This window comes from Leptodactylus fuscus, chromosome 1 (assembly GCF_031893055.1).
Source record: "Leptodactylus fuscus isolate aLepFus1 chromosome 1, aLepFus1.hap2, whole genome shotgun sequence".
NCBI lineage: Eukaryota > Metazoa > Chordata > Amphibia > Anura > Leptodactylidae > Leptodactylus > Leptodactylus fuscus.
In genome coordinates this window covers 236,926,399-237,214,756 of record NC_134265.1, presented here as the reverse complement: position 1 = coordinate 237,214,756, position 288,358 = coordinate 236,926,399, and the positions used below count along the sequence as shown (strand labels likewise).

At 41.3% G+C, this 288,358-nt stretch overlaps 1 protein-coding gene across 1 annotated transcript; it reads left to right on the top strand.

The window, feature by feature from the left end:
- The first annotated feature begins 75,446 nt into the window (after nt 1-75,446).
- Nucleotides 75,447-280,553, top strand: WDFY3 (WD repeat and FYVE domain containing 3). The gene is made up of 68 exons (XM_075284587.1): nt 75,447-75,891; nt 101,465-101,555; nt 124,053-124,176; nt 137,698-137,908; nt 142,012-142,135; nt 144,687-144,796; nt 146,354-146,515; nt 153,208-153,400; nt 154,620-154,806; nt 166,818-166,984; nt 170,752-171,219; nt 171,827-171,928; nt 174,015-174,208; nt 175,917-176,374; nt 183,761-183,844; nt 186,220-186,397; nt 188,773-188,987; nt 190,492-190,604; nt 198,024-198,255; nt 200,912-201,012; nt 201,266-201,484; nt 202,301-202,482; nt 202,805-203,036; nt 203,164-203,324; nt 203,880-203,991; nt 204,417-204,607; nt 207,122-207,274; nt 208,533-208,606; nt 212,655-212,816; nt 212,947-213,041; nt 213,278-213,398; nt 225,194-225,411; nt 226,085-226,320; nt 226,941-227,075; nt 227,210-227,389; nt 230,471-230,704; nt 231,275-231,374; nt 235,314-235,492; nt 237,740-237,969; nt 239,065-239,171; nt 240,049-240,231; nt 240,683-240,840; nt 242,563-242,640; nt 244,802-245,029; nt 245,549-245,611; nt 248,449-248,617; nt 249,290-249,453; nt 250,639-250,787; nt 250,931-251,051; nt 258,622-258,707; nt 258,983-259,063; nt 261,866-261,920; nt 263,738-263,857; nt 265,387-265,504; nt 267,070-267,176; nt 267,325-267,478; nt 268,043-268,134; nt 268,391-268,603; nt 269,386-269,533; nt 271,114-271,268; nt 271,347-271,505; nt 272,151-272,330; nt 272,930-273,112; nt 273,397-273,493; nt 273,600-273,932; nt 275,276-275,387; nt 276,704-276,901; nt 277,601-280,553. Exons 4-68 carry the CDS (start codon nt 137,729-137,731, stop codon nt 277,719-277,721), a joined length of 10,614 nt encoding a protein of 3,537 aa, XP_075140688.1. The 5' UTR covers nt 75,447-75,891; nt 101,465-101,555; nt 124,053-124,176; nt 137,698-137,728; the 3' UTR covers nt 277,722-280,553.
- The last annotated feature ends 7,805 nt before the right edge of the window (nt 280,554-288,358 follow it).

The window sequence follows — 288,358 nt, the reverse complement described above, 5'->3', positions numbered from 1 at the left end:
TTTATGATGGTTTATATACTGTACAGTACATTGTTTTATTGTCCCTAATCCGGCTATGTTCTATCACCATTTTGAGTACACAAATCTGTTTTCTACCTTTTGCAGAACTGTATGGCTACATGGCTACACACACAAACATGTGGCGACAATAGTCAAAACAATAATGCCCTTAAAGGGATCCTATCATTCAATCACAAGCATTAAGAAAGGCTATTCTTCTCCTACCTTTCGTTGTTTTCTCCACGCCGCCGTTCGCTTGATATCCCATTTTTTGTCGGTATGTAAATGAGCTCTCTCACAACACTGGGGCGGTCCTCAGCACTCAAACAACACTGGGGCCGCCCCTAATGCTGCCAGAAAACTCTTCTGGAGAGTTCTCTGGCAGCATTGGGGATGCCTCCATTGCTGTTTGAGAGCTGAGGACCACCCCCAGTGCTGCAAGAGAGCTCATTTACATACTGACAAAAAATGGATTTTCAAGCGAACGGTAGCACGGAGAAGACAATGAAAGGTAGGAGAAGAATAGCCTTTCTTAAGGCTATTCTGACGTGTTAATGAGAAAAAATTGTGATTGAATGATAGGATCCCTTTAACTTAATATTTTGTTGCACATTCCTTTGAGGCAATCTCTGCATTAGAGATGAGCGAACAGTAAAATGTTCGAGATTCGATATTCGTTTCGAATAGCCCCTCAATATTCGACTATTTGATCGAATATCGAACCCCATTATAGTCTATGGGAGAAAATGCTTTGCTACAGGGGATCCTACCATTCGACGCAGGAGGGTCACCAAGTCCACTATCACACCCCAGGAAATGATGCCAACACCCTGGAAAGCAACTCAAAGCAACTCACAGTCCCAAATTAGTCGAATGGTAAATCCACCATTCGTCTAAATTGGAGGTTATCTGTTTCCGGCTACCAATTCCTTTCTCAGATTTTTTTTCACTGCCTACGTCGTCGTATTTCCTGTCCCACCTCCCCTGCACAGTTATTGGTGCAAAAACGCGCCATGGAAGGTGGGAGGGGAATCGAATTTTTAGTGAGTTTTCCACCTGGTGTTCGATTGGAATCGAACACCTCGAACAGCCTGATATTCGAACGAATATCAATTCAATCGAACACCGTTCTCTCATCTCTAATCTGCATTCCTTGTATGCTTCATTTTCACATCGATGAAAATAGAGCTGATGTGACTCCATGGGTCCACTGGACATCCTCCCAGAAGCTTTTTGGTTTTTTATGATTTCCTTTTCACTGGTTTCCTCCTCAATCTCTCTCCATTAAGTCCACTTTGGCAAAGACCAGAACGCATGGTGCGATCTGACACTGATGTACCTGGACCTTGGAGTTCACCTCTAATCTCTTTAGAAGATGTTCTTGGCTCTTGGTTACCATTCGTATTATCCATCTCTTCAATTTGTCATCAATTTTCCTATTGCAGCCACATCCAGGAAGAATAGATATAGGCATGTAGCACTTAAACTTCTGAATAATATATGCAACTGTATTAACAGGAACATTAAGCTTTTTGGAGATGATCTCGTAGCCTTTATCTTTAATATATTTGTCTATAAATTTCTTTCTAATTTCCAACAACTCTCTCCTTGGTTTTCTTTGGTCCATGTTAAATGTGGCACACACCAGGTTACCAAACTGCACAGTGACTACTTTCCACCCTATATACCTGTATAGGAAGGCCGATTGCAACTTGAAGACACTTGTGATCCCACATACAGGATGCTTACACAATTAACGTGATACACAAACACTGCTATACTATATATGTAATATATGAGTTATGTGTGCTGTATACATGATATATGAGTGACCTTTATGTGTTGGGGCACATCAATTATAACTTCAGATTTCCCCCCATGATTTTTGATCTTTTGCATTGCAAAGGTCGAAAGTTAGAGAAGACCTACAGCATTTCAGTAGGTTATCACAGAATAAAATACCCATTTTCCACTGTTTTTGCTTTGTCAAGTTTTAGGGCCCCTTCACACGGAGTTTACGCTCCGTGTATTCTGTACATTTTACACGTGTAAAAATACATGTGTAAAATGTAGTTAACCATTGAATTCAATGGCATGTTCATATAACGCACGTCTTTTTGCATGCGAGTTTTTGCAAAAAGACGTGCGCAAGAAGACGCACGTTATATGAACATGCTATTGAACTCCATGGCTAACTACATTTTACATGTGTATTTTTACACGTGTAAAATGAACAAAATGAGCAGAGCGTATACAGAATACACAGAGCGTAAACTCCGTGTGAAGAGGCCCTTAGAGGGAAACCCAGTCCAAGGGTCCACGCACACCTGGAACCAGCTCTGTATATAAATATATCTATACCTATTGTAAGAAAGTGACAGGAAAAGTCCTGGAAGGACGCTATATCTCCCCCAGAGTCCTCTCATATGTGTGGTGAGTGAGGGCTTCAATAGCTGTAGTAAGGCATATGTCAGTACTAACCCCTTCTCATCCCACTGCAGGAAGGAGCTTGTGTGTACAGGTGGGAACAGTTAGGCCTAATCACAGGCCTATAAAGCCTCTCCAGACTTCTGTCCTGGGCAGTTCCTGGGGGAGAGTGGTGGAGCCAGGTCCTGTCTGTCCTAACTGAAAACTGGTGAGACCAGTGGGTGCTGCACAGCTTGTATTTTTTGTTGCTTTGTTTTGTCCGTGTGGTTGAAGCAAGCCACATGTATAGACAGATTGCTTCTGTGTAGTTAGTCGCCTAGCCGGGCAGGTATTTGTGTTGCTGTTTTTGCCTAAAGTAAAGGCCTGTTTATTTTGTTTGCCAACACCTTTAAACCTTTTTGCAAAATAAACACACAGGGCTAAAACCCTGTTCAAACTGATTTTGGTGTCTGTCTCTGACTGTCTGGGTCTGCTGCTGCTACCGCTGAGCCTACCTCCCCCACACTATCTATATCTACAAAATGTGAAATGGTGCATTTCTCCCAAACATTTTTCATCCATTAGGGGCCCATTTTCATAGATCCCTATTAGACTTGAGTTTATTACAGAAGACACTCTTGGTTTTGTCTCAACAAAAACTGCAGCTTTTCTCCAATGTGTGGCGTCAGTCTAAAAGGGGGTTTCCTGCCACAAAAAGTAATGGCATTAGTTAGTTGAGGCCATTAGTGTCTGATTTTCTAAACCATGGAAGTCCCACTGCAGGGACCCTCATCAATCCGTCAAAGCTATCTCTCCACCATTAGCTATGCACTAAAGCTATGCCGCATGGTCTCATTAACCTGAATGAGAACTGTGAGTCGGTTCTCTTCACTGCCAGTTCACTATGAGGTTTTTAAAACACATATTGAAAAGTATAAGGGTATTAGACGATTAGACGATTTTTCCTTTTGTAAATACATAGGATGAAATGAGGAGGTCATTTGTTTCAATTCTACAACAAAAAAAAAAAACCACAATTTGCATTAAGGTTTTTTTTGTCACTGCAGATTTCTGGAAAATACACTGTGGGCTTTCCATCATATTCTATGTGGATATTCCCAAAATATCAAATGCTATTTTTGCACCACTTGATGAAAAGCCTGGCTATTAGAGATGAGTGAACAGTGTTCTATCGAACTCATGTTCGATCGGATATTAGGCTGTTCGGCATGTTCGAATCGAACACCGCGTGGTAAAGTGCGCCATTACTCGATTCCCCTCCCACCTTCCCTGGCGCCTTTTTTGCTCCAATAACAGCGCAGGGTAGGTGGGACAGGAACTACGACACCAGTGACATTGAAAAAATTAGGAAAAACCCATTGGCTGCTGAAAACATGTGACCTCTAATTTAAAAGAACAGCGACGCCCAGGTTCGCGTCATTCTGAGCTTGCAATTCACCGGGGACGGAGGTTTCCGTCCAGTTAGCTAGGGCTTAGATTCTGGGTAGGCAAGGACAGGCTAGGATAGGAAGGAGAAGACAACCAACAGCTCTTGTAAGAGCTAAATTCCAGGGAGAAGCTAGTCAGTGTAACGTGGCACTGACGGGCTCAATCGCCGCAACCCAGCTTTCCCAGGATCCTGAATGGAATACACTGACAGTGTATTCCCGTATACCCCATATATACACCCCAAATCCCCGTTCCAACGGTGTGCCCCCCCCCCACCTTCACCTCAGAAATACCCTGCAAGTCCCCTAGCAATAGAATTGGGGCTATATACACCCACTATTTTTGCTACTGCCATATAGTGCCATTGTCTGACTGGGAATTCAAAGAATATATTGGGGTTACAAATACCCTCATTTCTTGCTACTGCCATATAGTGCCATTGTCTGACTGGGAATTCCAAGAATATATTGGGTTTACAAATACCCTCATTTCTTGCTACTGCCATATAGTGCCATTGTCTGACTGGGAATTTAAAGAATATATTGGGGTTACAAATACCCTCATTTCTTGCTACTGCCATATAGTGCCATTGTCTGAGTGGGAATTCAAAGAATATATTGGGGTTACAAATACCCTCATTTCTTGCTACTGCCATATAGTGCCATTGTCTGACTGGGAATTCAAAGAATATATTGGGGTTACAAATACCCTCATTTCTTGCTACTGCCATATAGTGCCATTGTCTGACTGGGAATTCAAAGAATATATTGGGGTTACGTGCACCCACAATTTTTGCTACTTGTATATAGTGCCAGTTTCTGAGTGGAAATTCCCCAAATAATTTGGGGATTCATTCACCCTACATCTCAGGCTCTTGCCATATTCACCCAGGTTGTCAGTGCTGCACCAGCTCGTTCCCAGAAAGCTCGGCCCGAAAAACACATTACCTATATAGAGGATTTGGACAATGAAGACAACATGTTCTAAATCTAATGTCTGCACCTTCTCCAGAATTAAAATAAAGGCAGCGTTTAACTTTCAAATAGCACTGCACAAAGGAAGATCTTATCAGCTTGTCTCATGACATGCTACTAAAAAGTGTCATTTGTGTATCTTAATGTAAATATAGTTGTATAAGCTTTTTGGGTTTTAGGCACTGCCAGGTTATTTATTACCACCCGCTCCCTTATAATGATGATGACGCCAAAGTCACTGTGGGTGTTCAGAGCTCACAGCTTTGGTTGACATTTGTCTTGCTCTCTGTCGGTACCAGCTGTCTTTTTGGATACCGTAAATTTATGTTGACTTTATTAACAGCTATAGAAGCTTTAGCCAGGTTGTGACGGTGTGTAACCCTAACAACACTAAGTGGGATACACATTAATAGTCAGTCTATGTACGCTAAACGTATCACTGAAGTAATTTTTTTTCCCTCTCCCCTAATATAAGAAAGGAACAGACATTAGACCTAGACCGGGGTTCGAGGCTTGTAAAAATCCAGTATTATTTGTTCTTCATGATGTGAAATATGTGTTGAAAAGCAACCCAAGATGAAGTCAGCCATGTGTGCCAGTGTGTTACTTCGCATGCCTTTGCTGGCCCCAACTGTAAGGGTCACTCTCCATTTCCTCCATTTTCCACTCCCCTTCACACCATTTGTGGTGAAGCAATGGGATGCACTGAAGTGCACCCTCTAGCCTCGTGTGGGACAGGGACATCAGATGCCACTCCAACCCCCTCGTCTTCCTCCGCCAGCCAACGGTGCGAAGATGAGAGGAGTGTGCTCTGAATGTTTTCTGCCTAGCAGAGGCTAGTTCTCACTTACGAAAATGGCCCCACTTTGACCTGTATATCATGCACAATGGTGTAGGTTTCAAAGAAACATGGCACCAACAAGTTGAAAAACGTGGGCCATGCGTGGACCGTGTTTGAGTCTGGCAAGCTCCGGATCTGCTACCAGGTTCCAGCCATTATCACAGGCGCAAAAATGCCAGGCCCCAGGTGTAGCAGGGAAAAAAAAATGCCATCTCAGCCAGGATGGCATCCCTGACCTCGGAGGCACTGTGCTGTCTGTCCCCCAAGCTGATCAGTTTCAGCACGGCCTGCTGACATCTCCCCACACCAGTGTTACAGCGTTTGACGCTAGTAGCTGGGGTGGAGGTTGCAGCATCGTAGGGTTTCAGTCTACTCCTGCCATGAATTTTGGCCTGGGAGAGGAGATAGGCCACCCCAGTTTGCACCCGGGGACCAGACTCCACCACATTCACCCTGCCTGTCATTAAAGATAAGCACTGCAGCATCCCTGACCACAGGCGCTTGTCCATGTGTCGGTGGTCAAGTGGACCTTGCAGCAAAGCGCAGAGCTCTGGGCCTGACTGATGTTATGGGACACATGCAGGCGCAAGGCAGGGACAGCACACCAAGAGAAGTAGTAACGGCTAGGCCCAGCATAGGGAGGTGCCCCAGCTGCCATCTGCTGACGGAAGGCCTGGGTATCCAGAAGCATAAACAAACACCAACATCTCCAGGGCCAGCAGTTTATCGATGAGGCTGTTAAAGGCTTGGGCATGGGGGTGGGTTGTGTTGTACTTCTGCCTGCAATGAAAAGCTTGGGAGATGTGGAGTGGCTGGGAAGAGGCGCATGATGGTGCAGGCCAAAAGGGCGCATGAGGGTGAACTCCCCAATGTGTCAGAGATAGGTGTGTAGGTGTCCTTGCATCATATACTTGCACCATACTTGGCTTTGGAAGTTAATTTTGTGCCAAAAAGTGGTTAAGACAGTGATACCTCAGCTACTCCCATTACACTGTCTATTGACAACTCCAGCACTGAAATTACCACCTTTGGAAGTGGACCACCACTTCTAAGATCCCAAAGGAAGTAGGCAAGAGATGTGCAGTGCAGAAAAAAAGATGAGAAAATAAGTGTAGGCAGTAGAGCACAGAGGGATTGGAGAGGACAGAGCTGGTGTCGGCCAGGTATTCCCACAACATGCGCCTATACTTGTCCCTCCTGGTGACACTAGGCCCCTGAGTGGCAGTAATTTGTCCAGGGGGGGCCATTAACGTGTTCCAGACCTAGGAATAAGTCTTCCAACAGGGTAGAGTTTTGCATGCCTTTGCTTCTACCCACTGTTTTTGTTGAATTAGCTTCCCTACACATCTACACTGCTTTAGTCCCTAAACATCACCCCAGTTTATGCCTCTGCTTTTACCCCCAGTTTTTTATGCTTAGCTTGCCTCCACATCCACACTGCTTTTGCCCCTACACATTACCCCTATCCATGCCTGTGCCTCTAGCCATAACTCTGCCACCCATGGAAACTCATGGTGCAGAAAGTGAGGGAGCTGACTCTGAGGAACCCTTGGGTTTTGTAGCTGGTACTCTATCAAAGGTCTCTGCTGCTCAAACACCCTGCTCAACATACGGTATCTAGGGTTTGAGTGTGTGGTGACCTCGCACAACAGTAGGTGCTTCAGGCAGATGTAGGCCTTGCTGGAGTGTATTGCGGCTAGCTCCAGGTACTGTAGACTTGGGAAAGTGGGTGTCCAAGTGCCCCACTTTCACCCTTATCTCTGCTAATTTGGGGTATGTTTTTAAAAATCGTTGCACCACTAGATTGAACACGTGGGCCAGGCATGGAACGTGTTGGAGGCTGGCAAGCTCCAGAGCCCTCCAACAATACAAAAAAGCCTGGCCCCAGGGGCAGCGGGGATAAACAAATTGCCATCTCATCCAGGATGGCATCCCTGACCTCAGAGGCAGTGTGCTGTCCGTCCCCCAAGCTGATGAGCTTCAGCCCGGCCTGCTGACGTCTCCCCACACCAGTGTTGCAGCGTTTCCAGCTCGTAGCTGGGGTCAATCTAACAGCGGAGGAGGAGGGTGGTGTTTCAGCCCTCCTCCCAGGAATGTTGTGTGGGGAGACAAGTCAGTCTACCACATTTTGCGACCCGGTCCATGCCTCAAGTACATTCAACCAGTAGCCAGCAGGCCCAAAAAGGGCAGAGTGTCCACAAGCCGGGACCCCAACATCTCCTGGGCCAGAATTTTTGAGATGAGGCCGTTGAAGCCTTGGGCATGTGGGTGGGTTGTGCTGTACTTTAGCCTGGAATGAAAGGCCTGGGAGATGGGGAGTCGCATTGCAAAGTGTGTAAACCACACTCAGTTTGTCCTCGACCTATACATTTAGAAATTATCTCCCCCAGCGAGGAACGTGGCCTCGCTGGGGGAATTTTTCTAAGGAAGCTAGAAAAGAGGGCATCTTGGGCCTTGCTGGCTCAGGTCTAGCTTCTGTCATGCAGCTGTCTTCTGCCTCTGGACATCCCTTTGCCTCTAGCCACCTTTTTCCCTGCTTAGCTTGCCTCCACATCCACACTGCCTTTGCCCCTAGACATCACCCCAGTCCATGCCTTAGCTTGTACCCCCAGTTTTTGCTGCTTAGTTTGCCTCCACATCCACACTGCTTTTGCCCCTAGACATCATCCCTATCCATGCCTCTGCCCCTAGCCATAACTCTGCCACCCCTGGAAACTCATGGTGCAGAAACTTTGGGAGCTGACTTTGAGGAACCCTTAGGTTTTGTAGATGGAACTCCATCAAAGGTCTGTGCAGCTCACACACCCTGCTCAAGATATGGTATTGTAGGGTTTCATCATGTGTGAATGACGGACAACAGCCTGTGTTTGGACAGATGTAGGCCTTGCTAGAGTGTTTTTAGGCTAGCAGCGACTCCTGTACACTTGCAAAAGTGGGCGCACAAGCGCCGCATTTTCAACAGTAGCTTCGGTACATTTGGGTATGTTTTCAAAAAACGTTGCACCACTAGGTTAGACGTGGGCCAAACATGGAACGTGTTGGAGGCTGGCAAGCTCCAGAGCCGCTACCAGGTTCCAGCCATTATCACAGGCGTAAAAATGCCAGGCCCCAGGTGTAGCAGGGAAAAAAAAAATGCCATCTCAGCCAGGATGGCATCCCTGACCTCGGAGGCACTGTGCTGTCTGTCCCCCAAGCTGATGAGCTTCAGCACGGCCTGCTGACGTCTCCCCACACCAGTGTTTTAGCGTTTGCCGCTAGTAGCTGGGGTGGAGGTTGCAGCGTCGTAGGGTTTCAGTCTACTCCTGCCATGAATTTTGGCCTGGGAGAGGAGATAGGGTACCTCAGTTTGCACCCCGGGACCAGACTCCACCACATTCACCCTGCCTGTCCTTAAAGATAAGCAGCATCCCTGACCACATGCGCTTGTCCAAGTGTCGGTGGTCAAGTGGACCTTGCAGCAAAGCGCGGAACTAAGGGCCCACCTGATGTTGAGTGACACATGCTGGTGCAAGGCGGGGACGCCACACCGGGAGAAGTTGTGACGGCTAGGGACGGCATAGTGAGGTGCCACAGTTGCCATCAGGTCCGGGAAGGCGGGAGTTTCAACAAGCCGGAACGCCAACATCTCCTGGGCCAGCAGTTTAGCGATGTTGGCGTTCTAGGCTTGCGTGGGTGGGTGGTTAGCGGTGTATTTCTGCCGGCGCTCCAATGTCTGAGAGATGGTGGGTTGTTGTAAAGAAGCGCCTGATGGTGCCTTTGATGGTGCAGGAGAAGGAGATAAGACAGAAACAGGGGAGGATGAGGGAGAAGTCAACAAAGTGGCGGAGGCAGATGAAGTGATGTCCTGGCTCGTCCTCTGGAGTGCATCGCCAGCACTGTGAGCAGAGGCAGTGGCATGAACGGCGGGCGACGTTTGTCCTGCCGTTGCTGCCTGCCACTGATTCCAGTGCTTGGATTCCAAATGACGGTGCATTAAAGTGGTGGACAGGTTGCTCTTCTCAGGGCCCCTACTCGATTTCGAGAGGCAAATTGTGTAGACGACACTATATCTGTCCTCGGCGCATTCCTTGAAAAAACTCTACACCTTCGAGAAACGTGCCCTCGATGGGGGAGTTTTTCTGGGCTGGGTACAAAAGGGAACATCTTCGGACATTCCGGGTCTGGCCTGGCTTCGGCGAAGCTGTTGACCTCTGCCTCTAGCTACCCTTTTTGGTGCTGCACCTGCCTCAACATCCACACTACTTTCCCAGCTTGACATCCGCCTTGTCCAGGTGGGGTCGGTGTCCTCGTCGTCCACCACCTCCTCTTCCAACTCCTGTCTCGCCTCCTCCTCCTGCACAGTGCGCATGTCAACTGGCTGCCCTGACAGCAACTGCATCTCATCGTCATCGATGAGGGTGGGTTGCTGGTCATCCGCCACCAAATCGACCGGAGATGGAGGAGACTCTAGTGTTTGAGCATCTGGACACAGATACTCGTCTGTTAGGTCCGTGGAATCGCAAAATGGAGGGGCAGGTTGCGGTACAGTCAAAGGAAGGGAGAACAGCTCTGGGGAGCAGGGACAGTTGGAGTTATTGTTCTGGGAAGATTGGGAATTTTTGGGTGGAAGGAGGACAAGACTGTTGGGTAAGAGGAGGTAGAGGCTGACTGGCTGGTGGACAATGTGCTTTAAGCGTTATCCGACAGCCATTGCAAGACCTGTTCCTGGTTCTCGGGCCTACTAAGGCTACTAAGGTTAATGTTGAACTTTTGTGCAAAGTGCAGAACTTAGGGCTCGCCTAATGTTAAGGGACACACGCTGGTACAAGGCTCAACTCACCCTAAGTGCCAAAAACACTGGTGGTGCAAGGCTCTACTCATGCCAAGGGCCTCAATCTCTGCTGGTAGCTCAGCTTAAGGTCCTGTAACTTTGTTTGGAAGGGCTCATGTTAAGGGCTAGAAAAGTGAATTTTGGAAGGTCTTACCACATCACACACACACACACACACACACACACACACACTCAAAATGACAGTTAAGGGTGAGGGCTTTTGGATTTCCCATTGTCTATTCCATCCGTGGTTGTCATGGGGAACGTGATTTAAAGGGGTGGTTGTTACTGTTTATTGAGCTTAAATTGGGGTTTGTGTTCATCCATTTGGGGAGTAAAGAAGGTTTCCAGGTATTTTCCCACTTTGATAGAGGTTTTTTGGAATGTGGAAAGTGTGTAGTTGTTAGGCTGTGATGTTGGGGTAATAGAGGGTCTTTGGTGTGTTAGATGCCCCCAGACATGCTTCCCCTGCTGTCCCAGTGTCATTCCAGAGGTGTTGGCATCATTTCCTGGGGTGTCATAGTGGACTTGGTGACCCTCCAGACACGGATTTGGGTTTCCCCCTTAACGAGTATATGTACCCCATAGACTATAATGGGGTTCGAAACCCGTTCGAACACACGAACAGTGAGCGGCTGTTAGAATCGAATTTCGAACCTCGAACATTTTAGTGTTCGCTCATCTCTACTGGATATGCCTCTGTATACTATGCTTCAAAAAACAAGAATTTTTATGGGGACATACACTATTGCCATGAGAATGAGGCCAAAAACTTACAAAATGATTGGCTTCAGTGTCCACAGTTCCACTGTAAAGCAGATTGAAGGTAATTTATCAATAAATTGCACAGATTTACAGGGAAAAGCCAATGGTGCAAATTGCTTGGTACCATGTAAAGTGCATGTGCCATTATACAGTAAATTTGCCCCATTAGACTGAGGTCCCACATTGATGAAACGCAACTTTTTGTTGCAGATTTTGAACCAAAGCAAAGAGTGGATGAGTAGAAAGTAAACGTATAAGAATTTCCTATATATTTCCTATTCTTTTTGTAGCCACTGTCAGGGTCTGGGGTTGCCAGGTGGGGTGGCATAGACACACAAGTCCAGTTTCTTTAGTCCAAAACAAAGGTAGAGTTTTATTTTCACTCAAAATATAGTGCAGCAACAAAAGGAAACAATACAAAAATAAATACCTGCCCGGCTAGGCTCTAACTCAACATAGAATAGGTTACCTCACCTAGAATAACAGAAATCAAAAAGCCAGTAGAATCATTCAGGGCACAGCTCCAAAAATATGACCTCTCTGTTTGCTCTCCAGCCAAGCTCTGCCCCAAAGGCTGCTGCTGGAGCTGACTTATTAAGCCTCCTTGATGAGCAGACTCTCTGCAGCTGGAGGGGGGTGGAAAGACAGGTCCCACTGCCAACCTACCTGCCATTCCTAAAAAAAAAATCAATCCCAGTAACCGTAACTTTGAAATAACCCTCAGCAGACAACAGTCATCTGCTGAGAAACGTTCTTTCTGGAGTTTTCTCATCTCACCCACCTTAGTAGTCTGGGTGAGCTGTACACCCCCTCCATTACCTGACCTTACACCACTTTTGACTTTGGTTAAAAAAACAAACACAAGGGTCAACACGGTGGCTCAGTGGTTAGCCTTGCAGCGCTGGAGTCCTGGGTTTGAATCCCACCAGGAACAACATCTGCAAGGAGTTTGTATGTTCTCCCCATGTTTGCGTGGATTTCCTCCCATTCTACAAAGACATACTTAAATGGAAAAAAAAATGTACATTGTGCTCTCTATATGGGGCTCACAATCTACATTAAAAGAAAAAAACAAACAAACACTGTAAAATCTCAACAACACAAAAAAAGCTGTGTTTTGGCAGTGTTGGACCTTAGCCTTAGACATATCAAACACATTTCCTGTTGCTGACATAGAAACAAGAAGGCCAAACTAATTCTACAAACTACGTAAACTTTTGGTGGACTTTTTGTGTTCCTCTTCTGTTTCTTTTGTTTTCTTGATACAACACTCCTAAGTCGGTGTTGAGTAAAGTCTTCAGCTAAACTGTGCTATGCTCAGTATCAAATCGTGTTTCCACATCATAACTCAGTCAGCCCGCTGTTAGGCTTTGCCTTTGGGATAGTAGAAAAAAATTGACACACTGTTGGATGACAAGCTATATTGAATAAAAATTTTGAAAAATCAATATAAAATCACAGAGATTGTGCATCCATGTTTTATCCTGTATATCAAGTTTAATATTCTTCATTGTCAAGGCAGTACTTATATAGGTTGTCCAGGAATTTCAGTACTAAGGCAGGAGCCTGCGGAAGGTGAAACATAAAAAAATCATACTCACTTGCTTGTCTTAAGGCCGGGGCCCCACGGGCTGGAAACCCCGCAACTTGCCCGCGGCGTAAACGCCTTGGGTAAAATTGTGGCGTTTTACAGTAACTAAGTAGATGGGATTCATGTTGAAGCTCGAATCAAAAGGTAGAAAACTGTAAGCATCGTTTTTGTTATAACATTTCCTAACACTGATCCATTTATTCTAAAAGCTGGAAAACCAATGCAACTTTGGTTATGCTTCACCATCTCTTTTGGTGCTCTACTACCTGCATTTGCTGTCCTCTACTTTCCTTGACAACAGTTACACCTCAATTTTGTACTTTGCTTGTCTTCTCTTTAAAACCAAATCAACCAAAACCAACTGCAGAATTTGCTTGAGAATGATGGAGGCTAAAGAAAAAATTCCAAATGCGTCAGAATCAGCGGTTGAATAGAACAGAAGTTACATAGTAGATGAGGTTGGATGAAGACATCAGTCCATCAAGTCCAACCTATAACCTTACAGATCCCTACAGTGTTGATCCAGAGGAAGGCAAAAAATCTCATGAGGCTCATGCCATTTGCCCCATTTCAGGGGAAAAAAATCCTTCCCGACTCCAATCTGGCAGTGAGTATAAAGACCTTGGATCAACGTCTCTTAAAATCTAGAAACCTTAAAGGGGTTGGCCACTTTCAGAGCAATATTGAGAAACAAATGTTATGGTTTGTATAGTAAAAGTTGTACAATTTTGCAATATACTTTCTGTATCAATCTGTCACAGTTTTCTAGATCTCTGCTTACTGTCCTTCCTTCTGTTACTTCTAGAGGAAAAACGTCTCACCATGGTCATGTGATTTATGGTCCATGGTCATGTGATGAGTACACAGGTGCACAGCTGATTACCAGGCAGATATCTGATTATTGTGCTCTGACTATAACGAGCGGCACCTGTGTGCTCATCACATGACCATGGACCATAAATCACATGACCATGGTCAGAGTGTTATCCACTAGAAGTAACAGAATGAATGACAGCAAGCAGAGATCTAGAAAACCGTGAGGAATTGATACAGAAAGTATATTGGGGAATTGTACAACTTTATATTATACAAACCATAACATTAGTCTCAAAATATTTGTCTGAAAGTGGACAACCACTTTAACCTGTAATATTGTTCTGTTTGAGAAAGGCATCCAGACCCTCTTTGAACTTGCTCAATGAATCCACCAACACCACTTCTCTGGGCAGAGCATTCCACAACCTCGCTGTTCTTACTGTAAAGAATCCCCTTCTATGTTTCTGGTAAAACCTTCTCTCCTCCAGACGTAGAGGATGTCCTCTTGTCACTGTCACTGGCCAAGGAGTAAAAAGATTATTAGAAAGTTCTTTGTATTGTCCCTTCATGTATTTGTACATTGTTATTAGATCTCCCCTTAGATGTCTTTTCTCTAAACTGAATAACCCCAAGTTTGTTAATCTATCATTGTACTCCAATCCATCCATTGCCCTAATAAACAAGTACCCTCTGTTTCCTATCAGTGAGCCAGTTGCTAACCCAAATGCATATGTTTTCCCCCAGTTCCAACATTCTCATTTTGCATACCAACCTTTCATGTGGTACAGTATCAAACGCCTTTGAAAAGTCCAGATACATCACATCTAGCACATTACCTATGTCCTGTCTTGAACTGACCTCCTCATAGACGACCAGATTAGTCTGACAGGACCGATTCCTCATAAACCCATGCTGGTGTTCTAAGATTATTTACATTGAGATACTCCAGGATAGCATCTCTTAGAAAGCTCTCAAATATCTTTCCCACCACAGAAGTCAAACATACTGGCCTATAGTTCCCAGGTTCCCTTTTACACCCCTTTTTGAAAATTGGCACTACACTTGCTATTCGCCAATCCTGTGGAACAAACCCAGTCATTACTGAATCCTTAAGTATTAAATATAAAGGTCTATTTATCAAATAGGCCCTGAATATACCATACTATTTGTGTGCTATCGGGGTCTTCAAGGAGTATATACAAGATTTGGAAGGGAGGAATATATACAATTCATTCATACAAAATTTACTTGGCAAGTTCTTAAAAATATCCCTTTGTCACAATTTGTGTAATATTTTCAGTCAGGATGTATCTGTTTCATTAACATAAAGGATACATTGTATCTCATCCTGACTATAATCTCAGGGCTCCTGCAGGGTAAACACCAGGCATGCTACTGAGTTCTTATCCCTGTAATGAGTAAATTGCATATCAGCAATTGAAGAGAAAAAGAAAACACACTCTTATCTACAAAGGGAAGCTGGATTCTGTTATTTTTTTATTCTGGTATGCTACAGGGACAACGGCAGGAAACGAAAAAAACATTGTCATTTAAGAATGGTATATCCTTGTTATATAGTCAATAAATAAAATAGAAACAATGTGTACCACTACAAGAAAGTGATGCTAGTATTAAATTAGTTATACTTTCTCCTTTTAAATACATTTTTTCATGGTTCAGAGTGATTCCCCAATCCCCAATGGGGAAACAATTTAGCCAGATGTAACTGGTGACCTTTACTCGCAAGAAGGCATCAAGCTTGGCGGTTAGAGGGTTCAGAAATGAGGCAAATAGCATGGTGGTTTTAGAACAGTCTTACAAGAGCCAATAGTTGGCTTGAACTTTTAACATTTTGTTGATACTTGCAACACTCTACTGGTACTTGCAACACAGTCCTGGCATCTGCTTCTTTAACAACTCCTTTAACAGTCTCTATCACAGCAGCATAGCTTTGTATCAACAGCTCAGTCTCTATGTAAAATCATCTCAGTTACCTTTAGACCAGGGCCCCACATGACCTGCAAAGTGGATGGGCATCTGGCTAATCCCATTCACACAGTGCAGAAAAAAATTTGCAGTGGAAAGGCTGTGATTTTAAAAACGCAAGGAAAATTATGTACATCATATTTTGATGTTGGAAATAAAGTCATGTTTTTAAAACTGCAGAGTTCTGGAATTTTGATTGTCTGAAAAACTGTGTTCTTAGTGTAATTTGAAAGCTGAGAATCTCATTTTTCATTATACGCCAGAAACAACTCCAAATTTGCAGCACTGTCTGACAGTAGCCACCAGCATCCTCTTTTTGTCTGCCGCATTGCTCTCCCACCCTATATATCCTGAGCTCAAGTCCCTGCCCATAGGGTGTATGGGCTGATCCTTTAAGACACTGTTAAATTCTGTAATTTTTTCCTAGTTGATCTCCTGCACCTGTGAATTATATAAGGCACCTTCTCCTACTGGAAGGTGCCTGAGCAATAAGAACAGAGTTCCCGTGAAGCTGTATTCTGCTACAGTTACTTTGATGGCCCATGTTTTAAGCTCTACCTGTTTGCTCAATTCTGAACCATTTTGCATGCCCTGACAATAGCCTGTTTACCATATTGACTCCGTGTTGGCTGCCATGGCCTTTGGCCTGTTTTACTGTAATGAACCGGAGGACCAATTAAACAGTGCCCTTAGGAGTAGTCAGTGGCGTAACTAGGAATGGCGGGGCCCCGTGGCGAACTTTTGACATGCCCCCCCCCCCCAATCCCAACTGACGCCGAAGACCTAGACCGAGCTCCTCCTCCACACTCTATTAAGTCCCTTAGTAAGCCCTGCACACAGTATTATGTCCCTTACTGGCCCCTGCACACAGTATTAACCCCAATAGTGTCCCCTGCACACAGTATTAAACCCAATAATGTCCCCTGCACACAGTATTAACCCCAATAATGTCTCCTGCACACAGTATTAACCCCAATAGTGTCCCCTGCACACAGTATTAACCCCAATAGTGTCCCCTGCACATAGTATTAACCCCAAAAGTGGCCCCTGCACACAGTATTAATCCCAATAGTGTCCCCTGCACACAGTATTAACCCCAATAGTGGCCCCTGCACACAGTATTAACCCCAATAGTGGCCCTTGCACACAGTATTAACCCCAATAGTGGCCCCTGCACACAATATTATGTCCCTCTGTGGACACCCATAAACAACTATTATACTCTGGGGTCTTTTCAGACCTCAGAGTATAATAATCGGAGACCCGGGGAATAAAAACATTAAAAAAAAAAACACTGTTGCTTCTTACCTGTTCCCCGGCTCCTGTGCTGTGCTGTCCTCCTGTGCTGACCGCCGCTCGCGTCCTTCATTAATGACGTCGGATGTCACATGACCCGGGAAGCAGGCTGGGTTCATGTGACGTCAGAGACGTCAGACAAAGTAGGACAGAGGCCTGGCAGGATCGTGGAGAGGTAAGTAACAGTTTTTTATGTTTATTACCTCTCCCGATCCGCCGGTCATTATGCTTGGGGGTCTGCAAAGACCCCCGAGTATAATGATAGCCCTTGTGGGGCCCGCGGTGTCACTTGCCGATCCCGGCCCAGCCAGGATCAGCAAGTGAATAGGGCCCGTAACAGCCTATTTAAAAAAAAACGCAGCGGTAGCGGCTGTCACCGGGCCCCCTGTGGCAGCCGCCTCTGCTGCCTCTACGGTAGTTACGCCCCTGGGAGTAGCCCCATGCCAAATCACTTTTGTGGTACAGTGAGTCCATACCCATTACAGTTTGTTCAGGCCATGGACCCTGTGGGACGCTTCAAGCTTGTGATGCAAGATTTGTAGAATGACTTTACTGGCCAATGAAGTTGTCAGAATCAATTGCTTTAGTTTATTAACTTTGTTTCTGCACGAACGACATCCTAACTGTTCCTGTACTCTTCACCTCCACCACCTGCACCTCCCAAAGTCACAGCTCCATCTCTGCAACTGCAGTCCGATTCACAACCTAGTGTTAATGGACTGAACTTCTCATGCAGTAGCCCCTGACAAATTTCTGTAGGGTTTTTGAGGAACCTAGCTAGACTGCTTCTGCAGCGTCCCTCTGCTGTAAATACACCAGGGCAATATGACTGTCAGATAGTATGCCATCTAATTTCATTGAACATTCTCTTAGCTGTCCAGGAATTGTGAGGATCTGCTAGTGGTCTTCATGGCTAACTAAACTAAAGATGAGCTATCTGGCAGAGATCTTCCAGTCACCCTAGACAAATTAATTTTCATGGCTCCCACTGACCTAAACTTCAGGGAATGTCTTAGAGAATGTTCTCTGGAAAAAGGACACTTGTTCCAAAAACCTTTGGGGTAAATTTACATCTTGGATGGAGTCTTCTACTAGCAGTCTTATACCAGTTCCAGCCTCAAAGCAATACATTGCACAATATGGCCCCAGCTTAGTACACGGCTTGGTCTCAGTGCATTCTCTCATTCTTGTTCTCACCCACTGGTTATATCAGGTGTTTCTCCTCTCTTGCACCCTATCACTCATTTTCACAGGACTTGGTTTCTCACCAGTCTCAAGAGATTTGGGAGTAGCTATTAATAGTAGTCTCAGGCCTGCACAAGGTCATAGAGTGCACCAAACACTCTTTGTAGCAGTCCAGATTCATATGCATCTTTCTGGCAGATTCCAAAACTCTTTCATGTCTCAGGATTCACTAGTCCTGGGTGACTTAAATTCAGCATCATACCTCATAGTTGACTTTGGCAGTGCACCTATTGTTCTGCTCAACTTTATTCTTGGGGAGTACATTTGCACACTATTATATATTGTCAGGTCCAGCTGTTCTTTGCTTCTTCCACTGACATATGGACAAGGGAACATGATGTATGGACATTATACCAGCATAATATGCATAGTATTGGGTAGTACAACCAATATAACAGTGGCTGTATCTTCACAGTTCTGACATAACATGGGCAATAACATGTTAACTAGACCAGTAGTTACTCATCACAACAGTTTAAGGATATGTCAAGTGAGATAAACCCTATCAATTATCACCAGGATTTAACTCACACTGTACTCCACTATTGAGACCCCTAGTAAGCCAGGAGTCTTGAATCAACAGTCTGCGTGTGCAATGTAAGGATGTAAAATTCCAGGGCTTGCAGTATGGCGATGATGCAGAGAAGCATGCCCAAGATGAGGTCTTTGGGGTCCATGGTGGATTTGTTTACAGGCCTTGGGGCGGCTGTAACGATTCTGGTTATCAGATTTGGAGTCAAAATGATGGGGTAAATGGTACAGTACTTAAATAGTAATAAATGAAGGATAAGTACCTCAGAAGTAGAAGAAACCGTGGTCAGACGTTAGCAAGGTTCGGTACACAGGAGGAACAGATCAATCATAGTCAGGCGTTAGCAAGGTTCGGTACACAGGAGGAGCAGATCAATCGTAGTCAGGCGTTAGCAAGGTTCGGTACACAGGAGGAGCAGATCAATCGTAGTCAGGCGTTAGCAAGGTTCGGTACACAGGAGGAGCAGATCAATCGTAGTCAGGCGTTAGCAAGGTTCGGTACACAAGAGCAGCAAGGTAGTGGTGAGGTTCAGGGCAACAGGAAGCAGACAGCCAGAATAATCAGGCACAGGATGGAGTGAGCTGTGGGTTTATATAGAACGGGCTAAACTGTGATTGGCCACAGAACAGGTGATCTAAATAAACCAATTACTCCAACAGAAGAGACCAGACAAGGTAAAGCACAGAACAAAACAGGTTTCCAAATAGTGCAATGGTTAAGGCCGCAGAACATAGCCAGGAAGTCATGGGTTCAAGACCCAGCGAATTCAGTTCGTGACATTACTCCCCCTTCTCCAGGAGCGTCCTCTGGACAGTACTTGGCTTGGCTTTTCTGGATAGCGCTGATGAAATTCTCTTACCAGTTGTGGAGCATGGATGTTGTTTACGGGTTCCCATGAATTGTCTTCAGGACCATACCCTTGCCACTTTATCAAGTACTGTAACTGATTTCGATGAATACAAGAATCCAAAATAGCCTCTACTAGATATTCCTCTTCTCCCTCAACAATAACTGGGTCAGGTGGAGGCAAGTTACGTCCCGGGAATGGATTTTCCACAAAAGGCTTGAGAAGAGAGGAATGAAAAACAGGGTGAATCCGCATAGATTCTGGGAGTTTTAAACGAAATGCTACAGGATTAATTTGAGCCACAATCTCAAATGGTCCAATAAATTTCTGACCTAGCTTGGCTGAAGGTACCTTGAGCTTCAAATTCCTTGTAGAGAGCCATACCTTATCTCCTATACCAAAGGAAGGAAAAGACTTGCGATGTCTATCAGCAGTCTTTTTATAGCGATCTTGGGCTTCATGCAAAGCGTTTGTCAATTTTTCTTGAACTTGCTTCAAAGTAGACAGTCTGTCGGAGACAGCAAGAACTGAAGAAGAAATTGGAAGGTTGGGAATGAATGTAGGATGGAAACCCATATTGGCAAAAAATGGACTCTGAGATGTAGAAGAATGCTGGGAGTTGTTATAAGCAAATTCCGCTGTAGGAAGGAAATTAACCCAGTCATCCTGGAGATAACTTGTGTAACACCGCAAATACTGTTCAAGGGTTTGGTTAGTGCGCTCAGTTTGCCCATTAGATTGTGGATGAAAGGCAGAAGATAAGTTTACTTCAATTCCTAGAGTGGCACAAAAACTCTTCCAGAACTTTGAGGTAAATTGTACCCCACGGTCAGAAACTACATTGTCGGGTATGCCATGTAGGCAGAAAACTTCTCGGATGACTAATTCTGCAGTCTCTTCAGCAGAGGGTACCCCCTTTGTTGGTATAAAATGAGCCATTTTGGTCAGACGGTCTACCACTACCAGAATTGTACGCATATCTCTTGAAGATGGTAGTTCAACAATAAAATCCATGGAAACAGAACCCCAAGGACGAGATGGAATAGGAAGGGGTTGAAGTAATCCCACTGGTGAGGATCGAGGGGTCTTATTCCTAGCACAAGTTTGACAGGAAGAAACATACTTCTTTACATCCACTTGATATTTGGGCCACCAAAATGAACGAGACAAAAGTTCTTTGGTCTTTTCGACTCCCATGTGACCTGCGGGTTTAGAGTCGTGAACAAGGCGCAGAATTTCCAATCGAGTAGTCTCAGGAACATATACACACTGATCAAGAGTCCAAACCCCATCTCTAAACACCAAATCAATATCTGTGGGGGGATGATTAAGGAAGGGATCTCCATTATAACCTTCTTTGATCTTCTGAAGTATATCCTTGGAGATGATTGCCCCTACAAAATTCTTAGCAGGTAAGATGGTGGTTTCGGATGTGTCATCTTGTGTTATTTCAGAACACATCTGGGATAAGGCGTCTGCTTTTCCATTGCGGGATCCCGGTCTGTAGGAAATAATGAAATTAAATCTTGAAAAAAATAAAGACCATCTAGCCTGTCTACCAGAAAGTCTCTTGGCTGATCTAATAAATTCTAGATTTCGGTGATCTGTAAGAACCTGAACCACATGAGATGCTCCTTCAAGAAGATGCCTCCATTCTGTGAATGCTTTCTTAATTGCAAGTAATTCTTTATTCCCAATGTCATAGTTTCTTTCTGGAGGAGACATCAGGCAAGAAAAAAAAGCACAAGGATGAAGCAACTGTTTATCTCCAACTCTTTGGGACAACACTGCTCCTACTGCTGAATCTGAAGCATCCACTTCAACTATAAATGGGAGGTCTGGATTAGGATGAACTAAGATAGGAGCAGAAGTAAAAAGTGTCTTTAATTGGTTAAATGCTTCGTCGGCACTTGAAGACCATTTAAAAGGAATCCCTTTCTGGGTTAATTTTGTTATCGGGCTAATAACTTTTGAGAAATTCCTAATAAATTTGCGGTAGAAGTTTGCAAAGCCGACAAATCTTTGGATCTCCTTGACATTCTTGGGAGAAGGCCAGTCTAAAATAGCTTGGATCTTACTAGGGTCCATGCGCAATCCTTCTGTAGAAATGATGTACCCCAAAAACTGAATTTCTGTCTTTTCAAATTCACATTTTTCCAGTTTAATATATAGTTGGTTCTCTCTTAGACGGCTCAAAACCATGGTAACCTGTTTACGATGTTCTTCAAGGTTCTCAGAGTATATTAATATGTCATCCAAATACGCCACCACAAATTGATCCAGCAGATCTCGGAAGACATCTTTAATAAAATGTTGAAAAGTTGCTGGGGCATTGCAAAGTCCAAAAGGCATAACAAGGGATTCAAAATGGCCATAGCGTGTTCGGAATGCTGTCTTCCACTCGTCCCCAGGTCGTATACGGACAAGATTGTATGCCCTCGTAGATCCAACTTGGTAAAGATCTTTGCTGACCGTAATCTTTCGAGTAACTCTGGAATAAGCGGAAGAGGATAACGATTTTTAACGGTTATTTGATTTAGTTCTCTGTAGTCAATACAAGGATGTAATGTGCCATCTTTCTTTGGTACAAAGAATATAGGTGCACCTGCCGGAGAAGTGGAATGCCGTATAAATCCTTTGGCCAGATTTTCTTTGATGTACTCATCCAGGACCTTCAGCTCCATCTCTGCAAGTGGATAGATGTGTCCATAAGGTATGGATGCACCGGGTAAAAGTTCAATAGGACAATCATACGTGCGGTGAGGGGGTAGCTGGTCACAATTCCTTTTGTCACAAACATCTTTAAATTCCTTATAAGGTTCAGGTAATTTGACAGCGATAGTGCTGGATCTTTCAGTAGCTCCCACCTGTGAAAGAAGAGGCTGCTTCAGTTGACAATTTTGTTGACAATATTCAGAAGTGAAAGTTACATTTCCTGACTTCCAGTCTACTGAAGGATTGTGGATGCTAAGCCATGGTATGCCCAAAATTACTGGAAATTTTGGTGAAGAGATTAACTGGAAACTAATCCTCTCCTGATGACCGGGATCAATCAATACTTCCAGTTCAGTAGTTTCATGAGTAACCGGACCAGAATTTAAAGGTGACCCATCAACAGTTACTAATTCAACTGGTGAAGATCTTGCATTGTGCTCAATATGATTATCAAGTGCAAACTTAATGTCCATAAAATTTCCAGCTGCACCGGAATCCAACATTGCTGTAGTGGACAACTTGTAGGAACCATATGAAAGCTGAACTGGTAAGGTGAAATGAGGTCGGTTAGATGTCATATTGTCAGGACAAGATGTGGTGGAAAACAGAGGCTGTGTCACCAGACTAAGAGAAGCACAGTGGGGACAAGATTCCAAATTTGGTCGAATCTCAGTTGCCGCAACTGCCTGTTGAGGTTTCTTAGGGCAGTCAAGAACATAATGTCCAGGTTGTCCGCAATAAAGGCATAATCTTTCAGCAAGGCGGCGATGTTTTTCAGCAGTTGAAATTGGTCCCCGGATGGCATCTACTTGCATAGGTTCTGGGGCAGAACCTGTTTGAGAAGGTGTCTGCATCTTTGGGAGAAACCGTCCCTCAGGTAAATGAGAGAAGGTGCCTGTATCATAATAACCTCGTCTTTCTCGCTTCCTTTCCAGGAGTCTTTGATCAATACGGACGCATAACCGTATATACTCCTCAAAGTCAGCTGGAAGTTCTACCTTAACAAGTTCATCCTTAACAGATTCAGAAAGTCCTCCATAGAACCGCCATTTTAGTGCGGAGGTGTTCCAGGAAACATCAGAAGCCCAGCGCCGAAACTCTGCAGCATATTCCGCAACAGAGCGTCTTCCCTGGCGAAGATCCCGCAGAGCCCCCTCAGCAGTGGCGCAACGATTGGGGTCATCAAATACTAAGTCCATTGCTGCAAGAAAGTCCTTCAGATTGTCCAAAATCTCATCATCCTGTTCTAAATAAGGTGATGCCCATGCTTGTGCATCGTCTATTAGCAGGGCAATGATGAACACAACTTTGGACCTATCAGTAGGGAACTGTGAGGAATGCGTAGAAAAAAATCATCCAGCAATGATTAAGGAATCCTGGGTACAAGTGTCTCTTTCCACCAAATTTTTCTGGTAGTGGAATCCGGTAAACTTGAGAAGTGGCACTGACAGCAGCAGAATTTGCACGCAATTCATTTACTTGTTGTTGTAATTCAGTGACTTGACTTTTCATTTCATTTAATTGTCCTTGAAGGCCATACACAAGGTTATGCAATTCCGAGATCTGGAAGGCATGCTGTGACAAAGCAGACTCCGCCCCTCCGGCCTCCATGTTGGGCCTGATTATTATGTAACGATTCTGGTTATCAGATTTGGAGTCCAAATGATGGGGCAAATGGTACAGTACTTAAATAGTAATAAATGAAGGATAAGTACCTCAGAAGTAGAAGAAACCGTGGTCAGACGTTAGCAAGGTTCGGTACACAGGAGGAGCAGATCAATCATAGTCAGGCGTTAGCAAGGTTCGGTACACAGGAGGAGCAGATCAATCGTAGTCAGGCGTTAGCAAGGTTCGGTACACAGGAGGAGTAGATCAATCGTAGTCAGGCGTTAGCAAAGTTCGGTACACAGGAGGAGCAGATCAATCGTAGTCAGGCGTTAGCAAGGTTCGGTACACAAGAGCAGCAAGGTAGTGGTGAGGTTCAGGGCAACAGGAAGCAGACAGCCAGAATAATCAGGCACAGGATGGAGTGAGCTGTTAGTTTATATAGAACGGGCTAAACTGTGATTGGCCACAGAACAGGTGATCTAAATAAACCAATTACTCCAACAGAAGAGACCAGACAAGGTAAAGCACAGAACAAAACAGGTTTCCAAATAGTGCAGTGGTTAAGGCCGCAGAACATAGCCAGGAAGTCATGGGTTCAAGACCCAGTGAATTCAGTTCGTGACAGCGGCACAGTGTTAAGTGGGACATGTTTGATAGGGATCTTCCCTGCTGTGGGTCTCTTGCCTGTCGGTGTTGAGTGGTACTCATCATGGTAGATGTTCACAGCACAGTTTACTTAATAGGTTCTTCCACTGTTGGAGAAATGCTGGCCACGTTTTGTCTCTAGATACCTAGTCTCCTTATTGATATGGCAGTAGAGATGGTTTCTTCTGTGAGCCAGGGCCGCCGATAGGCCAGTACTACCGCTACTGGCGTCAGGGGCCCGGCCAAATTGAAAAATTGGGGGGGGGGGGCGATTTTGGCCGGCCCCCTGGCGCCCGTAGCAGTCATTGTATGTCCTATTTCAACTCAGATCTGCATCCAGAGGACGCAGATCTGAGTTGAAGACATGCGCGGCTGAAGCAAGGAGCTGACACAGGTCAGCTCCTCGCTTCGCCGCTGTGCGCCTCTCTCGCTGACACATATGTGGCTGAAGCGAGGAGCTGACTTGTGTCAGCTCCTCGCTTCGCCGCCGCCGCTACTGGCTTGTAGACGCGATGTGATCACATCGCGTCTACAAGCCAGTAGCCGGCGAAGCGAGGAGCTGACACAGGTCAGCTCCTCGCTTCAGCCATCGCGTCTACAAGCCAGTAGCAGCGGCGGCAGCGAAGCGAGGAGCTGACACAGGTCAGCTCCTCGCTTCGCCGCTGCGTGCCTCTCTCGCTGACACATATGCGGCTGCAGCGAGGAGCTGACCTGTGTCAGCATCTCGCTTCGCCGCTGCTGCTACTGGCTTGTAGACGCGATGTGATGACGTCACATCGCGTCTACAACTGTGCGCCAGTGAGAGAGGCGCGCAGAGAGCTGCGAGGGAACGAAGGAGAAGGTAAGTGTAATGTTGTGTACGCTGAGGTGGAACGTTAAACTGGGGGCAGATGAAAGGACAGCATGACACTGGGGGCAGAGATGGGGGGACATGAATCTGGGGGCAGAGATGGAGAGGACGGCATGACACTGGGGGCAGAGGTGGAGGGGACATGAATCTGGGGGCAGAGATGGAGGGGACATGAATCTGGGGGCAGAGATGGAGGGACATGACACTGGGGCAGAGATGGAGGGACATGAATCTGGGGGCAGAGATGGAGGGGACATGAATCTGGGGGCAGAGATGGAGGGGACATGAATCTGGGGGCAGAGATGGAGGGACATGACACTGGGGGCAGAGATGGAGGGGACATGAATCTGGGGGCAGAGATGGAGGGGACATGAATCTGGGGGCAGAGATGGAGGGACATGACACTGGGGGCAGAGATGGAGGGACATGAAACTGGGGGCAGAGATGGAGGGGACATGAATATGGGGCAGAGATGGAGGGGACATGAATATGGGGGCAGAGATGGAGGGGACATGCATATGGAGGCAGAGATGGAGGGGACATGAATATGGGGGCAGAGATGGAGGGGACATGAATATGGTGGCAGAGATGGAGGGGACATGAATATGGGGGCAGAGATGGAGGGGACATGAATCTGGGGGCAGAGATGGAGGGGACATGAATCTGGGGGCAGAGATGGAGGGGATATGAATCTGGGGGCAGAGATGGAGGGGGGGACATGAAAGTGGGGGCAGAAATGGATGGGTGGACATGAATCTGGGGGCAGAGATGGAGGGGGAGACATGAAACTGGGGGCAGATGAAGGGTGTATATGAAGCTGGGGGAGAGATAGAGGGGGTACATATAATGTACGGGTGACTGTAGGAGGATTATACTGTGTGCGGGCACACAAATAATTAATGAGAATGATAGGAGTCAACATAAAAGTGGGTGGGGCTAAATTTGCCGCACAATTTGTCCCTCTTTTGGTTCTTCAAAAGTTGGGAGGTATGGGTACAGGGGGCAATGGAAAGATGTTAGAAGGGGGGGGGATTGTTGGGGCATCGGGTGTGCGGCACTGCGGAGAGGGAACTGGGGCAATAATATATAAGTTTTTAGCTGGAGAATAATAATGATGTAGGCTGCTATACTACTAGCATAGCAGCCTGTTTGGGGGTGGGACTTTCACTTTAAAGGAGTGTTCACATTGTGTTTTTGGCCTCCCTTGCTGGGATACGTTGGTAACCAGTCACAATCAGCTCCCCACTTATCCCTGCACGGAGAACTGCAGGCCCCCCTTTTTTTTTAATGGCCAGTTCTTCGTGCAGGGTTAAGTTGACAGCTGATTCTGACTGGTTACCAACGTATCCCGGCAAGGGAGGCCAAAAAACGCAATGTGAAAAAGCCCCGAGGATTTATTAGGAGGGCTCTTATAGATGGTGTTGGCTCTCTATAGGCGCTGTCACACATAGCAGATTTTACCTGCAAATAGAATCTGATTAAGCCTTGTAATGCTGCTAAATAAAGGGAAATGTAATACAGAATTGGTATGTCGCAAAATAAGGTAGTTTTAAAATGGCGAGGGGGGCCCAGACACTTAGGCTGTATGGGGCCCCAAAATTCCTGATGGCGGCCCTGCTGTGAGCTATTGGATCCAGAAGCATGGGACTGCCTATTTTGGTTTAACTTCCACTAACTAAAAATGGAGACCTGAAGGTATTCTCTCATAACTGTCTACATTATCCTACAGCTAACTAGCTAAATCACTGCAATAGGTCCAAACACTGGCTATAAAAGTCAGTAACAGCTTCTAGAAACACAGAGCAGGAGCTATCCCCAATTAAACAGCAGCATATGAATGGCTGATTAACCATTTAGGAACCAGCAGAAAAAGGGTGAAACCATTATATAACAGTATAAAACATGTTATACAGCAATGCAAACATTAAACACAGACCTATCTCAATAATAGCAATGGCTTTGTGGGACACTGCCAGCACATTCCAGGTCCTCCAAAGGGGGCTATGCTCATTGGAGCCATTCACCACTCTGGCTAATACATGATAATGAGCAGAAATGAGTGTGGGATCCCATTGTTAACTTAGAATTCTGTAAAAGGTATTAGACAGAGAATTAGAAATCTTTAAAGGGTTGTCCCTGTAGTTTTTTTTTTTAATTTGCCCCTTAAGTGAAGGTATTGTTTATTATTTCTTAAAATTGGCTTACTGTTAAAATACTGCCAGGATCATTGTGATTTTTTTTATATTATGGCATTCATTATAAGGTATAAAGACCTTTATATTTTAATAGTTTGGGCATTTGTGCATTTATTGATACCAGTTATGCTTTCTTTCTGTTTAATTTTATATGTAAAACAGGAAGGGGGTTAATTTTTTTTTTTTAGATTTTTAAAACATTTATTTTACTTTTCTTATTTTTAATTTTAGTCTTACTAAGAGACTTTAACATGATTGCAATGTATTGCAATTCTGATGTGTTCCTATTAAGCCCTGCTAGAAGCAACACTTTATTGTAATCTTACTATCACAGGCATGAGAGCCATCAGTGCTCCTTACTGCTGTGACAACCAATCAGAACCCTGTGATCTTATTGGGGGTCAGATTGTGGGTTGAAGGTAACCCCCTCTAGCTGACTGATGTTTCAGGTACCATGAGGGCAACTGACTGCAATATCTGAGATGTCTGTAATTGTAGTTATCTCAGACACTGAAGGTAGCTCCAGAGTCTTCTCCATATTTGTCCTTTTGAGAGTCCACTGGTGCCTTAGTTTCCTGCCCTAAGGTGACAGTAATTGAACAACAGAAATGTTGTTCTGGATATTGACAAGGCTGAGCCCAAGAAACACATTTTGAACAACGTAAAAGCCAAATATATGTGCCTGTTGGACATCCCATTAAAAAACTGTTGACATGATATTGCGTTACCCTTACTTTTGTAGGTATAACAGTCTCTAAACACTTGGAACACTTATCAGAAGATTTTAGAGTGTGCCCTTGGAAACAACTATTCGGTATTTGATAATTTTGTGTCAAAAAGACAACTGTGTTATTGGTATGATTACTTTATTGGCTAACCAGAAAAATTAAATTAGCAAGCTTTTAAAGCTCAGGGGTGCCTTCTTCAGGTATTTGGAAATGCCTGAAGAAGGAGCGTCTGGGCTTTGAAAGCTTGCAAATGTAATTTTTCTGGTTTTCCAAGAAAGTTATCATGCCAACAACACTTTTGTCCCTTTTGACACAAAAGTATGAAATATTACTATACTATTTTATTTTACTCAGTTAAAGGAGTATTTCTGAAGTCAGGCAATCATGTTGGAGAAGGTCTGGCTCACAATCAGGTTTATGGTTAATCCCAGAATTGTGAAATGGGGTTGCGGTCACGACTTTGTGCAGTTCCTTTACATCAAACCTGTCACATGTCTTTATAGACTTCACTTTAAGAGGACAGTCATACTGGAATACTAAAGGACCTTTCCTATGTCCTCACCACAAGCTTACAAGCATATAAATACATAAAATGTCTTTGTATGCTGAAGCATTATCATTAACCTTCACTGAAAACTTAGGATCAGTGAAGGTCTCAGCAATTGGACCCCTTCTAATCAGCAATTTATCTCTTGTCTTCTGGATAACTTATTTTCATTGCATAACTCCTTTAAATGACAGCTAAGTCATACTAGATCATAATAATTTAATGAGATGAGAGATTAATTAAAATATTTGTTTGCATGATAACAATTAGGCCATGGTAGAACTGCAGTGTAAACAGCCAAAAGCTACATTTTCTGAGAGGTGAAATATGGTCACAGCGCCTGTTAATAATTCAATGAATTTTTAAGAGACACACTTGTTTTTTTCCCATGTGGTTTTCTCCGTGATCTGAGACAATAGTTAGAAGTTATAATATATTGAGTACAATTTATTCATGCTTTTCATAGCAAATACTGCCTAGGTTACCATATTCATATTTGTCTCTGTAATTTCTTGAGGCAACATATGGATGGTATTTTATCAGTAGCTGTCCCATTTTTGCCTGCATATATGTCAGGCTGTGAGCTATGCTGGCGATAATTGTATTTGTGATTATTCTGTTGTCCCTATATGAAAATCTCTCCTTGTGCAATGGTTTCCTGTTGTGGCAAAACAGTCCGCTTGCATTTATAGCCAGCAATAAATGTGAGCAAAGCCAAGCTGCGGCATAGGGAATGGGAGAGACAAAGGTATGAAAGGAGCAACAGCCTGGACAGCTCATATCAGAAATGTTAAAGGATATGTATTTTTGACACAAGCAGACATTGTCTTTTCATGTTATAGCTTTTCATTTGTTACCAAATTATGTTAAAAGAAGAAAAAAAAGAGAGAGAGAGAGAATTACGCTAGGTTCACACTTTAATTCAGCTTTCCGTTCTTTGGGTCACCTTAGGGATCTGAAAAACGGAAAGCTAACCCACTTAAAAATGTATTACCTGCAGAAAGCTGTGGACCCCATAGACTATAATGGGGTCCACAGGTTTCCGCCCAAAAAATGTTTGCAGAACTTTTCTCTCCATATTTTTTGGAGTGCTCTATGGATGAGCACTATCAGGAGGGGAGGGAGGCATTCCTCACCACTCTAACAGGACAGCGCTATAGACGCTGCTGTGAGGAAGGGCGTTCCTGATTGACTGTCAGAAATGCCATTCTGATGGTGAAGAGCTACAGTACCGGCACCGATAGTTCTTCACCCGGGGCACAAAACATGAAAGTCGATAGTGCACTGAATTCTGTGCACTGTCGGCTTTCTAGCGGTACATAAAACCGCATGTGCCCCAAATGGTGAAAAGTCCTCTTTAATAGAACTATAGCACCTTGGTGTTGCACAATAGAAACCCCCAAATAAAAATATAATACAACCAACTGAAACTGTCCTCACCCAAAATCTTAGGCACATTTAACAAGTTCAGCACACTGTAGTATCACCTTACACTGAGCGTATAGTGCTGTTATAGTTTAGCGCTATTCTGTAGCAGACTACCTTTAAAATAATAAAAAGGAGAATAATAAAATTATAAATTAGCAAGCATAACTTAAGACATTAATGTATATCATCTAATACTCTCTTATTGGTTCTATAAACTAGTAAACTGTTCTTTAAATGCCCCCCCCCCCCAAAAATGGTGACTTACAAATAAAGCTATCCTTTATAGGAGCCTTGTCAATTTAACATATGATTTTTTGATACAGCAATAAGGTAAAAAAAAATTTTTAAAAAAGACAAAACACTAAAAAGCTTTTCTCTCTGGAAACAGGTTTGTGGACATTTTCAAAGTTAATATTACCAGGTATATTAACACCAGCCGTGAATACAGAGCTTTGTTGAATTGGCCCTTTGGTTATCAACTGTCCTAGTTTTTAGCACATACTGTAGTGAGAAACTTTTACATTTACCTGAAATATTGCAAGTGAAAAATATAATTAGCTGCTCCAATTTCTCAGTATTTATAAGCAATGTGAACATTTTGTGGAGAGATTGCATTTTTGACAGTTGTACATTTGTCTAGCGGATAATTTCATCATATCCTATCAATGAAAGTGACAAAGAAAAATGTTGTCTTAATTTAACCCCTTCCTGACATCCGCCGTACTAGAATAGCGCATGCCAGGTGTTTAACTATGGCCGCCGCCTGGCTCCCGGGCGGCCGCCATGCCCGCCTCTGTCTACTGTTTTACACAGTAGACAACCAGCGCTAATACCTCCGGTCGGTGCCCACACCGATCAGAGGCATTAACCCCTCCAGCGGCGAATGGGCGCCGCCATTTCACATTGGCATGACAGCCAGGCACCTTGTAAAGGCTCCCTGGACTGTGTGCAGTGATTTTCTTTTGCAGGCTGATCAATGCAACCTGCAAAAGAAATGATGATTTTTTTGCAATGTATTGCAATGCATTGTAATGCATTGCATCAGTGATCAGACCCCCTGGAGTTCAAGACCCCTAGGGTCTAATAAATGCAAAAAAAAAAAAAAAAAAGTAAACAATATAAAAAAAAAATTAAAAGTATTAAAAATTCAAATCACCTTCCTTTCCCTAGAACACATATAAAAGTAGTTACATACTGTGAAACCAGCGCCGCACCTCCCATGAGGCAACCTCAAGCGACCGCTTCAGGCGGCACTATGCCTGGGCCCCGGGGAGGGCGGCATTTTTGCTGACCTAAGCCAGTCCAGGACAAGCTGTCCTAGACTGGCTTAGGGTCACCATCACTGTGTGGTGGATTGGGGAGGCCGCTGGAGCAGCGCTGCTCCAGCGGCCGCCCCTCACACTCAGGCAGAGAGCAGGTCCCCTCCGTGCCTGCTCTCTGCCTGCTAAAGACGCTCGCTCAGTTTGGCCCCGCCCCCTCCACGAGGCCCCTCTCCTTCTGTGCAGCCCTGCCCCCTCCGCTCCGCCTCCTCCTCCGGGGGGGGCGGCTTTCTAACGTCCGCCTCAGGCAGCAGAAACCCTTGGTTCACCCCTGTGTGAAACACATACACATTAGGTATCCCTGTGTTCGATAACACCCGTTCTACAAATCTATAAAAATATTTTTCCTGTACAGTAAACGCCGTAGCGGGAAAAAAAAGTCAAAAGTGCCAAACCACCATTTTTCACTGTTTTGCCTCTGGTAAAAATTTGAATAAAAAATGATCAAAGCAATAGCAATTCTCCAAAATGGTATAACTAAAAAGAAGCTGTCAGAATATGGCGACTTTTAGAAAAAAAAAAAAAAAATTGGCACAGTTTTGGATTTTTGTTAAGGGGTTAGAATTTAAATAAAATCATTTCAATTTGGTATCCCCAGAATGATAGCGAAACATAGAATACAGGTGACATGTAATTTTGGCTGCACAGTGAATGCCGTAAAAACGAATCCCATAAGAAAATCGCAGAAATGCAATTTTTCTTCAAATCCCCCCATTCTGAATTTTTTTCCAGCTTCCCAGTACAAAGACGCTGCGGGAAAAATCACGGCGCTGTACAGTGCAGGCAAAGTGGATGGGATTCATGTGAATCCCATCTCCACTTTGCGGAAAAGACTGCAGCGCGCACACGCTGCGATTTGCAAAGCTGTTGCGGCTTTGCAAATCGCAGCATGTCAATTATATCTACGGAAACGCTGGCGACTTTCCCGTAGATGTAATGTTAAGAGAAAGTCCGCAGAGGAAAAGTCTGTGAACGTTCTCTTAAAAGCACTATGGAAAGAACCGCAATGCGTTCACGCTGCGGTTCTTCCCGCAGCGCTTTAGTACTGCGGATATGGCTGTGGGGCCTTAGCCTGAGGCTGATGCCAAATGTCGCATGGGAGGGGAAAAAATTCCTTCTAGAGTCTAAATCCAGCAATCTGTATAAAACCCTGAATCAACCTTTGTTTACCAAAATTTAAAACCTGTAGCTGATAATATTGAAAGGAACCCAAACCCTTTTTGAACATAGACAATGAAATCACACCCTATGGCAATGAGTTCCATATCCTTATTGCTCTTACAGTAAAGAATCTTTGTCTATGTTGCTGGTGAAATGTTCTTTCCTATAGGCAGAGAGGATGTTCTCTTGTCACTGTCACCAGCCTAGGAGTGAGAAGATTAAAAGTACTTTATAATCCCCTTCCATGTATTTGTACATTGTGATTAACCCTTTGCTGACATCCACCGTAATAGTATGGCGGATGTCAGGTACTTAAATATGGCTTCCTGTCTCTCATTAATTTCTATTGCAGGCTGCTATATGCAACATGTAGTGTAGCATCCTAGTGTAGCAGCGAGGCCTAAGGCCTAGTGGTTGCTATGGTAATGGGTATGTAAACTATTGGGTAGCATGGCATCCTGATAGTTTACATGTTACCATAACAAAGTAGCCTAGCGTGAAGTATCCAGTGTCCATCCACTGCCCCGCCCCTTGGACAGCCCTATTACACTGGGGGCACACAATCTCTGGTCTGGACGCCTCTGCACTGCCAAGTACCTGATGGATTTTAGTAGTAGTTTACCAACAACTATTAGCTGGTGCAATTCTGACACTCCCTTGTAGAGCAAGGCTGGGGAATGTTCTAAAACAAAGCTATGATCATAGCATTTGAGGATTATGAAGCAGTGAGTGCACGGCATATTGTGTTGCGATGTGGTGCGTCCCAGCAACAGATTTGCTGGTTAAAGAAGTGAAAAAAAACACACAAATAACAGTTAAAATCATAGCAGCCATCCTTAATAGCTGCAGTGACCATGTCCAGTAGCAGCAGAAGCAGTCATCATCTTCAGTAGTGCCATCGTCAGTAGCAGTAGCCATCTTTCAGTGTTAGGGACCCACTGCGCCTCCACCTCAAACCCTTGCAAAATGATCAAAAAACAAACATTGCTGAAGGGCTTCTTCTGAAGAAGAAGAACCAATGATGAGACAGGTGAAGACTCCATGACTGCTAAGAACAAGGAAAGCTGCATTTAAGAGATAATACGAATCCTGCTTAAATTACAGATTCATCGCAACAGGCGATTCACAGGCCTCAAGCCCACTCTGATACCGACTATCCAACGTGGCCATAAAGCCTTCAAAACTGGTTTATTAGTTACAGACCAAGCACCCTGCTTCACAAGACAAGCCTTTGGAGTGTTTTTGAAAGAAAAAAACGTGAACACGAAGAAACGAAGCAATTATTGAAGACCACCACATCAACAAATGTGTCTGTACAATTCTTAGTGGCTAACCGCATTACCAAGCCTAAGAAGCCCTTCATTATTGGCGAAGAGTTGATCTTGCCTGCCGCTAAGGACATTTGCCATGAACTTGTAGGAGAGGCTGCAGTTAAAAAGGTGGCACAGGTTCCTCTTTCAGCGAGCACTGTTACTAGACGAATTAATGAAATAGCAGAAGACATCAAGGTACAATTGTTAGAGAGGATTGATGCGTCACCATGGTACGCAATCCAGGTTGAGGAGTCTACTGACATTGACAACAAGGCAATGATGCTTATTTATGTGCGATATATTTTTCAGGAGGATGTGTGAGGATATGTTATGTGCATTATTGTTGCCAGCCAACACCACAGGTGCAGAACTATTCAAGTCTTTGGATGATTACACATCAGGAAAATTAAACTGGTCATTTTGTGCACGGACGCAGCAGCTGCCATGACTGGATGGCTTTCTGGATAAACTACTCGGGTACAAGAGGTTGCATCTAAATGCGAGTCTACGCACTGTGTCATCCATAGAGAAATGCTGGCAAGCTGAAAAATGTCACCTGAACTTAACAGCGTTTTGCAAGATGTGATTATAGTTATTAATCTCATCAAAGCACATGCCCTTAACTCACGTCTGTTCGAGTAGCTCTGTAAGGAGATGGATGCGGAGCACAAACGTCTTTCCTTACACACAGAAGTCAGATGGCTTTCTAAAGGTAGAACACTGGCCAGAGTTGTTGAGTTACAAGAACTGCTTCATAGATTTCTTTTAGAAAAAGAATTGCAACTTGCAGCATATTTTAGTATTAAGGAATGGGTCACAAACCTGGCTTAGGGGGCGTTCACACTTGATCTTAGTGTCCACCCTGTGCTATTCTGCCGGGTTTCTGTCCTCAGCCCTGAGAAACTGGACAGGTGACAGCTACCTGGTGGTCAGCTTTAAAACCCATTCACTTGAACGGGTTTTTAAAGGTGACCATCAGTGTCTACCTGCGGCTTCTCCATGGAGAAACCGCTTTTTTCGGCCGGACACAAAGTCAGAAACGCAGTGTCGCCGGAAGAAGACACAGAAGGACACACGCGGCTGTAGAAGAAGAAGGGCGTCACGGCAGAGTCTTCAGTCAGCACAGACGATGCCCCTAGTGTTGTTTGACCACAGGGGAACTGCCCCTGTGTTGTCTGGAGACTCATTTGCTGATGGAGAAAACCGGGAATATCAGCGGAACGCCAGCACGGAGAAGAATTCTAAAGGTAGGGGAAGAATAACCTTTCTTAAGGCTATTCCAACATAATAGTACTGAAAAAGGGATTCTAATGATAGAATCCCTTTAAATGAATGTCTGAAATTAGAATAAAACAAAAAAAAACATGGCTTTAAAACAGCCCTAGCTCTTCGGAATGTATGTGAACAAATATCAGGGTAGCAGACTCCACACTGTCTGTTTTTCTACTTTCTCAGTATTGGCAGCTTCTATGTGACCCGAGAACTAAGGTGGCCCATGGCCACTGAGACCAAGGGTACAATTAGTGATTAGAGATGAGCGAACACTGTTCGGAACAGCTGTTCCGAACAGCACGCTCACATAGAAATGAATGGAAGTGGACGGTATGCGGGGGGTTAAGCGGCCGGCCGCCGGCAAAGTCTGCGTTCCAGGTGCTTCCATTCATTTCTGCTGGAGCGTGCTGTTCGGATCGGCTGATCCGAACAGTGTTCGCTCATCTCTATTAGTGATAACTATGGATATTAGAATGGGATGTGGAAAACTGAATGCACCTCTATTATTATACTAGGAGATCATAATGGCTGACTTTCTGTCGATCTGCAACTCAGTTGCATCCATCTTGTGCCTGTTGCTGCACTGGTTTATCACGTGACCTGATAACACTTTCCTGTATTACCTCACAATAAACTAATGTTTCTTACCTTGGCATGGATCTATTTTCCATCTCTTTCTGTGCAGGTATATGACCAATTCCATACTTCAACTTAAGTATCAGTTTGCTGAAACATCTATGCAAATTTTATTTCATGATATATAACCGAATACCGTTATCCTAAATCATCTGATGTTATTTTTAGTTTCAGTATTTATTGTGTAACAGAAAAAAGTACAGTGTACAGGTAGAAAAGTGACATAAGTGTGAACAGTCAGTAGTGTAAAATGTATATAGTATAAAAGGCTAATAATAAAATACAGGATAATACAAAGCCAAACATTAGAGCTTAAAAAGAAAAACAGGTAAAAAGGTATATAGCCAGCAAGGAACATAAGGGAATAGCTAACAGTACCATGGAGTATAGGTCAGTAAGGGACGGATAGGAAAGACCTTATCTAAAGGAAAAACATAACACTCGCACATTACATGTCAAGGCTGGAGACAATATGACAGGCCTGGGCAGTGGCATAACTAGTAATGGAGGGGCCTTGTGGTGAATTTTTAACATGCCCCCCTCCCCCCGACCAACACCGAAGACCCCAATGACCGACCCCCCCCACACACACACACACACATTCCTGTGCGCTCTATTATGTCCCATAGTGGCCCCTGCACACAGTATTATGTCCCATAATGACCCCAGTACACAGTATTATGCCCCATAGTGGCCCCTGCACACAGTATTATGCCCACTGTGGACACCCATTAACAACTATTATACTCTGGGGTCTTTTCAGACCCCAGAGTATAATAATAGAAGACCCAAGGGGGGGGATACAAACTTGAAAAACCACTGTCACTTACCTATCCCCGGTTCTGCTGCAGTCCTCAGTAGTGTCGGCCATCTTTCTTGACGTTCGGACATCACATGACCCGGGATGCAGGCCCCGGTCATGTGACGTCAGGGACCTCACAGTAGTAGGCCTGAAGCCTGCCAGCAGCATGGAAAGGTAAGTAACACAATTTTTTATGTTCACTTACCTCTCCCGGGCCTCTGATCATTATACTCAGGGGTCTGAAAAGACCCCGAGTATAATAATAGTGTTTGTGGGGCACATGGCATCACTTACTGATCCCGGCCCTTGCCAAGTAAATAGGGCCCATTACTGTCTGGAGTAACTCCAGCTGGTAACAGCCTATTAAGAATAAAAAATGCAGCGCTAGCAGCTGTCGCGGGGCCCCTAATGTCCAGAGCCCTGTGGCAGCTGTTACCCCTGCTACCCCGGTAGTTACGCCACTGGGCCTGGGATATTGGACCTATCAACCAAAGGAGACCATATCTTGTCAAAATCTGAGCAAGTATAGAAAAATATTGGCATTGATTTTTTCATGGAGAAGTGAGAGACTGGAGTAGTGAATTGGATTGACTGCCCTAGGAGTCTTTGTACCATCCTTTGGATGAAAGTCCAAAAGCAACAAGCTATAGGGCATGTCCGTCAAACCTGAAGAGTATCACCCAGAGCATTACGGCCCCATAAACATAGGGGTGGTGAAACCATAGGGTAAAAACATGTAAACGAGAGGGGAGCAGATATGTTCTATGTAAAATTTTTAAAGAGGGCTCCATAAGGTTGACCTGCCAGCTGCACTTGCTGAAAAAAGGTACAACAATCAATCCATTGAGCTGGGGTTACGAAAGTCTTCACTTTACTATTCCCAGGCCACAGGTGGAAGAGTGGGGTGTTCACTATACCATACTAGCAGGAGGACCTGGCTTCGCATGGTTATATTTCATTTTTTGTTTGTGTAGTGGCCCCATAAGAATTGGCCAGTTTTGCACTGGTCTATTTTGTCTCTGTTGTCTGTGACATTCCTTGACTAAGACCTGCTTGGATTTGCTGGGGAGTTTCAGCTGCTCGCTGTTGTCTAAGGCATAACTTGTCATATTGGAGATGGGCTTGGGTCTGCTGAGAGTTTTCATTTGCTCGAGCAGCAGCTAAGCGTTTTGCTGAAGGAGTCTTGCATCCAATTTTAGTTTTCCTTTTTGGAGGCATGAGTAGTTTCAATATGTTTCAATTTATAAGAATGCTGACATCCAGTATGGCAGTCCAATATAGGTACAGTATATTTATGGCTGTATTGTTAAGGAAACATAGTAAATTAAATGTGAACTTATATTGGTTGATACACGTCATACAACTAAATATGTAAGGACCTGCGAACTGCTATTGACTAATAAAGGTCATAGATAGCTTGGTTACTATGGGGAAAAAAAAACTTGATGTAAAGCTGTGTGTATGTCAAGACTGAAGAACCTGCAAGTTTACATTGGTCCATAAGCATGATGCGATCATTTGTATCCCAGTTTAGATATCAGTGAAAAACCTGCAATCGGTTGTTATGGAAACCTGGAGTAAAGCTGGGTGTGTGTGAGCTTGTGTAACAGTGTCATCTACAGTGCCCTGCCCCTTTAAAGCTGACCTACAGCAATGAACAAAAATGGCTGGGTTATTATGGACACTCAATATAGCTCAGAATTGAGACCATCACCTTTCCTGGGCAAGTACTCAACACATTTGGCAGTGAAATAACCCTAGATCAGACTTCCACAACAGTTCTTTTCCCTTCTCAATCTGTTAGGCCCCTTTTGGCTTTTGAATGGATGGACTTCATTTCTTATTCTCCCAACTGTCATGGCACTCACATGACAGTTTGTCAATTTTCTTGGTTGAGAGACCGCTATCGATGAGCTGGATGATGCCATTTCTTTTGTCCTCTTTTCTTGGGAAATCTTCTTCATGGCTCATTCTCCATTTGAACCAATGACCTTTTCCTTGGGAATCAACCTAATAAAATGAGTCTGTTTTACACTTTTTTTAATTTAATAGCACAAAGTGCTACTAAAAAACTTTTCAAAATAGTTTTTACTCTCTGTTACGGTAATTTTTATCTTGTATGGTGTCATCAGGAGTGGGGCTAGAACCTATAATAAGGGCATTTTATTGACATACTATTTTATTTATTTTTTTAATTATTTTATTTAAAAAAATAATTTTTTACTTTTCTAATATTTTTTTTTTTTTCACATTGTGTCTCCATAAGGTCATAATGGACCTTTGAGGACTTTAGTCATTGTTTTTTTATTTTGTTGGGGGGGCTGATTTCCCCTGTAACTGGGGCTGGTAAATCTAGCCCCAGTTGCAGGAAGAATACGGCCTCCTGCATGTTACTATAGAGCTAATCTGGGTTCTGATGGACCCAACAGCTCTAACACATGCTGATACCAGTGGTTCACGTGACTGCAGGGTCAGAGAGAAGCAGCATCATTGTGGCTCCCATAGCGCTGTATACACAGTGATTGGGAAGACAGGGAAGCTAATAAACCTACCCTGCCTTCTCTCTGGCTGAAGTTACAGCTGGCTCCCTGTTTCAGCAGCTGCACGATCTGTACGTCCTTGAAGATCTAGACAACCACTCTCCAGACATAAAAAGCTAATGGGTGGTCTGGAATGGATTAAGGAAAGCAGGCAAGGCTATGACCCAGGTCAGTTGAGACACTGAAGCCCTTTTAGGCTTTTTTTTTATACACCATTGAAAATTCTGTCTCAGTTTACACTTTGTAACCTTTAGATAGTATTAGTGACTCTGTCCCAGTCTGTTAGTATGTCTATAATAAGTACAAAATATAAAAAAACAAAAAACTGGCAAGTCTTCAGTAGGTGATACCTTTTTTAATGGCTAACTCATAATGATGACAGAATATAACATTTCAAAGCTTCCAGGCTTCTTCTTCAGATATATCTAAAAACACTTTCTGAAGGCTGCATATTTATGTACAACTGGACACATAGGGATAGGATTTCAGGAGGGAGGGGGGAAAAGGCTTATTACTATATACAGTCATGACCAAAAGTTTTGAGAATGATACAAATATTAATTTTTACAAAGTCTACTGCTTCAGTTTTTCTAATGGCAATTTGCATATACTCCAGAATGTTATAAAGAGTGATCAGCTTAACAGCAATTACTTGCAAAGTCAATATTTGCCTAGAAAATGAACTTCATCCCCCAAAACACATTTCAACATCATTGCAGCCCTGCCTTAAAAGGACCAGCTAACATCGTTTCAGTGATTGCTCCATTAACACAGGTGTGGGTGTTGATGAGGACACCACTGAACACTTTAAAAGAAGGCTGGTGCTTGGCATCATTGTTTCTCTTCTGTTAACCATTGTTATCTATAAAGAAACACATGCAGTCATCATTGCACTGCACAAAAATGGCCTAACAGGGAAGAGTATCGCAGCTAGAAAGATTGCACCTCAGTCAACAATCTATCGCATCATCAAGAACTTCAAGGAGAGAGGTTCCATTGTTGGCAAAAAGGCTCCAGGGCGCCCAAGAACGACCAGCAAGCGCCAGGACCGTCTCTTAAAAGTGTTTCAGCTGCGGGGATTGGGCTACCAGCAGTGCAGAGCTTGCTGAGGAATGGCAGCAGGCAGGTGTGAGTGCATCTGCACGCACTGTGAGGCGGAGACTCTTGGAGCAAGGCCTGGTCTCAAGGAGGGAAGCAAAGAAGCCACTTCTCTCCAGAAAAAACATCAGGGACAGACTGATATTCTGCAAAAGGTACAGGGAGTGGACTGCTGAGGACTGGGGTAAAGTCATTTTCTCTGATGAATCCCCTTTTCGATTGTTTGGGACATCTGGAAAACAGCTTATTCGGAGAAGACGAGATGAGCGCTACCACCAGTCTTGTCTCATGCCAACTGTAAAGCATCCTGAAACCATTCACGTGTGGGGTTGCTTCTCAGCCAAGGGAATCGGCTCTCTCACAGTCTTGCCTAAAAACACAGCCATGAATAAAGAATGGTACCAGAATGTCCTCCAAGATCAACTTCTCCCAACCGTCCAAGAGCAGTTTGGCGATCAACAATGCCTTTTCCAGCATGATGGAGCAGCTTGCCATAAAGCAAAGGTGATAACTAAATGACTCAGGGAACAAAACATAGAGATTTTGGGTCCATGGCCTGGAAACTCCCCAGATCTTAATCCCATTGAGAACTTGTGGTCAATCATCAAGAGACGGGTGGACAAACAAAAACCTACAAATTCTGACAAAATGCAAGCATTGATTGTGCAAGAATGGACTGCTATCAGTCAGGATTTGGTCCAGAAGTTGATTGAGAGCATGCCAGGGAGAATTGCAGAGGTCCTGAAGAAGAAGGGTCAACACTGCAAATATTGACTTGCTGCATTAACTCATTCTAACTGTCAACATAAGCTTTTGTTATAATATGATTGCAGTTATATTTCTGTATGTGATAAAAACATCTGACAAACACACATAAAAACCAGAGGCCAGCAGATCATGTGAAAATATAATATTTGTGTCATTCTCAAAACTTTTGGCCATGACTGTATATATAAAAACAAATAAACAATTCACAGTTCCCAGGTTCTTTATCTTTATGACTGTCTTAGGTCAGTGATTTGTATAGAATGTCCTTCTAAAACAATGGATAAAATTGAACTGTGCAGTGACATGGAGGATTTTTTCAGGAGACTGCACCTGAGGAAATATTTTCATGACACAGATGACACAGAGGAGACTCAGCCTAGCCCTTCAGAGGTTCAAATCTTAACCACTTCCGGACCGCCCATAGACTATATACGTCCGGGAAGTGGTTGTCTAGTTCTGCCAGGACGTACCTGTACGTCCACCAGAAAACAGCAGCTGCACGGACATCGTGTAGCTGCTTTCAATAGGAGCCGGCTGTAACTTCAGCCGGAGCTCCTAGAGAGAAGACAGGGCAGATTTATTACCTCCCCTGCCTTCTCCATCGCTGTGTATATAGCGCTCAATGAGCGCTGTATACATGGCTATGGACGCATATTAATATTCAATGGTATATAATCTGCTATTGAACCCACCTCTGCTTGCTGTCTGAATTCTCCCTTCGATCATCTGCTGTAATATTCAATGGTATATAATCTGCTATTGAACCCACCTCTGCTTGCTGTCTGAATTCTCCCTTCGATCATCTGCTGTAATATTCAATGGTATATAATCCTGTATTTCACCTCTGCATGATTACTGAACTATATCCTAGCATTTCATCCAGGCTGTATATTTTTTGCACTTCCATGTCTTCTTATCTGCACTAGTGTCAGTCTTCTGATCCTCAATGATTTTATTGCTGTTTCTGGCCAAGTGTTTACTTGGATCCACACTGCCAGTCTCCGCATGTGTCACAGTTTGTAGATTAATTAGTTAACGACTTAAATTAGTGCTAGTCTGAAGCTGTGCTTTCCTATATAAGTAGATATAGCTTATGGGGTACATCTCATATGCGGGGGGCATCTCATCTGCAGCATGCATCTTAACCAAATTGCATCTTAACCGAAGTGCAGATTAACCAAAGTGCACTTATACATGGCACTTAAACAGGGCACGAAACAGGCTAACCATGGTAGAACACCAGGTAAATTTCAACCTAAAACAACAAGTTTTACCACATGGTATCCTGTAGCTGCACTGTCTCTTACTATCTTAGCCATTGGCTTCCTGCAGATCTCTCCTCCACCTCTACCACCAGTACACTCCATCCATATTAGTCCCTCTCTTCTTCCCTCTCCCATGTACAGCTCTCACACACTTTTCACACTCTGTAATCATCCCTTTATTTCTTTTAGCAGTGACACCAAACATAAGCGCCCACATAAATCCCTGAACCACCTTCTGTCTCTGTCCATTCTGCTCCTCCTAGCTGCTGGGGACATCTCTCCTAACCCCAGCCCTCCTTCCTTCACTAACTCTTCTTCCTGCACACATAGAAGGCCTACAAACCTCATCAATATTTACCGTGTTCCTTCCCCTCATCTCTCCCCTGTCTCTTTTAACTGCTCTCTCTGGAACGCCCGCTCAGTGTGTAACAAACTAGAATACATTAATGACTTATTCCTTAGCAAATCCCTTGGCCTGCTCGCCCTTACTGAGACTTGGATCCAGCAGTCAGATACGGCCTCCCCTGCTGCTCTGTCTCATGGTGGCCTACAATTCGCTCACACCTCTAGGCCTGATAATAGGCAGGGTGGTGGGGTAGGATTACTTCTGTCACCACAGTGCATTTTTCAGTCCATTCCCTCGATCCCCTCACTCACATTCTCCTCATTTGAAGTCCATGCTATCAGACTTTTCCGCCCACTCTCCTTACGTGTAGCCGTGATCTACCGCCCACCTGGCTCACCCTACCAATTTTTGGACCACTTTGCTTCTTGGCTTCCCCACTTTTTATCCAGTGACATTCCTACCCTCATCATGGGTGACTTTAACATCCCTATTGCCCCCCCTCACTCCTAGGCTGCCTCACAGTTTCTCTCATTAACCACTTCTCTTGGTCTCTCACAATGTTCTTCTTCCGCCACACATCTAGATGGTAACACGATTGATCTAGTCTTCCATCGACTCCTCACAGTCTCTAAATTTTCTAACTCTTCTCTGCCGCTCTCTGACCACAACCTTCTATCTCTCACCATCAGTGCTCTCTCCCCTTCACAAGACGCCCCTACCCATCACACATATAGGAACTTGCGTGCTATTGACACCCAGCACCTCTCAGATACTCTACATTCCTCCCTGTCCCCCATCTCTTCAATCTCCTGTCCCAATCTGGCCACCAGTCACTATAATGAAACCCTCAAAAATGCATTGGATGAGGTTGCTCCCCCCTCCACTCATAAAGTCCCACATAAGAGGCAGCAACCCTGGCACACGCCACAGACACGATTTCTCCAGCGATGCTCTAGGTGTGCCGAACGTCTCTGGCGAAAATCACGCTCACCTGCAGATTTCCTCCACTTCAAGTTTATGCTTAAAACATATAGCTCTGCCCTTTACCTCGCCAAACAAGACTATTTCACCGCCCTTATCTCTTCTCTCTGCAGCAACCCTAAAAGGCTTTTTGAAACCTTTCACTCCTTACTCACACCCAAGGAACAGACGCCATTCACAGACCTTAGTGCTGATGACCTGGCCATGTATTTCCATGATAAAATTGATAAGATCCATCAGGAAATTACTGCTCAAGCCCCAGGTGGCATTGACTCCCACACCTACGATAGTACTGATCCCCTCACCACCCGCACTTCAGACTGTCCATTCTCATCTTTTGAACCTGTTACAGAAGAGGAAGTCTCCCAGCTACTTTCTTCATCTCGCCCCACAACCTGCAGTAGTGACCCCTACCCCTCACACCTTCTCCAATCTCTGTCCCCTGCTGTCACTACTTACCTTACTAAAATATTTAACCTCTCTCTCTCTCTTCTGGAATCTTCCCATCCTCCTTCAAGCATGCTGTTATAACCCCGCTACTGAAAAAACCCTCCCTGGACCCATCCTGTGCTGCTAACTATCGACCCGTCTCTAACCTCCCCTTCATCTCTAAACTTTTGGAACGCCTGGTTTATTCTCGGTTAATTCGTTATCTCTCTGCTAACTCTCTGCTTGACCCCTTACAATCTGGTTTCCGCGCTCTGCACTCTACTGAAACAGCTCTCACAAAAGTCTCTAATGATCTACTAAAGGCTAAATCCAATGGTGACTTCTCTCTTCTCATTCTTCTGGACCTCTCTGCAGCTTTTGACACTGTTGACCATCAACTTCTCCTCACTATGCTCCGCTCAGTCGGCCTCAATGACACTGCGCTCTCCTGGTTCTCCTCTTAACTCTCAGACCGCACTTTCAGTGTATCATTCGCGGGCTCTGTTTCCTCCCCTCTTTCCCTTGCTGTTGGGGTTCCTCAGGGCTCGGTCCTCGGCCCCCTGCTCTTTTCTCTCTACACAGCCCCCATTGAACAAATCATCGCCAGATTTGGCTTCAGGTACCATCTTTATGCTGATGACACCCAATTATACACATCTTCCCGTGACATCACCCCTGCACTCATACAGAACACCAGTGACTGTCTCTCTGCTGTCTCTAATATCATGTCCTCGCTCTATCTGAAACTAAATCTCTCTAAGACTGAACTACTACTGTTTCCACCATCTAACAGATCTGTCCCTGATATATCCATTGCAGTCTCAGGCCTTACTATAACTCCTAGGCAGCATGCCCGCTGCCTCGGGGTCATATTTGACGCAGACCTTTCCTTCACCCCTCACATTGAATCACTCGCACGTTCATGTCACCTCCACCTCAAAAACATCTCCAGAATACGCCCTTTCCTTACCAGAGATACACTAAAGACACTTACTGTCTCTCTGATTCATTCTCGCCTTGACTACTGTAACTCCTTACTAATCGGTCTTCCCCTCACTAAACTCTCCCCTCTACCATCTATTCTGAATGCAGCGGCCAGGCTCATCTATCAGGCTAGACGCTACAGCGATGCCTCTGGTCTGTGCCAGTCACTACACTGGCTGCCTATTCATTATAGAATAAAATATAAAGTTATTACTCTCATCCACAAGGCTCTCCATAAAGCCGCACCTCCCTACCTTTCTTCCCTCATCTCTGTCTACCGCCCAACCCGTGCTCTCCGCTCACTCAATGATCTAACACTTACATCCTCTATTATCAGAACCTCCCACGCTCGTATACAAGACTTCTCCCGAGCTGCACCACTTCTCTGGAATGCTCTACCCCGGACAATAAGATTAACTCCCAACTTCTACAGTTTCAAACGCAAACTAAAGAGGCATCTTTTCAGACTAGCCTATCACAATTCCTAATGCACAAAATTGTCTGAACACTGTATAAGCAATGCCGCCCCTGCTACCTCTTGTGTCACCCCCTCTACCTCATAGATTGTAAGCTCTTTTGAGCAGGGCCCTCAGTCCCATTGTGTGAAATGACGTTCTTTGTTATGTATGTCTGTATCTGAACCCTATAAATTGTACAGTGCTGCGGAATATGTTGGCGCTATATAAATAAAATGTATTATTATTATATTATTATTATCAGCTGCCCTCTGACCCGGCAGACATGTGATCCGCCGGGAGCAGTGTCCTGCCAGAGCTGCTGGGTCCTACAGGACTCAGATCAGCTCTGCATACTGTGTATACAGTGTGCAGGAGTCTGTATTCCTCCTGTAACTGAGGTTAAATGTACCAGCCCCAGTTATAGGAGAAATCAGCCTCACTAACAAAAAAAAAGTGATCAGATGTCCCCAAAGGTCTCTTATCACCTTATGGGGACACAATCTGGAAAAAAAATAAAATAAAAATATAATAAAAAAGTTTAAAAAAAATGTAAATAAAATTAAAAATAAATAAATACGCTAATAAAACACCGTTATTAAAGGTCATAGCCCCACCCCCGACGACACCATACAAAATAAAAATTACCATAACGGAGAGGAAAAACTATTTTATAAAGTTTTTCAGTGACACTTTGTGTTATTAAATTAAATAAAAATTATAAATTGAAAACCAGACACAATTTCCCTCCTATTTTGTTTATATTTTCCTGGATATAAAAAAAATTAAAACACATTTGAAAATAAAGATAACGTAAAAATAAAGCCCTATGTGTCCCCGAAAAAAAAGATGCAAAAATTAGTTGACTAAGACATACGAGAAAAATTTTACAGACCTCAAAACCGCACATACAAAATAAACCTAAAATGTGTCTGGTCCTGGACCACAAATTGGCCCGGTACTGAAGTGGTTAACAAAAAAGGAGACATCTGATTGGACACCTCCAACTGGACGAAATTTTGATCTGGATAATTACATAGACTGGACCTTCCCGTGCCAAAACATTTCTGCCAGGAAGATCATAATATCACCAATGACATGAAAATTTTAATTTTAAGAGGGAATTTTAAATCAAGGAAACAGCGACTGATTAATGAATACAAGTGCATGACCCTATTTAACACTCTGGATAATGGAATGAATGCATCACATGGGTTAATGTCATTCTATACAAATCACTGAACTAAGACAGCCATAAAGATAAAGAACCTGGGAACTGTGAATTGTTTATTTGTTTTTATATGTATATAGTAATAAGCCTCTTCCCCCTCCCTCCTGAAATCCTATCCCTATGTGTCCTATCCCTATGTGTCCAGTTGTACATAAATATGCAGCCTTCAGAAAGTGTTTTTAGATATATCTGAAGAAGAAGCCAGGAAGCTTTGAAACGTTATATTCTGTCATCATTATGAGTTAGCCATTAAAAAAGGTTTCACCTACTGAAGACTTGCAAGTTTTTTGTTTTTTTATATTTCATACCCACTGGCTAACACGGTACAAAAACAAACATTTTCCTTATAAGTACAGAGATAATGGAGAAGATTTATTACACTTTTTTAGTTGTCTATGGCACCCAATCTCAGTTCAACTTTCATTTTGTATTCTGTCCTTGAAAACTGCACTATGACTGGTTGTTTTTTCAACATTAAAAGTTTTATTGAAAGTTTTACAAATTTTTTACAAAAACCAGGGGAGGGGGGGGGGGAATAATGAACAAAGGAATCAAATAAAGGCGAAACTTGTGGGTGAAGGAAGGGGGGGTGGGGAAAAAAAGGGGGGGGGGTTACAAGGTGGAAAATGAACAAAAGAAAAATAAAAAAAAAAACCAAAACGAGCAAACGCTCTGGCGCAGCAGAGCTGAGAAACAAAGCATATGCAAAAACCTCAGAACAAATGGAAGTCAAGTATCAGAGGAAATAGGGACAAGTTGAGCAAACAAAACACACAGGGGGACACTACACAGGGGACACAGAAGGGAAAAGGGAACGGAAGTCGGCAGAATAGTAAAAATGGTTCCAAAGGAGCCAAGTCTGTCGATGCTTAGTATCATCTTGGCGGAGCTCAGCAACTAGGGTCTCCTTCGTTCGAAGAGCTAGAACCTCATTCAGCCAGCAAATGAGCGAGGGAGGGGTTGTGGACTTCCATAACCTGGGAATGACAGAGCGAGCTGCCACCAACAAAAATCCAAGAAGTCTACGGGTAGGTTTAGAAAACGTCCGGGAGAACAGGGAAAGAAGAAGCGGGGCCGGGTCGTCCTCTAAGTCAATCCCCGTCACCTGCCGAATAACCTGTCTGACTCCAGTCCAAAAAGGGCATAAGAGAGGACACCCCCACCAAACGTGGGCCATCGTGCCGCGGTCGGATAGACATCTCCAACACCTATCGGAGGTGGAGGGGTAAATATCATGCAGGAGGGCTGGAACTCGATACCATCTGGAAAGTATCTTGAAATTGGTCTCCTGCGCCCTGCATGATATAGAGAAAGTATGACACGCACGAAATGCCGAAGACCACACATCAGGAGGGAATGAGGCCCCCAATTCCCTCTCCCACCCGCCAGTAAATGACGGAAGCGAATCCTCAGCCCCGTCCAGCAAGAGACCATACAGAAGGGAGACAGTGTGAGAGGGAGGGGAGGAAGAGATACAGAGACGTTCGAACAGCTACAAGGATCTATGAAGGTCCCGAGAGAGCCGTAGAGAGGAGTAGAAATGTGAAAGCTGGGAGTATTGCCAAGAGGAGAGAGGTGTATCTGAACCAGAGGATTGAGTCAAAATCTCAGAGTGGGAGAGAAGTGAAGAGGTAGAAGTGACCTGCTTAAAGCGAAGGGTGGGAGAACCGACGCGATAAGATAAGAAGGAAGAGCCCAACGCAGCAGGAAAGTCCGGGTTACCCGATATGGGAGTCATGGGGCCATCGTTCATATAGAGGAGACGCATGGCACTATATCTGCGGCACACTCCTGACTGGTTGTTTTTTATAAGGATGTGGCTATTTATAGGTATCGTACCTATAAACAACTGGCTATTTATAGGTACCGTACCTATAAATACCTATAAATTATATTTATAAATCTTTTCAACACCAGTCCTAAAATATAAACTCATGTCACATATGTCAAAAAACATACATATGTAGTATCAATCATTGTACCATAAGTAGTAAAGCCCCAAGGTGCATAAATATCTCTTATATAAAAGACAGATAAAAAGTCAGAAGCTGGGTATCAATATGAGTATAAATAATGGTCTCTCATCTTAAATATTGCTCCATATCTAGAAAACAAAAAAGCTTGATAGTCTTCAGTAGTTGACACCTTTTTAATGCCTAACTCATAATGATGACAGATTACGTTTCGGAACATCTAGGCTCCTTTCTCAAGTAAATTTGAGTATTGAATATTCACTGCGCTTAACCCCTTGGTGTTCGGCCGCTTACACGCATTCCTATGGGAGCGAAGTATTCAATCGAATACTATTCGCTCATCTCTACCTAGCAGCAAAAGTAAACTGAATAGCAGTGAGATAAGTGAAACCACCATCTTAGGCCTGAAGGTATGTTTGCCCAGCTTCTTCATGGGGTTATCAAATTTTATGTAATTTAATGTCAGTCTTTCACATTACTGTTGAAAATTTTTGTTATTAGCAAAACCTCTTCAGTTCAAGGCATGAACTGTTCATTTCATGCCCTGACAATGATCCCCTATTGTATTCAAGACATTCAGGCCAATTCAGTTGTTTTTTTTCAGTTTTGGGTCACTGACTTACAAAATTCAATTACACATGAACTTCATCTCAAGTAAATATTTGTTATTATGATTCTATGGGAGAAGGAAAAATCCAACTGCACATCCTCCCTCAAACATATGCCATTGAGAGAAAGTTGGGAGGACCCCTTACACATTGCAAATAGAGGGCTTCCGTTGACTTGCATCTAATGCGTATGGGTTGCTTTAGACTGATTTTAATGTGAAGTACTGTATTTTAAATCCAGTTTTGACTCGCCTATCCTTAGAACATTATTCTACATAGCTCAGTATTCAGAACAGATGATTTTTTTATACTTGTCAAAAGGTTTTAACGTTGCTCTTTGATAGTAGTGGTTTCTTGCTGTTTACTCTTTCATGAATCTCATTTTTGTCTAATGTGGAGTCAGGGTTCCATGTTTGTGTGGACCCTTGGGCAACAGCCTCAATGCTCCCTTTGGCTCAACTTGAGCAACGGCAATGGCTAAAAGCTGCCGCAATTACTGTGACACTCCCTGCTGGTATTACTGTAAGGCCTGGTTCACATCTGCATTCAGTATTCCATTTAGTCAATCCACATGGGGACCTATCCAAACAGAATACTGAATGCATTAACAAGCAGTGAGCAGTGAAAGCATATGGACCCCATAGACTATAATGGGGTCTGTGGAGTTTCCGCATGGAGTCCGCATGAGTCATTCCTACAGGAAAGTAGTTAATGAAGTACTTTTCTCTCCGCATGACTCATGCGGACTCCACGCAATAAGCATATGGACCCCATTATAGTCTATGGGGTCCATGTGCTTTCATAAGCTCACCACTTGCCAATGCGTTTGGTATTCTGTTCGGGGGGGTCCCCATGCGGACTCCCCGAATGGAATACCAAACGCAGATGTGAACCAGGCCTAAGTCTTTCATATGTTTCAACTTTTGCATTGCATTGGAGGTGTATTGTAGTATTGCAATGATTAAATACCATAGGAGAGACCCTCAACTATAATTTAAATGTTGTGCTTGTAAAACCAACGTGTTTTTAGTTGCAGGTTTATAAGATATGTCAAAATCTTATCTACTATGCTACTGATTAATTCAGGACAGTTTGCAGCAGGACAAAAACCTGATTGCAGATCTTCAGATATATTACAAATCACAAGATCCATATATTCCTATGTGTAAATACTATATAACTGCATAATGGTCTGGTATCAGTGAACCACTACATAGAAGCATACTTCATACAGGTTTTCTAACACCAGCTATAAATAGTAACACAAACCAGAAATATTTGGATTATTTGATTCTCAAAGTGTCTGAACGCATGCTTAGTGTACCTTAAGGAATTAACTCAATTAGGAGTCTCAAAGCTTAAGTATAACTAAACTTTCAAGTAACTTATAATCATCTTTCGAATGGCTGAGATATAACTGTTTAAAGGGATTCTACCATTAAAACCCTTTTGTTTTTGTGGATAAGACGACAGAATAGCCTTTAGAAAGGCACACACTATAATGCCCCCCCTAGTGGTCACACACAGTATAATGCCCCCCTAGTGGTCACACACACTATAATGCCCCCCTAGTGGTCACACACAGTATAATGCCCTCATAGTGGTCACACACACTATAATGCTCCCCTAGTGGTCACACACACTATAATGCCCCCTAGTGGTCACACACAGTATAATGCCCCCCTAGTGGTCACACACACTATAATGCCCCCCTAGTGGTCACACACAGTATAATGCCCCCTAGTGGTCACACACACTATAATACCCCCCTAGTGGTCACACACACTATAATGCTCCCCTAGTGGTCACACACACTATAATGCCCCCCTAGTGGTCACACACACTATAATGCTCCCCTAGTGGTCACACACACTATAATGCCCCCCTAGTGGTCACACACAGTATAATGCCCCCCTAGTGGTCACACACACTATAATGCCCCCCTAGTGGTCACACACAGTATAATGCCCCCCTAGTGGTCACACACACTATAATGCCCCCCTAGTGGTCACACACAGTATAATGCCCTCATAGTGGTCACACACACTATAATGCTCCCCTAGTGGTCACACACACTATAATGCCCCCTAGTGGTCACACACAGTATAATGCCCCCCTAGTGGTCACACACACTATAATGCCCCCCTAGTGGTCACACACAGTATAATGCCCCCTAGTGGTCACACACACTATAATGCCCCCCTAGTGGTCACACACACTATAATGCTCCCCTAGTGGTCACACACACTATAATGCCCCCCTAGTGGTTACACACAGTATAATGCCCCCCTAGTGGTCACACACACTATAATGCCCCCCTAGTGGTCACACACAGTATAATGCCCCCCTAGTGGTCACACACACTATAATGCCCCCCTAGTGGTCACACACACTATAATACCCCCCTAGTGGTCACACACACTATAATGCCCCCATAGTGGACTCACACAGTATAATACTCCCCAGAGGCCCACACACAGTATAATGGTCTTCAGTGGGCCCCCCCCCCCCACAGTATAAGGGTCAGTTCACACGTGAAAACCGCCTAGCTTATTTGTGCGAGGTAAAAAACCTCGAGGAGTTTTTTTGACGCTGTTTTTTGCATTCCACGCGGTTTTTGACGAGGTTTTTGACGCGGTTTTCGCTAGCGGTTTTCGCTAGGGTTTTTTTTTCCTATATGTGCTATAGAAACTGCAGGCGAAAACCGCGCGGTTTTTTGCAAAAAACCGCGCGGTTTTGTGTGCAAAAAACCGCGCGGTTTTTTACCGCGCGGTTTTCGCCTCCCATTCACTTCTATGCAATTCTTCAGGCGTTTTCCGCCTGAAGAAAGGTCATGTCGCTTCTTCAGGCGGAAAACGCTAGGAGGAAAAAAAAAGCTAGTGGTCTACATAGACCACCATGTTAAAGGAGAGGTTTTTGAAGCGAATTCCGCTGTCAAAAACCTCCCCTTTGCCCACGTGTGAACTAGCCCTAATACTTCCAGACACTCTGGAAGTTTCCAGCTTCTTCATTATATTAGGAATCTCAGTATACTAGCTCCTGTTTGCAGTTGAAACCTTAAGGTTTCCATGACTACCAGACAAACATCTCTGGCTAAGTTTGCAAAGCCTGTCAGAACTAGAAATGGGCAAACCTCTCAGGGCTCGTTCCTGGTTTGGATAGCTCAGATCCAAGATTTGTAGATTTGTTTCAGGTCGAACAAGTTCGGTATGTAGCAAACCTTAAATTGACTCCTAGGAACCTAGCTATCCAATATCTAGCTCTCTAAGGCAAACCCAGCCGAAGTTATGTGAAAGTGAAATGATTATATTCTGGGCTCTCTTCACATCGCAAAGTATAATAGGTAGAGACCCAGGGGAGGTGTAAAAAAATGGAAAAATAAATCATACACATCTTCACCTCTTTTGGGCCTCCTCGCGGCGTCCAGCGCTCTCATGGTAAAGTCATGTGCAAAGTGTCACAACTGAGGCCCCACGTCAAGCCTCAGCATTGACATGGGCACACTGCGCATCTTGGCAAACGACATGCCCACGTCACCGCTGGTGGCCCAATCACTCTGGGTTGTGAAAAGACCCCAAAGTATAATGCGGTGGCCATTGTAGGCCACTTGGACCCCTAATGGCAGTAACGCCAGTACTGCCAGAATGGCATTCCTGCATCTTATTATATAAAGATTACCTTTTTACCCAACTGCTTACTTTTATTTATTACTCCACCATGTCACTACCTAAAAATCAGAAAACACAATTCAACAGTGGAATAGGTGTCTGTCCATGTAGGAGTTCTAAGGAATACCATGTGGCATATCGAAAACAGTCATGTATATACAGATTGTCAATGATCTAGCTTAAATATGCCTGAGACCTTTAACAAGACAAGCAAGCATAGTGTTTCTATTTTATGTTTATTTTATAGTTTATAGGGGGGGGGGGGGGGGGGTTCTAAACAGTCCTCAGTCCCATTGTGTGAAATGACTTTCTTTGTAATGCATCTTTCTGTCTGTATTTGAACCCTACAAATTGTACAGCGCTGCAGAATATGTTGGCGCTATATAAATAAAATTTATTATTATTATTATTAATAAACAGTGTTGTAAGATACATGAATATAAAGAATAGACTACATTAGTTCTTTTCAACATCCGCTGTAACAGTATGATGGATGACAGGTATTTAAATATGGCAGCTACTCAGGGGACCCGTGTTATACAGTGGAGACCCATCAGCAATACCTTCAATCAGGGGCAGCACTGATCGCGGGCATTAACCCCCCACCCCTCCCAACACCTCTGTCAAAAGTGACCAAGGCACCACTTCCCCAGTGGTGCAAGGGAACTATCATTTTGGGGTAGATCACTGACCCCTGGAACAAGATCTGAGGGCAGCAATACATTCACATAACAGATTGTCTGTGCATTACTTCTATTACAGGCTGCTCTATGCTTTACTCTAGAATTGCCAGTATTTTGCAAAGCATTAGCATTAGTGATCAGACCCTCTGGGTTCAAGTCCAATAATTACATTTACAAAATATAAAATAAATAAATAAATAAATACATTAATACAAAAGTAATAAAAATTGAAATCACCCACTTTTCCCTCGAACACACATACATGTACTTAAATAAAGTGAATTACACAATTAGGTACATTAAGGTAGCAATAACATTTAAAAAAAAAAAAAAAAAAACAATAACCCATAAGAGCTTAAACAGTTTTTTTTTTTTTTTTTTGCTGCTTGGGTGTTCAGCTCAAATTAAAATTTGTACTAAATATATGTCAGTGTTACATTATTGCTACATTTGACTTATGACACCTCCCCCACTACAAGTCAAAATAAATGCTTACATTGGCCCTTATATGTAAAATATCTAGAATATAGAATACTATAAACAAGTCAATGTATTCTAAAGATTCATGTATAACCAAAAACATCTGATATACCAATGCTACAATTGTCAATTAAGCGCCTTATGAAGGGGTAAAGGTTTTTGTGATATTTCAAGAAAAAAAAGTGATCTGATGAATTTTCTATATTTTTTCTCTATGTGCATCTCAAGGAGAGTTTGTATTGTCAGACAGATCGAGATCTTTGAAGCAGTAGCAGGATAAAGTCTCCATGGTAACTGCTTTCACCAGGTCCCGTGGGAAAAGCAATTAAGTCAGCAATTAACAGGAAGATGTGGGAGCGATGCCACTCCTGCCTCCGTAACCATCACGTTATGATACCCGATACTAATTTTTCTGTGTTATAAAGAAGCCGTTCAATTTACACACAATACCAATGCACACATAGAAATCTGGCCATAATAAGTAGTCTACCTCATTATAGGAATAAATTAAGGTGACTGATTAAAGGATTTGTCATATAAAAGATTATGATATTGTTCTACCAAATGCTGTCTATTCAACAACAATAATTATTATTATTAAATATATAAATAAATATATAAATAAATATTAATTATATTATAATATAATAGAGATGTAAGTATGCCACATTTTGTAGAGTGCTGCGGAATATGTTGGCGCTACAGAAATAAAAATTATTATTATGCTATGTATATTTTAACGTTTTAATCAATCTGGCAGGTACAACAGGAAACATATCTAGTTAAAATAACACATACATGTGTCAATTATGTGACAATCATTTATTAAGCTATTTTTTACCTAATATTTTTTTGCTATAATGGAATTGAATGGATCTGTGTTTATATACATTAGCCCATGCAATGGGAGCAACAGTCTTAATCATTGATGAGATAGTAGGTGTGTCTTAGGCTACCTCCATTGTAGGAACTGTACACTGTAAATAAATAGGAGGTAAGCACGACCTCTTCAGTTTTGAGCTTAAAATTTGACATCTACTACAACTGATAATGATAACAGATTAAAACAACTGAAGCTGGACATACACTTAGGCCCAGATCACAGTTGTGCATGGGTTTCCGTTTGGAGAGTCCGCTTGGGGATCCCTTGAACGGAAACCTAATCAGCATAAAAAGCAGTATCCTTAGGAAACCCGCGGAACCCATAGACTATAAGGGGGTCCATATGGTTTCTGATCAGTTTCTGCATGAAAATTGCAGACAGAAAAGTGCCGCTTGCAGAACTTTTCTCTCCGCATATTTCATGTGGATAGGGAAACAGAATGGCCCGAATGCAAATGTGAACCGGGCCTTAGTTGTCCTGTTCTGCTGACTTATAATAGTGTTGTGGTGTTATGTGTTTGCTATGGTACAGATGCCCATAGTGACTGTGACTGTCTGACTTATGACATCAGGCTGTGCAAGTCCTAACTCTGCCACAACATCTTTCTGCATTGCTGCAGTTAACTCTCCTGTAGGAGCAGGCCAGATCTCCATTTGTCACTGACAGCCAGAAACCTTGGGGAGAGGATAGAAGTGGTTTATAACTATTTCTTTTTTTTTCATTTACACACTACATAAGGCCGAATAAACATTTTGTATTAAATAGAGGAAGTGGCAGAATTGCTTCCCCGATTGGATCCAATGATCAAATAATCACTAAATGCTTTCCAGTGTAGCAGGGCTGCCGGGTCTTGGAAGACCGATCAGCTCTGCCAGTGACTAATGGAAACCGATTTCATTTGTTACTGGAAAATAAGTAAAATAAGAAAGTGTGACTGTCCTCCAGGGGTATTTTTTGACTGCATGCAGGACATATTATGTAACACTACATGTAAAAGTTGTAAGGAGGTGTGGAAAAGAATGCAGCAAAGTAAGAATGGCTTCAAAAATAGAAGTGATATTAGTTTATTTTTGTCAATTAAGAAACTTAAGCGAATTAACAAAACAGAAATTAATTCAAATCAATATTTGATGTGACAGGAGGAGTCCTGGAAGTGATAATATAGCCCACACAGAGCTCTGATCTCAACATCACCCAGTCTGTCTGGGATTACTTGAAGATACTTAAGGGTTTTAGCAAGCCTACATCCACAGAAGGTCTCTGGTTAGTTGTCCAAGAAGTTTGGAACAATCTCCCTGAGTTCCTTCAAAAACTGTATACAAGTGTACCTAGAAGAATTGATGTTGTTTTGTAGGCAAAAGCTGGGGATACCAGATATTGATGTGATTTATATTTCTCTTTTGTTCATTTATTTAATTTCATTCATTGACAAAACAGTCTATTAACATTTCTAGTTTTTAAAGCGATCTTAGTTAGAAACATTTTTATACTTGCGAAAAACTTCTGGACAATACAGTATAAAAATTTTTTTAAAAGCTCCTGTTAACACAAACTGTTGCTATATATCTTGTAAGCCAATGGCTGGTCAGGTAATGGAGAGGGTGTACATCTCACCCAGACTACTAAGGTGAGTGAGATGAGAAAACTCCAGAAAGAATGTTTCTCAGTAGTTAACTATTGTCTGCTGAGGGTTATTTCAAAGTTCCGGCTACTGGGCTGGATTTTTTAAGAATGGCAGGTAGGTTGGCAGTGGGACCTGTCATTCCACCCCCTCCAGTTCACACTTTGGGGATGTTCCGGCAGCGACTCACCTGTTGAGAGTCTCCTCGTCAAGGAGGCTTAAGAAGTCATCTCCAGCAGCAGACTGGGGGCAGAGCTTGGCTGGAGACACAACAGAGAGGTCATATTTTTGGAGCTGTGTCGTGAATGATTCTACTGGCTTTTGGATTTCTGTTATTCTAGGTGAGGTAACCTATTCTATGTTTAGTTAGAGCCTAGCCGGGCAGGTATTTATTTTTGTATTGTTTCCTTTTGTTGCTGTACTACCTTTTTGAGTGAAAATAAACTCTACCTTTGTTTTGGACTAAAGAAACTGGACTTTTGTGTCTATGCCACCCCATCTAGCAAATAGCCCATGTGAGAAATTACTAAAATGTGGGTAGGTAGGTAGGTAGGTAAAGACGCCAATGCAAAAATGCCACAACAGAAATTATTTGTAACATTTTTATACAATGCAATTTTACGTCACTCCCTAGGTGGAGTACAGAATGGAAGAAGTATAATGATAAACTCACAGACCGACTGCAACAAAATTATAAAGCAAAGAGTGCAAGCAGGGAAAGTATCACAGGCATCCGACACAAACAGAGTGTCAGAATGTAGAGGGAACAAGTAAAAACATCATTGGATGAGTACGAAAAGTGATTTAAATTCTTACAGTAAGGGTGCATGCACACTACGTAACGCCGGGCGTGTATGAGAGCCGTACACGCCGGCATTACAGCAGACTGCCGAACACTTCCCATTCACTTCAATGGGAGCGCTCGTAACAGCGGCGTTTACGAGCGCTCCCATTGAAGTGAATGGGAAGTGTTCGGCAGCCCTGCTGTAACGCCGGCGTGTATGGCTCTCATACACGCCCGGCGTTACGTAGTGTGCATACACCCTTATGCTTTGTTTCGTATGTTTGTATTTTTTTTCTCTCCACAGGTTTCCAGTACCCCGCAGACTCCATCAGACTAACATTTGTTAATTATTTTGTGTTTTTCTGTTTAACCACCGTGGAGAGTGATCTGCTGCCTGCAACATCCTTCAGCATGACCGGTTAGGCAATGGGTCAGTAATGGTGTGGGGTGGCATTTCTTTGGAGGGCCGCACAGCCCTCCATGTGTTCGCCAGAGGTAGCCTGACTGCCATTAGGTACCGAGATGAGATTCTCACACCCCTTGTGGGACCATATGCTGGTGCAGTTGGCCCTGGGTTCCTCCTAATGCAGGACAATGCCAGACCTCATGTGGCTGGAGTGTGTCTGCAGTTCCTGCAAGATGAAGGCATTGAAGCTATGGACTGGCTCGCCCATTCCCCTGACCTGAATCCGATTGAGCACATCTGGGACATCATTGATTTCCATTGATGATTTTTGTGTGATTTTGTTGTCATCACATTCAACTTAGTACAGAACAAAGTATTCAATGAGAATATTTCATTCATTCAGATCTAGGAGGTGTTATTTGAGTGTTCCCTTTATTTTTAAGCAGTTTATATTGATAAACCAAATGATGCCAGAAAATGTAAATTTTAATTATACCTTAATTATCAGTGTCCTGGATAATTCTGGAAAGTAATGTCCTGGATGGTGTGATGTTGTTATAAATATGTTCTGTATATTCTTTTCTGCTTAGTTATTTTGCTTTGTCTGCCTAGCAACAGTGAGGTAGTAATGAAGGAGGAACTAAGCTAGGAGAAGGAGTCACTACACAGAGAGCCATGGAGGAAGCATGGAATAAAGTGTTCTGATCTATAAAAGTAACTATTGCATAGTGGACTTATTCCAGAAGACCTGTATCCTCACTACAACACTACAGATGGCAACTGCGGTCAGTGGTTTTAAGGATCCACATGACCAATGCTGGTTCATGACTACTGAAAATGGAAGAGGTTTTTATGAGCAGTGTTTTAGAAATAAATGTGGTTATTTTCATAGTATGTTATTGTATATAGTATGGTTTTCAAACTTCATCTTAAACAAATCTACAGCAGCCTATACCCATTGCAAAGAAAAAAAATAAAAGTGCTCTCTAAAAAAGTGGAAAGTGTATATCCAAATGGGTTGCTCTGAAGCACGGATTATATTTTATGGCTTTAGCTTTTTCTGTTTCATACAAACTTTTATAATCTATGCCTAAATATTGTGCTGTTGCTGGGAGCAGCTCTGAGCTGTTTGTGTCTTTTAAGTAGCGGAGCTTCTCAGATAGGGACAGTGATTTCTGATACCACAAGAAAAGGCCTTTTATATAGGCCGATTTTTGGGCCAAATATTGTGAATATTAATAATAATGTCACTGGTACTCCATATGTCACCGCTGAGCCCAGTTACTGGCAAGAGGTCATCAAAGTTGTTAGGTGAGTAGCTGTTTGTTTTTATAGGAAAATGTAAAAAAAAATATCTTTAATCTCCATAGGTATAAGTAATGGCTAGCTATGTGGGAAGTCAGAACTATGGGATGTTATGACAGCAAAGGATAGTGTATAGGAGGGAAGCCGTAGCCAAAGTGTGATGACATATCACTAACATTTTCAATATCTGCAGTTGTCAGTATATTAAAATATATGTTTACATTCATGGGCTGAACACTTACCTATAGTTGTCATCCTAACATCTCTAAGGTGGATACAGTTGTACCCAGTTTATGCAATGCTCCATTAGCTTAATATATCTGCAGAACAAATAGCTCCTGCTAAAGTGAATGTGTCAGAAACTGACTTATTGTTTAATTCAATTTAATTCAATAATTCACTTTAACATTAAACATATTTTTATTGACAATATTGGGAGATTTGAATTTTCCATTTAACAATCTTTATTAAAAAGTTTCTGAAGTCCTTCAGTTTTGACACTGATCAGTAAACTTCATAATAAGCTGACATCTCCTGTTGTGTAGAGATCACTTCAAAGTCAAGATTACAATCACATTTAAAGGGATTCTATCACTAGAATCCCTTTTTAAACTAAATACACATAGATATAGCCTTTTCACAGCACTCTGGGTGTTCCACTGCACTCAGACAGCACTGGAGGCGTTCCCAGTGCTGCTTGAAAACTCTCCAGCGACAGCCTTTGTCTTCTTCTCCGCCTCTGCCTTCTTCTCGCGCACTCATCTTTTCTTCGTTGCAAGGCGCCGACTGCGCATGTCCATCAGCCATTTTCCTTTGGCTGAACAGGAGAGGCCACAGGAAAATGGGCGACTGTGCTGATTGTGCAAGTCCATCAGACATTTGCCTATGGCCTCTCCTGTTCGGCCACAGAAAAATGACTGATGGACATGCGCAATTGGCGCTTTGGAACAAAGAGAAGAGGCGCTACAAGAAGGCAGAGGCGGTGAAGAAGACAGAGGCTGTCAGTGGAGAGTTTTCAAGTAGCACTGGGGACGCCCTCAGTGCTGTTTGAGCACTGGGGAATGCCCCCAGTGCTGCGAGAAGATTAATTTACATAAGGAAAAAAGAAGCTATTTCTAAGGAACAGCGGCATGGATCAGAATAATAAAGGTAAGAGAAGAATATCCTTTCTTAAGGTGAATTCTACGTGTATTTAGTTTAAAAACACTTATATACAGATAACACAGAATCCACCTTTCACAGTAGGCCAAGCTCACTGCTTGCCTCCTTGCCCTGCACAAGTAACAGACTAAGCCTACAACATTCTCCCACAGAAGTCAATAAAGATCTCCAGTCTTCAGGTTCGTATGGTCTGTGTGACTGCTCTAAATGGTAAAGCATGGTCAGATGCTCTATAAATGTTCAACTTTGTTTTAACACTACATAACTATTTATTACTATCTTTATAAATTGTGCCTGCTGTGTTTACTGTAAGCCTGTAGTATCAAAACAGATGACAATGACAAATGACAAACTTCCCGCATTTCACACAGGAAGTCAAAATGTAGGGAGTGTAGAGAAGGGGAGTTAGTGGCTGCCATACAGGTGCTCATTTTGGCATGTAGGAGGAAACCAGCGTACCTGGAGGAATCCCACACAAAAACACAACAGTGGTCAGGAAATAAATAAATCCAATTATTCTACATTTGACTTTGTATTTGCAATAATACTCTTGTTTTCACATTAACCCCCTTCTTGACATTTGACATGCTTATACGTTATAATGTCAGATGGGCAGTGTGAAGTAGAACCAAAACGTTGAGTCCTATCCATACATGGTGGATGCCAGCCATACTATACAGCAAGTACCATGATCAATTTCTATCACAGCATCTAAACTATTGCACTGCATGGGCACTGCCGTATTGGGATGTCATAAGCAGGCTGCCAAACTTGTCATTGGGCTTATTATTATATGGTGACCATTACACCCTGCCAGAAGTAATAGAAGTACAGTACTTGTGTACTAAGTACCAAGTGAGGTTACCTAGGAGTGTAATGGTTCAAGCAGTCAATGGGAAAAGCAGACACTCAAATATATTCTGCATGTTAAGTATTATAGTGCTAAGGCAGAACTATTGCAGTATAATATATAAGCAGTCAAACCCTTTAGGGTTCAAAAAGGGTGGTTTACCAAAAACAAACAAAAAAGTTTTACAAAAATAAAATTTCTAAAAATCCCATATGTTGTCCATATTTCACTGTTGTGTTTGCATCGGATTCCAGATACGCTGGTTTTCTTAGATTCCATAAATAAACAAGAAAAAACATTTAAGGTGTTATCATGTCTAAAAATGCCTATTAAAATATAAAAATATTTTTCCCTTTGACCATAGGAGAAAAAACAATGAAATTGAATTATTTTTCAGTCACGTCCACTATAAAAAAAAAAAAAAACAAAAAAAAAACGTCATATGTTCTTCATATTGGTATCTATAAAAAAAACTAAAGCTCATCTTGCAAAAAAAAAGTCACATCTTCGTAGTCAGAAATATAAAAAAGTTATGGGGGTAATTAGTTTCGAAAAAAAATGTCATTTTTTTTTAGGCTGAAGCCCATCGCTACGTTTTACAGTACCTGCAAAGCGAATGTGATTCTGGCTAATCTCATCTACACATTGCAGAACAAAATCTATAGTGAAAAAGCTGCTTTTTCTAAATCACTCACATTTTTGAAAATAGCAGCATGTCAATTATACCTACGGAAATGCTGGCAGGTATATTATAGGTATAATAAGGGCAAAGAGTTCACAGAGGTTACCTACGCAATAGAAACGCTGCAGAAAAAAAACCTGATGAGTTTCCACCCTGTTATATACAACATATTTTGCTGCAGTTCGCTATGAAGGGGGGGGGGATTAAAGTGTTAATATATAATAAAACCTATATAAATTTGGTAATGACATGATCATACAGATCATCATACAGATCATCACACAGTGAACATCTGTGAAACGGTATTTGACATAATCTGTCTTGACATCAGTTCTGTAGTCTTAGGTTGGGATCCTGTTACAGCAATGTTCCTAGTACAGAATTAGATATTTCAAGCTGCTGTGAGGTGGGAACTATTCTAATTTGCACTTTCTAATCTCACATTTGGATCAGTATTAATTTGCTTTGGTACAGAAACTAAAATTATTACAAGAGTTTGTAAAATAAAGTTATAATACTGCTAATGTTTTTACCACTAGCCTCTGCCCGCGACTTCGTCTGCGTGTTGTTGGCGTCGATGATATATTCAGCAAATTGCAGCCGTCAATGGTTTGCCTGCTCCGGCGTTTTCAGCAGCTCTTAAGCTGTCCTGCATCTGAGCAGCTTGCTGGGACTCCATATAATGAAAGTGTTGTTGGCGTTGTTTCGCCGGCATTTCGGCAGCTGTCAAGATGGTCTGCCGCTGAACTCATTTCTCGCACTGTGAACGTGATTGTTCCAGCATCTCAGCAGCTCGCTGGGAAGCCATATGATGAGCGTGTTGTTGTCGCCGATGATCCTCCTCAGCTCGGCTTGAGGAAAATTCAGTGACTTCTGACTATCTTCATAGCTGTTGTTGTTTTAGAATTTTGCAACAAATTAGATTTTCTTTTTAAGTAGTTTAAAAGTAGCCAACTACGGAAAGTAGCCAATTTGGATTAAAGGTGTTTTCCCATCCAGTGTGTCAGCATGTTGCCTGGAGCTGATCAGATAATATGCAAATGCACGTGCACTATCCACTGAGGGTTAGCTGAGTGTTTACACAGAGAGAGATAAGAGACCTGGCTTTATCAGAGCCTGAGATAAGACTGCTGCAAGAGCAGTGTAATATAGTATGTGAATATAAATTCATAACAGTTGTGAAGTCATGTCATTTACCGGGATAAAAAGTAGCCCATGGTTTAATCGAGGTTACAAATTATCTATGTGCCAAATTTCATTCAAATCCGTTCAGCCGTTTTTGCCTGATTGAGAAACAAATGAACAAACACCCAAACACACAAACTTTCATATTTATAATAATAGTAGGATATTTCTAGGTGAATGGTAAGTGTGCAACATCTCAATTTCAATCTATTTTTCGACCCTTAATAAATTTTTAACCATTAAAGGCAAGAAGAACAAATGAACTTATAAAGTTTTCCAGATATCTAATGACTAAAATGTTAATAACAAAAATAGTAATAGTAATAATAAAAGGAATCCTGAAAGAAAAATGAAGCTGTCATTGATTTGAAACCTATAAAAATTTTATTAACTTTATCCATTCTTTAATTTATTCCAAAAAATAAAAAAACTAAAGATACCGCTGTGAATAAGGCCTAAACACACACACAGCAAGATTTCGCTCTTCTATTTTGAATGCATCTGGTAACCTTGGTTACTTGTATCTAATGGGTTAATCCTCAAATTGTGGTTTGAGCTAGGACAGCACAGTGAAAGGACAGGAGGAATGAAGGGGGAGGGTGTCAGTACTGCACAGATACCAGCAGACTGTCTATGCAAATGCTAAGAAATGAACTTCACAGTTGCTGAGTCTTCGAAACTTAAAACTGCAAAAAGGAAATAATGACTTATAGAATGCAGTCACTCCGGCAAACATTTACAGGTTAGCGTACATACATTGCTTAGCAGTGGCGTAACTAGGAATGGCGGGGCCCCGTGGCGAACTTTTGACATGGGGCCCCCCCAACACCGAAGATCTCGACCGAGTCCCTCCTACGCATTCCTGCGCGCTCTATTATGTTCCATAGTGGCCCCTGCACACAGTATTATGCCCAATAGTGGCCCCTGCACACAGTATTATGTCCCTTAGTCTGGTCATGTGCATTACAATTTAGTAACTCCATGTGCCTCATATTAATAGCAGTTAACCCCATCATCTCCCTCACATTAACCCCTATGTGCCTCACCATAAGAGTTACTGATATGTGAAAGACATGGAGGTAATAATAAAGTATCTTCATTATTATTACCCCCATATGTCTCACATATCAGTAACTCTTATGGTGAGGCACACAGGGGTTAATGTGAGGGAGATGATGGGGTTAACTGCTATTAATATGAGGCACATGGAGTTATTAAAACACAAGTAATCACCCCATATGCCTGACATTAATAAGTAACCCCAGTACGTACCTGTGTAGCTTTAGTTTCATTTTCCTTTCTTCCTCCAGTGCAGGACGGCAGGAGCTCGGCAGGGATAAGCCCCGCCTCCTCCTCTCATTGGTGGGCAGAGGACAGCAGAGAAAGGGAGGGGGGAGAGAGGGGGAGCATCCTGAAGCGCTGAGAGGAGCCAGAGCTGCAGCTCCTGTGTCTCAGCCGTTGCTGCAGCTTCGGGGCCCCCTTTTGGTGGAAAGTATTCCACCAACAGGGGGCCGCGATCATTATACTCGGGGGTCCGAAAAGACCTCAGAGAATAATGATAGCAGCGGTAGCAGCTGTCACCGGGCCCCTAATGTCCCGGGCCCTGTGGCAGCTGCTACCGCTGCTATGGTGGTAGTTACGCCACTGTTGCTTAGTGCGTGTTAGTCAGTAGCTGGCTAAATAGAAAGCATATTGTTGTTAAAGGGATTTAATCATTAAGGCTAAGGCCCCACGAGCCGTAATCGCAGCGCTAAAGCGCTGCAAAAAGAACCGCTGCGTGGACGCATTTCCGCAGTGCTTTTAAGAGAAAGTACACAGAGTTTTCCTCTGCAGACTTTCTTCTTAACATTATATCTACAGGAAAGCAGCCTGCGTTTCTGTAGATATAGTTGACATGCTGTGATTTGCATGACATGGGCTCACATGAATCCCATCCACTTTGCCTGCACTGTAAAATGCCGTGATTTTTCTCACAGTGTCTCCGCTGTGGGCAAATCGCGGCGTTTACGTCCCGTGGGGCCCCAGCCTAAAACTGCATTTTTTCTCACTAACATGTAGGAATAGCCTTAAGAAAGGCAGTTCTTGTCATGTAGGAGTGTCCAGCGCAGTCGGCACTGCCATGCCTGCGGCCATTTTCTTGTAGCTGCTTACACAGTACGCTCGTGTATGTGGCCAAAAGAAAATGCGCGCCAGCACGCACAGTCGGCTGTGCCATTGGGCAGAGCTGACTGTGCATGCGTCCCATTTAAAGCCAGAAGAAGCCATCTGAAGAACATGTCGCAGAGAAGTCATTCCAGAGGAAGAAGAGGCCGTCGCTGGAGAGTTTTTTTCGCAGCACTGGGGACGCCCCCAGTGCTGTTTGAGCGCTGGGGACCGCCCCCAGTGCTGCGAGAAAAGTCATTTGCATTCTGATGTAAAAGGGGATATCTACGGAATGACAGCAAGGAGAACAAATCTAAAAGTAGGAGAATAGCCTTTCTTAAGGCTATTCCTACGTGTTAGCGAGAAAAAATGCAGTTTTAATGATTGAATCCCTTTAAGAGGAAGTGTTCTCCATTTGAAAGATTATATCCTGTGAGAGAGTGAATTGTGTGGTCTGGGAAGACAGGTATATTCTAGCCAGGCACCTAAAGGGTGTATGGTAAAGATTCACACCAGGGAGGTCAGCTGACTAATCAGGCCCTAATAACAGTCTGAGTGTGAAGACTAGCAGTGTGGCACCACACTGACAGAGTTGAACTGTCCAGACCGGACCTCCAAAGCAGGTACTGTGCCACCCATTGTTGTTACCAAGCTGGGAGACTGGTAGCCAGTCTCCTGTATAGTCAGGGAAAAGTTTCCTTACGTTTAAGTTAGTTTCTCAGACTAGAAGGGTTTTGTTTTGTTTATTCTGTGCCTCTGCAAAAGCAGTGTATGCGCTACAAGTGAATAAAGCCTGAACTTGTGTGCAATCCAGTGTCTGTGTCCCTGTTTCCTGCACTGCTACAAGCATCTACCTGAGCGATTCCCCACAATGCGCAGCATTAAATATCTGCTTTTTTAACCCTTTATTATTAATTTATCATTAAAAATCAGCAGAAAGAAAAGTCCTGCACGGAGGATTTTTCTCTCCGACGATTTTTTTGCAGTTTCTGCAGAGGAATCTCCTACATAGACTTTGATGCAGATGTGAACCTAACCATAATGTTTAAAGGGAGTCTAACACATCCACCAAGCATAGTCAACTGTCACCATCAAGCACTGTGAGAAAAACCTCAATGCATTTCCACCACAGTTTTTTCTGCAGCGTTTTTCTGCTGCGGGCCACTACATGGGCATTAGCCTTGAGAACATTTTCTTCTCATTTTAGTTGTCATCTTTTTGTACTTACTGCCATCTTCAGAATGACATGTATTGAGCCATTCTATGACCATTGCTGATTGGCATGATAGACTGGTTAACGTCAAGTGCAACCACAGTATGCTGTATGTCACCATATGAGCTGGCATAGCATATGAGTGACAGCTATGATTGATAAACTTTCACTAGTAGAGAAGCCTTGTAATAGCTTCATGATGAATTTATCATGGTTATTCTATCAAAGGGAATATATTTCACCATTACTGATTAAAGCCAGATAAGAAAACTACAGGAATCAGAAATTTAGGGCTACACATCGACTTTGTACGATCAAAGATCACCGGATTCATGTTAGTGAATGGAGTTCCATTGTGACGCCTAGTGTCCCACGCCTGCAACTTGTAGTCAAACATTGTTCAATGGAAGGCTTTTTCATGTATTGCTTTCAATGTGATACGCGCATAAGACAGAACCCAATGAAGTCAATGGGATTCTGTTTTACTCCGCTCACTCTGACATGTGTTTACGTGTCAGAATGAGAGGAGCATTACTCTGTGTGAAGGCAGCCTTAGACTTCGCCCTACACAATATTTTTTGTACTTGTGTGGTTATTCCATTTAAAGGGAATGTATTACCATTAATTTTATTTATTGAAATTAGGTAGTGAAATATATCACTGTTTCTTAATTTTTTTTTTTATTTCTGATTGTAGATTTTTTTTTTTTACATAATGGGAGAATGTTCTTGAATTTCTTTGAGCAGGGAAGGGGAGTAATAGCTGTGACTTTGTGAGTAGTGGATGGGTGTAGTGTGTGGTTAACTACAGAAGTTTTATCCTCTAGGGTAATCCTATCTGTGATGTAATTGAGGTGACTGCTACAAAGAAAGAGAATTTGCAAATACCATATCATTATTAGGCTTAGTGATCAGAATGAAAATTACAGTATTTTTAACCCTTTGTATACAGATAGTGACATGGAAATTAAATAATCAAACATTATTAAAATATGTTTCATGTTAAAAATTGGTTTAAAAATAGGTCATTTTTATACCTTTTAATTTGGATTTTGCTTCTTATGTTCTCCACAGAAGGAAGCTAAAAGCACTTACCTAGTTGTGGTGAGATAACATAAACAAAAGGTCAAAGAGAAAATTGTTATTACAGCTTTTCTGATTCCAGATCATTAGGGTAAGTTCACACAGGTTTTTTGGACCAGATTTTGACGCGGAAGTCCGCCCTAAAAAACGCCTCCTGCGGATAGCCACAACTGTCGCGGCATTCCACTCTGGATTAGGCCCAAATGAATGGGCCTAGTTGGGAAGGATTGTTGTGCTGCAAATCGCAGCATGTCAATTATACTTATGGAAACACTGGCATTTTCCATATAGATATAATAAATGCAGAAAGTTTCACTTTTTGTTAAAAATGCTTCAGAAAAAATACGTGATACGTTTCTGCTGTACTCTTTGCCGCAGTGTTTATTTTGGCGGCAGCTCACTATGTGGAATCTATGAGAGGATTCAAAGGGTTAGTGTAGTACTACTAGGGTAGCTTGCATATACCCTGATACTAAGGGTAAGCTCACACTGGGTTTTTTTGGACTGGATTTTGATGCGGAATCTGCCTCAGAATCCTGCTCTAAAAACAGCTTCCCACTGACTTCAATGGGAGCCTTTCACTTCCTTTTTCCGCAAGCGGTTTCTTCCTGCTCGTGGAAAGAAGAAGCGAGCTGCCCTTTCCTGCCGTGGATTCCACGTCTTGGGAGCACCTGCTAATAAAGCCCATTCATCTGGGCCTAATCAGCAGAAGAAAGCCGCAACGGAATGCCAATGATCTGCATCGAATACGGGAGTGAAAAATGAAGAGGAATTTTCTCTTCATTTTCTGCCGTGTGAACATAGCCTTAAAGTACATGCACATGATCAGGAGTTCATGAAGATTTTCTAGACAGATTTCAATATGGAAGATCTGAACTGAAATGTGCATGTATATGTATGGCACATTACATCTGAGGAGGAGGCAGAATATTAGGTCACAGACATATGGAGGGTACTGCTTGTGGAAGGCCTTGCATGTCAGCGATTCAATTTAAACTCTATTTGCTGTTGGTCGGCAGAAGGGAGAGGTGAATTACAGGGGTATTCCAACTCCTAATTTATTTTTTAATACTGCTGCTGAGGGGCTGTACATAAAAAAAAAAAGGGTCTCTGTCAGGGGTGAACTTACCCCTTTCGCCGCCCGAGGCGAACGACAGAAAGCCGCCCCCCCCCCAGGAGGGGCGGGGTGAAGCAAAGGGGCGTGGCTTAACGGTGTTCGCAGGCAGAGAGCAGGCAGGGAGAGGACCTGCTCTCTGCCTGAGGGGAGGTTGCTGGAGCAGCGCTGCTTCAGCGGCCTGCCCAATCCACCGCTCGGTGCTAAGCCAGTCCAGGACAGCTTGTCCTGGACTGGCTTAGGTAAGCAAAAATGCCGCCCTCCCTGGGCTCCTGACATAGCGCCGCCTGAAGCGGTCGCTTCAGGTCGCCTCATGGGAGGTGCGGCGCTGGTCTCTGTCTCCATTTCCGGTGGCAGCAGCTCCGTTTGTATACAAGACACAGCTACAGCTGGCGTTACTAGTGACACCCTGTTTGCGCCAGGGGTCCGCTGCAGCCAATCACTGGCCTTAATGATGACCTCTTCACAAATGGCACGTGATTATTGTGATGTACCGACTGTGAAGCGTTGATTGCTGAGGACTATGATTGGTTGCAACGGTCCCCTGGACAAAGCTAAGTGATCAGTGTAGAGACAAACGGAACTAGTGGTGCTGGAAGTTGAGGCCCGGAGCAGATGATTGTATTACATAACAAAATTATTAACTGGAACAGTCCTTTAACCACATGAGGACCGCCGTACGTAAATTTACGGCCTCATGTGCTGGTACCTAAAGACCGGACTATTGCCGAAATACGTCCGGCCTTTAGGTACCTTTCTGGCGGGGGGAGGGGTGCGGGGGGGACAGGGGTTAGGTGTTACTAACACCTAACCCCTTCCTCCATAACGTCCAGTCAGAACTGAGTCCGACTGGAAGTTTTAACCCTTTCGATCGCGCCGTGAAACATCACGGCGCGATCGAAAGGCATCCGCCGACAATTGAAGCTGATCGGCACCCCCCGCGGCGAGATCGGAGGGTGCCGATAGCAGTAAAAGGTAGTCTGGGGTCTGGCCAGTGACCCCAGACTGCCCGGAGCCCCCACATACCTGGTGATCCTGCCAGGACCTTCTGATGTCAGGCTGTGCGTCTACACAGCCTGACATCCTGCTACGGAATGCCATGTGGGACACCTGCAGGCTGTGTCTCACATGGCATTCTATATCAGCAAAGTATTGCTGATTGAAGTGTCCTAAATGGACACATGAAAAAGTAAAAAAAAATGTAAAAAAAATAAAATGAAGTGTATGAAAAAAATTAATAAAGTTATAAAGCCCAAAAATCCCTTTTTCTCAATAGAAAATGAATTATATAAAAAAAGAACTCAAAAGTAATAAAAACAATGCATATTTGGTATTGTCGCGTCCGTAACAATCTGTACAATAAAACTGAAATAATATTTAATGTACACGGCGAACGCCGAAAAAAAAAAACGGAAAAAACTCGCCGGAAGTAATGATTTTTCGCCATCTCACCATACAAAATATGCTATAAAAAGTGATCAAAAAGTCATATGCATCCGACAACAGTACCAATAAAAAGCGCAGGTTGTCCCGCAAAAAATAAGCCCTCAACCAACTCTGTCAACCGAAAAATAAAAATGTTACTCCTCTTAGAAGATGCGATGCAAAAAACATTGATTTATGTCCCCAAATGTGTTTTTCCTCTGCAGAACTAGTAACACATAAAAAAATACTATAAATGAGGTATCGCCGTAACCGTACCGACCCGCAGAATAAAGGGAACATGTTACTTATACTGTACGCTGCATGGCGCAAAATTAAAAAAGTAAAACTCAATGCCAGGATTGATTTTTTTTTTTTAAATCCAGCAAAAAAGGGTTAATAAAATGTATTCAATAAGATGTAGACACCCAAAAATGGTGTCATTACGAAATGCATCTCATCCCGCAAAGAATAAGCCCTTATATGGCCGCGTCACCAGAAACATAAAGAAAATATAGCATCTCACAATGTGAAGACAAAAACCCTCAAAAATCGCCAAATTATTAGAACACAACTGGGTGCGTCATGTAGGGAATATATAAGCTGTGTGAGCGGATATCAGGGGACACCCCAGATTTACAGCTTATGAGGGAACAGACACCAGAAGTGACCCCTAAAGTGACCCCCAGAGTGACTCCCCCAATCATAGGAGCTACGGGGACATAGTAGGGAATTTGGTGTTTGCAATGTCCTCCGCACAGCTTATACATTCCCTCTTCGCCATCCGCTGTGCAGTCACGTCCGGGATACTAATACTCACTACACCCCCTGATAAATTCTTTGAGGGGTGCAGTTTTCAAAATGGGGTCACTCCTGGTACCCCATGGAATCCACTTTTCCGGTACCTTACAGGCTCTACAAACATGACATGGCGTCCAGATACCAAACATCTGAATCTGTACTCCAAAAGCCGCATAGCGCTCCTTCCCTTCTGCACCCTGCTGTACGTCCAAACTGCAGTTTATGACACATGTATGACACATGTATGACACTGGTGTACCCCGGATAACGGACATAATGTCATATGTGGGTATAAACTGATACTAGGGCACAGCCGGACACAGAAGGGAAGAAGGGTCATTTGGTTTTTGGAGCACAGACGGTTTGGTTTTTGGATGCCATGACACTTTTGTAGAGCTGAAACGCCAGTAATTTGGAATCCCCTGATAAATTACCTTATTTTGGAAACTACACCCCTGAAGGATTTATCCAGGGGTACAGAGAGCATTTTTAACCCCCAAGTGTTGCTATAACTTTATATATATAACTATAACTGTAGTGGATTGTGAGAGGTGAAAATGACCATTTTTCCAGGAATACGTCCTTTCAGTGCGTAATATGTTGTGCCCACCTTGTATCAGAGATGAACGCTCTAAAAGCTGTTGTGCCTGGGATACCCGTTTAACAGTTTTTGGAGTGTCTCTGCTGACATAAGTCGGGCACAACATGTTGCACACTGAAATGGCAAATCTGTAAAATTTTCATTTTTAACTTCTCTATCAGTTGCGATTTCATTTCTGGAAACTAAATAAATGCAACACTCAAGGGTTAAAAATTCTCGCTACACCACTTGATAAATCCCATCAGTGGGGTAGTGTCCAAAATAGGGTGACATGTCTGCGGATTCCACTTTATTGGCAATTCAGGGGCTTTGCAAAAGTGGCAAAAAAAACCAAACTGTGCTCCAAAAACCAAAATAGCGCTCCTTCCCTTCTGTCCCCGGTTGTGCCCAAACAGCCGATTCTACCCACATATGGCATTAAGTACGTTATCCGGGGTACACCAGTGTCATACATGTGGGCATACACTGCTATTTGGGTACCCAGCAGGGTGCAGATGTGAAGGAGCAATATGTGCTTTTGGAGTGCAGATTTAGATTCTTCGTTTTTGGACACCACGTCACATTTGCAGAGACCCTAAAATTGCCCCTACAAAATGGGGTCACTTCTTGGTGAATTCCAGTTTACTGGAACCTCCAGGGCTCTGCAAAAACATCATGGCGCCCAGAGGGTCCCTCTAAATCTGTATCCCAAAAGCTAAAACGCACAGTGGTCCTTCCCTTCTGAGCCCTGCTGTGTGCCCAAGCAGCAGTTTACACCCACATATATAATTTTTTGACCCCCGGGATGGCCCCTTAATAGTTTCAGGAGTGCAGGTCTCTGACAACACAAAGTGGGTGCAACGTATTGGGCACCGAAATGGCATATTTTTAAAAATTTCAATTTTCATTTTGTACATTAATTTTTGGGAAGCATTTTAGGCTCAAAATGATAATACCCCTTGATACATTCCTTGACAGGTGTAGTTTCTAAAATGGGGTCACTTTTGAGGGGTTTCCATTGTATTGATACTTTAGGGGCTCTGCAAATGCGACATGGCACCTCAAAACTATTCCAGCAATATATGCCCTCCAAAATCCAAATAGCGCTCTTTCCATTCTGAGCCCCAGCATGTACCCATACAGCAGATTTTGGCCACATATGGGGTATTGCCGTGTTCAGAAGAAATTGTGTAACAAACTGTGGGGGGCTTTTAATTCTTAAACTATTTGCAAAATTAAAACTATGGCGCTAAATGGACGATTTATTGGGAAAAAAAGTAATTTTTCATTTTCACGTCCCAATGTTAATAAAATCTGTGAAACACCTGTGAGGCCAAAATACTCACTCTACCCCTAGACAAATTCTATGAGGGGTGTAGTTTCCAAAATGGGGTCACTTATAGGGGGTTTCCACTGTATTGGTACTTTAGGGGCTCTGCAAATGCGACATGGGACCTGAAAAATATTCCAGCAAAATCTGCCCTCCAAAAGCCAAATAGCCCTCTTTCCATTCTGAGCCCCGCCATGTTCCCATACAGCAGATTATGACCACATATGGGGCATTTCTGTGTTCAGCAGAATTTGTGTAACGAACTTTATGGAGCTTTTTCTCCTTTATCCTCTTGTGAAAATTAAAAATTTGGGGCTAAATTGACAGTTTGTTGGAAAAAAAGTAATTTTTCATTTTCATGGCCCAATGTTAATAAAATCTGTGAAACAGCTGTAGGGTCAAAATGCTCACTCTACCCTTATGTTCTGTGGGGGGTATAGTTTCCCAAATGGGGTCACTTTTAGGGGGTTTCCACTGTATTGGTACTCTAGGGGCTCTGCTAATGCGACATGGCACCTAAAATTATTCCAGCAAAATCTGCCATCCAAAAGCCAAATAGCACTCCTTCCATTCTGAGCCCCGCCATGTTCCCATACAGCAGATTATAGCCACATATGGGGTATTGCCGTGTTCAGGAGAAATTGTTTAACAAACTGTGGGGGGCTTTTACTCCTTTAACCCCTTGTGAAAATGAAAACTTTGGAGATAAAGTGACATTTTAGTAATTTTTCATTTACACATCCCAATGTTAGTAAAATCTGTGAAACAACTGTAGGGTCTAAATGCTGACTATACCCCTTGATGAATTCTGTGAGGGGTGTGGATTCTAAAATGGGGTCACTTTTGGGGGGTTTCCATTGTTTTGGTACTCTAGGGTCTCTGCAAATAAGGCATGGCGCTGAAAATTATTCCAGCAAAATCTGCTGTTCAAACACCCAGTGTCGCTCCTTCCCTTCCATGCACTGCCGTGTGCCCAAAAATCAGTTTACACCCACATGTGGGGTATTTCTGTGCACGGGAGAAATTGCACAATAAACTGTCAGATGCATTTTCTCCTTCAACCCTTTGTGAATGTGTTAATTTTGGGTCTAAATGAATGTATTAGTGAAAAAAAATGAAATGTCTAAATTTCACTGCCATATTATTTTTATTCTTATGAAATGCTTAAAGGGTTAACAAACATCCCGAATGCTGTTTTGAATAATTTGAGGGGTGCAGTTTTGAAAATGGGGTAATTTATGGGGGTTTCTATTATACAGGCCTTTATAATTACTTTCAGAACTGAAGTGGTCCCTAAAAAATTGGTTTGGAGAATTTTCTTGTAAATCTGGAAAATTGCTGTTACACTTGTAAGCCTTGTGACGTCCAAAATAAATTAAAAGACAATCAAAATATGATGCCAATATAAAGCAGAGATATGGGAGATAATATTTATTCATGTATTTGGATGGTATGACTATCTGCCTGAAAAGCAGATAATTTCACATTTTGAAAATTGCTATTTTTTTCAAATTTCCATCAAATTTCCTAGTTTTTTTTATAAATAAATGCAAAAATATTGATTAGTGTTTACCACTAACATGAAGTATAATGTGTTACAAGAAAACAATCTCAAATTCATTTGTGTAAGTTAAAGCATCTCAAAGTTATTGCCATTTAAAGTGACACATGTCAGTTTTGAAAAAAGAGGCCTGGTCTTTAACATACTTTTGGGCCTGGTCCTTAACCGGTTAACTGAGCGGCATAGAGAAGAATGTTGCAGTAGTCTAGGCGGGAGATGATGAGGGCATGGACTAGTAGTTTTGGACTCCATGTTTTGGAGGGTGGGGATTTCTGAGCAGGAGGGGGAGTATATAACATTCGCAGAGAAAGCTAGGAAGGCAGTTTTATGGTCTCTGTTCCTACAACATTTACAGGGAGACACCAGAAGTCAGTACTTTTTTGTGCCTACATCATTTACAATAGTATTTTGTACATTAACGTGTATTCCATAATATGTCTCCATCACAGATTCCGGCAACAATCCCAGACAGTTGTGGCTATTCTGTGCACATATGACAGAAACTCCACAGATGCTCTTATAGACAACGGGGTCCAATGGAGCCGACATTGATCAGAATGATGGAAAATAACAACAAATGTGAACAGTGTCTATATCAATTGTTGTTCACCACTGTGGTCTGTCGCATCACATATATGGTGGAACTATGTTATAAATGGAAGCCACAGATGTTTAAAGAGCACAGGTAGGTTTTCTGCTCAGTATCCCAGGGATCAATAATATTGGATGTCACCCAGCTTTCCCAGGAAGGGATAGAACTTTATTGTCTAACATGTGAAGGACTGGCTGATGTTTGGATTGAGGCGCAGGCTCCATTCTAAACCTATAACATGGAGCATGGGCCAGACTGTGGCCTTCCAGGGTCCATTGTGCCAGCACTGCCTGCCCTGACAATACAACAAAGCAGGGAGGGAAGTGACCATCCATCCTCCTCTGCCAGGGCAGCCACAGCCACACAGGGAAAGAGGAGCCAGGCACTGTCATCACACGGCGGAGGGGGAAGGGAGGGACGGGCGGAGGGAGAGGGAAGATCTCCGACTGAGTCAGGAAGAGGGAGGAGGAATAAAGATTAAAAATGGCCACCAGCAGCTGCTGGCAACAGCAACAACTCCTGACTTTCCGGGATAGGGACACTGGCCGGGCCGGTCAGCATTGATGGAAGGGAGGTGGAGCAGCCAGGGCAGAGAGCTGGCATTGATCTGTGGGCGCAGCGCAAGAGAAGGGGCACACACTGGATCCTAGGCAGCAGCTTCAGCCCCCATTCCTTTCTCTCCTCACCTTGACACTTGGATGGTCGCATTGTGTTCTTCTTAGCACTATATCCTCCTACGAGCCGTATACTGTACCCGTGGATGTACCGGGGAAGGGATCGCTGGGCATGAGCATGCCAGGAGGAGCAGCAGCCCGGGCACTGCATTAAAGGAGGAGGGCAGGGAAGAGGAATAAAATAGCCCAGCTCCATCCTATGCCAGCCAGCTCTGAGGTGAGTGGATGTGCCATGGTGAGAGCTGCCATCATCCCTGGAGACATAGGCCTGGGCTGGCTGTGAGCATTGATGTGGTGATGACTGGATGTTGTGGCCTCTGCAGTCAAACACTCACTCATGGCTGGTGTGCTTTCTCCATGAACCCTGAGCAGGCTCTGCATTGTCACTAGTGGTGGCTTAGGCTTGGTAAACAATATGTGTGTGTATATATATATATATATATATATATATATATATATATATATATATCTCTCCAGACCTGTGCGCTATAGGGGGCACAGCCTAACCAAAGCAGGCTACATGAACCCCTCTCCGTCATGGTGCTGAGTATTACATCCTGTCCCTAGTGACCAATACTCTCATGATGAAGCAGCATTGTCAGACTCCTCTCATAAGCAGAAGTGGTTTTCGTTCGCAGCATTTCCCCATAAAATCTGGCAGGATTTACAGAAATAACAACCAATACCTCTTATTACAACCTCCATTGGGGTGATCACTGAGGTTTCTACAGACCCCCAACAGCATATTTGTCTACATTGGGGGGAAAAATGACACCCCTTGATGGCACAGTTTGTCTGTACTGACTGTTACAGTACTTTGTGAACCAGGAGGCTCAGCATGAACCATGCTATAAGTACCCAGTAGAAGGAATTATACGGATTGCTAGCTGGTATCGTCAGTTTAGCCCTTTAGCAAGTGATCTGAGATATTCTTTCTACTGTAGACTGGCATTGAGAGTCATATTACATGGACAGATGGCATCAGAACTTTCCCCCTACAATGGCATGTTGCCCCCACTAGGCAAGGAGGAATGTTATGTTGTGAGGAGATTGTGCGATCTTGTGCCACATAATTCTTCTAACTTTGGCTTTTCTTGTGTGTGATATATGTATATCATTTCTCCATCCTTCTGATATCTGGTTCATTAATTGTATTGGTTTGTAAAGTAGCCATGAAAGGGTCAAATCTATGCAGACAGAAAGGAATTTACTACCTATTATTAATATAGATGGATGGTCTCTATAAAGGAGGCTGCAGACTATAGGTCATAAGATGGGAGGAGACCACCATGGACCTGTAAGACAATGTACAAGCTGCAATACTCTATCTCATGCTGGTACTATGATATACATAATGTATAAGTAATAGTGCCATATCGTTAACACTTTGCTATAGAATCCCGACTTGATGTTTCAGAGCTGGCATTACATTGCATATTGGCCAGATTCCCGTCAGAGCTTGACCTCCTGTAAAATCTGCTGAGGTGTATTGATTGTGTAGAGTGGACCGGTCACGTGATGCTGCTAGTTCCTGTGATTTCCGTTTGGGGAAAAAAAAATTGCTTTTCTGGTAAAATCTATACTACAGCCCATCACAGAAGTACATGATAGATGATGCCATCTCAGGCCTTTATAATACCTATATATCTTGAGAAATATCTGCAGTCATTATCAAGTCTAAGGTGTAGGGCATTGTTCACATGTACATACCTAGTCACATGTTGTACTTGGCACTTGTGTAAATAACAATTGCACAATATAATTGCTGCAGCCAAGACAGAGAAATCCAGGATACCCACTGTTCCCCATCTGTCTTGCAGATCTATTAGTAGATTGGGCTGTTTTATGATATCTTGTGTCCACTGATGTCTGCTGACATATCAGAAACAAGTTCATTTTTTTTATTGTAGTATTATTATTGTTTGTTTATATAGCGCCATTAATTCAGTGGTATTGTACATCTGAGGGTTACATACGGTATACAGGAACAAATATAATGCTAACATTGACCGACTGGTACAGTGGGATAGAGCGCCCTGCCTGCAAGGCCTTACAGTCTATGAGGGAAGAGGGATAGAGACAGAAGGTGAGGGGAGAGACTGTTCAGATGGTGGTGTGGTGACAGTAGTGTTATTGGAGGTTGTAGGCCTTCCTGAATAGGTGAGTCTTCAGGGCCTTCTTGAAGCCTGTGATTGTGGGGGTCAGTCTTATGTGTCTTGGTAAGGAGTTTTTGAGTTTTAATTTGCTACCCTATATTTGGCATTAACATGTGGCATCAGCTACCAAGTTTCATCTGTGAGACTCGGTCCACGTGTGGACGATATTTAACGGCCTGAATACTGTGCTAGCATAGGGACCCCTAGCAGTTATCTACCGTGCTAGAAAACCCTGTCTACCAGCGACATACTGTCCCATAGTGATTACAGGACAGTACTACCCTGTTTCCCCGAAAATAAGACATGTTCTTATAATTAATTAGCTAACGAAATCTATGACCTTTCTTATTTTCGGGGGATGTTTTATGCAGCGGCTGGAGAGGGGAACAATCGGCAAACAAAGCGGGGAACAATTAGCGGAGTGCCGGCATGACTGCCGGTTGTATGTGATCCAGAAGGTGAAGGGGGGGGGGGTGTCTTATTTTTGGGGAAACAGGGTATAATGCTAAGAGTCTCTTTCCCAGCATAGAGTTCAGGGTGAAGTTTTTTTTACCTCTGAGGTAGCATTTTTAAAATGGAGTTGGAAAACATTTAGTGTTGGCTCCATTGCACAATAATGGTTCCCCTCATTGGCCTGTTAATTGTACCGTCTATTAGGCCCTTTAGTTAGAAATTGAGTGGCATTCCCGCTCTGTGTGACCCCTTCTTAGTGTTGTTTCTTGAAAAACATTGCCAGAACTTTTTCCTACTCTCCTGCATTGCAAAGGTCGAAAACCACAGGGTCACATTGCATGCAAGCATGTGGATGACTTTTGGTCAAATCTCATCCACTATATGGCAACGGTACATTGTACCAACTTGGACAGTCCATGACTGCTAACCCACTGTATATCCAACGCTACCCCAGCCCAATGGTGCTGTGATTCTAGTGTCTGTTGGATGTAAAAGCTGCCTCTAAAGGATGTCTCTGTATAGGCATTCATTGGAGTGGCATCTGTTGCTTGTAGGTTCCCCTCCATCAGGTAAATGGGGAGGCTCATGGATACATTTGAAGTATGTGCCAGGAGCTTTCCTTTGCTTATATGGTCCCATAAGCTACTGTATTTTTACTTCAGATTGACTTCACTTACTAGTATTGCCTTACAAATTGCTGAGCAGATTTACATGTTTGTGTGCTAGAATAAATAACTAGGACTAAAGGGAAACCCGCTAGTTGTGGTTTACACCTAGTTGTCACCTTCTGCCAGTGGAGACTTATGTAATTATTGCCTTTATGTAATGTAATGGAGTCTATACATTTACACTGTTTCATGTATCAGCAATATTGACGTTGATCATTTAAAGGGGCTCTATCACTAGATTTTCGTGTTTTTAGCTGAAGATATGCCTGAAAAGCTGCTAATCGTATGTAAATAGACCCCCCCGTTTTTGTTAATTACTGTGGAAATCGATATGCAAATCAGGTGCACGGTGTGCGCTCCGTGCACCCCCCTTGCGTCATACCTTCTGGACGCCCACCGCTTCCTCCAAGCCCTCCTCCACCAGCTTATTCACCATTTCCATCGTCAGCGGTTTCTATTGAAGTCACGCGCGTGCGCAGTAGCGCTCCCTCCAGTGCGCTACTGTGCATGCTTCAGTGCCATCTTGCGATGTTCTCTACGGGAAAATGGCACTGGAGTGTGCGCAGTAGCGCGCCGGAGGGAGCACTACTGCGCACGCGCGTGACCTCAATAGAAACTGCTGACAATGGAGACAGTGAATAAGTAGGAGGAGGACTTGGAGTCAGCGGTGGGCATGCTGAAGGTATGACGCAAGGGGTGCACGGAATGCGCACCATGGAGCCGATTTGCATATCGATTTCTACGGTAATTAACAAAACGGGGGGGGGGGTCTTTCTACAAACGATTAGCAGCACCTGAATAGCCTTCAGGCATATCTTTAGCTAAAAACACAAAAATCTAGTGATAGAGCCCCTTTAAAAGCACTTATTTCAAATGATAATTTAATAATTTATTAATAGTTTCTATTTATCTAGTGCTAATGCACTTACCAATCTGATAACATGACATTGTGGCAAATAAAATATGTATATGATTATGAATAGTAATAATGATTATTGATGATATAAATGTGGAAAAAAATGTTAAATATGAAAAATCATTTAATTATGAATTAGCTTGAACATTGGGTGTAGAGCTAGAAGATGCACCTGGGTCCTGGTGCCAGACACCAACATTATAATAGGCACATGATAGGTATGAGTCCTGTTCCACATTTAGCTCTGGGGTCCAGATACAAGTTATACCTTAGATTTTTGACTTATTGCTACCTAGCTGTACATTTATTTTAGGAGATGAATGAAAATGACAGAGAGCCTGGAGCAAGTGTGAACCTAGCCTTAGGATCTCTTCTGTGCAGTGGATGGTATCAGGAAGGAGCAGACCGAGGGGTGATCCTGAGGTGTACAGTGTCAGTGGATCAAAATTACACCCATAGCTGGCCTTCCAGACACCACCCACTTGACAATTGAAAGTCTGAATAACACATTAAGGACCAAAACTAAGAGCATTTATTTCTTGGTAACGATCGGTGCTAGAGAAAAAAACTCCCACTATAACAGAATCAGTACAGCAGTGCTGAGCGTAACTAGCAAAGGCTGCCCCCCCCCCCAGCAAACTTTCCTGGCCTCCACACAGCATATCGCCCCATTAACACACAGTATAATGTCCCGTAATAGCCCCTCCACACAGTATAATTCCCCATAGTGACCCCTCTACACTTTATTATTATACTCTGGGTACTCCCAGAGTATAATGATCTAAGACCCGGGGAGGTGACAAACATAAAATCTAGTGTTATTCACATCTCTTGTGCTCTGGCGTAATCCCTGCTGCTTCCAGCCCTCTTCAATGTCAGAATAGATGTCATGTGGGCCAGGTTGACATGTCGACGCATGATGATGCTGACTTGGTCCACCCAGCATCTGGAATATCACCAAAGAGGCCGGAAGACTGCAGCGAGACACTCCGGAATGCAGGAGAGGTGAATAACCCTAGTTTTTCTGTTCCCTCACCTTCCTTGGGCCTCTGGTCAACTTACTCAAGGTCTGAAAAGGCCCTGGAGTACAATAATAGCAATTTTTGTTGGGGTTTGTCCAACAAATACTATTGCTGCGGGACCCCAGCCTCACTTACTGATCCCCTGCTCCTGCTAACAGCGACGCTTCTGCCCTTCAGAGGGTCCCAGCGACATGATATGGGACACAGAAGGGGCGGCTGAGGTGGCCATGAGTAAGTCAATAGGCTGACTGTAGCATTACAGCCCATTTAAAAAAAAAAACAAAAAAACACGTTACTTGCGCCACTGGAGCCACGTCTATTAAATGATACAAAGAGCTTGGAGGAGGCGGTGAAAGGGACACACAGACAGGAAGGTCTCGGCTTAGATTAGACCTTCTCTATCAACACAGCAATGATGGCAAACATTTGTGAAAGGAACTTGCCAGAGAGTCAGCCATATAAATGGAGAAATTGCACAGCTTCTAGTGACCTAATTTTACATGTACAAACTGGGTGGGTTGGAAACCTAAATGACTCAGACATAAAGTTATGTTAGCTCTTGCCTATATAGGAATAGTTATGAAAAGGGGCCTACTGTTTATATACATGGTGAAGTCCATGTGCCTTTGAAAGATGTCTTGTCCAAAGAAGCCATCTACAATCTGTCTGTTCAACAGTGGGAAGATAGGGTTACCAAATGTCTGTAATATTTCAGGACCATGGTCTGTAAAGGGATCCTATCATTAAAATGCAATGTTTTTGTGACTAACACGTAGGAATAGCCTTAAGAAAGGCTATTCTTCTCCTACCTTTAGAAGTCTTCTCTGTGCCGCCGTTTGGTAGAAATCCCGGTTTTCTTCAGTATTCAAGTGAGTTCTCTTGCAGCACTGGGGCCCGGTCCCCAGCGCTCAAACAGCACTGGGGACGTCCCCATGCTGCTAGATAAATCTCCATTGCTGCCTCTATCTTCTTCAGGAATGGCCTCTTCACACATCTTCTTCCAACGTTGGGGTGAAAATTCTACGCATGCGCAGTATGGCTCTGCCATCGAGCCTCGGGGCAGAGCTGACAGTGCATGCCCGCTTGGTGTAAGCGGGCATTTTCTTGTGGCCGCTTACACAGTAAGCTGGGGTAAGGGACCAGAAAAAAATGGCCGCGCGCAAGTGCAATCGGCTCTGAAAAATATGAAGGCGGTGCTGGAGATTTCTCTCGCAACATTGGGGACACCCGAGGCTTGTCGGCAGAGGCGACTTGCGCATGCGTAGAAGTTTCCCTTTAATACTAGTACAATTGACATTGTACAATTCACTGTGACTGCTACTAGGGTACGTTCACATCTACATCCATTAAAAGACTCTTCCGCAGTGTTTGACTAAAATCGGATGGACAAAGAAGTCCGGCGTGCACAACTTTTTCATATGGTGCTATATATGTTGTTTTCTGTGTATGTTGGCTATTTTTGCCTGTACATTGTTCTGATACTCTGAAACATTTTCTTTTTTCTAATGTTTTATTTTCTGACTGTAGCATTATTTCTTATATTTTCTGTATGTGACTATGGGGGCTGCTATATTGTCTGAGCCCGACAACTATCCTGCCTGATATTCACACACAATTGCATGGTTGGCTGAGCAGTCCATGTGTATTGATCAAGGATAAAACTGCTGCCAGCCTCCTCGAGAACAAAAGGATGGAGCATGTAACTCAATTGCCAGGACTTTACTTCTTCTAGCACCTGATGTCAGGAGGTGATCACTTCTGTGTTGGAGGTGCATTTCTATCATATAAAGGTTCCACAACTACCACCAGTATCATTGTTTTGCTCTTATGACTGGTCAAAATAATTAAATAAACTTATGCAGATGTGAACAGAGCTCTAATAAGTGTATTCCTTTGTGTCATCTATAGCAGGGGTCCCCAACCGCCGTGCCGCAGACCAGTACTGGACCACGGGGCATGTTGCACCGGTCCGCGTACCGGTGGCGAAGAGTGCCCGGGGTTGAGCCAGGACCCGCTAGCCGGCTTCACAACACTGACGCTTGGTTGCTGCTCGTCGGGATAAGGTGAGCAAAGTGCGGGGTTGAGCCGGAACCCGCTGTATGTCTGGGATTCTAGTACTATGCAGGACATGCAGTGGGTCTTGGCTCCACCCCGCACTCGCTTACCAAATTTTGGGCAACTACATTACACGTCACTTGTCCCTGTGAAACTTGTCCCTGTGACGTGTACTGTAGCTGTAGTGAGGCTGTAATGAAGTTAATAGCAGCATTAGGAGTGATATCCATCATCAGTAGCCATCTTCATAATGGTGTCTGTCATCAGTAGCCATCTTCATAACCTGCCGTGTCCGTCAGTTTGCACTTTCTCTTGTGTTTTTTCATATGTACATGATTCTAATCTACACCCCCATGCTTAACCCCGCCCCAACCACACCCATTCCCTGCCCCCCATCCACACCCCTTCCCGCCCCCACCGGGCCATTGAAAAATTGTCTTGCTGAAACTGGTCCTTGGTGGGAAAAAAGGTTGGGAACCACTAATCTATAGAACTTCTGTGATGACATGTTGCTTGGATCCTGTAGGGGGCAGCTGCTATTGTAAAAATTTACTTTATTTACCACTGGAGAGATATGCCAAATATGACCTCAACATATCCTTTTGAATTCCCTGCTTGCCCATAAAGCATGGACAAAATGCTGAAGATATTACAAGTCAGTTTAGAGTACCCCAGGAGCCTAGTTAAAGAAGATTTCCAGGAGTTAAATATTAGTGACCTATTTGACAGCCAGGACCCCACAGTGGTAGGGGTGCTCCTCCTGTCATGTTTCTTTGACACGTAACCTGTTTGCAATTGTCTCATTCAAGTAAATAGGGCTTAACTGGAATACCAAACATGCATCTACACAATATACTTTATATCCCTATGTTTTGTATTCAGTTTAGAGGCCACATCCCAATACTCCCCTTTCCCCAATTCCTTCTGATCTGTGGCGTACTGGATATTGATAACCTATCCCAAGCACAATCCCAGGAAAACTCTAAGGCTAAGGCCCCATGTAGCAAAGCGCAGCAAACAAATGCATCACATTATTTTTGCGCAGCATTTTTTTTTTTTTTCAATTTTGCAGTGTTTTCCCGTTATACTTGTACGGAAACCGCCAGCATTTTCAAAGGTATAATTGACGTGCTGTGACTCACAAAAAATGCCGTATTTTAGCAACGTCAACCCCAGCTGCTGTGAAACTACAACTCCCATCATGCTCCATTCACTTCCATTGGAGAGCAAGTATGTATGCTGGGAGTTGTAGTTTTGCAACAGCTGGAGAGCTGTACGTTCCCTATCCCTGGGTTACTGTATATGTGTTTTGTACAAGATCTTATCTTATTGGTGTCAGGTTACCAAGCAAGTCCCTGGAATGACCTGCAGAATGAAATATTTTACTAGGAAAGCTTGAGTATCTGGTCGCATTGCCTCTAGGGTAATGGTGCACACTAGATTTTACAGCTATCGCTCCTTTCGTGCTTGTTCTTGGAAGAACTGGGAGTCCTATAAAGGATTACTAAATGTTGTGTCCTCTAGAGTCAAACTTGGTCTTGTAAGGTATATACTAGCGCTAAAGTGTCACCTCTTATTCTAGATCTTCTCTATTTTCAATTCCACAAGTAGAAACAGTAGAAACAACTTTTTAAGGCTCATTCACAAATTCAGGTTTTCATGGTTCTTTACCTAAAATCTTGGGCATAAATCAGTATTTTTTGTGGATTCTTCACTGTAAAGCTACCTATTAGTCCCATTGAATCTTTGTGCAGACCTTTTGGTACATTTCATTTCTGCCGCAGATCCTTTTGTAAATACATTTTGGGTTTTGGTTTTGCCAAAGGCAAATTTGAGTCATGTGAACATTCCCCTAAGCTGACTATAAAGATCACTGTAAACAACCTGAATTATATAATCCTCTTTAAAGGAATTTTCCTATTTAGTAGGATATAATATCTGTGTCTGACTGATCTAACCCCCACATTCACTCTCATCTAGAACATAATAGGAATGGCTTTAGAAAAATAGTGTCTCTCTTTAGCCTCAGTTGGCCATAGAATATAATGGGTTGTCAATGTCTTTAGTAGAGGTTGTCCCATTAAGTCACTTTGTGCTTTCGATTCAGACATACTAAATGTCACATCGCTGGGGGTCCGACCGCTGGTTCCCCCAGTAACTAGTAGAACGGGGTACTGAAAGAAAGTTACATGGCAAATATCATGTATTCTTTTTTTTTTTTTTTTTATGTAGATTGTGAGCCCCACATAGAGCTCACAATGTACATTTTTCCCTATCGGTATGTCTTTGGAATATGGGATGGAAATCCATGCAAACACAGGGAGAACATACAAACTCCATGCAGGTGGTTTTATGCCCTTGGCGGGATTTGAACACCAGGACTCCAGCGCTGCAAGGCTGCAGTGCTAACCACTGAGCCACCGTGTGGCCCCCTGTATTCTTATTTTTCTACCCGTAAATTCCACAAAACCGATCATGGGAAGTACCATAGTCATCATGATTATTGTTATAGGAATTGTACCATTACAAACATTTATCCTCTATCCACAGAATAAGTGTCAATCAGCTCTCTCATTCCCAGATCCCTGTTAGTTAAGAGGACAAAAAAGAGAGACGTGAACCACACCCGGCGTAAACGGAGTAAAAAAAAAAGCGAAATGTTCATTCTTCAGGCCGAGTCGTCTTGCGATTTGGCCTGACGACACTCCCCTCCTCCGGACTAGGCCCATTCATTGGGCCTAATCCGGAGCAGAGTGTACGGCTGGATGCCAGTGCAGTGCATCGGCTTTCAGTCGCGGCTACACGGCTTTTGGACTGGAACCTGAGCGTCTGCCTCAGGTTCTGGTCCAAAAAACTCCGTATGAACTTACTCTAATAGTTAGATCCGTTATGCAAGATGAAGATGTGCGGTCCATGGTGTTTTTTTTTTTTTTTTTTTTTGCCTTGATACCAGCTTTCCTCCCATTTGGTACATGCGCTTTTAAGAGCTGTAACATTTTACTTTTTTTTTTTTTTGTTCATAATATTTAAATAATTTTTGCTTTGTTTTTGGGTGGTACATGGGGCTATATTTTTATATCCAAGCAAAGTGCTACTGAATTTTTTTTTTTTAATTGTTTCTAAAACTATCTTATAGGAATGTTAGTAGTCTGTTGATAATATACAGACAATATGTAATTCTATTAAATGGAGGTTTTATGCCATACGTTTGGCTGTTTTCAGGGGCATTCTCAACTTGTAAAATGATAGCATGTTACTAGGATATATTATGACTTTACCATCACTGGTGATCCAACCTATGGGAGCTCCACCAATCCTGAGACTGTAGAAGCTGCAGCGCTGATGTTGGACCCTTCACGGACCCTTCTCCCTGTGCAGAAGTGCAGCAGCCACATTGCTATGAAGGGGAAATGCAGCACAATCCCAGATTAAGATAGCTGTGCACTAATAAATTCCCATAGACTTCAATGCTAGCGGGTGCCCTGTTGATGAATTTGTACATCACTGGTCTTTTTATTTTATTCTTCGTCGCATCTTTATAGCGTGGTCATAGAGTCTGAATTCCTATTGTGTTGATCTGTTGACTCTGCAGAGTTTTCTCATTGTTGAAAAGCTTAAGTGGGAATTGATGTGTAGTAACATTCACGTTCACTGTCCCCTTATATTACGGTAAAGTATCAGTTCAGGGTAAGGCCTTGGCAAGCTCATAGAGCTCGGTCAAGAAGGGAACCTGCCTAGCAAATAGTAAAGAGCAAAATATCCACCTGACTATAGAGAACAGATGCAGGGTCTGCTGTACAGCTGTGCCTACTCCAGCTCTTCATTGGTGGGGCTCCTGGCTTGAGATTCTTAGGAGAACTTCTGCGGTGCAGCCTGTGATGTTGAAACTTCAGAGAGAATCTGGCAAGCTGTACATATTTCCATCATCAGGCTTTGCACAAAGTAATCCCGAAAAGCTTGGGTTGTCATGATAAACTGTATAAACATGAAGCATGTGAAACCCCATGTAGATGTTCTGATCAGATTTTAACCCTCACAGTTTATGTAGTCTATATACTGGGGTCCCAGAGTCTAGGCCCCTGGTAGTGGCATTGCTCTGGTTCAATGTTCCTTGTCTTTTGCACACCATTCATCTGTCTGCCCCCACCAAGGCCCCTTGGATCTTCAGTGTCAATCAATACTCCTCTTTAGGGGAAACTAAACTGGTTTGCCGTATATACTATAGATTTATTACTTTCTGTGGCATGTAGAAATGGAGACTAAGCAATGGCAGTGGATAACGCCAGTTCAGCTGGATTGTTGAACTCGAAGGTATTGGACTTCTGGATTTTATTTTATAGAATTATTATTCTACATTTGTTGAATTTTCAGTATATATATTTTAATTTATAAAAAGAAAACTCTATTTGTGCTGTTCATTGACAATCCATTCAGTAAATGGCACATTATGCAGAGAATGTTTTCATTCACATCCAGCCTCTACAATTTAATTCTCCAATCTCTAGCAAACACTTATATACATGTTAAGGACAATTTCACGCAGAACCACTTGAGATAACTGTGTTTATGGGGAAACTCATGCAAATATTTAGAGATTACGCACCTAAATGAATTTGTATAAAAACCTAATATTACAGAGTTGAACTCAGGAAAACCCTATTTGAGTGCTAATAGGCTTTCTTTCCCTTAGGGTATGTTCACGTGGCAAAGATAAGTGACTGGAAAAAATCTACTTGTATTTTTACTGGCTTGTAGGTTGTAGTGTGGCAAATATGGATATACTTCTGCTATTACAATTATAGTAATGTGCAAAAGCTTTAGGCAGGTGTGGGGGAAAATGCTGTAAACTAAGGATGCTTAAAAAAAATAAATAAATATATACATGCTAGCATCTGCCTGTGACTTCTTCCGCATGTTGTTGTTAGCAGTGATCCACTTATATGTAGCCAATTGCTGTTGTGGATGATCCGCCTGCTCCCGAGTGTCGGCTCTGCTACATCTCTGCATATGTGTAGCATACCCAGCTGTGTGTACATCTTGGTATATGGAGAGCATACTTGGTTGTGCTAGAGCTGTGTCCAAGGACCTGTGATGACGTCATCAAAGGTCCTTTAGTGTAGTCTGAACATAAATTTGTTCCTAGCGCTTGTGAAGCCATGTCATTTACTGAGATATAAAGTAGCCTATGCATTATTCAAGGTTACAATCTATGTATGTGCCAAATTTCATCCAAATCCTTTCAGCAGTTTTTGCGTGATTGAGGAACAAACATCCAAACAGACAAACTTTCACATTTATAATATTATAATATTATAGTAGGATAAGCTGATTCCTGAGTGTGCCTGGCGTTGGACCAGAGGTCACAGTACTTCCTGTACAGGCGTCATTATTAAGCCTTGGGAAAAAAAAAAAGTGTCATCTGTATTAATATGCATGAGACTTTTCTGGTCTTCTGAACACTTAGCAATTTTTCCACTGTTCAGAAACAGAGCGGGTGTCATAAATGCGATGTGAAATTGCAGTGACCCGATGCTAATGCCTGTGAACAGAGTCTTCTCTGATTGTGGGCATTTAGAACATGTGAGGCCCCCAATTCCTCCCCTCCCCATACCAGACAGTGCCCCTGCCTCTTACATTTATTTGCCAGTATGACAGTTGTTTTGGAGTCTCAGGTACAAGTCATTTGATTGAAGGTTTAAAACTCATGGGACTTAAAAAATAGTAATACAATAATAATAATACTAATAATAATAAAAAAGAAACATTATATATATAAAAAAAAAATAAAAAAATTCAAATCAACCCTCCCCCACTAGATTACAAGTACAAGTAAGAATAAACAAAAACTAGCAAATTAGGCAAACTATAAAAATATTTATTCCACATGGCATTATTTAACATCAGTTGTTAAATTACATGACATGACAAAATTAAACTGTGAACACTTAGGGGTAGTTCACACGGAGTAAAATGGCTCAGATTTTGACACAGGAAGCCGTGTCAGAATCCGAACCATAATGTGCCTGCCGCGGCTAACCGCAACTGTCGCAGCTTCCGACAGTCGCGGCTTTCCGCTCCAGATTAGGCCTAGTCTGGAGGGTGGTGTTGCGAGGCAGACAGCTGAAGAAAGGGCAGCTTGCTTCTTGAAATGATTGGCTCCCATTGATTTCAATTGGAGGCAGTTTTTTGAGCAGCATTTTGATGCGGATTCCGCCTCAAAAACCTGACCATTTTGCTCCGTGTAAACTAGCCCTTAGATTTTTGAAAGCGTTCTTAGGCCCAGTTCACATCTGCGCATGGATTTCTGTTTGGGGACCCCCACCCCAATTAGAAACCTAATCCTCATAAAAAAAAAGCGGTTACCTTAGGAAACCCAAAAACCACTTAAACTATATTGGGGTCCATGTGCTTTCTGCACGAAAAATGGAGAGAAACGTGCTGCTTGCAGGTCTTTTCTATCTGCATTTTACATGTGGAGAGGGAAACGGAATGACCCAAACACAGATATGACCCGGGCCTTAGTTTGTAGCATTTTTTTTTCCACACCTGTCTAAAATGTTTCCACTGTACTGCATGTCTAGTAAAGAATACTGATCATCTGCAAATATCATAGTTTAGCACTATGTTCAGACACATGGTTGCAGGCAATAGTGCTGATTTTATAGCACAAAATATGATATAGACCTTTGGTTGTGAAAACGCCATTGATCACATTTTTAGGATCTTTTATTTAGATATTTAATGGATCCAGGTAAAAAGTCTTCAAGTAGTCTTAGAATGCTTATGTTCTAGAAGGAACGAGGATCTCCTTGGTCTATTATCTGTCATTCATTGTAGAGCTATGGCCACTAGGGATCGACACTTGTGTTCTGTGATTGCAGCTCTATGATACATGGCCAATTGATTTTCCAAGTGTTGTGTGCCCAAGGACACCTCAAGGTGACTGCATTTGATATATATATATGTAATACATTTGGGCTATATGGGTATGCATTTACTTTTGGAAATGCATTGTAATAAAGGTATGATCTGACATTTATTGATATCTGAGCTTCTACCGCTGATGACGATAGTGATATTTCTGTATAACGTTTGTAAACGTACAGATTAAGAAAATATATTTTTGGTTGTCAAAGACAATTGCTTATCCCCAAAGGCTATGTGTAACTGCTAAACCTTAATTTATACACTTCAGTATGATTTCATACATATAATTTGTATACTCTTCCGCATTGTACAACAATTCAATATGAATAGGACTTGGGAGCCACATAGGTAAACATGAAATAGGGCCCCGCTCTGTCATAATTCTTTTTTGCAGCCACCTCAGTGCATGAAAAGTTAAGGTGGTGTTAGGGGCTGTATTTGTTGTACTGTGAAGTTTGTTTGCCACTGGTGTGGGTATTATGTGTACAGTCTGTGAGAAGGTGACAGGCAGAGTGCTGGAGTCCAGATATATCAGCCCTAGGTTTCTGACATATGTGTGGTCCAGGGTGGATCTGGAGTAGGCCTCAGCCCAGATGTAGATCCTGGGCTCATTACTGGGCCAGAAAAGGCTCCAGCTCCTGCATTGTGTGCAGTTCCATGAGGTGAAAGGAGGTGTGCGGTTCTGTCCTGTAACCCTGAGACCGGTGAGACAATATTGCTCCTGTTTTGTTTGTGTGTCTGGTAGTAAGCCACATGTATAGTTACCTTATCAGTTTTGTTAGTGGCTCGGACGAGCAGGTATTTATTTTATTTTTGCTGAAGTTAAGGCTGTATTTTGTATTGTTGATTTTGTGACTAAAGTCAAGGTTTATTTATTTTCCTTTCCTTTTTCTAAATAAACCTGTTTTCTGCATATATTGTGTCCCTGTCTTGACTGTTTGGGTCCGCACCACTGTAATATCATGGTGCTATGATGTTATGGTATATGAGAAACGCGACACAGAAATGCCCAAAGTGATCTCTGTTAATGATGTCACAGTTTAGGTTTCTTTTACATGATGGTGTTGCAGTCCAGGTGTAATGCATTATCTGTATTTGTAGCCCCCGTACAGTAAAAACTATAGATAAGGCTGGGTTCACATCTGCACTAGTATATTCATTTCCTTTTCACTATTTAGATTTATCCATTTTTATTTTCATATTTCCATAACTGTTTGGTCCATTGGGTGTCTGTGATGGTGTATGTTATTAGAAAATAGATCTGTATGCTGGCAGTTATCTGGCCTTGTAATGGGACCTCTGACACAGACATGAACCTCGCCTAAAGTTGTCAGTGAGGCCTCTTCTGTGAAGTCGCCCATAATGCTTCATTACAGCAGGCCAGTGGGATAAACTTTCTTCCAGTTAGGTTTTTATTAGAACAAATGTATGTATTTTTTTTATAATTGGCGATCTTGCTTTCTTTGTTGTATGTATATCATGTTAGACTTGCGTGTTCTAGCCACCCTGTTTACATGAAGAGCACGGCTCCTGTCTGGCATCTGGTGTGCAGAGCAGATAAAGCTGACTCAGGCTCCTTCTTTCAAGACTTCCTTTTTATAGTTTCCTGATGTTTCTGATGGTGGATCAGCTGACCTTTTTATGTATGTCTCAAGAATCAGCTTCTAATGTTAGTCAATAATTCTGGAGAGAAGTCGAGGCATTGATAGCAATAAATACCATCTTTTATAAATGAAGTGTGAGTATGGATATTCAGTACACTGCAATGCCACAAACACTCCAAAGGCTTTTGTGATAAAGTCTGTGGCACTTTGTATTCCCCTAATGCAGCGGCTAGAACATGTTTTACCTTGCTGCATGTTAAAAAAAAAAAAAAAGAAATTTGGCCATTGTTATATCCTGATTAGAACATACATTCCTGTATATAATGTCTAGTTGTATATGATCTAGGATTAGCACATGAAGCCACAGGACGGTCGCTCTGAGCAGCTAACAAATGACCAGGAGGGACAGGTTAGGGTCTTTTCAGATGAGCGTCATTGGACTTCTGAATTATCGGACTGCACCCATATCCAATAAAATCAGTGGGGCCGTATATACTTTGTTTTTATATGATGTTCCTTTGGGGCAAAATGCTAAGGAATGCCCAATTTAGCTCAGTTTTCCCAGGTCAGAAAAGGACATTTAAGCCAACTTCTTGCCTATACATCACTTTATTTTCATCATCTGTGGTTTCTGTCGGCATCTGAAAGGGTCCTAACAATGGTTGAGGAATCTGTGCAGGTTGGCTTCTCTATGATGGACAAACCTAGTATGACTGGCCTTGTAAAATTCCAGATTTTGGATGAAATAAATTCAGTTTAATTGGTGTTTGTCCTTTGCTGTCAGAGTGCCATTGGCCACCCATATACTGTATGTTTAATATCCTTGGTCTTTGTCTCTTGATAAAATAATACAGGGTCCTTCATATTGGAGGCCTAGAAAAGCGCTATTTCCTTTTACTGGAGACAGTAAACTAGACAATATTACTATTTTAATTTTATTGTAATTACTTCTGGAAGGAGCTGCTTTACTTGTGCTTGCTCTGGAGATGCTCACAAAAGCGTGTTTAATATGGGCAGGACTGTCTACATGACTCTGACAATAGACTGCTACCTTTATGGCGCTGCCTTTCATTAGTGTGAGTGTTTGATGCCCTGGCTAAGTCTTCAGGACATGTGAGTACTTCCATCTGCAGCCCAGTACTTCTCTTCATTTTATCTCTCCCTCCAACACCAGACAAGCAGAGTAGTTTGTAAGAGTATGTTTGGCTGCCTGCCCTGCTCGGCTTGGTGCTTGTTCTCAGATGCACCCCCCTCTTTAGGAAATGCCATGCTGAAGAATTCCCTGTAGTAAACAATGGTTCATTATTAAAGATGCACTGGAGCTATATATACACACGTGTGTCAGCTATAGAGACGCTGTGACAGGTACTGCTCCTGTCTCATAAATAGGTCATTTTTCTTTTCCACTGAAGATGTATTACTTTGTATGTCTATTTATGTAATGTTGGTGCATGATGCCTAGTGAGTTTTCCCACTATGTACTGAATTTATAATGAAGCTTGCCATACACATTAGAATATTGCACACCAAATCCACAGGTTTCCATAGAACCGGCTGACCATCTGGGTTTGGTGGTGTCCCAACTGCCCCTTCTCTGGGTATGTTGAACCTCAACACTCGATCCCTTTGTACTCAAGGGAGATGAGCTACCACCAGAGGAGATTACTCTCCACATCCCACAGAAACCACATGTACTCTTAACCAACCCATTGAAGGTGTATAGGTGCCACAGGAAAGCCCAGGACCCCGTTTGATCATTAAAATAAGATGGGATAATCCTTTAATAGTCCCACCATGGGGAAATTCAGTGTGTTACAGTAGCATAGATAATACAGTAATATATTACAAGAAAGAACACCTACAAGCTCAGAATAGCAGATAGAGAAGATACTAGGAGTCATGGCAACTAAAAAGAAAAAGAGAGACTCAGGATCATTTAGTTCTCTGTGCGGAGTGATCTTCGCTTAGCCTGATGTTGATTATACAGCCTGACCGCAGTTGGGAGGAAGGATCTCCGATAGCGCTCCTTCTTACACTTGGGGTGAAGCAGTCGGTCACTGACAGTGAAAGTGAAGACTCTACTTCATTGTTTTCGCAGGCACAGTGGATATTCTATGGACTTGCGTTGAATAAACTGAACTTTTTGCATCATAACCTTATGTTGCTATATTGATGCCTGTATCATGAGTTCTCATATGTGACTTATGCATTACACATGGAGCATATCAACGTACAGACTGCTGTACGTTGATAGAATCTAGCCAAGCTGGGGAAACTTGGAGTGTGTATTATGAGCATCACTAAGGAGTGATTTATTTTTCATTTTTTATAGTTCCTTTTGGTGATGGTTAAAAAGTAAGGCCTGGTTCATATCTGTGTTCGGTATTCCGTTCGGGGAGTCCGCTTGGGAACCCCCGAACGGAATACTGAATGCATTAAAAAGCGGGGAGCAATGAAAACATTCGGATCCCATAGGCTGAAATGGGGTCCGTGTGGTTACTGCGTGGTGTCTGCACGAATCATGGGGAGAGAAAATGTCAGGTGAAACCCTATTGATGTGTAGGCATAATATAGCTGTCATATGCTGTGTGCCTCTGAACCCTTTTTTTTGCCTAAAATACTACATAGATTGGAATTTAAGGGGTATCTGTTGGAATGTTTTACAAAGCACAGTATTGATCAAAGATACTGATATTCGATATCTAAACATTATGTTGGAAGTCCCTGACATTCTCCTACACTATACATTAGTGTATTCTAACAGGACTGAAGCACTGCAGATTTTCTGAAGTAGATTTTGAGGATTTCATTAAGATGTTCCTTTTACCATCTCTACCAATTCCAATTCTTTGTATCCTACAACTGGTGCTGCTCCTTTGATTCTGGTGCGGTTAAATTACTTTCTGTAGCCCCTCTGTTCCTGAACAGTGTTTTCTGTTAATTTCAGAGGAATTATACCCCCTAGTGTCAGATGGGCGGTCCCTGGATTAGCATATTAGTGATGAACCTAATAGCAATAATTGCCCAGGACTTGTAAGGGTATGTTAACATGGAGTTTTTTGCAAGCTGAAAAATCTGCTTCAGAAATTAGGAAATGGTTTTTTGACACAGTTTTTGACATGATGTTTGTTTTTTTTTGAGGCATTTTTACTTTTTCTGTTTTTTGTTTTTGTTTGTTTTTTTTTTTTTTTTTGATCCAGCATGTTGTATGGACCTGAAAGCGTCTCTAAAAAAGCTAGCGTTTTTTGCAAAAACCGCACCAAAAAAGCGTTGCGTTTTTTCCGCCTCCCATTGACTTCAGTGGGTTTTGAAAAAAACAAAAAACACTAGAGGTTAAAAACTGTTAGTGACTCCCATTGAAATGTATGGGAGGCGTCTTTTCACACGGATTTTGAGGCGGATTCCGCGTTAAAATCTGCCTGCAAAAAACTTTGTGTTATCAGACCCCAAGAGAGAAACAAAATTCCAACTGCACTGGAATTAGTGGAGCAGTGTCTATTAAAAGATATGAACTGTTGGAGGAGGTGGGGAAAGGTCCTCTTTGACAAATCTACAGCATTTCCTTAAAGGGGTTTTCTGGAAAAATATTTTTAGTGCTATTAATGTGCCACTGGCATCTTCTGCATTTGTTTACGAGGTGTAGCATCCAGTGCATCTATTCTACAACTACAATACTCAACTACTCTACCTCTCTCACTCCCTTACAACTCCTCCCTGTCTCTATAGCTAGCCCACCCACTATTAGCCCTTCCCAACTAACTATCCCAACTAATTAACTCAGCCCACCCCCTCGTCTTCTCGACATGTCCTGGAGCTCTGCAGGCTTCCCTGCCTGGAGCTGGGTCACTCCTGGAAGTGATGTCTCGGCTCCACTCTGGACCAGAAGCAAGAGAAGATAGGTAAGTATTGTGTTTCAGCTTACCAGTCACTATTGCGCATAGGTGGGGAGCTGTCACACAGAAGAAAAGGAGGTGGCCATCCCTGGGTGACGCGTTGGGCCTGGATCCAGAGGAAATGGTAAGTATAATGGGGCTGGGGGGCCAGGCCTTTCCACTAATGTAACGAATCAGGATATGGATTCTATCTATGACCTGTTACATCATCGGAAAGGTAAAAAATGTAACATATGTATATCACATAATCTACATATATTACTGAAAAACTGTACAATATGGGTAAAAAAGTTATATATGAAAGTTGGAGGTGGGCATGGGGGGCTTTAAAGATTTCCCCATTTGCATTGCAGTTTATAACTGACGTACTGTAGATTTAGGTTATGCTCACATGGCGAAAAATGGTTCCCTAGCTAGCGGAAAACAGAATGGGAGGCGGAAAAACTGCTAGCGTTTTTTTTTTTTTTTTTTTTGCAAAGAAACCGCCGTTTTTTGGCGCATTTTTTTGGGGGGCAAAACCTCCTCAAAAACACCAGGTGGATTTTCCACCTCCCTTTTTTTTTTTTTTTCCAGGCGGAAACACCTGAAAAACGACTCCATAAACGCCTCATGAATTTTCCTGTAGCGGATTTTTCCTGACCAAGAAACTCCGTGTGAACGCAGCCTAAAACTGTGCAGTTTTTTTCCAGTGTGTGAAGATAAGATTTCTTAAACTCCCATCCACTATTCTGCCAGTTTTAAGCTGATTGGGTTTCTGTTTTTCGGGTCCCCAAGCAGGCCTGGAGAACAGAAACCCGAAAGTTAGTGAGAACCTAGTATTTTATTACATACCTGTGTTAGTATGTAAATTGATATAAGACATTATTTACACCTGAAGTGCCACTAAACATTACATTTTGTAGTAACTTCCCATTGGATGGTATTGGTTATAAGGCTAAAAAATACTGTGTGTGTGACTTACATTGAGCAGAGGGTTTGTTTCAATGAATGGGTGTAGCTTTTATCTGTCTGTCTGCAGTCTGGAACTGGACCATGATTTCAGCGGGTTTTTTTATTGTGGTCTTTGGTATTACACAACATTGGTATGAAGGCCCTTGTGCTTAAAAACCTTACATGGCACTTAATATCAACACCAAAGCTCACCTACTCCTTTTAAGGAGCTTTCTCTCCACAGTCATGATGTTATCTGTTGATATAAGTCTTAGAGTTTTTCTTGTTGATTCTTAAATATAGGCTGAAGCCCCATATTGTGGAAACGCAGCTTTTTTTGGTTGCAGCGATTTTTGCGCCAAAGCCAAGAACGGCTACAAAAGGAATAGGAAATATCCACTCCTGGCTTTGGCTCAAAAACAAAAAATGCAGCAAAATCTGCAACAAAAAAGCTTTGTTTCCGCAACATGGGGCTTCAGCCTTAAATAAGATGTCCTGCATTTTCTGAAAATTGCCTTGGAGCAAAGGAATGATGTAAACTAACAGAATAACCATTAGTTGTAAATCCTCTTCCGCTTCAGCTTGTACATCATCCATGTGATCACTTTACCAATTATAGACTTCAGTGGTCTCCTGGTGGCTATGCAAGACACTGACAGACTGCTTAGCTCCCGTAAATCATGTATGTGACATCATTGCTTTAGGACACGTGAGGACAACTGGAACACAGGGCATATAATAGGTAACCAATGGTTAATTTTTATTTTATAGCATTGCATGATCTAGGGCAACTTTTTGAACCTCCATTAACCATTTGGTCTTTAGTCTGTCAGTTTCTGTTTTTTCTAGGATGACAACCACTCATAGCAGAGCTATTCGGCGTTGTCACCCAGCTTTACACAGATTCTGAATGTCATACAAAGCTATACTGTTATACAGTGCCGGATCTTTTTTTTTACTGATCTGCAGTGCAATGTAAATGCTTACTATGGGCCTCCATAACCGCACAATATATATTATTTTCTGCATCATAAACCTTATCAGTGAGTTTGTCATCTTTAGTTTATGCCCTGACCGTTTACACTATCATTTTATGTATACAGAATGTAATGGGAGCACAATGGAGGAAGGTTGGGCATTTGGCCTTTTCAGCTGTGATCCCATCAGCAGTTTTATTCCGGAATCTTGATGCTTTTCATTAAACAGGATGCACGGTGCGTAGAAAAAAGCCGTCCTGAAATCATGCAGTTTGACAGCTCCTGGCGTGCTTGCAAATGAAACATGTACTTTTCATGCTCTGTTTGGCTCCTTCTCCCTAGTAGACATATAAAAATACCTTTTACTTTATGATTGATGAGCTTTGAAGGAGTGAACAGCAAGGTGTAATAGTAACCATTTCTATGCGCATTCTTAATTGCTGAAACATTATTAACCGCCATACCATTGTCGCTCATGGCGTAATGTACAACGTTAGCAAATAGCCAACAAATCAATAGAGGGTCATATAAAACTGAGCAGTACTCAGTAGTGAGGAGGAAGCAAGGAGTGAGGCTTCCAGTTTTAGAACTGAAGAGGTTGTAGCGGCTATGATATAAAATAAAAATGGATAGTCTTAACTCGCAATACTTGACCTATAAAACCATGGGGCTGTTAATAAGTAACAAGTGGTGAGCAGAAATTGTTGAAACCGTGTAAGAGAAAACATTGGCACCATGTGCAGCAAGCTTCATGTGTCCTCATCCTAAAGAAGAGCTTTATTGGGACAATAGCTTTTCATCCTCTGGATTTCAGGGGGAGTTGGGAGTCTCTTCTTGGCAGACTCCACGACAATATATTACATGGTCAGCTAAGTAAAGTCTAACTTTACACCGCTTATTAGTTAACTTTGGTTAACTTAGTGTTTTGGTTTTTTCCCCCGATTTAACCCTTGTTCCTTAATGTCAAGCCCTGCTTACTTGTCAGGTCTGGAGTAGAAATTCAATACTAGATCTGTTAGAATGGAATTGCTTTCCTTGCTGCCAGACTGAGTATTCAGGTAGTACCCACCAGCGGCCAAGAACTAGTGATTTCATGTTGTTACAGACGTTTTCAGATTGTGAAGCAATTGTTTGCTGCTGGTAGTCAAGACTGAGCACCAGTGTATTAATATATTTAGTTCTGTAATTGTAGTACGCTGAACACAGTCTAGTTTCTACTTGCGCCAGTGCACCACATACGTAAAGACAGGATGACAAGGACAAGCATGTAAGGGTAGAGGTAGACTCTATACCTGGACCTTTACATGTAGTATTTAGCCAGGTCTACATTAAATGTTAGTATAGTTGATGTAACAAAACGATAGGCTTAGAATAGTGCACCCAGCTTTCCTGCATTTTCCTTAGAATTGCCGTATAGCAACAACTAGATTCATGTATTTACTTTACTGTGGACCATCGTTGCTTCTTTCTCATGGCCATCTTGTTGCAATGTAATTGGAAATTTATGGGCTGTAACTGAATCTGCTGTTGAGAAGTTTAAGCATTGCATTGTATGATGCCATACAGTCAAGAATTTTCACCACCTCCAACAAATCTAGCTCTTTACATGAATTGACAGGTCCTGTTCCACTGATTTTGGAACAAATCTAATTTGTTCTCTAGCCCTCCATTCCTCAACAATCAGTACAATTACTTTTCGTCCATGATGTACTATTTAGTTTCAGTACTGTCAGGAGGGCGGTGTCAGGCAGGAGCAGGGTGTGACTCTGAGCTCTGACACTGGCTGCTGCTGATTGGAGCTCTGAATCAGAATCACACCCCCTGCCTGACACTGCCCTTCTGACATCACAGAGCTTAAGCAGCATATCGGGCAGCAAAACTAACTGCGCTTGTTGCTCGGGAATGGTGGGGGCTGGAATCATTGGAATAGTGCCTAGTAACGGATAAGAACTTGATTTGGTGGTCTTGTTTAAATACATTTTCTAATGAGGCTATTTTTTATCAAACTAAGTATCCTCACAACACACAGTGCAGAGTAAGGGGGCGTTCAGTGTCCGACAGCTAGTGTCCGATGCTAATATCCACACAAGATTTTAGCATTGGACACTAGCTATGTCCGTTACAATTTGCATTATTTTAAATAGGATATTATGCAGTGTCCTTTACTGTCTGTGCGTGTCCTTAAGTGTCCATTTACAAAGATGTCCGATTTTTAAAGCAGACGGCTAAATCCTACATGTATGATTTAGCTGTCTGCTTGAAAAATCGGACATCTTTGTAAACGGACACTAAAGGACACTACATGATGTCCCATTTAAAATAATGCAAATTGTAATGGACACAGCTAGTGTCCAATGCTAAAATCTTGCACAGACATTAGCATTGGACACTAGTTGTCGGACGCAGCTTTCCACACATTGACAGATCATGCTGGTTGCGTTGGTGTTTACATCAAGCTAGTATTGGAAAATGCAGTGGAATATGTAGCCGTTATATAAATAAAATGTATTATTATTATTATTAGTCCTGCATGCTACAATTGTACACACTGCCCCCTCACCACTTCTAGCAATCATCACTGCATGCATGTAGGCATTATCATTAAAATGTATTTGCTATCTGATATCTTTGAGTCTTATTTCTAGTTTTCAGCATAGGGATGAGAGTAGCTGCTAGAATGGAGTGGGTAGTGTCACCACCTGTAGTATCTGTTAGGCTTCATATGGTAGGGGCGTAGTTGGCCTCTATTACAGCAATGCAACACTCAAAAATGCTGAGAGGTTTCAGTTGTGTTAGTTGTGATGGGTTTGCAGGCAGAGCCCACCAGACCACACAAGTCTGAATGACACTGCAAGGGAAAAAAAAATACTGACTGTTTCTTTAATATTTCCAAGTATCTTCTTTAAAAAAAAATGACTCTCACTTTTCCAAAATCCTTCTGTGTTTATCTTGTCAATCTCTAACAGACTTCAGACACTATTAAAAAAAAAAAAGAAAAGAAATGGAATATCGCTAAGGATTTAGAAGAATAAAATTCAAAAAGAGCAGGAATACTTTTCTTTCAGTCCCATTGCTTGTTTGAGCTTTGAGCTTTGTATGTCCCTGATATAGGTCTGCTTTGAACATATGGTGTTGCCTAGTCTTGGGTGTAAGTGGGGTTGTGCGTAACACAGTGGCCATACAGCTTAGATAGCGGTCAAGCAAAAGCACGTTAGGCTGACAGCTATTCCTTCAGATTCCCTCAGCATACACATGCATGCTTGGGCAAGTGTTCATGTGTCCTTAATCGAGAGGGGGGGGGAAAGCTGACAGAAACCTGTGATGGCAGCTTACCTCTCCTGAGAACAAATTGATTGGACATGTTGAACTTTAACATGTCCAACCCTTCTTTTTCTAACATTTGCCATCACGACTGGATCAGAACCCTCAGTCCTGCCAAAACTACCAATTCTGACACACTTGCTTAATATTAGCAAGATGATGCTAGTTAATTGTGATATTTTTAGTGTCAAACAACCAAAGACATGTTAGGTGCTAGCAGTAAATGTCTGGGCTCACTAGCAGTTTTCTCAGATTTACTCTGACTTTGGTCTTCATTGTTTTGATTTATTTTACTTTTCCCTATTTTTAAAAAAATATTTTCAATAATCAATTTTTTTTTGCTTTGGGAGCGTTCACACTACCGTCGGTGTCCGACATGTAGTGTCCGCTCCTAGTGTCCGCTCATAATCTGTCACGGACATTAGGAGCAGACACTAGCTGTGTCCGTGACACCTGTCATTCACTTGAATGGGCATCGGGTGCGTTCTTTTGCACTCCGTGCCCATCCTTCCCTGTCCGCAAGAGAAGATGTCCGACTTCTCAAGCGGACAGAGGAACCCTGCATGTAGAGTTCTTCTATCCGCTTGAGAAGTCGGACATCTTCTCTTGCGGACAGGGAAGGACGGGCACGGAGTGCAAAAGAACGCACCCGATGCCCATTCAAGTGAATGACAGGTGTCACGGACACAGCTAGTGTCCGCTCCTAATGTCCGTGACAGATTTTGAGCGGACACTACATGTCGGACACCGACGGTAGTGTGAACGCCCCCTTTGGATGTTCATTTCATTGATAGAAGAATATCTCTTACTGACCTGAATTTGTTTGATGTTCTTCTCTTCTGATAATCATCACTTTTCCATTGTATAGGGGCACAGGCCAGAAATGAACTGACAATGTGGCAGTCCTGGCTCCCGTGTTCTGGGTAGAATCCGGTCTTACTCCAGTCATCATATTGAAGGTCAGTGCCGTATTCATTGCCATTTTATTCCATCTAGTTGTTATGCTTGATGTCAAAACAGTCAGACAAGTATTTCACTCATATTGCAACTGCAATACCCACGGTCACTCCACGTGCACAATCCAACACTGATATCCAAACTGAGATACACGCATCAGGATTAGATACATGGCTCAGCACACTGTACCACACGCTGGAGGATTAGATACACTCCTCTGCACACAGTACCATATATCGGAGGATTAGATACGCACCTCTGCACATAGTACCACACGCCGGAGGATTAGATACGCACCTCTGCGCATAGTACCACATGCCAGAGGATTCAATACTTGCCTCTGCGCACAGTACTACACGCCGGAGGTTTAGATACGCACCTCTGCACATAGTACCACACGCCAGAGAATTAGATACATAGCTCAGCCATTTTTCTTCACTGCTGTATGTCCGCTTTAAAGGGGCAGGGCGCTGTGGATGACACTGTTACACAAGGTCACATTTACACAGCTTTACTCCAGGTCTCCATAACAGCTGATCGCAGGTTTTTCACTAATATCCAAACTGAGATACACATGATCACAAGACTCTTATGGCCAAAAACAGAAACGACATACTAAATACACCAGTGTAAAACTGGGCAATTCTTATGGGGCCACTACACAAAAAAATAAAAATAAAAAAATAAAATATATATATATATATATATATATATATATATATATATATATATATATATATATATATGGTCTATAAAGGTCCCATGGATTTCTCAAATCCATCCCTGTGTTAAGGTGAAAGAATGCCAGGCTTTACATTATGTCGAATTAAACCATTCTATATAGGATTTAGTTGGATCCCACTAGGTTTATCAAATATATCTAAATTGCTCCCATATGACGATGTCCAGCAGTATTGCCCAATTGTTACTCGCACTTGTCTACAGCTTATCTTTTAGCATGCTGTAATTGGTCAATAACCGCATTATCAGTCAGTTTTGTGTTTTAGTCTAATTCATAATTCATTATTTGCTGTGTCCGTATCTACATCTATTGCATTTCTTTGCTGAGATACAGTTACATGGCTCGTACCTTCAAGGACTCAAGCTAAAGCATGGCTTCCATTCTGCAGCTCCTATGCTTCTGTTTTCCAATGTATTTACATCAGGCAGTAGCAATAAATCTTTAGAAGATTTCTGTCCTTGACTTCACCTTGCAATACATTGTGTTAGCCGTCCCTTCTAAGCAATACTGCAAAGTGAAGAGAATTGAATTTTGTCAAGAAGGAAGCATCTGTGCTCTCTACAATACTTCATTATAGGCAAGTTTCTCCTACCCCATTCTCAAATACCATGCTGACTCCATTTTGCATTAGCAGTTCCCTATTGTGTTTTACAAACAGACTGTATATTATTAGTTATTATAATGCAATGAGTATTATGTTTCTGTGTATATTGGGGGAATGTTTCAGAATGAGATCCCTGTGTGTTTATCGCTACCGATGAATCTGCCTCCTTCTCTCCAGTGGTTTCTAGCTGGGAGATGTTGAGCAACCATTCCAACTGCCAAGCGCTGTCTGCTGGGTACGTGTGCAAGTTTGCTTATGTGTATTTTTGTGATTTAGGTGTATGTGTCAAGTTAAAAAAAATAATAAAAATAAATGTATATTAAATATATATTAAAAATTCTACTGCTTTTCAGTACCTTTTCTAGGGCTTTTCTTGTGTCCTTTGATAACTTTTTGCAGCATGATCATCGTGATATTATCAGTATCAGCTTAAACTTTTTTTCTTAACCGTTTTTCACTTCCAAGAGCAATAACTCTTATTTTTTGTTATTTTTTTTTTTTGTAATAACACCATTTAAGTTTCTAACTTTATTGTGAAAAGGGGGATATTCTTCAAGGGGTGAATTTCTAAGAAAAAAAAAAGCTGCATTCTTCCCTAGGTTTTATGTGTTTTCATTTCTACTATTTTCATTTCATTTCTAATATTTCTATTATTACTTCTAAGTAAAAACTAACTTGCTGCCTCTTATTCTGTAAGTTAGTGTATATACAGAAATTCCATGTTACGAGTAGTTAATGTTTTTTATGCTTAGAAAAATAATTTTTCATAAGCATATTCTGATCATCGTTAATTTTTTTTTATTTATTGTTTTTAAAATTTCTTTCCATGGATCAATGTGAGGCCTTGCTACATCTTCATTGGTAATCCATTTGGGGGAGTCCACATGGGACCCCCCCCCCCCCCGAAGGACTACCGAATGCATTGGCAAGCGGCGTACAGTGAAAGCACATGGTCCCCATAGACTATAGTGGGGTCTGTGTGCTTTCCGCACGGTGTCTGCACGTGTCATGCGGACAAGAAAGTAGATTGTGAAGTCCTTTTCTGTCCGCATGTTCCGTTCGGAGACTGTGCAGAAGGCACACGGACCCCATTGTAGTCTATGAGGCCTGTGTGCTTCCACTGCACACCGCTTGCCAATGCGTTCGGTAGTCTGTTCGGGGGGGTCCCCATGTGGACTCCCCCAAATGGATTACCAATGCAGATGTGAACGTGGCCTGAGGGCTCTTTTTTGCATGACAAGCTGTAGTTTCTTTAGGTGGTCAATAACCTTTTCATCACTATATTTTTTCACAGGGTGAGGTGACCAAAAATACTGTTTCAGGCATTTAGATTTTTAGTTGCTGGGGTACGGCAATCTTATGAATATTCCAGATATGTAGGACTTGTTAAAAAAGTGCCTTGTTTTTAATAGGCCCCTAAACAGTCTAAGAATATGGCGGATTTTCAGTGTCTGTGCATCTTTAGACTCTTTAGTGTAAGTTTATACTACCTATTAGTTAGTGTACTGTATTTAGAATAAACTTCTGGTGCACTGTGGCACCCTAAGGGTCTACCAGCCATTTTGAAGGTTTTAAGTAAATCTTGTCTGTCATAGGGTCTAGCTAGGCACTTCTGATATGTTGTAACAAGCAGGACTAGGCCTCCAACCTCTGTATGTTAATACTGCTTTCATTCACAGAGAGATTTTGAAAATGGCAAGAAAACCGAGCGTAAGCTTTACCTTAAAGCCATTTTCTGATGGTTGCATAGGTAAAAGTTTCTTTTAATATATTCATGTTTTATTTATTTATTTTTCCCCGTTGGCTTTTGATGTCTAGAAATAGCACACAGATTTCCCATAATGGTTGTGCAGACTGGTCAATGGACAGCTTTTGTCTGCGGTAAACTAACATAATATAGCCTGAAGGATGGATATCAGAAATTCAGGGGAATTTTCTATTTCCCAGTAAGTAATGCCATCTTGGTTATAGGGAATGGTTATAATATTATGCTAGGGAATTGATATTTATACCATTTCCTTATGTAATCCACTAAAAAATAAATTGTAAGCTCATCTGAAATTGTGTGATTTGAAAAATTCTGTGTCAGGGAATCGTAAGTTTTAGGAGGAACTTATTCTAAATAATGTGACATTTATTGGGAATTATCCTTTTTTATGTTATAGTAATTCTAGTGAAATGTATATTGCTTGCATTTAAGATTACTAGGTGCATTGTTTGGATCAGCATTAGCCTTTTCCTTAATTTCCATCCAGCAATCGGAGGCTGGAAGATTATGTATGGTGTGTTAACATGATAACAATAATTGGCATATCGGATGGGATGGATAGGTAATCGCATTACTCTTGGGCATGAACTTTCTGTCTTCCAGCCAAATGTGTAATGTGATTTAAGCATGGAATTTTACATTTATTTTGTATCCACTTCTGGAATGACTGTGGTGGCCAGAAAGGAAAAAAAAGAAAAGCTTCTTTAAGATGAGAGCACACGAGAAAGACTACATACATAAAATATTCTCAGAATGGGAAACTGAATGGAATACAGAACTGAGAATTTCATCATTTCATGGATTTGCCCATTGATCTCTTCATATTACACTCAAGCCTATCTCTGTTAGAAATATGTATGTGTAGAATTCCCAACTTATACCTCACTAGAGGGTTCTATCATATGCCTTTAAGCATTCATCACTTTTTTGGTTTGTTTTAATATATCAGGGTCTGGGGTTGCTAGGTGGGGTGTGGGGTGGCATAGACACACAAGTCCAGGTTCCATACTGCAAAACTAAGGTAGAGATTATTTCTACTCAAAAAGGAAATGCAGCAACAAAAGGAAATAATACAAAAATAAATACCTGCCCAGCTAGGCTCTAACTAAACATAGAATAGGTTACCTCACCTAGAATAATAGAAATAAAAAAACAGTAGAATCATTCAGGACACAGCTCCAAAAATATGACCTCCCTGTTTGCTCTCCAGCCAAGCTCTGCCCCCAGTCTGCTGCTGGAGCTGGCTTCTTAAGCCTCCCTTGATGAGCAGACTCTCTGCAGCTGAGTCGCTTCCGGAGCATCCCCAAAGTGTGGACTGGAGGGGGATGGACTGACAGGTCCCACTACCCACCTACCTGCCATTCCTAAAAATCCAGCCCAGTAACCGGAACTCTGAAATAACCCTCCGCAGACAATAGTTATCAGCTGCGGAATGTTCTTTCTGGAGTTTTCTCATCTCACCCACCTTAGTAGTCTGGGTGAGATGTACAACCCCTCCATTACCTGACTAGCCATCAGCTTACAATACATACACACACACACATATATATTAACTAGCAGAAGGATCCGGCTTCACACGGGTATATTTCATTTTTTGTTTGCGTAGTGGCCCCATAAGAATTGTCCAGTTTTGCACCGGTGTATTTTGTATGTTGTTTGAGTGTATGTTCATAAGCATGTGATCATGTGTATCTCATTTTGGCTATCAGTGAAAAACCTATGATCAGTTGTTATGGATACCTGCAGTAAAGCTGTGTAAATGTGACCTTGTCATCCACAGTTCCCTGCTTCTTTAAAGCTGACATACAGCAGTGAAGAAAAATGGCTGAGCTATGTATCTAATTCTCTGGCATGTGGACTATGACTAAGAGAGGACCCGCTCTCGAAACGCGTCAGTCTTTAACAGCACAGCTAGACGCATTGGCGTTATTCTATCAGATACTGCATGTAATTTTTTGACTGAACCTATATATTTTTTAACTCTTTGTTTCAATAAACGTCATGAATTTTTAATATATCGAAGGACTGCTGGAATCCTACTTTTTTCGTGGTTTCTATGGTGAAGAAAAATGGCTGGGTTGCTATGGAAACCTGGAGTAAAACTCTAATGTGTGGTACTCCTGTGCAGAGCAGTGTATCTAATCCTCCGACTTGTGGTACTGTTTGTTGAAGCGCGTATCTAATCCTACAGCGTGTGGTACTGTCTGTAGACGCGTGTATCTAATTCTGCGTATGGTACTGTGTATAGACGCGTGTATCTAATCCTACGGCGTGTGGTATGGTGTGCAGAGGTGCTTATCTAATCCTCACCAGTGTGGTATTGTGTGCAGTGGCACGTGTCTAATTCTCTTGCATGTGGTACTGTGTGCTGAGGCGCGTATCTATTCCTCCAGCGTGTGGCATTGTGTACAGATGTGCGTATTTAATCGTCTGGCGTGTGGTATTGTGTGCAGACGCGCATATCTAATCCTGCGGCGTGTCATACTGTCTGCAGACGCGCATATCTAATCCTAGGGCATGTGGTACTGTCTGCAGACGCAAGTATCTAATCCTCTGCTGTGTGGAACTGTGTGCAGATGCGTGTATCTAATCCTCTGGCATGTGGTACTGTGTGCAGCCGCGCGCATCTAATCCTTCGGCATGTGTAACTGTGTGCAGACGCGCAAATGTAATCCTCTGGCGTGTGATATTGTGTGCTGACCTGTGTATCTAATCCTCTGATGCGTGTATCTCAGTTTGGATATCAGTATTGGATTGTGCATCTGGAGTGACCGTGTGTATGGCGGTTGGAATATGAGTGAAAGACTTGCAGGTTCGTATTGGCTAATGGGGGGGGGGGTCATTATTTTGGGAATTCTGTATCTCAGCATCGGTACGTCTGAGCGAGTTGAGGCCTTGGCTTAAACCTTCCCAGACACCTGAAGTATCTGTGTGCCAAATTTGGTGAAGGTCGGTCTAGTCATTTGGTTGCACATAAAGGACAGACAATCAGACAGAAATCCATTTTATAATATAGAGAGATATAACTTTTCTCGATTTAATGCATTAAAAAAACCGAAAAAATAACAAAGTGTGCAGATATATGTAGTATCCCAATAGAGGATACATATGACATGTGCTGTCTGAGTTTTCCTTATTGTTGCAAGGTGTCAGTTTTTGGGTGGAGAACAAATGTGCCAACTCTCACTCTGCCTTCATAAGTTAAATTGTTGGAGAGAACCTGTCAGGTGTTCTTTTGGTGTAAAACCAATACCACTAGGCTCTACTGATGCATACACCTGGTTTAGCATAAAATCCTGGTAAGGGGAAATGCTAAAAGTTACCTTTATTCTAAAAGCAAATGGCCTGCCCATATCATCTGGGTGACCTGATAGCCTGACTAGGTACACACTTCCCACAATTCTTGTGATCCGACATTCTGAGTGTGTCTGACGTCCTTGCTTATCTTCTGCTTTCTCAAGTGTGCACACCAGCTCCCCCTTCTCCCACCATGAACAGTAAAGTTGGGTATAGTAGCTCTGGCTCCATTGTGCAAAGTCAATGGGGGGAGGGTTGATAAATATAGAGGCACCTGTTGTGCTATAGTATAAATTATGGTGTGACTCAGTACCCATGGCTACAGTGCAGCCAGTTCTTGCACATCCATAAGGATTATATTGTGCCAAAGTCCTATAGTCTTGTACAAATGAGTTTACACACTTTTTTTTAGTTATTTAGTTATTTTTGTATAGTAGTATATTGGTAAAGTGTAACTGAATAATGCATATGGACATTATCTGGATAGTGGTGGTCATACTTGTAATCCACATTTCCAGCAGAGCCATATAATTCCCTGAAACTAAGTCTCTTTACTGAGCAACCTGCTTAACAACTTCAAGGAGGTTTCCGGGCAAAACATTTTTTTTCTTAAAAAAAAAAAAAAAAAAGTGTGTCTGTGCTATTAATGGGTTAACAAATGCACTCATACACCTTTAGCCATGTTATCAGTGATTTCTGGGTGTCTCTGGGAGCTCCTGGTATCTTCTGCATTTGTTTACTTAGTTCAGCTTCCTGCTATGTAACTTCCAGAGTTTGCTCCCTCTCACCTCATTTACCCCCGCCTTCCTTTCTCCCTTCCTCATCTCTTCTTCCCTCCCATACATCACCTCCCTGTCTCTGTAGCTATCCTGCCTACTAATAGCCCTTACCTACCTACTCAGCCCAACCACCGACCCATTATATACTTATCTCTCTTCCTTCCAGTCTTACTCCTGTGGGACAGCCCATCCTTCTATTCTGACTGCTGGCGCGCTATTATCCCAGCGCTACTCTGTTCTCTGCAGCCTCTTCACTGTAGACGTTGACACTGGCGTTTTGCACCTATGTAGATATTGTATTAAAAACCAGACGTTTTCAACGAGAATAGTCATTTACTACATTAACAATGTATAGAGTGTATTTCTGATTCATTTAATGTTATCTTCATTGATAAAAGCTGTGCTTTTCTTTCAAAAATAAGGACATTTCAGTATGATGGAGCGGGTGGTGGTGGGGAGGCGGTAGTGTCGTTCCGGAAATGGATCATCTCCGCATAACCAGCAAATGTCCCTGGGGTGGTCACATGGGTAAATATATTATATTTATTTAGAAAGTAGGCAGGGGGGAGTGTGTTTAAATTAGTGTAGGTGTTAGTTTTTATCCTGGACAACCCCCTTTAAGGCAATTAACTCTTTACTGACACATTTTCTGCTCTCACTGCAAAGTTTACAGTGTGTTAAAGGAATATTATCTGGTGTAAGTACACTGAAAAACTATGTGGTCCTGGTTTAATCAAAATACCTGAAGCCTCTGGGCCACTTTTTTCTTTTCCCAACATGCAGCTGTATCAAATACTGTCTTTGGCTTCAGAGGTCCTTCATAGATTGATTGTTTTTGCCGATTTGCCACCTTCAAGACAGCGGAAACCCCCCCAAGGTCCTATGTTGTTTTTAGCATATGCCAGGTTCTTTTTCATTGTGTGCACAATGTTGCTAAGGCCCTGTTCACATAGATGTGGCATAAGTATTGCCTCAAAGGGATCCTATCAGTCAAACTCATTTTTTTCTCACCAACACGTCAGAATAGCCTTAAGAAAGGCTATTCTTCTCCTACCTTTAGATCTCTTCTCCGCGCCGCTGTTCACTTGAAATCCCGGTTTTTGTCTGTATGCAAATGAGTTCTCTCGCAGCACTGGGGGCAGGCCCCAGTGCTCAAACGGCACTGAGGGTGTCCCCAATGCTGCGAGAGAACTCTCTCCAACCCCGCCTCCATCTTCTTAAGCAATGTCCTCTTCACGTGTCTTCTTCCGGCGTGCGGGGGGACAAAATTCAACGCATGCGCAAGTTAGCTCCACCAGCAGGCCGTGGGCAGAGCTGACTTCACATGTGGGCGGGCATTTTTTTGTGGCCACTTACGCGAGCAGGAGCAGTACAATCTGTACTTCATAGAACTACAGGAGCGTATTGCGCATGCTCATATAAGCAGCCACCAAAAAATTGTTCAGAATGGGCTGGAGGTTAGCAGGTTGGCTCTCGGAATGAGATAGGTGGCCAAGAGATGGAGAATTAGTTCTGAAAAAATGTCCCACATAGCACTTGGGGCTCATTTGCATATTTAGATAAAGCTTTATTTCTAAATGTGGGAACATTAGCTAACCAAAAAAGTACCATTGTAAACAGAGGGATGTGGCCTACAGTCCACCGTGTTTACTCTACTCCCTGTGAACCTGTTGACAGACTCCCTGCAATAACTTTAACACATTCTTCAGTTTATTTTTATGAAGTCTACGGATGGGTTGGTCAACATGGCTTGACAATAGCTTGCTGGGAGGTATGTGTAGAAACTGATATATGTGGACATGGCAGTTATAGTCATTGTGTACTTTGGAGTAGCCTTCTGCAGGCATATAATGGATATAAATACTGCTATTGTTTACTTAGCCTTAGCTGATCCCTTGCTGTCTGTTAGTTTTATAACTCATAAGCTGCCTCGGCTGTCTTGTGGTAATGTGCAGTTCTGTATGTATACTTGCAGTGTGTGTATGAATCTCTCTTGGTTCTTGCATAATAACAGTTATTTTAACCTAAAAGAAGGACAAGGACAAGAATAAATAGAACTATTTGTATAAAATGCTTCAATCCAAGCATGTATGTGTATGGGATAGATTATCTCAACTATATAAATTAATAGACACTTCCGCAATTGCTGTCCCTGAGTCTAGGCCGTGATACTACTTTTTAATTTAAACTAATTTCTGCATTAGTTGCACAAGTAGTAGTGATAATAGTCACAAGTATAATACTATGCATTATTGAGCTGTGTGTGGTTTATCTTTCCTATCTGTAATAATCCTAATAATGGGTGTACATGGCAGCAATGGTCAGTCTGCCAACCCTCCATAGTGTAAAGACTCCTGTCAATTACTGACAAAATACCAGAAAGCACGATCATCTTTACTTTCAGCACAGGGTTTTGCAATAGTGCCCTCTGTGCATTACGAACACCATATTTATCAACACCACCGCACCCCTACTTTTACGGAAACCAAATTAATCCCAAACTCCCAGCAAGATATTCCCACAACAGTGCTAACTAAAGATGTGCAAATTCCGACCAATCACTTTCAAGGAGTCTCATCCTACTACCATACTGGTCTAGAAATGAGCGAACCAGTTAGTAACATGACAGACTCATTGTGAATGTTCCAAATTTTAAGCTTGGCTAGACTGGTAATTTTTGGATTTCACCACCTATAAATCATTATTATGTCCTGGGGTCTTCACCACAGGCTCTTCGTGCCTCTTCTCTGATGTCACGTGCCCAAAGTTCACAAGTGAGGCCCAAATACATTGAGCTTACCACCATCATGATGCTTGAAACTCGATGGTGAATTTCACAATTATTTTGAAAACAAGTCTTACAAGGTTTGCCCATCACTATTTTTGACTATGCATATTCTATGCACCAAGAACCAAAGGCAGGTGGGAACATTTTTCAGTTTTTGCTGAACAAACAGTAAGTCTGTCTAGTTATAATGGTGAGAAGTAAAACACACAAAGAATCATAGGAGAGTGAATAGAAAGCACAAAGGGTATTAGTGTAGCATGTCTTCACATTAGACATGTCTCCACATTCTCCACATCGCGAAAGCGCGCGAAAATGATTAGAAGCGTCTCCAGATAATGTGCTCCGTAGTGCAGTATGTCTCCATATCTGAAGAACCAGTGAAATCTGCCTAGTGATGACCTTTGACTCTGAACTACAAATTAGCTGAGGTAAGTGAAAAAAGGCGGGAAATTTGAATTACAGTGCACAGCTTAGGCTAGGTTGACACTAGCGTTCACCATTTCTGTTCTGAGCTTTCCGTCTTCTGCATGCCAGAAGTCGGAAAGCTCAGACCGGGTCCGGCCGTGAGCGGTGGTGAGCGTTTTAGGCTCTCCGCCACGAAACTGGATTTTTTTATCCGGACACAGAGTACTGCATGTCCGACTCTGTGTCCGGATTATAAAACCCGGTTTCGCGGCGGAGAGCATAAAACGCTCACTGCCGCTCACGGTCGGACAGCTTTCTCACCCACTCAAATGAATGGGTGAGAGAGACTCCTGCAGGTTTCCGTCTCCTGCCTGTGTTTTAGGCAGGAAACGGAAACCTGAACTACGGAGAGGAGAACGCTGATGTGAACGAGCCCTTACACTATCTTTACTTCCCTGAGTGAACCTGAGAAGAAAAAGTATGTTTTATTAATTTACCACACATTTTGGGGTACCATTCCACTATGTGTCCCCCAAGCAAGCCTGCCCAGGAGAAATAATCCAAGTTGATGAAAGTTTGATGCGTGGTCGTAGAAAGTACAATAGAGGTCGTTTGTTACATGGTAATTTTGTGCCACCAGCGCGTCAGAATTATGGAAATAAAATTGCTGGCCCTTGGATCTTTGGCATTGATTGGAAGCGACCAGATGGAGTGCAAGAATTGAGTATGTTTCACGTCCTACGCCGAAATGAGCCGACGCTTCTGGCCATTATTCAGCGTCACATCGCTCCTGGATCGGAAATTTGGTCGGACGAGTGGGCAGCTTATGCAAATATTCCAAATTGGCCTGGTTTTCAGTGCACTCATCGTACTGTAAATCAACAAAATTTTGTAAACCCTTTCACCAGCGTCAACACCCAGAGAATTGAGGCAAATTGGGGTCATGTCAAAACGGAAATTCTGCAGAAGATGCGTGGTACTTCGCCAAATTTGTTGCCAGGACATTTGGCTGAATACTGGTGGAGACTGCAGCATCGAGAGACTCCGTTTCACAACATCATTGCTGAAATTGATTGTCAGTTCCCTTTACTATGAGTTTTTCGAATGTGGAGACATGCTACGCTGGAGCAAAAATGTTTGGAAACATGCTACACTAATACCAGCACAAAGGCTTAGTCCCTATGGGCCAATTGGAACAGGACAGCCCTATTGATTTTAATGCCACTGACAGGCAGTACAGCCCCATGGATTACCATAAAACTAACTAACCAGCTCATTGATGGTTTTTGTGAAATCAGTGGTACTCAATATGGATAAATTATATAATATCCGTATAGAAATTGATGAGACCATTCCTGCCAGGAGACTATACTGTGTATCAGATCCATATCCAAGCAGAGACTCCACCAAAAGTAAGATTGACCCATCTGTAGACCACTTTTTGAGGATCTTTCCCCTTGTCAGTAAGGGTGAAATATTGGTTGGATGTTAAATGCCGCTTGGGGGGGGGGTGTTTCTCATTAAAGAGTCCCAATGCGAACTAATATCCCACTAAGTGGTGTCTAAGGAATCTTATCCAGCTAGTCAGTATCATGCTGTATAGCAGTGTTTCTCAACCTTGTCATGCAACGTACTCCCTAATGAGAAAACTTCCCAGCCGAGTACCACCAAAATAGCGATCACTTATGAATGTTAATAAAAGTAGTCTTCATTTGGAGACTTCATTAACAATTATGTAATGGCCCCCTCCGTACCTCCAAACTTGGTAGAATGTCCACACCAGTTCCTTCATACTCCTTATAATGGCCCAGTCAGTGCTTCCTATTGTAATGTAATATAATGGCCTCCATATGTAGAATAACCCCCATATTGCGAATTAGCAAAATTGTACAAAATGAGTCTAGGCTGGCGGCATCCTTGACCCTTCTTCAACAGCATCTTCTGGAAAAATCTCCTGATACTAGGTATATCACTTTACTATATCACTTATATTTTTAATTGGCATATCGTCATGTTGATATTTAGGCCTGGTTCACATCTGCGTTCGGTAATCCGTTTGTGTAGTTTGCTTGGGGACCCTGCGAATGGAATACCAAACGCATTAAAAAGTGGTGAGCAATGAAAGCACACAGACCCTATAGACTATAATGGGGTCTATGTGTATTCTGCATGGTATCTGCATAAATCATGCAGAGAGAAAAGTAGTGCTTGAAGTACTTTTCTCTCCGCATGGAAAACACATCGACCCCATTATAGTCTATTGGGTCTGTGTGCTTTCATTGCTCACCACTTTTTAATGCGTTTGGCATTCCATTCGCAGGGTACCCAAGCGGACTACACAAACGGATTACCGAACTCGGATGTGATTTGGGCCTCACACTGTCTAATGAGTAGACTGTCTTGTTTAGTTACACATGTACTGATCAGAATGGGTTGGAATTAGGAAAAATTGTATTTGTTCCATGATCTTATGAGCTTTGTTTTTATGGCATGTAGTATGCAGCAGAAATTGTGTCTGCTATGTTCTGTAGGTTGGTATAAACATGTGGATAACAAATTTACATAGTTTTTTTCATATTCGTAGTTTATAGTTATATATAAAAAGAATTTTCTTTAGTCACTATATTTGGCGCTGTCTAAGGCATCACTTTTTGTGGAGCAAATGGTACTTTCTCTATACAATTTGGGGATTGTACGACTTTTTGGTAACTTTTTTTTATTTTTTATTGGAGGCCAAACAATGGGGGAAAAAAAACGGTTTAGCTATTGTTTGCACATAAGTAGCGTTGTCAGCTCAATAGAGAAGAATTGCGCTGAAACTTTTCTGTTTTGGTTTGACAGTACTTTACGGTGTTAGCGTGTAAAGAAAAGCCTCAATTGTTGGTTTAATACTGCCGGCTCACTTTAAATGGATTAAGATTTCATTCATTCCTATTGATAGTGTGTGAATTTTACGTAATAGGCAGATTTATAGCTAAACCATCTGCATTGGCCTTAAAACTGGTAAGGAAGAACTGAAGCAGTACATCAATAGTTGCTAGACTGTTTGCGTTTGGTAGAGGACACTTTACTTCACTAGAGTGCGTGAAGTCAGTGGAGCGCCGGTGTAATTCTCAGTCTGCAGCATTCCTATCTTCTAGAAAATCTCTCTTTTTATATAATGAAATATCTACTAAGTAACAACGACCTGAATAAAAGTATTCCGAATCTGCATGTATTACATCATAAGACATTGTTGGCAGTTTTCTAATATTATTGACCTGAATGGGATGTTGGGTAAACAGAAAGGCCAGATAAACCAGGATTTTAAATATTATTTTTGGCAGACCTAGTTGGTCTATGAGCCTTACATTGTTTTAAGTGCTTTCTGTATTCTATCTGTATATAAGGATGTTTTACAGTTTTATGTGAATAAGGGTTAATCCTTGTGTAATGGAAAGTTCATCTACCGTATATATTCGAGTATAAGCCGACCTGAATATAAGCCGAGACCCCTAATTTTACCACAAAAAACTGGGAAAACTTGTTGACTGGAGTATAAACCGAGGGGGGAAATCCACCATTGCAGATAAAAAGCCTGGTCATGTGCATTGCAGCTTAGTAACTCCATGGGGATCATAGTAATAGCAGCTAACCCCATCATGTCCCTCACATTAACCCCCTGTGTGCCTCACATAAGAGTTACTGATATGTGGGACGTATGGAGGTAATAATTAAGTATCTTCATAATTAAGGTCCTTCATTAGTACCCTCATGTGTCTGACATATTAGTAACTCTTATATGGGGCACACAGGGGTTAATATGAGGGACATGATGGGGTTAACTGTTATTAATGTGAGGCACATGGAGTTACTGAAACAAAATTAATAACCCCCAAATGCCTGACATTAATAGGCAGAGTAACTAAAGGAAGGTCCCTGTGTGTCACGTTACTGTAGCTTCCTCTCCTCCATACAACAGACATCTTCCATAAGACACAATGAATCCTGGCCACTCATCTGCAGGGTAGATGCTAAATCCTAGTGTGCTAAAGGACCTCTGATGACGTCATGACCATGTGATCGGACTCTGGTGTGGGCGGAGCTATTAGGATTTAGACTCAACCTTATCTGCAGATGTTACATACCAGTGGCTACAGGACCTTTGATGACCTCACAGTCATGTGACCTTATGACAAGCCAATCACAGAGCAGTAGCACTAAAGGACCTCCCCCTTCCAGGTACTTCCAGTTTTCTGTGCTCCGTAGACCCTGACTCGTGTATATGCCGAAGAGGGCTTTTTCAGCATGAAAAATGTGCTGAAAAAGTCGGCTTATACTCGATTATATACGGTAATTTCTGATATGCATTTGCCCATAGCAACGCATCCGATTTTCTTTTTGCTTTTAAAATTAGTTTGGATATTATTAGTTTTATTAGTTTCTATGACTGTTCTACTTTGTGCTAATGTTTGAGCTCATCCTCATCATCATCTTCAACATTACACTGAGAATCCAAAAACCTGTCTGACCTCCTCCTGCTAACATAGCTAATGGGCCTGTTAAAAAGAGAGAACTTTACATCTGTAGTAAAGCATGCACCTGTTTGAAGCTTCTGGATTTAAAACTTTAAGGGTAGATTTATATTATAGAAATGGTACACTAAGAAGCAATGCTACTACTATAATGTATGTGAGAAGGTGACAGGCAGAGTGCTGGACTCCAGATATATCAGCCCTAGGTTTCTGACATATGTGTGGTCCACGGCGGATCTGGAGTAGGCCTCAGCACAGGTGTAGATATCCTTGGCTCATTACTGACCCATAGGAGGCTGCAGAGCCTGCAGTTCATGGCAGTTCCATGAGGTGAGAGAAGGTGTATGGTTCTGTCCTGTAACCCTGAGTCCGGTGAGAGTATATTGCTCCAGTTTTGTTCATGTAGCTAAAGTAATCCACATGTATAGTTAGGTTATCTCTTCCGTTTAGCAGCTCAGACAAGCAGGTATTTATTTTATTTTTGCCTGAAGTTAAGGCTGTATTTGGTTTTATTTATGTTGTACCTAAAGTCAAGGTTTATTTAATTTTCTGTTGTTTTTTTTCTAAATAAACCAGTTTGCTGCACGTTTTGTGTCCCTGTCTTGATAGTTTGGGTCCGCACCACTGCTTCTACCAACGTCCCCACATGTAAAACTGCATAAAGTGAAAAAAAAAAAAAAACAACAACTCCCTAGTTTGGCCAAGATCAATGGCACTTTTTTGAAAATGCTTCTTTGGAGGACTAGAATTGTGGTACTAGATGTGGCTTTTACTATTGTGACCCCCCCCCCCCCCATGGAATTCAGTAAGCAAAATCTGTGACAAAACTAGGACAGATGGAGTATTCTGCAGATTAACCCATTTACTGCTATTCACTGCTGGACGTTTGCACCTCTTGTAGACAGGACAGTTTTTTTTTGTTTTTTTTTATTACAAATTTTTGCATATTGAAACTCAATTTTTATATAATATATACAGATGTAGTGTGGTAATGTCAGGATACGGAGTCGCCGCGGTCTCCTTGCTGCGCGGCGTCTCCCTGGGAGACGTGTTAGGAGTTCTATTGGGTGTGCTTAGGTCATTAAGGGTTAATCTTTTCCTTGCTTTCAGTCTCCATGCCGTTAGCCATCAGGTGTGTTCTCTGCTGCTATTTAATCCCCACCCAGGCATGGATCCTTGCCAGCCATTCACTTTGTGTTTCTTGGTCCCCCTACTCAGTCTGATTCCCTGTCTGTTTGTATTCAGTCTGTTTTCTTGGTTTATTTACCCGGCTTGTATTTTTGACTCTCCCTTGTCTTTTGATTCGGTACCTTTTTTATATCTCCTGGCTCAACCTCTTGCTCGTCTGACCTCGCCTTCTCTTCAGTGTCTTGCTGGGACTTGTGGTCCTCCCTGGTTCCATGCTGTTTAGTCTTTTGTTTTGCATTGCAGTACACTGTGCTTTCTGTTTAGGTGTGACCCCCGTGACTCCAGTCCCTAGGACTTTCAGGGCCTCCTCTTCCCTTATCCTAGCCGCCGGGATAGAAGCGTAAGGAGTCGTGGTAGGCGCACTTCAATTGGGAAGTGCATTGGTCTGCCTCATCTCAGATACTACAGCATAGTCATAGCCGCAGGGCCTACGACCCCTTTTGTCATTAGTTGCACAGTGTTGCTTTCCCAGCTGTGTCACTTTGCACTGCCTGACCCTGACTCCAATCCTTACAGGTAAGTTATCTATCACAGAAGACAACAAAAAACAGTAAAAGGTACTTAAAAATATTTTTTGAATGAAATTTTTTTTTTTGTTATCTAGTAAGATATTGCACTGCAGCAGTTCAGGCTAACATTGCTACTTGTGTATTTGCATATATAATGTAATATAATATAATCTATATACACCTACAGACAAAAGAGCACCGAAATGAATGTTATCTGCTCTGGAAATCCTAAAAATATAAACGGAACATAATCTGAGTTTGCATGTATCATTTAGAGGGGAGGTAGAGCTAGCTGAAGACACAGTATGGAGTGGCAGCTGTATATGTCATAGTGATGGATATAAACAGAATGCTTTCGATTTGTATCTGTCACCACAAACAGCCATGTTTAAAGTAAAGAAGGAAGGTCTCTTCCGTTGGCTTTCCGTATTTTTTTTAAGCTGATATAAAAGTACAGCATGTACAGCAGGCATTTACAATGCTAGTGTGAACATAGCCTAATGCTGCATTTGACAAACAGTACTCTGTATGGCCTCTAATGTAAATAGCAACAAAAGCCAAAGGTCCAAAATGTTTCCTAACCAATAAAAGTGTAATGTAGGAGCCGCCATCAAATAAACCATACAAATTTATACCTTTTGTATTTCTTCATCCCTTTGTGGCCACAGAAGTATGTTTCTGCTCTTATTACAGGCCTCTGCATGGCTCAGTTATTAGGCTGAGAGGCATATGGGACCTGAAAGACTGACTTCAAGGAGAATGTGAACAAGACCAAGAGCAGGAAATGATAAAACTTTATTTTTTAAAAATCTCTTAAAGCACCCACCACTTCAGTGGTCCTTGCCTGTCTGGCAGCAGTCACATCACATACAACAATCAAATGCCTTAGCAGGCACAGGCCAAGGGTCACCACTGAGGCATCTGATTGGCTATAGCAGTCACATGAATGTCATTGATGCAAGACAAGCACAGGGATCTCCAAAGAAGTGACATTGGAGTTGTGAGAGTTTCATTGCATGAGCACTGGTTATTTTTATGTGATGTGATTTCCTGTTCTTTGGGTGCTAATACACCTTATGGGATGGGATCCATTGTTTTTGGCCTCTGACAGACCAGAACAACAGTTAAGCAACGTTAGTGTGAACATTTTGCAGAGTTTGGCTGAGGCTCCATGTTGTGGAAACGCAGTTTTTTTTCTTGCAGATTTTGCTATTTTATTTTATTTTTTTTATTTTTTTAAAGCTAATCTCAGGAAAAAAAAAAAAGTGTTTCCGCCACGTGGGGCTTCAGCCTTTTATAGATTTAATCAAACTATGTTAGTGGTGACACAGTCTTTTTGTCTTGATCCATTGCTGATGGTTACAACAGTAAAGGCAGGAACTTTACATGGTAAGTAAAGTATTTCCTATTGTTGCCAAGTTATCTTTCCATGCATACCCTGTCCCCAATATAGAAATCGTGGCCAGGTTTCTGACAAGTCCTAGACTACAGAAAGTTCCTGCTTTTATGGTCATAATGATTGGCACCTTCACAAGACAATCACCATTAAGATGGTTCAAGAAAATCCTTAAAACTTAGCAAAATGTTTAAATATTTATATTTGCAAAAATGTTCTACTTTTGCTTGTGTTTAAAATCTAATTACCGTATATACCCGATTATAAACCGAGGCCCCTAATTTTACCACGAAAAACTGAGAGTATATATAACTTATTGACTCGAGTATAAGCCTAGGGGGGAAATGCAGCAGCTACTGGAAAATTTCAAAAAGTAAAATGGCCGGAGTTTTTGGGTGCAGTAGTTGCTGGGTGTGGAAAAGGGGAGGGGGTATTTTGGTTGTCTGTCTGCCCCTTCCCTGAGCTTGAGGACTGAGTTTTTTTTGTTTTTTTTCCCCCAGTTGGAATTTAGCCTGGCTGAATATAGGGGATCTGCAGTGTTCCTCTTAACCCCTTCCCGATGGAACAGGAGACCGGGCACTTTCAGACACAGGGATACCTAATGTGTATGTGTCTCACAGTCCATTTCTACTTTTACATGTATTCTAGGGAAAGGAGGGATTTAGAAGTTATTCAGCATCCAGCCTAGTGTGAACTTAAAAACTTTTTTACTTTAATTAAACCATTTAAAATTCCACAATAACAAGAAACCAGTAAAAAATAGAAAAAAGACACAGCACTTACATGAAGACGTTATTTGGGTTACATAGGACAATGGTTACACGAAAAAACTCATGTCTTCGCCATGAGGAAGGGGCTTTGACCCTGAAATGCGTAGGCGGTTAGTTTTTTCGTGTAACCATTGTCCTATGTAACCCAAATAACATCTTCATGTAAGTGCTGTGTCTTTTTTCTATTTTGTACTGGTTTCTTGTTATTGTGGAATTTTAAATGGTTTAATTAAAGTAAAAAAGTTTTTAAGTTCACACTAGACTGGATGCTGAATCACTATTTTTTCTGGGACTGTCTAATAATACCTGCACCGGCAGGGTTGTGGTTTTTCGTGCATCAGTGCTAGTGTATTGAAGATATTTTTTCTACACAGTGGAACCACACAAAACACCAGGGCTGTGATGTACTATTTCTTCAGTGTCTATATAGAAGTTATATTTACTTTATTTTTTTATTTTATTTTTTTTTTGCTTGACTCGAGTATAAGCCGAGGGGGGCTTTTTCAGCACAAAAGTGTGCTGAAAAATTCGGCTTATACTCGAGTATATCCATATATATGTATATATGTTTGGGGTAAAACCCATTTAATATTACACTGCCTTGTACCCCAACTATGAGCTGCAATCTATGGATAATCCCCAGTCTCACTCTTGTGCCCACACAAGGCATTATATCTTTCTTTGAAATTGTGCAACTTATGTGAACAAAAAAAGGACTCTTTGTAGGGCAACACAGTGGCTCAGTGGTTAGCACTGCAGTGCTGGTAGTGCTGGGTTCGAATCTTGTCAAGGATAACATCTGCAACAAGTTTGTATGTTCTCCCCATGTTTGCATGGATTTCCTCCCATACTCCAGACGTACTGATAGGGAATAATGTAGATTGTGAGCAGTGGCGTAACTAGGAATGGCGGGGCCCCGTGGCGAACCTTTGACATGGCCCCCCCCTTCCCCCGGCTGACGCCGAAAACCCCGCACGACCCCACCCCCCGCATTCCTACGCACACTATTATGCTCCATAGTGGCCCCTGCACACAGTATTACACCCCATAGTGGCCCCTGCACACAGTATTACACCCCATAGTGGCCCCTGCACACAGTATTACACCCCATAGTGGCCCCTGCACACATTATTATACTCCATAGTGGCCCCTGCACACAGTATTATATCCTATAGTGGCCCCTGCACACATTATTATACCCCATAGTGGCCCCTGCACACATTATTATGCCCCATTGTGGCCCCTACACACAGTATTATCCCCCATTGTGGCCCCTTCACCCACTATTATGCCCCGTTGTGGACACCCATTAACAATTATTATACTCTGGGGTCTTTTCAGACCCCAGAGTATAATAATCGGAGACCCAGGCGAAGAACAACATAAAAAAAAAAACAACAAAACACTGTAACTTACCTGTCTCCCGACTCCCCGCTGGCGGCCATCTTCAATGACGTCAGGGACGTCATGTGACCGGGAGCCTGCGTCGCGACGCATAAGGACGCAGGCCCCGATCATGTGACGTCTGAGACGTCACACAAGTAGGCCGAAGCCTGCGCGGAGCCTTGAGAGGTAAGTAACACAGTTTTTTATGTTCAGTTACCTCTCCTGCACTTCCGATCATTATACTCGGGGTCCGAAAAGACCCCCGAGTATAATAGTGCTTGTGGGGCCCGCAGTGTCACTTACCGATCCCGGCCCCTGCCAGGATCGGTAAGTATATAGGGCCCGTTAGCGGCTGGAGTAACGGCCTATTAAAAAAAAAAAAAAAAAAGCAGCGGTAGCGGCTGCCACCGGGCCCCCAATGTCCCGGGCCCTGTGGCAGCTGCTACTGCTGCTACCACGGTAGTTACACCACTGATTGTGAGCCCTATATGGGGTCACAATCTAAATTAAAAAAGAAAAAGAAAAGACTCTTTGTAACTGCCTACCTTTCTGGATAGTGGTCCAGACAACTCTTAAAGAGGACCTTTCATGGTTTGGGGCACAGGCAGTTCTATATACTGCTGGAAAGCCAACAGTGCGCTGAATTCAGCTTACTATCGGCTTTCCCGATCTGTGCCCCGGGTGAAGAGACGAGTATTATCAGGAGGGGAGGGGGCGTTCCTCCCCGGTCTAAGACCACAGCGCTATTGGCACTGCTTGTACAGAAGGACGGTCCTGACAGAGTGTCAGAAATGCCCTTCTGACTGTGAAGAGCTACGGTACCGGGACTGCTAGCTCTTCACCCGGGGCACAGATAGGGAAAGCTGACAATGCGCTGAATTCAGCGCACTGTCGGATTTCCAGTAGTATATAGAACTGCCTGTGCCCCAAACCATGAAAGGTCCCCTTTAAAGGGATTCAATCATTAAAATCACTTATTTTTCTCGATGACATGTTGGAATAGCCTTAAGAAAGGCTATTCTTCTCCTACCTTTAGATGTTTTCTCCGCTCCGTCGTTCGGTAGAAATCCTGGTTTTCGTCTGTATGCAAATGAGTTCTCTCGCAGCACTGGGGGCGGTCCCCAATGCTACAAGAGAAATCTCCACGTCGCCTTCATCTTCTTCAGAGCCGACTGCACTTACACGGCCATTGGAGGTGGCGCTGGAGATTTCTCTCGCAGCATTGGGGACACCCCCAGTGCTGCGAGAGAACTCATTTGCATACAGCCGAAAATCAGGATTTCTACCGAACAGCAGCGCAGAGAAGATATCTAAAGGTAGGAGAAGAATAGCCTTTCTTAAAGCTATTACTTCATGCAATCGAGAAAAAATTTGATTTTAATGATAGAATCCCTTTAATTTAAGATAGGACAGTCAACAGTTGCCTCATAGCGAGTTGTTATTAAATCCTTTTGACTTTCTGTCTCAGACAAGACCTATTTAATGTTAGATAACCATTTCCATATCCTTTACGCTTATACTTTCCATATCTCTATTCACCACAATTAATCTAGCTTCCATCATTCGATAATATTAGTCTACCCAGAAGCATTGCCTGCTGCTTCATTTATATTGATGTCCTCATCTTAAGTTGCTTCATTTCCTTAAATTATTTGACTTTGGGTAGACGTTTGAATATAAGGTAAACTGAATAGTGAAGCCATTGACATGGGCGAGTTGTGACTGCTGGGTGGTGATTTATTTATTTATTTATTTATTATGTAGATTGTGAGCCGTATATAGGGATCACAATGTACATTTCTTCCATGTGTCTTTGTAGTATGGGAGGAAATCCACGCAAACACGGGGAGAACTTACAAACTCCTTGCAGATGTTGTTCCTGGCAGGATTCGAACCCAGGACTCCAACGCTGCAAGGCTGCAAGTGCTAACCACTGAACTACTGTGTTGCCCCTGCTGGGTGGGGGGTTATTTCTGGTGATTAATCACTGTCTCCGGTATAGTCCCTGTACGTCTACAAAGGACGGTCTGCTGTTCAGGACCAGACAAGTCATTGAGTGCTACCAGTTAATTATGAGACTGTATTCTTCATCTGAACAGAATGTGAAGAAATTCACACACACCTACACTGCAAAAGGAAAAGAAAAAATATATTGTACCTCTCCTTTGGCAATTCCCACTTCCTACGCCAAATGAATATATTGTTTTCACAAGGAGTCCAATTTACATACGACTTTTTCTTTTATTCATATTTTGGAAGGTTGAAGTTATATTGGATTGTATGTCAACATGCTGTTTTTCAGTTCTTTTTGTTTAAGGTCTAATTTTGCTTTATTGTCAATTTCTTTTTGCAGGAATCTCTTCTCTAATGTCTGTGGCGTTCTATGGGAAGTAGACGGGAAAGCACATTTAGCAGGAATTCTAATAGTGAGAAGTAGGACCCCTGCCATCTATAGCTTTGATGAGAAGAAATAAAAGGTAATACTTTTTTTGCGAATTAAGGGGCTTGCATAACAAAATAAATGTAGAATGTGCACAGTGGGATAGATTTATAAATACTGGCCCATGTTCCGGAACTGCATCATATCGGGCTGCTGGAGAAATGCAGTGGGGGGAGGGGGGGAAGCTACATTTTATAGTGCCAACAAAGTGAATAAGATTTCATTAAAGCGGGTGTCTGGAATAAACTCAAATTCTTCTCCTAAACTTAACCCCCTCCCCCCCCGCCGCCTAACTTCTAATTTACTTTTATTTAAAAAATGGTATATTTACCTGTATCCCTCGGTGGACATGTGACCACCCCAGGGACACTTTTTGATAATCCAGTGACGTTCCGTTTCACCACTTCCAAAACGGAACATCTCCAGAACTCCCCCTTTCCCCCTCAATCCCATCAATACTTACATGTTTTGTTTTAAATTCTGATAATACTTACATGTATTCTTGTGTCCGGCATGGGCAGGATAGCTTAGCATAGTTTAGCTAGGGAGACAGGGAGGGGGGTGTAACGCAGTGAGAGAGGAGGGGGGAGCAGTGACAGGGAGGTAGTGTGGGAAGTACACAGGAAGTTGCATAGTATAAATCAAACACCTTGTAAACAAATGCAGAAGATGCCACAGACTCCTAGAACTCACTCAAAAACACTGCTAAAAGTATATGGATGCACTTTTAACCCATTAATAGCACTAACAGACCTTTTTTTATGCCTGGAAAACCCTTTTAGTCAAATCCACATATTGTGGGGAAAAAAAAGCTGCATTTTCATATCCCATTCCTTTTTTAAAACGCAGCATGTCAATTTTAGCTGTGGAATTGCAAGCATTTTTCCCGTAGATTTAATAGGGGAAGAAAACTGTGAAGAAAAACACAGAAAGGCTGAGACCCCACACTGTGGAAACCCAATTTTTTATTTTTTTTTGCAGATTTTGCTTGCGGTTTTTTGAGATAAACTCAGGAGTGGCTTTAACAGAAAAGAATTGTCTAAGAGCTTTCTTTATATTTTCCATTCCTATCTAATCCACTGCTGGCTCAAAAAAACGTAGCAAAATCTACAACAAAAAAAGTTGCGTTTCCACGACGTGGGGCTTCAGCGTTTTAGCGTTTGTTTTTTTTCCGAAGTGTTTTTAGCTGCGTGTCGCTACGTGGGGCTTTAACCGAAAACCATTTATTGAGAGCTTTGTTTTAGACAAAAATGACCGATATGTATGCCAAGGGACTTTTCAGACCTAGTAACAGGTTCTCTTTATGCCATGTCTACCTAGCGAGACCGTGCCCCTCTTAGGTAAGGCACACCTCCTTGTTGGACCAAAAGCGTGTAAATATTGTAAAAATATATTAAATGTACACTTTCACTATAACTCTAGCCTGCTTTTAATGCTTGGTGCACAGTCAAGCCAGACTGATGTTAATTGGGGCGATTGAAGCAGTGAACAACTCTGGTTACACGCGTCTTATCCGTAGACATAGGATATGTTCATAGGCCTCCATGTGTTAATCCTGTCCTGGATAAGAGTATGGGAAGACGTAATCAATGTCCTTCCAGGTTTCAGGGACTTATTATAGCAAAATATAGGTTTACTTATGCTGTCTAATAGTAAAGACAGTGTAAGCTTAGACTAGACAGTCTAAAAATGTTCCAGATTTATCACAGTGGATGATGCTGGCTGATAAATCTGGTGCATATTTAGACTGTTTAGTCTAATTTTACACTGTCTATTAGCTTAGGTCACCCTCAAAAATGGACCAAAATTTTTGTTGCACAGCGTTTCATCTTAAACTATACTACTTTTCCATAAAGACAAACCGCCTTGTCATATGAGCTTCCAATAGCGTCTAAAACAATAAGTAAATGTGGTTCATCAGGTTTGGGCCTCAAATTAGGTAGAGTACTGGCCTCTTATTATTAGTAAGTCTTCCCAATGACACAGAAGATTTATTTGACTATTTTCGTCTCCAAGCTCCGAATGATTTTATCTAGTTGCATATGTGATAATGCCCTTTTATGTAAAATGCTGACTGATGCCATTTTTCATATAGGATATCTGAAGATCTCTCTATGGGCAGATCTAGACGCTTTGCATTGATGGGGTTTTTCCTGTAAAAAAAAAAAAAAAAAATATATATATATATATATATATATATATATATATATATATATATATATATATATATATACACAGTATATAATTTTTGGTTTTCATTTTACGTTGGTCTAATTTCCTTTTTAAGAAGCAACAACTGAATTTGAGATTTGGGAAAGAGAACAACTTTTCATTATTTAGCTTGGAATACAAGTTTTGGACAACTAGGTGACCCAAGTAGGGTGAATATCAATGAAATCTACAAGGACATTTTAGTTTCTGCTTTAAGGTTTTCTTTTTCTAGGCTCTCAAGTTCTGCTTTTGTGTGGCAGAGGCTGCCAGCATTCAGCAGTCATTGCTATGGTACTGCAGATCTGTTCAGCTGTTAGATCAGATTGCTGGCACAGAACTGCATGAAGGAAGCCACTGTGTGGGCTCTGACCTGACACAAGTATGTGTTTGGGCGGATGGAATGGAGTTGCCTCATACCGAATCCTCTAGCTGAGTTTTTAGAGGAAGTAACAGTCAGCTGTTGCTGATACCCATCATATTATTAGAATATTGCATTTCATGCAGCAAGCATATTCTATGGCAGTACAAGGCAGATGAGTAATGTGTAAATTATACTCTTGGGTATGTTCACACGGCTGGATTTGGAGCTCAGTCTTAAGTGGATTCTGCCTCAAATGCAACTCCAAACTCTGCAGACACTGATGTTTGGGGTTTTTTTTTCTTCATTTTTTTTTAACTTTTTTCCAGCTAGTAGAAATTCTACCTGATAACTCCCAATGAAGTGAATTTGCTAATTCCAATGCAGATTCAGTGGCAGATTCTAGTGGCCGGTCAGAAAAATTCCTGATGCTTAAATTTTCAACTTCTTCAAATTGTACCTTGTGAACCCTTCAGCACATACCCTGCACATGTATCTATAAGTGGACATGTTCTGTTATCAGACTATAAACCCTTCTCAAGTAAACCTTGTGAGTTGTAGGTCTAGTCAAGTCGTAAATAGAAATAAATAGCTAACCTTTTCAATTATAGTTCTGTTCGTAAAGCCAAAAAATAGCATCGACTTTAATCTCTGCCATGCTTTTCTGTCCTACAAAAGAAAAGATCTGTTTTTTTTTCTGTTCCACGCCATCAGTCAGCTTATTTACAGGAAAGAAATACGCCTCGTTCTATGGTTTTCTTTCGGTCAAAAAAGCTTCACTTTGTATCGTCCTAGTGGAACAGTCTTAAAAAAAAAACTGGTCAGTCAAAGCCTGAAGCTTTCCAGAAATGTGAACAAAGGAAGATCAGCCGGGGTTCAACACAAGAGACTCCCACAGAGTAACTGTTAGAAGCTGTAGTGTCACTCCGTGAATAATACACAAGGCTCTATACCCCATCTACAGGATATCTACCCTCAGTGGTCTTGTGGTAGTTTTTATCTGTTCTGATTATTTCTTAATTGATACTACATTAATATCAGTTTTTCCTGTAGGGCTTGAGATGTATATTTGAGGATGTTGTTTGATATTGTGATCCTGCTGCTTTATGGTCGTTTATATTATGGATACATCTGTTGGGGGCTCTTGAGTGCTTACATGAGCTAGGGACAAATGCACATTTGAGAGTTTTTATTTATTTTTTTTAAATCTTACTTGCATTTTGTAATGCTAATGTAGTGTTAAAGTATTTTTTGGGGACATTTTATTGTATCCTTACGTTATCAATTGAAGATTCTGTGGGGATTCAACATCAGGGACCATGTGGATTAGTAGTTTAAAAATGCTAGCATCGTTCCCTGAACTCCTGCCTATTAGACCATGTTTCAGGACTTGAACCCAGAGACTTCAGTGTCCCAGGCTGTAGCTCTGCCAACTGAGCTATTCAGCCTCCTGGACAGCTCCTGTGCTGATCTAAAGCCTAGGTCCCAGCGTCTCTAGTTTCAGTTCCCGCCTCTCTGGTTTGTTCCACCCTGTTCCTTGATTGAACTTCCTATATAAACCCAGCCTTGCACTTCCTGCTTTGTGAGATTATTGTGCTCTTCCTGTAATCTAACTAGTCTCTCTCTGCTACTGACACCGATGTTCATCTTGTGCATTGACCTCCTGACTACGACCTACTCTCCTTGATCTCCGATTTTGCTACTGCGTGACCTCCTGTTACTGACTTGTCTTGCTGACTACTCTCTCGCCTGACCCATTGGTACTGTGATATCTCCTGTTATTGACTTGGATTATATAACTCTGTTATATTGGACCTCTGCTACCTCCTGGAAACTACCTGCTATTGTGTCTTCCTCTGCTTCTGGATTTCCATCAGCCACTACACTTGTTTCTTTCTCGTTTCATCATGTTTTTAGTCATTCCAAGTTGCAATCTTTTATGCATCTAAATGTCTGATACATGATATGCACAGTATCCCTAGATTCTTCCTGTTTAGTAGTAGTACATTTAGTATGAAACGGAAATTTATAGGATTTACTTTACCATTAGAATACTCTGGCTTTATTGTGCAGGTGTGGGCTGCCAGCAGACATCAAGGAGAATCGAAGTTTGAGAAGTGGTCCAGGTAGGTTTCATCCTCTGCTGGATGGTCTAGGTGTATTAATCTGTTCATGTGAGCACTCAGTCTATTGGCGATTAATTTTGTGAACAGTTTGATGTCGATTTAAGGAAATAGGTCCATAGCTAGGGCATAGTAATGGGTCTTTACCCTCTCACCTGAGGTGTCAGGTGAGATGGCATTGAAGGCCTTGAGAAGGAAGGAGGACGACTCTGTTTGAAGGGATTTATAGTAACAGGTGGTAAAGCTGTCCGGTCCAGGATTCTTATCTGTTGGGAGATCACAGCTATACCCGACTCCAACTCTTGGGGGTATAATGCAGAGACTAACTGGTCAGTCTTCCTTGCTGAGGGAGGGTAGGGCAGTCCAAGTGGTATACTTTGAGAAGATGAGTGTGTGTGTGTGTGGGGGGGGTCTGGTCTCGTGCTTGAGGTTGTGGGTGGAGGTCAATTATAAAGTGAGTCATAGTACGGGTTTACAGTATTTACCACATCAGCAAAGCTCACTTACAAAAAACACCCGAATTAAAATTGTCTGATGAGGCCTAATGGGTGACCTGTTTGAAGATCAAATATCTATTTAGTTTCTTTCTGAAAGATAATTTAATCCTAATCACTTCCTCTCATATTTGGAAAAATGCATTCAATACTGATGAAATGTACTACACCCCTTGTACCTCATTAATATGCCTGGCCACCGGGGTGTCTTTCCTGTGGGCTTTATTACGAAAGTGGTCACCCACCCTCAGCCTAAATTCACATTTTGTTTTGCCAATGTATTCTAGTAGAAAACAACCCAAAAATCCTTTCACATTGGCATATTGTCTACATAGACTTTGGAATTTTTCCCTACTTTGTTGCTGACATTAAAGGGGCTTTATCTTTGGGAGATATGCATTTTAAGCTAAGGACTAGAGATGAGCAAGTAGTATTCGATCGATTAGGTATTCGATTGAATAGTCGAATATTGAGGTCTACTCGAATCGAATTTCGACTATTTCATTACTCGCTCATCTCTACTGTATACGGTTTTTTTTCAATGCCTACATTGTCTTAGTTCCTGTCCCAACTCCCCTGCATAGTTATTGGTGTAAAAAAAAAAGCGCCAGGAAAGGTGGGAGGGGAATCAAATTTTTACTGCGTTTATCGCGTGGTATTTGTACGAGTATTTCGAATACCATGGTATTCGATTGAATACCTACTCGATCGAATACTACTCATTCATCTCTACTAAGGACATGTCGGAATAGCCTTTAGAAAGGCTATTCTATTCCTACCTTTGATTCAGTCCTCAATGCCACTGTTTTTTAAATAAATTGCTTTTTCCATTTATGAAAATGAGGCTCAGAAAGAACAGGAGGCAGTCCCCCTGTGCTCCGAGCACAGCTTTGTCATGACGTGAATGCCACCTCCTGGGCTGTTGCATCACGCCCCCTGATGTCCTGGTTGTCCTAGCTAGTATAGGAATAGAATAAATGGTCCCCGAGCATGCGATGTGTCTTTAGTTTAAAATGTATATCCCAATGATAGAGCCCTTTAAATGGCTGGCAAGGAGAGCAAAGTTTAAAAATATGTAAAAACAATGTTACTTAGTTTATTTTTTACCAATGTTCTTTTTATAATGGAGTTCATTAAAAAATCTGCTTTGTGCTATGAGGAGTCTTCAGGCGTTTGTAAATATTGTAGAAAATATGCATAGCGGTTTGAGACCAGTAATACCAAAACGAATTCTAGAAGATATACTAGTGCATAAATTTATTGCTATATTTTACTACTACTTATTTAGGCTACCTACGTATAGTGTCACAATGTCCGCCTGAAATTGACAGATGGAAAAAGTCCTGCATGCACAGCTTTTTTTATCCTTGTTTCAGTTTTAAAAAGGACACCTAGCAGACCCCATTATAGTCATTTGTGTGTAACCCGTATTTTGATGGACCAGACCAATGGATAGCCGATGCTAATGTGAGCTTGGTGTAATTCAGCATTCAGGCAGTAAAATTCTTACATCTGAGGCAAAAAGGTTAAAATCTGGGTTTGGACTTTAGAACGCCCATTTCAAATACCCCATTTTTAGTTAATAGTGAAGGGTTCCCCTTTCTGGATCTTCTGTTGGCTAGAAAAGCAGTTAGAAAGAGCACCTATACAGCTTTATAAGAACAGCCCATTGTTTTAAATTTGCCACTGTAAATTACTTAGAGGACCTCTCACCACCTTCAACAAGTCTATCTCTTTGCATCAATTAATAGGGTTTGCTCCACTGATTCTGGCACAGTTGGAATGTTTTCTCTAGCCCCCACCATTCCCAAGCAATCAATGCTGTTAGTTCCGATGTTTGATATACAATTTAGTCTTTGTACTGCCAGGAGGTCAGGCAGGAGCAGACAAGGGGTGTGATTCTGAACTCTGATACTGGCTGCCTCTGATTGGAGCTCTGAATCACACCCCCTGCCTGATACCGTCCTTCTGACAAGATAGCGCTTATTAACAAATGCTAAGAGCTACAATTGGTGGAGGTGGCGAAAGGCCCTCTTTTATGTCTCCTATAGTAAGGGAAGATTAGATTGGATTACAAAATGTGTCTTATACAGCAAACCCTCATACACCTTATATTATCAGCACATCCTGATGAAAATGATTCTAATGTCATATGATCTATGGGCAAATTATGTTTAGGATAGATTGAGGATTTTTTTTATCTGGTGAACTCACAGAAAAAACAATGGATACCAGATGGACCCCATTATAATCAATGGGCTTCTTCAGGATACGTTGTTATTTGTAAGTAGGCAAATCCAACTTGTTTAATCCATTCTTCTGTTTTTACAGCAAAACTGGTGATACCACAAAAATGTGAACCCTCCCTTAGACAGTTGTCTCAACTCCTCATACACCTGCTTGCTAGACCTGATGTACACGTGTTCTAAGTGGGGGGAAAACTGAATAAGTGGCCATATAACGCTTGTTCTAAAAGATTGTACATGTTCAATTTTAATATGCCCTAGTTTTCTTTCCTCTACCATCTGCCATTGAGGAAGAAATTAGTTTATCCTACTAATATTATAAATGTGAAAGTTTGTGTGTTTGGATGTTTGTGTGTTTTGTTTCTTAATCACGGAAAAACTGCTGAACGGATTTGAATTAAATTTGGCACATAGTTTGTAACCTCAGTTAAAACATAGGTTACTTTTTATCCCGGTAAATGACATGGCTTCACGACTGTTATGAATTTATGTTCACATACTATATTACACTGCTCTTGCATCAGCTTATTTCAGGTTCTGATAAAGCCAGGTCTAGTAACTCTCTATGTAAACACTCAGCTAACCCTTGGTCCATTCTGTACATGCATTTGCATATTATCTGATCAGCTCCAGGCAACATGCTGACACACTGGATTGGAAAACTCTTTTAATCCAAATTGGCAGTTTGCTACTTTTAAACATGCTGGGAAAAAGAAAATCTAATTTGTCACAAAATTCTAAAACAACTAGAGCTAAGAAGGTAGCCAGAAGTCAACAGAGTTCTCCTCAAGTGGAGCTGAGGGGGATCATGAACGCCAACAACATGCTCATTATATGGCGTCTCAGCCAGCTGCTGAGATGCCGGAATAATCACAGGCACATCGCGAGGAACGAGTTTAGCAGCAGGTGAGCTTTACAGCTGTCGAAATGCCAGAGCAGGTTGATTATCAACACCTACTGAGATGCCGGAACAATAACAGGCACGGCGTGAGGAACAAGTTCAGCAGCGGGACAGCTTAAGAGCTGCTGGAACAGGCAAACCATCGACTGCAGCAATTTTTTTAATGGCGGATCATTGACGCCAACAACACACAGATGAAGTTGCGGTCAGAGAGGCTAGTCAATAACTATCAGATGGTCAATTGGTTCTTCTGAAATTAAAGGGTTAAACTGAAATGAATCCACTGTTTGTAGGCACTTTTAGTGAGACTATGCAAGAATTTTAGGTTGTACATTAGAGCAGGCCTCTGCGCATATACACACTTATTGTGAAATTGAGACGTACAGGCATAAGCACAGTTAGATCTTATTGTTAGACTAATTGTTTTACTCCAGAAAATCTATTATCAGATTTTGTGTAATTGTACCAGACCTTAATAAAATAACAATCCTTCTTGTAACAGACACACTGCACAGTGCTTTTCCAGACTACTCAGACTAAAAATAACATGCAGACCAGTTGCTGCCGCCCACTCTTGTCTTCAAATGTCGTGTTTAAACATTATAATTAATTCTATGCTATTATTCACTTATCTCTCCACATGACTGTAATTGTGTATTTATGTTAATTCCTTAGGATCTTCTTCCTATTGTCTTTTCCATGGCAAATTCACCTTTAAAGATCCAAACCACTTGTAGATTACTCTGATAATGGGGTAACGAAGCCATGTGGCTAAAATGGACTATAAATGGCACATACAAAGAGGAAGCATCAATTCATTGAACGTAGATTTTCTAACAAGCTATCATACACAGATTTTACAAGTAACTGCTACTAACCTTCTTTGTTATTTACACATGTAAGATGGCTCACCATTTTGCAGTGTTGCCTTTCACCTCTGGAATCTTGGATTCTGATCTGACCAAGAATAACATCTGGGTTTCTTCCAACGTTCCAAAAAACATACTTATAGGTTAATTGACTTCCTTTGATATGGATTGAGAGATTAAAGGTCCTAAAAATAAATTAAATTTACAATAGATGCATGGTTAAAAGGGAAAGCACTTGTAGCGCTAGTGGACATCCACTCGCCTCCAGAAGATACCGCCATTGTCACTTTGGTGGACCTCCACTTGCCTCCAGACAAAGCTATACCCACTCTGTCTCTGCATTTTATGACAGTTTCCACGTCCTGCCTCCATCTTTTACATTAACCCATAGGGACCCTGTAATCTGTCCTTGGCCAGTCACGTGTGCCCTTCAGTTATATAAAATTCCTTCCAACTGGGGAGGTATCTAAACAGAAACATAATATCCCTGCAAAGGTGTTTGACCACAACATTTAATTTGCTTATTTATGACGCCAAAATATTCTGCGGTGCTTTACGCATAATATATATATATATATATATATATATATATATATATATATATTATATTATCATCCGGCACTGTCACAAGTAGGGATTGCATTCTAAACTCCCTAGCAGTATGTGTTTGCTGTGTGGTAGGAAACTAGAGTACTCGGAGGAAACCCACCCAAACACTGAGAGAATGGAAAACTCCTTGTAATTCTTGTCTTTGGCTGGGTTTGAACCAAAGACTCCAGCCATCAGGAATATCCCCAAGTCAAATCAGTTTAGCTGCACAGTTTGTATCAAGTATTTTGCATTTACTGTGAAAATGTGTAGTTTGAACCGGAAGGTGGTTTTACGTTCCAATATTTGATATCATCATCATAATAATGATAATAATAATAATCCATTGGAGTGTAGCTAGTCTAGTAAAAATTGCTTTCAGTAGTTATTGCTAATTGATTATGATATTGAAGTTATGAACAGTCCATAGTTGAGAAGATCACACTTGAACGTGAATTTTACGGTTGTCCACTTGATTTATCTGGAAAGGTTTTCGAGTATTCAGAGCTTATCTCTTCTGTGTGATTGAACATTAAATTGAGTTCTGAAAAGGGATGAAGAGGATTCCTATATCTGAAGCATTTGACTTCTAGTGGTCTATAGTACAATAAAGAGAGGCTCTACAGTAGCGTGTAAAAGTTTGGCTACTTCTGATTATAACTGTTACTATGAAGAGGAAGTGATCTCTTAGGGCTCGTTCACACGGGGCAAGAGGGGGGCGGATTTTGACGCGGAATCAGCCTCAATATGTAGACCGCTAGCATTCTTTTTTCCACTAGCAGTTTGTTTGCGGAAAAAGAAGCAAGCTGCCCTTACTTCAGACTGATTCAGCCGTGGCGTCCACCTTGCGACACCACCTTCCGGACCAAGCCCATTCATTTGGCACTGTGAGGGCAATAGTAAAACCTTCAGCTTGTGCCTTTTGGGATATTCTATTGTATTTAGCATCATTATCTGTTTTCATCTTCAGCCTTTTTATAGATGGTGTTGTGTTTGTTTCCAGAATTTGTGGGAAAATCACTGAATCCATTTTTCCCTATACCTGTGAAATATTCCCATGCCACACAACCCCAAAGTATGATTGATCCACACCCATGTTTGGAGAGACGTTCATTCTTAAATGAATCCTTAAATTCTGTGCCATTTTTTTTCTCCAAACATACCTTTTATCATTGCGACCAAAGAGATCTAATGTAACTTCATCGGTCTACAGGACTTGTTTCCAAAATGCATCAGGCTTGTGAAGATGTTCTTTTGCAAACTCCTGATGCTGAACTTTGTGGTAAAGGCATGAAAGAGTTTTCCTTCTAAAAAAAGGCCATATTTATGAAGGTGTTGCTGAACAGTAGAGCAATGTACCATAATTCCAGAGTGCTTAATCTTCCTGTATTTGGCAGGCAAAAGGGTGTTACTTATTATTTGCTTACTTATGGTCCATTCACACAGAGGAAAATTGGTGAGGAATTTGGTGTGGAATTTCAGCGCTGAAAAAAAAGCCTCCCATTGACTTCGATGGGTTCCTTTTTCTGCTAGCAGGTTCATATGGCAGAGTTTGCATTCCGCGTGTGAACATTCTGCGCATCTAGCCGCGACTGGATACTTTCCGCTCCAGATTAGGCCCAAATTAAGCGGATGCAGCAGCAACCGGAGACACACAGAAATCACTCCAATAACTGCTAAAGGTATATAGGTGTATTTATTAACCCATCACTAGCATTAACTGACCATTATAAAGAATATATATATATATATATATATATATATATATATATATATACATGTTGTCTAGACAATCGGTATAAAAACGTGTCAGGACCTGGAAAATCCCTTTTTTTTTTTTTTGTGGTAGATTGTTCCTTTTGGTTTACAAGTTTAATCAGAAAATACACGCTATCATTGCTCATCTTTTGGAGATGATGTGCCGATTTGCTCTTTCACTACAACAATTGGATGTATATATTTTAAGTTTAATGAGAAAGAAGCCAAAAGAATGTTTCTCTTTGAGAGTATGGCCTGGGCTCATCTTTGAGCTTTATTGGATGTGACAACATAATTTAGTTTTTGCAGGCATGCTGAGGGGCACTCAGCGTGCTATGATATTATCTCCTCTTTTTGGTTTGGTAATGGCATGATGAGAAAATGTAGATTATGTCCCAAATACACTTCCTGCTTTACAAACTACAAGGGTTGATATTGCAAATTTTAAAGTCTACAACTAAAATGATAATTTGCACAAATCTGAAATCCACAACAGTTTTTGTTATACATGCAAAATATAATTCTTATTTTATCTAGTTTTAAAGTGTCCCTGTCTGTACATGTTTTATTAAATAGTGCAAATGTAAAGCAACACTAAATTGGAGTCCAGTCATGCAATTCATGTGACCGCTCTAGGGAAACTTGCTGATGATAAGGTGACATTCCGTTTCACCGCTTCCGAAATGGAATGTCACCATTACTCTTCCCCCTCCCCTATCCCCATTGATACTTACCAAGTTTTCCTGTGTCCAGGGAAAGGCTCCTTCCCATCCTCCTGTCTTCTAGCTGTGGGCGGAATAGGTTAGCTAGGGAGACAGGGGAGGGTAGGAGGGGCTAGTAATGGGTGGGATCGCCAGTCAATGTGAGTGGGAGGAGCTAAACTTAGTAGACAGAGAATTTTGTAATGGAGTGGGGGGTTCCGATGTTTGATATACAATTTAGTCTTTGTACTGCCAGGAGGTCAGACAGGAGCAGACAAGGGGTGTGACACTGGCTGCCTCTGATTGGAGCTCTGAATCACACTCCCTACTTGACACCGCCCTTCTGACAAGATAGCGCTTATATAGCACATCAAGCATCAAAACTAACTGGGGGATAGAGAAAAAAATTCCAACTGCACTAAAATTCCAACTGCACCCTCATACACATTATATTATCAGCACATCCTGATGAAAATGAGTCTAATGTCAAATGATCTGTGGGCAGAATATGTTTAGGATAGATTCACATCTCTCATTGAGGATTTTTTAATCTGGTGAACTCACAGAAAAAACAATGGATACCAGATGGACCCCATTATAGTCAATGGTCTTCTTCAGATATGTTGTTATTTGTAAGTAGACAAATCCAACTTGTTTAATTCATTCTTCTGTTTGTAATGGAGTGGGGGGGCTGAGTGAGAGGAAGCTGCACTGCAGGAAGCTACAGCATGTAAACAAACACAGAGGATGCCGCAGCAACCAGAGACACCCAGAAATCACTCCAATAACTGCTAAAGATATATGGGTGTTTTTATTAACCCATCACTAGCACTAACTGGCCTTTATAAAGAAAAAAAAGATTTTCTGCCCGAAAAAACCCTTTAAAAGTAATAAAGAAATCCTGGGTGGAAGTTGCACTCAGATCACATGTACAAAGAGGAATATTGGCCAGAAAATGTAGTCCCTACAACTTGAACTCAGTCTAGAGATCCAGACTCCCTACATTATAGTGATCTATGATACTAGAAGTCCCATCCTCACTGAAGCTCTGCAACCAAATACTATATACAGTATGAATACTCCTGGCATGATAGATTTTCAAGGAATATTCTCACACACAGTAGTTTTGTTTTACCTCCTGAGACCTTCCAGCTAATTGAAATCAGACCATTCAGATAAATGGGGTACTTTTGGTTCCAAGTGCAGTGAAATGGGTATAGAGTCAACTGTACACTTGTATCTCTTATGCTTTTATTTCTTTTTTATGTTATGATCATGTTTACAAAACCCAATCCTCTGTTTTCTATAGGTGAGAGGGTTGCATTAATAAAAGTGCAACCATGAATATGGTGAAGAGAATAATGGGCCGACCTCGGCAAGAGGAGTGCAGCCCCCAGGACAATGCACTTGGCCTAATGCATCTAAGGCGGCTCTTCACAGAGCTTTGCCATCCAGCCAGGCACATGACTCAGAAGGAACAGGAAGAAAAGCTTTACATGATGCTGCCAGTCTTTAACAGGGTAAGTGGATTTCCTTGTTACAATTTGGTTATGTCACATTGCCTTCATTCTAACCAGTGGAAAATTGTGCAGTTATTTTATTAAAAAAACAAACCAATATCTGTCCAGTAATAACTGTTTTGTGTGGCAGTAGTTTGTGCTCCAGAGCTTCTCTTCCTACTGTGATTAGTGACTAAATCTCGTAACCATAGTTGGCCATATAGAGACTTTGTTGTCACCTGTCAAATACACTCACCGGCCTCTTTATTAGGTACACCTGTCCAACTGCTCGTTAACACTTAATTTCTAATCAGCCAATCACATGGCGGCAACTCAGTGCATTTAGGCATGTAGACATGGTCAAGACAATCTCCTGCAGTTCAAACCGAGCATCAGTATGGGGAAGAAAGGCGATTTGAGTGCCTTTGAACGTGGCATGGTTGTTGGTGCCAGAAGGGCTGGTCTGAGTATTTCAGAAACTGCTGATCTACTGGGATTTTCACGCACAACCATCTCTAGGGTTTACAGAGAATGGTCCGAAAAAGAAAAAACATCCAGTGAGCGGCAGTTCTGTGGGTGGAAATGCGTTGTTGATGCCAGAGGTCAGAGGAGAATGGCCAGACTGGTTCGAGCTGATAGAAAGGCAACAGTGACTCAAATAGCCACCCGTTACAACCAAGGTAGCCAGAAGAGCATCTCTGAACGCACAGTACGTCGAACTTTGAGGCAGATGGGCTACAGCAGCAGAAGACCACACCGGGTGCCACTCCTTTCAGCTAAGAACAGGAAACTGAGGCTACAATTTGCACAAGCTCATCGAAATTGGACAATTGAAGATTGGAAAAACGTTTCCTGGTCTGATGAGTCTCGATTTCTGCTGCGACATTCGGATGGTAGGGTCAGAATTTGGCGTCAACAACATGAAAGCATGGATCCATCCTGCCTTGTATCAACGGTTCAGGCTGGTGGTGGTGGTGTCATGGTGTGGGGAATATTTTCTTGGCACTCTTTGGGCCCCTTGGTACCAATTGAGCATCGTTGCAACGCCAAAGCCTACCTGAGTATTGTTGCTGACCATGTCCATCCCTTTATGACCACAATGTACCCAACATCTGATGGCTACTTTCAGCAGGATAATGCGCCATGTCATAAAGCTGGAATCATCTCAGACTGGTTTCTTGAACATGACAATGAGTTCACTGTACTCCAATGGCCTCCACAGTCACCAGATCTCAATCCAATACAGCATCTTTGGGATGTGGTGGAACGGGAGATTCGCATCATGGATGTGCAGCCGACAAATCTGCGGCAACTGTGTGATGCCATCATGTCAATATGGACCAAAATCTCTGAGGAATGCTTCCAGCACCTTGTTGAATCTATGCCACGAAGAATTGAGGCAGTTCTGAAGGCAAAAGGGGGTCCAACCCGTTACTAGCATGGTGTACCTAATAAAGTGGCCGGTGAGTGTATACTATTTAAAAGGATATACAACCACTTCTCTGTTTTTTTTTTTTTTCTTCCACTTCTTTAGTCACATAGCTTCCAAATCATATAAACCCACAGTATTTCAGACTTTCCAAAGTGAATACCCACCTGAAAGCCCACATGTCCCAAAGAAGCAAGCAATATGATGTCTTACTTTAGGGTTCCTGCTTGGCGAATAGCAGACAACCCCTTTAATGTATGATTCTCCACTACAAATATACAGAGCAGTAAGCTGACTTTTAAAGGAGTGCTCTGCATCTTTTTTTAACCACTACAGAGGCTTAAAATAACAAACTTTGCATATTTACCTCTCTGCTGAACCAGCGATTCAACAAGAGTTTCAGTCAATGAGTGACTTAATGGTAATGTCCCCCCCCCCCCCCCCCCCCTAATGGCGCATCACTTCTCATCCTCTAAATGACTGCATTGTGCATGTGATGACCTGAACAGAGACTCTCCACTGGATCCCCGACTGGAGAGGCAAGTATTCACGGTTTGCAATTTGAAGCCTCTGCAGCATTTTACAAAAAGAAGCGGAACACCCCTTTATATTACTGCTCATATGCTAATTTGGTGGTGTGGTGCAGTATATGAGGAATTGGGAAAGATGAATACTTATTAATAATAAATGCATGTGTTTAAAGGGCTATTCACGTTTTAACTATAAATAGTATAGATAGATGCTAAAAACTGATGGAAACTGATGCCCATTTGTTCCAGTTTTATGTTCTCCCTGTAGTTGCATGGATTTCCTCCCATTCGCCAAAAACATACTCATAGGGAATGTAGATTGTGAGCCCTACATGGGATAGTGACTGACATAAGTTTGTAAAGTGCTTCAGAATATGCTGGCGCAATACAAGTTGGGGCGGGTTCACACCAGCGCCCGATCTCCGTTTTCAGGTTTCCTGGCAGACAGTATCCAGCCCGTGGGCGCCTGTGAGCGTTTTGTGCTCTCTGTGGCGAAATCGTTTTTTTTGTTGTTTTTAATCGGATACAAAATTCTGCATGTCCGACTTTGTGTCCTGTTAAAAAAAAATACGGTTTTGTCAAGGAGAGCACAAAACGCTCACAGGCGCTCAACGGGCCGGACACTTTCCAAACCCATTCAAATGAATGTGTTTGAAAAGTGACTGCAGGTTTCCGTCTCCTGTCCAGTTTCTCGAGCAGGAAACGGAAACCTACAAAACGGAGATTGGGCACTGGTGTGAACCCGCCCATAGCAAAAAAAAATAAAAATAAATAAACTGAAACCGTTCCAACAGAAACTAAGGGCTCGTTCACATCTGCGGCCCGGCACTCCGTACTTAGGTTTCCGTTTCCTGCCTAAAACACAGGCAGGATACGGAAACCTGCAGGAGTCTCTCTCACCCATTCATTTGAAGGGGTGAGAGAGATGTCCGGCTGTGAGCGGCGGTGAGCGTTTTAGGCTCTCCGCCACGAAACCGGGTTTTATAATCCGGACACAGAGTCGGACATGTAGTACTCTGTGTCCGGATAAAAAAAATCCGGTTTCGCGGCGGAGAGCCTAAAACGCTCACCACCGCGCACGGCCGGACCCGGTCTATGGTTTCCGTCTTCTGGCATGCAGAAGACGGAAACCATAGAACGGAGACCCCAAACGCAGGTGTGAACCCAGCGAAATCAGTATCCATAGGACATGCCGTTCTTTTGTGTCCTGCAAAAAAATGGACTGAAAACTGATCAGTTTTTATTTCACATTGACTCTATGTAAATAGATGGTCATCTGTTTGCATCCGTTTTTTTGTTTTGTTTAAAAAAAAAAAAAAAGCGTCCATGAAACTGATCAGTGACATTAGGTTCACACAAGTGTCACCACTCCATTGTTCTGGTCCATTGAAGGACCGGAACAACATAGAGGGGCTTTGCTAATATATTGGTAACACATGGAGTTAGACAGACCCCATTGACTATAATGACACTGTGACGGAGTCTGCTATGGACCCTTAAAGGGCTTGTCCAGTTTCAGACCAATGTTATTGTTTATATAATAAAAACTTCTATGAATTTCCAATATACTTTCTGTATTAGGTCCTCCTGGTTTGCTAGATCTTTGCTTACTGCTATTCATTCTGCTTACTCCCTGTGGATAAAAGTCAGTCCATGGTCATGTGATATACAGTCCATGGTCATGTGATATACAAGTCCATGGTCATGTGATATACAGTCCATGGTCATGTGATATACAGTCCATGGTCATGTGATATACAGTCCATGGTCATGTGATATACAGTCCATGGTCATGTGATGAGCACACAGGTGCACAGCTGATTACTGTGCTGTGAATATAACAAGCTGTGCTTGTTTATGTGTGTATATTATATGACCATGGACTGACTTTTATTAACTCAAACAGAATGAGTACAAGAATTGATATAAAAGTGAAGAATTGATCTAAAAAGTATATTAGAATATTGTATAACTTTCCATTATACAAACAATAACATTGGTCACTCAATATTGGTCTGAATAAGCCTTTAAACTGATGATCAAAATGTGATGTGAATCACCACTAATCCTGCTTATTATTAGTGACATTACTTCATCTAGACAAATAAGGTCTAGGGACTGGCTTATAAAATGTATATTTTTTTTTTTTATTGTTTTCTCTCTAGGTGTTTGGAAGTGCACCTCCTAGCACAATGACTGAAAAGTTCTCAGACCTTTTACAATTTACTACACAAGTTTCACGACTGATGGTCACTGAAATAAGAAGAAGAGCATCCAACAAGTCCACAGGTTTATTGCTAGAATATATTTGATTTTTTTCTTTTAGCTCCTATTAACAGTTTGGTGCTGCCGCCTATTTGAGCTGCTGGTGGTGGACTCTTCGCTGAATTGCCCCCCATATCTGACAATGTAGTCCCTAGTTTATTTACCATCCAAAAATGATGAGAAGGAAATCTTTCAGCTGTAATACCTTGTTGCTTTAAGTAAATGACCGTAAAACTCTAATTTTATTAAGGGTCATCAACAAAATAAGGGGAAAATCTAAAAGCAGAGAGCAAAAATACATATGCCGTGATCCACACAGAATCACAGGAGCAGATGTAGAAATGTAAAACTGTTTACCATAGAAGTAGTCAAAGTTAGATAACAGGATATAACTAAGCACGTGGAGATCCTGGTGTGGGTGCGACCCTGCTCTAAGATGCTTACAAACAGGGCATCCATGAACCGACTGCATATATATGTCAAAGGGACATCATGAAAGCAATCCCAGATAATAGTGGAGGGGTAACTAGACTAGACAGATATGTTGGGGATGGCAAATATGGTGGGTGTTATGGGGGCATACCAAGTCTACTACAGTTCCAAATTTATTCTTCATATTATTAGAAAGCCCTGTGACAAGTTCCAGGGATCTGATCTGCTATAGTGCGCTTCATGAAAGAGCATGGCTGTCGCCAGTGTTTGGCAATCAGACATATGGAGAAGAAGCTGTAATGAGTTCCACCCCATCTTCAGAGGTGGGAGATTAAGGAAGTATGGCTTCAGAGTTAAAGGGAGCACAATATCCAAAACCTGAGAAAGCATAGCTTTTACCTGACACTAGAACCAATACATTTCCAAACTAGGTGAAACGGGGTTCTAAATATTTGTTGGAGATAAAAAAATACAAGAGATCACCGAGCATGGCCATAGTGTAGATATTTAAAGTAAATGGCTTAGAATAGATGTAACTAACAAATGAACCAGATGGTCCCTCAGACTCAGGAGTTATGATGAGGTCACAACACCGATAGAGCCTCGGAGGTAGTGGGGGCAGCAGATTCCACAAACTTGTCACTGAGGACCAGATGTTGATCAGAAAGAAATACCAGCAACTGAAAGATGGAAATCTGCGCCACTCTCTGGTCCACAAATGACAAGGTGGTGAATAAAATTGATGATCTTTATTTGAACCGAAGTATATTGTACACTGTGTTTCGAGCGCCCCAAGCTCTTCCTCAGGTGCACAATTTCATGTCAGGTGAGGTCAGATGCGTCACGTACCTGAGGAAGAACTTGTGGAGCTCGAAACGTGTTGTGTAATATACTTCAGTTAAAATAAAGATCATCACTTTTATTCACCATCTTGTCATTTGTGGACCAGAGAGCGTAGATTTCCATCTTCCAGTTGCTGGTGTTTCTTCTTAAATATTTGTTGGCGGTGTACGACCCCCATGAAGTAATGTGGGGAATGGTACCAAAGGATAACTTGTTTTATATTTATATTGGCTTCCCTTGTTAGTGACACATAATGATGTCATGGCTGCCCTATCCCAAATTTTATATTTTACTTTTTTAAATAAGCATTATGTTATTTATGGGATAACTAACCCCTTTAAGGCTTCATTCACATATGCAAGAAGTATATACATATAAAATTCTCTGGCTTAGAAATCTTGGACAAAAAGTCTTGCAAGACCGGCTTCCTATGTTAAAAAATAACAGACACCCAGTGGACCCTATTATAGTCAGCGAGTCTCCCTGGGATTTGTTGCTGTTTGTCATCTGACAGACTGTCTTTCAGTTCTTTGGGCCCTACAATGGACCAGAAGAAACGATAGAACACCACAGGTGTGAATATAATGCAAGGTCAAAACTTTGACCTATGAAGTGACTTATCCTGTATAATAGAGGAGAGAGCCTGAGCTGGGTTCTGTATCATTTTCTTTTATATTATTTAGAGTTTATTTGCAAATGCTGGTAGAACTATAAGAAGCCTGTGAATCATGCTTTCCTGTCCATGCAGAGTGATAGACAGATAGACATACGTGAAAAGGTGTCAGTCTCTCTAATTGGGTAGGGGAATCATGCCAGGGAAAATGCTGAACTAAATTATTGAGAACTTTGTATCCAAAAACTCACTATCTCCCCCTTTTATTAGTTGCATTTTTCTTTTTCTCATCTTTCCATTAGGTTTTTGTGGGTGGATTATTTGATGGAAATATAATGGAAATGCTATTTATAGTTGTTTTGACTTGTTAGGACACTTCAAGGGGTTGTCCTGTTTCAGTAAATATATATTATAATTTGTATAATTTTCAATATACTTTGTGTATTAGTTCTTCACTTCTATATCATTGTTTACTCCCAGTGGGTAAACATCAGTCCATGGTCATGTGATCAGCACACAGGTGCACATGTCTAATTACTGTGCTGTGACTAATGAGCTGTGCACCTGTGTGCTCATCACATGACCGTGGACTGTATATCACATGACTATGGATACACTGGAAGTAAACGATGAATGTCAAATGATAAGGAATTCATGATGTTCCTGACCATTCGTCTCATTTTTCAGAGGCTGCAAGTCGAGCCATAGTCCAGTTCCTAGAAGTCAACCAGAGTGAGGAGACCAGCAGAGGGTGGATGCTGCTTACAGTGATTAATCTCTTGGCTTCATCCGGGCAGGTAAGTTTTTTTTCTTTACCCCAGACTCCGGACTACATCGGGGGTGATCAATGACCTGCTAAAGAAAAGTCTCAGATACTGTTAATGGCTTCACTTGACCATTACACGTAGAATTGCACCCAAAATGCATTCTTATTACAGGAATGATATGAGGAGAGTTCTCAGGATTTACTCTAGATTCAGGCAAATGGTGAACTGACGCCAAGTGCCAACAATACTAGTTGCTGTATAGTACTGTGCACTACTGTTTATTGTGCTGTACTGTGATGCTTTAACATCTGGGACAGACTCAAAGTATAAAGTTTACAGTGCATCAACAAGGTTTCTGTATATGCAGCAGGCCCATATTTTTGAGCACCCTCACACTTAAAGGGGTTTTCCCAACATACATTTTTTTTTTTTCTTTTTAAACTTTAAAAACCATACAGATAAAGTATCTGCACTGTGCCTGTAACTTTAAACTATGTGCCCTCCCATTCAAGATCCGCACCCCAACAGAACAGCACATTACATTTTCAGCTTGCAATGGCCAGTGTGGTGCATGTGACTGTCTGCATGTCTGACTTTGTGTCTATGCAAAGAAAACGGTTTCCCCGAGGAGAGGCTGCATATGGACACCACCGGTTTGCTTTACAAACCCATTCAAATAAATGAGTTTTAAAACTGACCACCGTGAAGCCGTCCCCTATCCATTTTTCCCAGGGAATAGGACAGAGACCCGGTGGGTGGACACGGGCGCAAATGTGAATGCCCTCTTATTTGGTTAACAACAAAGTTGACATACTATTGATGCTGTGTTGTTATTAAGCATGGAAATGCGTAGTAACTTATAATAGAGGAATTAAAGAACCATTACTTACCTGTAGAATCCCCTTCATTCCAGTGCCAGTGCACTCTGTTGGTTTTTAGGACATCTACACCTATAAATGCTGCGGCGAGTCGCTGCCGCTGAAGGCACTGTGTTGACATCACATCATTGCTGCAGCAGAGTAAACCAAGACCAATGGAATGATGGTGCCAAGGAATTTAATTAATAAATTCTTTATTTAATCCCATCTCCCCTTTAATTTTTTGTTGTTGCCGGAAAACCCCTTTACATTTTTTTGGAAGACATTAGTTACCTATTATTAGTATCTAGCACTATCTTACATGTGATACTAAATTTTACTAGATGTAGAACCATATTTTAATATCAGTAGAAAGTCTAGGGCATTTCTAAAATATAAATGTCAACTGGACTACACATCAGAATTTTGTTTCTTGATCTACATATTTTTTGTTGCAAAATGTGACTGCGAAATATATGATATCTTGTGAAAATACCCACTGAAAAAACTAAAATCAAATACAGTTGTGATGTAGCTATGGAGCCAATTGATTCATCAGTACTTTGACTGTTTGCAGTGTGTTTATATAAGCTAGGCAATAAATGGACACACTAAATAGCCGAGCCATCCACTACATAGAAAATCAATGTATAATTATTTTTCCAATCATTGCAGCTGCTTCTTCTAATGTTTCATATTGCTTCAGTACTTTTTTTTTTTTTCTCCTTAGAAAACTGTGGACTGCATGACAACAATGTCCGTTCCTTCCACCCTGATTAAATGCCTGTACCTGTTTTTTGACCTCCCGCATGTGCCTGAGGTACCCGGAGGAGCAGAGAATGAGTTACCCCTGGCAGAGCGCAGAGCCTTACTTCAGAAAGTCTTTGTGCAGGTAAAGTCATGGTTTTTTATGACTACTGTTTCCATGGCAGCTGCTGGAAATAAATACGTTACTTAAAAACCTCCTAGAGTACTTAAAAATGAAGCACTGTATGCTTCTCAGTTGCAGTCACTTGCAGGCAGCATACTATATTTAACATGGGGCTGAGTAGGTAGAGACTTGAATTACTGCAGTTCTTTACTCTCTCCCTGCTTAAGCTAGGCACTGTTGCAGATACAGAGGGCAAGAGAGAATCAAAATAACTTAATGATCTTCCTCACGGAATGACCAGTTGTTTGTGTGCCTATAGAGGAAACTGTTTAGTTAATAAATTCCTTGGTATACTAACAGTGGGTAGGAAAGAACTGGTAAGTGTGATGTTAGACCTGAAAATGTGACCATGACAGGGCTGTATCTTCAGTGTATTTCTATGACAGTGCAGCACATAAGGCCCGGTTCACATCTGCATTCGGTAATATGTTCGGGGAGTCCGTGTGGGGACCTCCCCGAACATAATACTGAATGCATTCGCGTTGGCAAGCAGCGAGCACTGAGAGCACACGGACCCCATAAACTATAATGGGGTCCGTTTGCTTTCCACGCGGTGTCCACACGAGTCATGCAGAAAGGAAAGTAGATCATGAACTACTTTCCTGTCCACATGACTCGTGTGGACACCGTGCAGAAAGCACATGGACCCCATTATAGTCTATTGGGTCCGTGTGCTTTCAGTGCTCCCCCCTTGCCAATGCATTCAGTATTCCGTTCGGGGGATCCCCATGTGGACTCCCCGAACGGATTACCGAATGCAGATGTGAACCAGGCCTCAGGTTCTCAAAGCACTGTATAGTTTTTCTTTTTCACTAGAAGTAGTCTATAAAGCATAATTTATATCATAGTAGTTCAAAAGCAAATGACCTTGCATTATCAAATTATATGCTCTTTTTTGCTTATGTTCCTGAGGCTTTTAACTGTACTCATTTATCAATGGTTCATGTATTCCGTCCATTTCTATAGGACATGAAATATATTTGGAATCTGAAATGTCTGAATATATTAGAAAGTGTTTCTAAAAATAACCAGAAGCTACTAGACTACTCATCGAATAATCTCTCCATTGAATTATAGAAATGTTCATGTTGTCTTTGAAAACTTACTTTTTGTGGTTGTAAGACTGAATTTGTGTGTCTTTCTCAGTATTGGGTGTAGATGTTGGAGCACTTGGCCCATCAGAACCTTTTACCTTGATGGTTATAGTATAACTATTCTATAATGTGGATTTCTTCCACTACTGATCTACCAGATTTGGTTAATATATATTCATGCTACAAGAGTCACATTACTCTTGTTTTCAAACATTTTGAATTTCATGAATGGATTACTTGATGAATTTCTAGTTGAGGCCAAGCATACTTTGTTGTGGCACGTCTCAAAATTTATTGTTAATTAAATATTTATTAAAAAATTCTATTCTAGTAAAGCTGAAAGGGTTGTCCAACAAATAAATATTATATGGGTTTTCCGGGACTTTTATGTAAATTATTTATCCTTAGGATAGGTAATCAATATGAGATTAGTGGGGGTTCAAGTCATGGCACCCCCTTATGATCCGCTGAGTGAAGAACCATGGCAATGCCAGAAATGGCACAGTTCCAGTTCCACTCTCTATGTAGTGGCCTGGAATGCAACTGTGCCATGAATGCATCATGCCCATTAAAATTTTAAGAGAGTTAAAATAAAGCTGGATGTATTACTGGACGAAACATGTAGGAGGAGTTATTTAATAGTAGACTTCCATCAGACAGATGGTGAAGCTAGTACTTTTTTCATTGTTTATATTAGGTTTTACTGAGTTGTTGGTCTCCTCCATGGTTAGCACCACTGGGGTTGTTGATTGTTGCTCCACCAAGGAAGGTTGAGCTGTCTCTTCCAGCCACTACCTAGGTTACCCATCAGCTTAACACTTCATCCAAGGTTTTTTTTTTTCTCTGTATGACCATTTAAAAAAAAAAGTTCTTAAAGAGGATCTTTCATGGATTTGGGCAAATGCAGTTCGATATACTGCTGGAAAGCCGACAGTGCACTGAATTCAGCGCACTATCGGCTTTCCCGATCTGTTTCCCGGGTAAAGAGCTATCGGTCCCGGTCCCGTAGCTCTTTACAGTCAGAAGGGTGTTCCTCACAGTCTGTCAGGAACATCCTTCTCCACAGCAGCGCCTATCGCGCTGAACAGTGTGAGCGGGGTGGACGCCCCCCTCCCTCTGCTCACGGTGCTCGTCTATACATGAGTATTATCAGGAGGAGAAGAGGCGTTCCACCCCGCTCACACAGCACAGCGCGATGGACGCTGCTGTGAAGAAGTACGTTCCTGACTGACTGTCAGGAATGCCCTTCTGACCGTAAAGAGCTACGGTACCGGGATCGATAGCTCTTTACCCGGGAAACAGATCAGGAAAGCTGACAGTGCGCTGAATTCTGCGCACTGTCGGCTTTCCAGCAGTATAGAACTGCCTGTGCCCAAATCCATGAAAGGTCCTCTTTAAGGTATGTGCTTTCTATGCCCACTCACCACCATGCCTCCTTGTGGACATACGTTGTTTGATAACTCAAACTTGTATATACTATGTCCTATAACTTTTATAGTAGTCCTTGTGTTGTATATATCACTTCTACTTAAAGGGATCCTATCATTCAGATGGAATTTTTTTGTCCCTAACACGTTGGAATAGCCTTAAGAAAGGCTATTCGTCTCCTACCTTTAGATGTCTTCTCTGCGCCGCCGTTCTGTAGAAATCCTGGTTACACAGTAAATAAGCGGCCATTTTCTTGTTGCTTGTGGGCATGTGCAGTCGGCTCTGCCCGAGGCCTACAAGTTTCACCGCCTGTGGCGGAAGAAGACACAGGAAGAGGACGTTCCTGAAGAAGATGGAGGCGATGCTGGAGAGTTCTCTGGCAGCATTGGGGACGCCCCCAGTGCTGCGAGAGAACTCATTTGCATACTGGTGAAAACCGGGATTTCTACGGAACGGTGGCGTGGAGAAGATATCTAAAGGTAGGAGACGAATAGTCTTTCTTAAGGCTATTCCTACGTGTTAGGGACAAAAAATTCCATCTGAATGATAGGATCCCTTTAAACGACCAATAATAGATCATTGCATTTGTGCAGTGTTTTAAGAATTGTGGCCAGATGAAAACCATGTTTCACGTAATCATAAATCGTATATCATGCATTTCATGCACACACTTCATTGAAGATAGTCAGATACAAGTGGAGAACTCTATAGCGTTGTTCTGTTTTGCTTCTTTCTTACTGTTTTCTTCTTTACTTTATTTTTTTTTTTCGAATCGCCAAGACGTTTCTGTTTGTGAGTTCTATTTACATGCTCAGCAGTTTGCAGCCCTTGATCATCTAGCTTATTTCTTCTGAATGTGAGGTGCATTATTTTGCTTGTACTTTTTGCACTCACTTTGCATCTCAGAGTGTTATAATGCAGAGAGGTTGACTCTGTGGCATGTTGCCAATAAAGTGATTTTGTCGTATTGCACTTGGAAGAAGCACTACCAGGAATACTAAGGTCTGGGTTGAGTTGGAGTAAAACCCTTTAACTGAATCTGCATCAGAAATCATTATGTGTGCTGCTGCCTTTGCAATAGTTATTTCCATCTGGCGTCAGCAGTTATCGATCTGTTTAATATCCCCTCTGCAATTTCTTAATAGAATATTTGATAAGCCATCTGCCTCAATGATCATTCTCAGTCTAAATGAGAATTTTCAGTCCTACTTTAAGAACTTCATCTTCATTATATTCTGTAGCGGTGGATTATTGAAAGTCTTTGTCTTACTAATATTTAAAGGAAATTATAAATTCAGAAACCAAACTTTAGTTTGCAACATTTTCGTTGCTTAAAACTTCTGCATTAACATAGAAGAAAATTAGTCTTGTCATTGGCTATGCCTTTGGCTCCTGGTAGAATCCTGTCAGTCTGATATATTGGGAAATTCTGAATCATCAGATTGGATACTTATCTATAAGGGAATATATTTGGCCCATTAACCATTACAGTGCTAGGTAGAGGATTGAAACCGATGTGCAGATATCCCTTTAAGACTGGGCAGAGTGGTCTAATTGTTGAAAAATAAGGTTTTATTACCTATGAAAATGGGGTTTCAAGTGTCTGGTCTTAAGCCCGGTACAGGCCAAGGCTCTCCTGGTGCCTAGTCTTAATGGATGGCATCAGCACAGGCCAACTTCGTCTGTACTGAATATCAATGATGTGCATGTGCTGTATGGCACTGTGCCAATGGCGACATCAGGAAGAATATTTCAAATAAAAAGAAGCAAAAAAATACTGTGGGAGCGTAAAACACTGTTCACAACTGATCACTACTCCTCTGAATATGTACATAATACTCATATATATTCATTCTGACTAGTGTAGATGTGGATGTGGATTGAGATCCACACAAGGTCCCCATTACAGGTATCCCAGGACAGAAATACGAAAGGGCATATTATATCCTTCAGTAGTGTAGCCTATGTATTATTTAAGATATATTCTAAACTGCCTTGTGCAACCACTCTCCTGGCCAACAGCTGTGAAATGAACTATAAAAAAGCTTCATTCATTTGAAAAGAGTTGCGTTCCAGTTCTCTGCATAGTGAATGGCTGGGTGCGTCACTATAAAAATAGATGGCAGATAACCTCTTTGCTTTAATTTTCACGACTAGTGAGAGTTATGGAAGTCAGACATCTATTGATCAGAATATTCAAGCATTTAGCTTTACCATAGTATAATGGGGAAACATTGTATATCTATTCTGTTCAGTTGCAATATCAGTACAACTTTCCACATAGTCTTCCTACAATTGGGCATAACCTAAGGATTTGTCCTAAAGGGAGTCTGTCAGTAGTAAATTGGTTGTAAACCTAATCATAATACCTTCTAGAGGGGACTTTACAGTTTCCAAATATACCTTATTTAGCTTTGGACCCTCATTTTCATGTAAATAGACTTTTTTTTCTTTGCAAATAAGGGTAAAGTGCTTTGCATGGGAATGTACAACTGAGAACAAAGCCCAGAAAAGCTAAGACTTGCCCTAAAACACTTTTCGCTCATTTACAAATCAAATCAATCAAATCAAAAATGCTTTATTGGCACGTCCGAATAGGTATTTGGCATTGCCAAAGCTAGTAAAGTGGGGGGTAGTTGGGTTCGGGTGGGTGGGTGGTGGGTATGGGGGGGTGGTTTGGGTTATAACAGTCCATGGAGTCTCATCTTCCTCTTCGTTGGTGACCGCTATATGGGGGGGTGGGGTTGGAGGCGGGGGTGGGGTGGGGCGGGTGTATTGGGATAAATATAACAGTCCGTGGAGTCTCATCTTCCTCTGGTTTGGTGACAGCTGGACACGTATTGGGCAGCGATCTCCACAGTGGCCTCTTCTTCTCCCAGTAGGATGTAGAGTTTCCTCTTCTCGTCTGCAGATATGAAGTCTGGGATGTGGGCAGAGAGTCTTTGGTAGTAGACGGCCCTCACAGCTGAGTATTTGGTGCAGTGTAGCCGGAAGTGGGTCTCGTCTTCTAGGGCCCCCTGGTCACAGTGCTGGCACAGTCTGTTCTCCCGTGGCTTGTACGTCTGCCTGTATCGCCCCGTCTCTATCTCCAGGTTGTGGGCGCTCAGTCTGTACCGGCTCAGGGTCTGTCTGTGTTTGGGGTGGCGTATTCTCTCCAGGTAGGTGGCCATGTTGTAGTCCCTTTGTAGGGATTGGTACACGGAGAGTTTCTTGGAGTTATTTATTTCGTTTCTCCATTCTTCAATGTACCGCTCTCTGTTTGCCTCTGTGGTCGCCTTTATTTCGGCCTTGGTTATCATCTGTTGGTGTTTTTGGTTTGGTGGTTGGCTGTTGTTTGGTTGGTGAGTGTCTGGTTTGCTCAGGTGGCTTAGCCATGCTTGGTGGTGGTAGGAGTTGGGCTTGCTCCCCTGGATGTGTGCCTGGAAAGCTAGCGCCCTCTTCTGTATGGTGAGCCATAGGGGGAGTCTGCCTAGCTCTGCCCTGCAGGCTATGTTGGTGGTGTTGCGATGGACATGGAGCAGGTATTTGCAGAACTCCAGGTGGAAGTTCTCTGTTGGGCTGGAATCCCACTTTGACTGGTCTGGGTAGATGGCTGGGCCCCAAACCTCACTGCCATAGAGAAGGATCGGGGAGATGACTGCATCAAATATCTTCAGCCAGACCCTCACCGGTGGTTTGAGGTGGTACAGTTGTCTTCTGATGGCGTAGAAGGTTCTGCAGGCTTTTGCTTTCAGGGTTTCTATTGCTGCTTTGAAGCTTCCTGATTGGCTGAGCTCCAGCCCCAGGTAGGTGTAGCTGTTGGTTTTCTCCAGTGTGGAGCCGTTCAGTGCGAATTGTGGGGTGGTGGAGGCTTTATTGTGGCCCTTCTTCTGGAATACCATGACTTTGGTCTTCAACTTTTTTTACATGTGAATAAATCAACAATTTACATGTAAATGGGGCATCAAAGCCGAATAACAGAGGTATATTTGGAAACTGTAGATTTACCTCTACAAGGTACTAGGATAAAGTTTGTAACCAATTTACTGCATTCAAACTGTAAACTTATTTTGTGCATGTTTATTAAAAAATCCATTCATGTATCATATATTCTTTTATACTGAAAATAATAATTTTTTTTTTTTCTTTCAGATTTTAGTAAAGTTGTGTAGCTATGTATCTCCAGCTGAGGAGCTAGCGCAGAAAGATGATCTGCAGCTCCTCTTCAGTGCAATAACATCTTGGTGCCCCCCTTATAACCTTCCTTGGAGAAAAAGTGCTGGTGAAGTCTTGATGACCATTTCTCGCCATGGACTTAGCCTAAATGTAGTGAAATATATACATGGTAAGACATACCTAATCTTTTAAATACATTTAAATTGGCACCATCTTCAGGAGTGACTTCATTTTATTTTTAGTGTGTTTTTTCCCCATAAAAAAAGTTATGAAATATTGCAGTATATTACAAGCATTCATTGTACCTTATGCAGAAGAAAAAGTTATCACTTTTATCTTAGTTTATCTTTATAGGTAGAGAATTAGTGATAAAATTACAGATCTGTAGGGGGCATCACGGTGGCTCAGTGGTTAGCACTGCAGCCCAACAGCGCTGGAGTCCTGGGTTCGAATCCTGCCAATGACAAAACATCTGCCAGGAGTTTGTATGTTCTCCCCGTGTTTGCGTGGATTTCCTCCCCTACTCCAAAGACATACTGATGGGGAAAATAATGTACACTGTGAGCCCTACATGGGACTCAAAATCTACATTAAAAAAAAAGACATATCTGTTTTGCTGCCTAGATAAGACATTAGAACTGAGTGCTATAAAGGGGTCATGCTTGTGGTGTCAGACTCCCATGTAAAATTGTGGTCCGAAAGCAGGGACATGTCTATGAAACATTGCTGTATAGGTAAATAGATAATTGATATTGCCTTATTGGTAAGTTCATGTACTGTGATATTTCTAAAAAATGTTGTTGTTTTTTTTTGCTTTTTTTAATCTATATTTTTTTTTGTTTTAACATTTAACTATGTAAGCAAGCGTGTACTGTCAGTACATAAGTCACATCACAATGGCATAATAAAGTGAGATCAAAAATGTGTATTGGAAGTACATTTTCAGATCTTGAAGAATTTTGATACAGATGATCTAATAAAATAAAGTGTTATCTAAAGAAAATATTGATCCTTATAACTTAGTAGGAAATAAAAATTGATTCCAGATGCCCGCTGCAAATACTTCATGTAGCCCTGTCTTCATAAAACGGCAAGATTTCTATGAGATTCCTTTTTGAAGCTGTTTATGTACAAGGGAAGTATAAAACTGAGACTTTTCCGCTGTCTGCAAATTAGCCAGTTTTACCAATTCCTTTGTCTTGACTCTTCCTCACTGGAGGCAATGAGTCATTCCTCTAAGGAAAACATGGTCAGCTTACCCAGAGCGTACAGCAATGCAAGAAGAGAAATGGCACACGCTTCAATTATTAAGTGTCACTTTTTAAAATAGGTGCTTCATGTCTATTTTAAACCCTGTTACTGAATTTACGTCACCTGTTCTCCTACAGAGAAAGAATGCCTATCCACATGTGTCCAAAACATGCAGCAGTCAAATGATCTGTCCCCGCTGGAAATTGTCGAGATGTTTGCAGGGCTTTCCTGCTTTCTAAAAGACTCCAGTGATGTATCTCAGACGCTGCTGGATGACTTCAGAATATGCCAAGGATACGTCTTCCTCTCTGACCTCCTATTGAGGTAAACCTGTTGAAATAGTCACATTTAACTTATGCAACTTTTATGCTCCTAAATTGGTGGTCTGATATCATACCATTTGGCAAGTGTTTGGGCAATGGGGTCCCTTAATCTGTAACCAGCAGCTACACTCAGCATGTTCCTAAAGTAGCCACTAGTGAGAATCTCTTATTCAGTTTCTTTGGAACCTGCCAACCAAAACGGGGTTGTCCTGTGCAAAAAGCGTCAAGCTTTATGAAATAGGAAACCCCTTTAATGGCGCTGTTACAATCAGGGCCAGTATTAGACAAAGTGTGACCCTGGACAAAATTAAAAGTGGGGCAACACTATTGTGCTTTCTAGGTGATAATAACGTTCACTTTCTGTAGACACTAATGCCACCTTTTGTGACAAAAACAGTAAAAATGCTCACCCTCATGCCGTTTCAAAATGAATGAAAGTGGGCATTTTTATTGTGTGAGAGCTCAAAGGGGGTTACAAAATACAATATTAAAAACTAACTTTATACCTCCACACAATATAAAAATTTGAGCCTTAGTGCCCCAAATAGGAAAGTGTCTTTTGTGCCCCCTAATAACCAGACATTGCACCTTCAAAGCCAAGTAGTGCTACCCTAGTAGTTGGATAGTGTCCCAGTAGCCAAAGCGTACCCCCTGAATCACCAAGCAGCGCCCCAGTAATGAGATAATACCTCCTAATAACCTTGAAGTGTCCCTTTTAGTCAGAAAGTGCCCCCTTACAGTGACATAAAGACAAGAAAAAAGTTTTTTGAGAGCTCACCCGATTCTATTCAGATGGTTGCAGTGGAACTATTCCTTAGGGTGCACGGCACATCCAGAACTGGTGGACGTCTTCAAATGTAGTAGCAGAACAACGAACACAAGCCGGCAACTTCTCCAAAGGTATATGATAAAATTAAATCTTTATTTCAAGAGTACATACAAAGATAGACAAAAAACAAAAAAAAAAAACCCCTAAAAAATTTTTTGGGGTAATTGGCTTTGTAAAATGTGGAATGGCCCGTTGTGCAGTATGTAAGTACACAGAAAGAAGAACGAAAGGGGAGAGTTATAGGTCCAATTGTCAAACCAACATTAAATCTTACATAAATTGTAACTCCCATCATGTTATATACAATATAAAGTGCACCAGTTGTAAGAAAGATTATATTGGGTGCACTATTAGACCTCTAAAGAAACGGATATCAGAACATATAACTGATGCGGGTAAATTCTCAAATGAAAATATGTCGGGAGTTTCCCGACATTTTTCAACAATTCATGGTTCAGACCTATCTTCCATGCGTTTTTATGGACTAGAGAAGATTGAAAAACCAGTCCGAGGAGGAGACTGGAGACAAATGGTTTTGAAAAGAGAGGCATATTGGATATTAAAGTTTAACAGTCGATTCCCAGAAGGATTAAATGTTAAAACTGATTTATCATATATTTATTGATTTGAATAAGACAACTAGCAATAACATGTATTTTGGAGTAGATTTCATGTTATTTGTGGTATAGAATTTTTGGTCCGTGTTCAGATACTGATGGTACAATGTTTATTAAAATTAGAATTGGGTAAAATATCAAAAAAGAAATAATATAGTAGATATTAAATTAAAATTAGAATAGGATAAAATATTAAAAAAAGAAATAATATAGTGGATATAGTGGATATTTAATATCGTTAATACTCATCATATGATGCTTCGTCCACTAAGATATCTTCTCGCGCTTAAAACATCGTATATAGGCATTAAGATTCATAGCAGTTGACTCTAGTCGATGATTGGCTAAATAGAGTCATGTGACTAAAGAAAACAGGCGTGAATTACTCTTTTCTCACCCCTAGATGGCGAGAATAGAATCTAGCTATGTATAAGATGGCTCTGATCACGGATTGGTTCGATATAATCACATGTCCTATAAAGAGAGGAGGAGATTATGGAATGATAACGGAAGGTAGCGAATCTAAGAGAAATAATATATATTATCTTTTTAGTTTAGTTGTAAACATCTATATTAAACGTGCTGTTCTCTTCCTTAAGGTACACATATTGTGACATAGATAAGGATGTATGCCCCTTTTTTCTCTCTTTTTTGTATAAAAATTTAAAATGAACCACGGGACTATGTCACATAACTATGCGATTTAATTCAGTGTGAATCGAAGTTTAAACCTTCCAATGTTTAAAGTAGATAATAACACATACCGAGAACAAAGTGGACGAACATATAACCTTTTCTGGCTTAATGTTAGACAGGGTTTAAATTGTGAATAATATGGAGTTATTTAATAATAAAAACGCATGTTTTTGTGAACAATGTGGTGTGAACAATGACATATTCAAGATAAATAATAAATGTAGTAATAAATTGCATTGAGTGCATACAATAAATTAAAGGAATGTGTTAAATAAATAAACAAAAAGTAAGAAGTCAAAAGAAGAAAAACAAAAGATATTTTTATTAACAGGAATAAAAAATATTTTAAACGTAGATAGAAAAATAATACGACAGAAAATAAAAAGCAAAAAATGAAACATAAATTGATGAATAATTTTTTGTACAAATACATATTAATGAAGGCTATGGAATGTAGTAACAGAATATAAAAGTGTAGTTGAATATTAACTCTGTATGTGTATGTGTATCAAGAAATCACCTGTGCATAATCATTAGAATGCAGGAAACCGGAACTAGATGGTCAAGGGGGAAAGATGTGAGAGTATATAAGATTTGGAGATCATTTGGGTGTATGCCTTGAAAAAGGAACGTCCAGTTCCGAAACGCGTAGGCGTTTTTTAGGGTTTTTTTTTTTTGTTTTTTGTCTATCTTTGTATGTACTCTTGAAATAAAGATTTAATTTTATCATATACCTTTGGAGAAGTTGCCGGCTTGTGTTCGTTGTTCTGCTACTACATTTACAGTGACATAGTTTACATTTAAAGTCAGCTTGATATGCATGTTACTACTTCCACATCCTCCATCACCTGCAACTTACTTTCCACTTTTACAGAAACCGTCTAGCTCTGAGCTACGATGCTTTCCTAACTTCCATAAAAGTGAATGGGAGTTACGGAAACAATGTAGCTTATTGTTGTGCTTACGGCTTCTGTAACTGCCATTCACTTTGATGAGAGGTGCAGAAACAGCTTAGGTTCTGAGCTACGCTGTTAGATACCTAATTATTACCTACATATGTCCCACATATCAATAACCCTTATGTGAGGCACACAGGGGGCTAATGTGAGGGACATGATGGGGTTAACTGCTATTACTATGAGGCACATGGAGTTACTAAGCTATAATGCACATGACCAGACTTTTTATCTGCAGTGGCTTATACTTTAGTCAATAAGTTTTTTTGTGGTAAAATTAGGGGCCTCGGCTTATATTCGGGTCGGCTTATACTCGAGTATATACGGCAAGTACTGTATGTGACAGAAGAACCCCTGTCGATTTTAATATTGATGGCCTATCCTAAGACGAACAAGTGTTTGACTGTCAGATATTGAAGTTGTATGTCTTATTGCAATAAAAATTGTTACAGTTGGTTTTCATTTTCTTTGAAGATATATTTTAATAAGTTAAAATTGTCCTGTTGACGTAAAATTCATTTTTTAAAATACTATATTTACTAATGCTATTGTATAAAAGATAATCTGAGTGGTGAGAATACCTAGTAGCCATTATGTAGCAAGTAATTGGTAACAATCTTCTGATTTCAGATGTAAAGAACTAATCCCCTTTACTGTAGCTGTAGATCCAAATGTCCACAGGTTTTACTGTACTGATAAATGTCGGAGCACACAGGAAGCTGCCCCCTCCAATTGTCCTGAATGTTCTCTTTATCAGAACTGTGTGCTATCCAGATTGTGTCAGCAATTATACTCCTACAAAAGCTGCTTATCACAGAGGTGCCCTATGCTTCATACTCTGAAACACAAGCCTGGCGAACAAGAGGACAGATCTATATAAAGTTCTTAGAACCAGAAACCAAAGTGGAAGCGTCACTTAGCTATTACCAATATTATTTTCTAAGACAGACATTTCTCAGAGTAGCTGGCAGCTTCTTGCGTGTCCTGAATGTCACTTGATACTGTATGTATTCGATCCGGGTAGACACATTGAACAATTTCATAGACTGCAGCCACCAAACATGACAAAATTGGAACCTTAGTGATAATGTAGCAATAACAGCACTGTAGGAGGGAAAAGACAACAATGTAAATCAGCAGAAACAATAAACTTAAAGCCAGGGAGTGCACTCTGGGGTTAAATGGTGTGCAGCGAACCCTAAAGCGCCTAGGGTGCAGGTACAATGTCTAGAATATTTAAATAATAGCATTACAAAGTACAATTTGTCCTGCAAAAAAATAAGCCCTCATACTCTGTGAATGGAAAGTGCCTAATGAATGGGCCTAGTCTGGAGGAGGGAGTGTCTTCAGGCCGAATCGTGAGGCAACTCGGCCTGAAGAATGAGCACCTCGCTTCTTTTTTCTGGCGACGCCCCCCCTCCCTCTGCTCACACTGCTCGTCCATAGACGAGTATTATCAGGAGGGGAGGGGGGCGTTCCTCCCTGCTCACACTGTACAGCGCGATAGGCGCTGCTGGGCAGAAGGGCGTCCCTGGCTAACTGTCAGAAATGCCCTTCTGGGGCCACACGGTGGCTCAGTGGTTAGCACTGCAACCTTGCAGTGCTGGGTCCTGGTGTTCAAATCCCGCCAAGGGCAAAAAACCATCTGCAAGGAGTTTGTATGTTCTCCCCGTGTTTGCATGGATTTCATCCCATATTCCAAAAAGACATACTGATAGGGGAAAAAATGTACATTGTGAGCTCTATGTGGGGCTCACAATCTACAAAAAAACAAACAAAAACAAAAAAAAAAAAAACGCCCTTCTGATTGTAAAGCGCTACGGTACCGGGACCGATAGTGCTTTACCCGGGGCACAGATCAGGAAAGCCGACAGTGTGCTGAATTCAGCAGTATATAGAACTGCCTGTGCCCAATCTGATGAAAGGTCCTCTTTAAAACTCTGCAAAATGTTTAATCCTATTAATATTATAAAGGTGAAAGTTTGTGAGTTTGGATGTTTGTGGATTCGTGTGTTTGGATATTTGTTCCTCAATCACGCAAAACATGGTCCACCGATTTGGCTGAAATTTTCCACAAACATAGTTACTACACAGGATTGCGCAATAGTCTACTTTTCGTCACAATAGCGCACATACGTTTTTCCCAGGACCCCCACAAAACCTAAACTCACATCACTATCTCTACAATCTCACACACGTTGGACCATAGCAAGCCACAAAATTCATATTACCAAGAGTGGCACTCCTGCCATATTTCACTGGCACGCCAGCAGCACAGGACCCGCAAGAGTTAAATGAAGTCGCAGCGTCCCTTCAGTGCTCTGCTAGAGCTGAGGCATAAGGACATTCCCCTTCTCTCACTGCCCTCCAATGAAAGGGGTGCAGGAAACACAGGGGGTGGAGCTTAATCGCTCAGGTCTCTGCCTGCTATAGTGATAGCTCCTGCCGTCTGCACCCTGCAAAGGTTCCCCGAGGAGGAGAGGAAGCTGCTAGCAAAGTGAAAGAAAAAAGCACACAGGTCCCTTCCTTTAGTTCCTATTCTCATTAATGTCAGGCATTTGGGGTTATTAGTTTAGTGGTAGTAACTCCATGTGCCTCACATTAATAGGAATAAACCCCATCATGTCCCTTATATTAACCCCTGTGTGCCTCATATAAAGGTTACTAATATGTGAGACATATGGAGGTAATAATAAAAGACCTCAATAATGAAGTTACTTAATTATTACCTCCAAGTCTCTCACATATCAGTAACTCTTACACAAGGGTTAATGTAAGGGACATGATTAACAGGGTTAATTGCTATTAATAAGAGGCACATGGAGTTACTAAACTGCCATGCACAGGGCCAGACTTTTATCTACAATTGTGGATAAAACTATGTGTATGGACCCATTGAAATGTACAGGACCATAGATCCTGTTTTTGCGGCTGTGTGTCTGGGACAAATTAAGCTGTAAAATATAGAGCAGGTCCTATATATGTCCTATACCTTCCCTACACCTGTCCGTATTCGCAGCCCTGTCAATTTATTTTTAATCTATAGGTCAGTGAAAACCATATCTGTGCCATTTGTGTGCAGGAGGCCTAAGGCTGAAGCACCACGTTGCGTTAACACAGCGTTTTGGTTGCAAATTTTGCTGCGGTTTTATGAGCCAAAGTCAGGAATGAATTGAGTAGAAGAGAGAAGCATAAGAACTTCTTGGATTTTCCTATTCCTTTTGTAGCCATTCATGGCTTTGTTTCAAAAAAACGCAGCAAAATCTGCAACAAAAAAAAATGTGTTTTCACAACGTGGAGCCTTAGCCTTAGGGTGTTTCTTTTTGGGTAGTGACATCGTGTACCCAGGTGCTCCTAATGCCAAATCCAGTTCCTGGGCACCAGCACTGTCAGGGCTCGTGCACACGGAGTTAACGCGAGTGTATTTTAGCATTGTACACTTGTTTAGAATACACGTGTAAAAATAACACTCCCATTGACTTCAATGAAATCTTTTACACGTGTAAAAAATGCACCAAAAACTTTCATTGAAGTCAATGGGAGTGTTATTATTACATGTGTATTCCATACACGTGTAAAATGCAAAAATACACTCACAGTAACTCCGTGTGCACGGGCCCTCATTTTGGTGTAAGTGTGACACCTATTAATTCCTGGATGTGGTTTAGCTGTTACCGCGCCACCAGGAATTAAATGTGGCTGAAATTAATCCAAATTTCACTTTCAGAAAAGTGCAGGTACTGGCGACCGGGGATGTAGCATCCAGATACATAGCGTGTCACCCCTGTACAGATGTTACCTCACTCTACTACCAGTCGCATATGTTATCACTAATTGTGGGTTACATATGTGCTTACATCGCTTCTAATGGAAAAGTACAGGTGTATCAAGGCAAATAACAATAAACACATGTGACTGGGAGCACAGCATGGCTTAGTTCACACGTTGAGCGTAATGGTGGATTTTGGCACTAAGAATGCCACAGGGAGCCGCGTCACTCTCCGGTCAAAACCCGCCTGCCACGACAGTCAGGGCTTCCTCTTCCAGAGTAGGCTCAAATGAATGGGCCTACTCCAGAGGTTGCTGCCGCCTGAAGAAAGGGCAGCCCGCCCTGTCGGTCTCCATAGACTACCAGTGTGAGGGGGCGGATTATGACGTGGATTATGCACCATAATCCGCCCCCTCTGTGCCCATGTTAACAAGCCCTATGACAGCACCTCTATGTTACGGTTTGTTCTATATGACTTTAGTGTAGGTGTCATCAGCCTAAAAATTATTGTGCGGCACTTGAGTACCTCATCTTTGATTTGTTAAATTTAAATCAGCACGCCGAACAAAAAAGGTTGCCTACCCATGCTCTACAGCCTAGCCCCTAACCCCACACAATCACATTTACATATACTTTACCGCTTTCACCCTCACCTTAACGATACTCCAGGAGGCTACCTCTTTAAGGCAGCCATGTTTGCCGACCCCCACCACTCTGACGATCCGCGACACCGCCCACCCAGCCACTCCACTCTGTTGCCAGGAGCATGCGCATCTTAGCCACCTACAGAACTTGTTTCCAGCACGCCACCATTTTGCACCTCCACCGTAGACCGCAGCACTCGAACTACTCTCTCCAGCCCACCACACTCCCCGACGGCACTCTCACCTCACTGCTGTTTCGTCTTCACACGTTTCAACACACCACGAACACGGTCGATAATAATGTTACCAATTTGCATTACTGCCCACCTTAGAATTACCCGGTGTCCCTTTATGTCTCCACATAAACTAGAACTCAAGATTGGCGTTCCTGTTCTACTCATGTGTAATCTCGATGCACCCCGATTGTGTAATGGCACGAGGCTACGTGTCACACAACTAGGAACAAATATCATTGAAGCCACTATTCTTACAGGAGTAGCTACAGGTGACAGTGTGTTAATCCCACACATTCCAATTATACCAAATAATTTCCCATTACAATTCACACGACTACAATTTCCCCTTAAGTTGGCTTTTACAAGGACCATTAATAAATCCCAAGGTCAAACGCTGAAAGTAGCCGGAATACATTTGGCCACACCAGGCTTCTCACATGGACAACTTTATGTGGCTTGCTCAAGAGTATCCTGTGCCCAAAACTTACATGTACTGGCGGAAAATAACAAATCAAACAATGTCGTATATCGAAGTATATTAACTTGAAATACCTCTGTACCAAAGACACTATGTACAGTTTTTCACAACACCGTATAGCAGCTGAAATACAAATTACATTCAACACAAAAGTCTCACGTATTCTCAGAATTACAGCAAAAACAAGATACAAAGTTACATTTCATATCCCATACCTTATACACACTACTAAAACCTTACCCGCACCTGTATTTACCCACTTCTACAATCACCGCAGATGAAGTCGCAGGTACCAGCTAGTTACTTATATTTTCAAAAATGATTAACTTTTAATTATCTACAAATTTATAAATAACTAGCCTCTGCCCGCGACTTCGTCTGCGGGTTGTTGGTGTCTATGATCCGCCTATATTTAGCAAATTGCTGCAGTCAATGGTTTGCCTGCTCCGGCATTTTGGCAGCTGTTAAGCTGTCCTGCTGCTGAACTTGGTCCTCACACCATGCCTGTGATTGTTACGGCATCTCAGCAGCTCGCTGGGACACCATATTAATGAGCGTGTTCTTGGCGTTGATGATCCGCATGCTCCGGCGTTTCAGCAGCTCCAGTGGCGTAAGTAGGAATGGCGGGGCCCCGTGGCGAACCTTTGACATGGGGCCCCCCGACCGACGCCAAAGACCTCGACCAACTCACCCCCCCCCCCCCCCCCCGCATCCCTGCGCGCACTATTATGCCCCATAGTTGCCCCTGCACACAGCATTACACCCCATAGTGTACATTACACCCCATCACCCAGTATTATGCTCCATTGTGGACACCCATTAACAATTATTATACTCTGGGGTCTTTTCAGACCCCAGAGTACAATAATAGGAGACTGAGAGGGGGATACAAACATAAACACTGTTACTTACCTATCCCTGCGCTCACCGCTGTCGGCTATCTTCAATGACGTCAGGGACGTCATGTGACCGGGGGCCTGCGTCGCGACGCATAAGGAGACAGGCCCCGGTCATATGACGTCTGAGACGTCACACAAGTAGGCCCCGAAGCCTTCGTGGAGCGTGGAGAGGTAAGTAACACTGTTTGTTATGTTTGCTTACCTCTCCCGGGCCTCCGATCATTATACTCGGGGGTCTGAAAAGACCCCTGAGTATAATAATGATGTTTGCGAGGCCCGCGGTGTCAGTTACTGATCCCGGCCCCTGCCAGGATCAGTAAGTAAGAAGGGCCCATTACCGGATAAAAAGTACCGTATGTACTTGAGTATAAGCCGACCCGAATATAAGCCGAGGCCCCTAATTTTACCTCAAAGAACTGGGAAAACTTATTGACTCGAGTATAAGCCAAGGGGGAAAATGCAGCAGCTACTGGAAAATTTCAAAAATTAAAATGGTTGGAGTTTTTGGGTGCAGTGGATGCTGGGTGCTGGGGAAGGGGAGGAGGTGTTTTGGTTGTCTGTCTGCCCCTTCCCTTTGCTTGAGGACTGTTTTTTTTTTTTTCCCCCCACTTAGAATTCAGCCTGGCTGAATATAGGGTATCTGCAGTACTCCTATTAACCCATTCCTGACGGAACAGGAGCACTGCAGATACCCTATATTCAGTAGACCGGGCACTGTCAGACACAGGGATACCTAATGTGTATGTATTCTAGGGAAAGGAGTGATTCAGAACCTTTATTTATTTTATTTTTTTAAATATATTTTTATAAAACTTTTTTTTTCACTATTTTATGGGAGATTCTATACATTACTATTGTGGCTGGTCATAGACCCCCCCCCCCCCCCCCAAAAAAAAAAAAAAAAAAAAAAAAAAAAAAATTATTTTTTTTTTTTTATTATTATTCTTTTTTTGCTTGCCTCGAGTCGAGGGGGGCTTTTTCAGCACAAAAACTGTGCTGAAATATTCAGCGTATACTCGAGTATATACGGTAGACTATATTTTAATCAAGGTTATAATCTATCTGTGTGCTGAATTTCATTCAAATCCGTTCAGCCGTTTTTGCGAGATTGAGGAACAGGCATTCAACCATCCAAACATACAAACCTTTACATTTATAATATTAGTAGGATAGGAAGTAGGATTATGTACATGGGAGTACCCCTTTAAGTAACATAGTAGTAAAATATCATGGGTATTAAATGCCATAGTACTATTCTCGTATTCAACACAACACTAACTAGTTAAAAAAAAAAGTATAATTATACATTCGTTAGAATGATTTACACAAATTAATAGTAGCACTGGTCTATACATCTCTAGTGTTTTTGGATCTTCTGGTAGCATGGTTTACCCCTGCTGAGCCATTTGGCTAAATTGTATACAGCAGAAGCACACTAAATATCTGTATATACCATATTTTTCGGACTATAAGACACACTTTTTTCCCCCCAAATTTCGGAGGAAAATGAGGATGCGTCTTATAGTCCGAATGTGGGGGGAGGAGCGGATTTACAGCATGGCCGCGCTACTGCCACCGCTGGTTTTCTTATAGTCCGAATGTGGGGGGAGGAGCGGATTTACAGCATGGCCGCACTACTGCCACCGCTGGTTTTCTGCAGCGGCAGGAGCGTGACAATCTGCAGGCCCCGGCAGCTAAGACACTCCCCGGCATCCGCCGGTCTATTACAGCAGATGCCGGGGACGGTCTTAGCTGCCGGGGCCTGCAGATTGCCATGCTCCTGCCGCTGAAGAAAACCAGCGGTGGCAGTAGCGCGGCCATGCTGTAAATCCGCTTCTCCTCCGCAGGTCCCGGCAGTTAGTTAGCCCCGGGGCCGGTCCCCACCGGCCCCATACCTTTAGCGATGCAGGCCGGCTCCTGCACGGCGAGGCCGCAGGAGCCGACCTGTTCCGATGACAGCCGGGAGCCTACTGAAGGCTCCGAGGCCTGTCATAGATATATATTACTATCGCGGCTGGTCTATGACACTCCGCGATAGTAATGTATAGAATCTCCCATAGACGGCAATACACTTGTATTACCGTCTATGGGACTTGCAATCAAATGATTGCAGGTTCAAGCCCCCTAGGCGGGGGATAATAAAATAGTAAAAAAAAAAAAAACACTTAAAAAAAAAAAAATATAATAAAAAATAAAATGTTCACCTCCTTTCCCTAGAATACATATAAAAGTATAACATTACTGTGAAACATATACATTAGGTATCCCTGTGTCTGAAAATGCCCGGTCTCCTAATAGTTTTATGTACAGTGAACGTCAAAATCAAAAGTGCTAAACCGCCAGGATTTTCTCTCTGTTTTGCCTCTGAATTAAATAAAAGGTGATCTAAGCAATAAACATTTCCCAAAATGGTATAACTAAAAAGTACACCTGGCCCCACAAAAAAAACGCCCAATACATCCCCGTACAGCTGCAGGGTCACCTGTCAATCTGGCCTTGCAGCTGTTCCAAAACTACAACTCCCATACATTAAATATTTTACCATTTTTTGCCTGAAATTTTTTTTTCCCTATTTTCCTCCTCTAAAACCTGGGTGCGTCTTATAGTCCGAAAAATACGGCATTCTATAAATGGAAAGAATCTATAGTTAGGTATTTAGTTTAAGATGGCCAGTCTTCTGTGTACTGTATAGAAAGTAATATTGAGAATGTCTTTGCAGACGCTTGAACATGTTTTGTGTTGACTGCAAAGTACGCCTATAAAAGTGTATGCGTGTTTTCCCCCAGCTCCGTATGTCGTTCTCTGCTAAGAAGTAATACTATGGTCTATATTTAGGTGCCATTAAATGCATAGTGCATGAAGGAAATGTAATGCTGTCTTTCCTGTAGGCTAGAGCAAGCTAAAGAGAACGAATCCAAAGATGCACTGAAGGACTTGGTTAACCTAATTACTTCTCTAACAACATACGGTGTCAATGAACTGAAACCAGCTGGTCTAACCACAGGGGCACCTTTTTTGTTGCCAGGCTTTTCTGTACCACAGCCTGCTGGAAAAGGTAAGACTCTGAATTTACATGTGTTTTTAGATTCTAACAACCTTTTACATAGGGCTATGGTAGCTTTTGTGCGCTACTCGGTCACGTTATACCAACCTTGAAGTCATAAAAACAAACACAATCAACATATTTATGTGGAAGGAGAAAATTACATAATAATATAGTGCTAGCGTGTATTATCTGTATACTTGCTTCAACCTACCCTCTCTGGATTTAATGACAATGAATGGCTCACATTATGCCGTTTTTGTCTGCTTTTTAGAGTACATTTTGCATTATAATTTATGGTTTTCGCTAAATCTCCTGCTGTTTCTTAATGAAAAGGTAGATAACCTTTGTTTTTTTGGCAGAAGGCAATGCTGTATGTTTTCCTGTGTTCCTTCTGAGCACAGTTTTCTTCATTAAGAGAGTATAATGAAGGTAATTTGTCTACTTCTGACTTTGGAAGGTGTGACTCTACTGAGGTTGGGAGCCATCAGAGCCTATTTGTTCTTACATACAGTCCTATGAAAAAGTTTGGGCACCCCTATTAATCTTAATCATTTTTAGTTCTAAATATTTTGGTGTTTATAACAGCCATTTCAGTTTGATATATCTAATAACTGATGGACACAGTAATATTTCAGGATTGAAATGCGGTTTATTGTACTAACAGAAAATGTGCAATATGCATTAAACCAAAATTTGACCGGTGCAAAAGTATGGGCACCTCAACAGAAAAGTGACATTAATATTTAGTAGATCCTCCTTTTGCAAAGATAACAGCCTCTAGTCACTTCCTGTAGCTTTTAATCAGTTCCTGGATCCTGGATAAAGGTATTTTGGACAAACAATTCAAGTTCAGTTAAGTTAGATGGTCGCCGAGCATGGACAGCCCGCTTCAAATCATCCCACAGATGTTCAATGATATTCAGGTCTGGGGACTGGGATGGCCATTCCAGAACATTGTAATTGTTCCTCTGCATGAATGCCTGAGGATTTGGAGCGGTGTTTTGGATCATTGTCTTGCTGAAATATCCATCCCCGGCGTAACTTCAACTTCGTCACTGATTCTTGAACATTATTCTCAAGAATCTGCTGATACTGAGTGGAATCCATGCGACTCTCAACTTTAACAAGATTCCCGATGCCGGCATTAGCCACACAGCCCCAAAGCATGATGGAACCTCCACCAAATTTTACAGTGGGTAGCATGTGTTTTTCTTGGAATGCTGTTTCTTTTTGGACGCCATGCATAACGCCTTTTTTCATAACCAAACAACTCAATTTTTGTTTCCAAAATGAAGCTGCCTTGTCCAAATGTGCTTTTTCATACCTCAGGCAACTCTATTTGTGGCGTACGTGCAGAAACGGCTTCTTTCTCATCACTCTCCCATACAGCTTCTATTTGTGCAAAGTGCGCTGTATAGTTGACCGATGCACAGTGACACCATCTGCAGCAAGATGCTGCTGCAGCTCTTTGGAGGTGGTCTGTGGATTGTCCTTGACTGTTCTCACCATTCTTCTTCTCTGCCTTTCTGATATTTTTCTTGGCCTGCCACTTCTGGGCTTAACAAGAACTGTCCCTGTGGTCTTCCATTTCCTTACTATGTTCCTCACAGTGGAAACTGACAGGTTAAATCTCTGAGACAACTTTTTGTATCCTTCCCCTGAACAACTATGTTGAACAATCTTTGTTTTCAGATCATTTGAGAGTTGTTTTGAGTAGCCCATGATGCCACTCTTCAGAGGAGATTCAAATAGGAGATCAACTTGCAATTGGCCACCTTAAATACCTTTTCTTATGATTGGATACATCTGGCTATGAAGTTCAAAGCTCACTGAGGTTACAAAACCAATTTTGTGCTTCAGTAAGTCAGTAAAAAGTAGTTAGGGGAATTCAAATCAATAAAATGATAAGGGTGCCCATACTTTTGCACCGGTCAAATTTTGGTTTAATGCATATTGCACATTTTCTGTTAGTACAATAAACCTCATTTCAATCCTGAAATATTACTGTGTCCATCAGTTATTAGATATATCAAACTGAAATGGCTGTTGCAAACACCAAAATATTTAGAATAAAAAATGATTAAGATTAACAGGGGTGCCCAAACCTTTTCATAGGACTGTATGTAGTGCAGTAAAATCTGCTGTATCCAAGTATATTTTAATGAATGCATACTTCTCATAGGAGGCGTGCAGAAGATATAATTTGGGCACTAGTCATGATCTGATAGCACAACAATCTAAATAACTCCATACTCTTAAGAGAGAAATGTAACGTAAAATGGCTAAAAATTACCATGTTTTATTCCGATCTGCAATATGTTTCCTATAATGTACTGATGTCCTTAAATCATAGACTGAAATTCTTTTACTTATATTTGCCATGTATTATAACAGAGGTCCCCAACCAGTTGTACATCAAGCGTCTCATTCAATGGTCAGCAGTCACATCCAGCTTAAAAATAGAGTAGAGGGGATGTCACACAAGTGCTTTCTTTTAGAAACCATACCACTTTTGTCTGTATGTTGTGTATAGCATTGAAGGTCAGCCTCATTCAGGTATAAAGCCGAAAAAAACACTAAAAAAATGAGATCTGCAGTGCATGTGTGGTAGATATCTGATCTTTTAAAGATGGCACCCTCTCAGGAGTTGTGAGCGGCATTGCCCATGAACAATGGTAACTACAGTGATGAACATTTAACTACATGGTCTCAGCTGACCATGGCATCTGAAAGGTTACTTTCACCTTCTCTACCATTCCCATCAACCAAATGGCCCCTCCGTGGTTATATCGTGGAAGCTGTTCAGTTGTCATGATTGCCATATGCCTTCTAAAGGCTCCCACGCCTAACACTCTTAGGTTAGTGTTAAACTTTGCCTGAGATAGAATTTAATAGAAACCTAGGAATTTTACTATACGGTGCAATACAGTGGAGATTGTACAGTCGGAGGTCAGGAGCACCTGTGACTTGGATTGAGGATGACTGACATTTAGTAACCTCAACTTCTTATGATATGTTTACACAGCATATTTTCATTCATCAGAATGGAAAAACTCCTGCATTTCAGAGAGACAATGACCAAAGTGTCTGCTTTTTTTTTTTTTTTTTTTTTAGCTTGCTTACTTGGAAATGTCACTACTTTTGTCTTTTAGAAGTGTCACGGTGCTCCATGTCAAAGTGGTTGTGGTGCACTTATAGGATCTTACTTTGTAAATTGTAGCAATAAATGGTTCAGGCACTCTGTAGCATATAACCATAGGGGTTTTTTTACATGCACTCCAACACATATAAAAGTTAACAGTGATTTTTTTTGGTCTACTTTGGACCTTCATCAGACCATTAGATTACCACAGTGGGAAAAGTAGAGCTACGTCATCCACATGACAACCTTTACCTCTATTCTTCTTCACCTTACTGGCATTTCAATTTTTCCTACTGTAGCATTCTCATGGTCCCAATGAAGGTCCAAAGTGGACCAAAACATCCCCGTGGACTTTTATGTATTGGATTGCATGTGAATAGAACTATGATTATTTGCTGTTGAACCTAGAACCCTTTACTACCAAATATCACTGAAACACGGAAGATTAGCTGTCCTACTGTTTTGCAGACCTCAGAAGAGTGGATCTTTTTGATATTGACTATGGAGATGACCAACCAATATCAAAAATATGAGAATTCCAAAAAAAAAAAAACAACCCTCAGCATCATTTATTTGTGTATTGGGATGTTTACAGTTAGATGACCATTTACACTAGTTTTATGTTTATTTTCAGGTTTGAGTGTGAGGAACATCCAAGCCTTTTCAGTCCTCCAGAATGCGTTTCTTAAAGCAAAGACCTGCTACCTTGCACAGATCATCTTGGATGCCATCACCAATATTTACATGTCAGACAATGCCAATTACTTTATTCTGGAATCGCAGCACACGCTGTCCCAGTTTGCTGAAAAGATTACCAAACTGCCTGACGTCCAAGTGAAATACTTTGAGATGCTTGAGTTTGTCGTCTTCAGCTTGAACTATATCCCTTGCAAAGAACTGATAAGTGTCAGCATCCTTTTAAAGTCTAACACCTCTTTTTCCTGTAGCATTATTGCCACCAAGACTCTTCTAAAATTCATTCGGCACCACCACATTTTTAAAGATGTCTTCAAAGAGGTGGGACTCTTGGAAGTAATGGTTAACCTTTTGCACAAGTATGCTGCTGTATTGAAAGACCCTGCTCAGGCATATATCGAACAAGGTACAGTCCTAATGCTGTATTTTAATAAAATGGAAGGGGTATTACAACCGAACATAACATTATATTATAAAATATGCAATAATTCTGCCTATGGCTAAAATCTACTGTATAAAGATCTGCAAAAAAAACCCTGAGTGTATTATAAGTCAAAGTGATATCTGTGTGGTGTTTAAACTGACCATTTCACATCATACAGTTTATTTATTTTTTTGTTTTCATCTCCACCATTTTTGATACTATTTCGGGTAGACAGACCAATGCCAGGTAGCCTGGGAAAGCGGCTGTTAATGTCTAACTTTATGGTGATTGGTTTTCTATCAAGATCCATGGTCAATTATTTTCGTTCCAGGAATCTGACTAGCTTCTGAAGTCGACAAATTTCAATGTTTGTTGTTTTTTTTTTGTTTTTTTGTTTTTTTGTTTTATGAAACTTCATTTGAAACAGACTTAAGTCACAGATTTCCAGGAGGTTTTGCAGGTTCATGTTATTGCCTCCACTGTTAATTTGTAGATCCACAGAATGATATAGTCTTTGTGTATTTTTCATGGTTCATTTCAGACTTGTATCCTTCATCACAGTATTTTATTAAAATTGTCATTTTAATAGGGTCCACAAATGTAATACAGTCAACTGAGGACCAAAGGCAATTGGCATTAGTGGTCATGGAAACTCTTACAGTTTTGCTACAAGGATCAAATACTAATGCTGGTAAGTTTGGCACAAATTCTTGACACAGAACATCTATTGCACAATAAGTGATTCTCTGTTGTTTTCCTGGATAAAGATACAATTCTGTTTTTGTATAAAACATGTTATACAGACAAGAAAAAAAATGGGTGCATTTACACAACTCACAAGACTGGGTTTCAATCGTGAAACTCAGCCCATGTTTGGCCAAACTTACTGGCCTGCACCTTATGGCGGTAGAGGGACTCCTAACAGTATAGGTATTTGTACTGCTAGGAGTCCCTTCTTCCCAGTGACATACTGTCCAATATTGTAATCAGTATGGGTCAGTATGTCACTGGGAGGTAGGGTTTCCTAGCAGCATAAATAACTATACTGCTAGAAGTTCCTCTACCGCCACAAGGTGTAGGCCGGTAAGTCTGGCCAACACACGGACTGCGTTTCACAGCTGAAACTCGGTCTTGTGAATATGCTCCCTTTTAGAGTTTTCATTCTCTTTTCATTTCTGGACATGACTATTATATTGTGCTTAAATATTATGTAGTGATTTCAAATGAATCCGATTTTCCTTCATCTGGGTTATTGTATACCACTTGCCCTCCCTACTGTTTTGTGTCATTTACATTCTGGATGAGGAATATTTCTTTCAACATGATGTTATACTCCTCTTATAATGCCTCTTTTGTGTGGGTTAATGATTCTCTTGCCAAAAAAATAATATGGTTTCTCAGCAGGTAAAGGAATATTAGACTGGATATTTTCTGAAAAGCTCTTACATTTGCCTCTATTACTTCTTAAATAAATGCCTCTCAGTGGCATCCTGGGCTTTTGTTGCATCTTACTACATTGGCTGCCTATCCATACAATATAATAAAATATAAAGTTATCACCCTCATCCACAAGGCTCTCCATAATGCTGCACCTCCCTACATTTCCTCCCTCATCTCTGTCTACCGCCCAACCCGTGCTCTCCATTCACTCAATGGCCTAAGACTTACATCCTCTATTATCAGAACTTCCCACAAGACATCTCCCAAGTTGCACCACTTCTCTGGAATGCCCTATCCTGGGCAATCAAATTAATTCCCAATTTCTACAGCTTAAGGTGCAAAATAAAGACACATTTTTTCAGACAGGCCTATCACAATTCCTAATGTAAACCCTTCCATACCATAATTAGAATCCTTAAAATGAACCCTCCTCTGTACTCACCCCCACATTACCCCACACGATATGATGCTGTTTCAGGCTAACTTTATATGTCTAGGCACCATCCACATGTTAAAGGACACAACTGGTGATGGATCATACAGTTTTATATTTGTGTAATGACCGTAACCTCCATTACGAAATTGTCTGACCATTTGTATAAGCAATGCTATCTCTGATAAAGCCCCTCTTGTGTCACCTATTCTACCTCATAGATTGTAAGCTCTTGTGAGCAGGGCCCTCAGTCCCGTTGTGTGAAATGACTATTTCTTTGTAATGTATCTTTTTATACAGTGCTGCGGAGTATGTTGGCGCTATATAAATAAAAAAATTTATTATTATACCTGTATATACACTATAAAATGAAGGGTAGAGAACAACATTAGCCTAAACCTCCTTTTAGTAGGTTTATTTTTAGACCACTGCAGACTTCCCTTAGACAATGCCGCTATTCTGAAGTCCATTTTCCTGGCTATTTCTTAAAGAGAACCGATCACATTGAACATGCTATTTGTGGGAAAATATTCAGTAGTACTTGTAATTTATTAAATCCTTATACTCTCATTCCCTCTGGGTTTAGGAGTCTAGTGGGAGGTCTTTGTCAGTGATTGACAGGCTTTCTAGTTTTAGGGTATCTACAGAGATGGCTGTCAATCAGTTGGCGAAAGAGTAAATAACTACGTAAATGTGGAACTATTCTTAGTAGTATTCCTTATATTCTTCTTCCTTTATATGTATGTTTTTTCTGTTTAGGAATACATTAGGGTGACAAAATTAAACAAAAAGTTTTAACCAGCTTTACGTTTCTTTCTGCTATAATGTACTTTGCATTAGTTTAAGGAGATCTAAGTTATGTTTTTTGTTAATGGTCACTTAAATCTTGTGTTTCTCCTTGTAGGTGTCTTCAGAGAGTTTGGTGGCGCCAGGTGTGTTCATAACATTGTGAAGTACCCCCAATGCAGAGAGCATGCTCTTATGGTGATCCAGCAGTTGATGCTTTCTCCCAGCGGAGATGATGACATGGGGACCCTTTTAGGATTGATGCATTCAGCTCCTCCAACGGAGCTGCAGCTGAAGACTGACATCCTGAGGGTAAGTTGCTACTTGGATGTTTTATCAAATTTGTGATTATTTAATATTTTATGTCACTTGTAGTGGAAAAATAATCAAGAAAATTAATGTAACAGATGGCAATATTCACAAAAATGATGACTCCTTCTCTCACTTCAACTCTGTCTAGCTTGGTTTCATAATAAATTGCCATCGCCATTTCACATTTACATAATCCAGTGCCGTGTAAATGAATTATATTGGTAGCCAATAATAATTTTAATGTATCGCACTTACTCATAGATAACAACATGATGAATAATTAACATGTCTATTTTTTTCCCCCCTTTGCAGAAACAAATTGAGCATATTAAATGTCAGGTTCTACAGCTTTCAGAAAGCGGATTGTATATTTGCTTTGATTGCAATGCTTTTAGCTCCATGTAGTGCACAGCAGATTCCGAGAACTCCGTGCCCTGTTGTCAGTGCCCATATATTTAATAATATTATAGAAATTTACTGAATCAAATCCCTGGTCCTTTCATCTTGGTCACCTTAGTAACAGAAAAAAAGCATACAACTTTCTACTGGTATTGTGGTGCACATTTGGCGCTAGGAACTTTCTTACACCAAACATGTGCCACAATCCCCTTTTGTGCACTTCACATTGTTTGAATGTGGGTGGAGCAGGGCAAGTCAGGGTGGCGACGCTTTGCCCCAACATATTTAATAGAATTTGTGCTGCTTTTCTGGTGTGAGTTATGACATTTGACATTTACTCACTTGTTCCCTGTGCAAGTCGGGGCCTTTATTAAGACTGGCATACGATACCGCAGTCTCAATGAGTCTGCTCCAATGTATCAATATTTCCCAAGGTCTTTACTCAGCGTGAAGTTTTAATCCAGAATTGTTCTCCATGCACATGTCCAAGAGTGCCATCCGAGAGTGAATCCAGGGACATCTGGCGCAGATGAAAACATAGACCTAGTGCTAAATTTTGTCCGTAAGGGCTAGTTCACACGGGGACATGGACGCTGATTTTGACAGCGGATTTCGCTGCCTAATCAGCGTCCATACAATGTATCCCTATGTGAGCTGCTCGCTTTTTTTTTTCTGCTAGCTCGCTAGCAGAAAAAGAAGCGACATGACCTATCTTTCGGGCGGAAGCCGCGCGCTGAGCTGCGGCTTCCGCCCAGCAGCAGCGCCCTCCATGTCGGCTCATTAATTTGAGCCGACAGCGGAGGTGAAAGCCGCGACTGCGATGGTCGCGGCGGGAGCAGTTCACATAGTATGGACATTGTATGGACGCTGATTTGGCCGCGAAATCCGCTGTCAAAATCAGCGTCCATGTCCCCATGGGCACTAACCCTAAAAGAAAAGATGAGATTTACAGAAAATTTTAAAATATTTGTAGTTTTCAAAATTGCCATTATACTGCAATAGACATATAGTTATACCAAACAAACTAGTTAATAATTTAAGGTTTTGTCCATCTCCTTTTCACTGGTAACCTTTTCTCAGGAGACCATTAAGCCTTCCCAAATACCATATTGGCAGTGGAATAAGGGGAGAAGGAATCTAGGTATTGTTTGGGTTCTAGTTGTGTAGTTGGATTAAGGAGGATAGCATAATAGTAATGACACAAACGTTGAGTGTGGCATCGCATTGAGTTCATTCATTCTCATTATTTTTTAAATTATTTTATTAAAATAATCTTTACCATCTCAAATGTTCTTTTTATGGTTTGTAGGCACTTTTAATAGTTCTAAGGGAAAGTCACCGGACAAGGACGGTGTTTCGGAAAGTTGGCGGATTTGTCTATGTCACATCTCTGTTAGTTGCAATGGAGAAGTCTCTTAGTTGTCCTCCAAGGAATGGCTGGGAAAAGGTGAACCAGAACCAAGTCTTTGAACTTCTGCACACTGTTTTCTGCACTTTAACAGCAGCTATGCGATATGAACCTGCAAACTCTCACTTCTTCAAAACTGAGATCCAGTATGAAAAACTGGCTGATGCCATTCGGTTACTAGGTTGCTATGCTGAATGCCGCAAAATCAGACCATCAAATGTCTTCCCATCCAATAATCAACCATTTCAGAGACTTCTAGAAGAAGACTTGGTGCAGTTGGACTCGGTGTGCCCAGTACTGAGGCATTGCAGCAAACTTTTCGTATATCTGTATAAATTGGCTACAGACTCTTTTGACAGGTAGGTTTAATAATTTTATATTTACATGAGAGAAGGGTCTGAAAATGTGGTTATTTATATTCTGTACTTTTCTGTCAGCTATATTATCATTCTATGAAGTCCTCGTACAGTCCAAAAGCTTGTACTGTAGTTTTGCCATGTAGGATAATATTTAGAGCTGTATGATCATTGCTATACTGAACATTATTTATGGCAGTTTTACAGTTGGTATTTCTATAGTCGATTCATAAAAAATGCTAAATGTTTTGAACTTTTTTTTACTACTAGGCTGTATTTACATGGTGTCTTTTTTTCACACAAGTATTGGCACATATTCCATAGGGAAATCTATGTGAAATTCTCATCCCATGCATGTGATTAGGATTTCCACAACCTACTGTAGCACCTATTTTCTTTTGTGGTCATCACCCAGTCTTGTCCTCAAAACAGGCAGAGTGTAGGGAGGATGAACTCAAAAAGTGGACCGCGATCAATGGTCAAGGACCGAAGGAACAGCTGGAAATATTCACCAAACTTTTATGTAAACAGCGCAACACGTTTTGGGCGATAAGGGCCCTTTCTCAAGTGCATGAACTACCAAATAGAAACCAAACAAACGCATCCTAAGTTGCACAAAAATAAATGCTAAGAATTGCTAAAGAATGTCTAGGATAAAGAAAATACATAAATATATGAATAACAATACAGAGAGACTGACTTGTCCATGTCCCATGGAAGAAATAACACACCTGAGACTATGGCCTTGCTCTGAGTGCACCATGCAGAACATTTGCATCCTATCCTATCCTACTATCCTACTAATATTATAAATGTGGAAGTTTGTGTGATTCGATGTTTGTTCCTTAATCACGCAAAAAACACTGAACGGATTTGAATGAAATTTGGCACATAGATAAATTGTAACCTAATTAAAACATAGACTACTTTTTATCCCTGTAAATGACATGGCTTCCCGACTTTTATGAATTTATTTTCACATACTATATTACACTGCTCTTGGCTGCTCTGCTCCAGGCTGTGCTGACATAGGAAAACACCTTTAATCCAAATTGGCAGTTTGCCAATTTTAAACATGCCAGAAAAAAGAAAATGTAATTTGTTGCAGTCACCGAGGGCTATGAAGGTAGCCAGAAGTCAGAGTTCTCCTCAAGCAGAGCTGAGAGGATCATTGACGCCAACAACACACTCATATGGTGTCCCAGCGAGCTGCTGAGACAGAACTGCGGGAACAATCACAGGCACAGTGCAAGGAACAAGTTCATCGGCAGACCAGCTTGATAGCTCCCGAAACGACGGAGTAGGCGGATCATCATCGCTAACAACACACTCATTATATGGCGTCCCAGCGAGCTGCTGAGATGCCGTAACAATGACAGGCACAGTACAAGAAACAAGTTCAGTGGCAGGCCAGCTTGAGAGCTGCCAGAGCAGGCGGATCATCATCGCCAACAACACGCTCATTATATGGCTTCCCAGCGAGGTGCTGAGTTGCTGGAACAATCACTGGCACAGCGCGAGGAATGAATTCAGTGGCAGGCTAGCTTGACAGCTGTCAAAACGCCGGAGCAGGCAGGTCATCAATACCAACGACACATTCATTATATGGTGTCCCAGGTGGTTTCTGAGATGCCGGAACAATGAGAGGCACGGTGTGAGTAACAAGTTCAGCAGAATGACAGCTTGAGAGCTGCCAAAATGCCGGAGCAGGCAAACCAACGACGGCAACAATTTTCTGAATATAGGCAGATCATCGACGCCAACAACACGCAGACGTAGTCGCGGGCAGAGGCTAGTGTGAAATATAAGTTGAATTTCACAGCAAACTGCACTTTGTTTGCTATACCATTAGCTGACCCTACAACACCATATAAATAGTTTAGGAGTGGTTTTGGTTGTGGTTGACCCTCACTTATAAGTCTGATTCCAACCTCAAATCAGCAGTAGATTCCACCCGGATTCTGCCTCCAATTGTTTTCAATGGAAGGCACAGATTGAACAGAACAATTAGGGCTAGTTCACACGTGGGCAAAGGGGCGGATTTTGACAGCGGATTTCGCTTCAAAATCTGCCCCTTTACAATGGTGGTTTATGCAGACCGCCGGGCTTCTTTTTTCCGCTAGCGGCGGGCTGCATTGTTCACTCAGGGGATCAAGGCTGATGGAATTCTGCCCAATCTCTAGCTTTCTTCTTATAGTACATTGTTATTATGTTCTTGACTACCTAAAGTAAATCCACATCCTTGTTCGGACGTGAACCCTTGATATCAATGCAAAACACTGAGCCACTGTGCTTGATTGATTGATTGATTGATTTCCTCTTTAGCTTCTATATATGGAGGTTCTAATGAATGGTATATATACAGTATTACTTGGAGGAGGGGAGGGATGTCAAGCAAACATTTCACCCATCAAGTTGCAAAAAATACCTTAAAAAATGTTACAAAAATAGCCTTTTAATGTGAATGATGGAATGGGACTATTTGTACTAAAATGATCTGTCTGGTGAGATATGATGAAAAGAGCTGAATATAGAAAATATTTAATTTATTTATGGGCCAGAGCCCAGTGACCATCTCTGTGTGAACCCGCAGGATAAAGCTTGCTTACATTTCTGTGTTACAACCTCACTTACCTTCATTTTAACGCCAAGCTCACAAAAAAACCTTTACCTTCCCTCAAAATACTAGTAATTATTATTTTTCCCGAATTGTGCCTGGTTAAACAAGGTAAACTGTTTTCTTAATAAACATTGTCAGGACCAGGAGTTTGTCTACTCCATTAATATACTGACAAGAAAACCTGACTTGCCGCCGATGTCTGCAATATAACACTGCTGGGCATGTTCTTCTTTATTTGTCACATCACATTGAGGTGCTTGAAGTATTTAACATTGTTGCTTTGTCTATTACGTAACCTGCCTCAATTCTTGTCAGTTCAGGGAGTTACATCTGATAGGGGAGTGAATTAATCTGATGTGTCTAAATTGTAAAAGTTAAATTTAATTTCTGCATTTTTACAGGTAAGCTTCAAATGAACAAACTGGAACAAACAAATGTCATTTACAATATCCTTGACATATCTATCTATCTATCTATCTATCTATCTATCTATCTATCTATCTATCTATCTATCTATTTCTGTTGTACAGCATTTCTGCCATGTCATGTTAGAGAACCTCCAAGAAGCACTCTCTATCCAAAATACACTCAATGACAAAAAATAAATAATTCTCCCAGATAGAAATGTCACATTACAGCAATGCATTTATGTTTCCGGCATATATGTAAATAATAACAGGTGTGGTCTGACTACACGCTGGGTTATACCATCAGAGGGTGTAAAAGTGCTTCCAACACTGCCCTATATACAGGATCTCAGAGGCTACTATTTTGTAGTGTACCTCTTGGTGAGAGATCTTCAAAGATCTTCTGCCCAATTGACCTTGAAAGGGGGCGCATCACTAGACTTAGAGATGCAGGAGGGTAATTTTGAGGTGTTGAGAGCAGTGGTTATGTGAACACATACAGTATATGGACAGTGATCAGGTCAGACAGACCACCAGTAGAGAAGATCATTTGATCTACCAAAAAACACAAGCTGCTCCCACAGTTCCCTTGTCCACCACCCAGACACAGGTGGGAACTTTAATTATGCACCTCTGTCTCTACTTGGATCATCTCCAGGTACTTAGCAGAAGGAAATTTGGTGTCACAGCACCCATACATGTCCTGCTATCTGCAACCTGCTGCTATCGTCTTTTTGTTTTCTGTGGTGCCGTGAACGAGAAAATAGAAGTGTTACAGACTGGAACCATGATGTCTTTAGCACCAAATCCATTTTCTGTTTTGGACCTGGCCTGGTTCAGTTTTCAGTTTGGAGGTCTCGCCGTGATTGCTTCAATCCGGCCTTTGCTGTGGAGGGACGCACTGTCCCAGCTGCTGGTGTGACTGTGGGGAACCATCACAAATGACACCAAGAGATCAGCAATAAATGCAGCACCTCCTGTGGCCACATGTGCTGCCTAGCGTTTTTCAGCAGGATAATGTTCACCCAAACACCACAATGCCTCTGCCAGACTGTCACATGTCCTTGGTCTTACCCAGTTGGCAAATTTATTGCCAAATGAGCATTTATGTGACCCACTGGGACACCAGCTTCAGCAGCCTACACATGTGCAGGATCTACAGATCCAGCTACAACATCTGCATATGAGCCATAGGATACCTTATGGAACCTGTATCCCTTCTTGCCAAACTATATCGTATATCTTAATCTAGGGGTGGCTCTGCACGTTTCCTTTCAGTTATACAGTTTTCCCCAACAAACTTCTTCTTTGACTCAAATATTGCAATTACTTAAATATATTATTATTACATTCACACATATAAGGTTTTATTCCATTACAACTCCTTATTGATGTGTTAATTTTTTTTTTTTGTCAATGAGGGCGGGGACACACCTGCGCCCAGTCTCCGCTTTCAGGTTTCCGTCTTCTGCCCGAGAAACTGGACAGGAGACGGAAATCGGCAGTCATTTTTCAAACCCATTCATTTGAATGGGTTTGCAATGTGTCTGCCCGTGAGTTTCTTCTGGTCTCTGCGGCGAAACCATTTTTTTTTAACCAGACACAAAGTCGGACGTGCAGGACTTTGTGTCCGGTTAAAAACAAACAAACAAAAAAAAACCTGTTTCGCAGCAGAGACCAGAGGACATTTACAAGCGGACACTGACTCCAGGGTTTCCGTCTCTTGTCGGCAAAAGACGGAAACCCACAAAGTGGAGACCGGTGCGCAGATGTGAACCCGCATTCAGTGTGTATTATGTAACCAGATACCAATTTGTGGACAGAACTGTCTCTGCCTTTTTAAGCCTCATCAGCGAAGGTTTTTTATGCACTGATATCTGGAGCATTGTGCAGGATTTGTCAAGGCTATTTTAGAGCCTTTTTTTTTTGTAAGCCCTCATTATAAATAGGAGCTGCCATGAAAAATTCTCTATTGATGTCAGCTGAGTATATTTATCAATGCAACATTCAGCTTGGGATTTATTTCATGTTAAACACCTGTATTAGGAGATCTTTTTTAGAAGATTATCTATGGAGTTAAGGTTTATTGAACTGATTTCATGATTTTCAGAATAAAAACATTACTCCTAGCACTACATAACTAATATGTGCAGAATAACTATATAGTTTGAGTCTGAGGTTGCTAGGTGGGGTGACACAGACACACAAGTCCAGATTTTTAGTCCAAAAAGGTAGAGTTTTATTTTTACTCCACAAGAAACTGTGCATCAACCAAAAAGAGAAAAAAAAAACAATACAAAATAAATACCTGCCAGGCTAGGCTCTGACTACACACATAAATAGGTTACCTCACCTAGAATAGCAGATTAAATGGCAAAATTGAAGGGTACAAGACACAGATCCCACAGTGTGACCTTCCAGCTGGCCCTGCAGTCCAGCTCTGTACAAAGTCTTGCTACTGGAGCTGACCTTTTAAACCTCACTGACGAGGTAAATCCACAGCAGGTGACACTGCAGAAACAGCTACAATGTCTGGACTGGAGGGGGGTGGAATGACAGGTCCCACTGCCAATCCTACCTGCCATTCCTTAAAAATCCAGCCCAATACTGAGCATGTAACAAAATGCTCAGCAGACAAAAGCTGTCTGCTGAGAACAAGTCATCTCTGGACTTTCTCTCATCTTGCCCACCTGAGTAGTCTGGGCGAGATGTACACCCCCTCCATTGTTTTGCCAGCCATCGGCTTACAATAGATGGGATTGTATTTCAAGTTACAGTATGCCTGATGCTTAAGAAATTTGTATGCAACTTAATTAAAAAAAAAAAAGTAAATAAAATACGTATATACGTATACTTCATTAATGAACAAACTTTAGTAAGAATAAGCTGCCAGAATCTGGCGTCTAAAGCAACATTCACAATATTATGTAGCCTAATTGCCTTTGAGATTTTTATTATTTTTAACGTGATGTCTATCCTGTATTTTGTAATTTATGGAAATAGATTTTTTTCAAAAAATGTAATTAAAAAAAAAGTCAAAATGGACATTTATGGAGGAACTAAAGCACGTACAGCATCCAGCTGAAACTCGGTTTGCATGTTAAATGAAACTTTTTTTTTTCAGATTTTATTACATCAGGAAAGAATATACCTTAAAGAGGACCTTTCATGTCCACTGGCACTGCCAGAGAACGGTTCTCTTGATGAAACATTCTGTCAGATTAGTTAAGGAACTTTCCTAAATAAAATATACCAGAATTCTGTTAGAAATTGCACTGAAAACTGTACATACCATGCATCAAATTTCTTAAGGTGGCTTCATACTTTCATTATGTAATGTCCTTTGCTCTCATACGGATAAACAGACACAAAATGACAGATGGGGCCCACTCCGTCTGCTATCCTTCTGCATTTACACATAACCTTTATACATTATGTTTTTATACACTTCTGACAGAATAAAAAGTTGTGTATGAGCGAATTTATTTACCGTTACAAAAGTAAATATTCTCACACCTTCCTTAACAGTTTTACAAAAGTGTGTAAAACAAAAGCGACATCACTGAGGCTTTGCCATCAGATTCATGGCCTCCTTTTAACTTATAGACTGGGACATATTAGACAAGAATACCCCTGAACAATGTCAGTCATTGGTATCTCATACCTACAGTGTTTCATTGTAAAAACCGGATGCTCTTTTATGAACATTTTATGCCTATTATAACCATATTTAAAAAAAACAAAACAAAAAAAACATCCTATTTTGCATGCACTACTTCCACCGATAACTCTTCAAGCTGTAAAATGTGCTGCAAAAGCTTTTTCAACAATGCATGGACTCAACCTGACTCTAGGTTCACACCTGTGCTTAGGTTTTTGTTCTTTGGGTCCAGTTGGGGACCCTAAAAAAGGAAAACCAATCCACTTAAAAAGCAGTTATAGAATATAATGGGGTCCGCTGGGTTTCTGCCCAAAAAATGTGCTGAGAAAAGACCTGCTTGCAGGGGAGCGGCAGACGGATTTCCCGAGTGTAGTCTGGGCACAGATATGAACCTACCCTTAGTCAGACCTAGTATGCTTCCTATACTGAGGCTTGCAGCTTTGAGAAGTCATCTAGTGAGACATCTCTTCTACATATTGACAGACAAGCAGAAAAATTGAGCTAGCACTACTTCTTCATAACCTTTTATTCAGGTTTACAGTACTAGCAGAAGAAATCCGTATGTTTGTCTCAAATCTACTGGATACATCTGTCCTTTGTGTAGTTACTTTTCTGTGTCATTCTGTTCTTTGCTTTTCTATACAACTAACAACTTTTTCACTTGTCTTTCTAACATTTCTATCCTGCTCATGCCTCTGTAGTCGGGCAGAACAGATCCCGCCTTGCTTGACAAATGAGACTACTCTCCCTTCACCTTGGGGCACCCCTGCTCTGACCAGAAAAAGGTACTGATCTATCCATTAGGTCTTCTGTCTAGTCCGTTGAGTAGGAAGGGTTTGTTGGAAGACATTAGAATGTATCTTGTACTTGATGGTGTAAAAGGTGTTCAGATTGGAATTGAAATTTTCTTTAAAGTTTTTTGGTTTTTTTTGCATCTTCTTTTTACTTTACATTTGGTTTATGTCCCTACTTAGCACACACATGGATTATATCCAAAGGCTTCCATGCACTCATCATATTCTAAAAGTGTGTCCATTTGGCACATGGTGGACTGGTTACCGTTTTGTTTTTGTTTTTTTAATGTCCTTTAATACATAGTCTACACATTCGTATCAACATACATTGGAAGTGTATGTCAGGGAATACTTCTGAAATATAAGGTACTTCAGATCACTTAAATGGTAGCTAAATGCTGTGTCTCAGTTTCACCCTGTCTGCTTCCTTCTCCATTCTCTATATCAGCTGCTGAGGACAACTATCTAATGGGAGTGCTGAGTGTTAGATCTCTATAGATCTAAAATGAATTATTCTAATTATGTTTCTGAATGGGTCATCAATATTTTTAGACCAGAAAACCTATTTAGGCCAGGACTCCATGTTGCGAAAACACCGCTATTTGGCTGCAAAGGAAATGCCAGAAAATCACAGAATGTCAATTATACCTAGGGCAACACTGACTTTTTCCATTCCATATAGGTGTAAAAGGGACAGAAAGTCCCTAGAAAACTCTGTGGACTTTCTGTAAAAAGTGGCTCGTAAAATAAAAAAACTGATGCGTTCACACTGTAGTCTTTTCCACAGTGCTTTTTAGCAGCTATACGCAACGTGGGGCCTTAGCCTTTAGCCTTAAGAACATATATGACAGATTGTTCCATCCAGTGTATGCCCATCATTTGGGGGGAGGGGGCGCGTTCACACTACCGTTGGAGGTCCGTTCTGAACGGACACTTGACATAACGGGCATTTACGGACACTGATGTTAATGTGTCTGTTTTTTTCAATGATCCATTTAATGGACATGTGGCATATTTTTTATAAACGGACATGAACAGACAACAGATAAAATCTCATTCAAATTAATGGCATTTTTAAAGGATTTATGATGTTTCAGTAAGTGTCCATTGTTAACATTTTGCAACCAATGCTAGCAGCCGGCACTACTAACCGTAGTGTGAACGCCCCCTTACATTTAAGCTATAAATTGTTTTGATTCCTGTCTTGGAATGTTCTGACATGATCTTATTTACCATTTGCTGCGATGAATTTTCTGTCCTGAAAATTCTTTGCTATTAATGTGTTTTGTCTCCTTTTCTCTTTTACAACTACTCATTAAAATTCTCCTAAATGCCTAGAGAAAACACAAATCACATTCAAACACCATGGTGAATAATGCAGCAGTTTTTCATTCAATTAAATATTTAAGCTGCTTTTATTTTTAGAAAGTTATTTTCCATGGGATAGCAGACTCTTAGATGCAAGGATTTATATTATTCATGTTGCCGGCTGAAGCTTTTTACTCTGTGTTTGTTATTGTGCGATTATTACCATACTAGCATAAGAATATAGGGTTCTTTAAAGTGAATATTGTGGATGGTCCTTAAAGGGGTATTCCCTCAAACACAACCATATTTAATTTTGGAAATAATAAAAAGTTAAACATTTTTGCAAATATAAACCCAGCAAAATTTTTTAAAGATTTTATCTAACCATCTTAGTGGTGACAGTCTGTCTTGATAATCTTGATAATCTGGCAATAATAAGGAAATCATGGCTGGGTTTCGGACAAGTCCCAGACCACAGAAAGTTTTTGCATTCATGTTCTTATCTCTTGGAAACCGATCAAGAAAACAGATTGTCACCACTAAAATTATTTCAAAAAAATAAAGGAAAAAAATCTTTAAAACTCTGCAAAAATGTTTTTATTAAATGTGCAGAAATGTTTAACTGTTCATTGTCTGAGAGTGTGTAAATATAGTCATGTCCATGAGAATACCCCTTTAAACCCAAATAATATCTTTTTCTGTCTTATATTTAATACCTTGTCCATTGTGCTGTATTTAGTAAATCCAAGTATTACTGTAAAGTCCATTTACATGTCCAGGATTTGATCCAAATACCACGTCAAAGCTATTGACAATTCATGGAAATGGGTAGTTGTAGGGGGATGTGCCAAATCAAACACTAGATCCTGCGTTGAATATCTGAAGATCAGTCTTGGATTTCCACCGAGGATACTTCCACTGAAGTAAATGTGTGTTGCGTTTACCTTGATGACTTGTGAACATATCCTATTGGTACCAGTTCAGTTTGCTTGTAGATCTCTATCAAGTATGTCATGTTAAAATCTTAAATTAATATATCTGCTCATTTTCTATTGCAGACATGTCTACCATACAGTTTCCACATCTTCCCTGATGCCTCCGAAAAACATCAGTGATCTGAAAGCTCATGGAGGACCAGCATCCTTTTCAACCTCAGATGCAGTTATCATACACCCGGGTGCCATGCTTTCTATGCTTGATCTTTTGGCATCTGTGGATTCAGATTCCCAACCTGAAGTATGTATCTCAAAATGGCAGGATAATGTATTCCAAATTCCAGTACAAATATTTGCATTAATTTTAATTTATTTCTTGTTTTTATTTTATGTCTGTTGTCTTACTCCATTTTTTGTAAAGTTTTAAAAATTTCATTACAGCTTAAAGGGGTATTCCCATGTACATAATTTTTTAATTTGTAGATAATTAAAAGTTAAACATTTTTGCACATATAAGTAATTAAACATTTTGCAGAGTTTTAAAGATTTTCTCTAAATATCTTGTGGTCACAGTCTGTTGTCTTGATCAGTTGCCATGGATATGACCATGAATGCAGGAACTTTCTAAGGTCAGAAAATCAGCCATGATTTCTTTATTGTGGCCGGGATATCTTCTGATACATGTAGTATCCCTGCCTGATAATCCAGCGACAGTAAGAAAATCATAGCTGACAAGTCCCAGACCATCGAAAGTTTCTGCATTAGTGGTCGTACCCATTGGCAACCGATTAAGACAACAGACTGTCACCACTAAGAAAGTTAGAGAAAATCTTTAAAACGCTGCAGAATTTTTAATAACTTATATTTGCAAAAATGTTTAACTTTTAATTATCTACAAATATAGATATGATTATGGGAATACCCCTTTAAGGCTAAGGCCCCACGTGAACACACTTTTAAGAGTTTTCCTCTGCAGACTTTCTCTTAACATTATATCTACGGGAAAGCCGCCGGCGTTTCCGTAGATATAATTGACATGCTGCGATCTTTTCCGCAAACTGGGGATGGAATTCGCATGAATCCCATTCACTTTGCCTGCACTGTACAACGCCGTGTCTGCGGGCAAATCGCAGAGTTTCCGTTCCTTGGGGCCCGGCCTAAAGGCCCTTTAGGGCTAGTTCACGTAGTAAAATGGTCAGGATTTTGATGCGGAATCTGCCTCAAAATATGCCTCAAAACAATAGTCCTATGTAAACCACTATCAGTTTTTTTTTCCGTTAGCATTTTTTTCTGCTAGCGGAAAAAAGAAGCGACATGACCTTTCTTCAGGTGAATTCCACCTGAAAAAACCAACAGAAATCAATGAGAGGTGGAAAAATTGCTAGCAGTTTTTGACGCAGTTTTCGATGCGTTTTTTGGCAAAAACCACTTCAAAAACTGCTAGCGGTTTTTCAAGGTCCATAGACTGTGCTGGAGGGATAAAGAAACAAAACTAAATGCCTCATGTCAAAAAACATTTCAAAAAACCATTTCCTAATTCCTGAAGCAGATTTTTTCCTAACCAAATACCTCGACGCCTAAGTACATGTGTACATAAAAATGTGAATATTCAAACATTTATTTCTGCATCCACAATCCACAGTGTGTATATAGAAATCCCTAGCTACATCTATATCTACACATATTTTTCTACCTTTCAAGCCAGGAAGAACGTGTGCATTTATGCAAATGATTATTTGATTCTATATCATTTATTTTTAATAAAACTTAAAGGGATCATCCAGCTCCCAAAATTTACTGCAAATTCATCCACAACAGTTCTAAATACTCACTGTTCCCTTGTTAACCCTTTGCTTGGCTTTATTTTACTTGCTGCCCCTAGTATCACTGTTATTTACATGTAGTGAATCAGTGGAAGAATTACATTTCATATGATTCCTTCATCTGGTCTGGCTTTGTGTAACTCTCCCTTCTACACAGTCCTCTGTGTGCAAATTAACTCCCTGCTACATGGTCTCTTCTGTGTCACAGTGCCTGTCATGTGTCTTATATCTTCAGTCAATGAAGCCACTATCCTCCACATATCTGACCAAATAATTTATTACTCCCCCAGAGGTCTGTATGAGTGACTTCAAGGGGCAAGGAGGTCATGTGCTACTGTGAGGATTTTACTATACGTAATTCTTCTTTTACTAGGTATGTATGAGTTTTAAAAAAGATGTGACCTGTCAAAAGTTTTGATCTGTGGGTGTCCAAGTGCGGAAACCCAGTTGTATCCTGAGCTTTGTGCCCCTTCTTTTCTCATCAGCTGTCTTCAGAGAGCAGAGAGTTCTATATATAGGCTCATAAAAATTTTAAGTCTGAGTTGAGCAGAACCGATCAGATAGAGAGGGGCGCAGGCACTTGACTACTACTACATACTAAGTGAAAAACAAATCATCATACAGCATTTTGTTGTGATGTGCATCCAAAAAATACAACGGAAATTGGGAACACAGCTTTGGAGAATGGTGTATGGTGTAAGTCAGAGGGAGTACAAGGAATACCCTGCGTTATCCAGCATCATGAGAAGCGTAGTATTAACATAACTGGTTGAAATTTGATCCATTTATTATTCAGTCCATTTCTTATACAATGTGGTTTCATTTCTTAGCTTTACCTCTTTTTTCCCTCCAGCATGCCTTGGATCTCCAGTTGGCTGTAGCAAACATCTTGCAGTCTTTAGTACACACAGAGAGGAATCAGCAGGTTATGTGTGAAGGAGGGCTGCATGCCCGCTTATTACACAGATGCAGCGCTGCCCTGGCTGATGAAGACCATGCATTACACCCTCCGCTGCAGCGCATGTTTGAGAGATTGGCTTCTCAAGCTCTGGAGCCCATGGTGCTGAGGTATGTACTTCCATAAAACAATGTAACTAAATGACTTCTAACATTTTACTTACAGTGCTTGTCCCATTACAAAAAAGCTCACTATCCACATATCCTGTCATTTTGTAAAAGAGAGGGTCCTAAATTTGGGACTCCACTTCGCAGAGGCAGAGCAGAATTCCAGAAATGACTGTCATTGTAATATTACATTCCATATCTTTCTTGTCACCGAAGAGGAAATGTATGATCTTCTAGAACTTGTCTCAGTGCTAACAGCCGGATTAATTGGAAAAATCTACCTTCTTGATAAGACAACCCTAGTAGAGGGATTATTCAGTTTCTAAAAAAATACAATGTAAAAAGAACAGCAAACAAAATTAATAACAAAACATTTGATACTACTATTTCCTGCTGTTCCAGTGCTAATATTCTGGTAGTACCTCTGGTCTTTGGCTGTAGTGGCCTCATCATGACTAAGGTCTGAGGAAAGATGGTGAGAAATATGACACTTGGCCACTGATCATGTGCAGGGGGTCATGTGCGGCTGTAACAAATACTGTGAAAAGTACTAGAGCAGTGTCTTGTTGTGTGTTTTGGTTGTTTTTTTTTTGTTTTTGTTTTTTTTTTGTTACTAGACCATTTGTGGTTCTTCACTTTTTTATTATAAAAAATTGACTAACATTTTGACTATCCGTTGTAGGACAAAAGAAATCTACATCAACAGTAGTAGAATGATAAAGAAACCAAGCCCCCTTTGCCCATTTCCCATTCCTGTTGACTGAAAAGAAAACTTGTTGTTTGCATTAATCATATTACGGGGCGTTCACACTACCGTTTGTGTCCGACAGGTAGTGTCCGCTCCTAGTGTCCGTTCAAAATCTCTCACGGACATTAGGAGTGGACACTAGCTGTGTCGGTGACTCCTGTCATTTATTTAAATGGCGATCGGGTGCGTTCTTTTGCACTCCGTGCCCTTCCTTCACTGTCATGTCGGGTTTTTCTGTCCGCTTGAAGTTGGACATCTTTACATGCGGACAGTGAAGGAAGGGCACGGAGTGCAAAAGAACGCACCCGATCGCCATTTAAATAAATGACAGGTGTCACGGACACAGTTAGTGTCCGCTCCTAATGTCCGTGAGAGATTTTGAACAGACATTACTTGTTGGACACAGTAGTGTGAACACCCTCTTTTGTAACAGAAGGAGTCCTGCATGCACAACTCTCAGTAATGTTAAAAAAAAGCTTGATGGAAGAAAGCTTCTGTACTGTTTTTACGTGAGGGTGAATGCAGATGGTCACTAGACGGAGAAGACTCAATTTGCACCAGTCACCTGATGTCCGTTGCTCTCATCCTATAAGGAGAGCAGTGCACATTAATATTGGTAGCGTGAGCCTACCCTAATCTCTTTTAAAAATGCTTCTCCATGTACAGATGCACAATATGCGGGAGAATATTTTCAATTAACACATTGCTGTAACTTTTTTTTTTTTTTTAATGAATTGGTCCTTTTCTATATGATTTTAGAGAATTCCTACGTCTTGGTAATCCTTTGAATTGTGCAGCATGGGATAAACGTCTGTTAAAACAGTATCGTGTCCACAAGCCTAGTTCTCTCAGCTATGAGCCAGAAATGAGAAGTAAGTTTCTGTATTTTTTTTTAAACCTTATAGTACAACATATCATTTGTCCACAGCGTTTTGCATAGTATTTATAATCAGAGCAAATTAAAGGGGCTCTATCTGCAAAATTTTGCTGTATGAGCTCCACATATGCGTGAATAGCCTTTAAAAGGGCTATTCAGGCACCGCTAATCTTATTTTAAACCCCCATCCCGTTTTAAAATAAAACTATAAAAACATATGGGTAAATCATACCTGAACGTGCACCGACGTCATCTTCTGGCACACCTACCTCGGCGACGCCCTCCGGTCCTGGCTCTTCCCCGGCTTCATCTTCTAACGGCGGTTCAAATCCGATTGGTTGAAATCCGGCGCATGCACAGTAGCGCTCCCTCTGGAGCTACTGCGCACACTCCAGCGGCACTGCTATTGAGAAAAATGGCTCCAGAGTGTGTGCAGTAGCTCCGGAGGGAATGCTACTGCGCACGCGCCGGATTTCAACCAATCGTATTTGAACCGCCGGAAGAAGATAAAGATGAAGCTGGGAAGAGCCAGGACCGGAGAGCGTCGCCAAAAGAAGAAGAAAGAAGAGGTAGGCGTTCCAGAAGATGACGTCATATCGTGCACGACCGCCCTCATAATTTACATATATGTTTTTATAGTTTTATTTTAAAACGGGACAGGGGGTTTAAAATAAGATTAGCGGTGCCTGAATATCCTTTTTAAAGGCTATTCACGCCTATGTGTGACTCATACAGCAAAATTTTGCTGATAGAGCCCCTTTAAAAGGTTCCTGACTTTTCATGAGAAGTTGAAATATCTGCAGGGTCTTGGTGGTCAGTCCTGTCTAGGTCTGTATAAGTCTTCATACATGGTGTCCTATACATTTTTCTGTTGCTAGTAGCCCCAAAATGGCTGCAGCGAATTTTGTATTTTTGTCTTAAGCAGGTGGTGGGTACAATAAGTAGCTATCTGCCTTCTTCCCTATCCATTATAAGTACTACTGGTAGTAACTAGTTTCTTAACATGTCATTCTGCCAGGAATAAAATGGCAAACAAATAGCTGATGAAAGTCCAAGTGACTAGGTTTTTTACTTGAATCACTCATGATCCAAAAAAATAACTTCGAAGACCCACCACCCTCTAACAATTCCTAGGAAATGGAGCATAGTACCCTTCAAATTTTGGTGTCCTCTGCTGCAGCATTATTGTGTTAGAGCTTTGAGGATGCTTTAGTACTCTGGTGGGCCAGGGATTGTGTTTTAATGTAGGATTGCTTCATCAAAAAGTACTTCTGTGTCTATTTTTTTAGTAACATCATATTTATTCAGTCCATGTAACAGAGATATGACAATTTTGTAGTAATCTTAGTGAATCTGATCAGGACTAGCTTGGCCCAAGAATAAAGGACTAGCTTGGCTAAAGAATAGTTTTTCTAGTAGAATGAGTCCAGATACATAAGGGCATGATGTCTACCCATATACCGCAGCCCCAACTCTGCAATTTTCTGTAGATTGGGGTGGTTTTCCATCTAGAAAAATTTGATTACCTGTACAGAAGACTGATGAGAGTGTAATCTATGCATTTTCTGACTTCTGTCCATACCAGAATGGTAGAACCTGTAACCTTTACGGGAATAAACTTGTTAGAAAGATGCTAATTGATTCTAGCTTTTGGGTGAAAGCTATTTCTATCTTGAGGCATGTTTTATGGGGTTTTAAGTTTACATTGCTGAATGAAAAGGTTTAATGCTTATTTTCCCTCTCCAAGCAGGAAATCCCAGCACTATTTAGCACCTGAATTGGATTTTAACTTAAAGGGGTTGTCCAGGCTAAAATTTTATTTATTAATTAGGCTGGGGGAGGTGAAAAAACAAAAGAAAACCATATTCACCTGTGCTCCGGTGTTTCCCCGTGCGGTCCGGTCCTCCAGCTCTGTTGTTGTCCTACCCGCGAAATGTGACAGCTGTAGCCAATCAGCAGCTTCAAGAAGGGACTTCAGACGTCACTACTTGTGCCAATCAGCAGTCTCAGAAAATATTGTTTAGCCTGGATATCCTGTTTAATGTATATCTAGTTGTACAGTGGCACTTTATCCTTGATCTCACTAGGCATTTGGCAAGTGCAGCTCCAGACGTTTAATGTCTTTTTACTATAATTACAAAGTAATAATCTTGATTGCAGGCTAAGGTGGCTAAATTAAGCAAATTTTTATACATAGTACAATCTCCCTCTTCTTCGTCCTATTTTTTACAATAGTCTGTTGATCTAATTTTGTAGATATTTTAATCAGGTCTCCTTGTGTTTTTCTTTCCTCCTCCGCTTTAAATTGCATATTTGCTTTTCAGCTTCCAAAGTTTGAACAACTGTCGGGTCAGCCCGTATGTTCCAAAATTACAGTTTAGTCGTGGATGAGATGGAAATGCAATCTGTTTGATTATCTACGGATCTTGAGCTCTCCCACACACTGTACCCCACGTTTCCTAATACACGGCTGACATATTAGTGTTGTCATCATCACAGTATGCATCAGAGAGCTTTCCACACAGCACTGGGCTTGTATGACGTCATTGTAAATATTACTTTCAGTAATCAATCGTGTAGGGCTTGTGGTTCACCAATGGCATAAAAGTACACTGATAAAAAATATCAAGGGAACACTCAAATAACACATCCTAGATATGAATGAATGAATGAATGAATGAATGAAATATTCTCATTGAATACTTTGTTCTGTACAAAGTTGAAAGCGATGACAACAAAATCACACAAAAATCATCAATGGAAATCAAATTTATTAACCAATGGAGGCCTGGATCTGGAGTCACCCCTAAAAATAAGTGGAAAAACATACTACAGGCTGATATATCTGGACTCCATCACTTTGCCTGTCACCTTCTCACAAATATATATATATACCGTATATACTCGAGTATAAGCCGACCCGAATATAAGCCGACCCCCCTAATTTTACCACAAAAAACTGGGAAAACTTATTGACTCGAGTATAAGCCTAGGGGGGAAATGCAGCAGCTACTGGAAAATTTCAAAAATGAAAATGGTCGGAGTTTTTGGGTGCAGTAGATGTTGGGGAAGGGGAGGGGGTGTTTTGGTTGTCTGTCTGCCCCTTCCCTGAGCTTGAGGACTGTTTTTTCTTCCCCCCCACTTGGAATTCAGTCTGGCTGTATACAGGGTATCTGCAGTGCTCCTATTAACCTCTTTACGACGGAACAGGAGCACTGCAGATCCCCTATATTCAGTAGACCAGGCACTGTCAGACACAGGGATACCTAATGTGTATGTGTTTCACAGTCATTTTCTACTTTAGTGTCTATTCTAGGGAAAGGAGGGATTTAGAACTTTTATTTTTTTACCTTATTTTTTTTGTCACTGTATTATGGGAGATTCTATACATGGATATTGTGGCTGGTCATAGACCCCCCCCCCCCCCCCTAAAAAAAAAAAATTAATAATAATTTTTTTTTTTTTTTTTTTTTTTTTTTTTTTGCTGACTCGAGTATAAGCCGAGGGAGACTTTTTCAGCACAAAATCTGGGCTGAAAAATTCGGCTTCTACTCGAATATATATATATATATATATATATATATATATATATGTGTGTGCTTTTTACTAGTTTTTCAAAACATGAACAAAAACTTGAAAAGGTCTTTAGCTTTTTTTTGTATTCCAGTGTTCACTACGCAGGATAGATAATGTATTCTTTATGGTATGGCATGTTATGGACAAGGTGATAGGAAATATGTTTCTTTTATTTTGCTAATATAATGCAGTGGGTTATGGCGTCAGCATGACTCTGACGAGAGGTATATGTTATAGCTGACACCTTGTGTTGATCCTGACAGTTTAACTCCTTGTGCAGTCAGCTCATGTGTTGTCATGTAAAGAATTGGAAGCAGTACAATGAATTAAGAAGGTGGTGCCAGACAATGTACTTGGATGTGGCTATAGCTGCTTCCAGTCTTCAGGCCCCCTCAGTAAGTAAAACAATGATTCATTTCTGCTGGATACCACTACTGACAGTGCAGTTTTGCTGTTACTTTGAGGCCATACATGATATATAGCTGAAATTATTGTTTTACATACTCAAAACATGTATGCAGGCTTCCACTGCACCTCAGCGATTTTATTTAACAAACTAAACTAAAGCACATGTGACGCTGGGTTCACACCAGCGCCTGAACTCCGTTTTCAGGTTTCCGTCTTCTGCATGCAGAAGACTGAAACCTGTCATGCCGAGTCCGGCTGTGAGCGCCGGTGAGCGTTTTATGCGCTCCGTGGCAAAACCGGTTTTAAAATAAAAAATAAAAAAATCAGACACAGAGTACTACATGTCTGACTCTGTGGTGAAACTGTTTTTTTTTTTTAAACCAGACACAGAGTGCATAAAACGCTCACCGGCGCACACGCCCGGAGACTTTTCAAGCCCATTCAATTGAATGGGCTTGAAACATGCCGGCAGGTTTCCGTCTCCTGCCCCTGTTTTGTGCAGGAAACGGAAACCTGCAGAATGGAGTACGGGCACAGCCCTGAGTTAGTTGTATATTATGTGCCCACTTTCCAGTTAAGGCTGGATTAGAAAGGTCTCTGAGAGCGGCACAGTACAGATGTTCCTTAAAGGGGCTCTATCATTAGATTTTGGCCATTTGAGATAATCATATGCCTGAATAGCCTTTAAAAAGGCTATTCAGGTGCTGCTCCCAGCGTCATACCATTCTCACGCCCACCGCTATTGCTTGTGCTCTAAGTTGTCGTCCTCTTCCCTGCGATTAACCACCTCCAGCGTCTGTATTCTCGGCCGTAGGGAATTGAAATCTCGGGCAGGCGCAGTAGCATGCCAAGTGTAAGATTGGAGTAAGCTCCAGTTCCTTGTTTTTGTGCCCAACCAGCTCCAGAGCTGCTCATTTCCAGCAAAGAGTCCTGTGAACCTCCCATCTTGCTGTGTTGCATAGGCAGGCGATTTTCTAAAGGCCCAGCAGGGTCAGAGCTACTGTGCATGCCCAAGATTTCAATTCCCTACCGCCGAGAAGAGTGTATTGGACCATATGCGATATTTTCTCTATGGAGAGACAGGCCATTATCAAATCTATTTTTTTTTTTTTTAAAAAAAAACTTTCCATGTTAGTGCATTCTTCCTTTCTATCTTTGTGTTCTCAGTGCACTAAAGGAAGTCTACCACCTACCCCCAAGCATGTTCATCTGCCTTCACTATGTTACAGAGAATATTAGAGTGACAATCAACATACCTTTGCTATTTGTGTCACTTTTTTTTTGTTGATTTGAAGAAAAACCACTTTGAAGCCTCATGAAAATGAAGCAGTTGGTGCACTAGGGGCAGCCCTGGAAGCACTGCTCTTGCTGTTCAGGTAGGGTGGGGAGGATTAACTTACCTGTAAGTAGTGGTTCAGGCAGGGGACAATAGGGGTCTGAACGCAAGAGCTGTGTTCCAGACAACTGAAGACCCACCCCCAGTACACCAACTGCCTCATTTGCATAATACTTTAAAGGTGTTTTTCTCTAAATCTATAAAAGTGACATACACAACAAAAGTATATTATTTATCACTGTAATATGTTCTGTAACTTGGTGGTGGCAATTGAATATGCTTGGGGAGGTGGTAGGACTTCCCTTTAAGCGTTCCAGTTGGTCCTTCACTATATTTAAAGGAAGCACGGTCGCTAATGTGGTTCCATTTAATGATATATACACTCACCGGCCACTTTATTAGGTACACCATGCTAGTAACGGGTTGGACCCCCTTTTGCCTTCAGAACTGCCTCAATTCTTCGTGGCATAGATTCAACAAGGTGCTGGAAGCATTCCTCAGAGATTTTGGTCCATATTGACATGATGGCATCACACAGTTGCCGCAGATTTGTCGGCTGCACATCCCTGATGCGAATCTCCCGTTTCACCACATCCCAAAGATGCTGTATTGGATTGAGATCTGGTGACTGTGGAGGCCATTGGAGTACAGTGAACTCATTGTCATGTTCAAGAAACCAGTCTGAGATGATTCCAGCTTTATGACATGGCGCATTATCCTGCTGAAAGTAGCCATCAGATGTTGGGTACATTGTGGTCATAAAGGGATGGACATGGTCAGCAACAATACTCAGGTAGGCTTTGGCGTTGCAACGATGCTCAATTGGTACCAAGGGGCCCAAAGAGTGCCAAGAAAATATTCCCCACACCATGACACCACCACCACCAGCCTGAACCGTTGATACAAGGCAGGATGGATCCATGCTTTCATGTTGTTGACGCCAAATTCTGACCCTACCATCCGAATGTCGCAGCAGAAATCGAGACTCATCAGCCCAGTCAACGTTTTTCCAATCTTCAATTGTCCAATTTCGATGAGCTTGTGCAAATTGTAGCCTCAGTTTCCTGTTCTTAGCTGAAAGGAGTGGCACCCGGTGTGGTCTTCTGCTGCTGTAGCCCATCTGCCTCAAAGTTGGACGTACTGTGCGTTCAGAGATGCTCTTCTGGCTACCTTGGTTGTAACGGGTGGCTATTTGAGTCACTGTTGCCTTTCTATCAGCTCGAACCAGTCTGGCCATTCTCCTCTGACCTCTGGCATCAACAACGCATTTCCGCCCACAGAACTGCCGCTCACTGGATGTTTTTTCTTTTTCGGACCATTCTCTGTAAACCCTAGAGATGGTTGTGCGTGAAAATCCCAGTAGATCAGCAGTTTCTGAAATACTCAGACCAGCCCTTCTGGCACCAACAACCATGCCACGTTCAAAGGCACTCAAATCACCTTTCTTCCCCATACTGATGCTCGGTTTGAACTGCAGGAGATTGTCTTGACCATGTCTACATGCCTAAATGCACTGAGTTGCCGCCATGTGATTGGCTGATTAGAAATTAAGTGTTAACGAGCAGTTGGACAGGTGTACCTAATAAAGTGGCCGGTGAGTGTGTGTGTATGTGTGTATGTATATATATATATATATATATATATATATATATATATATATATATATATTTATTACACGTACAATTAATTTAAATATGTTGTTGAACATGAATGTGAATTCACTTTCAAAATGGCTTTACAGTATAATGGGCAAAACATGGTAAGGTTTGTGCGTATGGGTTCAGCCTTTCTGAGTCTTGAACTAAATCCTATACATTTTCATATTTAATATATTTTGTGACCAGTTTATTATCCAATATAAATATTATCACATGCTCCTTATGAAGCCGCAGTTCTCCAATCTTCTGTATTCTGCCAAATCATTCAGCAATAATTGTGCATCAGTAAGCAATGCAGGAAAGACATTACTAAGTCACCTGGCTGAGTAAGTAACAATGAGCGCCAATGCTATGAATAGAAACATAGCAGAGATGGTAAACCGGTATGTTTTTTTCCATTTTAGCTCTGACAGATCTGTTTCCGTACTGCACACAGGTAGCATGATCATGTCCACAGAGGGCCTGGGATCTGACAGTGTGTTCTGCGTAGGAGAAGACAAGCATTACCGGATAAGTCGCAGCTTGGTAAAATCAGCAGAAGGATGCACCGTGCCCCTGACCAGGGTAAAGTGCCTGGTTTCTATGACAACACCACATGACATTAGGCTTCATGGATCATCAGTCACTCCTGCCTTTGTGGAATTTGACACTTCTCTGGAAGGCTTTGGGTAAAGTTGAATTTTTTATTTTTTTTTTTAAATTTTTTACATATGTTTAATAATTGAATCACTGCAGTAGCTTTTTTCACATTAGCAATTTTAACCAAAAATAGGATCAAACCTTTGTAAGATATTTTATTGTTCATTTGCTTCCCAAATGCAAAATGAAGTAAAATTGTAAATAGTCTTTATTATACATTTCCTGCTATTATGCTGAGTTTCAGTAATTCCTTCACCTAGCTGGCTCTCCTGCTGCTTCTGGATTGGCTAGCGCACTGCTTCTGATTTCTTGAGCTCCGCCTTCCTTCTCTCAGTTTTAGAGAGAGGAGCAGGATGGAGGGAAATAGGTGGTTCATAACAGAGTATGGAGAGGGTGCAAGTCTTTAGAGTTCAGATCACACGGGCTGCACAGTATCATAATGTAGATAGGGAGGAAAAGGCACCCACAATAGGCTTTAGTAAGTGGACGGAGTGATCTGTGTAAAGAGATAAGGGGAAACCCATGGAAGATTCAATAGATGAAGGAATTATATACTTCTCAGCTTCAGTAGTGGAAGAAAGCTGAAGATTAATAGCACAAAACAGAAGAGATTTCTGATGGGATGTGCAAGGGATAAATCGGTACAGGAATAGGTCAACATATGAGATCTAGTAAGAATAGCAGCATCACAAACAAAGCTAACATCCACCATATATTTCTGCACGTGACATTCCAACATGATCAAAATCTGTAACTAGGAGCAGGTTGCAAACTGCATATCTTCCTTTCTGACTCCAATCTGGCCATCAGTATAAAACCCTGGATCAACTTGTCCTTAACAAAATCTAGAAACCATAACCCATGATATTTTGTTTTAGACAACCCCTTTAAAAATCACCATCCATTTACCTGTGAACAGCTTACATTTATTTGCTTCTTTTTTTTTTTTTTTTTTTTAAATAAAACATACACTTTAAATCAAAATATCATGAGCAGTGTCTGACAATGTTGCAGGTGTCTGCTTTCTGAAAAAATATAGATATGAGGAGTTAGTATAATTTTTTAATGTTGCAATTTCGGTTTTATTTGTCCATCTCAACACTTTGAAAATTGCTCTGGCTACCAGAGGTGCAAAATATCCGAAAACCTTTTGAAGCGAAAGGGTTATATGCTGATGCTAGCACTTGGGACCCTGCTTGGGACTCCCCAAATGGAATACCAAACGCATTAAAAAGCGGTTAGCTAAAAAAAAAAAAAAAAAAAAAAAAAAGCACATGGACCCCATAGACTATAATGAGGTCCGTGTGTTTTCCATGCAGTGTCTACATGAATCATGCGGAGAGAAAAGTGCTGCTTGCAGTGATGAAGTTTAAAGTGGAGATCTCATCCATAAACTGTGGGAAAGTATACGCAGTGGACGCAATACAATTTTCAAAATCGTTACGGTTTTGGAAATCACAGAATGTCAATTATATCTATGGAAATGCTGGTGGCGTCCCTGTGGGTATAATTGAAGCAGACAGTCTGCCGCGGAAACTTCTGTGGGCTCTCTGTGGAAAGAGTTGCAGGAAAAAAACGCAATACGTTGCAGCTGTGTTCTTCCTGCAGCTTTTTTGGTAAGTGGGGCCTTAAGTTCAGACTGAATTGGAAATATCTGCACAACAGTTTTTTCTCTATTTTCTGAAAGTCTTAACTCTTGAAAGTTGATATGTGACCCAACTTTGTTTAGTTATTTATATGCAAATCGGTCTTCCCTGATGTAAATAGGAAGACAGTACCTCAGTCATGCAGCCCGCATCAGGGAAAACAGATTTGCATATTCTTCCCATGATCCCTCACAGTGGAGCGTCTATGGCTTAATAAGACTCCACACACCTACATGGTGGTCTCTCCCTAAGGAGTGACAATATCCCCTTAACCCTGTCTAGAATCCTCTCACCTCTGCCAATTCAGTCTTTTCTACGCCAGGCTGAAGAGATCCAAATAGATCGAAACAGCTGTCCTCGGCTGAGAGACTGTACTTGGTAAAATCCCACATCATTGCAGAAAAGGCCTCTGTGGAGGTCAGGCATGATGTTAAAGCGAGCGCCCCCTAGTCAGCTGCATGACTGAGGCACTGTCTTCCTATTTACATCAGGGAAGACAGATTTGCATATTCTTCCCATGATCCCTCACAGTGGAGCGTCTATGGCTTAATAAGACTCCACACACCTACATTGTGGTCTCTCCCTAAGGATTGACAATATCCCCTTAACCTTAGTTATTTATAGCATAAGTAAGTGATGCCGAAACAAAACCACAATTACAAAACTGACAACCACAATTTTGCAAGGGTGCTGTCTTTTAGATTTTCAGATATACTGACTGACCTATATATCTCCATTATGTAGAGCTAGGGATAGGGTCTTACTCCACGTAGCTCTGGCTGTCTGAATAGGTATTATTATTCACTTTATTTCTGGCTTTCTGTCCATGTAAAGAAATCCTAAAATGAACAGAGCTATTGGTTTCATCCTAATAAATGTTTGCAATGTATGGGATGCTGCATTGGTCACTACAGGTTTTATAGACAGACATCTGTAATGTACTGACATAATTTATAGTTAATTTTGCCACCTTACAGAGCTACCTGTTTTTCCGAAATCTTAGAAATGCTTGAATTTCTATGTATTCTCTCTTTAATAGGTGCCTTTTTTTGCCAAGTTTGGCTCCTCATAATGCGCCAAACAGCAATGCAGTTAACACAGGACTTATGGATGGTACAGTGCTGAGTGGCATAGGGACAGGTAATGAATTTTTTGAGCAAGTCATGCTATTGAAAATAGTCATATTACCATGTATAGAGGAAATATTCACTTAATGTCTGCTTATTACATTATATTACTGTTTTGAAGCAGAAACATTACGTAATAAAATAAAAATGTCAAAATGTGATGAAAAGTATTACTATAAAGATTTAATATACACTATTACTATCTCCGATTATATTCCGTAAAGCTTTCCCTTTTTTTTTTTCTTTTTTTTTTTTTTATAACTTAGGAGAACATCTTTTCCCACCACCGTCTGGATTAACATATTCCACATGGTTCTGCATTGAGCATTTCAGTACTCTGCCAAATAATCACCCAGTACGACTACTTACCATTGTCCGACGGGCAAATTCCTCTGAGCAGCACTACGTCTGTCTAGCCATTGTACTTTCTGCAAAGGACAAGTCTTTGATCGTGTCAACAAAGGAAGAGCTACTTCAGAACTATGGTAAATATCAGCTTGAAATCATATCGTAGAAGTGAGATATAGTAGAGCAGCCAAATAAGGCTTTGTTCTCATGTGTATTGTGGCTTCAATGGATCCATGTAGCACCATGGCCTCTTACATGCTGGATTCCAGTGGTGCCCAGCAGAGTCTATAGACCTATCATAGATGGTGTAATATGTATTCCTACCAATATACAGTGCTGTACATGCATCAAATGTGATGGAACAGCCAAATGACTATAGACGTAGTCAAAAGACAGAATGTACTCTTAGTCCATAATTCAGACTGGCCATGAAGGTACAGCAACCTTTTTGAGACAAGGTGCCGATTTTGAAAAAAAAATCAAAGATGAAGTATTCTGTGTGCCATGCCATATTTGTAAGGATGTCAACCCCTACATAAAAGACCTATAACACAAACTAGCAACCAATTAGTCAATTAAAATTACATTTCAGTCCTGACATTTGGGGGGGGGGGGTTAGGATTAATAAGATTAAAATTCCTTCAGATAGGTTGTTATCTGACATCTGCTATAGTGGGTAGTTTTATTCATAGGTTATGGTTATTGATGGAACTTTAGATAGGGTGGTGTAGTGATACAATCTTGGGCCTAGTTTCACCGATACTGTAAAGAACCTTTACAGCATTTTTTAAAGTTATTATCAACTTTCACAACCTCATGGCGCGTTTACGATTTTTTTTCTTAAGTGGTTTATTTTTAATAACGATCTACGTATTTTGTCTTATCATTTGTAAAGTGCTGCAAAATATGTTGGCACTATATAAATAAAAGTGTATTTATTATTTATTCTTAAGTGGATGACTTCGGTGAAGAGTCGTCCTTCTATGAAATCCTGCCTTGCTGTGCCCGATTTCGTTGCAGTGAGCTGATCATGGAAGGTCAGTGGCATCATCTGGTTCTGGTGATGAGTAAAGGCATGTTGAAAAATAGTACGGCCACTCTCTACCTTGATGGACAAGTAGTCAATACCGTAAAGGTAGGTTTGCTTTTTTACATATTTGTTTGGAGAAGTCTAATCTTCATAAAGTATTTGTCTACTTTTACCACATTTCATGGTTAAAACCTACATAAAATATTGAGTAGCTTTGCAAATACAGTAAAGCCTCTTTGAGAGGGCCACTCAATTTTGCATTGAAGAGCGGTCTTCTAGGAGGTTCCTCACAAAGACGATGCTGGCCAGTATGCATTTAATATGGTAGAAGTGAAATCCATAACAAAATGTAGTCTGTTGGTGTATTGGAGAGGTTTTTATAGAACATGTAACTATTCTTTTATTATATTTCTTTTACTCTGTACAGCTCCATTATGTACACAGTACTCCCGGTGGGTCTGGTTCAGCTAATCCACCAGTGGTTAGCACAGTCTATGCATACATAGGCACTCCTCCAGCTCAACGGCAACTCTCTTCCCTTGTTTGGCGCCTGGGACCAACTCACTTTCTGGAGGAAGTCTTGACTGCTGCAAGTGTTGGTGTAATTTATGAACTGGGACCAAATTATGTTGGAAGTTTTCAAGCAGTTTGTTCCCCATGTGAGTTTTTCATGTTTGCTTTGCATCAGAATAATCTAGAATATCAAAGCACACCAAATATGAATGCTGTCCCCATCGGGACCATCCCTTTTTAACTGTGTGGGCATTGTTTTATGTTATATTACAGGCAAGGATTCCAAGTCTGAATCGGGTACCCCGTTGTTAGTATCTTTGGTGCCTGAAGAGAAGGTCTCCTTTGGGTTATATGCACTTTCAGTGTCCGCTCTAACTGTGGCAAGAATAAGAAAAGTCTACAATAAACTGGACAGCAAAGCAATTGCTAAGCAGGTGAGGTTCATCATGGAGCTGTAGTCTGATTGATGTTGTTGGGATAGTTGTTCCTATGCCTAACTAAATAGAATATCAAAAACATTTAGTATTTAGAGGAGCACCATGTAAAATTTCAAATATGGGTGAAGATCCATAGGATCCAGCAGGTGATCCCTCCAATAACAATAAAAAAGAGGCAACACTTCAAAGTAGTGAAAAAGAACGGATGTGAATTTATTCCAAGAAGTAAGTTTCGGTCCTGGGTGTTGGACCTTTCTCAAGCTTTGTTTTTGTATTTAAGACGTAGGATTCATTCCTGGTCATCGACTACCTTTCATGCTATATTTTTCAATGGGGAAAAAAAAAAAAGCCTAAAAAAACCTAAAGAATAGGTGCATAGCCGCATATAAATTAGTGCTGTGTATGATATGATCTATTAATATAAATTAAGGAAAAAGACACATCTGCCGTGTACAGAGCTGCATTGGGCTTCCTAACTTGGGTGGTTATTGAAGACCACTTTGGGAATTAACACCTAATAGTGTGTCACACAAATTTTGTTTGTTTCTTTAGCTGGCCATATCATCTCATGAGAATGCTACCCCGGTGAAGCTTCTGCATAACTCTGCTGGACATTTGAACGGCCCTGCTCGGACAATAGGAGCAGCACTCATTGGATACCTAGGTAACCATTTATTTTATTTGTCGATGATGATGATGATGAGAGATGAGCGAACACTATTCGAAACAGCCATTTCGAATAGCACGCTCCCATAGAAATGAATGGACGTAGCCGGCACGCGGCGGGTTAAGTAGCCGGCTGCCGGCAAAGTCTGCGTGCCGTCCGCTTCCATTCATTTCTATGCGAGCGTGCTATTCGAAACTGCTGTTTCGAATAGTGTTCGCTCATCTCTAATGATGATGATTTGTCTATTTGTCAGGATGACGGTTCCTGTATCACTGTGATTGTTGACAAAACACAAACTTCTTGATCCTTTATCAACCCAAGTGCATTGCATTTTGCTTTTGGAAAAGTAACTAAATTAAACTATGAAGCTGTTTCCTATTTCAGCACAGTTTATAATGAAAATATGGCCTTTGTGTTTTTAGGAGTGAGAACGTTTGTCCCCAAACCTGTGGCCACAACTTTGCAGTATATTGGAGGAGCTGCTGCCATTCTTGGTCTAGTAGCAATGGCATCTGATGTTGAAGGCCTGTATGCTGCGGTCAAGGCACTTGTATGTGTAGTAAAGAGCAATCCACTGGCCAGCAAAGAAATGGAAAGGATTAAAGGTTACCAGGTATGTTGGATAAGGCAAAGTCATCAGACTGATGGCATTGACTATATTGTGGCATTTTCATATGTAGTCATGTGTATGTAGTGCTACATAATAGCATAAACTTCACTTTCAGCGTACAAACCCCTTCAGCAACTGGTGGACAAGCAGTCGGTTTAGCTGACCGCTAACACTTTACTCTTAGGATTATGCTTAGGATTCTGCCATAACACTTCGGGCAGCAGCTTAAGGATCAAATGATATAAAATTTAGCGTGCCCAATCCTTCCTTCATGGTTTTGGAAATCGCAGCATGTCGATTATACCTACGGAAATGCCAGCGTTTCCCTATAGGTATAATTGAAGCAGAGAGTCCGCAGAGGAAACCTCTGCGAACTTTGTGTGAAAAGCGCTGTGGGGAAAAACATGAATCATTGCCTTTTTTTCTTTGTGATGCTGGGCCTTCTCCTAAATAAGGAGTTCATAAATAAAAAAAAACGCTAGTGGTTTTCTTCCAAAAACAGTCCCAAATCTGGCCACAGGCTGTGCCTGATATTACGGTAAATCTCTGGCTCCATTGAAATGAATAAGACAAACTGCAATGCGAGACACAACCAGTTGACTGCTGTGGCAATGTTTCTGTAATAAAGCAGTTATGTCTTTCAAATCCTGGAAAGCGCATTGAACTCCCAGTTTATGCACTGACTAGGCACCATCTTGACATGTCCCAGGGCAGCATAGAGTCTTACTGGTTAGTACTGTTGCCTTACAGAGCTGGAGTTCTAGCTTGGAATCCAATCAAGGACATTATCTGCAAGGAATTTCTCTGTTATCCCTGTATTTCCATGGGGTTCATCCTAGACATACTGATAGGGAATTTAGATAGTGAATCTATATTGGTCAGTCACAAAGAATGTCTGTAAGGCACTGTGGAATAAGTTGGTGCTATACAAACAAGAGAAGTAAGTAATACATCTGTATCATGGACATTTGGTCTTTACTGCACAGAATTACACAGCTATAGAGGACAGTATTACATGGATACAGTGTGGTCCGCTGTACTGGGATTGCCTGAGGCCTCATGCACAACTAGTTTTGATCCACAATTGTGGTAAAAAGACAACACATTCATTTTTATGGGCCCATACACATAGATGCATTTTTTTCATCAGTGTGTCCTTGCCATATACAAGGATCGCCAGTTGTGAAGCAAGTCTTTTCACAGATCTGTGTTTGTGGACAACATACTGACATGTTTTTTTGGGATTAGTATTTGCAGAGAGTAAAAACCACCACAGTCGTGTGCTTGTAGCCTGAGTTATCTGACAGCTGGGAAAGAGTTTAGACCATGCAGGTTGGGAGTATTGCATGTTGCTTGTATTTTACCATTATTAGGCTACAGATCATTGGAGTTAGGCCAAATTAATATACCCTAATTGTTTTATTATATTTTTTTGAATTTCTAGGTGTTGGTTATTGTAGATCTATATCATTTGTAATTTGATGTAATGGGAGACCTCAATGCTGAATGTGGGGTAATGGGGGATGTAATGGACTTATTTATTTTTGTATTTATTTATGGCTTATTTATCTGTTCTGAATGAATTGCATCAAGTTTATATCCCAGGGTATGTGAGGTAAGCATAATGTGTATATATATTTATGAATGAAAATCTTGCTGTCTTTCTGAAAGAGGCAATCCAGTCATCTATAAAATATGAAGAAAGCTTAAAATCAGTTCTTAATAAACATGTAAAGGGCTGTGAAGCAAAGCTGAATACTGCAGACTTGTAGAGATAATTTGTTAATCTAGGGTCTTTTAATCAATAGCATTGTATTAGTTTTGGCGACGCTTTGGGACTCATTTGACATTGAGTGGTAGGAACAGGGATGTCTCTATAATTATTGCAGGAATTGATGACCAGATATAATAGAGCTGAGGCTGAAATAAATACATGTATACTTTGTAGCTTAAGTTAATATTCATTATTAAATGCAAGATTTGCATCTCCCACCAAATATTTTGCTCAAGGCTACTCACATTCATCATACTGTTGACAAGCTTTGTGAATTCTGTCTACACTCATAGGAAAGAAAATTGCTTTTACCAGAACAGAAAGCAGTGTGTCAGTAAAAAGACATGGTCGTTTCAAGGTTGTTGTAATTTTTAGGTTAATTGGGTTCACCTAGTATATCACATAGGAATAGAAGTTGTATTGTGCTGGTATAGTGGTAAGGACTGGCAGACTGGAGCATAGTTATTGTGCTGGATACACGGCAAATCTGAACCTTTGTACATTTGCTGTGTTGGGGGTCTCAAGGCTGTAGGGTGAAAATGGAAACTGTGTTTGCAAAAGAGAAGACTGCATACCTCACCACCCTCTTATCCATGTCTTTTTATTGTCTTTACATACTGCATTTAATCTCGATTCAGTAGCACAATCTGTTAGCGGTGTCGAGTATGTCTTGTAACCACCTGCGTTAAACATAAATGATATGCCCGGATAATATGTATTAATAATAATCTTTCTTTTTCTAGCTGCTTGCAATGTTGCTGAAGAAGAAGAGAGGACTTCTCAATAGCCACATTCTACATCTCACCTTTTCCTTGGTTGGGACAGTAGACAGTGGTCATGAAACATCCATTATACCCAACTCCACTGCTTTCCAAGACCTGCTCTGTGACTTTGAGGTTAGTGGCCACTATGTATGTAAAAGTGGCTATGAAGACCACTTACTTATTCTCTAATTTGCTGTACGGGTAACATTCACAGCCTTGTTTCTGACAGTGCCACATACTTTCAAATGCAGCACCCAATGTGAATGGGGCTGCACACAATGAAGGGCTAAAACTCATATCCATATTATGGACTGTAAAATCTCTTTTAGTTTAGTTACTAGCAATAAGAGTAAATTTTATCAGAGTAAAGTAGTAAAACCAGTGTGTGTATATATATATATATATATATATATATATATATATATATATATATACATATATACATATATACATATATATATATATATATATTGTCAAAAATGGAAGCAAATCCTGCCAAAGTAACACTGTAACATAATAGTCGATAAGGTTGGATACTGACATAAGTCCATCAAATCCAGCCTGTAATCTTATCATTAAAACTAGTTAAACTAGTTAAAACTATTATATTAAAACTAGCTCAAAGCCCAGAACCATATGCCAGTTTTGTCTCCTATATATCTATATCCCTTTAGCCTCTGCTGCGCTGAGACAGATGAGCAAACCTGCCAAATACATTTTAGGGCGGGTTCACACCTGTGCCCGGTTTTCGCTTTGTGGGTTTCCTCCTTCAGCCAATGGGAGACGGAAACCTGGCAATCAGTGTGCGCCCATGAGCGTTTTGTGCTCTCCGCTGCAAAACCGTTTTTGTTTTTTTTTTAACCGGACACAAAGTCCTGCATGTCTGACTTTGTGTCCAGTTAAAGAAAACCGGTTTCGCCGCAGAGACCACAAAACACTCACGGGTGGACATTTTGCAAACCCATTCAATGGTTTGAAAAGTGACTGCCGGTTTCCGTCTTCTGTCCAGTTTCTTGGGAAGAAGATGGAAACCTGAAAGTAGAGACCGGGGCGCACATGTGAACCCGCCTTTAACTAGTCCTGTTTGCTTTTATAAAGGAGCTCCAAGACCTGAGCAACAATCAGTGATAGGTGAACCAAATCAACGAGTAAGGAAATACATTGGATTGTAACTGGGGGAAAACAGCAGCAATTTCAGAATAGATACATGCAGAATGGTGCCACCACTGGAAATTGGGGATGACATGGGAACTATATATTGCAAACATGTATGCTTAAATTTGTCATTATGTTTATATGTCTTGATATTACACTATGTGTTTGTTAAACCAAACTATAGTTTTTGTATTAGAAAGTAGTATTAATTTCATGGCCTTGGTATATATTTTAGGTATGGCTCCATGCCCCTTATGAGCTCCATCTCTCACTGTTTGAACATTTCATTGAGCTTCTCACTGAATCAAGGTAAGGGTCTTTCAGAAATATACCAAATTGTTTCTCCCCTCAAATTGTAATCTTAAATACATATGTGTTGTGTTCGTATCAGTAGAAGCTGCAGTCCCAATGAATCCCATTAAGTTATATTGCGATGCATCAAGGATATTGGGTTCCACCAAGGTATCCACGCAAATGAGCCATCAATACCAAGTTGAACAGAGGATAATAATTTAGAACCAAAGGTTCTGGTTATTATAATGTTGGCAAACTGTAACAAGGCCTCACAACTAGACTGGGCAAACACACCCTGGCATGTCACATAACCAGGATAATAAAGCCAGTGATGTCACAGCAAAATACAAAGTAGCCACAGGGAGTTTACAACATAGGTATAATAAAGAGCTTCATAATTAGGGTTGAGGGATCGGAAAAGATCGGATTCCGATCGGCGATCGAGTAAATTTTGCGATCGGAATTCCCACCTGATCTTTTTCAACGGGATCGAGATCAGAGGTTATCTCAACATAGGCTCAACCCTAAAAGTGACTTTTTCCATAGAGAAGCAATGACTAGGGTTGAGGATCGGGATTGGAAAAGATCGGATTCCGATCCGCGATCGAGCAAATTTCACGATCGAGATCGGCTGGAAAATGATCAGAAATCGGATTTTAAAATCGATCTTGAAATCTCAAGATCGGCTCAACCCTAAACATAATGCAAGTATAATCACACGCATTACAGAAGGGATAAGAAATATGGTGATGTCTCAGCAAAAAACAATGGACCAATTTTATAGCTTAGTACAGGTCTAATTAATACAGCATCATAATAAAAGATTAATGATAAAGTGATATTACTGAACAGTTATAAACTGTGATGACCTAGCTAACAGCTAAGGACCAAAGTGATGTCCCAGAGCAGAAGTAATGGGTATATTGTCATAATACAAGGATAATGCATAAAATCACTGCACAGTTCTGCATGGTTAACCCCTTCCCGCCGATGGCATTTTTTGATTTTCGTTTTTCGTTTTTGACTCCCCTCCTTCTAAACCCCATAACTTTTTTATTTCTCCGCTCCCAGAGTCATATGAGGTCTTAATTTTTGCGGGACAATTTTTTCTTCATGATGCCACCATTAATTATTCTATATAATGTACTGGGAAGCAGGAAAAAAATTCAGAATGGGGTGGATTTGAAGAAAAAATGCATTTCTGCGACTTTCTTACGGGCTTTGGTTTTACGGCGTAAATTTATATGGTTTTATTTACATTTTGACCCCTAAAAAAAATTCCAAAACGGTGTTAAAATTTTTTTTTTCTAAAAGTCGCCATATTCCGACGGCCGTAACTTTTTTATACATAGGTGTACGGGGATGCATAGGGCATCTTTTTTTGCGGGGCCGGGTGTACTTTTTAGATCTACCATTTTCGGCAAATGTTATTGCTTTGATCACTTTTTATTCAAATTTTTATCAGAATTAAAACAGTGAAAAAACGGCGGTTTGGCACTTTTGACTATTTTTCCTGCTACGGCGTTTAGCGAACAGGAAAAATATTTTTATGGATTTGTAGAGCGGGCGATTTCGGACGCGGGGATACCTAACATGTATATGTTTCACAGTTTTTAACTATTATATTTGTTCTAGGGAAAGGGGGGTGATTTGAACTTTTAATACTTTTTATATTTTTTTTATATTTTTTTTTACTTTTTTTTTTTTTTTTCTGCATTTATTAGACCCCCTAGGGGTGTTGAACCCCAGGGGGTCTGATCACTAATACAATGCATTACAATGCTAATGCATTGCAATGCATTGCAAAAAATCATCATCTCTTTTGCAGGCTGCATACACCAGCCTGCAAAAGAGAGAATTTGCAGACCGGCTGGGAGCCTTTAACAAGGCTCCCGGCTGTCATGGCAACGTGACGTCGGCCCTGGAGCATGCTCCAGGAGCCGGCGATCCCTGCCAAAATGGCGGCGCCCATGCGCCGCCAGGAAAATGGCGCCTCCGGCGCCTTTGACAGCAGCGCCGGAGGGGTTAATGCCTCCGATCGGTCCGGGGACCGATCGGAGGCATTAGAGCCGGTTGTCTACTGCTTAAAGCAGTAGACACCCGGCGGCTATGGCGGCCGCCCGGCTCCCGGGCGGTCGCCATAGTTACAGACCCGACACGCGCCGTACTATTACGGCGCATGTCGGGAAGGGGTTAATAAACAGTGATGTCATAGTAACAGGATACACACAGAGTAATACAGTTGTAACGTAATCGGATAATAAAAATGAGTGAATAAATGAGTAGAATTTGTGCTGTTTGTTTTTTTTTCTTTTTCTTTATGCTATGGTTTATGACAATTGATGTACATGGGTTGTTACTTGAGGCTCACAAAGTATTCCATTAAACACACAATAATGTTAACTGCAGAGTGCGGTACTCGCCTTACAATGACAGATAACTTTTTCAGTATTCACTTTTAACTATTCAAATCTCGAAAACATATGCTCATTATTCCCCTTGGTAAATTATTTTAGGGGGCTTCAGGGCTCTGCAAAAAATGTTGTCCAAAAAACAGGCTCTCTACACTTCAAAATCCAAAAATCATGGTTTTCCTTCCCTTTCAACCCCTGCTTTGTGCCCAAACAGCAGTTTATACACCCATATATAACTTTTTGTACCCAGAATAACCTGCTTAAAAGTTCTAAGGTGTGTGTCTTTAAAAATTAAAATTTTTACTTTGCACATTCACTTTTGGATACTAAATACTTAGACTCAAAATTATCACTATACCCCTTGATAATTTTTTTTTTTTTTTAGAGATGCTGTTTTCGAAATGAGGTCACTTTATTGGTACTTCCCACTGCACTGTTACCCTTAGCGGCTCCCATTTAGGTATTCCCATGTGCATCTATTTGCCCTGTATTCAAAAATAGCATTATTTGTCCCATATCGTTGAAAAAAAAAATTACCACAATGCACCAATTAATGTATTTTGGTCTCTTTGCATTCCCCAAAAATAGCAATAAAAAGTGATCAAAAAGACATAAAATAAAAAGTATAACTTGTCCCACAAATCGAGAGCCCTGATAACTCCGTCAAAAAAAGTTATAGGCATCAGATAACTGTGAACCCAGGAAAATCCTTAATTTTCAAAAAGTGACGTTTTATTTGTAAAAACGGTAAAACATAATAAAACCAATATAAATATAGTATTGCTGTAATCATAAGCTGATAGTTCCTTTTGTATGCAAAGTAACTGCCATAAAAGCAAAATGCAAAAAATGATATTTTGTCACATGAACACCCCCCCCCCCCAAAAAAAAAGGTGATAAAAGCTAAACAAAACATTGTATGTACCCCAAAATGGAACCGTTTTAAAGAACAACTTTAACAACATTAATGATAAATGTACAATCTATCTTATGTCCTTTAAAGGGTTATTTTCTTGTAAATTTATTAAATTGCTAACTTCTAAAATTAAAAGATGATGTCGACATAAAGCTCAGGTATGTTAGACAATGTTTATTGCTATGACTATCTGTCTGAAAAGCAGAGAATTTCACGTTTTGAAAATTGGGAATATTTTCAAATTACCACCAAATTCCCTAATATTTTTCAAGTGAATACAAAAACTTCAACCAAAGTTAGCCATTAACATGAACCACAATGTGACACAAAAAAACAATCTCATTCACTTGGGTAAGTTAATGCATCCCAAAGTGATTACCACATAAGGGGGAACGTCTGTTTTCAAAAATGGAGTCTTTAAGTTGTTTTCAGACCATGTCCTTAAAGGGTTAAATAAGATAACTACTCACTGGATTCCCTTCCTCAAGCAACCAACCCTTCCTACCAACCATAGGGTCATTACTCCAGTTTTCCACAAAGTATTGGAAGGAATTTTGGGAAAACTCTTGGTCTTCTAATCTTGGATGTACAGTAGTACTGTATCCTGAACTTGCAATAAAACTAAGGATTGCTGTTTCACTTTCTTCTATGAGACCTCATCTTGTCTATTGCATAGACTTATATGTGAATGTTTACACCTAGAAGAATGAAAAACATTATTGTCTCATTACAGCGAAGCCGCAAAGAATGCAAAACTTATGAGAGAATTCCAGCTAATACCCAAGCTGTTACTGACCCTGCGAGACATGTCTCTGTCACAACCCACTATATCTGCTATCAGCAATGTCTTGAGTTATCTTCTCCAAGGTTTTCCAAACAACAATGACCTACTCAGGTAATATTTTGTTAATGGAATAAAGAAACTTTATTATATACTGAGGTTTTTTTTCTTTCAATTGTCCCTAAAATGCAGTCCACTCCACTGGTGGATAACTTTTGGTAGTAATAATAATTTTTCTTTGAAGGTTTGGACAGTTTATCTCATCCACCCTGCCAACCTTTGCTGTATGCGAGAAGTTTGTTGTGATGGAAGTAAATAATGAGGAGAAGTTAGAGCCAGGTAAGGAGTCCAGTTCTGCTGACTGTAGTCTTATTTTGCTGCAATTTCTTTTCTATGTGGGATACTTGGCTACATAATTACTTGGATGATGGCCAAAGCACGTCTACAGTATAAAACTGTTTGTTTGTTCAGAAGACACTTCAAAGAATGGTTTGTGGCTTGCTGACTTTTCCGGTGTGACCCATTATCTGTCACTGTTATTTAAAAAATGTGTTTTCTGCTTGTTCCCCCACAAGGAACTGAGGATGACTTTGGAGGACTGGTTTCTGCCAATCTTATTCTTTTAAGAAATAGACTATTGGATATGCTGCTTAAACTTCTGTATACTACCAAGGAAAAGACCACCGTTAATCTTCAGTAAGTAGCCTGTGATGGGAGACACTATAGTAGCACTACAGGACAGATATAAAAACTAGTACGAAGTAAAATTTTTGCCCTTGACCTATTTTCCACTTGGCAAACTGTCTTATTTCTACTGGTTATCTAACATTGTCTAGTTGTGGTTTCATCTGCAGTGGATTATATAAGCAAAAAATATTTATATAGTATTTAACCATTGTATGATTTAGACTGTTTTCTTACAGAAGATGTTGGGACTTTAAATATGCTTCCCATTAAGGAGCTCAGGGGTTCCATATTGCTGGGGTCTATGCTGTCTTGTATAGCAGGGACCCAGTGGCTTTGTTCATGATCAGATATGTCTTTGGTCTTGAGCCTTTAACCACTCAAATATAATGGTCAGTTGCGACCGAAACAGTGATGACTTTCGCTTTTTCTTTCTTTGGTAACAGAACGGTCTCCTACAGGCAGATTGTGGAAGTTGTTCCATTACTTTGGCAGCCTGGAACCTTCTGAAGGCTCCCAAGCCTACCACATTAATACAACTATTGAAGCCTACTAGAGATGAGCGAACAGTGTTCTATTGAACTCATGTTCGATCGGATATTAGGCTGTTCGGCATGTTCGAATCGAACACCGCGTGGTAAAGTGCGCCATTACTCGATTCCCCTCCCACCTTCCCTGGCGCCTTTTTTGCTCCAATAACAGTGCAGGGTAGGTGGGACAGGAACTACGACACCGGTGATGTTGAAAAAAGTAGGCAAAACCCATTGGCTGCCGAAAACATGTGACCTCTAATTTAAAAGAACAGCGACGCCCAGCTTCGCGTCATTCTGAGCTTGCAATTCACCGGGGACGGAGGTTTCCGTCCAGTTAGCTAGGGCTTAGATTCTGGGTAGGCAGGGACAGGCTAGGATAGGAAGGAGAAGACAACCAACAGCTCTTATAAGAGCTAAATTCCAGGGAGAAGCTTGTCAGTGTAACGTGGCACTGACGGGCTCAATCGCCGCAACCCAGCTTTCCCAGGATCCTGAATGGAATACACTGACAGTGTATTCCCGTATACCCGATATATACCCCCGATACCCGTTCCAACGGTGTGCCCCCCCACCTTCACCCCAGAAATACACTGCAAGTCCCCTAGCAATAGAATTGGGGCTATATACACCCACTATTTTTGCTACTGCCATATAGTGCCATTGTCTCACTGGGAATTCAAAGAATATATTGGGGTTACAAATACCCTCATTTCTTGCTACTGCCATATAGTGCCAGTTTCTGACTGGTAATTCAAAGAATATATTGGGGTAACGTGCACCCACAATTTTTGCTACTGGTATATAGTGCCATTGTCTGACTGTGAATTCAAAGAATATATTGGGGTTACAAATACCCTCATTTCTTGCTACTGCCATATAGTGCCAGTTTCTGACTGGGAATTCAAAGAATATATTGGGGTAACGTGCACCCACAATTTTTGCTACTGGTATATAGTGCCATTGTCTGACTGGGAATTCAAAGAATATATTGGGGTTACAAATACCCTCATTTCTTGCTACTGCCATATAGTGCCAGTTTCTGACTGGTAATTCAAAGAATATATTGGGGTAACGTGCACCCACAATTTTTGCTACTGGTATATAGTGCCATTGTCTGACTGTGAATTCAAAGAATATATTGGGGTTACAAATACCCTCATTTCTTGCTACTGCCATATAGTGCCAGTTTCTGACTGGTAATTCAAAGAATATATTGGGGTAACGTGCACCCACAATTTTTGCTACTGGTATATAGTGCCATTGTCTGACTGGGAATTCAAAGAATATATTGGGGTTACAAATACCCTCATTTCTTGCTACTGCCATATAGTGCCAGTTTCTGACTGGGAATTCAAAGAATATATTGGGGTAACGTGCACCCACAATTTTTGCTACTGGTATATAGTGCCATTGTCTGACTGGGAATTCAAAGACTATATTGGGGTTACAAATACCCTCATTTCTTGCTACTGCCATATAGTGCCAGTTTCTGACTGGGAATTCAAAATGCGCAAGGCTCCCGGAAAGGGACGTGGACGAGGCCGTGGGCGAGGTCGGGGGAATGGTTCTGGGGAGCAAGGTAGCAGTGAAGCCACAGGGTGTCCCGTGCCTACTCCTGTGGGGCAGCAAGCATTGCGCCACTCCACAGTGCCAGGGTTGCTTGCCACATTAACTAAACTGCAGGGTACAAACCTTAGTAGGCCCGAGAACCAGGAACAGGTCTTGCAATGGCTGTCGGAGAACGCTTACAGCACATTGTCCAGCAGCCAGTCAGACTCTGCCTCCTCTCCTCCTATTACCCAACAGTCTTGTCCTCCTTCCTCCCAAAATTCCCAAGCTTCACAGAACAATAACCCCAACTGTCCCTGCTCCCCAGAGCTGTTCTCCGCTCCTTTCATTGTCCCTCAACCTGCCCCTCCACGTCACGATTCCACGAACCTAACAGAGGAGCATCTGTGTCCAGATGCTCAAACACTAGAGTCTCCTCCATCTCCGTTCGATTTGGTGGTGGATGACCAGCAACCCACCCTCATCGACGATGATGTGACGCAGTTGCCGTCAGGGCATCCAGTTGACCGGCGCATTGTGCGGGAGGAGGAGATGAAACAGGAGTTGGAAGAGGAAGTGGTGGATAATGAGGACACTGACCCGACCTGGACAGGGGGGATGTCAAGCGGGGAAAGTAGTGTGGATGTTGAGGCAGGTGCAGCACCAAAAAGGGTAGGTAGAGGCAGAGGCAGAAGTCAGCAGCTTAGGCGAAGCCAGGCCACACCCGGAATCTCCCAAGATGTTCCAGTTCGCACCCAGCCCCGAAAAACTCCCACCTCGAGGGCACGTTTCTCGAAGGTGTGGAGTTTTTTCAAGGAATGCGCCGAGGACAGATATAGTGTTGTCTGCACAATTTGCCTCTCGAAATTGATTAGGGGCTCTGAGAAGAGCAACCTGTCCACCACTTCAATGCGCCGTCATTTGGAATCCAAGCACTGGAATCAGTGGCAGGCAGCAACGGCAGGACAAAGGCCGCCTGCCGTTCACGCCACTGCCTCTGCCTCTGCCACTGCCACTGCTGACTGTGCTGGCGATGCACTCCAGAGGACGAGCCAGGACACCACTTCATCTGCCTCCGCCACTTTGTTGACTTCTTCCTCATCTTCCCCTGTTCCTGTCTTATCTCCTTCTCCTGCACCATCAAAGACACCATCAGGCGCTTCTTTACAACAACCCACCATCTCTCAGACATTGGAGCGGTGGCAGAAATACACTGCTAACCACCCACACGCGCAAGCCTTGAACGCCAACATTGCTAAACTGCTGGCCCAGGAGATGTTGGCGTTCCGGCTTGTTGAAACTCCCGCCTTCCTGGACCTGATGGCAACTGCGGCACCTCGCTATGCCGTCCCTAGCCGTCACTACTTCTACCGGTGTGCCATCCCCGCCTTGCACCAGCACGTGTCACTCAATATCAGGCGGGCCCTTAGTTCCGCGCTTTGCACAAAGGTCCACTTGACCACCGACGCGTGGACAAGTGCATGCGGACAGGGAAGCTACATTTCACTGACGGCACACTGGGTGAATGTAGTTGAGGCTGAGACTGCTTCCCAAACTGGCCCGGTGTACCTCGTCTCCCCGCCTAACATTCCTGGCAGGGACACGAGAAGAACACCCCCCTCCTCCTCCTCCTCCGCCACCGCCTCCTCCTCCGCTGTTAGATTGACCCCAGCTACGAGTTGGAAACGTTGCAGCACTGGCGTTGGTAGACGTCAGCAGGCTGTGCTGAAGCTGATCAGCTTGGGGGACAGACAGCACACTGCCTCCGAGGTGAGGGATGCCCTCCTCGATGAGACGGCAATATGGTTTGAGCCGCTGCACCTGGGCCCAGGCATGGTCGTTTGTGATAACGGCCGGAACCTGGTAGCAGCTCTGGAGCTTGCCGGACTCCAACATGTTCCATGCCTGGCCCACGTCTTCAACCTAGTGGTGCAACGTTTCCTAAAGAGCTACCCCAATGTTCCAGAGCTACTGGTGAAAGTGCGGCGCATGTGCGCCCACTTTCGCAAGTCGACAGTAGCCGCTGCTAGCTTAAAATCTCTCCAGCAACGCCTGCATGTGCCACAACACCGGCTTTTGTGCGACGTCCCCACACGCTGGAACTCAACGTTTCAGATGTTGAATAGAGTAGTTGAGCAGCAGAGACCTTTGATGGAATACCAGCTACAAAACCCTAGGGTGCCACAAAGTCAGCTGCCTCAGTTTCTCATCCATGAGTGGCCATGGATGAGAGACCTTTGTGACATCCTACGGGTCTTTGAGGAGTCCACAAGGAGGGTGAGCTCTGAGGATGCGATGGTGAGCCTTACAATCCCGCTCTTGTGTGTTCTGAGAGAATCCCTGATTGACATCAGGGATAACTCAGATCACACAGAGGAGTCAGGGATAGCATCCGATCCGTCACAGCTGGAGAGTAGGTCCACACATCTGTCCGCTTCATCGCGTTTAATGGAGGAGGAGGAGGAAGAAGAGTTGTCCGATGATGTGATGGTGTTACAGGAGGCTTCCGGGCAACTTCGAATCGTCCCATTGTTGCAGCGCGGATGGGTAGACATGGAGGATGAGGAGGAAATGGAGATTGAACTTTCCGGTGGGGCCAGAGGAGTCATGCCAACTAACACTGTGGCAGACATGGCTGAGTTCATGTTGGGGTGCTTTACAACCGACAAACGTATTGTCAAAATCATGGAGGACAACCAGTACTGGATCTTTGCTATCCTTGACCCCCGGTATAAAAACAACATCTCGTCTTTTATTCCGGTAGAGGGGAGGGCCAATCGCATCAATGCTTGCCACAGGCAATTGGTGCAGAATATGATGGAGATGCTTCCAGCATGTGACGTTGGCGGCAGGGAGGGCAGTTCCTCCAGTAGGCGACCAAGTTCTCACCGGTCCACACAAACGAGGGGCACACTGTCTAAGGTCTGGGACACCTTGATGGCACCCCCTCGCCAAAGTGCCGCCACAGAGGGTCCTAGTGTCACCAGGCGTGAGAAGTATAGGCGCATGTTGCGGGAATACCTTTCCGACCACAGCCCTGTCCTCTCCGACTCCTCTGCGCCCTACACGTATTGGTTGTCGAAGTTGGACCTGTGGCTTGAACTTGCCCTATATGCCTTGGAGGTGCTGTCCTGTCCTGCCGCCAGCGTCCTATCTGAGAGGGTGTTCAGTGCAGCCGGTGGCATCATCACTGACAAGCGCACCGGTCTGTCAGCTGAGAGTGCCGACCGGCTCACTTTGATAAAAATGAACCACCACTGGATAGAGCCTTCATTTTTGTGCCCACCTGTGTAAAGCACCCCAACATGAAACTCCATGTCTGTGCTCAACCTCTCCAATTCCTCCGCATCCTCATACTCATCCACCATAAGCGTTGCACAATTCTGCTAATACTAGGCTCCCTCCACCATGATTTCCCCCAACTCTGCTGGTTAGAGGCTCCCTCCACCATGATTTCCCCCAACTCTGCTGGTTAGAGTCTCCCTCCACCCTGATTTCCCCCAACTCTGCTGGTTAGAGGCTCCCTCCACCATGATTTCCCCCAACTCTTCTGGTTAGAGGCTCCCTCCACCCTGATTTCCCACAACTCTGCTGGTTAGAGTCTCCCTCCACCCTGATTTCCCCCAACTCTGCTGGTTAGAGGCTCCCTCCACCCTGATTTCCCCCAACTCTGCTGGTTAGAGGCTCCCTCCACCATGATTTCCCCCAACTCTGCTGGTTAGAGGCTCCCTCCACCATGAATTGGTCCAAACTGGGGTTTTTAGAGGCTCCCTCCACCATGAATTGGTCCAAACTGGGGGTTTTAGAGGCTCCCTCCACCATGAATTGGTCCAAACTGGGTTTTTTAGAGGCTCCCTCCACCATGAATTTGCCCAAACTGGGCTGTTTAGAGGCTCCCTCCACCATGAATTGGTCCAAACTGGGTTTTTTAGAGGCTCCCTCCACCATGAATTGGTCCAAACTGGGGTTTTTAGAGGCTCCCTCCACCATGAATTGGTCCAAACTGGGGTTTTTAGAGGCTCCCTCCACCATGAATTGGTCCAAACTGGGGTTTTTAGAGGCTCCCTCCACCATGAATTTGCCCAAACTGGGCTGTTTAGAGGCTCCCTCCACCATGAATTGGTCCAAATTGGGGTTTTTAGAGGCTCCCTCCACCATGAATTGGTCCAAACTGGGGTTTTTAGAGGCTCCCACCACCATGAATTTGCCCAAACTGGGCTGTTTAGAGGCTCCCTCCACCATGAATTTGCCCAAACTGGGCTGTTTAGAGGCTCCCTCCACCATGAATTGATCCAAAATGGGCTGTTTTGAGGCTCCCTCCACCATGAATTGGTCCAAATTGGGGTTTTTAGAGGCTCCCTCCACCATTAATTGGTCCAAACTGGGTTTTTTAGAGGCTCCCTCCACCATGAATTTGCCCAAACTGGGGTTTTTAGAGGCTCCCTCCACCATGAATTGGTCCAAACTGGGGTTTTTAGAGGCTCCCTCCACCATGAATTGGTCCAAACTGGGGTTTTTAGAGGCTCCCTCCACCATGAATTTGCCCAAACTGGGCTGGTTAGAGGCTCCCTCCACCATGAATTTGCCCAAACTGGGCTGTTTAGAGGCTCCCTCCACCATGAATTTGCCCAAACTGGGCTGTTTAGAGGCTCCCTCCACCATGAATTGGTCCAAACTGGGCTGTTTAGAGGCTCCCTCCACCATGAATTGGTCCAAACTGGGTTTTTTAGAGGCTCCCTCCACCATGAATTTGCCCAAACTGGTCTGTTCAGAGGCTCCCTCCACCATGAATTGGTCCAAATTGGGGTTTTTAGAGGCTCCCTCCACCATGAATTGGTCCAAACTGGGTTTTTTAGAGGCTCCCTCCACCATGAATTTGCCCAAACTGGGCTGTTTAGAGGCTCCCTCCACCATGAATTGGTCCAAATTGGGGTTTTTAGAGGCTCCCTCCACCATGAATTGGTCCAAACTGGGTTTTTTAGAGGCTCCCTCCACCATGAATTTGCCCAAACTGGGCTGTTTAGAGGCTCCCTCCACCATGAATTGGTCCAAACTGGGCTGTTTAGAGGCTCCCTCCACCATGAATTGGTCCAAACTGGGTTTTTTAGAGGCTCCCTCCACCATGAATTGGTCCAAACTGGGTTTTTTAGAGGCTCCCTCCACCATGAATTGGTCCAAACTGGGGTTTTTAGAGGCTCCCTCCACCATGAATTTGCCCAAACTCTGCTGGTTAGAGGCTCAATCCACCCTGATTTTCAAAACAAATGTTGGTGCCAACCTCAACTTACTACAAGGGCCAAATTCACTGCTGGTGACAAGCTCTCCTCACTCCAAGTGCCAAATACACATGTTTCAAGGTGTTTTCCTACTGTCAGAGAGGTGGTATTGAGTGTGTAAAGTGTGTAGTTGTTAGGCTGTGATGTTGGGGTTATAGAGGGTCTTTGGTGTGTTAGATGCCCCCAGACATGCTTCCCCTGCTGTCCCAGTGTCATTCCAGAGGTGTTGGCATCATTTCCTGGGGTGTCATAGTGGACTTGGTGACCCTCCAGACACGGATTTGGGTTTCCCCCTTAACGAGTATATGTTCCCCATAGACTATAATGGGGTTCGAAACCCGTTCGAACACACGAACATTGAGCGGCTGTTCGAATCGAACCTCGAACATTTTAGTGTTCGCTCATCTCTAAAGCCTACATGTGTACATAGGGATAGACTGCAAAAGAGTAATAGTATCACCATGATCGTCCCAACAAAATAAAACTAACATGTCATTTTTAATGGACTGCGAATGCCTTGAATGTAAAACCTTTGCATAATTTTTTTTACCCCATTCAGAATTTTTTTTCCCCCACAAAAAGCCCTTATATGATTCTTTGAATGGAAAAATTAAAAAGTAATGAGTTTTGAAAGATGGGGAGAAAAAAATACTAAAATCCAAAAATGATAAATTATGTGTGTGCTCAAGGGGTTAAGACTAAAGCTTGGCATCCATTTTAGATAGCTCCTATAGTTGGTCATATGCCAAGCATTCATTTATTTTCAATTTGGAAAGGTGGAGAAAGCTGTTGCGATTCATCTCTGGCATTGGCTTATCTCCTCTAAGAACAAAATGAGTGGGTATGTTGAAAGCACAGCACTCAGCTATCTCTGGCGCCCCCATTGAAGTAAATGGGAGCGCCAAACTAGTCCTGCACACATTCAGCCTAGCTGTGGTCATGTTAACTTTACTTCGTGGGACAACCTCCTCATCTCCATGGTGAGATCTGCCTTCCATGAGCAGTGAATGTCTAGTGGAGAAAGCTGAATCAGCTCCTTATGTGGTGGGTTCCAGATGTGTTTTAGAGTTGACACCTGCTTGCAGTGTCCGTGAGTGGTAATAAATTTGGCAATGGACATTTATCCTCTAACATACCATGGTCAAAGGTAACCTTAAAGGGGTTGGCCACTTTCAGACCAATATTGAGAAACAAATGTTATTGTTTGTACAATAAAAAGATATGCAACTTTCCAATATACATTCTGTATCAATTCTGCACGGTTTTCTAGATCTCTGCTTGTTGTCATTCATTCTGTAACATTTAGTGGATAAAAGCCTGACCATGGTCATGTGATTTACAGTCCATGGTCATGTGATTTACGGCCCAGGTCATGTGATGAGCACACAGGTGCACAGCTGATTACCAGGCAGATGTCTTATTACTGTGCTGTGACTATAACGAACGACACCTGTGTGCTCATCACATGACCATGGACCATAAATCACATGACCATGGTCAGAGTTTTATCCTTTAGAAGTAACAGAATGAATGACAGCAAGCTGAGATCTAGAAAACCGAGAGGAATTAATACAGAAAGTATATTGGAAAATTGTACAACTTTTTATTATACCAACCATAACATTTGTCTCTCAATATTGGTCTGAAAGTGGCTAACCCCTTTAAGGGAAGCCCGATCCCTGACCTACCCCATGGCAAGATCATTAATCCAGTTCTGTGGCAACCTGTGGCCTTGTAAAGGCTCTCGGTCCTGTCGCACTAGTATTCTGACAAGGCTTAATACGAGGATATCACAAGTACAGTCCTATGAAAAAGTTTGGGCACCCCTATTAATCTTAATCATTTTTAGTTCTAAATATTTTGGTGTTTATAACAGCCATTTCAGTTTGATATATCTAATAACTGATGGACACAGTAATATTTCAGGATTGAAATGAGGTTTATTGTACTAACAGAAAATGTGCAATATGCATTAAACCAAAATTTGACCGGTGCAAAAGTATGGGCACCTCAACAGAAAAGTGACATTAATATTTAGTAGATCCTCCTTTTGCAAAGATAACAGCCTCTAGTCGCTTCCTGTAGCTTTTAATCAGTTCCTGGATCCTGGATAAAGGTATTTTGGACAAACAATTCAAGTTCAGTTAAGTTAGATGGTCGCCGAGCATGGACAGCCCGCTTCAAATCATCCCACAGATGTTCAATGATATTCAGGTCTGGGGACTGGGATGGCCATTCCAGAACATTGTAATTGTTCCTCTGCATGAATGCCTGAGGATTTGGAGCGGTGTTTTGGATCATTGTCTTGCTGAAATATCCATCCCCGCCGTAACTTCAACTTCGTCACTGATTCTTGAACATTATTCTCAAGAATCTGCTGATACTGAGTGGAATCCATGCGACCCTCAACTTTAACAAGATTCCCGATGCCGGCATTGGCCACACAGCCCCAAAGCATGATGGAACCTCCACCAAATTTTACAGTGGGTAGCATGTGTTTTTCTTGGAATGCTGTTTCTTTTTGGACGCCATGCATAACGCCTTTTTTTATAACCAAACAACTCAATTTTTGTTTCCAAAATGAAGCTGCCTTGTCCAAATGTGCTTTTTCATACCTCAGGCAACTCTATTTGTGGCGTACGTGCAGAAACGGCTTCTTTCTCATCACTCTCCCATACAGCTTCTATTTGTGCAAAGTGCGCTGTATAGTTGACCGATGCACAGTGACACCATCTGCAGCAAGATGATGCTGCAGCTCTTTGGAGGTGGTCTGTGGATTGTCCTTGACTGTTCTCACCATTCTTCTTCTCTGCCTTTCTGATATTTTTCTTGGCCTGCCACTTCTGGGCTTAACAAGAACTGTCCCTGTGGTCTTCCATTTCCTTACTATGTTCCTCACAGTGGAAACTGACAGGTTAAATCTCTGAGACAACTTTTTGTATCCTTCCCCTGAACAACTATGTTGAACAATCTTTATATTCAGATCATTTGAGAGTTGTTTTGAGTAGCCCATGATGCCACTCTTCAGAGGAGATTCAAATAGGAGATCAACTTGCAATTGGCCACCTTAAATACCTTTTCTTATGATTGGATACATCTGGCTATATAGTTCAAGTTCTCTGAGGTTACAAAACCAATTTTGTGCTTCAGTAAGTCAGTAAAAAGTAGTTAGGGGAATTCAAATCAATAAAATAAGGGTGCCCATACTTTTGCACCGGTCAAATTTTGGTTTAATGCATATTGCACATAGAAAATAAATACTAATAATTGTAATAATAGTACAATAAACCTCATTTCAATCCTGAAATATTACTGTGTCCATCAGTTATTAGATATATCAAACTGAAATGGCTGTTGCAAACACCAAAATATTTAGAACAAAAAATGATTAAGATTAATAGGGGTGCCCAAACTTTTTCATAGGACTGTATATTACTATGGAATATTAAACTTTTCTAATATATTGTACAAATAGTAAGTAATTAAGTGTTCAAATACCCTATGGACACTAAAGAAAAAAAAAAGTATAATAAAGTTTTTAAAAATTATATTTTAAAAAAGCAAACTCAAATAAATACGCTAATGAGGCTCAAGTGCAATGGGGCGTGCCAGAATCTCAGGTTTTCATACCTGAACATAGAGCCATTACGTCTTTGCACTTGAGCCTCATTTGCATATTTACAAAGACTACTTATTTATGGAAATGATGCATCTACATCTACTGGACTATCTAAAATTATAATGGTGGTCACAATACAGTCTCATGCAATGCACTGTGGTATATTGATATTGTGTTTCCAGATGACAGATTCCCTCGAAGGAGTTACTCGATGATGGCCACCTTGGAAGGGGGTGTTCATTATTTGTGGCTATATCTATAGGCTACGCCATAAATAACAAACATGTCTTTAAAGATCTGGGGGGTCCCACTTCTGTACCCGCTTAAATTTTGAGAACTTGCCACACGCCCATGACTCTTCATTCATTTGTAAAGGACTTAGCCAAAGCTGTCTGCTCTGTTTCTGTCCTCTATATTACTGTACATTGCAGTGTTAGGAATTCGCTACAAAAAAATTGCCTAAGAAGCTTCCGGTAAATCTGCAGAAATACACTTGTGATTTGATTGACATACATGGAGGGTGACAGTCACAGCTCCTCAAACGGCAGTAAAGCACCGCTCACTTGATTGATCTGCATTGTGATGGACTGTCGGCTTAAGAGTGAACTATGTATTTTAGCTTCAGGGCTCTTATCTGACAATTTCACTGAACTAATGCAACATTTAGATTAGTTATCCTAATAGTTACCACCTAAGCTGCCCGGCAGTTTTTGTAAGGAAGTACACAATAGGTCTGCAGATAAGAAAGGTCAGTATGTGTCCTCCCTTATGAGGAGTAGCTGTGCAGCTTGAATTACCGTACTAACATCCTTATTTTCTAATCTCATCTAGAGCCTGTGAAGAATTGGTGAAAACTCTTGGGTTTGATTGGGTCATCATGTTCATGGAGGAGCATCTACATTCAACGACAGTCACTGCAGCCATGAGGATTTTGGTGGTACTTTTGAGCAACCAGCCAATCCTCATTAAGTTCAAGGAAGGTATAAGTGGAGGAGGATGGCTGGAACAAACAGACTCTGTCTTAACCAACAAGATTGGAACAGTACTAGGTAAATGAATATATATGTGCATCCTTGTGAATATTTTGTCTGTCTAGAGTATTAACTTTTATAATCTGCTTGGGTATGGAACCTCTGTCTTGAAAGACGTGACTTAAAAAGCTCGATTAATTTTTGAGTGCTACATTTTTAAGTGAAAAGAAGTAAAGCTACAAAACTCAGCACAGCCACTACTGAGCGTATGGCATTCTGCTGTATGGACCAGTGTAAACCGTGAAGAGGCTGCAATGCCTGAATACTGGGCCTCTTCTGAGCAACTAATCGATGGGGGTGACAAGATGCAATCTCCCACCAATCTCATATCAATGACCAATCCTAAGGATAGACTTTGGATATTGTGAGTAAAGGGAGTCTGTCACCAGAACTCTCCTTTAGAGAGTGCGCACGCAAGCGAGAGATTACTCGAATAGAAGGGTGGTGTCACTAACCATATGGGACATGGTTGTCAAAATCGCAAAAAACGCCTGTAAATGATTAAGAGACCTTCTATCTGCATGGAAACTGTGTTCTATCTAGCTCTCACGGTGGCAATGCAGATTGCTGGACTCTTTTTACAACACTTCAGCTACTGAAGTTGAGTTAGACAGAGAAATGTTAACTATATCTATTTTAAGGTTACCCCAGTTTGTTGTGACCTCCAAAATTCTCTATTATTGCCCTGCAGGCTTCAACGTTGGAAGAAGTGCTGGAGGCAGGTCAACGGTCAGGGAGATTAACCGTGAAGCTTGTCACTTCCCTGGCTTTCCGGTTCTTCAATCTCTTCTCCCCAAGCACACTAATGTACCTGCACTTTACTTTCTGCTCATGGCACTGTTCCTGCAGCAGCCTGTCACTGAACTGCCTGAAAACTTGCAGGTCAGTGCGCCTGTCACCAGCAACCGAAGTAACCGGGGTTGCCAGGTAGGAATTAGCCAGTAAGACAAGTATATGTTTGTACTTAACATAGATTAGACCGTCAGACCTTTATAAAGAATTTGGTCAATGGAAATGGTTCATATGACTGAAAATTCTTCTGTTCATCATTAGTGCAAAGATGGAGGCCTATTTATATTAGAACTTAAAGACAAGACCAGCACTGACTCCTTTTTTGTGATTAAACCTTAAGTACCCTTTGACAAGTATGGGTGCTGCACTGCTTCTTATAGTCCATCTTATATATTGAGGTACAGAAGTAACACTCAAAGGGCATTGTTAATGTTTCCTGTTATGTACAACAGTATTCAGAGACCACATATATCCACCCATGGTCCTAAGATACTTTTAATACATTTTAACCCACTCCTGGCCTCAAACTTACAGTTTCCTACGTTTTTTGATTTGTCCCTGTTTGGTATCATCTGGCACATTGTAGTCTTATATTGGCTTTTCTTTCCTACCGACAAGGAAAAGATTTTGATAAGCAAAGCAGGATTTGCTCTCGCCCCCAGCTTACATCTTTAGCTAGCGTGTTTACTTGGATTCCAGATTCTTTGCATTGTCACTGGTGCCACAGTATATAAGACATTGTTTTTCTTTCGTAGTTTGACCTGGACTCCATCTGGACTTTTATCTTTGGAGTGCCCGCATCCAGTGGAAATGTGTTCTCTTCTATCCACAATGTTTGCACAGAATCTGCATTACTGTTACTGGGCATGCTCAGGACAATGCTGAATTCTGTAAGTGCTGTTTGATATTATTGATTTAGTGTATTTTATAGATATGGCATATTGCAGCATACACTTTGTAAGCATATTTCATAACTGTAATTGCAGAGGACTTCCTAATTCTATTTTGTTCCATTTATACACAGCCTTGGCAGTCTGAGGAAGAAGGTTCCTGGCTTCGGGAGTATCCAGTGACGTTGATGCAGTTCTTCCGTTACCTTTATCATAATGTTCCTGATCTGGCCCCAATGTGGATCAGCCCTGACTTCCTTTGTGCTCTGGCAGCCACCGTGTTCCCCTTCAATATTCGACCATACTCTGAAATGGTAATGACATTTACTTGCATTAACACTTTAAATCTGGTTCTTCCCACCACAAAAGTCCTCATTATCTTGTAAAATTATAGGGGTTATCCAGGAACTGTTTAAAGGGTTCTTTTTAGGTTTGAGCCTTAGGTTACCAGGTTGATTTCATCCCTGAGTCTCATGTTTGGAACAAATTGACTTGCTTCCTCCTTCCTCTTCCATGTTTACTGGCATTTACCTGTACTATGGGGGTCTAGCAGATATAAATGATTGTAATTGTAAAGTAAGCCAAACACAGAAATGGAGGGAAAAGACCGAGTTGGATGCCTGGTGCTATTTTGATCAGTTGCCCACAGTTGTAAAGTTCAGCCCAAATAAAGCCCAGGGTGTGGAAGTAAGTCTTTACATTTCCCCTGGATAACCCTGTTGAAAAACACTTAATAGCAAAATGTTAAAATAGCCATATACTAACAAATTAGGAGTCTGAGTACTTGTTAAAGTGTGGTAATTGTGTTTCTTTACTGTCATTGTAAGTGACAGCAGGAAGTGCTGCCACATTGGTTGTCTCTCTTCATTGGTCTTTTTGGACACCCTACTTTTTTTTCTTTTTTTTTGGCATGTTCTGTGATCAGTCACTTCATCCACATTACTGGTAAGCTTATGCATATGAATTTGGTGATGTATAAAATAAATATCATGGTGACATTCAGCAATAAAGTTAATTAGTAAATAGGGGAAAAGAAAGCAATTAACATGGCAGGAATCCAATGACCTTGATACTACTTAGTCTGTAGGCTTGTAAACAGGCCATTTGTAAAGTGGCACCTAGCAGACCCCCTTCACGTGGAACTGTAAATGTCACCTCACACAGCTGGGTCCTGTTCAATAGGAGAACATCATTTATACTGTGACAGCCGAAAGCGAAGCTGAAACCTGTCTATAAGGATTCACATCTACAGATGATATCTATGTTCACCCTTTCAGGAGTGCATATGTAAATACATAGGCAAGATCGAAGACTTGATGATAATGTGTAACTGCAGTTATGATTAAACACGTTTTCCTATCTAGTGAAGTCATGCCCTATCCACGTCCTGTTCATCTAATGTTCTCAATGGAATGAGTAGAGAAAGTAACTTCCTGTCCACAAATAAGACTTTGGAGGAGACTTATTAATACTTTCTAAAAAATAATACCATGCAGACTTAATCCAGTCAAACTGTAGTATTAAGAAACTGACTAATGCTGAATGGTAGATTTGGTGCAAATACACTAGTTTTTGTGCATTTACAATAGTAGCTCTAACCCTAGGGTGTTGGTCATGTGACACAACAGAGGACCAAAAGTGAGTGTGTGCTTAACTCGCCAATGCAGCCACTGGTAGGAAGATCCCTTTTACTACAGTTTACATATGTACATTTCTAAAAGGCCAGAGAATAAACATTAATGTGGAAATGTTACTTTAACATTTTCATACTACTGTTGCCTCCACTCAGATGGCTAGAGAAAATCTCTAAAACTCATAAAAAATTTTAATTACTTATATTTGAAAAAAATAAAATAAAATTTAACAGTCTACAAATTAAAGGAAAAACCCTTTAATGCCACCTGAATTTTTAGTTTTGAGAATTGCTATTGTCAACACACATCTTAGTATAAGATGATGTACACTGGCAAGATTGCCAGAACTTGGTGATGGGTTTGTTTGACTAAGATTATACAAGAATTGGTTTACAAAGCCGTGCTTTGATCTGATGGCATGTTCTATTACTTTGCATAAGAGCACTGTCTGTAGCATACGCCTGTCGTACAGACATTTTGTAGAGCATATAAAGATGTCTTTGTATCACTGATCTGCACATGTGCATGTGTGACAGATGGAGCTGAATAGGCCTCTTAGGATTGGAGGCTGTTTCTACATGGTCTGGAGCAGGTCTGTGCTCATTGTGTCAGGGAGCTGTGTTAGCTTGTTAATGTTAGCTAGGCCTCTGGTGCCAAGTAGTAGCATATTGCAGGTGCCTGTCACAAGGACGTTGCCATCTCTGTACAAAGCTCATTTCTATTGCTGATGTCCTGTCACAAATCCCGTTTTATTTTCGTTTGTCAGCACACAATACATTTGATCTACAACCAAGCAAATATTTGATGCAGTAATGTAACTGTAAAAGGTGCAATTATAGTCGCTCTTGGGGCATCATGCTTAAAATCCAGTATCCCTTCTGAGAGATAGGACAGAACAGATGACATTTCATGATAATGGCTAAGTGATATTATAACTGTAATAATACAGAAAAATAAGTCATTGTATAATGAGAAGTCCTAGTGATGGTGCCCCGACTACAGGTGACATCTACTCCTATCTATAACCATGAATAGAATTAATATTCTCCAATAATCTTGTATTCATAAAAAGCCTCATATAGGTGTTGATTGATTTTAATAATGTGTCATATCCCTCCAGAATGCGGTAGCCAATCTAATCATACTGTATAGCCATTAAACTGCTTATAATACAATATAAAGATAGTGCTCTCAATCACACTGTTCTATATCTCGCTCATCTCTCTCTACCACTCTACTCATGCTACTTATTCTATTCATGATCTTTGAACAACATCAGCCATAATAGGAACCTTCCACTCCTGCCTTTAAGACTTTTCTCAAGTTGCACCAGTTCTTTGGAATGTGCTAAATCAATCCGGTTAAATGTCAGTATCCGTAATTTCAAGTGTGCCCTAGAAACACTTCTTTTTAGTCAGGCTTGACACACTCCCAATCTAACTCTCCTCCATTTACTACCTTTTTACACTATCCCTTCATTGAACTGTACCACCTACACTCCCTGCATATAAGTGTGCGTGTGATATCTCTGCCATGGGCATATGCCTAGCCAACTACCCTATTTTTTTCTTTTATAAAACATTGCTGGACCATTGTACAATGACTTTTATTACCCTTATTGCTATAGTGTGAACTGTTTAGTCTGTAATATCTGATTTTGTTTATACATGTACTCTTTGCTTTGCAAGTTGTAGAATATGTTGGTGCTATTTAGGTAAAGATTATTATACTTTGTTACAAATAAAGGACTCGATTTTCCAGGTCACTGACCTTGATGATGAAGTTGGATCACCGGCTGAAGAATTTAAAGCTTTTGCATCAGACTCTGGAATGAACCGAAGCCAATCTGAATACTGTAATGTGGGCTCCAAGACGTACCTAACCAGCCATCCTGCCAAGAAGTTTGTGTTTGATTTTATGAGAGTACTTGTGATTGAAAATCTCTGCCTGACCCCTGCCAGCAAGCAGACTCCTTTGATAGACCTACTCTTAGAGGTAATTCACCAACTGGAGGATTATGGCATTCTTATTGTTTTAGTATCTTGTGAAAGTACCCTAAAACCCATTGCCCTGTTAACAAAATAAAAATATTAAACCTGAAAACCACTCTATTCAGAACCTTTTGGATCTTTGACACAATTGTAAGATAATTTATAACCAAAGATATATACTTAAATAAAAAAACAAATCCCTGTCTTACATGGTAGTGTGTTGTGGGCATGCTCTGTGACATCTGCCACTGTGTAGGTGGAGGGAAGATGGAGGATAACTGAGCTGCTCAATCAATTACTGTCAATAGTGATATCTGCCTCCATCTTCCTATCCTCTGATGGCAATAACACAACTGCTGACCCGCTAAACAGAGCAAGCTGGAAGTGAGAAATGTTGATTCTTATCTGCCAGTATGAAAATAGGAATATAATAAATTGGAGAATGTTGAGAATACCACAACGTAGAAAAATCTGTTTACAATAAAATCTTGATCTAACTCAAAGGTCATTTTTTGAGCATACATTCCTTCTCACTTGCTATAAAACATCATGGCTGACGTTAATTGTTTTGCAGGCTTCTCCTGAAAGGTCTACAAGAGCGCAGCAGAAGGAATTTCAGACCTACATATTGGACAGTGTAATGGATCATCTATTGGCTGCTGATGTGCTGTTAGGTATGTAAACCAAAAATGTGGACTAACTTGTTTTGTTGCATCTTCTAAATAGTTCATTTTTTATATGACATGCAGCAGTTGCGGCGCAGCAATTGCCTCATAGTCAATAACTACATATGATTTTTGGTTACAGCATTCAGTGGCAAACCACCTGCAGTTTTTGTGTGCGGTTCTTGCCACAACCACACAACCGTGAAAGTATGGGCACCCTAAAAGAGACATTCTTATAGTTATTATGAATATTCATATTGACTTTTTTCTTCTCCATACAGAATTTTAGAGTTTATCTATTAATAATGACTAGAAGAATGTTCTATTGGCTCCATTGTTACTGCCACAGTTACTTATCTCTGCATAGCTCCCAGTAGAATGTTTTCTCCTCCTTTCCATAGTCTGCCCCTCCTTAGCAGCTTATTATTTTTTAAGATAAAATCCCTCCACAAGATGACCTTGAATAAAGTTCCCTATCGCACGTCTCAGGTGCCATAGAGGGAGCTGTGTTTCCAGTATGTAACCAGCATAGACTAGCTTCAGGGATCTCATTTTTAATGTACGTTCCTGCTTTTCAAGCTAACAATAAGAGCAGTGGGAGAGATTAATATTCTGACCTGAAGCTTGCGATAATGAGCTACGGAGTGTTTAGTGCCATCAACCGCTGCATCTGCCCTTCTGGTGACCAACCCCACAGCATCTTCTTAAAATATAACTGAAGTAACAAACATTAAAAGTTTATACATTTCAGTACACATGGGGCAAAAGTTTTACTTTCATGTGAAAAGTGACAGCAGTATCAAGTAAAATAAAAAGACTGAAACCCAACCCATTGTAGGATACATAAGTTAAAGACTGTGAGCATATAAGAATACATAGCAGTCTCGATTATAGAACGTGAAGAAGCCACTGCCAATACCCTTGGTCAGCTAGGTGCTACCCCCACTCTGCAGATATTGCTTCTCGGTTCCCTGTGGTGCTCAGCTACACATCCTGCTGGATACATATACACTACTAGGTGAAGAGGGTACACATCCACAGCCTAGCTTCTTTAAAATTTAACTTTTAATTCATAATAAGTTAAAAAATACAAAAAGATGTGCAAGAAGAAGAAAAATACATGGTGAAAAAAAGATTAAAAAGCGTAACTGACGTGTTTCGGAATACTAGATCCCTTAGTCATAGCATGATCAACAAGGAAATGATTATACATACATATACAGTACACTCTGCGGCACTCACCATTTCTTTAGGTTTCTTTCTTTATGTCTATCCCTCTAAAGTCAAGCTATGTTGTTACGGACATAAATAATTGCATCTAAAGAAGTGGTGAGTGTCGATGAGTTTCTCTTTAACTGTATCGATATTAATCTGATTTCATCCAGTTTAACATCATTTTATGTGCTCCTACCTACTTAAAGGGATTTTCCAGGTTAACCGATATTGATGACCCATGCTTAAAATAGGTCTTCAGTATCAGATTGGTGGGAGTCCACACACACAACACCCGCACCAATAAGCTGTCCTGAGCAGCTGCTGGCACCAGAACTAAAACAAAGAATGGAGCTGGACACACAGTTCTGTCTTCTGTGTAGTAGCTTTAGCTCAGGTCCAATTCATATAATTGGGAGCTAAGCTGCAGTAACCTGGCTCAGCCACTACACAGAGAACAGAGTTGTACCTGGGAACAGAGACTGCTGAGAACAGCTGATTGGAGTAAGGTATTCAGCTACCATGATCTGATATTGATAACCTACCCTTAGGTCATCAATATCTGTAAACCTGGAAAAACCCCATTAACCCCTTTGCACCCAGTGCCATAACGTTATGGCACTGTATTGCTGCAGCACTCTGAGTTCTGATCCTGGTAGATTAACCCTTTGATGGTGTCCAGCACTGTTCACCACATGTAAGTGGGTAGAAAGAAAGACTCCTTTTCTCACCCCTTCGGCTCCTCCTCAATGCAGTGCTTGGTTGGGAAGGAGTTGTAATGGTCTTCAGGTTCCCATGTACCAATTTCTGTTTGCATACAAGAAAATGTACTATGTATGGCAATACAAAAGTATTCAAGAACAATGTACGATCTTGTGGGATATCAAAAAATGTGAGCGTTTTTAAAAACGGATTTTTAAAAAAATATTAAATGAATAATAAAAGTAAAAAAATTGAATTAAATTACAATTTCTTGTATAATTAAAATAAACAACCCCCTTCCCATTTCCCCCACAATTGGGATTACCATATGTGTAAAAATACAAAGTAAATTATCATGTTATTTATTTGTATGGTCAACATGTTTAAAACTGATTGCATTACACAAAGTGATGGTTTTGGTCATATGTACCCAAAATGGTATAAATAAGGATAAAAACAAGGCCCCATAAAACTGCATACCGTATATTGACAGAAAAAAGTTGCAGATTTTGAAATGGAAATGGAATGTTACTGGTACCCATTAGAGATGAGCGAGTACTATTCGAAACAGTCGTTTTGAATAGCACGCACCCATAGGAATGAATGGAAGCGGCCATCATGCAGACTTTGCCAGTGGCCACTTAACCCCCTACGTGCCAGCTGCGTCAATTCATTCCTATGGGTGCTTGCTATTCATAACGGGAGTTTTGAATAGTACTTGCTCATCTCTAGTACCCATACATCAGCAATAAGTTAACCGAAAGCTTAGGTGGAGGGTATACACTACCGTTGGATATTCATTCTGACAGGGCCCACCTATCATAACTGACAATAATGGACACTAACTGATGTTAATATGTTCCCTTTTTTTTCTGATCCATCTAATGGATCAGTTAACAAAAAAAAAAAAAAAGACACATTAACATCAGTTTGTGTCCATTCTTTTTTTTTTTTTTGTAGATTGTGAGCCCCACATAGGGCTCACAATGTACATTTTTCCCTATCCAGTATGTCTTTTTGGAATATGGGATGAAAATCCATGCAAACACGGGGAGAACATACAAACTCCTTGCAGATGGTTTTTTGCTCTTGGTGGGATTTGAACACCAGGACCCCAGCACTGCAAGGCTGTAGTGCTAACCACTGAGCCACCGTGTGGCCCCAGTTTGTGTCCATTCTTGCCTGTTTTTATACTGTCTGTTTTTTGTTTTTGTTTTTTTGTTTTTTTTTGCTTTCTGAGCATTCGCAGAAAAGGACAGTATAACTGATGACCTTCCGTTACTGTCTGTTAGCCATAGACATTAATGCTAAAAAAAAATAATGGATGCTTAACGTCTGCCATAAATACTTTATTTTCAACAGACACAAAAGTCCTGCACCCAGTGTTGTTATGTCTGCTAAACTAAGGCAACAGATCAAATCCCATTGAAAACAATGAGATTTTTAACAAATGTATGACAGATCTGTTACTGTCAGTTTTCTAACGGATGCTAGCAACGGACACTAATACAGGAGTGTTCACACTACCACTAGTAAACCGTTAGCTAAGTTTCCCCACTCCTCATACACACGCATTCCCTACTTGGCTTATATTTTCAGTGTCAGATAATTGCTGGCAACTTGCGTTCCCTAAGAACAAAAGATTGGTCATGTCTTAAATTCAGCATGCCAACTCCTTATTTTTCAGCACAGCCCCATACGGAGAAAACTGTTAGTCCTGCTGAAACCTGCAGGTTCAGGCAACTTTGCTTATATGTTTATGTGCAATTTAAAGGAAACGTCTATTTAACCAAGGTGATTGTTTCTAGTCAGAATCCAATAGATGACTAAATAATTCTGTACGTCAGTACTTGTACTAAGTATTAAACCGGACAAATGGAAACAATATGTCATGTACGGTAGGTATGTCCTGGACATACAAACAACTGGTTGGTTCACAGATTGATGTTTTTATGCGATGTGCCCAGTCCTTGTGCATATTCTTCTTTAATATTAATGTGGGTTTTTTTCTTGTTTGTTTTTTGAACTTTTTAGGTGAAGATGCTTCCTTACCAGTGACCACCGGTGGTAGTTATCAGGTGCTGGTAAATAATGTGTTTTATTTCACCCAGCGGGTGGTGGATAAGCTGTGGCAAGGAATGTTTAATAAGGACTCCAAATTAGTTGTCGACTGTATCATCCAGCTCATCTCACAGGTGAGGGACAGACTGCAGGTATTGAACCGTTTTGTTCTATTTTATTTAATTTTTACCTTATTTTTTGGAACAGTGGGAGATGAAAGGTTTGCTCATTTTTTGCGATGGTTGTCTCATAGGCATAGGATATATTGGTGTCATGGAGGGGGTTCATAGCTCAGGACCACCTGTTATGAGCCAGACTGAAGAGCTTTCCACTAAAACTGGCTCCTATTCTAGTGGACTGGAGCCATCTGTATGTTACACAGTCAGCCATTCATTATAAAAGGAGTCTTTCACCAGAACCCAGCATCAGTGTTTTCCCCTTGTGAATAAGTGTCTCTATTGCAATTGAGATACCCCTTTTTTGTCATTATTCAAATGAGTATTTTTTTATTTATTTTTTTTACCATTACTTCAAAGAAGTAAGCCCTCTACTGCTGTGTGAACCGTCTGTCCACGGCCAGACAGTCTATACCTAATCCCACCATTGTGTTAACTAGTCACACTTGCCACGGTTCATATTCTCAGCACATGTACAGTATATGACTTAGACCAGGCAAGCAATACAGCAGTACTGCCTATTCACCGAGCATATGAGCAGGGCTAAAACGTTACATGGCTGCCATCTAATGCATAGACATTTCCCTGGCAGACTGGTTTCTTTTGGAAAAATTAGACTTCCTCTTTTGGAGAGAAATGGTGATCAGAGGAAGAAAAAACACTGGAGCTTATCCGTAAGAGTCCATTAATTTTTGAGCACAGCTCAGGCATTTTTTCGGACGCTTATGGTTTATTAGCTGTGCCATGGTATGTTCGCTACTGTAAAGGACCCCATTGCTTAAATATACTTTACAGTGTAACAAGTTACTACACAATAGAGCCCCAGAAGCAGTTATTGTGGCAGGGAGTGTGTTTTATATACAGTACAGATTTCAGGCTATGTATCTGTCACATTTCTGCAAGACTTGAAAATTGCTATGTGTGAACTCCACCAAGAGCTTGTCCAGGAAGTGTTCTTCTATATAGAGAATCATCTATGTTATAGAAGAGTAGCATTTATGCTTAAAGCTGACCTGCCCAGGTGGATTTAATGGGTATACACTGCCAATGTTTAGTTGCAAATTGCAACCAGCTCAAAACTCATCTGAATTTCTTCATGTTTGTTAGTGGTCTATGTTGACTTGAAAGTATCTTTTTCTGAATAAAAAAAAAAAATAGAAACAACGTTATGCAAGTCCATCAGTGCAGATTAGGTGGCATCCAGAAGGAAAGACACTGTGTTTTTAATGCTGGTTATTGGAGGTGGCTACTCCATATTCTCTGACTTCTAAGAGTCCTATGCCGGCTGATAGTTTCCACACAGAGAAACAGATCCATTGAGCCCTATGTCAAGTACATTTTACCAAGCCAACAGGTGCCCTGCTTTACAAGGGGCAGAAACAACAAAATGGTTTTCTCTTTCTTTTGGACAAGACTCTGGTTTGGCTGATATCTTGTCATTTTGCAGGGGCTGTTAAATTGTCAGACGTTGAGTTTTAGATAAAGAAAAGTTTAACTCGACTTCAAATGGCTTTTCAATGCCTTTTGCATCTGTTGCATCATCTGTAGTTCTCTCCAATTGCTGGCTCTAAGAAGACAGCTGTATTTTTCCTGGAAGAGATGATCTGTATACATTTCTTCTCTTCACAGAACATTGTCTGACTCCCTATGCAAGCTGGTGGTGTCCACAAAGAGAGAGTATTTCCTGAGACTGAAGTCAGCGGGAAACGAAATTCTCTTTAAGGCTGGGGCTCTACATAGCGTAAACGCCGCAGTGTTTTAAAACCACTGCATTTTACAGTACCTGCAAAGTGGAGGGGATTCTGGCTAATTCCAGCTGCAAATTTCAGAAAAATATCTGCAGTGGACATCCTGCGATTTCAAAAACAGTTGCGTTTTTGTAAATCGCAGCAAGTCATTTATACCTATGAATACATTGACGTTTACAGTATAGATATAATTGAAAAACGCAATGCGTTTGCACCGCGGTTTTTCCCACATTGCTTTTTGGCTGTGACTCGCAACGTGGAGCCTTAGCCTAACAGTCATTTTAACAATCCATAGCCTGTTCTGCCATATAGTAGAATATAGATGGTTTGTTGTTTCTGAAACTAGAATTATCTTATGTGTCTTAAGCATAATTATTTATTGATTAAATATCAGTAAATCACTCCATTTTTATAAATGGATCAGATGTAGTAAATTTGTAAGGTTGTTTCTCATTCATCTTCTTTTCTCACACAGTCAAAAAGACGTTCCCAAAGTGTGTCCCTTGAAGCAATTTATAACTGCCTGAACCGAACTGTTCTATACCAATTCTCCAGAGCCCACAAAACTGTGCCTCAGCAAGTAGCCCTTTTGGATTCTTTGCGAGTACTTACAGTAAATAGAAATCTGATCCTAGGACCCGGAAATCATGACCAAGACTTCATTGCATGTCTTGCCCATTGCTTGATTAACCTTCACATGGGAAGGTAGGTTGGTCTTCCAATAACATTCACTGTGAAAACACTAGATCCACAGAGGAAAGTTGCAACACAGATATATCATGAACAAAAATGTTTTTCAGATAATTCATTTAAAGACTAACATTTAGTTATTTATGTAATGCATAAAGATAGGTTGTCTCTATGCTTATCTGCAACAAAAATGACGACCATGCCCAATCACGTGTTGGACACCATGGATGTCTTGCAGACCTCATTGGCTATAATGAGGTCAGTGAGATTTCCATCATGGTGTCCACTATCTTACCAGGTGAAATGCCACACTATTTTCTCTGGCATTTTTCATGGGACCTGCAAATCGTTTTATTCTGCTGCTGCACCACCACAGGGGAAATGACGCATGTCATGGTGTCATATGAAATGGGTAGGCTATTCACATAATACACAGACGTACCACATTCCCCCAAGACAGGAAAGCTCCCTGTGCTGCTCTTCCTTAATACTTTAATATGGTGTTTAGGAAATTAGTTTCTAAATCAAATAAGTGCTTTAAGCTAATGAAAAAAACTATTAAACACTGAAATTTTAGGGATTTCCCAAGCAATGATATGCACTTCGGTGCTCCAAGCTGGTCTTTTAACTAATGAAGTTTGACATTTTTCTCTTGTAACATTTTGTAATATTTCATTGCTACTTTGTGATATTTACAATAGTCTTCTTATTAATTAAATGAAAATTAAATTTGGCATTAACTTAATCCGCCACCCGCATATATAACCATGGCAATCAATTATATAGATGATCTTCTTTCCCTGATGTATAGGGCACTTGTAATGGGTAAATGCGACTGTTTACAACATCTCAGAAATCTTTGCTTCTAAATCTCATGAATTATGGTAAAAAGCAGCCTGCAGGTTCACTCACGCAGATTTGTGTTATGCAGTTTTGAATTACTGTCAAGGTAACAGAAAAATGAGGTTAACCGTGTAGAAAGCGTAATTATTTTATGTTACCATGGAAACATGAGCAGGGTTACCCGCAATAGAGTGCTATGGTTTGTGTTACTGATCAACTAGCCTAGAAGAGAAGGTATAAATAATTCTGTCCTCTGTCACATGGCAGCAACCCCGATGGCTTTGGATTGGAGGCTGAAGCCAGGATGACCACGTGGCACATCATGATGCCCTCAGAGGTAGAGCCAGATGGAATATACCAGGATGTTAGTGAAGGTAATTTATTGGAATGTCAACTACCGGCATGGAAATCTGTGTTCAAGGCCATGAAATGATTTCTTCTTTGTTTTCTTTCTGTGTTGAATATTGTAAAAAGAAATAGATTCCGTATTGTTCAGTGGAGTTTAAAACAAAGCTGTGAATAGTGAATGCCAAAGTCCTAGCGTGCCGCAGCAAAAAAGTGCTCCAGGGAAAACTGTGGTAGCAACGCATCACATTTTTTTTCCACAGTGTTTTTCACAGAAAGTCTGCAGAGGTTTCCCAAAGCCTCAGTCCACCTGACCATGTATCTGTGGACAAGGGGTGTCTGCCTCTCTGGGGAGGAAAGAATACGGTAAATGCCAGAAATGAGGCCCTTTTTAGAGGTACCAGCCTGGCAGATCGTCTCAAAAGGTGTTTTGGACGGACCCCCCTTGGGGTTCCAAACAGAGTGGTCACAAAGTGAGATATCTGCTTATAGTGCAAATTAGATGGGAAATAGTCAAAGGGCCTGAGCTCCAAGGTTGACTGGTCGATCAGGTTGGCAATGTGAAACAAACCCAGTCTGCTCCAGGGGTGTACCATATCAGGGCCCAGACGTCTTGGGAGCGGGTTATAGAAAGAGGAGGCTGTGGGTGAGTGGTGGGAAGTGAGCAGGAAAAGTTTCACATAGACTATTTCTAAGTTATACAGTGGTTCAATTACAAATGACCAGAAACACAATTTCCCAGTCATTGGACAATCCTTTAAAAAATATGGTAGTAATATATGAAACAATAAGAGACTGACTCTAAGCTATAAAGCCCATTCTTGAAGTGACTTGTGCCCCAGTAAATCTACATTTTATATTGAGATCACTCAAAATTGTATAAAAGACGCTGAATCTGTTTTGCAGGACGTCAGCTCCTTTTGAAAGCTGTCAACAGAGTTTGGATAGAGTTGATTCATGGCAAAAAACAAGTTCTGGAGGATATGTTCAAAGTGACATTTCCTCTCAACGAACGGGGACATGTGGACATTGCTGTTGTCAGGCCTTTTATTGAAGAAGCAACATTACGTGCTTGGCAAAATCATCTTGGTAAGTCATTTTATTCCTTTCTGCTTGCTTGCTTATCTATAAATGGGAACCATTAAAGGGGTTTCTTTATGAACCCCTTTTCTTTTTCCCTTTCAGTGGGAACACACCATGGGACATCATGTAGACAGACGCAATTTAAAGCGATTTTCCCACAAATGTAACTAGATCGTAATTTGTAGACAATTAAAAGTTAAACATTTTTTAAATAAATATTTTGGAATTTTATAGATTTTTAGCTAAACATCTTAGTGGTTGACTGTCTTTGGTCTTGATTGGCTGCCAAATCTTTAAAACTATGCAAAATTTTTAATTATCTATATTTTGCAAAAATGTTTAACTTTTAATTGTCTACTAATCTAAATATGGTTAGGTTTGTGGGAAAGACCATTTAAGTTTTAAAAAAACAAAACATTAAAAATTGCTTATTTTTTATGCTTATTTTATCTAACAGCTTATGAAAAGAAGTGCATCAGTAAAGGCGAAGCTCTAGTCCCAAGCTCTCAATCCAAACTGTCACGTGTCAGTAGTGGATTTGGACTTTCTAAACTAACTGGGTCAAGAAGAAACCGTAAGGAGAGCGGTCTCAACAAACATAACCTCTCCACACAGGTATTCCTAACAGCATTTTCTTCTTTCTACCCCTACAATAAGGGGCTTTTGTATCAAACCTACCATTTTCTATGGCTGAAATAGATTATGGGAAGAATATGCAAATCTGACTTCCATGATGTTGTTGGGAAGCCAGTGCCTCAGGCATGCACACCAATAGAGGGCGCTCACTGGGAATGTGCAAGTCTCTCTTACATGATGTAATTAGGAAGGCAGAGCCTCAGTCAAGCAAACCAATAGAGGGCGCTCCTTTTAATATCATGCCAACCTTCTCAGAGGCCTTTGTTTGCAATGATGTTGGGATTTTACCAGGTAGTCTTTCAGCCAAGGACAGCTGTTTCGATGTATTTGCATCTCGTCAGCTTGGCGCAGAGAGGACTGATCTGGCAGAGGTGAGAGGCTTAGACAGGGTTGGGGGGATATCGTCACTCCATAGGCAGAGAACTACCATTTAGGTGTGTGGAGTCTTATTAAGCCATGAGCGCTCCACTGTGCAAAGGAACATGGGAAGAATATGCAAATCCGACTTCCATGATGTAATTAGGAAGCCTGTGCCTCAGGCATGCACACCAATAGAGGGCGCTCACTGAGAATGTGCAAGTCTGTCTTCCATGATGTAATTAGGAAGACAGAGCCTCAGTCAAGCAAACCAAAATTTTCAGCTCTTTAATATTTGGAGGTTCTTTCTATGGTTAGACTGAGGGTGCGTTCACATGATGTAAAATGGAGCGTGATCTGGCACGTATACGGCGTGTCAGAGTTTGAGCACTCAAAAAGATCCCATTGATTTCAATGGGAGTTACGAGCATATACGCCGCGTTATTTTGCGCCCGTGATTTTGCGGCCGCAAACTTAAGGGCGCAAAATAAGGCGGCGTATACGCTCGTAACTCCCATTGAAATCAATAGGATCTTCTTGAGCACTCAAACTCTGAAACACCGTGTACGTGCCAGATCACACTCCATTTTATATCGTGTGAACGCACCCTAAGGGTCAGTGCACACAGAGTTTTTTGGTGCTGAATTCGCCTAAAAATCATCCTCCAAAAAAAGCCTCCCAATAGAGTTCTATTGGAATGTGTTTTTTGGAGGCTGATTTTGAGGGGGATTCAGTGTCAAAATCAGCGCCAAAAAACTCCATATGCACTGACGCTAAAACTGCTAGCAGGAAGTAATAAACTGAAATCAGGTGCTTGACAAATTTAAGATGACATTCACGTTTACAACCCCTTTAAATGTGTACACTCCTATCTTCTGGATATGATATAAATATCTGGCACCCACACATATTATCAGAACAAGGGCTCTATACCCCCATTCTGGCTGGGACTACAGCCACTATAAATGGAGAGGTCACCAGATACCTCCCCCTCCTCTCACTCCTATAGGAAAATGGTAAGGAACTATAACACTACATGCTTTTTAATTATACAGTAAATGGGCTTAGGGTTTTTGCATAAACCCAAGTTAGCATTTCTTAAAATTGGCAATTATTTTTTACCACTTTCACATCTCAAACATCTTTTCCTTTGCAGTTTATAACATTGCACATATTTGCTATTATGCTATAGTTTTAGGAAGATATTGGCTGCGTATTGGAGATACTTAGGATAATGTTTTCAGCTTTCATTAGTCACGACCAGGTTGCATTAGTAAATTCTTGTGAGAACACAATGAAACATTGCTAGTAATGTGCTGTGCCTGTATTTATTCTGTTACCAAGGAGATCTCCCAATGGATATTCACACACATTGCAGTTGTACGTGACCTCGTGGATATGCAGTATAAAGAATACCAAGAGGTAAGGGCAGATTGGCTCTTTACTTTACAGAACATTTCTTTTGCGACCATGCTGTGCATAGGTTGCAACATTAAACATGAAATTGATTCAGCCCTCTGTATTTTGCTTTTTTACAATAATGTTTTTTATTTGTTTTTATGGTCGACTGAGGTGAGGTGTAAAATAAAAAAATTAAAAAAATCATACTCTCCTTACATGAAGCTCCATTTATAAGCAGACTGCGCCCTTTCAGTCTTGTCAGGGTTCCATTGTGTGTTGGAAGCTCTGAGGCCCACATGACCACTGAGATCAATCAGTGGCCTCAATGGTTACTGGTATTGGACCTGGTGGCATTACTCAATGGTTACACGTGAGCCTCAGGACTCTCACCAACTTGGCCCCGACACAAAGGGTACCAGCGATAGACACCTGAACTTTGGGGACATGTGAGTATGCGAATGGGTTTTTTTTCTTCTTTTTTTTCTTCCTTTTTTTTCTTTTCCAATTCATGAACAACAATATCAAGGTTCTTCCAAGGTCTTGTTTATTAACAATACAAAAAGCAAAAGTATTTTGTATTTGAGAATATACATATAAACAAAGAAATTAAGGGAATGAATCTAAAACAGTGTTTCTTAATCTTTGAGACACCCCCACCCCATATATTTTTTTGATGAGGAGCAGGTTGTCCACAGGCATCTTGGATACTATTCTCCATAATGTCTTAGTAAATGACGTTCTTGTCTCAAAGGATATAATTTGCCACATATTGCTTCACCCATGAAGGCCTGCTCCAATGCAGATTGGCACAGGAACTTGCAGGTGCATGATATTTCCAAGAGGAAGTGGCTTGTTAAGGGAAATGTTGAGGCCCAGGAATGGAGGCTTAACATATGAAGTATCTATGCCAACCATCAGAGAACTGCACATTTACTGCATTATCTGTGGTTAGGATATTTTTGATGGTCTATTTCCCTGATGAACCTAGTACCCTGATAAGTACCCTGGGAAACGCGTTGTTAGAGTGGGATTAAGATAGAGGGGACCCCATACAAATTAGTGCAGGCAGGATACATATATTCTGCTATGTGGTAGCGCAGTCCAACGTTATACTGTGTATAGTAGGACAACATAGGCGTTCTAGGATAGCAGTCACTTTGTATCTGACCCATTATAGTGATGTGATAATCACTGGTAGAAATTATATGCGCTATTTAAGTCATCTGAGCTGGCGTGAATTTATAATTAAAACTATAATAGTGTCGCTGGATGGATGTTATAGATTTCATCACACATCCACGGACTAAAAAAATAATCTTAACAACCCTATAATAGGTTACTAATAGGAGACCCTATCATATAGAGACCATTTTTTTTCTTTTGTATATCTGGGATCCTTTTAATCATAACTAATAGAAGTTGAGTTTTATTTATTTTTTCTTATTGGGTGTATTCAGCCATCGATACACTGAGTAATTTTTGACTTTAGTGATAGTTGTACAAATATACACATATAAATTTTACATCACCCAATTACAAACCAGATGGGATTTCTAAACTTCATGTGCTGCTGTTCTACACACAGATATAGTCAGTACTACACACGTATCTATTTAGTTCGGAATAAGTAACCATGAAAACCATTAAAGCTTACCTTTACTTATAAAATAGCATTTCATAAATGAATAGTACATGTGAATATATGAAACTTTGAAATATATCTTTTTATATAAGTCTGTTTCCTTCTGCACTTATTATGTTGCTCTCCTCCTTCTTATCTCCACTTAACCTGTTTACATACAGTCTGGATCCATATCCATCTCACAAACAGGAGTGTATGGAGAGGGGAAAGAGAAGGCTGCTGCCAGCTTGTTAATCGAGTTATTGCTTCATTCTGTATAGTGGTAGAGTCTTATCTAGGAATTTCTGTCTTTTGCAGTAGCCTACGCATGCTCCCTCACCTCTCCATAGACTTTGATGTAAAACGTAAACCTAATAAGTGGAAAAGGAATTCTATTTCTTTAATAACTTCCATTACAATGTTTTTATTATATTCACATGTACATCTGTTTTATTAAAAGTTGTTGCAACGTTGATCTTTTATATAGAAACTCTACTATGTAGTTGTTGCAAAGCATTTGACTTCCAAAAGAAGATCCTTACTATGCTTTCATATTATCAGCGTCAACAAAATGCCTTGAAATACGTCACCGAGGAATGGAATCAGATTGAGTATGAACTCCTGAGAGAACGAGGACTGTGGGGACCACCCATTGGTTCTCACCTGGATAAATGGATGCTGGAGATGACCGAGGGGCCTTGTAGAATGAGGAAGAAAGTTGTGAGAAATGACATGTTCTACATTCACTATCCTTACATTCCTGAAATGGAGCAAGATACTAACACAATGGTAAGCATCCTCATAAGTAGAGATCCTAGGAACGCTCTGTATTATATTTTACTGTTGAGGAATATAAGTGTAGAGTATACACTATTTTCAATATATTTGCATTTCTTACATCTGTTACTTCAGTGATAGGCTTCATGTCCCACTTTAAGACAAAAAGCTAGAGATCTTTGATTTTAGACATTATAATGATGTTTTTGGATTATAATAAATAGCTAGGCTAATGAATAACATATAGAAGTGCAAAATGGATGCCTTCATATCATCCGAAGGTTTCACAACGAAATTCCACTTTCAGGCACTGCCATGTTTGCATTGGATGGATTACCTAATGAAGTAATATTAAATACAGTACTTGTGAAAACTTTATGGCCTTGTTAACAAGTAACTGGCCACAGAGCTGACAGGACAGAATTCTGTGATCCCCTATGTACAATAGTCAATCTATATCAATAGTATGTAATTATTAATAGACGTATACTGTACCCTGCTGATGTTTATACTTAATACCCAATTTTTTAGTCTGACTTTCCATGTACACAACCTGAATCCTCTGATGTTGTCCTCATGGTAACGTTTGAGAAGGTAAAATCTTAGTAAAGAAATTGTCTGTACTAGAGCATGTTCTAACAAAGTGTTCTGAAGCTTGTCATTCAGGCTGCTCTGCATATGTATAATAACCCAACTAGTATCTCCACCTTGGTGCCCTTGAGCTCACGAGTTCCACTCTGAAAATGAGTGCAATGAATAGACCACATGCCTGTACCTAGAGACCAAATGACTCGCTGTTTATAGAAGCCTTGAATGGAAGGATCCCACTACATAGTTTATTTTTATTTTGTGAGTGACATTAAAGGTGGTGCCAGATTTACATAACTAAAGGCATTGTAACGGCAATAAAAATAGGCATTGTTATGCCTACAATAGCCACAAAGAACACAAAGCAAAATTATCGATGCATTTGTGCTAGTTTGCTAGTATGAATACACTGAAAAATACAGCTCTCAGACCATATGACATATTTATGAAGCTGCGCTCTGCAGGTTTTTCCAACATGTATAAATGTCGCACAAGGTATAAATGAACTCATTTTAGCCAAATTTTCTCATAATAGTGTCATGTTTGATCTGAGATGGTTTTAAAATAAATTTTTTTTGTTGTTGTTGTTGTTGTTAAACATGGTATCTAATATGTAGGCAGCAAGTTTTAGAGCAGGAGGAGATGAGTAGAATGATATATAGCTTGTGGGGAAAAAAAGGTTAAGATCAGTGGCCATACTTTTTCCAGCAGGCCCCTTTCTTGGGCCCAAAACGGTAGAATGCCATATAGACCAATATTTACACACAGTATAATGTCACATAGCAGTCCCTCCACACAGTAGAATGATTCACAGTAACCCTAACTATTATTATACACCAGGAAGGAAGGGGGTATAATGATCAGAGGCCCAGATAAGGTGAAAAACAGTGTTGCTCACCGCCCCAGTGCGGGTCTTTGGGTCACTTCAGTGACGTCACAGACGGGGGTTTACACTGGTGTTATTATGTGCTTTGGCACAGGTCCAATCCATGTGACGTCTGTGACGTCATTGAAGATACCCACGCCGGAGCAAAGAGAGTATAATAGCAGTTTCAGATGGAGCATATATCGTGCGAATAAAACTGCTAGGCAAACCTTGTGAGACAAATCTCACATGGCTCACCTAACTAATACTTTTGCCACAGCCCTAATTCACAATCCACGCTCCTGCTCTCTACCGCCTCCACTACCCCTTCAGCCTTCCAGGGGGCCTTGTGCATCCCATATGACTTCCATGTCAGCGACATCCAGACATACAACACTGCCTGGAGGACTGAAGGGGAAGCAGAGGTGGCCGATGGCAGCAGTGGCTCTTTACCTTCTGCATTTAAAAAAAAAAAAAAGCAAAAAAAAAAGCAGGGATCCACAAGCCCCCTAAGGTCATGGGCCTTGTAGTAGCTGCTATAGCAGTAGTTCCACCACTATATCTTCTTTCTAGCTTTACAGGTTTGGTTGATTGGATATCTTCTACCTCTTTGCATGATTTTATTTTATTGCAGGGCTCACCTCACACTTCCTTTATGTCCATCCTGCAGGCACATATTTTTGAATACAACGATTTTCAGCATTTTTAGAGAACAGACTGCTTTTTAAACCTACCTTTCTTGTGCTTTAGTACATATTACAGAAATAAAGCTTTAATTTGTTATGCAGATAATCTTTATGGTGTCCTGCACACCACACCAGTGCTTAGAGCTGCATAAGGACTTATCTCATGGTACTTTTCATCATGCCATTCTGATATAGTGTGTGTGTGTGTGTGTGTGTGTGTATATATATATATATATATATATATATATATATATATATGTTACAGTGAGAGCTCACAAATTCCTTGTACTGCAGTGTCCTACTTGCAATGTCCAGCATAGGAACTTTTCAACTGATATGGTTATTTTCATCAAGGGTACCACTTACTACTGATAAATATAGACTCGTCAATACTAACTAATGAAGTAAAATGCAATACAATGGCCATTTTGCACATTCACTTTCAAAATCTGTGAATGATGTTACAATGCCTTTAAGTATAGATGTTGGCTAGGACCCGGATGCCGCTGCGCTGCATTATACGTTCATTTTCAGAGATGTGGGAAGTATTTCTTGCAGCTTCTGCATGAGCTAACGGCTACTCTGAGCACTTAGTCTAGATCCTCACCCTCTGTATATAGTGTATTTCACACTGGCTGCTACTGGTGGGTCTAGCCAGCAGTCACCTGCTGTATGCTGTACACTGCCCCTTTGTGCCTGTGGGAATACCAGGGCGCTGAAATAATGTTTGTTTCCACAGCATGAAAAGATGGTTTATTTGATGCAGCCCATACCAAACATGCCTGGCTGATCTACTATAGAAACTAGCAACATTTAACTTACAAAAGGATTCTGGGCAAAGTGTCCTGCATTCTTTAGTGCTGAAGATTTTACCCTTCATTTTTAGAAGCATAGTTTGTTAGTGAGAAGTCATGAGACCATGGGCCAGTGCCACATACGTGACCTATTACCACTAGAGGTTTAGATGCGGACACCTTTTTAGATTCCAATCCTATTTATGCTGCAAAATGTGTTCAGCAAAGGCAGACTAAGAATTGCTTAGGTATGGTGTATTACACAAAGTGGAGTACATTGCACTATTGGCACTTGGGAAATGTGTATGAATCCTTACTGTCACTTAACTAGTAAACCCCGCTGTACATCTGCACAGCCAGTGGTAGTTTATTCGCTCCTTTTTTTGTGACTCTGACCATAAATAAGCTGTAATTGGGAGAGTATATAACCGTGCCATATAGTCTTTTTGTGCTCAAGTTAATATATATGTCTGCTTATTTTTTATATGTACAACACAGAAACCTGCCCGTTACCGCCGTGCCATTAGCTATGACAGTAAAGATTATTACATGCGCCTAATGCCAGGGAACCCAGCAGTGTTTCAGGATACAGTGGAGGAAAGCTCAGAAGGAGAAGCTGCTCAGCATGAGCCAGAACACGGAGAAGACACCATTGCCAAAGTAAAAGGTAACAAAACATGAGGAGCAATTTACCAACGAGAACCTAGTATTACAGTCTATAAGACTCTCTCATCTCATCAGGTCATTTACCTGGAATACTACATACAGGTCGATCCAAGCAGGCAATAAAGGCATCAGATGGTTACTTTGTGACTGGAAGTGCTTTATGTAGTTTTATGCATACACTGTAATGAACAGCTATCAAGTCCTCTATGAAACTACACTTGACAGGTTATTTTAAAGGGGCTCCCAAAATTTACTATTAAAGGCCACGGGTAGGCCATCAATATGTGGATGACTGTGGTCTGCTTCCAGGAACTTCACACATTGCAAAATGAAGGGACCACAATACCAGTCCTTAACTGGCATGCCTGGTTCTGTAGCTTCACTGGTCTTCCCAGTGTTGGGTATGGCATTTGAGGGCTGTGGCACTAAGCAAAATTAAGCAGTAATTTTATAAAGCAGTAATTATATATAATATATAATATATATATATATATATAATATATATATAATATATATATATATAATATAAAGCAATTTTATTAAGCAGTAATTTTATATTTTAAAAATAAAATAGTGTAAATAAATTTACCCAATTTCTCAGTTTCCTGTAGTACAGTCTAAATTTTGTTCTTAGGTGGAAACTTGAAAGTTGAAAATATTGTAATTCTTTCAGGCCTTGTAAAAGCACCTCTTAAGCGATCAAGATCTGCTCCTGACGGTGGTGAAGATGAGAACCAGGAGCTCTTACAAGACCAACTAAGTGAAGGCTCTTCCATAGATGAGGAAGAGAAGATGGACAGCACCACCCTTCTGAGGCTTCTTGAGGAAGGCGAGAAGGTAGTGTGAATGGCTTTGTAATTGTACTTTTTTTTTTCCTTGAGTCAGTCTGAGGGCTAGTTCACACGTGGGCAAAGGGGCAGATTTTGACAGCGGATTTAGCTTCAAAATCCGCCCCTTACAATGGTGGTCTATTCAGACCGCCAGGCTTCTTTTTTCCGCTAGCGGCGGGCTGCTGCTAGCGGAGAAAAGAAGCGACCTGCCCTATCTTCAAAGAAAAAAGTAGTATTAAGTGGTTCACTTACCAATTTTAGCATAGAAGGCTTCAGGGTGTGAGATGCCGGCTTTGGGACCCGCAAAACTTTTTAAATATTGAAGAACAAGAAAGGATTGGAATCTTCCACACCTGGCTTCTTAATAAAACGTAGCCTTTATTCCATTTCCAAGGTTAAAAAATATATACACAAGACATAGTGAAAAGTTTGAGAAAAAACATTGTATCCCGAAACGCGTTAGACCTGCGATTTTTTAATCTTTTGCACGATGTTTTTTCTCAAACTTCTCACTATCTTCTTCAGGCGGAAGCCGCGCGGGCAGCACGCGGGCAGCACCCTCCTATGTCGGCTCATTCATTTGAGCCGACAGCGGAAGGGAAAGCCGCGACCACAATGGTCACGGCAGGCGGGTTTTGACCAGAGAGAGACGCGGCTCGCCGCGGCTCTCTCGGTGTCAAAACCCGCGCGGGCAGTTCACGTGTGAACTAGCCCTGAGATCTGAAATTTGCTCACTGTTAGAAACTGAATCCAAAGACTAAGAGGTAGAGTAATTGTTATACATGTTTTAAAACTCTACCTCCCTATTCCAAGTTTTTTAAAATGTTTTATTATTCTGTTTATTAAGCTTTCAAGCTCACAGGTATACAACGCCCATTGGAGAATACTCTCTCAGACTACGCATTATAAAACGAAATGAAATACAAAATTAGAAGAAAACTTACAGAAAGATAATATATACTCCCCATCTGTAATATTCGTTTTGTTGTCCATTTACTTTTTATTCAGCACTTTACAATTATGTAGACAATGTTGCCACCTATTGGTGAAAATGTCATAGTGAATACAATATACCAGTTTGCATCATGAGAAAATCATTCTTTTATTTTGGCAATACTGTGATATAGTTTATTTATATAACTTTAATATCATTTCTTCTGTTTACTTACAACATCTTGTGAATGACTTTTAGATTCAGCACATGTACCGCTGTGCAAGGGTTCAAGGCCTAGACACAGGTGAAGGACTCCTGCTGTTTGGCAAAGAACATTTCTATGTTGTTGATGGGTTTACACTGACAGCAAACAGGGAAATTCGGGATATTGAAACTCTACCAGTAAAGTAAGTAACTCTTTAAATCTCTAAAAACAATGTTTGTAACTTTTGCCTTCATTACAAGATGGCACTATTGTTACTTGATGGTTTTTATAACATAGGTTATACAGCATATATTTTATTAATTTTAATGGACATTCTTATATTAGCATGCATGAGCCAATCATTCCCCGGGGAGCAAGACAAGGACCCAGCCAACTAAGAAGAACTTGCAGCATTTTTGCCTATGAAGATATCAAAGAGGTTCATAAACGAAGATATCTTTTACAGGTTGGTTTGTTTGTATGATGTAGGTGTGTTTCTATGGCTATGAGTTATATGTGTTATTGTTGATGTATCAAGAAGCCTTGATTTAGGGAGTCATGTAAAAATCAGTTTTATATCGCCCGAAAAGGGCGAAAAATGCGGAGAAAAAATACACTACTTGCAATGCTTTTCTCTCTACATTTTTTAATCAGAGAGGGGAACGGAATACCCGAACGTAGTGCAAGCACTGGTTGAACCCAGTGTCAGACTAAGACTTATCCCTTATCCACAGGATAGGGTTTAATTGTTCTGGGAATCCCAACTGTTGGAATCCAAATTTACTATGTGAATGGAGTGGTTGATGAGCATGCGTTGCCCTCACACCATGCACGTCTATGGGATTAATGTGATAGCAATTTACATCAGTTCAATAGTGAAGTGATAGCTGCCAGTGGCAAACCTCTGACTCTTGTGACGCATACTATCAACTATACAAACACTAAGAAATGCAGACTTGGAGGTATCTGGAAGCATTCCTTAGTTACCAGTCAGTGTCTGGGGCCTTCAGTTCACAGCAGACTTGCAATGAGTCTTAGAGCACGAAATGGGCAGGAAGGGTTCACACTATTCAGTTTTCTTCATCTGAACTCTACATTATTTATTTCCTATCGACAGGACAGGTGATAATTCCTGATATTAAGTACTGATACTGTATTTTGTGACCTCTTCATAAAGCTTCCAAAATGTTAACGTAACACAGTCCTTAAGTTGTGTAGTGTTATGTTTTCCATATACACCAATTCCATTAGTACCTTCTATATTTCTACTTCGCTATCTGGCTATGTGTTTGGTTTTTTTTGTTGTTCTTGTGGCATTCTTTCCTGGTTTTCTGCATGATGTGTGTACAGCCATCCATGCATTTGTTACTGTATTAGTCCCCACTCTGAAATATTGTACATGTACACTACTCTAGTACTTACAAACAAGTATCGTGGAAATTTGCTCTGTAAATTTACAGTAACTGGTGCCTGCTATTAACATTTGTTAACAGCAAACTCAAAATGCACATCTTGGCCTTACTGTCTTCATATGTAAATGTTATATACTGTATTCTGACACTTAGCCGACAGCTGCACATATTTTCTGCACCCATAAATACATATGCGATTGCGCATTGACTGCTAGCCGTCATTGACCAGCTGTCCGTTCTGGGAGACAGACTGCACATGGTTGTGTGCCTGATAAATATTTAGTGATTGTTAAGAGGAGCGTTTTACTATTCCACTGTTCTACAACAAATCTATATGCTACTAATGATGTATCCCAAAATACATTCATAATATACTAAAATTGTGTTTTAGTATGTAGAAATAAATGCTAATCCTATTTAATGAGGTCTACCAAAAATTACATTTGTCAAAAGCTTGCATAATTTTTCACATAGGATATTTAATTAATTAATTAATCAATCAATTAAGGCACAAATGTCAAACACATGGCCCAGACTCTGCTGCTTTAATGGTGTAGCTGCATTGGGCCCCCTTAAGCTTCCCAGTTTGTTCTGTCCTCGGCCAGAAGGTCCCCCGCACTCTATACTGGAAGTGCTGTTCGGCCAAAGACAGAACAAATAGCTATAGGGGTCATAGCGGTTGCGGGAAGAGGCAAGTATAAAATTAAGTATGTAATTTTATGCGGTTTGGGGCTGGGATAACTATTATTTATTGGGGACACCAAACTCTATGTTTGAGTGGCGCTATTATCTGTACAGAGGGATATTTCAGACACTGTTACCTGTGTGCAGTGGGCACTATTACCTGTAGGGGGGATAATTAGGACACTATTACCTGTATGTGGTGGGGCCTATTATGATGTGACCCTCACCAAATTGAGTTTGACACCCCTAGCAGATCTAATAGGTTATTTGTCCCTAAGCAGCATTTATAGAGCAGAGGGCATCCCATAGTAAAATTCTAAGTGAGCTACCCACGTGGCACTGGATCTGTGCCACTACATTTGGGGACGAGATAGTGCATGCTTATATTCTGCTACCTGCACGTTACAAATGCCTTCCAGAAATAGACCCTAGTAGTAGTAATATGGTTCTCTACCTTTTGAGAGAAACACTTGTGTATTTTCATGGTAACTAATATTGTGCCAGAGCCTGGATCCTGCATTGTATCAACTGGGGGCTCTCTTAAGGGCTCGTTCACATCTGCGCCTGGTCTCCGTTCTGCAGGTTTCCATTTCCTGCACAAAACAGAGGCAGGATACGGAAAACTGCAGGACTCTTTCTCATCCATTCATTTGAATGGGTTTGAAAGCTGTCCGGACGTGAGCGGCGGTGAGCGTTTTATGCTCTCCACCGCGAAACCGTTTTTTAAAACCCGAACACAGAGTCGCACATGCAGTACTCTGTGTCCGGATTTAAAAAAACGGTTTCGCAGCGGAGAGCATAAAACGCTCACGGCCGGACCCAGTCTGTGGTTTCCGTCTTCTTGCATGCAGAAGACGGAAACCACAGAATGGAGTGCTGAACGCAGGTGTGAACCTAGCGTAGTACATTATATGACTGAATTAACCGGTTAAGGACCAGGCCCAAAAGTATGTTAAAGACCAGGCCTTTTTTTTCAAAACTGACGTGTCACTTTAAATGGCAATAACTTTGAGACGGTTTAACTTACACAAATGATTTTGAGACTGTTTTTTTCGTAACACATTATACTTCATGTTAGTGGTAAATATTAATCAATATTTTTGTATTTATTTATAAAAAAACTAGGAAATTTGATGGAAATTTGGAAAAAATTGCAATTTTCAAAATGTGAAATTCTCTGCTTTTCAGGCAGATAGTCATACCACCCAAATACATGAATAAATATTATCTCCCATATCTGCTTTATATCGGCATCATCTTTTGATTGTCTTTTTATTTATTTTGGACGTTACAAGGCTTACAAGTGTAACAGCGATTTTCTAGATTTGCTAGAAAATTCTCCAAACCAATTTTTTAGGGACCGCTTCAGTTCTGTAAGGAATTATAAAGGCCTGTATAATAGAACCCCCATAAATCACCCCATTTTCAAAACTACACCCCTCAAATTATTCAAAACAGCATTTGGGATGTTTGTTAACCCTTTAAGTTTTTCATAAGAATAAACATAATATGGAAGTGAAATTTAGACATTTCATTTTTTTTCATTAATACATTCATTTAGACCTAAAATTAACACATTCACAAAGGGTTAAAGGAGAAAATGCATCTCACATTTTGTTATGCAATTTCTCCCGTACACAGAAATACCCCACATGTGGGCGTAAACTGATTTTTTGGGCACACGGCAGTGCATGGAAGGGAAGGAGCGACACTGGGGGTGTGAACAGCAGATTTTGCTGGAATAATTTTCAGGCATCATGCCTCATTTGCAGAGCCCCTAGAGTACCAAAACAATGGAAACCCTCCAAAAGTGACCCCATTTTAGAATCTACACCCCTCACAGAATTCATCAAGGGGTATAGTCAGCATTTTGACCCTACAGTTGTTTCACAGATTTTACTAACATTGGGATGTGTAAATGAAAAATTACTAAAATGTCACTTTATCCCCAAAGTTTTAATTTTCACAAGGGGTTAAAGGAGAAAAAGTCCCCCCACAGTTTGTTAAACAATTTCTCCTGAACACGGCAATACCCCATGTGTGGCCATATTCTGCTGTATGGGGACATGGCGGGGCTTGGAATGGAAACAGCGCTATTTGGCTTTTGGATGGCAGATTTTGCTGGAATAATTTTAGGTGCCATGTCGCATTAGCAGAGCCCCTAGAGGACCAATACAGTGGAAACCCCCTAAAAGTGACCCCATTTGGGAAACTACACCCCCCACAGAACATATCAAAGGGTAGAGTGAGCATTTTGACCCTACAGCTGTTTCACAGATTTTATTAACATTGGGACATGAAAATGAAAAATTACTTTTTTTTCCAATAAACTGTCAATTTAGCCCCACATTTTTCATTTTCACAAGAGGATAAAGGGGAAAAAGCTCCATAAAGTTTGTTAAACAATTTCTCCTGAACACAGAAATGCCCCATATGTGGCCATAATCTGCTGTATGGGAACATTGCGGGGCTCAGAATGGAAAGAGCGCTATTTGGCTTTTGAAGGACAGATTTTGCTGGAATATTTTTCAAGTCCCATGTCGCATTTGCAGAGCCCCTAAAGTATCAATATAGTGGAAACCCCCTAAAAGTGACCCCATTTTGGAAACTACACCCCTCATAGAATTTATCTAGGGGTTTGGTGAGCATTTTGGCCTCACAGCTGTTTCACAGATTTTATTAACATTGGGACGTAAAAATGAAAAATTACTTTTTTTTCACAATGAATCGTCCATTTAGCGCCATATTTTTAATTTTGCAAGTAGTTAAAGAATTAAAAGCCCCCCACAGTTTGTTACACAATTTCTCCTGAACACGGCAATACCCCATATGTGGCCATAATCTGCTGTATGGGTACATGATGGGGCTCAGAATGGAAAGAGCGCTATTTGGATTTTGGAGGGCAGATGTGGCTGGAATAGTTTTCTCGTGCCATGTCGCATTTGCAGAGCCCCTAAAGTATCAATACAATGGAAACCCCTCAAAAGTGACCCCATTTTATAAACTACACCTGTCAAGGAATGAATCAAGGGGTATTATCATTTTGTGCCTAAAATGCTTCCAAAAAATGAATGTCCAAAATGAAAATTGAAATTTTGAAAGAAATATGCCATTTTGGTGCCCAATACGTTGCACCCACTTTGTGTTGTCAGAGACCTGCACTCCTGAAACTATTAAGGGGCCATCCCGGGGGTCAAAAAATGATATATGTGGGTGTAAACTGCTGCTTGGGCACACAGCAGGGCTCAGAAGGGAAGGAGCACTGCGCTTTTTAGCTTTTGGGGTACAGATTTAGAGGGACTTTCTGGGGGCCATGTTCCTTTTGGAGAGACCTGGAGGTAACTGTAAACCCCATTTTGTAGGGGCAAGTTTAGGGTCCCTGCAAAAGTGTCATTTTTTTAACCCTTGAGTGTTGCATTTATTTAGTTTCCAGAAATGAAATCGCAACTGATAATGAGAAGTTAAAAATGAAAAATTTCCAGAGATTCGCCATTTCAGTACCCGATATGTTGTGCCCGACTTATGTCAGCAGAGACACTCCAAAAACTGGTAAGCGGGTGGTATCCCGGGCACAACAGCTTTCAGAGAGTTCATCTCTGATACAAGGCGGGCACAACATATTACGCACTGAAATGACGGATTCCTGGAAAAATGGTCATTTTCAGTTCTCACAATCATCTGCGTATTCATTTATGGATAATAAGTTATAGCAAAACTTGGGGGCTAAAAATGCTCTCTGTACCCCTGGATAAATCCTTCAGGGGTGTAGTTTCCAAAATAAGGTCACATATCAGGGGATTCCACTTTACTGGCGTTTCAGCTCTACAAAAGTGTCATGGCATCCAAAAACCAAACCGTCTGGGCTCCAAAAACCCAATAACCCTTCTTCCCTTCTGTGTCCGGCTGTGCCCTAATATCAGTTTATTCCCACATATGACATTACGTCCGTTATCCCGGGTACACCAGTGTCATACATGTGTCAAACGTGTCATAAACTGCAGTTTGGGCACACCGCAGGGCGCAGAAGGGAAGGAGCGCGATGAGGCTTTTGGAGTACAGATTCAGATGTTTGGTATCTGGACGCCATGTCATGTTTGTAGAGCCTGTAAGGTACCAGAAAAGTGGATTCCCCAAAGGAGTGACCCCATTTTGAAAACTGCACCCCTCAAAGAATTTATCAGGGAGTGTAGTGAGTATTAGTATCCCGGACGTGACTGCACAGCGGATGGCGAAGAGGGAATATATAAGCTGTGTGGAGGACATTGGGGACACCAAATTCCCTACTATGTCCCAGTAGCTCCTATGATTGGGGGAGTCACTCTGGGGGTCACTTTGGGGGTCACTTCTGGTGTCTGTTCTCTCATAAGCTGTAAATCTGGGGTGTCCACTGATATTCGCTCACACCGCGTATGTATTCCCTTCCTGACGCCGCCAGTTGTATTCTAATGATTTGGCGATTTGGCGTGATTTTGTCTTCACATTGCTAGATGCTATATTTTCTTTATTCTTTTGGTGACGCAGCCATATAAGGGCTTGTTGTTTGCGGGATGTGATGTATTTTGTAATGACACCATTTTTGGGTGCCTACAACATACTGAATACATTTTATTAACTCTTTCTTGCTGGATTTAAAAAAAAAAAAAAAAATCAATCCTGGCATTGAGTTGTACCCTTTAAATTTTGCGCCATGCAGCGTACAGTATAAGTAACATGTAGCCTTTATTCTGCGGGTCGGTACGGTTACGGCGATACCTCATTTATAGTATTTTTTTATGCGATACTAATTCTGCAGAACAAAAACACATTTGGGGACATAAATCAGTGATTTTTGCATCGCCATCTTCTGAGAGGCGTAACATTTTTATTTTTCGTTTGACAGTGTTGGTTGAGGGCTTATTTTTTGCGGGACAACCTGCGCTTTTTATTGGTACTATTGTGGGGTGCATATGATTTTTTGATCACTTTTTATAGCATATTTTGTAAGGTGATATGGTGAAAAATCATTACTTCCGGCGGGTTTTTTCCGTTTTTTTTTTTTTCCAGATGTACACCGTATACATTAAATATTATTTCACTTTTATTGTACAGGTTGTTACGGACGCGGCGATACCAAATATGCATTGTTTTTATTAATTTTTAGTACTTTTTTTTTATATAATTCATTTTGTATAGAGAAAAAGGGATTTTTGGGCTTTATAACTTTATTACTTTTTTCATACACTTTATTTTTTTTTAACTTTTTTTTTTTTTACTTTTTCATGTGTCCCTTTAGGACACTTGAATCAGTTGATGCTTTGATGAAAGCATCAACTGATTCTGTATAGTAGCTTGCAGGACATGAGCCTGCTCGTGTCCTGCAAGCTGCAGAGGAAGTGAGACACATCGCTCACTTCCTCCATCGGTCGGCAGGATCAACCAGGTATGTGGGGGCTACGGTAGTCTGGGGTCACTGGCCAGACCCCAGACTACCTTTTACTGACATCGGCACCCCCCGATCTTGCCGCGGGGGGTGCCGATCAGCTTCAATCTGCGGCGGATCCCTTTCGATCGCGCTGTGATGTTTCATGGCACGATCGAAAGGGTTAAAACGTTCAGTCGGAACTGAGTCCGACTGAACGTTGTTGAGGGGGTGGTTAGGTGTTAGTAACACCTAACCCCTGCCCTCCCCCCGCCCCACCCCCTGCCTAGTGAGTCTATGAAGACCGGCCGTAAATTTACTATCGGCTGGTCTTAGAGACCAGGACTGCTGGCCGTAAATTTACGGCCAGCGGTCCTTAACCGGTTAAGGCATAGTGATGAGACCACTCTGTTCACCCCGTAGAAATACCTCTATGATGTATACTAAACAATGCTTTTCTCATATATTAACAGTTTTCTATAAAGTGTAATACTGAAAATTATTGTAACATCTGTTGTATTTTTTAATCCATCTCCTTGTAGCCAATAGCTGTTGAAGTCTTTTCAGCAGACGGACGCAACTATTTACTGGCTTTTCAAAAGGGAGTTCGAAACAAAGTTTACCAGAGGTGAGTCTACAATGAACATGACATGAAGGAAGTGATTTTATTCTTCTCTAGCATAGTAAAAGTGATTGGACTGAAATTTCTTGAAGTGGGTGTGCTTTAGGGTAGCCGCAATATCCTAAAATAGCTGAAGCTGCCACGTTGGTACCACTGGTATTTATTCACATCTTCATAGGGAGTTTCTGCCATTAGTTACATGACAAATTCTGTAGAGTGAAGTAGAAGAAAAAACAATGAAAAGATAAAACTTATCTGACAATTTTTTCCTCACCATGCAGGTTCTTGGCAGTTGTACCATCTTTAACAGACAGCTCAGAGTCTGTTTCCGGACAGCGTCCGAATACCAGTGTGGAGCAAGGGTAATGTATTTCCATACATACAATCTAGACATCCAATATTAAAGGGTCTGCCCAAGCTCTGCCATATTTTTGAGCCTGGAGACATATCCACAGAATGGATCATCAGTATCAAATTGTTGGTGCACAACATCTAGACCCGGCACTGATCAGCTTTACGGGCCTACCTCTGGTTCTGGATGGTATTCAATGGACCATTGTATTTTGCCAGTGCTGGAGTATTGCAGGTGAATGGAAGCAGAGCTGTAGTAGTAAGGTGTTGCTTCTGTACAGTGTATGGCACTTTATGCTACCGATTCAGACTCCATGTTATATCTTTTGATATGGGGTCCAGGTGTCGGAAACCCACATTCTAAGGATAGATAATCACTATTACAATCCCAGAAAATCCTTTTAAAAGGAAGCCACAATGTACATGTAGACACAGCTCCAGAAGATTTTTTTGTTCCATTATTTAGAATATTATGGTGGTTAGTGTTAAACTTTTAAATACCCCCATTTTAAGAATCTAGCATAGAAATATTTGGGCTGTTACATAAACTGAGCCTGTGCCACATATTTGCTATTATTATCCATTTTTAGACAGAAGTAATAAGTGAAGCACTTTGAACTGTTTGTAAGGTTCACATTGACAACAGGGAGAAGCCTTCCACTGTCTGTCGCTATAATCATCAAGGATGTATTCTGCCGCTGTTATCGCTGAAAACTAATAATTATATTGTCAGGGAAAAAATGAAGGGGACAAACAAGTGTTGTCTCATTCATCATTGAAAATTACTGAGCGCTCACAGGCGTCTTTTAATAAAAAGCAGAATTTATTACAGAAAAAGCTTGAACAGATCTTAGTTAATCTTTTCATAGCTATTGTGTATTTCTTAATTCGTATAGCCTTCATGGATTATCAGGAAGGCGGTCTTGTTATACAAAAGCTATAAGTCCATATCTTTGGGTTATTAATTTATTTATTAATTTATTTATTTTAACTCATTTTATTGAAGATTGTATTTCAAATACAAAATATAAAGCAAAATATGTACCAATGCACACACAAAGAGCAATTGAATATGTAAACACATAAGATGCCACAGCCCACCCCCAACACAGATAACACAAGGTGGCCCATCAAATAGGCATAATAAAAGGGGACAAATATGTAGAACATAGATAATACCGTACAATCCGATTATCAAGTAAGCAAAAACATGCTAATATAGGCATCAGAAAGAACACATCACAGAAGTATGAGAGGCTGTGGATACTCCAGGAGTCTTCCCACCTCTCACGGCATAAATGAATGTAAGGCAGTTCGCAGTGAGGGAGCTGTATATTGAATTACAGAGGAACTGCACCATGTCCCCCACAGCTTATGAAACTTCTGAGGACACCCCATCCCTTTATATAAAATTTGATTAAATGGAAGAACAGAGTTAAAGGGGTATTCCCACCTCACATACTCATCAGTCTACTGCTGTAAAATCTTCTTTCTTCCTGGTTTCTTGCATCATTTGGTGGGCGGGGTTTCACATGCAACCTGCTGTTTAGCTCTGCCCCCAAATTCGCGTGTAGCTCCGCCCACCCATATTGGACTATGAAGTACAGGCAGCAGCAACTCCATTCATTGTTACATACAGAGACTGCCTGTCTCTGCCAAAATGAACACAATTGAATTAGCTAGCCTGATAACTGGGAGAACAGAAGAAATGAAAGCAGCTCCTCTCCCCTATCTGAGAGCAGGAAGCTAGGTCACGTGGTGTAGACACAGGAATAGCTAGATACACAGGCTCGCTCCCCTGCACTTAGCCCCTCCTCCCTCCCCCCTGAGAGCAGCAGATACATCACTTGACTCATGAGCAGCTAAGTCAGGGCTGTGGCCACAAAGAATTGAATAAAGTAAGATAGTGGCCAAACAAAGCAGTTTTGCTGAAGCAGTGTATTTAGGAAAAGTCTTACATCCACATTAACAAGCAGTATAGATAGGATCCTTGTGATGGGACAACCCCTTTAATGAGTTTCTTCTATAGAGATACTGATGGGGGTCTCGGAGCCATCCATCGGAGTGTGATGGCCTTTCTGGCATAAAATAAAGATTCTCTTAGGAAGATTCTAACATGGTGCTGCCACAGTTCCTCATCTAATATGAAGAAGAGGCAGATAAAATAATAAATGGAATAGGCATAGCCAGAACTTCCACCAGGAGATCCACAACCCCTTTCTAGAAATTTTGTATGATCAGACATACCTAAATCACATGCCAAAAGTCCGACTGTGGACAAGGATACCTGAGGCAACCCATATGGGGAAGTCGTCCCATTTTATGCAGACAGGAAGGGATTAGGTTACATTGATGCAGAAGTAAGTCTGAATGAGTTTGTTATTAGCTGAGGGGGATACATACTGTTGGGATTCAAGAATTTCCTGAAACATCTCATTTGTGAGAGCCGGAATATTTTTGTATCACTGTTAAACCCTTGCATGACCAGGGTGTTTTGAACCTCAGAGCATTTCACCTTTTGAAGTGCTGCAGCTAACCTTCCTTTACCTTTTTTCCAATACATTCCATTATTTCATTGTTTATCCCTGGGCATTTGGGAGCAGACGTGAGTCCTGTCCCTCTGACTGACCTCTGCATTTGCATGGCGTCTAAAATGTTAAGGATTGTGATTAGAGTTGTCTTTTCTCTAGGTATTGTAATTTGCATATTAACATTTAGATTTGCTGACTTTTCAAGATAATATGAAAATAACCTAAATATTTATGTATAATTTTCTAATCCTATTTTTTTTGTCTTTTATGACTACATTATAGGTCCGGCCTTCTCAGCACTTTAGTTGGAGAAAAATCTGTTACACAAAGATGGGAGGTAAAGCAGAAGTCACAATTTAATAGCATGTTGCCAAGTGGTTAAAGGGGTTTACAAAGTCTTGGACAACTGTACTCTGACTCTGACTCTGTACACTGTTCGATCAGTGCTGTTATCTTTGGTGTCTGAGACATTATCTAAGGTCTGAGCTGTCAGGAAGACCGTGTCGGGCAGGAGCAGGCAAGGGGTGTGATTCTGACACTGGCTGCCTCTGATTGGGCCTCTGAATCACACCCCCCCCACCCACCCCCCGCCTGACACCACCCTTCTTATATTACATTGCTGAAATGGCGCATCAGATACCAAAACTAACTGTGCTTTTAAATCAGGAATGATGGGGACTAGAGAGAAAAGTCTAACTCTGCTGGAATCAGTGGAGTGGCGACTATTAAAAGATGCTAAGAACTGGAGTGGGTGGAGTTGGTGAAAATCCTCTTTAAGGATAAGCCATTTAAAATAAATTGTGCAAGAAGATACAAATAGCCCATCCATGCTGCAACAATCAGTAACATTGCACTCCTAGTGATCTATGTACCCATAATATACCTCTAGCTTCAATTCCATGTGGCATTTTCATCACTTGCTGTGCTGTATTATTTCTCCTCTTTGTTGAATGTGCCCAGGTATGGCATGAGATAACCAGCTTTTCAAAAACACATGATTTTGCAATATTCCACCACAAGATATTTATACTATATGTGTTTTTCTGTGGTCTCCTAGTGGTTGGGTGTTGAAAAGCAGCCTGTCAAGCCTTTTGCTGACATGTTTCAATGTTTTATTGAATTAGTTTTATGAGATATAGGGTGCTTAACCAAATTCAAGCTAAGGTAAGGATGAACACATCTGTGCATTCAGCTCTAAAATACAGTATAGTACATGCCCCTGTGCAATGAATGAGCACATGAAGAAACTTCAGCAGTATAAAGATCTATTTAGATCAAACTTTTTTCATCTGTTTATCAAATTACCTCCCTTTACATAAAGATCAATGTTAAAAAAAAAAAAAAAAAAAAAACAGAAACATCCATATTTTTATTTTTATAACCTTAATCTCTGTGTAACCAAATAAAAAACATGATCTGAATGGAGCCTAACTGTAGTTGTCATATATATATATATATATATATATATATATATATATATATATATATATATATATATATATATAGTAAACCATATGATGAAATAAGAAAACCCATACCAAAATATATGAACACCACCAACAGGGCTAATAAAGCACAGGATACACAAATGTTGTGTGCCAATCGCATTCAATTTATGGATTATCTTTTTTATGTTGTTTCTTCATGTCTCCTATTTGGATTGTTATTCCATACCAAAATACTGTATAGTTGAAAGCTCTCCAAAACAGCCTGGAAGATCCAGCCATTAAGACCACATATGTTCATAGTTTTGAATATCGTCCCAGTATTTTTTCATATCTTGTTGTCCTAATGCCTTTATGCAGAATACATGCATTAACCCTGAATGCTTGATAATCTGGTACTGTATATCTCTATATGTGTCTGTAGCCTTTCTATTCCTTGTTGTTTTCTTGAAAAAATCAAACTGAATGCCCTGTAGGTGTTGTTTTTGAGTTGAGGTTTTTTTTTAACTGCTGCTATAAAGCGTGTTAGGGCTGGCATTCATACAAACTACTACCCAGCATGACCCACAAATCTGTGCTCCTGGCTGGCATGTTATTTGTAGCTCATTTCACCACAGCAACACCTTAGAGATAAGCTCCATAAAATCAGCGAGAATGAATGTCCGCCTCTTTGGTGTGTGTCTAATCCTCTTCTCTTGTGTCTATTCAGAGAGGAGAAATCAGCAATTTCCAGTATCTGATGCACTTGAACACTCTGGCTGGCCGGTCATACAATGACCTCATGCAGTACCCGGTCTTCCCATGGATTCTGGCAGATTTTGACTCTGAGGTAATTGCGATTAAAAACATACAATCTTACAACCTTTTTGTTTTCAAGGCATCAGATGATACAGCTACATTCATAAATCTCACCTTTTTAGCAGTTCTGCGTTTCTTCATTTGGCAAGGCATTGGTTGAATATTGGCCAGATCCACCAGACAATCTAATGTATATTGGGGTCTTCCAATTCGCCTTTGATGGCAGATGTGAGAAGTAAATATGCCCAATCTTCTTAATAATCCGCTACCATAGATGTCTGGCAGTAGCATATTTCCCTGTTCCTATTTAAAGGGAGTCTACCACTGCCCCCAGCTACTTCAAACTGCTCCATTGGTATTGTAGATGCTGTTAGCAGAATAAAACCAATACCTTTCTTAAGGTTCATAGCTCCAGGAATGCAGATAAAAACACTTTTATTCTAATAAGGATTTTAGAGCACAGGGGCAGTTTTCTTCAGGCACTGAGCACTGCTGCTTCATCACTAAACACGCCCATCCTGCATTCAGCTCCTCCCGCTGGAGAGTGTGAGGATCACTTGACACTGGTAGGATCAAATCACACTGCCCAGGGAGAGATGCTGAGTGCAGGATGGGTCTGTTTAGTGGTGATGCAGCAGTGCTCAGTACCAGAAGAAAACTTCCCCCTGTGCTCCAAAATCCTTATTGGAATAAAAGGTTTTTTTTCTCTGCATTCCAGGAGCTCTGAAACATAAGAAAGGTATGTTTTTTTTTATTCTGCAAACAGCATCTACAGCACCATGGGAGAGGTTTATAGTAGCTGGGGGAAATTATAGACTGACTTTAAAATGCATATACACTTGGCCTGGTGTGTATGAAGAGTGTGAAGGAAGCGCGATTTGCCATTCAAGTATTTGGTTGACAATTGTACATGGCTAGTTTTACTCACTACTTTGGTTAAAAGAGCAACTCTTATTTCTGCTGCCAGTTGATAACTATAGTGTTCCACCTTTTAGCCCTATTCCAGTGGTAGACCTTGGTGCTCCAGCAATCACATCTATCTCATCATTGGTCTGAGTGGTGGCATGCTGTTAATGGTTATATCGTCACTGACATAACGTGACAAAACTAACTACCACATGTTATCTTTGAGGCTGGATTGGCTGCAGTGGCCAAGTGAACAGTCATTGACCTCATGATTGGAACTCTGCAGAGACAAACCATTGAACCCTGCCACTATAACTTATATTTTTTATTTTATACCATTCCTTAGTTATTTTTCCCCTCTGAAGACCCCTTTAAATAACTCGATCTTGTGGCTCCTAAATGTATTGCCATAACCATCGAAAGGGCTAGAATTGTGGAAAACTGGATGACCTTCCCTAAGAACACAGTAATGGCTGTTTAGGTGGTTGCTACATTTTGTAATGGAATCTGTCATAGTACAAACACTTATGCTTTATTGAATTTCGTGCATTCATGTATAATGTGTTACCAGCTTGCATTGTGTTACCTACAAAACTAAATGTAATGTACTATTTGTGCACTGTCATAAAATATGTCTATAATATTCTATTGAAGGAGTTAGATTTGACAAATCCTAAGACTTTCAGAAACCTTGCCAAGCCAATGGGAGCACAAACTGACGACAGACTGGCTCAGTATAAGAAGCGTTACAAAGATTGGGAAGATCCTAATGGTGAGTTTTTGTAGTAACAAATTACAGATTCAGTCAAAGATACCCCTGTGCAGGTATAAAGCTGTGAGTATCTTATTAAACCCACACACTCACGTCACCAGCCTCTGTAGCATTACATACTACAAATATTGTCCAGCCTCTGCTAGAACAATTGATCAGACTCTAGTTGTTATGAGCAACATTTATTTATTTTTGAAAACCGATTACACACCCTATGGGGAGAATATATAAAATGTTGGGAGTATAAAAAACAAACAAACAAAAAAATTGAATTTGCACCTGATATTATCCATAATAACAATCCTACATATTCATTATCCTTTTATGCTGACTAATTTCTCAATGTCATGCAGACCACAAATTTAACAATTGCACCTAATGCAAAAGTCGCATTTTTAGGCGCAAAATCTCTCCATCCCATTAATGGTGTCAAACTCTACAAAGTTGCATTACCAACAGAGTTGTAAAATGATAATAAATTATGTCTGTTTTCAATTATGTCTATTTATGTCTGCTTTTGTTTTTTTAATATAAACTGTGTCAGGTTCATCAAGCATTTGCGACCAATTGATGAATTAGTTATTCTGCCCTTTTTTTTTTTTCTTTTTTTTTAATTACCGTAGATGAACTGATAAGTCAATTAATTTTTAGGCACATTTAATGAGTCCCTTAAAGTTCTTCTTCTGGTGTCTCCTCAGCCCTGGAACCTTACCTGAGAGTCTTTATCTGTGGTCACACAGCAGGGCTGTTCCTTAGGATATGTTTAAAGGGGCTCTATCAGCAAAATCATGCTGATAGAGCCCCACATATTCGTGAATAGCCTTTAAAAAGGCTATTCAGGCACCGTAAATGCTGTATTAAACTATCCCCCCCCCCCCCCCCCCATTTTAAAATAATACCCTAAAAAAGAATGTGATCTACTTACGCATCCTGCACGCTGGGCAGGCATTCAGGGTGCGTCGTCTTCTTCATCCACGCCTCCTCTTCCTCCGATGTCCTCGGGTCCCGTCTTCCTCCAGCGCTCGCGAACTGATATTGATTAAAAAAAATGGCCTGGGCGCATGCGCAGTAGCATGCGGCTTCTACTACGGCTACTGCGCATGCACCCAGGCCATTTTTTTTAAATCAATGTCAGTTCGCAAGCGCCGGAGGAGGACGGGACCCGAGGACATCGGAGGAAGAAGAGGCGTGGAAGAAGTAGACACCCTGAATGCCCGCCCACCGTGCATGATGCGTAAGTAGATCATTCTTTTCTAGGTTTTGCTGATAGAGCGCCTTTAATACAAGGGACTCTATAAAGTTAAGAAAATACTGTATTCTCGCATGTGTTTGCCATTAAACTGGCCTGTCAAACGTATCCATAATACTTGGTGTGAATGCACTCTGATGTTGGTCATTGCGGGCAAGGCGGAAGCAGACCTACAAGTTAATATTTCATATGTACTCACTCAGAAATAACACTCAATGGTTGTGATGGTTGTGGATATTGGCCCTTACTGTCCACTAGGTTTATGAAGTATTATAAACTTTTTAATATTTTCTATTACCTTTCTGTATCTATCCAGGAGAGACACCAGCTTATCACTATGGGACACATTATAGCTCTGCTATGATTGTGGCGTCTTATCTAGTCCGGATGGAGCCATTTACTCAGATTTTCCTCAGGCTTCAGGTATATATTATACATTACAGATGGATCCTTATGTGTTTACTATATGTTATTGATCTGCCTAATAGTATATCCATAGTTTTTAAAGAAATGTTTTTGGAATACAATTATTATTAATTAATCTTACACCCATGTATATTCTGTGTTGTAGGGCGGACACTTTGACCTGGCCGATCGAATGTTCCACAGTGTCCGTGAGGCCTGGTATTCTGCCTCCAAGCATAACATGGCTGATGTGAAGGAGCTTATTCCAGAGTTTTTCTACCTGCCAGAGTTTCTTCTTAATTCCAACAACTTTGACCTTGGTATGTACTAGCATAATTTTTAAAAAATAATGCTTTTAAGAATGCTAAAAAGTGACTTATGGACTCTTGGTTCTCAGTAGCTCTTGGTCAGTCCTGCTGTATAGAGTCGTCTTATTTAATGGGGGATTTTATGCCTGGTTATCAACACTGTACACACAGATAACGTTTTATATGCATGTCACCTGTCCATTCCTGGTCTTTGGCAGAGATACAGTAGTTGAAGTCCAGCACTTCTCTGTCACCTTACTCATATTAATTTCACATTATTTCCCCTCTATATACTGTATCTAATATATGTGGCATTCCCTTTGAATTTGGAAACCCTCTTCCCTCCCTTTTCCTTCTTATTGACAGTCATGATATTGGCACTAGGTGAACTGAAGTATGAAAATAATATTATGAAGGAAATATAGATTTAAATTGGGAGCTTTTGTGATTTTTTTTTTTTTTATTACCGAAAAAATGATATCTCTTAGGATCCACAATTTTATCATAATTGGCTGATTGTTTTCAGTATATCATCAAATGACATAACTAAGTATTGTCTGTCGTTTCTATTTGCAGGTTGTAAACAAAATGGAACAAAGCTTGGTGATGTAATACTACCCCCATGGGCCAAAGGAGACCCTCGGGAATTTATCCGTGTGCATAGAGAGGTAAAAGGAGAATGTTTCATGCATAATCTTTATCATATGGATGTATCTAAACTTCTTTATGTAACTGACATTATACGGTTTCCTTATGTTGCTTACAGAGACCTCACTATAGGGCCAGTATTACAATGGAAGTAAAATTATTTACAATAATCAATTTAAGAAAAAAATAAATAAACCAATTAATGAAGAAAAATACAAATGTAACTTGTTATTGCTGTTTTGTAAATGCATACTATACATGTATATATTCCCTTAGGCTCTGGAATGTGACTACGTCAGTGCCCACCTACATGAATGGATAGACCTAATCTTTGGGTACAAACAACAGGGGCCAGCAGCTGTAGATTCTGTCAATGTTTTCCATCACCTCTTCTACGAGGGACAAGTGGACATCTACAACATTAATGACCCTTTAAAAGAGACCGCTACCATAGGCTTTATAAATAATTTTGGGCAGATACCTAAGCAGGTAAAGAAACTCTGATATACTTCTAAAAAAATAAAAAATAAAAATGGAAGTCATTCTATTTAACTGTTTCATGAATTTTTACACTTGGATTAGAAACATATTCTAGATTGCAGAAAAATACAAGTTTATCTGTCCTGTCTTGTCTGTCATTATTTTGCTTATATGTTTTGCTCCCTTGATTTGTTTATGTTGGTATTTGAGTGTGGGGGCTAGAGGCGGCGTCAGTATTCTCCATACTATACATGTAGTATTCTCCATACTATACATGTAGTTCCCCTAGTACTGCTTGGTAGATCCTCTTTGTGCCTCCATACATTTCATGTAGCCAAGGTTAACAATCTTGTGCTTACCCATAACCTTCACCACATTTGTTTTCTAATGTAAACTTTTTTGTCACTTTGTCTTTTCTTAACTCATTTTATTGAAAAGGTAGAAATCGACATATAAAATCAAACCTTTACAGTGCCAGGATATCCATACAGAGGTGGAAGGGATATGGTAGCTTAGTCAGAATTGCACATCTCACATGCAAGTCCACAGGGGTAGAAGAGATGGAATTACCATATTGCCTTATGATATCTGCAAAGTTAAGGGCAATGAAAGCTGTCAGGAGCTTGAGAGAACTAAGACTGAGACCAGCATTCTCAAGGCAAGATCTCACAGATCGAGGAGGTCCAAACAATAAAGGAATGGGCTGCTGGACACGAATAACACCAAAGTCACTAAATCTTTTGTGGACAGTTTCTGCTTATGAATATAACCCTTTCTCTCTTTGTTTTTAGCTATTTAAAAAGCCACATCCACCAAAGCGTGTTAGAAGCCGCATTAATGGAGACATGTCATCAGTATCTATGCCCTTGGGATCTTCCTGTGACAAGATATTTTTCCATCACTTGGATAATTTGAGGCCTTCCTTGGCACCTGTCAAAGGTAATGACATTTCTAGATTGAAAACAGTAGGCTCACTGGTGACATCATCACATTAAAAGATAAGATAATCCTTTAATAGTCCCACAATGAACATGGTATTAAAAAATACCTCCACAATAGAGCACATGCTAGAAAATGAACACAAAATTGTGGTATCTATGTAATAGATGGCACCATCTTAAGTATATTATAGCCAAAATGAGCTTGTTATATGTCCACTTGTGGCAAAATCACAATAGCACAGCCTTTTGAGACACACAATCTTGTCTCAACTTGTAACATAGCTGTCACATAAAGACAGTGTTATGACATGGTACAACAAAGTTTGGGGCCATGATGGGAAAGTGCAGGACATCATGCAGCAGGTGCTGGGGCCAGTTTTGGGTCAAGAAAGGACCCATCAGAGTCCCTTAAAAAATATCTACAATCCATATATTGATATCCCAAAGCTAAAATAACTCACATGCCAGTTTGACAAGACTACACTAAGAATGCAGCATATAAATGTATTATTTTTACATCCAAACAGTCTATGAATAAATACGCACTATAGCGACTTCAGTACAGTAAAGCACAGCCTACAATACAGGCATACCATTGTTATTGTGGCATTATTATTATTTTAACACACAATATTATGATGTTGTCACTGTGCGGCACAGCTTATAATACACAGTCATGTAGCAGAATTACAATAAAGCCTCTCATTGTTCAGGACAGTAATACACGCCCAACCTCTCAGTAGACATTAAGAGAAGATACTGAATTTGTGTATTATTTATTAGTCCTCCAAATTGTGAAATTGCATTCTATAACTCTTCAATGACTTTCTTTTTGACCTTTTTTAAAAAAAAAAATAAAAAAATTATATCAATAATAGGATTTCTATAGAGGAAATTATTGTGACATATGTTACTGCAATGAATGCTGCTAATCTTCTGATCTTGGTAACCTGAGCACTACAGAAGTTAGGGATGTGCAATGCACATGTCAGACTTTGGTTTCTGCTGTTTGATGTCATAAAGTTGGCAAAGAGTGGCATAGCAGTAACCATACACTTTAGTGGGTTGAACATCCATTGCACAAATGACTGTCTGATGAGCAATCACTTCGCTGACATAGCCAGGAACATTTCTAGCTATTACACGCATTTAGTGACACCATGCAAATGATGAACAGTATTTTTAGAAGTGTTTTATCTCTGAATGAATATCTTTGGGCAAAATCCATTACAGCTGACTATTGGAAGACATTTTAATCTCAGTGATGATGTCTCAGAGCTAAAATAATTGTTCATTGATAAATTTCACCCATCAAAAGTTTTTATCATTGAAAGTGTCCATTTTCATGGACTTTAATCTAACGTATGCATTAGCATTATTATCATGTATGCACAGTTACTCTGCAGCTCTGGTTAGCCCCTTGTGTCACATCTAAGACATATGCCTGCTGAGTCTTATAATGGCTTACACAGAAGCTTGTATTCACCTTTGCCTTTAGAGTAACTCTTATACTTCTTCATTGCTTTCTGTGGCACATTTTAGTAATGTGTGTTCCTAAAAACCTCTCATTTTTCTAAGAACTGAAAGAGCCCGTTGGTCAGATTGTTTGCACGGATAAGGGAATTCTGGCTGTAGAACAGAACAAGGTTCTCATCCCACCCACCTGGAACAAAACATTTGCGTGGGGCTACGCAGACCTCAGCTGCAGACTTGGAACATATGAGTCTGATAAGGTTTGTAAGTCTGACCTTTTCTGCTAAAGGCTTTATTTGCAAGCTACATTGCTACACATTATTTGTCATGTTTTGCAGGCCGTTGTTGTCTATGAATGCTTATCTGAATGGGGACAGATTCTCTGCGCCATTTGCCCAAACCCAAAAATGGTTATCACTGGGGGAACAAGTACAGTGATCTGTGTGTGGGAGATGGGAATGTCCAAGGAAAAAGCTAAATCCCTCACATTGAAACAGGTTTGTAAAATGTCATAGAGTTTTAGGGTGAGCTGTCCCCTGTTACTGTATTCTAGACCTCCACCTATAATAGCATGCTGGTTGTGTAAGCTAGACTACCACCAATAACAGCAGTCTAGTTGTGTAGTCTGGACCTTCACTTATAACAGCAGCCTGGATATTCCTGGAATTGTGATGTAAATCTCCCCCTAGAGCAGATCTCTGGTTGTATAGTATGGACTTCCCCAATAATAGCATGTAGTCTATGTAGTCTGCCTAGTCTATGCAGATCAGCAGTTTAGTTATGTAGCCTGAACCTCCCTCCCTATAGAAGCAGTCTGGACTTTCCTTTAAAATGGAAAAAACTGGCTATGTAGTGTGGACCTCCTTATAACCGCAGTTTGGACATCCTCCTGTAACAGCCGGGCGTTGTGCTGTGGACCCCCATTACAGCAGTCTTGACCACTTGCTATAACAGCAGTTTAGTTGTGTAGTCTGGACAAAGCAAATGGGATGTGACCCCATAACACAAGTCCAGAAGCGTAGAATAGATTTCCCCAATGTCTTACCTTATAGATTTTCCATTATGATTACTATTAGAATATGTGTACTTAGTAAGGAATCCAATACCATGACTATAATACACCTTTTGGTTTTGCCTTGCAGGCACTAATTGGACATACGGACACAGTAACATGTCTGAATGCTTCATTGGCCTATCATATTGTTGTCAGTGGATCACGTGACCGCACCTGCATCATCTGGGACCTGAACAAGCTTTCATTTGTAACACAGTTGCGAGGGCACAGAGCTCCGGTGTCTGCTCTCTGCATAAATGAATTAACGGTGAGTGTCCATATATTGATGGAAATTGCAATAAATAGAAAAAGTATAAGTATGAAATACTTGATTTTAAAGGGGTTTTCCTGGCAAAAAATTATTTTTCAAAAAAGTCTGTTGGTGCTATCAATGGGTTAATAAGTGCACCCAAATACCTTTAGCAGTGTTTTGAGTGATTTCTGGCTTTCTCTGGGAGTTCCTGACATCCTCTGCATTTGTCTACATGAGTAGCTTTCTGATGTCTTGGCCTACAACTACTATGATGCATTGCAGTTCACTCAGATTCCTTCTCACAACATCACCCCCCAGTTTCCCTAGCTAGCCCGCAGACCATTACCCCTGCCTACCTAGCTAGCTAACTAACTTAGTTCCCCAACCACCTCCCCACCACATCATACTTGCCTGTCTTCTCATCCTGGAGATGACCTTGAGGTGCCGCCATCCCTTCTTCAAACTGCGCCTGGTATGCGGAACTGGCACCTGCGCAATAGAACACAGGCAGAATTATCTGTATAAGTTCTGACATATACTTCTAATATAGTAAGAAATAACAGATGACTGCAATAATGTTGTGCTTACATAATCCTGCATTATTCTGTTTATAGGGTGACATTGTGTCTTGTGCTGGTACCTACATTCATGTCTGGAGCATTAATGGTAACCCTATAGTCAGTGTAAATACTTTTACCGGGAGAAGTCAACAGATCCTATGCTGCTGCTTATCGGAAATGAATGAATGGGACACACAAAATGTTATAGTCACTGGACATTCAGACGGAGTTGTGCGCGTAAGTGAATACGTCTACCATTATTGACTTTATCATTTGCAGAAATTTTTATTATCCAGAAAACTCCCACACAAGCTACAAAAGTAAAGTGAATGCGAATAAACTGCAATACTGAACACACAATCTTCTGGGGCACACATTATTATGTAATTTCCTATTATGGGGATTGTCTCATAGCAAATCTGTTAGTCACCTTAGTCCTGTAGACGTTTGGAGTAACACAGCAGTGGCCTATGAAGCATCATTATTTTTTTCTACCGTCAGTTGTCCTTCTTTTCTTATAGTTTTGGAGAATGGAGTTTTTACAAGTGCCAGAGACGCCAGCACCAGAGCCAGCTGATACCATGGAAATGCCAGATGAATGCTCAGAGACACAAATAGGTATTTGGACCCTTCTTCCTGCATGATTTTTCTTTTCTTATTTGTCCTTATCTTCTGTGACTCTTACTGGTCAGTGCATTTATGTGTTGTATATAACAAAACACAGGTCATGAAGCACAGGAAGATGACAGCAGCGACTCTGATGTGGAAGATCAGAGCTCAAGCCAAGACACCCGAGTGAAGGACGGCCAGACACAGCCTAGCAATGTAACTCCCAGGACAAGAGCATCATCTGCTAGAGCTGGCTTGGCTGCGTGGTCAGCAGACAGCAGCTCTGATGATTCCAGACGTTGGTCAGATCAGCTGAGTTTGGATGAAAAAGACGGCTTTGTCTTTGTTAATTATTCTGAAGGTCAATCAAAAGTGCAGTTCCCACAGGTCCAGAGTGGTGGCCAAACAGCCCAGCCTGAAGGTCGACACTACAACAAGCTGAAAACTGGTAAGGGGAGCTAGTCTTTTTGTACACTGATTTACAGGAAATCTGGTCCTGTATTATCCATTGACTTGGGAACATTGCTGCCCTGCTTAAAAAATTACCCTACATTTTTGTCTGGTGTCCATAGGAAACATGGAGACCTCTCAGGCAGGTTCAGGAATAGCACTTGCTTCTTTGGGAGGGGGACAGGGGGCATAGTTTTTTTGTGTTTTGGTCTAGAAAGGAGTCTGCCAGTTTAGTTTCTTAATGGGATTGTTTCTTAAGCAGCTGTTTTAGCTGGCTAAAGTGGCCTTTATATATTAGCTGAGCATTGGCCAAACCGAATTTCAGCAGGACTGACCAACCTTCCAATGTGTATGGGGGTGTCTTGATTGTCCCCAATGGCTGATATTTGGATAAAGAAGGCTAGAGCTGTTGGGTTCTCAACATGCTTGATCCTTTGTTCTAACAGGAGATAAACCACCAGAGGTTTCTTGGCTTATTTCCTTAAGAATACATGCACACCTAGCTCGGCTGAAAATGTATGAGTATATGGAGCAGGGATAGCTGATAGGTGTATAACCACTTTTAGCATTGCTTAAAGGGGTTTTCTCCTTGGTAAAATTATTGATGACCTGTCCTAAGGATAAGTCACCAATATCACATTAGTGAGAGGTCCAACACCTGGAACTCCCATGATTCAGCTTTCCTCAGCAACTGATAGACAACGAATGGAGCAGGAAGCAGACAGCTCTGGTCTCAGAGTCATCAATATTTTTGGCCTCAAAACCCCTTTATGTAGCTTGTAGTCAACCGCGGTTAACGGTAGAAACTGGGCATCCAAAATCCTTCCTTCTGTCTCAGTACAGATAGCATGGGGGTTTCCTGGGCACACTTGAATCCTGTGGACATGGTTACTGTGCCCGTACGGTACAGATTCTTTAACTTGTTCTATGATGTAGCTGTGTAGCTCAATACAGTTAGAGAGCACTGCTAATACAAATACATTAGGCCATTACCATATAAGCCATTTTCTAATGTTTCTTGAAGAATGGTGTGACCTTCATCTTCCTCATTTTCTGAAGAATCCACTCTATATACTACATATAAAACTAGTCTTTGGAAATCCCAGATACTTACTTCTGATAGAAGATGTAACACATAACTTCTCGTAGTACACAACTACATTTAACTTGTATGTGACTCAGAATCCTACCAGTCTTTCTACAAGATGGACAGTGCAACCGATGTTACTTTATTAATGGTTCATCTCTGCTACCATTCATAAAATGTGATCCATATTGAAGGAGCTGGTAATACGGTGTAAGACTAGATTCTGACGCAGAATATGCTGGTCTTTATTGCAGGATACCGGTGGGAGCGTCAGTTAGTATTTAGAAGTAAACTTACTATGCACACAGCATTTGATCGGAAAGACAACGCTCACCCTGCAGAGATCACAGCACTGGGGATATCCAAGTAAGTGCTTGTAAAACAGATATTATGATATTGTGTGTATTCCAACCTGTGCGCTAGATGTCCGGACAAAACCAGAGTTGTGACTTGAAACTCTTCTCTGTTTTCCTTGGAGAAGGGTTTATACTTGGCATAAATTGTCGTCTAGTACACGTCTGAGATGAAACCACACACAGACTTGAATTTAGCACCTACACTGTACCCTCACCCGCAAGTGGCTCTCTCTTATCACTCTGCCCCCATGTCGCTGTAGTTGGCTACATGCCTACAGTTTTGTAGTCCCAATGTCTCCTTGTTACTACTCATCTAGTCTTTCAAAGTTACTCACGTGTTTTCCACTATACGCCACTTGGAGTTTGGTGTTGACCGTGAGCATTTATGTGTTTTTAATTTTATATTTAGCCATTTTTGTAATTCTATTAGATAAACATCATGGTTGAATAGCGTTCATGTCCTAATCTGCCATACCCTTTAATATGTTGTGTAAGGGGCCCGCTGAGACATAATACACGTTCATTTTATTTACCTCTCACAAATTGGGAATCTGTGCCTGCAGCTATACATATGTTACCCATCTGACTGACTGGATTGGCATTCATTCTGATGAATGGCTATCCATTATTTCCACAGTAATTGAGGGGCTCCATAGTAGGGGGCCCTTTTATGATCCCCCACATAATCTAAGGGTGAAAATTGGAGAGGAATATGTAGTGGTTGTCCAGCCCTTTGCTTGCTGATTAACCTCAGACTAAATTGGGATAATAGGCATGAGTCTCAAGCCATGGGTTCTGAGCCTAGAGTGTTCTAGTCCGTCAGTGGACCAGAGCAACAGACAGGCAGACTGATAAAATAGTGGAGACATATGTAGCCCGAGGGACCCAAACGACCAGAGTGGGATCTGTCAGGTGTCCATAGTTTTTAAATTGAAGTGCTGGACAAAAAAGTTGTGCATGCAGGACTTTTTTCATCCGCTGGTTTCCGACAAACACTGCAATGGATTCTCCCAATGAGACGCCAGCATAGATGTGAACATAGACTAAATCAGCAGCAAGATTGAGCAGGGCACTTGTTTTATTTCACTGTGCTTGAAAAATAATCATCTGTGAGGGGGAGATTCCAGGCACAATTTGGAGCTGATTTTGAGGCTGAATATGCTTCAAAATCAGCTCCAAATTCCAGCATGTGAACAGCTGCTAATATGGCATGTAGGCAGAATCCAGTCTTTTTCCATAAGAAATAAAATGTGAAGACAAGAAGTCTAAAGAACCTCGTAGAATTGTCTTTGCTTCATCATCTGTGCGTTCTCCATTCTTCTGCAGAGATCACAGCAGGATTTTGGTTGGAGACAGCAGAGGACGGGTGTTCAGCTGGTCAGTAAGTGATCAGCCGGGGAGATCTGCTGCCGACCACTGGGTAAAGGATGAAGGGATGGACAGTTGTTCAGGATGTGCAGTGAGGTTTTCTCTGACCGAGAGGAGGCACCATTGCAGAAACTGTGGCCAGCTCTTTTGCCAAAAGTAAGTAGTGCAAGCTTTTTGTTCGGGATCCTCTTTTTTTTTTCCTGCTTTCTGGCACTAATACAATATTTAACTGTTTTGTTTTTCATTTTTTTTTTTCCTAAAAAGATTGTACACTGTCCCATATTTTACTATGGCCCCATACATGTCAAAATGTTTTGTATGGGTCCATCTGGGGGTGTGGGGAGGCGTGAGCACACATTCAAAACTCAGGATAGCTTCTATTTTCTATTCCTGTGAATCTATAATCTTGTGTATCTAAGGCTGTTTGTTTTATTATTAATTTTTATTGAATCATACCCTATTTTGGGCAGATGTTAATGTAAAGACTTCTGGTAGTTCAGTTCTGCCTTGTCTTTGTGTTTTTAATTGTGACGTCTGTCTGCTTGTGCCCTTTATGTGGTGTAATAAATATAAATATATACTATATATTTTGTTATTTCTTTATATTTTGAGTGTGCTTTTTAGTTCAGTTACAGGATATATATCTGGGGAGTTAGGTTGTAGGTATATTTTTGTTTGTTTTTTTAAAACATTTTTATCTAGTGATAAAACAGATTTGGAAAACAGATTTTTTTCCACATATTCCATGTAAGTTTCTTGCTCTTAGTCTTACATAGTCCTCATTCTGTATGTATTCAAAGAATTCTGTCTTTGATCATAACTAAAACGTGTCTGTATTTTTGTTCTTGTCTTCAGGTGCAGTCGCTTTCAGTCTGAAATTAAGCGACTGAAGATCTCTTCCCCAGTGCGAGTGTGTCAGAACTGTTACTATAATTTACAGCATGAGCGAGGCTCTGAGGAGTCTTCAAGGAACTAGACATCCCTCCGCCATCGTAATAACCTAAGACACTCCACTTTGTGCTGTAACCAACATTCTTTCCAAATAAGTTGGAACCTAAAATAATAAGTTTACATGCAACTTTGATTTGTGTTCTAAACGCCGCAAGAAAAAGGGATCACGCTGCTCACTAGTGACTTTACATTGAGATTATTCACTAAGACTATGGTGAGCTTCTATATAATCTAGTTCTGCTGCTACGTCTGCTGGCTGAAGAAAGTGCCCAACCAACAGCTCTCATACTACCTTGTGTTTGTTTTGTAGAGCAGTCCCGCCGCGCAGTAACCCAATAGATAGCTTTTCGGACAAATAAGCCGCTTACGAAGAAATGACTCAAAGTCGTGTACAGTTTATTGTAAATAAAATATTGGCCTTTTTATTGAAATCTACAGTTTAACTTGCCTGTTACATGGGACTAATCTTCATAAAGGAACTCAAGTAATAGATCACCAATATACTTTTGTCTGTACTGTCGTTTTGTTCTGCATCTTCCAACATGTATGTATTTTTATGGCATCTCTCTTACCTCTGCTCTCGCAGCCCAGCTCTGCCTACAAGAATCATGGGAATTAACTGGTTTAGGGTCAGCAGCAATCCATAAGTAGTATGTGCTGCAGTTGCCAACAACCAGCAGTTATATTCAGATTCCATAGCTCTCAATCCATCATATGAATTCTGTGCATGTCTGGGGGTTCTGGGGTTGTGAACTCATATTAAAGCTGCACACATTTGACTCATGTCTGAATTGTCTTGTGATGGGGGGTAGACACCAGTGTTGTGTTACATTCCTCAAGGAGATAGAAGCAGCCCAAGTACATCACAGTCCATCCTGCTTGCATGGGGATGAAACTGTTAAGGCCTGCGTTGGCCACACAATGCTTTGTTTGATGGTGTCCAGTTGTATGGAGGGGCAGCAGATGTGTCGGCCTCAGTTTTAAGGAAACTCACAAGCCATAATCGATGACAGCGGCATAGGAATATTATTGCATGGCTGATCGTTCCATACATAGCACAAACATTTTTTAGGGAGGACATTAGATACGTGGCATAGACGTGTGTTGCAGCAGAGGGCATTTTAGAATAAAGGCACACAAGATTTTTAATGAAATTCTATGAATTTTAACTCCTGTCAGTAAAGGGAAATTTCAGATTGATAATGGCTGCCTAGACATGATTCGTGGCGGTCTGCACTAACATTATACTGCGAAAATTACCCCACCACCACCAATAAAGAAACGCCATGTTAGATCAAATTAACCACTGCATTTTAGTACATTTTTATCATTCTTTAGAATTACTTTTTACCTGTATCTTCATTATTCTCCTTAACTTTGTCTGGAGAGGTGTCTCCTTAAGACTCAAGACTCATGGTCATTGAGACAGATATTCTCTGCTGTTGCTGTGTCAATGGAAGGTTTTCAAGATTTCCTGACCTTGTAGGGGATCTCATTGTCTTTGTAATTGACTGATCGCTTTAGAGTAAAGTTATAGTAGTGTCATCTATTACCTATAAATACCACTGTACAATCAACTTTACTATCCCTCCACCCAAACATGATACACATATACGGTAGGTCTAATACAATTAATATCAGTCCTGACCGCCAACTAGGTGCTTGCTCATTTCCAGACGTGTGGGGCCTGATTCCTTGGTATGGTTGATAAATGATGGTTGTAATACTCTCCTGGGCTCCCTGGCTCTGCCGCAGGACTTCTTGCTAATTCTGTTACTTTAATGATTACTAAAATCGCCAATATATTTCCATCATCCTTTTCTATATTCAATGAGTCCCAACATTGCTCAAAGGTGTACATGTCCGCTAAATGAAGCCAGTCAGCATTTTGCTTTATTTGCCAGGTTTGCACTAGATAGATGATTGGTTTGTATATTTTTTGCACACCTCTTGGCCATTCTGTTTACTTTGAGGTTCCCCATTTCCTATTCTAAAGGGGTGAGCCTACAGAAAAGGGTGTTCCCTATGGACCAGGGGTGCAGAGGATCTCTATTCCAGTTTTGTATATACATTTTGGGTGGTATACCTTTGAGCAGTGTTAATAAAAAGTCCTCCATGTTAACTTTGTTATTCTAAAGATGCATGAATTACAGCAAACTCTGGGAGAGGGGGGGGGGAAACAAGGGGGTCACATGTTTGTGTTTTTTCCCTAGAAAAATGTATACATATATGATGGCCTGTTTCTGACCATATATAGTAAAAGGTCACCCCAGGATATGTGACCAGTTTAACTTTATGATGAATTTCCTAACTATTCGCATACAAACACCCATGTATCTTTCTCCGGTATATCTGTCAGTTGTATCCTAATTGTACTGTCATGCTTTCCGATAGAACAGGCTTTGTAAGAGGTTCGCCTCACTCCTATATAGAACACTATCAATAAATTATTTCGCACCTTTATGTAATATAGCACTAGTAGCCAAATTTTATTTTTGTTCTGTATTATTTCAAGATTCATTTGGATTCATAACAAGAAATAAAAACTGTCTATAAAAAAATATTTATGCAGTGAAAAGAAGCAAAAAAAAATTTTTAGGAAGTATTTTTCATTTCAGCAAGTTTTGTTACTTGTTGCATGAGTTATTAACACAGCTGACTTTTTGTGTCAGTGCAATGTATATTTTATTTTGTCCTGTTCTTAACTTGTACGGCCTTACAGACAGCCATGTATTTATATGGCAGCAGAAGTTGTTTGATAATAGCTGGCGATGACTGGAGAGAGGAATTTTGTACTGTATTACAGAATTCAGTATCTAGTGTGGTTTTTTTTTTTTTTTTTTTTTTTTTTTGGTGGTTAAATAAGCATGGAATTGTAATTCTGAATGTATATAAAAAGTAAATTAAGTACCTTGGCCTAGTTGCATTTCAAAGTCGAAGAAAGTAGAGTAACACGATTACAATACATGACTAAATGCAATAGGCCAGGTACTTAAGTTAATTTTTTCATTCTGAATAAATACCTGCTATTTACCACCAATACAATGGCTGTCTCTGTCCCATTCTTCCATAATGTGAATCACATGTTGCTGCAGTATCAGGGGTGTAACTTGAGGGGGTGCAGTCGCATCAGCCTTAGGGGGCCATAAGCACTGGCATCAGTATGGAGATTGCAGCTTCCATCTGGCCCATAAACCAAGGAGACCTACAGATTACCCTAACCACACTAAGGTAGATTAAACCCCGTAGAACCTGTAACCATCACTATCAAGGATTCACTGTAAGGATGAGGTAGGGGGCCCTGGATAAAAGATTGCATCAGGGCCCACAAGACTTTAGTTTCGCCACTTTATAGCATACATGGCGGAAATGCAGCACAAAAACATTCTGCACTTTATGACAGCAGAAAAGTAAAAGCAAAGAGAAATGTTTAATTTTATACTAGAAAACCAGTGAAAAATACAAACTTCTTTTTTTTCAGCTGAAACGAGTAATACAAGTCAAAGTCATCCATACAGCATTAAGCTGGAAGTCTATGTGAGACCACATGAGCAGGATTTTCCTATTTTTCTTATTAAAAAATATGTCCTGAAGAGTTGGTTTGTATAACTTGCTATACTGTCAAAATCACATTCATGGAATTATCTAATGAGAATTTCCCAAACTGACAATAGGACAATAAAGAGATTATTGAAAATAAAAGAAATTTACACTGGTTGTGCAAAACCACAAACCTTTTACCCGAAACTGCAGCGGTTTCACAAAGCAGTTATTGATATAGTTTTGTCTTCCACCCGTAAAAACTGTGCAGTCAATAACCACGTTATAGAACAGTGACAATTCATGGTAAAGCTGTTGTAGATTTGCTACATACTGACTGACCACATGGCACACTGCCCTATATGAACCCAAGTAAAAAAAAAAGGGTGGTTACAAAAGAATGGCACATGTAAGTGTTGTAGGTGCATCATGTTGTGCAGTACATGAGCAGCCCATTTGGCAGCATATGCGCGCGAGAGTGTGCAGTGAATTACAGGGAACCTGCCAGGGAGATTGGGGACACTAAACCACCCACACGTGGCTATAGACTGGGGTATTGGTGTGCTACATCACCCTACTGTAAAGCTATATGTCCCCACACTAACAATAGCTTTATACTTTTCCTGCCACTGTACTCGCTGTGCTGGAAGAACACACCTTAGTTTCAGTGTGCATGTGCAGTAAACCCAGGATATACATCCCCAACTTCATTGAAAAACTAGGTAACTGTTGAGCTGAGTTTTTTGTTTTTTAATTAGAACCAATGGTCTTAAAACAGGGAAATTTGGGAGGGCGTGGTCTGAACCTCGATGTGAGCGGATGCTTGTCTAGGAGCTCCCGCTCTCCCTGCTGGCCTACATAGTCCAACCGCCATGCAGATGGCTCCTATGGGGAAGAAGCAGCTACGGACACTCAACCCTCTGTACGAGGGTTCCTACGCCCGGTCTCCACTACCTTGCGGACTAACATGAGGTGGCGGCCATCTTGCCCGGCCCCGTCGGCATCAACTCAGGACCCCCAGCACTCCATCCTGCCTTCATCTGCTGAACTCCCGGCGGTGGTGACGTCCCCGCTGGACCCTGCAGGTACAGTTGCTGCCCCGGCCTCCAGTTTAAACGCCCTGCCTCCACTGGCTCCTGTCCTTGGGCCCTCATCCCCTCTGCAGCCACCATTGCTGAACACTTCCCCTCCCTTGCTGCTGGACTGTAAAATGAGTGGGAGGCCATTTTCCCTCAGCATTCCCCTTAGGTCTGGGGAGAGCCCTCTGATGGGATCTAAACTGCCTGTTCTCCAATCCACAAAGAACTCTCCCCTACATACTCCTGGCGCCCCTGCTGCTGCTCCTGGGAAGGATAATGACTCTGTCATGGTGGTGCAATGCTCCTCTCCTGGGCCATCTCCGCTATGCCCTCCCCAGACCTCCATGCCACCCCTGGATAATCCTGATGCGGAATTAGGGGCTACTCCGTCTCTATCCCCATATGCCGTGCATTCACAGTCTCCTCCCTCCCTCACTCCTCTGCCTGGGTCTGATAGTGAAATTGCTCCTCCAGCTTCCCTGATTCCTGCTCAATGGCATCAACTGCTTGCTAATCTGCCCTCCAGGGATGATTTTCATGCTCTTGTTTCTGAAGTAAAGACTTCCTGCCGGGCCGAAATACATGCTGAAATATCCACACTGCGACAGGATCTTCAAGGCATTGCTAATAGGGTTGAGACCCTTGAGAGTGACCATGACCAGACCCGCTCTTCTGTCTCTCAGCTGCAGGACTTTGCCTCCTCACAGTGCCAAATTGTCCAGGACATGCAGCGTCACTTGGAAGATCTGGATAATAGGGGGCGACATAACAATATTAGAATTAAGGGACTTCCTGAGGCCACTCAGGCTGAGGACTTGCATGCTACTCTAGAGGGGATATTCAGTGCTATCTTGGAGGAACCTTCCTCTCATAAAATCAAGCTCGATAGGGCGCATCGTGCTCTGAGACCCAAGGGCCTGGGCTCCAATCCTAGGGATGTTATTTGCTGTCTGCATGACTTCACTACAAAGGAAGCTATTTTGTTTAAAGTCAGACATCTCAAGGACTTTGATTGTGATGGGGCAAAGATTCGGTTATATCAAGATCTTTCCTGGATTACCCTACAGAAGAGAAGACATCTGCATCCCCTACTTCAATTACTCAGAGACAACCAAATTCCTTACTGCTGGGGTTTCCCCTTGCGGCCCGGAGAAATGGTCGTTCAGCTACGCTTCGTGATCATGCTGATCTTGCTTAGTTTTTTGAGACTTTAGATGTGTTTGTCCCGGAGTTGCCGAATTGGGAAATTGCAGCTCCTCCTCCGGTGTGGACTATAGTGCCTCCCAGGCGTCGCCCCTGTCAGTCGCCTCCTCCACACCTTGCCTCCGGGAGCCGGCGGGGGACCTCATTACCTTCCTGAATTGAGAGACTGTCTTCCATTTGTTACTTTTCTTCTCTCCCCTTAAGGGATGCCTTTTGGTATTGCATATGCTTGTTGGTTGGTCTTGCATCATTTTTGTTTTATGTTGTTATTTGCCCGGCAGGCTGAGCGGGATGTGAGTTTACATTTTTTTCTTTCCTTTTTGTCACATCTAGCCTCCCCGTAGTCACTGTGGTATTACTGTGATTTTTTTTTTTTTTTTGCCTATTGCCGGTTTATTGCCCGTCCCTCAACCTCCCTGTTATAGGGCTTGGCCTGGCTGCAAGGCATTAGTTTGGCCTCATTGGGTGTGTTGGTTTGCATCCTCATTGGGCATTTTTTTTTCTAGCCCTGGTCGGGAGATTTAGTCCCGTCCATAATGACCTCACTTTGTGTTTTCTTGTTTTGCATTCTGTTTTTTTGTTCCCTTGTTATGCCTTTGTAAATGGTTGGGAGAGGGAGCTGGGGGTTTCATTCCCACCGGGTGTGTGGTCCTCTGCCTTCACTGTGTGTCACAAATTCTCTATTTCTTGCATAGCACAGGAGACCAACTATAAAATTCTCTCCAGGTGGTATAGAGTCCCGGTACTCCTTCACGCAATATACCCAATCAATACTGAAATGTTCTGGGTCTGCTGCGTCAGAGTCTGTCTCCCATCCCCCCTTTTTTCTTTTTTCCTTGCATTTGCCTTGGTTCACCTGACCCATTGTATCGGGTTTTCCCCCTCCACCCTCTTATATTTTCTCCTCACCCTCCCCTGGACTTCCCGTCTTTCATTGTAAAAATTTGAAAAACCTTCAATAAACTTTAATGTTAAAAAATGCAAAAGTGACCAATACTACAAGCAAGAATGATGAGAACAGAGAAATGGTTTTTGGTCACCAACTGCAGATGCAAACTCTCCTTTCTAGGGGTGGTCTTGCTTTTTGCCTGTAATTTCTACCTGTTGTCAGTACCAGTTGCACAACAGCAGGAGAGATTGATTCACATTCAGTGTTGCTTCATAACTGGACTGGAGGATTTCACAGAAGTGTCATTGACTTGGAGGCCTATTCATCTATCAATTGGGTAAATGCCCGTTCCAGTAAGAAGGGAAATAGGAAAGGCCAGGTGCTGGTAGTGGGGGACACTTAGGGCAAGGAGGACTTTTCACTCCACCAGTTTTAGTATAAAACCGGCAGAAACCCAGTGGACCTAATTATGGTCTATGTGGTCTGCAGGTAACTGCTTTTTAAGCAGACAGGGTCTCTGTCTTTTGGGTCCACATGGGGACCTAAATGCTAGTGTGAATCTATCCAGCTAGCGAGTCCCATCCATGGGAAAAGGTCCAGTGTGTGTCCTGTGATTTCAGTCCATGGAGAAGGGAAGGGTACATAGAGAACAGGCTGATGAATAATTTTTCCATGGGTTCACTGCATGTAAATAACAGTGATACAAGGAGCAGCAATTAAAATAAAGCCAAGCAAAGGGTGCACAAGGTAACAGTATTTATATATTTATATGTTGTCATTGAAAGGCTTGAAAGACCCACGATGGTGCCTAGGAGAGGTAACACGGTTTCCTCTCTAAAGTGTTGTTTTGAGCTTGGTCGATCTGAATGAAACCTCTGGGTGAATCTTGCGAGGTGTGCCCTACAAACACAAGTGCTGGAGCCCTACTTACCGATCCCTGCTCCTGCCCACTGCCACCTCTACTACTTCTTCAGCCTCTAAGAGGTCCCATGTGCCGTGCTGAATAGCGTCAACAACGTAATGTGAGGCATGCAAGGCCCCTTAAGAGGGCTGAAGGGTGAACGAGGCGGCCGTGGGCAGGAGCAGGGATCAGTAAGTAAATAGGGACCATTATCTGCTGGAGTAATCAGTATGAATTAGTCGTTTTCCAGCCCTGTGCAGATGTGGCTTCTGTAGAGCTGATCTGTGGGATGCGACTTCATGACCTTTCCTAAGGATGGATGGTCAAACACGTCCATATTTTGTAAAGGATATTGCTGTTGCAAACACTATTTGTACTGAAAGAAGACAGCACTAGCACAAAGTGAAATGAGTTTTAATTGGCTTTATTTTCATATAAACACAAGTAAAATAAATATGTACATTTCAAAGAATCAAACCTAAAAATAATATTCAAGTGTTCCTTAAATTATTTGACGTACATATCTGGCACCAATAAGCAGCAATTTTAACATTTCAAGAAAAATACAAGTATTGCTCGGTATAGTAGTTTCTCTTTCTAAAAAGCCAACTGAAAAAATATATATACTTTGTTTCCCTTGTGTTTGTGCTTACATTTACTAAAGTTACTTTGGTCTCTTAAAAAAAATCTTAACATCTTGGATGCAAGTTCTCTAGAAAGCTACATGTTCAGTGAGAATTTGAAGAGACTGCTATTCAGGAGAGTATTATTCTAGATGTAGACAATCTACAAACATTTCAAGCCAATATAGAGAAATTAGACAAAAACTTGAAGGATAAAGGATAGTTCCTATAACATTACTACTAGAGATGAGCGAGTACTGTTCGGATCAGCCGATCCGAACAGCACGCTTGCATAGAAATGAATGGACGTAGCCGGCACGCGGGGGGTTAAGCGGCCGGCCTTCGTCAAAGCGGAAGTACCAGGTGCATCCATTCATTTCTATGGAGCGTGCTGTTCGGATCGGCTGATCCAAACAGTACTCGCTCATCTCTAATTACTACAAAACTGGCCATACACATTGGATGAATGTCAGTGAACAATGTGTACGGAGACAATCCCTCAACGACAGAAGTCAGGTAAAGGGAAAGAAGGATCAACATGCTGGACACTGTTACCAAAGGAGATACGTTGCTGTAGGAGGCTTATACCTGCAGCATCTGGATACTACCTGGATAGTGCTTACTTTGGAAAATACAGCCAACATGCTGACTGTCCCCGTGTGAAGCAGTCCTAGAATTGTATTCTGCTGCATGTGAAGTATTCCAATTCCCATTTACATGTATTGATCTATATTTTCTTGCCAAGTAGGAATTTGACCTGATTGAGAATTAGATTGGGATCCTGAAATTATAATTTGGACAAAACCTTACGCTATAAAAAAAAAAAAAAAAGACAGGATGGAATTGGGTTACATAATTTAAAAGGGACTCGTTTAATATCTATTTGCTTTGAAATTTAAAAAAAAGGGAGTTCACTGAGGAGGGGGCTTACATATTGGGGGCATGTCTTGTCTTTCTGCCAGAGAATGGTCTGTTTAAGGACACACAAAGACTAAAGAAGTCCGTACATATTGGGGTCCATTCACATCATGTTTCTGAAGTCCATTTGACTAACCCATTACCTTCATTAATTGTTATTACTTTTTATGACTAAAAAGCTGATGCAAATAGATGTTAAAAACAACACATTAGTTGTGGGTCTACTTTTATTTTTTTATCTTGGATACAACAGCCTGGTGGAACAAGCTTTTCAGCAGACGGTGTCGCACAATCTCTTTAACGGATGCAAACATGAATGTTATTATATATATATATATATATATATATATATATATATATATATTTATAGACACATATTAGTGGGATGAACTTCAATAATGTGATATGAATGGACCCTTAGCTAATGCGATGGGGTCCTCCTTTCCACAATAGCAGTGTCAGAGAAGATGAGGATCGGACAGTTGGATCTTAATGGCCAGATACTTATCTTCACGGGAAGATAAGCCTGTGCCAGAGGCGTCTTCCACCACCTATTCCATGAGTATACACTTCTTGGCCCAGTCAGACGTGTATGTGTGCATGGGAGTCAGGCAAAATAGCTGTCAGTTTAATAGGGTGCTCAGATGACCGCTATCTCATGTGTATGACCGGCATAAGGATAAGGGGATGCATGAGAAAAGAGGGATATCATGGTCTAGTGCTGTAAATAGTCCTTCACTAGTTTGTATGGGATATTCCTTCAAGCTTTTATTTCATGTTTCCTTAACTATACAGAACAAGAGGCGGCTTCTATTTCACCATGCCATACTAGAACAGTCTATTTAAGTTCTGCTGTGGAATGGGATATTTTATCAATTTATTCATGGAAATACTGAAAGAAGAAAAACAGTGGACATGATAGTGTAATAAACTTGTTTATTATAAATAATATGGTGAATTATATAAATATATATATGTGTGTGTGTGTGTGTGTGTGTGTGTGTGTGTGTGTGTGTGTGTAGGTATTATCCACAGCCCCAGGAGGACTCATTCACAAGCAGTAACTAAAGGTGTGGTTTCCACCCTATACTAACCCCAGCATTAAGTCACGTAGCTGAAATGTTAAGTTATAAGATTTTACAACTTTAGATTGGCATATGCCCATTTACCGTAGCTAGTCACGGGGGCGGGGAGCAGCTTCATCTAGTCATGAAGTTATTGAGCTAAATCACACCCCATAAGGCCTGTAGTTAGGTAGGGTAGGTTGATGTCTGATGGTGAGGAACGCTAGTCTCGCCGCACAGGGTGCATGACCAGATGAAGCTTCTCCTCACCTCCTGTGGACTAGTTAAGGTAAATTTGCATGTGACAAGCTATAAGATGTAAAATCTTACAAGTAGACTTTTCAGTGAGGGGCAATATGGGGAAGATCATGACTTGCACATTCTGGGGCCAATTTAGGGTCGAAAAAGCAGTTGACAGGTTCTCTTTAATACTATTCCCCTACTG

What these genes read in the sequence shown, in the direction of transcription:
- WDFY3 (XM_075284587.1), top strand. Translation starts at nt 137,729, where the DNA reads ATGAATATGGTGAAGAGAATAATGGGCCGACCTCGGCAAGAGGAGTGC. An exon ending in AGCAAGATACTAACACAATG is followed by an intron (nt 245,030 to 245,548) that starts GTAAGCATCCTC and finishes CCAATTTTTTAG; the next exon opens with TCTGACTTTCCATGTACACA. An exon ending in GGCCAGCTCTTTTGCCAAAA is followed by an intron (nt 276,902 to 277,600) that starts GTAAGTAGTGCA and finishes TCTTGTCTTCAG; the next exon opens with GTGCAGTCGCTTTCAGTCTG.